Genomic DNA, 271,798 nt, shown 5'->3' with positions numbered 1-271,798 from the left:
GGGACGCTACCACGAGGCGAGGCTCAAGCAGAAGGTGACTCACCTTATGTTCATAAGGGCGGTGGAAAGAGTGCCGGCATAATTCCAGGGGAAGGTTTTTATTCACGCTACTTCCTACCAGGGAAGAAAACAGGACACTGGAGGCCCATCTTAGATCTTCGGGGCCTCGACCGTTACTTGCACAAGCAACGTTTTCGGATGATCACTGTTGCCTTGATACTCACGGCACTGGACGATGGAGACTGGGTTGCAGCACTCGACTTACAAGATGCTTACTTTCATATAACAATCCACCCGGCACACAGACGCTTCTTCCGCTTCACGGTTGGCCAGGAGCGCTTCCAGCACAGGGTTCTTCTGTTTGGCCTCTCCTCGGCCCCCAGAGTCTTTACCAAAACCCTGGCAGTGGTGTCAGCCTACCTGCACAGACAGGGGGTGTTTATTTTTCCCATATCTGGGCGACTGCCTGCTAAAAGGGACCTCGAAGGCAGAGGTCTCACGCATGATACGCGTCACAGCGGACACGTTTCTTTGCTGGGCCTAGTCATCAACCTCGCAAAGTCAAAGTCCAAACCCACACAACATACAGAGTTCATAGGGGCACGCATAAACTCTATCACAGCAAGTGTGTACCTACCCGACGCCCGCTTCCGCGCAATCAGTTCGCTGGTGCAAGTCATTACGTACAGCCCCACGGTGCCGGTCTTCACGTGCCTACGGCTGCTGGGCCACATGACGGCAGCGACGTTTGTGGTACAGAATGCCAGGTTGCACATGTCAAGCCTGTAGCATTGGCTGGCGAGCATTTACAAACCGGCATCCCACACTGTCCACAGGGTGGTGTCGCCCACAACAGAGGTGCACAGATCCCTGGCGTGGTGGGAAAACCCCGAGAATCTGCTAGTGGGGGTGCCTTTTCACCAACCACAAATTTCCATTTTTCTCACTACCAACGCCTCCCGCATGGGATGGGGAGCGCACATCGGCGACAAGGTAACGCAAGGGCTATGGTCCCCTACGGAACAGACACTGCACATATCCATACTGGAGATCAGAGCAGCGTTCAACGCCTGCAAACATTTTCGAGATTACCTACATGGCAAAGTAGTCAGGATTCAATACCGACAATACCTCCACTATGTTTCTACATCAATCGACAAGGAGGAGCACGATCCCGTGCCCTATGTGTGGAAGCACTTCCGATTGTGGAATCGGTGCATCGCCAATAACATAACGTTGAAAGCCTCAGACTTGCCGGGCGCTCACAACGTGAATGCAGATCAGCTGAGCAGGCGCTTCGCAATCATACTCGAATGGCAGAGCCGCTCCGATCTGCTACAGTGCATTTTTCGTACATGGGGTTTTTCCCCAGATCGATCTGTGTGCCACCCAGTACAAAAAAAAAAAGTGTCCCCAGTACTGCTCCAGGGCAGGAGTGGGGGCGGGGGTCCCTGGTCATGTTTTCACGGAAGGGCTCCCTACTTTACGCTTTTCCCCTGCGGCGCTTATCCACAAGGTCTTGCACAAAGCCAGAAGGGAGAGAGCTCGCATGATACTCATAGTCCCGCTTGGGATCGGCAGCAATGGTTTCCCTTGCTTCTGTGCATATCGGACTGCCCACCGCTCCCTCTACCAGTGGCGCCGGGCTTACTCACGCAGGCTCAAGGGTCCATAGTGCACCTGCACCCTCAGGGTCTGCACCTACAAGTATGGCTAGTCCATGGCTCAGCTCCTTAAAGAGCACATGTACGGAGGGAGCACAACAAGTCCTGGAATGTAGCCAAAGGACCTCCACCAGGAGGACTTACAAGCAGAAATGGACTCGATTCACAGCCTGGTGTTCCGCCAAGCAGTTAGCTCCCCGTGACGTTCCTATACCTGTAATACTAGAATACTTATTGGACCTCAAGAGAGGCGGGCTTTCTCTATCCTCGCTAAAGGTCCACCTCGCCACTATATTAGCCTTTCGGCATACAGAGGAAGGGCCCACGGTATTCGCCCATCCTATCGTTACCAGGTTCTTGAAGGGGCTGGTAAACCTGTACCCCCCCTCGGAAACCACTTCCACTATCGTGGAATTTGGACTTGGTGCTCAGCACGCTATCGGGTCCACCTTTTTGACCCATTAGCCACAGTTCCCATACGTCTTCTTACGATAAAAACAACCTTCCTCCTTGCAACTACGTCAGCCCGCAGGGTGAGGTGAGCTTGTGGCAGTGATGGCAACGCTGCGCTGCACAGTATTCTCAAAGGAGGCGGTAACCTTAAGGCTGCGCCCAGCCTTTGTTCCAAAAGTCTCTTCGGAGTCCAATCTTAACAAGCCAATAGTTTTACCCGCGTTTTACCCGAAGCCTCACAGCTCCGGCAAGGCGGCACGCCTGCATCTCCTAGATGTGAGGAGGGCGTTGGCCTTCTACACAGACAGAACTAAGTCCTTCCGGAAAATGGACAGGCTTCTAGTCTCTCTTGCTCCCGGGTCAGAAGGAGAAGGTCTCTCTTCCCGGAGAATCTCAAAGCACATTGTGTCCTGTATAAAAATGTGCTTCGAACTTCGAAAGACTCCTTTGCTGGCCCCGCCCAGGGCTCACTCCACCAGGGCGGTGGTGGCGTCAACAGCCTTCTTCAAGGGCATCACATTAACAGACATCTGTAGAGCGGTGACCTGGTCATCCTATGACACCTTCGCCAAGCATTATGCCCTGCCTCGGGTATTCTAAGAGGATACCTGTCTGTCGACAGCAGTCCTCTCGGGGGCAAGCTGCACATAAACTGATTACCCACCTCATTACTTGGATTACTGCTGGGTAGTCACCTATTGTGGAGCACCCACGGGGACGACTCGAAGAAGAAAGAGAAGTTACTCACCTGTAGTAACGATGGTTCTTCGAGATGTGTCCCCGTGGGTGCTCCACCACCCGCCCATCCTCCCCGCTTCAGATCTCTGTCTAGTGTTTTTCAGGAGCATCTGAGGTGGTTGGTCAAGGAACTGGCAGGGACCGGATCGTGCACGCGGCTGGGGGTGTGCAGGGGGGCGGCGCGCGCCAGCGCATGCGCGATCCAGGAGAAACTGCTGGAAGACTTCCGATCTGCAGCGCCGGGCGAGCCCGACACCTATTGTGGAGCACCCACAGGGACACATCTCGAAGAACCATCGTTACTATAGGTGAGTAACTTCTCTTTTTTGGCCTATTAGAGAGCCATTGTAGTTGGGTCCAGCAAATCCCAAGCCACAGGTGGGGTTAGGGAGAAAACTAAAGGAGTTTGCAAGAAATACTGTGTGTGGCTACTTTGTTTAAAAATAATCTTAAAATAGTCTATTTTTAGTTAAACTACTAGTTGGTGGTTCACGAAAAGCTTTCAGCCTACATCTTACTTGAAAACATATTCTCCTTTTGTTTTGGTGGGTAGGATTTTTCCATTCCAATTTTAAAATACTTATATGAAAATAAAAATTGAGATTAGTAAAATCAGTTACCCTGTGTCTACATGTGCCCCTTCCTTTTAAAAGGGGCATGTTAATGAGCGGGTTCAAAAGATGCTAATGAGGTGCTGCAATGAATATGCAGCACCTCATTAGCATAATGGCTGCAGCGATTCGAAAGTGTGACTTTTGAATCTTGTGCTGCCTGTGGAGATGGGACCTTCCGAAAGGCCCCCCACAGTTTTTGAAAGCCCTTCTTTCTATCTGATGTTGAGAAGAAGGGCTTTTGACAACTGGGGAGGGGGGATCCTTTTGGAAGGTCCCGTCTCCACGGGCAGCGTGCGATTTGAAAAGCCACACTTTTGAATCGCCGCGGCCACTATTATGCTAATGAGGCGCAGCATATTCATTGCAGCGCCTCATTAGCATCTTTCGAACCCACTCATTAACAAGCCGCTTTCAAAAGGAAGGGGCATGTGGAGACCCAGCCTTAATGTTTGGTGTCTGAAATCAGCTTGTAATACGTTACTATTTAATTAAATGTTGTAATCCTGACCCAGTTGCATTTATAGTATGATGTCAAGTGGGAGGCATAAGCAGAATGTTAGCATCGCATTAGATATGCGTAGCACTAGACAGATTACATGTTTATCAGTAAAAGTTAGAAATGTTAATTTCACAAGCAAATCTATTAAAATATATTTCATAAATGATTAACATTGGAATTTACAGATACGTAAGAAAAATGTTCCTTGAGAATTTTATTGGTGTTTGATTTGATTAATTACTTAGGCAGTCTACAGTGGCCCCTTCCTTTCAAAAGGGGCATGCAAATGAGGTGCTAATTTACATAGTCAGCATCTCACTTGCATAATGATAGCCACTTGCTGTTCCAGAAGAGCTGCTTTCAAAATGTAAAATAGCCATATAGACCAAGGCCCCTTCGAAAGGATGTCCCTGCTTCCAAAAGCACCTTTCTTCCTGAAACAAATTAGGAAGAAGGAGCAGCGAGTGGCAGACGATATGCAAGTGGAATGCTGAATATGTAAATTAGTGCCTCATTTACATTTTCAGCCTGCTGTTTGCTGCCCCTTTTGAAAGGGAGGGGCCAGTGTACATGTAGCCTCAGTGTATGTTGACAGTTTGTATTTTAATTTATAGAGCTTTTGGTTTCTGAATTTCAGTGTGTGAGAAATTGACAGCACAATTGTGAAAATGTAAATTGGTTGATTGAAAAATGCTTACAAATACACATCATAATGATCTGTCAGAATTTTTTTTAAAATTGGGTTCTTCTAAGAAGCCTATATATGTTATCTACCAATATTGCAAGAGAAATTAAGTCCCAAACTGACATCTTAGCAGCTAAAAAATGTTCTTCTTGAGAAATAAGTGTTGCCGTCACAGGTTCTTATTTTATTTTCTGGACTGCATTCCCTAATATGTGAGGGTGACAAGGGAAGTGTCTAAAGGAGGCCCTGTGGCCAACTGTGAGAAGGATAATCAAAGTGGAGACCTCATAATGGGTATTAGGGGACTGAACCCCCAAAATAACCAGTTGAAACAGGTGGTTGTACTCAATGTACTATGTATGAAAAATGTTAATGATTCATGAAAGTTTCTAATGTTCTGAGCTGGATGGTTAACATTCCTATATTCGTAACTGTAACCTGCACTTACGTGTGTGTGTGTGTGTGTGTGTGTGTGAGAAAAATTGCTATTGTAAACTGGTACAACTTCAGCACCTTAGAACAGTGAAATAGTGGGGTAGGGAGCAATTAGTGTTCTACAACCTAAGAAAAGACAAATGAGGGGTCTTTAAAGTTAATGGGAAAACAGACATCTCAGCTAGAATTCCCACCCCACCAGCTCACCAAAGTAATCACGAGCGTCCATGCCAGGGAAAAAGGTGTTAAAACTGACATCATCCAGAAATGATGGGGCTGAGGGACTGTTTCTTCCTTCAGAGGCAAAAGAGAATGTCAGATATCTTAGGGGGGTAGCCATGTTAGTTTGTAGCTTCACCAAAAAAAAAAGGCAGTCCTGTAGTGCCTTAACAATTAACATAATGAGCTTAATTGTGAAGACTGAAATAGCATGTTTGTTTTTTTTCTATTACTTGTATGTGTTTGCTTTTTCTTACTTCATCCTTGGATATGATTTTTGTTTGCCCTTCTTGCTTTTTGTTTTGTTTTTTCCCTGACAAACAGGTGTCTCATATGCAAACTGTGGTGAGCACGCACAGAAGGAAATTGATAATGGGTATGTTTTCACATGTTCATGGCTGAGGAACCAGAGGGAAAGGTATGAGAGTCAGCAAGCTAAGAAATCTGGATAGATAGGGTTGGGAAGACCTGTGTTTTGAAAGGGCTGTTGGGATCACCTTGCAAGAAGTAATCAGGCTGATGGTATCCCATATGAAATCTTTGTGAGTTGTATGGTCTCTGGTGTCATGGTTCTGAGCCATAGTTGTGCACTATGAAAGCATCCTGAATTACAGGGTAGTCAGTGTCAGAACCCCTTACAGTCTTGATGATCACCAAAATGTCACTAGGACCTGACTCCTTTGTGAAATATTGTAGCCTCTTCGTTTTTATGATTCACAGTTTGCTAGAGAGGAGGTCAAACATCTGAACAATGAGATGAAAAAACCACCTGTTTCAGGCTCCACATGGAGTTGTTGCCTCTCTGCCTGCTGAGTCAATCTGCCTTTTCATTCAGGTCCGCTTTGATGTGGATTGCTTGAGAGAAAGGAGGAACTGCTCTGCCCAACTCATTTGTTCTTTCTTTTGTGGGTAGTGCTGGACTGTTTGTTCTCCCTTGGTTGTCTAGTCATATTGTCTGATTGAAACAGGGTGCAGTTACTCCTTACAGTGCAGCTTGATAGCTGCCAGTTCTTAAGAAGTCTGTGCTTCCACAGACCCTGAGCTGTTAAGGTCCCCTAGTGAGCTCCCCAGTTTTCCAAGCTGTCAGTGATTGCAGGAACTAAAGGATCTGGAAGGTAGATGGGCATGGCTTTGTGCACATTGTCATGAGATGACCGGTACTGTAAAGAATTGAACACCTGCCTTCAAACCTATACTTACCTTTCAAGTGTTCCGTGTAGTGATCCTATGCCCTTAATATGAACATTTCTGTGTCACTGTATTTCCCGAGTGATGGATGACACTGAGTCCTGGCAGTTGGGCGGGGTCATGTTATGATAGCATGTGGTTCTGGAGCAAGAAGATTAATTTCTATGTTGAACAGGAGAGTTTTTCTTGTCATTGATGAAGCTGTGTACCAGGAGAAGATTCAACATCCAAGACATGGCTCTTTTTGCTGTTCATTGATCTGATTATGACGACATTCCAGGTGAGGTTCATCTCTATTCTCTGCAACTGAGTCAAGCTGTTATCGCCACCTTTAAAATATAGGCCGAGGACAGGCTGAATTGGACTCTTTGGTACTGAATAATGTTTGCTGCAGTAGCAAACCTTAGAAGTCTGAGTTAAGTCTTATGGGATATGGAAATATGCATCCACAAGGTCCACTGAAGTCAAGGAGTCACGCTGGGACAGGAATGACAGTACAGGAGCCAAGGTATCCACCTAAAACTTCATTTTCTTTACTTAACTGAGTCCTTTGATGATCAGAATGGTTGATACCCTCTCATCTGCCTCTGCCCAATGAAGATGGTAGACGAGAACCAGCAGAAGCTTCATTTGGGAACACTGAGTCATAATCCAAAAGATGAGTTACTTTGTTCTGAATCAGATTGTTCGATAGATCTAAGCAGAAAGGGCAAAGGACAGGTGAGGAATAGCCTCCAGCTCAATGGAATATCCCTGTCTTGTTCTCTTGCAGACTGATTGTCTTTGGTCAATGAAAACCATATATATTTAGGAAATGGGAAATCTTGACTCCTAGATTCAATTCTGGAGTGTCTCTCATGAAGTGAATTGGGAAAAGGAGACTGAGGTCCCTCTGGAGATTTTTCCCTCACTTGCAGGCATTGACTATTCTGTTTTCTCTTGGGGAATCAGCAAATATTTCTGTGCTCATGAGGTGTGAATAAAACACACATCTTTGAAGGCTAGTCTGTGTACTCTCTCTCAAGGGCACTTAGTGGGGAAGGGCGTTATCATTTAGATTTTGCTGTATTGTCAGCTACCATCTAATTCTGCTTTTTTCCAAATACAGGGAAACCAACTACAGGACTTGCTGTGGATGTCTGACTTACTGTTGAAGCCATAAATGGTGCTTGGCTAAGACATCATTGCATCCATGCAGGTATCTGCTATAAACTCTGTTACTTAGGAAGACTTTCTTTAAGCTGAAGATACAGTCAGGGTGATCTTTTAAGGGCTTTGAGAACTTCCAGACAGGAAGGCTACACTCCTGCAATGTAGCTAGTTCCAGGGAAGCTGAGAGAGTGGTGGTGAAGGTTTGAAAGCCCGTCTTGCGGGTGGCCTCTTTCTATCTGTAGGTTCCATAAGGCAAGAATTTTTCCTTTGTTATCAGACTCCTTGATTCGTAGATGTTTATACAGCCTGAGATTGCTGCTGTTAATATATTTCCCTTTATCGGTGTTGTTCCATTTATCCCTGATCATTTCCTTGAAGGAGGCAAAAAGGGGTATGGCAGTCTTGGGAGACTGAGAGAAAACAAATTTACTCTGAGGTTTACTCACGGGATCCTCATAGAATCATATAATACTAGAACTGGAAGAAACCTCAAGAGGTCATCCATTCCAGTCCCCTGCACTTCTTGCAGAACCAAGCACCATTTAGACCAGTGGTCAGAAAACTTTTTATAGCAGGCCCCATTTCTCATCCCTGAAATTAGCAGCTTCCCCTCCCCCTACCCCACTCCCAGCCCCCGACCTGTCTAATGTAATCCAAACAGATGGAAATGTCCGTTCTGTTTGTATGGGGGGAAAAAAAAGCCAGCATGTGTAACAAAATACATGGAATGTAAAAACGTTATTAATTAGTATATAAATGTGAATGCATATACATGAAAACAATAATATTTCAACACTTGTAATGAGATGGATGAGCCTGACACATAGCAGTCAGTTGTTTATCACCCTCTCTTATGACATTTCATGCCCCTCCTCCCTCTTTCCCAAAGAAGGCCTGCCCCCGTTTGGTCACCTCCTGATCTAGAGCTTCCTGGACAGATCTTTGTCTAAGCTGCTCTTAAAAATCTCCAGTGATGAAGATTCCACCACCTCCCCTAGGCAATTTATTCCATTGCTTAACTACCCTAACAGGAAGATTTTCCTACTGTCCAGCCTAAACCTCCCTTGCTGTAACTTAAGTTCACTGCTTCTTATCTGATCATCAGAGGTTGAGGAGAATATTTTTTTCCTCCTTATAACAACCTTTTAGGTACTTGGAAGTTTGTATTTATGTCCCCTCGCAGTCTTCTCTTTTCCAGACTCAACAACCCCAGTTCTTCGTGCATGTCAAGTTTGCTGGACTTCTTTATAATTTTGTTGCTCTCCTGTGGATCTTTCTAGATTGTCCACATCTTTCCTGAAATGGGTTGCCCAGAACTGGACACACTACTCCTAGGGAGGTCCAATCAGTACAGAATAGAGTAGAGAATTACTTTTAGCGTCTTGCTTACAACACACCTGTTAATACATCCCAGAATGTTTGCTTTTCTTGTAACAGTGATACACTATTGACTCACATTTAGTTTATCATCCACTATGGCCCCTAGATGTTTCTGCAGTACTCCTTTCTAGACAGTTGTTTCCCATTCTGTATAAGTGAAACTCTTCCTACTTTAGCAGAGTACTTTGCATTTGTCCTTATTGAATTTCATCTTATTTATCTCAGCATGTTTGTCAAGTTTGTCCAAATCACTTTGAATTATAATGCTGTCCTTCATAGCTCTTGCAGCTTTTCCCAGTTTGGTATCATCTGCAGAGTTTATAAGCATACACTCTGTTATTTAAATTGTCTATGAACATATTGAACAGCATGAGTCTCAAAACTAATCCCACTCTTTCTGCACTTCCAGCATGATTGTAGACCATTGCTAACTACTCTGGGAACAGTTATCTGAGCAGTTATGCACCCACTTTTAGTAACCCCTTCTAGGTTGCATGTCCCTAGTTTATAAGATCATGCGAGACGGTATGAAATACTTTATGTATCCCACATCTACCATTTCCCCTTATCCCCAAGATTTCTTGTCCTATCAGATTGGTTTGATATGATTTGTTCTTTACAAATCCATGCTGATTGTGACTTATCATCCTGTTATCTTCCACATTTGCAAACGGATTCCTTAATTATTTGCTCCATTATTTTTCCTGGCCCAGACTAGTCTTGCGTTTCCTGGGTTGTCCTAATTTCCCTTTTCATATTCATAAATGGGCACTATGTATGCCCATTTCAAGTCGAGTAATTTTTAACTTGTTCTTTTCCTAGTTTATCTTCTGAACCTAACTCATTTTCTTCAGCTTCATGCATCCCCAGATTTGAGCGTCCACACAGATCACCTTCATGACAGAAGTTGTCAGAGGACTCAGATCTCCCGTATTTTTGCTCTTTTTCTTTTACTTTTAAGGTCTTTTAAAAAAATAACCTTTTATTACTTTTAAGAATGTAGTCCTGCTGGAGCTTTCATGATCACTTTTGTGTCTTCCTTTTGGCCTGAGGGTAGACTTCAAGAGGTCTGTATTAATCTTCCAACTGGGTCCCATGCCCCCTGGAAGGAAGGAGCTCTTTGTTTAATCCATTCTGGTTGGCTTAGAAGAAAGGGGGCTGACTGCAAGGGCTGCTTCTCCGAGGTGGTCTGGACCAGCGTTCCCCCTAATTTTTCCATCCATAGGCAGAATAAATTTTATGTGTACAAGGCATATGCAAATGTGCACCACCAGTAGAAGTACATGATGCCTACTGTGGTGGCTGTGGATGCTCTCCTAATCATTTGGCACATGACTGTTCTTCATGGCCTCTCAAGAACTTAACTCACTGGGAACACTGTTCTGGACCTATCTTGACTTGGTCTGTGGGGAAGGAGGGTGGGTCATGGAACAGATATGAGTAACACATCTCAAAGAACACCAGCTATGAAACAGGCAACTCTCTTCTTGTTCAGGTGATTACTCATGCCCATTCCACATTAGATGACTAAAGCAGTACCCAAAGAGGCAGATAAGAGTTCATGTTTTCTCAGGCATCATGGCATTGGGTCTGGCCTGCTGACTAATGTTATAGTGAGATGTGCAGTTGTGGACCAGGGGGTCACATTGCAGCTCTGCAAGTGTCATGGATTGGCACGTGTGTCAGAAAGAAGCCTTGAGCCCTGGTTGAGTTGGCTTAGATGATGGGCAGCAGAGGGACATTTGCCAACGCATAGCAGGTCCAAATGCATAACATAATAGATCTTGAAAGCTATGGCACAGACACCAATAGACCTTTTGTATTGGCTGTAGTGACAAAGAGCTGTATTGAGGTATGGAAAGGTTATGTCCATTCAGGCTAAAAAGCCAAGGCTCTCAGGACATCCAGAACATGGAGACATCTTTTCCTGGATCACATGGAAGGTGGAAACTATTTTTGGCAGGAAGGGAAGGTGAGGCCACCGGTGGACCTTTTTCATTGTATAAAAGGTAGTATATGGAAGCTCCAAGATCAGAGTTCTTATATGAGACAAATCTTGCCAATGTGACTGCCACAAGGAACAATACTTTTCAGGGCAGGTGGGAAAGGGAGAGGAGCCAAGTGATTTAGAAGATGGCCCGCTAAGCCAGGAGAGGACCAGGTAGCAGTCCCACTGTGGAACAGGATCTCATTTCTGTGGTTAAGTCACTTGAGGCTCCATTGGAATTGCACCACTGTGTCACAGGAGAAGATTGTCTGCCTGAGATGCACAAGATGCACTCTGACAGGAATGCACCAGACCCTAATTCCCAAGGTGCAGCAAGTAGTCAAGGATGGACTGGAGCGTATCTGGGATAGACATCACACTCCAGCACTCATTGTCTACTTTGCCTGGTATGTCAGTTTCATGGATCACTTTGTTTCCCAGTAAGACCTCTGGACTTCCTCTGAGCAGATACTTTCCTCCATGGTCAACCATGGAGTAGTAATGCTGACAGATGCAGGGATGCAAGCTCAAGATGCAGGAGCTTACCTACAACAACAGAGCCAACAATGGGTCTAGTCAGTTTGGAGGAGGGCTTGGGGGTGTGGAGGTGGATAAATCATAAAGTTCGTGAGCATGCCAAATCAGAGCTGCTGAGCCCAGGCTGGAGTGGTCATGATTATCCAAGCCTTGTCCCAACTGATGAGAGGGATTGGCAGGAACATGTACAGCAGACCTTTGTATCATGGCAAGTGAAAGGTGGCAGTCAGAGGGTCCTTGCCCCACCTCCACTGGGAGTAAAACCAGTGGCACTTTATTTTTCCTGGTGGAGATTAAGTATACAAGGGGAAACCCTCACCTCTGGAAGATCAAACATGCCACTTGTGGTGAGAAGAGAAGCCTCTGGACAATCTGCCAATCATCATCAAATCACCAGAAGGTCACCAACCTTCAGATGGATGCAGGAATCTCAGAAAAGGAGCACTTTCTGGCATACAGCCAATGAGCATGCTCTTCTCTGACTTTTAATGAAGAACATGGAAGCTGTTGTCCATGAAGACTTGCACCACCTTGCCCAATGTATGGTAGGAAGACCGTGCAGGCCAGATGAACTTCTCTGAGATTCTTTGTTGCTGTGGAATCTTGCTTCGTCTGGGGTCCCCGTCTCCTGGATCCAGCTGAAGTTCAAAGCATCCAACACTAGCTCTAGGAAGGGAGCTGATGTGTCAAAAAGAGCTTTCTGCAGAATGTTTTCTGGAGCAGTCCATTACTGTAGCACAGTAAGTACTTGTGGGGGAGGTTCAAGGCAACCTTATCCAAGTGGTAGCAAGACTGTGAGTAACCTGATACCAGCCTTTGCTGGAGCAGCCACATGTGGAACCCAGCGTGATGGGCTATGTGACTATGTCTAGAGTAAAGCTATCTGTTGACAGAGCAGGGTCAGGGTGCAAGGGTTGACAGCATCTTGGGGGGCTCCCTGAGAGCTTGGGGGAAGGGATGAGAGGGAGCCAGGGACTCTCCCACCCTGGAGTTCTGGATTCCCTCCCTCAGTCACTGATGCGTGTTCAGTCCCCTCCCTCTGCAGGTTGTGACAGCCATCAACACCATCCTGTTGTAGAGGGTCGTCTGTCTGGGAGATGTGGATGCAGTCAAGACTAGATTTGCTGCCCTGGGGTTCCTGAAGGCATCGATGGAACCTACATCCCAATCTGTGCTCCAAAGCATAGCATGGCCAAATATATAAACTGAAAGGGATACTTCCTCAGGGTGCTGCAGGCTCTGGTCAACCACCGTAGACGGTCACAGACTGTGAATGGTCGGGCTGGGCGTATGACGCCAATGTGTTCTGAAACTCTAGCCTGTCCCAGAGGTTGGAGGCAGGCATATTTGTCATCCACCATGAGCTGTTGGTCGGGGACATGCAGATGCCTTTACGCATCAGGGATACGGTCTACCTGCTCCTAGCCTGGCTCATGAAGACTTACACTGACCAGCTGGACCCCAGCCAGGAACTCTTCCATGCCTTCCTCAACTGGGCCAGAATGCAGGTAGCGTGTACCTCTGGTCACCTTAAGGCACGCTTCGGGTGGCTGGTCACCAACCTGGATGTGCGGGAGACCAATTTCCCCCAAGTTGTGGCTCCACGTGATGTGCTTTCCTCCTGGGATGGGGAGCAGACACCAGCCATGAGTATGAGCAGTCAGACGCATCTCCGATTCACCAGGCCCATCAGGACAGGGTGCGGATCCAGGAGGCCCTGAGGGAGAGCTTCTCCCGTAGCCCCCAGTGATCCTTCCCAGAAGGGCCTCAGGCCCACAGTCCTACCCCATCCCCACCACGACCCGTCCCTCGCCTCTGTCCAATAAATATGGCTGTGGGTGTGGTGAATAAAGAACTGAACCAAATAAAAACGTGGAAGAGAAATGGTGTAATAATAAACTATTTACAATAAGGTGAAGTGCAAAACCATTGAACTATACACCGTGGGGGCACCAGAACTTTGATGTGGTGGGGAGCCTCCAGTGCAGTTTGAGTTGCAGGTGGTATCTTCCCCACCGCCCCCAGCATGTCATGGAGCTCATAGGGGCAGGTGGCGAGTCCTGCCCTGGAGTGTCAGACAGCATCCCGGGTCTGGATGTATCCCTGCTGGAGCGCTTTTACTTTAGCCTGGACCTGCTCCATGGATCGGTGGGGGTGGGAAGTGGCCCTGTTCTGCCAGCGCAGTGGCCATCCAGGTGTAGGCACAGGGCATAGCAGCACTTTGCTTTGAGGTCCTGCAGTATGTTCTCCTTGCCCCTCAGGTCCAAGTGGGTCTGCACCTCAGCCCTGGAGGGGGCCCCCTCTTTGAGCCCCATGGTGGCTTCTGGGGCCCCTCAGTCTGCTCTCTTGAGGGCCCAGGGAGGTCTAAGGGTGGCTGGCTGTCTTCATCTGAGCCTTCCCAGGTGGCAAAGAGTGTCTGTGAAGCCATGGGGAACAGCAGATGGTACCTCTGCTGGTTCCCCACACTCAGTTTCCTGCCAGTGTTTCGTGTGCTCCCTCTGGCTTTAAGAAGGGCTGGAGGTAGGAACCATAGAGCTGGGATTGGTGTGGACAGTGTCCTCTTGGGGCATCTGCACACACCCTGGAGGCATTGTCAACAGAAGCCCCCCAGATAAACCCACCTTTTATCGACAAGTGTTCTTCCTCTTGAGGAGTGGGCTGTTGACAGAAGTGCTGCTTTCTGTCAACTGTCAACAGAATGTGCTTGATAATCTGGACACTCACTGGGTTTTGACAACAACAATGCCAGTTTTGTTGGCCAAAGCCTCTAGTGTGGACATAGCCTCTGTGTACACACCGCCTTATGTGCCAGTAGTTGCAGGCAGACACACTGGTTGTGATCAAGGCAAATTTGGACACACTTGCTATGAGGCACGTTGGGGCTTGGAATCTGTCTAGGGGGAGGAGCATTCTTGTATGAGTGAAGTCAAACACCTCCCCAATTAATTCTATCCTTTGAACCACTACTAATGTGGATTTTTAAAAAAGTATTTGTGTCACTGTTCAGGAGCCCCAAGAACCTCCAAGTGCCTAGAATGACCATTATATTTCTTTGGACCTGGGATTTGGAGCTGCTCTTGGCCAGCCAATCATCAGGATAAAACTGGACACCCACCCACCCCTGTCCTCGAGTCTGATGTAGGCTGCTACACCTGCCATGTGTTTGATAAACCCTGTGCTATTGTGAGCCAGAGGGGTGGACTGTAAAGTGGCAGTGTGCAGAGGCTATGGTAAACTTAAAAAAAAAATATATGGACAGGAAGAATTCCCACATGGGAAGCATGTGTTCTTCAGTACAAAGCAGCATACTAATCTCAGATCCAGAGAGAGAATGATGGAGACCAAAGAGGCCAGGCTCTTCTTGAGCTACCTTTATATATCTGCTGAGGTCTCTTGGGTACAAGATGGGATACAGACCTCTTGGCTATTGAGATTATGAAATATTTGATATAGAACACTGCTCCGATACTGGAGCAGAACTTCATGGTCCCCAGTGACAACAGCTCCTGAACCTCCTAAGTGAGCAGATGTGTGACGGGGTCCCTGAAGAGAAATTAGGAGGGGGACTTGTGGGGAGTGCAGAGGAATTTGAGAATATGACCCTTGGAAATATATCCAGGGCCTGGTGATCCAGGCTGGAAGGAAGTGCAAAAGGTGGTTGCCAAATGGGTAAAGAAAAGGGGAACTTGGATGAATGGGGAAGTCCAGTATGGCACCCTCAAAACTTAGCCTCTTGCCCGGGGTGTGTCGAGCTCGACTGAGTTGAAGTTGAGAGATCACTCAGCCAATGCTTATAGCCTTTGTTCTTTCTGGTAAAGTGGTTCTGGCATTACTGGCTGCTAGGGCCAGGGCTAGAACCATTTCTGGGCAGGCACTGGAATATACGCCCCAGGGTTTTAAGGGTAGTATGAGATTCCTTAAGCTTGTGCAATTTCATTTCCATCTGTTCTGTGAACACAGCACAACTGTCGAAAGGAAGGTGCTCTGTATACTGCTGAGCCTCTGCCAACAAGTTAGGGAAGAGCAGCCAGGAAGCCCACCATATCAAGATGGCTAACTCTATTAGGTGTGCTGAGTCTGCCACATCAGATGGTGCCTGGAGGGCTCCTCTGGCTGATGCTGTACCCTCTTCCAGAAGTGCTCTGAATTATTTCCTGGAATCCTTGGGGAGTGACTCCTCATGTCATGCCATAGCAAAGTTCATATTAAAATTGTGGCCAGGGCAGACTTGATGGTTGACTACCTGAGACTTCAGGGTGAAGGACGAATACATGTTTTGGCCAAATAAGTCCAGTGTCTTGGAGTATCTGTTCTTAGGCGTTGCCCCTGCTTTGTCTTTTTGTCAACAGCCTCTACCATTGGAGAGTTTGGGGCAGGGTGGGCATGAAGATGCTCATGGCCCTTTATTGAGATAAGTATTTCCCTTTGGCCCTTGTAGAAATGGGTGGCAGAAATGAGGGGAGACTGCCAAAGAGGAGTAGTGATTTTTCAGGACTCCCTCATGCAGGGAAAGGGCCTGTGCTTGGGAGGTGCTGTGGACCTTAGCCAGCAGGTGCCCTGTTTGATGTGCTGCTTGAGCTCCTCCTTATTAAGTGCCAGTTAGAGGTAATTGCCTTCAGGTGCTCCTGCTATGCCTTCACATCCTGTGGTATGGAGGATGAAAAAGATGCTAGTGCCATGAGCTCTGGTCCTTCTGTGGGACAGACTGTTGCCTGGTTGGTGCCTCCTGGGATGCTGGTGGATCCCTCTCAGGGGCTAGCACCAGTTTGGAAGAATGGGCACCAGAAGTTGATAGCCTTTCTGAAGCCCAGCTGGGTGGGTGGGCTGGATGAACCTCCAATGATTCCAGGGAAACCAGGGCATTGGTCATTGCCCTGTGGCCATCCTTGTGGGTGTGGCATCACAGGCAGGCTTAGTAGTGTTGATGTTCAGGTTTGGCCCCAGGGCAGGGATTCCTGCTCAGTGCTGGCCTCAGTCACTGTCCAGTGACCCAGAGCAGAAGGGTCTTTGAGAAATGTGCACCCAGGAGGAGCTGACTGAGTGGGATGAGCCTCCACCCTAGGATCTCAGCGAATTGGCGGTGGCAGTCCAGTGGCCTGTACTTCCCAATGCACACTCGGACCTGGGCCTGGAGCATATTCTATGGCCCAACTACTTTTCTGACCAAGAAGATTAATGGGACAAAGACTAGTGCTGGTGTGATGGAGACAGGTGATGCTGAGCAGTCCTGGGAGCAGTACCAAAATATCAGGGAAGCAGGGGACCAACCATGTTGCACCAGGTAAGATGTGTGAGCTTTAGCCTGTCTCCACTGAGTTTGTGGTGAAAGTGGGCCCAAGTCAGGGGAACTGAAGGGCATGTGCTGGGCATGCTTCTCAGTTCCTAAGGCTGGGGAGCTCCATGGTGGGGAGTGCAGGGTAGGACCCTGTATTAGGAGGGGACCAAGTTCACTGCAATGGAAATGCCCAATATGGGCTTGACCCTGGACCATACTAGCATCTCAGTGGTTGCTGCCAGCACTGGAAAGGCCAAAATACCCTGCACTGCCTGAAAGATCCCTGGAGAATATGGGTTCTCTATGGCTGACTTCACTACTCAGTGTCACTGGAGCAGGATGGGAATGGCTGGGCTGCTCAGCTTGAGAAGGTCCCTGACTCCCTGAGGGTAATGTCAGACAGCCCACCAAGGGTCTTGGCTCTCCTCACAGCTTCTCCTTGCCCTTATGTTGGGGAGTGTCCCTTCACCAGACCCTTCATCTTCTGGAACAGTCATGGCACTTGAAGCCAAGGCCAACCTGGTCTCCAGTGCTGGACATAGTGCCAACTGCATTAAGAGTGCCATGAGGTGAAGGTCCCTTTCCGTCTTTGTTCAAGACTTGAATGATTTGCAAATACACTACATCTCACTAATGCACCCCTTGTCTAAATACCTCAAGTAGCCATTGTGTGGATCACTGAGGCATAGGACGCTTGCACTCTATACCCAATTTAAAGTCTGGGGATTGACACATGACCTGTCCCTAGGCTAAGTCCCATCCAGGATTCAACAAATACAAACTACAGCTAACCACTGCTAACTAAGAACTACCAAGAGAACTAAATACACTTAACAGACTCTGTTTGCAGAACATGGAAACTGGCCAAAGCACAGCAGTTCTGTTGCACCAGCACTAGCAGCAAGAAGGAACTGAAGTTTGGGGAAGCACATCGTCCTCTGTGTGCTGGGTCCATTTCTGGACAATTGGTGAGTGATTGTAGGGTGACCCAAGGGTCTGATCTGGAGGAGGAAGCAATGCTAGAGTAGTAGGATGGGAAGCTTGCCTAGAACCTGCACACACATTATCCCATTTTAGCCAGAACTGTTGTCCTCCAGCCCCCTATAAGGAATAAATTCCAATATATTAGGAAAAATAAAGCATCCTGCTCTGGATACCATTACTTTCACTTTCCAGTACATTCCATCAAAGGGCTTAAGATTTATCATGTTCAAAATGTACTACTATACTGACTTATACTAAAAAAATTAAAGAAATCCATCTTTTCTTTGTGTTTTTCTGTACTGGGATGCAACTGAGAGCTTTCGTTAAGTGTTGACTCTTGGAACTAGGCTGCGCATATTTATACCTTGTAAGGGGTTGCAAAAGCACTGGAGGAAACTCAATGAGGTAGGTCTCTTCCTCCCCAGGCTCTCCTGCAAGTTCACATCTTAGCAGGCCTGATAGACAGGCTAAGTAGGCTAAACAGGGTTCTGTTTATTTGTTGGTTCTCTAGTAGTTTAATCTATCCATCAATAGTACCTCACAATTGATTTTTTTCTGTTTCATTCCATGAACTTAATGCTAAATAAACCTGAAGTTAGCCCTTATTTTTCTGCCCAGAATCAAACTACTTTCCCAAGTGGAAATGTTGGGTAAGAATGGAATGAGTGTGATTGGAGAAGGGAATAAGAATAAAAGACAATTCCTGATGACATCTACACCTTTTTAGCCTTATTTAGGCCAGGGTCCAGGAAAACAGACTTTTGCACAAGAATACATATTGGTCCCCTCTGCTTTTTCACACCTGGGCTAATTCTACACTGGTGCTTTACTGTGCTGCAACTTTTTAGCTCGAGATGTGAAAAAACATACACGAGTGTGCCAGTATGTTCCTGTAAAGCACCAGGTTAGCTGCTCCTCTCATGGAGGTGGTTTACCTAGAGTGCAGGAAGATCTCTCTCCCAGCACTCCTGCCAGGGCCATTCTTTCAAGCATTGCTTCAGCTGTGCTTTAATTTTGGGAGTGTAGACAAAGCCCTGGTTAGGATAATTAGCCTATACAAATACCAGCCACATCTGATGGTTCGTGAGATGCTGATTTTCAGTGAAGTATTTTTGTTTCGGGGGCCAGTGAGCACAAAAAGGAATAACTCTGTTTTGTCCTATTAACTAAAAACTGAAAGGCTTTAGGTTAAATTTGTTTAATGTTTATACACAGATTTTGAAGAGCTAACATAGTGCAAATATGCCGGGCAACCATCTGAAGAGCTGTCACTTCTAGCGGGTTATCTTTTTCTTACAGAAACCTTAAACCAACAGATGCCGGTTTGCTCTATGTAGAACTTGTGCTTAAACCTCATGTTGTGTCAGAGCTACTGATATAGGTAGTTCTTCTGCCATGAATGCATGGGACCTGGCTAGATGACCTTCAGAGGACCGTCTCCACTCCTCTAGTTAGTCTGTGATTATAATTGAGGAAGAACTAATGAATACACAGGAAATGTATTTTTGAGGCTGCTGGTTAACAGACAGGCACATGCACACACATGGTCTTATAGCTCCAAAGTTAACCAAAAGCCCCCTGATGGTAGGCAGAGTCCCCATCAGGACCCAGGGTCTTCTCAAGTGCCTGTGTCAGAAGTACGCAAATGATCCCCCCGTAGATTTCACTCACATTTCTTCAATTTGTTGAATTCAGATTACACTCAGATATAGAGACAAAAGCTTATCTATTTGGATGTACTGAGTTATCACTGAATCCAACGTGACAATGTTTGCTAAATGTTTAAACTCCATTATGGCGGTACTGGTCACTAATCACTAACTTGTAGTGGAGAACATTCCTTCTCTTTTCTAACAAGGATCAAAAATGTCCTCTGGTCCACCAGGACTCAAGAGCATCTCTTTGTCCCTTTTGAGCATTGAGAATGAATTATGACATCATTCATGACTTTGCCACCACTAAAGCTGGGGAAAAAACTGTTTTGAAAAATTGAGTTTAGTCAGAGTAGAATGTGTTACTTTTACATAACTGTATAAACAAACATTTGACTCTTTTTTGTTTTGAATGTTTAATTCATACTTTGATATTTCCCTCCCATTAGCCCTAGGCTCCTCAAAACCTTAATCTGGCCCTGAGGGGAAGAGGACTCTCTCCTTGTCCTTCCCTGTCTCTGCAGGCTGGCTCTGCACTTAAGCTTTTAGATCTCTCCAGGCAGTGTGTAACCAGAACAGAGTTGGGCGAGGACTCCATTCCTCACAGGCTGCACCCTCACTGAGAGGGAGGTGAGTGGAAAAAAACCCTTCTTTCATTAATCCTTTTTTAATGGGTAAAGCCCAGAGAGAGATCTTGGCTGTCTTCTACTGTATTTACAGATGTGCTAGAATTCTGGGGGAGCAGACACACACCCTTGCAGAGTCCTGGGACCATCACACAAACTATTCCTCAGTCAAGGTCTTTGTACCATACTGGTTCTTGGCTGAATGGGCCCTGAGACTGGGATGACCAGTATGCCATCTCCCTCACCAGTGAAAGATCTAAGTGACAACTTCGGCAAGGAACTGCCTTTCAAACGACTCTATAGAAAATAAGATCAATGTAGCCATTCAAACCAAAAATTTGTCCTGTACTTCATCAGGTAGGTGGCCAGCAAGCAGGCTTGTCAACTAAGTCTGTGATCTTTGCTTGGAATGAGAAGTCTCTGGATTCTTCTTGGGTTGGATCCTCGCTCTGACTTGTGATGGTCTATGGCTCCTAACTTTGTTTACTGTAACTTACTGAAATGTAAGTAACCTTTTTGGTTTTTATTTTTTAATTCCCAGAACGTAATGAGTTTTGCACACATAATATGTACATTAGCTGTCCACTAGTTACATTTATGTATTTTTAGGCGGTGTCTACACTGCGGGGATTTGTTGAAACAAGTGTTTGTTGGAAGATTATCTGCCGATAAAACTTCTGCCAACAGATCACATCCATCCACACCCAGAGTTGATGGCTTTTTTGATCTGCTCTGTTGACAGAGTGGCCAGACTGCTCAGCCACTCTGCCAAAATGGTCACCCAGAGCCACGTCAGCCAGGGTTGCGTAGGCAGCAATTCCTTCCTGGAACTGCAGCAAGATGAGTCCTTAAAGCCTCCCCCCCGAGCTCCAGATGCCCATTCCCTGCCCATACTGAGGCATGCCTGCCGCCACGAGAGATGACACAGCTGCTACAGCAGGGCTTCAATGCTTGCTGAGGGACATAGCACTTTCCAGCCAGCCATGGTGCCAGAGCAGCCCCCAGGCTTGCACTGGACCCACACACAGGTGCTTCAGCACTTGCTGCACCTCCTGATGGATGTCCTCTTGCTCTGGGAGGCGAGCCTGACGCCACCTTTCAGGAACTTGCCACTGCTGCTGCATGGTCCCACCTGCCCCCTCCCCTGGGTGCACAGGCAAATCTGGAGGCATCACACCAGTTGTGACTGGTGGAGCTGGCTGGTTACTGGACAGTGGAACAACCAGCAGCGTCTCCAGTGCTTCTGCATGTGGAAGGCCACTTTTCTGGAGCTCTGTGCATGGTTTGCCCCTGCCCTCCAGAGACGGGACACTCAGCTGTGGCCCGTCATCCCTGTGGAAGCTTGTCACACCCAGCAGCTGCTACTCTATAGGGAAATCCACCATCGGGGCCCTCCTCATGGAGGTTAAGGCACTCTCAGGCTGGAATCCCTGCATGGAGGTGGTGGGGTGGGATGGGAAGCAGGGTTGGGGGTAAGATGGATGTGGTTGGTATGCGGGGGAAGTCCCAGGGAACTGTGCCATCCCACCCTTGCAGCCCTTCAGCTTCATGGGGGGTCTCCAAGAGAGCTAGGGGGAGGGACAGGGGATTCTGCCCCCGGGACCCAGGAATTCTCTCCCTCAGTCCCTGATGTGTGTGTTTGGTTTCCTCACTTTGCAGGTCATGTTGGCCATCAACATCATCCTGCTGTGGAGGGTCATCTGTCTGGCAGACATGGATGCAGTTGTGGCTGGATTCACCCCCCCGGTGTTCCCCATCTGTTTGGGGCTATCAATGGGACCCACATCCAAATCTGTGTCCCAGACCACAGCACAGCCAAGTACATCAACCACAACGGATATTTCTCCATTGTGCTGCAGGCCTTGGTTGACAACTGTGGACACTTCATAGATGTTTGTTGGGTAGTCAGGACTGGCATGCGAAGTGCAGGTGCTCTGCAGCTCCAGCCTCTGCTGGAGGATGGAGGTGGGCATCTTTGTCCCCCACCAGGACCCAGCAGTCAGAGATGTGCATATGCCACTGTGCATTGTGGGGGATGCAGCCTACCCCACCTTGCCCTGGCTTATGAAGCCCTGGCATCTGGACCCAAGCCAGGAACTCTTTAATGCATGACTCAGCTGGGCTTAGATGAAGGCTGAGTTTGCTTACTTAGCTGACTGGATGTTGGGGAGAACAGCGTCCCTCAAGTTGTGGCTGCATGTTGTACCCTCCACAACATAGTGGAGGGGTAAGTGGAGACCTTTCTCCTGGGGTGAAGGATAGGCACCAGCCACAGCTACGAGCAACTGGGTGCAGCTCCAGTCCACCAAGCCCATCAGGAGGAGCTGCGAATCTGCAAGGTCCCGAGGGAGAGCTTCTCCCACAGTCCCCAATAACCTGCCCCAGGCACCCCCAGTGGGGGCCTCAGGCCCACAGCCCTACCCCACCCAATAAATAGACACAAATATCTGGTTTGCTGAAAAAGATAAACATGTGAAAAGGAAATCTTGTAATAATCATGTATAAAGTGCATAACCAGTGAACTATACACAGTGAGGGGGAGGGGGGCTTGGGACGGTGATGGGGCTCAGTCCATGAAGGGGGTTGGGGACTGCAAACAAGGGGGGAGTGCTGAGAGGTGTCAGCCTTGGAATCCCGTCCCCCGGCAGATTTGGGGGCCCTGTAGGGGCTGGGTTGGGGGTAGAAGCAGGGGGAGTTAGGGAAGCATTGGGGTTGTGGTGGGTTATGGGTGGGCAGGTGGAGTTGGGGAGCAGAAAGGTGGCCATGGCCCTCAGCCATTGCATGAAGTCTAGTATGCCCTGTTTAATGACTGGCAGTGGCGGCATCAAAGCGGGACATGAGTTGGTCCCAGGCCCGTGACTGCCACTCCCTGTGCTCCTGCACCCACCGCTCCATTAGCCCTGTTGCTCTCCAGAGGCTGGTGTTATGGTCCCTCTAGAGGTCCTTCTGCATCCAGCGACAGCCCCTCTGCCTGCAGGCCCACCATGGTGGTGGTGCAGCGCTGGCTTGCCTGGCAGGAAGGTGGGGTTGGCCCTGCCCTTGGATGGTGCAGGTTCAGCTGTAAGGAAGTCCAGGAGGGGGACAGTGAGTCATGCATGCAACACAGCCCCTAGGGCCCTCCCCACCATGAGCAGCAACCAATACACCCAGAGCCAAGGGACAGGGATGTCCTTGGAGCAGAGCCATGTGTGGCCTGCACAGCAGGCCCCCCCCCACCCCCAGTGGTTGGCAGGCCAGGGGAGTGTTCAGCCACAGAGGGGTCCTTGCATGGATGGTAGATGAGCTGGGAACAACCTGTCCCTCCCTGGGGCCCCCAAACACCCCTGTGGCTTGCAGCACTGTCTGTGGGAGTGGGCGCTGACTCTTGCCTGCAGGCACGCTCGCATACCAGAAGCCGCACTCCTCAGTGTGTTTGGGCTCAGGCTGTTGCCCTTGTGGCTAGCCCGCTTCCAGCTGGGGCAGGTGCTGGCTGGGCCCATCAAGCCTCCCATGAGGTTGGCAGCAGGCTGGTGCCCCTGCCCAGGGGCTGCCTGGTGGAACATGCTACCTTGCACTTGGTTCTACGTGCGAGGACCGCAGCACAACATCCTGCCTGTGCTGACTGGGTGCCTGCACCTGCCTCCCACACCCTGGGGTGTGAGAGATAAGGGGTACGTACCAGAGAGACACTTGCCCAGCACTGGCAAAGCTCGAGAGGTGCCCTGGCTGGGGGGGGGGCTGACTCCAGGAGGATGACCAGGCTGCCACTCTCTTCCAATGCCATGTCCAGCTCTGGCTCCAGCATGGGTTGTGGCTCAGAGGCCTCCTCCTCCTCCCGGTGGTGGTCCAGTTGTGGTGGGGGCCCTCCAGCACCATGCCCACACCATAGCTCGGGAGTGGTGTGTCCCCCACACCCCACCCCCAGGATGTGATGCAGCTTGTTGTAATTGGGGATGAGTGGGTCCTTCCCTGGAGCACTGGGAAGTGTCCTGGGCCCAGGTGTAGCCCTGGCAAAAGCTCTTTTTACCTACACTGGGACCTGCTCCAGGGTGTGAGTGGGGTGGCCCCATTCTGAAAGTGCAGCAGCCATCTAGGTGTATGCCAGGGCATTCCAGTGCTTGTCCTTGGGTTGAGGAGGGTCTCCTCCTTACCTCACAGGTCCAGGAGTACCTGGACCTTCAGGCCTGGTCCATGAGGGGGCCTGCCACTTTGTGCGGTGGGGTGGATCCTGGGACCCTTTCAGCTGGTTCCATGAGGGCCCCGGGGGGTCCTGGGGTGCCTGGCTTGATTATAGAGAGTGACTGTGAGGGTATGGGTGGAGGAGTGCAGATGGTGCCTCTGCTGCCTGCTGGGTGGTTTACATGCTGCCCTGCGTTTTTTTTAAGGATGGCCAGAGGCAGAAACCATAGAGAGCTGCTTGCTGTGAACAGGGCATCTCTCAGGGAACATCCTGGAGGACTTTTCTGCCAACAGAAGGTCCCCACTGGAACATCCAGACTGGCTTTCTGTCAACAGATCTCTGCTGAGAGAGGTGTTCTTCCTTGTGGGGAATGACAGTTCAGGTGGGTATCACTTTTTCTCCTGTGTTGTCTTGTGACTATCAACTTAACCTTCTTTTTCCATTAATACAACATATTTCAGGTGCAGTATGAATGACCTCACTATAATTTCTGATCTTCTTCCAAATAAGGGTTTTTTTCTAGCAGAAATTGTGTGACTGGCAGAGATTTCAGAAGCTCTGAGTGCTTTTTGTGCAGCTGGCAAACATAACTTTCTGACTATAAATTTAGAGTCTGCAGTGAGACTGAAATCTTGGTCCTACAACAACATGTTTACAAGTTTGCTCAATGAGGATCCTGGAACGGGGAAACTGAAGTAGTAGCATCTCTTATTTGTTACTCTGTTTGTCTCCACTACTGTTTCGATTGATGGAGCAAGGCTTGATCCAGAAAGGATCAATTTATCCACTCTAGTATAGACACACCAAATGGACAATGGATTGCTCTCCTGTTGATTCAGCTATTCCACCCCAATGAGAAGCACAAGAGGAGTCAATAGGAAAGTGTCTCCTTTGGATGCACTGCAGCAAAGACACGGCAGTAAGTAAATCTAAGTATGATGACTTTAGCTACTCTATTCATGTAACTGGAGTTGTGCACCTTAGATTGATCTTTCCCCTTTAGTATGGATCTGTTCTTACAGTAATGAGTAATTTAAGGATCTCCAGTGCTCTCAAGCACTTTATTATTGTGTTTACTCCTTGCCAAAAAATTGTTGGATTGGCAGCCAGGTCTCCTGGATTAGTTCCAAATAAAGATCTATCTAACTTCGTGCAGGTTTTTCCCTCTTGATTTATCATAGCTAGGTATGTTTGAACCTTTGTGGTGATGCTTGATTGTAATGGACCCACTGGTCTTGGCAAAGATAGAATAAAACCTTCCTTTAATATTAATTGGAGATGGAAATTTATTTGTACCCTACTCTTCTGTTGGCACAAGATTGTTGCCAGAGTATACTTTTGTGCTTTGCTCAACATACTTTGAAAAGCTACAGGCAATGGCATTTCTACTACTTTTCTTCAATAATTATATTTTGTATTGTACTAGATCTCAGCAAAGTTAGGCCCAATTCTGCAAAATGCTCCTGTAGCTGGACTCTCATTGAGGTAAATGGGGCTCTGAGCTGGTGCAGAAAGAAGGTCTAAGTGCCCAATCCAGAAAGGCATTGAGAACCTGCCACTCACATGGAAGTCACCCTATTTTTTGCCAGAAGCAATGATAGACCATGAACCATGCTGGAGTTCAAATTTTTGCCAGAGTTACATTATCCAAACACAGCACTGACATGGTGTGTCAATTTTATCTGAGAAAGGGAATCTGAAAGCTAAATGATGCTTTTGAATCACTTATTCTTTCTGGAAGCATCAGAATGGCCTGAATGTACTATCCTGTTTCGGGATTGAACACTACCCTTCAAAGTGACTTGAAGAGATATGGATATACGTTATGTTTTGTTTTGTGTTTTTGTTTTTTTTTTTATTTAGGGCTTGTCTACACACAAACTAGAACCAAAATGGCAATTGGTTTTAATTCATGCCATCAGTTGTTTCAGTTCAGTTTGCATATAAAGGAACCTTTTCAATCACAAGTGATGTCAAGTCTTTCCACCTCTGCCTTGCTGGAGCTTTTGTGGGAAGCTAGTGGCAATGATCTAGACTAGCTAAATCAGCAACCCTCGGCACATGTGCCCAGAGGGGCACGCAAGCCAATTTTTCATCAGCATACAAGGTGGGAGCTCAGCCTCACTCCTCTTCCCTCAAGCAGCTGCCTGAGGATGAACAAAAGACCAGCTAATGCTACCAACTACCACCTAAACAGTAAAGCTCTGCATTCTAATTTATTTATGAAGCTGTTAGACTTTAAAAAGTATCATCAGCTCTTGGACTGTACATAGAAGTTGAAAGGTCAAATTTTGGTATTCTGCCTTGGAAAGGTTGCTTGAGCCCTGCTCTAGACTGAAAGCAAGCTCGGCCTTTCGTTGAAGGGGAAGAGGTCTTAGACCACTGACCACATGACTTTCCTGCAACTGTCTGTCTGTTGTTGAAAAGAGTAATATTAGGTATACAGAAGCTGGCCAATGTCATTAGGTGACTGTTCCCTTCATTCCCGTCCCATCCCCAGTCACCCCTTTGCTTGCTGTGTTTAGTAACATATCATTCTTCAGTTTAGGCCCCAGCCCTTCAAAGAGCTCCACAAAAATGGACTCTTGAGTCTATTGGTAGCCCCCACTGCATTCCACAAGGCTCTGATGCATCCAGCTGGAACTCCATCCTACATCAGGGCCCTGCACTGTAAGCTGTTTAGGAAGCTTAGTAGAACAGGAGCCCTATAGTGATATGGAGTATGTGGAGGCTAGTGCAAAATAGTACAAGATATGCGTGAATATATCTGGCGCCTTTCATGACCACTAAGAAAGCACACATAACTTAGACTGCAGCTACCACCAAGTGAAATTTGTTTGTCTGAAAAGGAGTTTTTATTGAGACTGATGAAAAAGTTATTTATTTCTATTAACAGTTTGTCTGCTATAGACAAAGATTCAGTAAGAGTAAAGCTATTAGTCCTGTCATAGAGGTTGATCTGAGTGAACAGTGTTTTGTAATTCAAATAATTTCTTATAAATTATTAGAAAGCAAAATGGTGCTACTGCCATGTAGCTGAATAGGTTTTACGTTCTTGTGGTATGCAAACAACAGTGGAGCAGAGATTCTTATTCAGGGTGATATACTTGGCCTAAAAAGGTTTTAAAACATGCTTGATCAACTGTAAGTCTGTGTTCCCGGAGGTACATTCCCCAGCATCCTTTTCACAAGCAGGACACCACAATAGTAACTCTATTTCCCTGTGTTAGGTTTATTTGCTTTATTATCAACACAAGAAAACGAAGCAGAACATATTTCTTTCCTTTTATTAATGCTTGGTATTATTTCTTACAAGTGCATGTCACAATCTATTATGGTAAAATTTAACTATTACTTAAATGATACCAGAAAGGCTCTCTAAAATGCATTTCACAGCTTGTTAAACTTCTTAAAATATTGCTCTAATTACATCAGAATATATTTAAAAACAAGGAACATACAATGCAGTACGTTTTTAACATGAGAGCAATCAAGTCTCCAATCTAACAATTAAAGAAGGGTAGTTCTACAAGCATGTTGCATAAAAACGTGACACACAGATACTGTCTATGGGGGTAGGCGGGAAGCCAACCCTGAAATTTAATGAATATAAGCTTATTTGTTACCTACTACTACTAATGAAAACAAACCTTGGGGGTGCTCACTTCTGCTTTTGAAAAGCGCAATCAATAATTGGTGTCTTTACACTGTTTTCCTTGGATATTTGATCTGACAGCCATTCAAATACCAAAATAATGGTCTAGAACATGGGTGTCCAACCTTTTGGCTTGCCTGGGCCACACTGAGTGAAGATAGTCTTGGGCTGCGTACAAAATATATAATATAGTTAATGTATATAAATCACATAGTAATGTTAAAAGTTTACGATCTTGTGGGGTCGCATTACTAGCTGTCCAGGGCCGCATGCGGCCCGTGGGCCGCAGGTTGGACACGCCTGGTCTAGAATATTTGGGGGAAAGATGTTGTTGAATAAAAAGAAATCCGTTAACTCTTCATGACACTGGCTCCCAATCATGAAATGACCTCTGCCTGGGTGCGCATCAGCCCACGCAAAGTTCACCTGGGGCTAAAATTGTCCCAGAATTTTTAGGCTTCCAAAGGGATCCTTTCAAACACTTACAATTTGATAGGGAAGGTTATTCAGAAACTAAAGAAACCCTCTCAATCCACAATGAAACATTAAGAAAAATGTTTTTAAAAAAGTAAAAAATAGGTCTTGATCCTGCACGTTACTTAACTTGATATAAATGAGGAGTCCACTAAACCCACAAAGGACTACTTGTGTATAAACAGTGAGTGCAGGAGACTGGACTCAACGACCCCTCAAGGTCCCTCCCAGCTCTATGAGATATGAAAACAAACGAGAATCAGAGGCTAGGAAACGAGAGACATTTCCTTCCTTTGCTGCAGCCAACTAGCCCCAAAAGTGTGGTGACAGTGTTGATGATGGGACATAAACACTATGATATCACAGGTGTCCACAATATAGAGTCAACAGAACCATTGTCAACAGCCATGCTAATTTCAGTTCCATTTCAGGCACAAAAGAAAAAGTCAATGTTTGCCAAATGATAAGAAAAAAAATCAAAGTTCAGAGCAAATTTATTTTTAAACAATGATGCTATCACATAGTCAAATCTGTATGTGTAGGTTTTGTGTGTGCACCTGTGTAATGAAAGATAAATGCCTTTCAATTACTTCTATTACTTACTTCTCTTTATCAGTTAGTAGTCCAGAGATCCTCCTATTTCAAGATTAACTATGAAATCTTTAAAAGTAAATGTTTCTTTGCTATTTGTGATAACAGAGATGATTTAGGCATAAAAAAATAAAATGCTTTGAAAGGAACAGTGCCCTTTTTATAACATTTTTAAAAGGAGAATCAACTGACTCCACAAGTTTTTCTTTTTAAATATAAGGCATTCTATCAATCTAGAAAATATTTTTTTCTCCTCTTACCTTAGTAAAGAAAGATAAAATTCCTGAATCAAAACAAGTTCCATTTAGTCTACAAGAAAGCTATTCCTTCAGATTTATAAAGGAAATAAGCAGGCCAATTTAGGATGTAAATACAATTTTTTTTTTTTGGCCAGCAAATCAAAAAATACTTCTAAAGCTGTATTTTACTAGGCAATATAACAAAAGGGGAAAAAAAGAGCACTGCAAAATAAAATAAATTTTCTTAGGCACTGCGGTCCACATTTTAATTTAGGCTTTTGTAGACCAAATTTTAGATGCTCTAAGTCGGCATAGTTCCACTGAAGTTTTGCTGTATGTACCAAATGACTATCTAAAGTGCGTCTTATCATTTTGTGTCTCCTATGCAAAATGAAGAATAGTTAATCTAAAGAAAATGAGTCCCCTCAAATCAAGTCACAGGATTCTCTAATAGCATATATAAGGCCACACTTTAATGACAGTATTCACTTTTTTCAGAAATATAAAGAAATAATGGCTTAGAGGAATTCCTAGCTGCATCATGACCAATATATGAAAGCTAAGAGTTTATTTTTAACACTGAGGGTTTTATTAATTTTTACTGATATTTCACTACCAAGCATTACAACAGATATTAATCAATCTGAAACATGCTTTGTACATTGATCTAAAAAGTTATCCAGGATAGCCTGGTTTCAGTATCTCTGCTCCCTCATCTACTACTAAAGTAGGAACATGGCTACAGAACAAACAGCACAGGTCATGTAGCTATTGCTAGCTCAGAAGTTCCTGCCATTCACCATTTGTATTCCCAGATGGATAATTCTCATTGCTTTGAGCCTGACCAAGTTTTACTCTCCCTTTTAAAAAGTGCTGGTTGTACTTGTGGTTGTCAGACGTCTTCCAATATAAATCCTTGGGAGAGAAAAATATGAGCATAAGCACTGCATTTCATTTTAAAAAGAACATACAGCATGTAAGGAATGCTTTTCCCCCTCATACAACTTACAGTAGCAGACAAACACCTGCTATAGTTAAGACTGCAAAAGAATTTCTGCTACAACCCTGCCAGCTTTCTGTTGCTCGTGCTTTTGTGTGTACTCATCCCTGAATTCATGTCAAGTTTTAAGAGGCTAAATAACATGCCCAGCACCAGCTAAGCTGTGGTACACCCACTTAGCTATTTGACTTCATGTTTTCATCAGTCACTTTTTATTTGTTTGTTCACTATATTTCAGCTCAATATTATTTCACTATTGGTTCCAGGTTCTTTCCTGCATTTATTTGCTTTCCTCAGATGAAAGAAATGACCACTATGAAAATTATGACCCATTGTGACCATATTTAAACTTAACACATCATTATGGTGTTATACATTGTGATCTTGTGCTACTGTATCCGTATGTGAGCTGGAATGTTCAAGGTCAGAGGAATTCTGGAAAGTCAAGTAATGAAGTATGTCTAAAATTGCAGTATTTTTGTTTGTACTTAAGGGAAAACATCTGTTTCTTGAATAGTTTGAACAGTCAGATGCAATATTTATTGCTATTTATATAAGTAGTTTTGTGTACTAATTTTGCGTTTCAACATATATTCAAAATCTGGAGGAAAGTAACATTGTTTCCTTACAATTTTGATAAGGGTGGTGGCATCTGGGATTTATACATGAAGATAGCTAATCTGCTCCCTGACACACCTTTCAGATACATCCCCCTTTATCTGCAGTCTGATCTTTGCCCATTCGATTGGGTGTGTGAACAAAGAAAGAAGGGAATCTCCATCAAGGAAAAAATGCTGGGAAAAAGCCACTGAGATCATTGTAAACAGCAATTGCAAGTTATTGAGCCTGATTCTTCTCTCATATTCAAGAGTTTTATAACTGCACAACCTCTTGGACTGCAAGAGACCTAGGGATGGTTTAGGCTGATATGAGACCACAAGTCACATTGCCCTGTGGAATGAGCGAGCTTCATCTTGTCTGTTTCTACTACTACAGTAGTTCTGCACCATATGGCATGCTTTCCCCAGTCCCCTGGAATTTCCAGAGGTCTGGGATCCACACGGGTAAGAGAACAGAGATTAGGCAGATTCGAGAAAGGAAAGTGAGTCTGAGGGGGGAAGCAGATTCATCCTCCTTTAACCTGATAGAGGTTCCCTGGACAATACTGGACAGTACAGAGTTGTATCTCCTTTCCACAAAGCTCACCCCTCTGGGAAGTCTCTACTGATCCTCCTGAGGGCCTTGATGTGGATGGGCCAGGCCTCCCACAGATTCCCTCACATCTGTGAGGATACCTGGGGGATCTTCTGGGTTTAGGGATGGACTTGAAGCATCCTTCACAGGTAGGACAACCCTGACCTCTGGATGGACTTGGGAGATTGATCTCCTCTTCTACTCCCTTTCATTCCAGTGTGGTGGTGGGTCAATTATAATTGAACCCAATGCTAATTTGAAGACACTTCCTTTCATTGTTTTTATAAAAGCTCATGTTTCTGAATCATGTAAAATAAAACCCAGTGTTCTTCCCCCTTTAAAATTAAAATACACACATGACAACATAACTGAGTATTATGTACCTAGTAGATCCCTGACTTATGTGGAGGTTGCATTTTTGACAACCCTGCATAAGTTGAATTTTTGAGTAACTAGGGGAGCCAGGAAACTAACTAGTGCAGCAGCACTGGTCAGTTTCCCATCTCCTTTGAGTGGCAGGGAGCTGGGAGCCAGGCTCCAGATCCCCACCACTCTCAGGGGTTTCCCTGTCAGTTTCCTGCCAGTGGAGGGAATCCAGGAGCCAGGCTGCCACCTGGTTCCCGGGAACTGGGAAACCGCTCCCGTTAGGGATGGCAGTCGTGTTAAGCCACAATATGCTCAACTCTAGTGCAAGTATCTTGGGGTTTTACTGTATATAATTCCTAACTTCAGCTTTTGACAGTTCTCGAGGGCAGTCCTCAAGTAATGAGAAACCATTGAGGAAAACAGACCCACACACCACTGCCATAAGCAACAGGTGAGAAACTTCCAAAATATAAGATGACTGCTCTGGCCATGTTTTGCTTTGCTTTTGTGAGATAGTAGCTTCAAAGCAGTGGACAGAGGAGAAAGAAGGGAATGAATGCTGGGAAAAGGCCACTGAGATCATGAGTGAACAACGGGTCACACAGCAAAATAGTTATACCATGTCAATGTGATACATGAAGAATTAGATTATTAAGATAGACCACTACAGTAGAAAGATTAAAAAAAAAAACTTACCCTAGACCTATGGCAAGCAAATGAGAGAGAAGCAGAGAGGGAAGGAAAACCTTTAAAAATTCTGCTGAGAATATACCCCCTTTTTTCATCATGCTTGTGTTTCTGATGCTGAGAGAGGCCGTACGCTGAGGGTGTTTAAAAAGAAATTCCCTAGTTTAGGAGAGGAAAACAAACATGTTAGAAAATATACATTTACCACCAGAAAAATAAAAGTCCCAGCAGAGGAACACTCTGAGTCTAAGGACACTCACTTTGGTGGGATGTTCTCAGGCCTACTAGACCAGTCCCATATCCAGTCTGTATTTTTCTGCAAGAGCCTTTCTACTTCTTTTCTTCTTTCAAGGAAATCTTCTTCAGACTAAAACAAAGAGTCTGCATCAAACAGCGTGCTGGACGGTTATGACTATGCGAACAACCACCGCCATCCTTTTAGAAATCAGCCTGAAGCTTGGAATTTAGATTCTCCCTGGCTTTGCTCAATCTCAGGCCCTTTTGTGTTTTACTGCCATAATGCAGCCCTGAGAATTCTCAGGTTCACTGCCTCTGGGAGGGGACACTGGTGCAGAAGAAGATTCTGACCTGGAGGTGGAGTGTGGGAGGGGGTGCAGTGTCTGAGAGGTTATGACCTGAAGCAGGTGTGCAGGGTTTCGGCTCTGACCTCTGGCAGGGGATTGGAATGCAGGAGGGAATGCAGGGTGTGGGAGGGGGTATGGGTGCAGGAGCAAGTGCGGAGGGTTTTAGGTTGTGACCTGGTGCAAGGGTTTGGTTTGTGACTTGAAGCAGGGGGTCGGGTGCCAGGTGCAGGTGCTGGCTGGGAAGCACTTAGCTTAGGGGGCTCCTGGACAGCATGAAACTCGGGCAGGCTTCCTGCCTACCATATCCACCTTGCATACTGCTCAAAGTGCTGGCTGCAGGGGCCATGTGCATTTGTGTGGCCCCTGGGGAGGAAAGGCACGAGTGTCCATGTGCTGCCTATGCTACAAGCATAGCTCAAGCAGCTCCAACTGGCTGATTTCCAGCCAATTAAATCTCCAGGACTGTTCTGGGGGCAGGTGCAGTGTGTAGAGGGCCCTTCCCCCAAGGGCACACTGAGATGCACATGGCCGCCACAGCTGGCCCCTCTGAGCAGTGTGGGTGACGCAGGCAAGGAGTCTGAGGCTTGCGCTGGGCTGCAGGATGGTGGCAGGCAGCACCCAGCCCACAGGCTGTATTTTGCCTGCTTTGATCTATGAGCAGTGGAGTGCACTCCTCTCCAAAACCTGGAATTAAAGCCAGGATTCTGTTTCACTATTCCATAGCTGTCAGCAAATAATTGACACCTCAGACAAAAGGCTCTCATCTTCTTCTAGTGATGCTCCATATAGAGGATGACAACCTGCTCTTAGTTACTCCCTGAGTACAATTGGCAGAAGTCTGTGTGCTGGATCTAAAAGTTGCCAAGCCTGCTAGTGAGCCACCTGGGTCTAAATATGATGCTACAGAATGGAATGTTTGTGTTAATTCATTTTTAAAACTACACGCACACACCACTACATTAAACAACCCACCACCACATTGTGAAAGTTACAAAGTCAAGCACTCAAAAGTTAGCAAACACCAGAATTAAGGTTGTCTGTCCCCTCGTGCACATGCAGTACGATACAGCTCTTTAATTATATACTCTCATACTATTTTTTCCACAGGATTCCTGCCTCACTCAGGGTACAGAGTGGGCTTGTTTTGGAGATGAATCAGGGTTGACTAGAGAAGGCGGCAGCTGTCTACAGGATCCCTGCCTCATATGTTTGAGAAGTTGGAAGGATTGCAGTGAATGAGGCAGACGACGACAGGAAAAGGAAGGTTAATGTAGCTGCATGGTAACCGGATTCCGTCTACTTTAGAATGCCTGTATGATACTGGGGAAATCACCTTGATCCACACTTTTCACAAATGAAGTTTGAGTCGGATTATAAAAGTGTTGCCTACAATAGCAGGTGACTGGACTTGGTGATGCAGGAGATTCAGGCTGGGCCTGTGTCCCTAGGTTTCTGGCTTTCTGGGTGCTTGGCTTAAGAGTCTTGACTCTGATTTGCAGAAGCAGTGAGCACTTACAGCTCCAATCAGCCAATGAGAGTTGGCTCTGAACGCACACACAGGTCCTAGGTTTCTCAAACAGGGCTCCAAAATTTGTGGATGCTTTGACCTTACTCTTTCTGTGCTTCGATTTCTGACTGATGAAATGGAGATAATGCCACATGCACTTTAAAGGGGTGTTGTGAAAATAAATTCACTAATCTTACAGTTCAGATACTGCAATGGTGAACACTACAGAAAAGCTCACGAGGCAATTAATAATTGCCTTCAGAGCAATACTTGAATAATATACAGTAAATGAAGCCTGTGGCTACATATTGAACAATGAGGAAAAACCCAAATATTGAATAGTTGCACTTTGTGTTCCCTGGCTGAGGCAGTGATTCTGGGGGGACGTAGGATGGAGAGTATAAGACCTCATGATTATTTAAGTGAAGACTATAATAACGCATATGCATAAGGAAGCAGTTACAGTCATCCAGAATTTTAATTCTAGCATTCTGTAACTTCTGGGTGCTTGCTTTTGCAATCTTACCCTTTTAATGAGGTTTTGCTTGCGTGTAATATATATATCAACAATTCACTTATTAGAGGCAAAGTGAGTGGATAATTTAGTCAGCTAGTTTCTTGCAGGAGAAAGTGGGTCTATGGCAATGATTTAAATGAGGAGAGGAAATGTCTTTAGAAACCATTTCAGAAGATAGGGATCAATGCATCTAAAACATGATTTACTGAAATCGAGTAAAAAGACAAATGCACATTCATTCTCTGTTTGTTAAATGGTATGGTAGTGACATTCTTTTTAAGATCTGGAGGAAATACAGCACATGCTGAGAAATTACATTGGCATTCTCATATAATTTAGCATATGCTGTTGTTTATCCTTTGTATTGTGGTAGTTACTGGTGGTCCCACCTGAAACCATAGCCTGACTGTTAGGTATTGTACATACAGCCCTAGCCCTGAAGACACTGGGATCTGACCGTGGAGAGGATAAAAGCAGTTGTAGCTCACTTGACAGCTGGAGAGCTGAGGCACAAGAAGAATGAGCTGCCCAAGGTCACACACGAAATCTGGCAGAAATGGAAAATGACCCCAGATCTCCTGAGTCTCCCACAAGACCAACCTTTTCTCTCTCTCCCCCGCCCCTCCCCCCCCCGGTATGTGTGCGCGCGCAGAAGGGGTTATGTCATGCCAGTTACAAATGATGCAGATATAAATGCTGAGGATGAAGCTCTCACTGCATCCAGACAGGTGGTAATTTCGGTTAAAGTGTGCTCTGGAGAGGCAGCTCATCCATTTCTGAGGTTTTTGTACATTTAACTGAATTACTTACCACACTTGGGCTACGTCTACACGTGCACCCAACTTCGAAATAGCTTATTTCGATGTTGCGACATCGAAATAGGCTATTTCGATGAATAACGTCTACACGTCCTCCAGGGCTGGCAACGTCGATGTTCAACTTCGACGTTGCTCAGCCCAACATCGAAATAGGCACAGCGAGGGAACGTCTACACGCCAAAGTAGCACACATCGAAATAAGGGAGCCAGGCACAGCTGCAGACAGGGTCACGGGGCGGACTCAACAGCAAGTCGCTCCCTTAAAGGGCCCCTCCCAGACACACTTTCATTAAACAGTGCAAGATACACAGAGCCAACAACTAGTTGCAGACCCTGTATATGCAGCACGGACCCCCAGCTGCAGCAGCAGCAGCCAGAAGCCCTGGGCTAAGGGCTGCTGCCCACGGTGACCACAGAGCCCTGCAAGGGCTGGAGAGAGAGTATCTCTCAACCCCCCAGCTGATGGCCGCCATGGAGGACCCCGCTATTTTGATGTTGCGGGACGCGGATCGTCTACACGTCCCTACTTCGATGTTGAACGTCGAAGTAGGGCGCTATTCCCATCCCCTCATGGGGTTAGCGACTTCGACGTCTCGCCGCCTAACGTCGATTTCAACTTCGAAATAGCGCCCGACGCGTGTAGACGTGACGGGCGCTATTTCGAAGTTAGTGCCGCTACTTCGAAGTAGCGTGCACGTGTAGACGCAGCTTTGATTTACAAGAGCTTGTAGATGAAAATGTTAACGATTACTAGCGAGTATTGAAGAACGGGGTTGACTTGAGCCTTGTTTCAGCAGCGTGACAATACGCAGTACACAAAATGTGACTCTGCTTCCCTTTCCCGTCAAAGGTTCCCAGAACCTGGCCTCTAGCCTGAAACCTGACATCTACCTTGCAGTTCTGCAGGGGACACTGGCCAGCCATGGGTGTTGTGCTGCAGGGTAGGTATACCCTGAAATAACTGAGTATCTGCACTTCAGAGAGAAATTGCTTGAACTTTTCAGAGTAAATTTATTCAGTTGATGGATCCTTCAAAAATTAGTCTCCCCTATGCTATGTATATTTTCTTACACTGAGCCTACAACTCAGTCACAGACCCATGTCTCAAAGACAAGGTGGCTTAGTTTTTACCTGAGAGCTGTTCTTTTCTCCACTGCTGTGACTCTCCATTTCAGAAGCTCTGTTAATGTCCTGGGGTGTCTGGGAACGAGGAGGGCTTTGTAAAGAGAAGCAAAGGAAGTAAAATTCTCATTAAATTCTTCATGTTGATACCAATTTAGTATATGGTATAAGACCTTTTGTAGATGTGCACATCCATCCTACAGGGTTACTGGATTTGACCCCACAACATAGTACATAAATATCGCTGAAGGACAGTGGATAGAGGATAATGACTTTTGGCCTGTATTTAAACCAGCTGCCTAGAAATGCCAGGTCCCACATCCCCTTGCCCATTCCACAAGCCTCCCTGTTCCTTCATTCAAATTGAACTTTACAGTGCAGATCCTCCCCTGGCCTGAATTGTCACAGCCTCAATGAAATCAGTCAATTTACAAGAGCTATCCCATATGGAAATTGGTTTAAATGCTGACATTACAAAGCTCTATGATCTGTAAATTAAGACATAAGCTAAATTATCATTTTAGCAATTACTTAAGTAAATATATGGTATCACAGACACATTAGCTGTATCTACACTAGCCCTTTTGAACTGCTGTGGCTGCCATGATGCTAAGGAGGCACGGCATATTCATGGCAGTGCCTCATTAGCATCTTCCAACCTCGCTCATTACCATGCCCTTCCAAAAGGAAGGGGCAAGTGTAGACACAGCTATTGTGTTTTTAGCATCCTTTTTTAACCACTGCTTTTCCATAGGGCTAAGAAAGAAAGGCAATGCCCGTTTCCATACGAACTGATCATAGTAGCTATGTCTACGCTGGGATGCTACATCGAAATAGCTTATTTCGATGTAGCGAAGTCGAAATAAGCTATTTCGACGAATAGCGTCTACACATCCTCCAGGGCTGGTGCTGTCGACGTTCAACGTCGACCTTGGACAGCACTACATCGAAATAGGCGCTGCAGGGGAGTGTTTACACACCAAAGTGGCCCTGCAGACAGGGTCACAGGGCAGACTAGCACTTCTGGGGCAACACCACGCTGCTCCCTTAAAGGGCCCCTCCCAGACCCACACAGCCTGCACAGCACGCGGTCTGCAGAGCCACAAGCACGCACACCCTGTGAAGCACCATGGACCCCCCGCAGCAGCAGCAGCAGCCAGAGGCCCACACACCTGCCCCTGAAGGACCAGTGGCTGCCCTGCTCAGTGCCATGCAGGAGGCAGCTGACCATCTTTTATTTGAGGAAGATGAGCTGCCCCCAGGGGATGAGGAAGCAGCCCCAGACCTTGCTGCCCTCCCAGCTGCCCCCCGCCACACACGCCGCCGGCTGTGGAGCTACCCCATGAGCATGGACTGGTGGGAGTGGCTGGTGCTTGGCGAGTGGGACAATGCCGCTCGCTCCGGAACTTCCGAATGAGCCAGCAGACATTCCTGGAACTCTGCCAGTGGCTCACCCCTGCCTTACAGCACCAGGACACCCCCACGCGACGTGCCATCACTGTAGAGAAACGGGTCGGTATCGCTGCCTGGAAGCTGGCTACTCCAGACAGCTACCGATCCGTAGGGCAGCAGTTCGGTGTGGGCAAGGCCACCGTTGGGGCTGTCCTCGTGGAAGTAAGAGGACCCAGGGGGAGCCCGGAGGGGGGGAGCCCTGGGGGGGAGGGCCAGACACACCCTGCACACCCCTCACTGGTGCTCTCTCATGTCCTTCCCCTGCAGGTCGTCCACGCAATCAATGCCCTGCTCCTCCACAGGCTCGTGCGGCACGGGGACCCGGATGCTGCCGTCGTGGGGTTTGCCAGCCTGGGCTTCCTAAATTGCTTTGGGGCTCTAGATGGGACCCATATCCCCATCCATGCCCCAGAGCACAGCGGAGGATGCTTCCTGAATAGGAAGGGATACCATTCTGTGGTCCTCCAGGCCTTGGTGGACAGCTGGGGCCGCCTCTTGGACATTTATGTTGGCTGGCCTGGCAGCACCCATGACACCCGGGTGTTCAGAAATTCGGGCCTGTGCCGCTGGCTGGAGGCGGGGACCTACATCCCCCAGCAGGAGATCCCTGTGGGGGACACAACCATGCCCCTCTGCCTTGTCACAAACACGACATACCCCCTGGCTCATGCACCCCTACACGGGCCATGTCACAGCCAACCAGGAGCAGTTCAACACGTGCTTGAACCATGTGTGCCAGGTGGTCGAGCGGACTTTCGGCCACCTCAAAGGGCACTGGAGGCGGCTCCTCACCTGCCTGGATGCAGGGCTCACCAACATCCCCCAGGTTGCAGGTGCGTGCAGCGCACTCCACAACCTGGTTGAGAGCAAGGGAGAGGCCTTCCAAGGCTGGGCTGTGGAGGCTGGCAGGGCCGACGTCCAGCCACCCGCTGCCCCCAGTCGCCAGGTCGACCCTGAGGGGATCTGGGTTCAGGAGGCCCTGCGGGCCCATTGTGAGCAGGCTGCAGGGTGAACTCTGGCAGGGCCAGCTGCGGGTGAGCCACCCACTGCACCCCCCCATCCTCCACAACACTCCCTGCCCCCACGCCCACACCACAGAGAACCCAAGAGCGCACACACCCCCACACTTCTGTGCAATAAATGGATTTTTTTTTTAAACAAAACTGTGCAATGTGTATTATTAAAAGAAGGGGGGAAACTATGTACATGGGGCGGGCAGGTACTAAACAGGAGTAGAACAAAAACTATTTACAAGGATGGAGGGGAATATGCCCAAAGGAGGGGGGCCTTGGTGGGCAACGTCCTTGGCCACGCACCCCCTATTGTCCTGCGCCTGGTGTGGGGGGGCGTGACCCACGTCTGGGCCGGAGGCCCTGTCGAGGCTGGGTGGGGGCCGGGAGAACCAGCAGATGGGGCTGGGCGGTGTCCGGAGGCCCATGGTCCCCCTTGGTGGCAGGCCCCGTGACGGCAGGCGGAGCCGCAGGTGGAGCGGCAGACAGAGCGGCGGGGGGGCCAAGTGCTGCGCAATGTCCTGGAAGGTGCGCATGAAGGCCCCCCCCAGGCCTCCTGGTGCCAGGCCAACGCTTGCTCCTGGAGATGGAGCTGCCGCTCCTCCACCTGCAGGCACCGGTCAGACACCTCCAGCTGACGCCGGAGGGTGGCGAGCAGCTGGGGGTCTGTGGACGCCTGTGGATGGCTCCGATGCTGTTGGGCTCGTCCTGGGGCTCGTCCGTGCTTCGCCGAGGGGCTGGCCTGCTGCAATGGCCCTGGTGGGCTGTCCAGGACCACCGACGCCGCGCCGGTGCTCTCCAGGCCCTCCGATGGTGCAACTGCAGAACAGAGGCGGGGAAGAAGAGTGGAGACAGCCGTTAGTCTGGGCCCTGATCCATGGCCCTTGTCCCCCCCACCCCTCTGCTGCTGGTTCACCATCCCTGTCCCCCGGTGGTGATGATGGGTGTCCAACCCCCACCCCCCCACGAGGGACCCTAGGTTCCGCTCCCCCCATCCCCAGGGATGGGGCATGGTGCTGTCCTGCTGGGGGGCAGGGGCTGATGGACTCTTCTGAGGGACATGCCACTGCTGTCCTCGGGGCCATGGTCATCTGGGTGCGTGGAGGGCCCCAGTCATGTCTCTTGTCCCTGCCCCTTAACCCCGGGGGTGTGCACCGGGGGGCGTACATACCTGACGGTCCGCTCCCACGGTCGAGGGACACCCATTAGGCGGACGCCCTGCTGGAGCTGCAGCAGGGGAGGTTGATTTGAAGCCCCCCATCGCTGGAGGACTCCTCTGGTGCCCCAGGGTGGGCTCCCGGGGGGGCCCCTGGGGTGCAGGGCTGGCCTCTGGGGCAGACTCTGTCTCCGGGGCCTGCTGGGGCTCATTGGCCGAGGCGTCAAGGGTGGCCCGGGCGGGAGGAGGTGTACCAGGGGCCCAGGATTTCCCTGAGCTCCCTGTAAAAGGGGCAAGTGGCGGGGGCGGCCCCAGATCGGCTGGCCGTGTCCCAGGCCCGGGCGTAACCCTGCCGCAACTCCTTTACCTTACTCCTGATGTGGTCAGGAGTGCGGGCAGGGTGACCCCGGGCAGCCAGGCCCTCAGCCAGCCGAGCAAATGCATCCGCGTTCCGCTTCTCGCTCCCCATTACCTGGAGCACCTCCTCCTCACCCCAGAGCCCCAGCAGGTCCCAAACCTCGGCCTCTGTCCAGGAGGGGCCCCGCTGCCTCTTCTCCCGCTGGCTGGCGGGCTGGGAGGCCTGGGTCCCTGGGGGGGGGGGAGTGCCCTGTGGGCGCTTGGTGGGCTGGCTGGCTGCCATGGGTGCTGGGTGCTGGGTTGGGGCTGGTGAGGACGTGCAGGCTGGGCATGTGGCTGTGCTGCTGCCTACACGTGCTCTCAGCTTCCTGCACAGGAACTCAGGGGGCAGCGAGCTTTAAGGGGCTGCTGCACGCGGCGACCATAGAGCTGAGGGGCTGGAGAGAGCGTCTCTCAACCTCTCAGCTGATGGCCGCCATGGAGGACCCAGCTATTTCGATATTGCGGGACATGGATCGTCTACACGTGCCCTACTTTGACGTTCAACTTCGAAGTAGGGTGCTACACCCATCTCCTGATGAGGATAGCGACTTCGACGTCTCGCCGCCTTATGTCGATTCAACTTCAAAATAGCGCTCGACACGTGTAGACGCGGTGGGTGCTATTTCGAAGTTGGCACGGCTATTTTGAAATAGCCGGCTAGTGTAGACGCGACTATTGTCTTACAGGGTGACAGCCACCAAGTGCAAGCCCAGGCTGTGGGGGCATCAGAGATTTTTTTCATAACAGCAGGAACAATATCAGTGATTTAATAGTGGTGTATGTGTGTAACACTGACAGACCCAGGTTGCCAGCACCAGGGATAGAAACTGCAAGCATAGGGGCTAAAGGCCAGCTGGGTCTCAGCTGAGGCTGTAGAGCAGAGACTTCACTCACCCCAGATGAGGTCTCAGTGCCTCTGGGTACTCCATATGCAAAGTGCAGTTGATGCTGATACCTTACATAAGAACATAAGAATGGCCATACTGGGTCAGACCAAAGGTCCATCCAGCCCAGCATCCCATCTGCCGACGGTGGCCAATGCCAGGTGCCCCAGAGAAGGAGAACAGAAGACAATGATCAAGTGATTTATCTCCTGCCATCCATCTCCTGCCCTTGTTCTGATGGCTAGGGCACCATACTTTATCCCTGGCTAATAGCCATTTATGGACCTAACCTGCAAAAATTTATCAAGCTCTTTTTTAAACCCTAATAGAGTCCTGGCCTTCACAGCCTCCTCGGGCAAGGAGTTCCACAGGTTGACTGTGCGCTGTGTGAAGAAAAATTTCCTTTTATTAGTTTTGAACCTACTACCCATCAATTTCATTTGGTGTCCCCTAGTTCTTGTATTATGGGAAAAGGTAAATAATTTTTCTATATTCACTTTCTCCACACCATTCATGATTTTATATACCTCTATCATATCGCCCCTCAATCGCCTCTTTTCCAAACTGAAAAGTCCCAGTCTCTCTAGCCTCTCCCCATATGGGACCCGTTCCAAGCCCCTAATCATCTTAGTCACCCTTTTCTGAACCTTTTCTAATGCCAATATATCTTTTTTGAGGTGAGGAGACCACATCTGCACGCAGTACTCAAGATGTGGGCGTACCATAGTTTTATATAGGGGAAGTATGATATCTTTTGTCTTATTATCTATCCCTTTTTTAATAATTCCTAACATCCTATTTGCCTTACTAACTGCCGCTGCACACTGAGTGGATGTCTTCAGAGAACTATCCACTATAACTCCAAGATCCCTTTCCTGATCTGTCGTAGCTAAATTTGACCCCATCATGTAGTACGTGTAATCTGGGTTATTTTTTCCAACATGCATTACCTTACACTTACCCACATTAAATTTCATTTGCCATTTTGCTGCCCAATCACTCAGTTTGCTGAGATCTTTTTGTAGTTCTTCACAATCCCTTTTGCTTTTGACTGTCCTGAACAACTTGGTGTCATCTGCAAACTTTGCCACCTCACTGCTTACCTCATTTTGTAGATCATTGATGAACAAGTTAAACAGGATCGGTCCCAGGACTGACCCCTGGGGAACACCACTAGTTACCCCCCTCCATTGTGAAAATTTACCATTTATTCCAACCCTTTGTTTTCTGTCTTTTAACCAATTCCCGATCCATGAAAGGACCTTTCCTCCTATCCCATGACCACCTAATTTACATAAAAGCCTTTGGTGTGGGACCGTGTCAAAGGCTTTCTGGAAATCTAGGTATATTATGTCCACTGGGTGCCCCTTGTCCGCATGTTTATTAACCCCTTCAAAGAATTCTAATAGATTAGTTAGACACGACTTCCCTCTGCAGAAACCATGCTGACTTTTGCCCAACAATTCGTGCTCTTCTACGTGCCTTGCAATTTTATTCTTTACTAGTGTTTCTACTAATTTGCCTGGTACTGATGTTAAACTTATCGGTCTATAATTGCCAGGGTCTCCTCTAGAGCCTTTTTTAAATATTGGCGTTTATACTGGCCGTCTTCCAGTCATTTGGTACCAAAGTGGATTTAAAGGATAGGTTACAAACCACTGTTAATAACTCCTTCCCTACAAAGTCACAGCATGTCAAAAACTTGAAGACGTTTTTTATAATGCACAGTAAATTTTCCATTGCTTTTTGCTCTACTGTTTCTCTACAGTTTCAGGATAGGCTGCAGCGCAAACGGGTTCCTGTGTTTAAAAGTAACCCATCTTTTTGTTGGAAATTTTTATACAGGTACACATGTATGCATATATAAACACACGCACAAGTAAACACACACACACACCAGGAAAACTGCATTATAGTAAGCGCTTCTGTGTTTGTAATGATGTATTTATAGCTACCTATCACAGCGTGAGCTCTCTCTTGAACTGCTCCTTCCAGATTCATGCTGGGCATCAAGGAGTATTTTCTCCATGTCACCATTGTAAACAGAAATAGAGTCTGGGACTTGGTCTTGGCTTGTTGGCTGGACAGTACTGCCATTGCTGCTGAAGTGCAGTTCCACCCAGGAACCTGCTTGGCATAATTCAAATGGGAAAAACCACAAAGACAAATATTAAAAGTTGAAAAGTAGACGAGAATGCACGTAACATTTTCAAGTTGCATCTGATAACCTTTCTCCTGCTTTCCGCAAAGTGATTACTCAGGAGATTGCTGGTTAACAACGAAACTCTATTCTAACAAGCCTTTCAAAGAGATGAAGTTGTAATCCTGTCAATTACTTTCAAAATAGTTGTCTGAAGACTTTTCCCCATGGTAAATATAAGGATACTCTTCAGTATTCTTTCAATGCCACTTTCTTGATCTGTAGATGATCACTAAAGTCAACAGCCATCCCTGAATTGAGTGTAATGGGCTTTTGATCAGGCTCTTCAAGCACTTGTGAAATACGGTTTGTTTTATAGCAACTGCACCCATGTGGACAAGGGGCTCTGTGTAAAAGGAGTGGCAGAGCTAAAATATCACACTCCCACCATGGGTAACTTTTTAGTGTGATGTGAAACGTACCAGAAAGTCACTTGGCACAATGCCTTTAGGTATTGCATCCAATGAACTAGAGTAGAAAAACAGCTACCAGAATGCTTAGATAGTTTTCTCAGAAAGCTAAGTATGTCATTCAGTTCTGATTCACAGGAAAAAAAAATGGTAGTACAAAGTGTCTGTCTATGTACCCAGTTACAGATTAGTGGGTCTGTCCCACGAAAACTCACCTAATAAACTATTTTGCTAGTCTTTAAAGTGCTACTTGACTGCTTTTTGTTTTGATACTTTTATTATGATTCACTGGGACAGTCCACTGCTTATACTTTCATGGGTCCATGAGGCTGAAAGATATGGATTCTAACCTCAAGGACTGATTTCCTCTGTCACTGTTTTCACTGTTCATGTTGTAGGATTATCCATAAAAACTGCTTGTTGTTTAACTTCATTAAAAACATTTTATAGCATCACTCTTGGGCAACATAGGATGTTTGGCAGTATATGTAAGATCAGCTGACAGTGGCATGTTTATCTTACCAAAATATATTCAGTAACAACTAACCTCCAAGTTAAAAGCACCACTGGTATATAAAAGGACCTGCAATTGGTTCTTCACTTCTAAAAATCATCAAAGTGGATAACACTTAATATATATGCAAACAATACAAGTAACGTTGTTTACATAAAATATGGATCTACATAGATTTACAATAGTAAAAATAGTGTTCCTCCCTGAATAGAATAAACCCTTGAGTTATATGGGGGTTGCATTTCTGCAACCCCCACGTAACTCGAATTTTCATGCAAATCAAGGGGAGACAGGAACCAGGATGCAGCCTGGTTCCTGTCTCCCCATCCCCTGCGGAACTGGGAAACTGACCAGCTGCTCAGTTTCCTGGGTCCCGCAAGAGGTGGGGAGCTGAGAACCAGGCAGCAGCCTGGCTCCCAGCTCCCCTCTGCTTGCAGAGAGGGAAACTGAGCAAGGCAGCAGCCTTATTCAGTTTCCTGGCTCCACCCAGTGGAGGCAAGTCGGGAACCAGGGGCAGCCTAGCCCCCAGCTCCCCTCCACTCCTTGGAGCCATGAAACTAACCAGGGCTGAAGCCCTGCTCAGTTTCCCAGCTCTGCAAGCAGAGCGGAACAAGGAGCCAGGCTGCCACCTGGTTCTCAGCTCCCTGCCACTCTGGAGACTTGGCAACCACACCTATCAGGGGCAGCAGCCATGAGTCAGGCCACTGCCCTTGACAGCAGCAGCTGCTGCCCCTGACAGAAGCAGGAAACCGCTCCTGTCAGGGACAGCAGTCGGGTTAACCTGAGACACATGCGATATGATTAAACGTATCTCAAGGGTTTATTGTGGTTTGTAATCTAAAAGCATTTCAGTCACTACAATTAACACACACACAAAAAAAGAAAGTGGAATTTCATTTGCATTCGATGAAGAAAAGAGAGTGATGAAAGGGGATGGTATTGGCATGTATTAACTAGAAGGACCATTCTTAACAGAGGTTTAAAAGAAGTCAATAATTTGGAGTAGGAATCAGAACCCTTAGGAGAGGGGCTTGAGCAGCATACAGAGAGTACACATACATGAGGAAATGAAATCAAAATAAAGCAGCAGCAACTTTAAGGAATGGACCCAATGCAGAGATGTGTGAAATGTAATCAAGTGACAGGACAGTGAGGATCTTGCTGGTTGTGTTCTGAATGGAATGAATGTTCCAGAGATAAGACCAGGAATCTAATCAAGCCAGTTTGTATCTGTGGATGACTAAATGGACAATGGAGTATCTTTCCTCTAAAATCTGGAAAACCATACCATCCTCTGCACAAAACTAACTTGGAATAACAAAGTTGGGGAAAACACTGTACTTGGCCACAACCTGTTGCCTTTTCATCTTTCTGGCCGTGTCTACACTAGCCCCAAACTTCGAAATGGCCACGCAAATGGCCATTTCAAAGTTTACTAATGAAGCGCTGAAATGCATATTCAGCACTTCATTAGCATGCGGGCGGCCGCAGCGCTTCGAAATTGACGCGGCTCGTCCCGACGGGGCTCCTTTTTGAAAGGACCCCGCCTACTTCGAAGTCCCTTTATTCCTATCTGCTCATGGGACTAAGGGGACTTCGAAGTAGGCGGGGTCCTTTTGAAAAGGAGCCCCGTTGGGACGAGCCGTGCGGCGGCGAGCCACATCAATTTCGAAGCGCCGTGGCCGCCCACATGCTAATGAAGCGCTGAATATGCATTTCAGCACTTCATTAGTAAACTTCGAAATGGCCATCTGCGTGGCCATTTTGAAATTTGGGGCTAGTGTGGACACGGCCTCCGGTTGTTTATAGAAAAATCTTTCTTCAGCCTTCTGTTCTGCTGTGGGGAAATCCTGAACAGGCTCAGAAGAGTCATCAGCATGGATGCTGAACTAATGTGTCCTGCTTGTGGCCCTGGCTTCTGCACCTTCAGCAGTTCTGATCCTATTAACTGGCTCCCATCCTGCCCTGCCTTATTCCAATGCCTCTTTCCAGCTCTCTTGTCTTTTGGTCCTTCATTTACCAGTTGTGGTATATGAAAGTAAGTAAACTGCAACTACCTCTGTTTTGTATTCAACTTTACAAGAAACAGAGCTTGCCACCGAATGGTGATATCAAACAACTCACTCAAACATCAGTCTAGACTATTTGAGTGCTATAATCCTATGGGTCCATAAATCTACTTCTAAATAAGTATAAGACAAATCTTTGACATGTGCTAGCTTGCCAGAAAAATCTGAATCAAGAAACTACATCAGAAACATAGTTTACTTTTGTAAATACAGCACTGTATTGATTGCTACCTTACATTCTGTTAGTTTTGTACTAAAACAATTTAACATGATTTACTATTCTGAATCTGGACACAATCTTTTTATAGAATTATTTAAATAATGTTCGAAGTGCTCTGAACTTGAAAAACGTTAGTTAATAATAGGTTGTCTGAACAGGTAAACTTATTTTCTTAATCACAGTAATTCCTCAGCATTTTATCTCTGTGAATGGCTACTCAGAGGCTGTGGCCACACTAGCCCCTTCTTTTGGAGGGGCTATGGTAATGTGGCACTTCGGAATATGCTACTGAGGCACTGCCATGAATATGCAGTGCCTCATTAGCATAATGGCAGCTGCATGCCCTTCAAAACTGCCAGTTTCGAAACACACGCTGCCTGTGTAGCTGGGGCCTTTCGAAACAGCCCCCAGAATTTGGAAAGTCCCTTCTTCCTGAAACCAAATGGGAAGAAGGGGCTTTCGTAATCAGGGGGCTGTTTTAAAAGGCCCCCTGCTACATGGGGGGTCGTGCGTTTAGAAACCGGCAGCTTTGAAGCATGTGTGGCTGTCATTATGCTAATGAGGCACTGCATATTCCTGGAAGTGCCTTATTAGCATATTCCAAAGTGCCACATTACCATAGGCCCTCCAAAAGGAGGGGTTAGTGCAGACACAGCCTCAGAAAATGAGTTCTAGAAATGTCAGGATACTTATACAAATGAAGTACAAGATAAACAGTGATAATTTAGTGCTTTCATGACCGATTTTGGACCAAGAAATATTTCTGCATTTCTGAAATTATAAAATTGCAAATAATATCTGAGAGAAGATGGCTACATTAGCCACTGGAGCAGATTTATTTCTGCAGCTTTTAAAGGCCAATCTATGCTCCAGATCTAAGTGTAAGGACCCCTCAGTTGCAAATGAGTTAAATCACAGTTATATCTTTTTACTCCTTCAGCAAGATCAACCTATGTTCTAAGTTTGTTCTCACATGACGCAAGAGATCTGTGCCTGATCTGTATGTGCTGTACACGGAGAACCTCTGATAATGGCCATTGCTGGCAATAATGTTAATATTTTCAAAATGCCAGCTCTCAAACCTATTATTAATGACCATTTTCTATTTATACAGTTCCACAACCATTCAAAAACACTTCATGCCACAATAAAGACAGTCCGTGAGTATAACTTTATGTATTGGGTAATCTGGTGATTGGGGTTATACATAAGTGCGCTCCTGCAACAGTGATTAGATGCTGAAGGCTTATCTTTGTATAAAGAACACGAAATAAACAGCAAAGAGGGTGGGAATGGGTGAGCGCTGTAGGGCAACCTGAATGGAATGAGTCATAGAGAGGGATGTGAAAGAAAAAAATAAGGTTAACTGGGGTACTGGACCAGGTACTATCACACAAAAATAAAGACTGGCATGAGAAAAGGCAAGGACAGAATAACTCAGTGGTGGGCAACACGCAAATATGCGGACAGAGCTAGCAATAGGGTTTGTTGCAAGGAAAAATTCCAGGATTAGTATTTCTGTTGTGTGGCATGCAGTTGCTAGTGAGAATGTTCCTGAGGTTAGGTGGCTATCTTGAGCATAGGACAGGTCCGTCACCCAGAGCCTATGCAAGTGTAGTATCATGTTTCAGTATAGGTTGTAGATTGTCGATAATGCGCTGGAGGGGTTTGAGTTGGGTGCCATAGGTGATGATGAGGTGGTGTTCTGTTATTAACCTCCTTCAGCCTCTTCTTCAGACATCTTAATTGGAATCCATTAACAAGTTTGACAGATCACACGTTGGATGCAACAAAGATATCAATCTCCTTACGCATTACAAAGTTTCCCCATTTTTGATATTCATAGTGATCACAGGCAGCCCACTTAACTTAATAGACACTTGCAGTAAGTATTTTTCTTCCTCCTCTCCTTCCTCCTTCTGTCCTAACTAGCTGATTCATCTGTTTTTCATGTTTCCAATCTTTCTGTTAAATTCCATTCGTCACAGTTTTCAATTATGAGAATTTTCCATATCTCACGTGGGTCTGTCCTATGAAAGCTAGTAAATGATTGTTAGTCTTTAACGTGCTATACGCCTGCTTTTATTGTTTTGTGCACATACAAACTCACGTGGTTACCTCTCTGTGACTTAGTACTTTTTGGTTCTTAAATAATCTATTGTTTTCTTTCAAAGTGCTCCTCTCTGGGGAATCTATCCTAAGCTTGCTATCATTGGTGTGAAGCTGTGAGATTGAGATTTCAATGCTTTTTTAATCTGTTTTAGTCTTACACTCAATTCAGAATTTCTTTAATCTTTGTCACCAAGACACTAAGTCAACCTTGGCTCCCTAGTGGAGAAGCAGCTCTCTTTACAAGCCTTCTGGGAATCGCTTGCCAGAACTGCTATAAAATTACAATTCAAAATGCATAAGAGAGAACATTATATCCAAAGAAAACTTAATATTTACACCCCAAGTATAAGCATGGGTTTATCAGGCAAATTTGTCTGTGTCCCATTCCAGATGTGGAACCCACATAAATGTTTCCATATGTTTGCCATCATTACCTTTACAATCACAAGAAGAAAAGACAGAGGTAGGTGAAGTTCCTTTATTTATGCAATGTGTGTGGTATCTGCATGTAGCAGTGACAGAGAAATAAGACCAGCTCAGTCTCTTAAAAAAAAAAAAAAATCTTCCAAGGCCCTGAGTGTTATGAAACACCCTCTTGTGGTTTTGCTACGTGCAGAACTCCTCAACTGGCATTATACATACACTGGGCAATCAAGTAATAACAGCTGTTTTTCACACTGACACAAAGGGAAATCCTAAAGAGTTGGGAATGTAAACTAGATTATTTAACTTTATTTCCGAATCTCCCATGTATGTAGGAAATACCCACACTGCCTAAATTAAGGTGAATAAGGCAGGATTCACTTAATATTTTCTGCAAACTGATTTCAGGATGGTAAATCCCTGCCTTGATTTCACTTCCTCTTTCACCCACAGTAAAACATGCATATCTGTTAAAGTCCTATCTTGCTTTCTTCTATTTCCATCTTGTGGAAGAAAAATATACTGTCGAGATTATCGTTTGTTGTGAGGGGGAGATGTCAAAACTAGATGAGGTAAATTAAACATAAAAAGATGTTTATCTCCATCAGAAAAATCAGTCTTCCGAACAGATGCAAATACACCATCACACCTGCCCCATGCAGTCTCAATCTGAGGAACGTGAATTACACCAAGGAGCTGGCAAGAAAGTGTTTTTCTGTCTTAGACCACAGCTAGCCAGCCCTGCAGCTGTGACTGTACCTGCCATGCTATTCATAACTGGAGTGCTGCTACTGACAAGCTCCCGGCATGGGAATGGGGGGGGGGGCGGCTTGAGGCGTTGTGATTTTTTTTTCCTTAAATTGCTCACCTTAACCCTGGCTCCAGCCAAGGTACAATAATCCCGCACGCAATCCCCCAGGGAGCGGAGCTCACGAGAGCCCTATGTGCTCCCTGCGCATGCACTACTGCCCCCCGCCCGTTTGCAAGGGCTGCTATCTCCGAGCTTGTCAAGGTTCATGTTTACTGCAGCATTATTTTTGAAAGCAGCAGTAGATCTTAATTTGGGAAGGCCTCGCATGTCGCCACCAAAGGAAACCGGAGTCCAAACCAGCCCCCCTCCGGCCAGCAAGGAGTTAGGGCAGAGCAGGGTGGCGGGGGTGGGGCGCTGTCCCTAGCACGGCCTGCACACTGGGGGCCCAGGCATTGCAAGGGAAGGGGGCAGGGGCGACGCTTACCATGCAAATTCTCCTCTTGCAGGCTGAGTCCCTCGCCCTGCGACATCGTCTCCGGCGCTTCTGGGCGGCAGCGCCGCTATTTCCAGCCTACAGCGCGGGGCTCGCCTCACGACGCCGCTTACTGGGCTCACGTACGCAAGGCGGCGGATCGGCGGCCAACAGCTGACACACACTGTTATTGTTATTGCTGCTGCGGCAGGTTCTGGGGCTTGCTTGGCATTGTGACGTCTCTAGGGAACGGGCCAACCTGATTGGCTCTCCTCACATTCCTCCCCTTTTGCTCCCGGAGCGCTTGCTAGGCCACAGGCTGCCCGGCGACCCCGGGAGCTGCTGGGAACAAGCAGAAAGCTGGAAGCCACCAAGCAGCTGCAGCTGCAGGTATTGCTTCAGCGAGCAGTTACTGTGTTCTGGGTCCTAGTGGCGCCCGCGCTTCCGTTGCGATGTGGGGGAAGCTGTTTCTAAGCAGTTACACAGCACCACCGTTACCAACTGTAACCGCGTCCCACCCACTGGCCTTGCCCAGGAGCTCCAAAATCAGAACTCACTCCCTAATGGCTTAAAAAAAAAAGATGTCAAGCAATGACTAGTTTGCATTGGACACTAAAGCTGCCTTATTTCAGAATGGATGGCAAAGTGGGAGTGTCAAAATGCTCGGTTGTCAAATACCCTAAAGTCTGTTGATTTCTACGCATAATCCCACATTAATGTTGGGCTAACTTATTCATTCTTCCCTTGCTATGCAACTTGTTACTGACCTGTGTGCCTAGAAGTGTTACCTTTCCCTACTCCTTACTAATTATAGTGGCCTTTAGCCACTTTAGGCTCTGGTTTACACCCAAAATTAGGGATTGTGAAAAATAAATCAACCTAACCCACACTGTATGCAAAGCTAGGTCAGAAGAAAAATGATGCTGTCAACCTAGCTATTTCTTCTGAAGGAGATTTGTTTGCTATAGCAAGGATGGGGCAGGGTAGAATCTTCCTGTAAAGATTTCTTGCAGCACCACTACAATGATACAGACATTTCTGATCAGAAGGGTCACAGTCACATCTCAGATGGTTGTAAATTGCGTTAGAGCCATCTTTGCTGAATAAACAAAATTTTGCATTACTTTTAAGAATTTTTTCTTTCAACACTTTCTTGCTTTATTGGTGGTAGAAGGGGTTCATAATTATATGCAGTTACAACACCTTGTGAGCACGCATTTAATAAATACAATGTAATAAGAATTAGGCCACTGCATTGCTAGGCAAACACTGTATTTTAAGGTAGATTTTTAACTAAAAAATTGATAGAAGAGGTCAGCCTTCTGCAAATGTTCTAGTGAGTTTAATAGGGATGAAACCAATAGTGTTCTACAGAAATTTCAAAATCCTACAGAGTGTATAAAACAGGTTGGAACTCTATAGTACATATTTCATAGCCTGGCAACATCTGTGGTTTGGGATCCCTGTTGGTGCTGCGAGGCTTGAGCGCTGATGGGGAAAAGCCAGGCCTTGTGCTCAGCGACTACTCCCCCCTGCTCACAGAAGTTCTGGAGAGCTGTAAGTAACTCAGTGTCAGTGCTCAAGCTCAGGAAAGTAAGGGGAATATCAGGGACGAGTGGCCGCTTGGGGTAAGAGTCAGGATAGCCACAGAGCCCCTGTGACCAGGAGCGCAGTTCCATGGATGGCAGGAGCTGGGAGTGCAGCACAGAGGCTGCAGGACTAGATGTGCTTCTGCTGAGCTACACTCCTCGTCCCCAACAGTCCTCTGCAGGCCTTCTGCCTCCTTCCCCCAGTCCTGGCTCTTTAATGCTAACGTCTCTGCTGTCATCAGATCAGGGTCCTGAAGCTAGTGTCAGCAGAGAGGCTGACATTGACCTCTCCTGGCCCAGAAAATTCTCTGATTTGGGATCAGTCCCAAAGGTGCCAGACCAGGGACGTACAAGCTCTAGGTTTTGGGTGGGGGGGGGGTTGTTTTGTTTTTGTTTTTGTTTTGTTTTGTGCGGGGGTTTTTTGCCTTCCTCTCAACTTCTATAGCAAGTATATATTTCATTATTGAAGCACTGGGTGTTCAAAAACCTGTATACAGGTTATCATTGTCTCTTAAATTCTGTAGTCACAGAGAGGTAGCCATGTTAGTCTGTATCTTCACAAGATAAAAAAGCAGTCTTGTAGCACTTAAAAGAATTACAAAATGATTTAAGTGATGAGCTTTCATGGGGCAGACCCACTTCTTCAGATCTAGAAATTCTGTAAAAGTAAATCTGTATGAGCAGAATTTAACAGAAAGATAGAAAAAAATTAAATGAAAACTGATGAATCAGCTATGTAGAACGGGGCGTGCCAAAGGGAGGAAGAAAATTACTTGCTCCAAGTGGCTATATTGATATGCGTAGTGACCTCAGCAACTCACTTAAGTTAACTTATTTCTCCCCTTCCTTCTGTCCTATGTAGCTGATTTATCAGTTTTTATTTAATTTTTTCTATCTTTCTATTAAATTCTCATCCTGACCGTTTGCTTTTAAAGAATTTCCAGTTCTGAAGAAGTGGATTGTCCCACGAAAGCTCATCACCTAATAAATCATTTTGTTAGTCTTGAAAGTGCTACAGGACTGCTTTTTTGTTTTCTTAAATTCCATATAATCTTTCACAGGAAAATAGGGACTGTCTTAACTCATGTTTTGTCACTTGTATATGGGGCCTTTTGAGCTGATGCAATATGAATTTATAGATTACAGTGTATTCCCGAATGACGGAAAGAACAAATCATGATGTTCACTTGGTCATTTTTTAAAGAGAAAACACCCTGTTTTTGCAACATGTTAATTAGTAAATTATGGGATTACAGCGCTTGCTATGCAGTGACTGACATCACCAGTAATGACTTCATATAATTCCCTGAATTGGGTAATTAGACTCCACCTATTTAAATCATCCCTACAGTTTCAATTTAGTTTGAACGTGTCAAACATTGAAGCTCCTCCCGCTTTTCTCTCCTGACTGGAGATTTTTAAGAGCAATTTAGAAAAATATCTGTCAGGAATGGTCTAGATCAGTAGTGGGCAATCTGCAGCCTGAAGGCCACCTGTGGCCCATCAGGGTTCTATGCGTGGCCTGTAAGACATTTTGTTTATTTTTCATGCACACGATTGATTATGCTGGTTTCCATCCATGTAGTATTTTTTTTCTCCTGGTATTAGTAAAGTGACATACACATAAAGCAAGGGCACATCAAATGAGGTGCATGCAGATGGCACACAACTTTGAGTGTGAAAGCCATGTGCTCCCTCTGTATTCAATTAAAGTGCTTCTATGGTTCAGTCAGCACACCCCACAAATTCTAGGTATGCAAGCGTAGTTAGCAAAACTACCCTATTCCAAGTGACAATCTTGATTATGACAAGCTTGCCACCCACTCAGAAGAAAGAGGGACACTCATGAGCCTAGGCTGCACATTGCTGGACTTGATCATATTTACTTGGACCATGAGTGCAAGGAACTGGATTAGGTGATCTCTCAAAGTCCCATCCAATTCTATGATTCTTGGCACACTTTTATGCAGGATAATAAATTTCAGTGTCAGGAAATTTTCCCTTAGCTTTAACTTTACTTCAACCCATTATGTGTCCACCCATTTACTATGCCACGTAAATTCTCTGTCACCTGAAGACCTCTTGATGCCAGCTGGCAAATGGCACAGGATCCTTGTATTCCTGAGTTCACCAACAAAATGTTGTGTAGGGCCTCTAATGAAAGCCAGTGACACAGTAGCCGTGGTAACCATTATAAGATATCTGTACAGAAAATCTGTGTGTGTGTGTGTGTGTGTGTGTGTACGTACGTACGTACGTACGTACGTACACACAGAGGTCTGATCTAACTAGAATGCAAATGAACCCCCAGGCATCCTTCAGTTTGTGATGATGAGCCATCTGCATGCTTTATCTTATGAATGGGGATAAATTTGGCAGAAAACCCTAAGGGAAAGGACACAGGGTAAACTATAGGAGGTACAGGAATTTCTTGTGAGTTAAATTTAAGCCTCTGGAAAGCATGTTGTGATTTTTTAAAAATATTTTCCCAAAATATTCTTTCTTACCATCATGTGACTCTGTGCTTTGTTGATAGACTTGTTCTTGTTTTCACTGTATGTATGCCTTAGTTGTCTGGGCTAAATGAAGTAGTGCACCTGAGATAAAACTAGTTAGCTGATGCATACTATCCCTTCCTTTGGGAATAGCAAATCTGAGAAAACTGAGTTTTCAGTGGAACAGGGGCTAAGCAGGGAAATTTGGAGGACTCTGGTTGGTGTGTGCCTATTGCTTGCCTGTAGAGAGAAGATGAGAGTTGCTGGCACCCAAGTGGAGAGTGCTTGTGTCTGGGGAAATCAGAAAGCTAACATACAGAATGCGCAGACAAGAACTCCTCACATTAATGGCACGTGGTAGAGAAGTGCCTCACAGCACTGCCATGTGGCACACTCTCCTCTTTAGAGTTTTCAAATGTTGTAGGGTATTTTGTTCCCTGTAGCCACCTGTAGACCTATGATTTCCATGAAATTCCAACTCCATTAATGCCAATGATAAAAGACCCATTGATTTCAATAGGGCCAGGATTTAACCCTTATGCCATATATAGAAAGGGTTGAATTTTTTTTTGACAGTTTTAGTTAGAAAATGCCAATTTTTTAAAACCAAAACTTTGTGATAACATAAAACTTCTGGTCAAAGTGTGGCTGTGTGTCCTAGTCTGTCCCTACGGTTAGGACACTCACTTGTGTTCTGGGTGACCCACATTCAAGTCACTTGCCTGGCATGTGAGAGACAGAAACTTGAACCTGAGCTGACCTTGCACATCCCCATGAGTGTGCAAACCACTAGCTTTGTGATCTTTTTGTTTGTTCTGTGTGAGTTTCTTTGTTTTTCTCAAAGCTGTCCACGTCCCTAAAGGGAAGGAGAGTTATTTGAAGCTTTGGAAGATTTTCATGGGACAGGAAAACTGCTTCATTCTCAGTTCCTCTCTTGCATCCATTCCTTATCGATCATAGCCTCCAGCCTTCCAGCCAGTCATCTTTATAATACTTCTTTTCTCCAGTTTGTTGTTAACTTTCTGCTAAAAAGCTACTCAGAACTGTGTGTGATGCCATTCCAGGTTCAAGGGACCCTTAACCTCCTTGTTGTTTGGAATAGCCTTACATCTACACAGTGGTGACTAACCAACCGCTAGCAGTAACAGAGAGATAGCCGTGCTAGTCTATATACTATCAAAACAAAAAAGTAGTCCAGTAGCACTTTAAAGACTAACAAAAAATTTATTAGGTGATGAGCTTTCATGGCACATACCCACTTCTTCAGATCAGAGCCATATCAGAACAGACTCAATATTTAAAGCACAGAGAACCAAAAATAGTAATCAAGATTGACAAATCAGAAAAATATTATCCAGGTGAGAAAATCAGAGAGGAGAGGGGCAGAAGGTGTGTGGGAGCCAAGAATTAGATAAAGCCAAGTATGCATAAGAGCCCCTATAATGACTAGTATTTTCTAGGTCATTATAGGGGCTCTTATGCATACTTGGCTTTATCTAATTCTTGGCTCCCCCCCCCTTCTGCCCCTCTACTCTCTGATTTGCTCACCTGGATAATATTTTTCTGATTTGTCAACCTTGATTACTATTTTTGGTTCTCTGTGCCTTAAATATTGAGTCTGTTCTGATATGGCTCTGATCTGAAGAAGTGGGTCTGTCCCACGAAAGCTCATCACCTACTAAATTATTTTGTTAATCTTTAAAGTGCTGCTGGACTGCTTTGTTGTTTCAACCACTAGCAGGTTAGACAGACACCTGGCAGGGATATTTTAGAGCAGCAGTTCCCAAACTTTTTGAGACGGTGACCCATTTTAGTAATTCACTAAGACTCTGTGACCCAAGGAAACTCAAAACTGGGGTGGGAAGGGGGAAACGAAGGTTCTCCCCGGGAAAAATTTTTTTATGAATCTTGATTTCCCTGCACACACACTGGCCCCAGGCTTAAACCCCTCACAGCCCCAAATTGCTCTCCTGCTCCCAGGCTTAAACCCCTTGCAACCCCAAAATGTCCCCCTGCCTACCTCACACAAGTGCCGCGGTTGCCCCCCACTGCTCCTTTGCCAGACCACTGCTGTCTCCTCCACACGGCCCCCCCAGCCCTCCTACTCCCTTTCCCCACCTGCAGTGTGGGTAGTTCTCTGCCCTGCTGCGCTGAAATGGTACTCAATTTAATCAGTTTAATGGTCAGATCCCTCCTGCTGGCCATTAAACCAATTAAATTAAGTTCCATTTCAGCGTGGCAGGGCAGGGACTGGAAGCTGGAGGAGTGAGCAGTGGTAACTGCAATAGGCTCCCTAAAGAGCTACGTGCAGCTTGGAGCTACCCTGCCAGCAACCCTTAGAAAGTCAAATGGCGACCCATGTTTGGGTACCAACCCTTAGATTGGGAGTCCCTGGTTTAGAGAGTGCTTGGCCTTCCATGAGTGCATGGGACTTGACTTGATGACTTCTTGAGGTGAGGTTCCTTCCAGTTCTATGAGTCTATAGTATACCAGTACTAGAAATATCTATCACTTGCCTCCAGGATTTGTAGTGTGGCTGCCATAGCTAACAAAAGGAACAAATCTCTGTGCATGGCTGCTTACATGGGCTCAAGATCAGACCTATCTTGGACAAAAGAGGGTCAATTACAACATTTTGCTTGGGTCATCTGTAGGACACCAGTACAAAGTACCAATTAGCAGCAGAAACCAAAGATCAGCAATGGTGGCAGAAAAGATTTTCTCATAGTAATGGCATTGTGATTTTAAAATGTTGCAAGATGGTGAAACAATGAAAAAATAAATACACGTACTTTAATTATAACACTAGATTCTGAAATTATGTATTGCTCAGAAAGTCATTTTTATATCTAGGCCACAAAAGTATTATAATGACTGGTTGGTGACTTTAATTTTCTGTCATGATGTTCTCAGGGTGCGTTAGACTAAGAATATGGACTATATCGGTATCTACTCAATCTGAATTAGAGCTAGCAGATGTGCAGAAACCATCACCCCAGTCAAAACAGTGTTTTCTTCATAGTGGAAAAGATCTGCCCCAAATTTAGTTATGCAGATAGCTCAGTGGTTTGAGCATTGGCTTATTAAAGCCAGGGTTGTGAGGTCAACCCCTGATAGGGCCATTTTGGGATTTGGACCAAAAAAAATCTGTCAGCGAGGGTGGTAGGTCCTGCTGTGAGTGCAGTGGTCTGGACTTGATGACCTCTGAAGGTTCCTTCCAGTTCTATGAGAGAGAGAGGTATACCTGACAGGAAACGTCATAAAACAGACTGAAAAATAGCCTTGACTCCTCTTGTCTGATCACTACTTGTTAGTCAGATGACATACAGTCCCAAATTGCATGCTGCTGTCCCCATGGAGATCTGTTTACTGACTCTATCAACACCAGTATGTATGCTTTCATATGGGCCATTTGCACAGGAGACGTGACTCAGGGTGAGTGGAGAGGCCTTGAAGGTTTTCCTAAGAGGCTTTTTAACTGAGTACTCAAACAACTGTAAAAGGGAGGGTGGAAAGAAAAACACTTGTCAAATTTAGGAGGTCTGGATGCTGAACTGTTTCACTGTTATTCCTGGGAAACAGAAGAGGCAGTCTTCATGACAACAAGAGAATTGGAATGACTTTTTTAATGTTAAGAGCTAAATCAGACCTATTCTACCTCACAGGAATAATAGACATGGGGAAAAAGCAAGCTTCCAATTAATATGACTCATAAATAACAAGCTCCCTATTAGCTTGGCTCATGTGAGCAAGCCTCATTATATTGTGAACTCTCTGAGGCAAGGATCAGATTCTTCTGTGTGTGTCCTAGCATAAAGAGACATCGATCTGTTTAGAAACTATGAGCAGTATTGCAATATAAATTATTATTCATAACAATAGACTGTTCCTCAAACAAATTAATAAATCCCAGGCACATGGATTCTTTCCATTGACTTTAGGTTTTGAATCAGGCCCTAATACCTCATTCTGGTGACACACAGGGACAGTGCTTTTGAAAGATTAATAAAGTATTTGTCATTATTATTCAGTTGTATACACTATTGAATTAAACAAAACAGCAGTCATGTCGCACTTCAACAAAATTATTTATTAGGTGATGAGCTTCCGTGGGACAGACCCACTTCTTCAGATCTGAAGAAGTGGGTCTGTCCCACGAAAGCTCATCACCTAATAAATCATTTTGTTAGTTTTTAAAGTGCTACATGACTGCTGTTTTGTTTTATTAGAGTACAGACTAACATGGCTACTTCTGTTACTTTTGAATAAATATAGAATTAGGAAGTCACAATTAAACCTGTTCCCCAGTTGCAGCTACTTTGGTTGGTCAGTAAGCAATTAAAAGAATTCAAAGTGAAACAATCTGTGATTATCTAACAGGTGTGTTTGCTTTGAAAACAAGGCACTGGGCCCTGATACATTTCCCATTGCTCCCCCTTGAATTTAAAAAATTTGCAACCAAGCAATCTCTTTTGCTGTTGGCAACATACGGGGAATGTTCTGATAGGAACAAACCATCAAACTACACAAACAAAGCTCTGTTCTCAGTAATAGTTAAGCCAAATCAAGATCCACAGCTGTTTTCATTTTATTGACCAATATCACTTTGGGGGGAGTAAAGGGGACAACTGATATGGGGTCTGGTGATTCAACAGGACCTGGAGCTCCCAGCTACTGCCACTGCTTCTACCACAGAGTGGGCACCCAGAGCCTTGGGCCCTTTAAATCACCTGTTGAAGAGCCACACGGCACAATCTGGGCAGTGCTGAGGGAAGGGAAGGACACCATGCACCTGGTACAACTGAGGACTGACTATGCTCTGCTCCTTACAGGAGCAGGTTACTCAGGAGTGTGGTGAAGCTATTGGCTCCCTGATCACTCCTAAATGATAACTTTTAAGGTAATTTCTAAGCCATTAGCCAAAAGGACAGAGTATTTCAACTTGGCATAAAATGCAGAAATTAATCAGGCTTAGCTTCAGTGTCTTTGAATTTAAGAAGTTGGTGATCTATGTACAGTGGTGTCATGTTTAGGAAGCTCACAGTCACCAGCATTAATTCATTTTTAGTTTTCTAGTGAGGAAAATGGAATCAAAGATAAGGGCTCTGCAGATACCATGGCAACAAGAGAGGCAAAACTTTTTAGACAGAAGTAAATGGAAGCTTTTATAATTCAAGTTTTTAAGAAACTCTTATCATTACAATATATCCATATGCAAGTCACCATAATGATTCAGCTATGTTCCTCCTAAGAACTGCATTAGCACATAGCCCTGAAGGTGACCATATTCTAAGGGTTAGTGCACTTGGTTATTTACTGTACTCAGCCTCTAGCTCTCCGTTGCCCTCTGCTGTCCATTAAGTCTGATTCGAGTATCTAGCTAGGGGAAAACAGCCTCAGGAAAGCTCAAAGAAGCCCAAAACACTGACATGAAATATAGTTATTAAAACATTCAAAAAAACAGGTTGCACCTCCTTTATCCGGCATGCTTGGGACCTGACTGGTCCTGGGCAAGAGAATTTGCCGGATTGGGGGGGTGGTGTAGAGCTTCTGTGGGCAGAAAGCCCTGCCATCAGGGCTGCTGCAGCTCCAGCCTGCAGCTTCTCTCCCCAGCCCAGGCTGCCGTGGGGGTCCAGCTGGATCCTGACCCCCTGGCTGCCATGGAGAAGAAGAGGGCTCCAGTTCCCAGCTCCACGGCAGCCTCCTGGCCCTTGCAGCTGCGGGCAGGCAGGAGCTCCTGTCCCAGCCCTAAGCTGCTGTGGGAGCAGTGGGAACTCCAGCCCTGGTCCCCGTACTGCTGTGGGACTGGCAGGAGCTCCTGTCCCAATCCCTGTACTCCTCATGACTGGCAGAGGCTCCTGTCCCAACAGGGCTCTGGTCCCTGCAGCACTGCAGACCAGGGTGGGGGCTCTGCCCGACCCCTGTGCGCTGCCATGCCTAATGCTGCAGGGATTCCTGCACTGGCCACTACTCCCTCGTCTGGCAACAGCCGCGAACATACCGGATGAGACAGCACCATATTTCAAAGGTGCATCCTGTAGCAGAATTGTGGTTGTCCTGTCTAGCTGCAGATTATGGATCAACATAACTCCGAATTATTGTGTCAATGTTTCAAGAACCAAAGGCTAAACACCATCACATGGTGGACATGCTCTGACTGGTTCATTTGCAGTGGGAGAAGTGGGGGGAGAACTATTAATGCAATTGTTTCGCCTTTTCAATTCTCGCGTCTGTCTACATCTCTGTGGGGAGAAGACACTGGCTGTCATCTGTTTCTCAATATGCACAGTCAATATCTGCCCTCTGCTCACCCTGCAAGCTTAATTCTGGGAACAAGCAATAATGCACTTCATTCTGTAGATGAATGTGGAAAAGTCAGACATATATGTGTTCTAAGGCTTTTAAAATCTATCTTCTAATAAGAAAATCTGGTAAATAATTTATACTCCAGAGCAAGGGAAATGTCAAGCATACTCTGTACAAAGCACCGTGCAGCCAGAATGTATTTCCTGTCTCACTAGCACATATAGTACAGTGGTTCAGAGCTGACTACTTTCTTATGTCATCCGTGTTTAAGTGCCTGTCAGAGGAGAGCTAGGAGAAGGAAATCTGCTTAAGATTTCCTTGTGTAATTCCTTTTCTAGAGAAGAGGGTATATGGTCAGGGTGTTACCTGGAAGATCAGGACATTTTGCTTGCTTCCTAATTTGGCAGCATGGTGTCATTGGATGCTTCTGTTGCCCTAGGATGCTGTGTGTGGAAAGGTTTCTCCGCACCAAAGATAATACAGACCTGGGTTTAGTTATCTTTTACAGACAGTCCATGCAGAGCTAGTGGGATTATCTGTGTCCGCACCTGCCTAGTGCTTCCTGTAGCTCACTGTCTCCTCTCTTAGCCTAGACCTGTAGATGGCCTCCAAAAGAGACCAGCTGGGGAATGGTGCTATAGAAATATACGAGCATTTGTTTTATTCACCTGTGAGCAAATCTGAGTAGGATGCTCCAGGCCAATACAATTACAAAGAACTGTCCAAAAATGCACAGCTGCTGTCACTCTCACATGCTGCTCTTGTGGCCCCTCCCTCTTTTCTGTGTCGACTCTTCCTTCGGTTTTACTCAACAGCAGAACTTCTTACTATGTCACTTTTATTGTACTTGCCCACATTTTTAGATAAGATCAAGTGCAGTTGTCTGAACAACACGGTTCTGGACTCAGGGTTCTTGACTCATGATCCCCCTTGGGAAGGAGCCAGTATATCAGCACCTGGCAGGCATGACAGGTTTGCAAAAATATTAGTAGTGCCCAGAATGCCCAGAGCCCCAGACCACCCTCTGTTCGAACTCCATCCTCCCAACTTGTTTGAGGCTCTAGGAGAGAGTTTGCTTAGCGGACTCCTTAGTTCTGATTTACTTTAAAATGTTGCTATTACTTTTTGAGGTTTTGGCTAGCTGTTCTTCAAATTGTTTTTTGGCCTTCCTAATTAGATTTTTACATTTCATTTGACACAGATTATGCTCTTTCTCTTTTCCTCACTAGGATTTAACTTCCACTTTTTAAACAATGCATTTTTGCTTCTCTCTGTTTGTTTTACTTGGTTGTTAAGCCCCAGTGGCACTTTTTTTTTTTTTTTTTTTTTTTTTTTAATTTGAGGACTATATAGAAGGTGACCCTCTATTATGGTGTCTTTGAAAAGTTTCCATGCAGCTTGCAGGGATTTCACTTTGACACTGTACCTTTTAATTTCTGTATATCTAATTTTCTCAGTTTGTGTAGTTCACCTTTCTGAAATCAAATACCAAGGTGTAGGGCTGCTATGGTGTTTTACCACAGAGATATTACATTTAATTAATTCAAAGCAGGTATTTAAGGGGTCAAGAAACTATGTCTGCATCCCATCCTGAGGTGACTTGTACTCCTCAATATGGGGATAGTTGAAATTCCCAGTTATTACTGAGGTTATTTTTATAGTCTCTCTCTAATCTCCCATAGCATTTCACAGTCAACACCATCATCCCAGTCAGGTGGCCAGTAATATATCCCTTCTGCTTTATTGCTATTATTAGAGCATGGCATTACTATCCAAAGAGATTCCTTGCTACAGTCAATGGGACACACTAATACAAGGGTACAAAATATATTGGAAGGCCAGAACCCTGGTATTACTGTGTTCCATTGATTATTCTCATTCCACCAAGTTTCAGTGATGCCCCTCAAACTCTGCCTCAGAACTCCTGTTGTTTCTCGTCTTTTGACTCGAGTTCCTCCAATCCTTTGGGATAATCTAATGATCCTTCCTTCACTTTAATGACAAGCCTTTTGTTATGTTAATCTCCCTGCCACAAAGGCTGTGCTGCTTATCAAAGTCAGACTCAGGCTGTGTTACAGTTCACATTGCTGGAGCTGAGTCCCAAGGCTTGAATATTCATGGTGCCCATGGTGAGCTGATCTTCCGCTAAGTATGGACATACCCTAAGATGCACCCTAAGAGTTTTTCCTGTCAACCTCCCACTCCGGGGACAGCCAGAAAAATCTCTCTCCCATACGTCGTTTTCAGCTACACAATTGTCATAGGTGGAGTTATGTACCTTAAGTCAACTTTTCAGCCTAGTGTAGACCTTGCCTAAGTCAGAGTATAGTCTTGCATAGCAGAAGTATTTGAAATGGGTAGAATAAAATTTCTTTTGATGGTAGAATATTAGTTCAGGAAACTGACAGATTAATAAACAGCTTTTCTCGGTTGATCTTGAGACTTATTGAAATAAAAACCGTCAAATGTCATGTGTTGTGCATTAGGAAATATCATAGTGCTGACATATGAAAGGCTGCTTGACTCTGGAGCCTGGTGTTAGCAATTGTAGGTCTGCATTTATTTTCATGTAAATTTTCATGGCTAATGCCCGCGAGATAGTGACCCAGAAGCAGCCTGCTGTTATCGCTCCCAGTTATACTCTATGTCGGACTAAATCATTTATCTATTGATCTGGTAACCTATGATCCTGCCCCATGCTGTAACCCATTATAAAGTCTTTACTCACATGTAAACACAAAAACCATGTGTTGGTTAATTCTGTTTAAATCTAAGACTCTAGCCTACCTCTTCCATTTAGACCAACTAGATAAAAGGTACAAAATATTTTAAAGCCATGATTATTGTTTCAGGTTCACTTTACCTGGTATTTAGTTCAAAGCACATTTTTTATTTTTATCTTATTACAGGAGAGCCTATGGCTGTCTGATCAGAGCTCTATCATGCTATGCCAAAATATACACCCCCTTATATTATAGCTGTGTATTTGATTTTATGCTCTGGTAGCCTAATATGAATAATTAGCATTTAAGATATTTAGAGATTAAAAAAAAACCACTCTCCAGATTGTCACCTTGTCATTGTGAGTGGGTTTGTGTGTTCCAGTGAACCCCGAGAGTGATGCCATAGGGAGTTTCATACTCCTGTCAGGGTCACTCATGGTGGCAGTGTCAAGGGGGAGGGTCCAGATGAAGAATGATCCTAAAAATCCTCAATGGCAGCACACATGGAGGATAGCAAGGGTAACACTGCTATGGCTGTGAAAGCGGATGAAGGCTGCAATGGACAGGAGACTCCCAATCATCATGGATTCCATGCCATTGAACTGGGGTCTTCTATCCATCAAGGATCATGTGGTAGATGCAGTGCAACTGTTCCCCAACATTAAAGGAAGTCACCCACAGATATCTTCCTACCTACCAAGTGTCCACCGAGAGAGAGAGAAGCAAATTGTTTTGTCATTATGTGTGGTTCCTGGTGAACTGCAGAAAGATTTGTGTTGAGCAGGATGGGCCACAGGCCAAAAAAGTTTGAGAAACACTGCACTGAACAAAGACTTCATAATTTAAGCTTTAGATACAATGAATAGGTGAATAAATAAACCAGTGGGGGAGCAAGAAAGGACAAGGTTGTAGAATAAACATGAGCAACTACTCAACAAAGTGGTCTTAGGAATCGCAACATAGGGAGGGCGGGAGGATTCATGGTCATCTCTTCTGGCCTCCACTGGAATTGTGCAGCTCACTTGCTTAAAAAATAATTCCTGAATATTCCTGACATCTGAAATTCTCCATTCAGCCTCTGTTTTTCACACCTCATCAGTTGGCTCCATTGTTAAGTTTTTTTGGTGTTTTCAAACACTTACTGGCTTCTTTAAATCAAAGCAGTATAATCACTTCCATTTCACAGAACAGTATTTACTCACAAAACAAAAAGCAGTCAAGTAGCACTTTAAAGACTAGCAAAATAGTTTAGTAGGTGAGCTTTCATGGGACAGACCCACTTCTGTCCCACGAAAGCTCACCTAATAAACTATTTGCTAGTCTTTAAAGTGCTACTTGACTGCTTTTTGTTTTGATCGTGTATAGACTAGCACGGCTTCCTCTCTGTTAGTATTTACTCATTAACTGTCTAAATGGACGTTGATTGTGGTTCTTTTGAGTTAGTCATTGCTGAAAAGATCATGCATGCCTCTTACACATCTTATCTAGGCTGTTGGGTTGCTCATAAGACATGTAATAGGCATGCACAATCTCCTGTTTGCCTCCTTTACATCTGCAAATTAAAAACCAAAACAGCACTGCCACATTAGGGCTGACTTTATACCTGCTCTGCAGAAATAAGGAAATGAAGATGTCTGGGCTACACCGGGGGGTGAAAAAAAGTAACTGTGAAACTAAATTAGTTTCTAAATTGATTTAATTATATTGGTGCAGCACTATAGGCTCAATTGTGTTTAACATAGATTTAGCTTAATTTGGCTTGCTTCTGTTTTAAGCTGGTATCAGTAATTTACACTCACGTAAAGGCCCTATTATATTGATAGAATAGTTCACAAGAGTCTCAGTGTAAATGATGCTAAGACCCTTAAAATTCAAATCACATTAATTAAAAAAATCTAAAAACACATATTGGCAACATATTGCTGTGTGCCAGACACAAGATAACTGAGCCACACATAGTTATGTTTTGGTAATTTGGTTTTAGTCTCCTGGGCTCCAGGTACACGAGAGGCTTTTCCCAGAAAAACTGGGATTTTGTTGGGATGAACCATGGAGCGTCTACACACAAAATGCACTTTGTCAACCATTTGTTGACAAAGCCCAGCACATCCGCCAGCAGCGTTATATCTCTCCCCGTTAAGGTATAACTCCTCTCTTGACAGTTTCTGTCAACAAAACAGCTGTGTAAATGCTCCGGGGCCCTTTCGTTGACAGACAGGGCTTCTGGTTCACCAGGCAGCCCTGTTTGCAGAGCTTCCCACCAGCTGTTCTTTCGTGAGGGCCGGGCAGTCTGGCTGCTCTCTATCGACACAGCAGATTGCTCTTTCAATCTGCTTTTATGTGTAGACACAATCTGTTGAGAGAAGTTTTGCCAGGAAATCCCTTCCACCAGTCATTCCTGTTGACAGAGGCTTCTCGTGTAAACGTGGCCCTGTGCTTCTGGAAGCCCCATATTGAATTTTGCTCCTATATTGAATGGGGGTTCAGGATGACTTCCATAACTCAGAGTCAGCCCCTCTCCAGATATTAAATCACTCTGATAGAGATGATTTATCTCTGGACCTCAAAATGTACTTTCGGAGAACTTTCCAAAAAAATCGCCTTTGTGATCAACCAAATGCATCATGTTTCATGAATCTACCAGAAATATACCTGGGGAGGATACCGCCGCCATCCAGTTTCACAGTTTTCACAAACATTCAGTTGAGCAATAGAGCATAACCACACATTCCTAGGGAACAGTCCCGAATATGCTTGTTTTTCAAGTATATTGTTGGCTGTGATAATGTTTTTCATTAAATGGGAAAACAAACAAACAGATGGATGGCTCTGGTAGTCTGTGACTCCTCCTTGACTGTGTGTGCTTTGTGTTTAATATAGACAGAAATAGGAGGTCGGGGGTTTTATGGGAGCTCCCCATATAATAAAGTGACGCAACTCTGTTTTGTTACAACCCTCCCCATTCTCTTTTGCCTGTATTGGAGTTGGTCATAAAATGGCCCCCCTTGAAAATATTGACAAAAAGAGGGAAAGTATTTTTGTTGAAAATTTTCCAATGCAATTTTTTTTTTCATGAGCCCAGTGGTGTCAGCTCTTGTGATTTAGTCAGATGTAATTTTGGCCTCTGCTGGAGCCAGTCTTGTGATGAGGCAAGAAACTTCTGCACTCTTGAGAGTTTCAGCCTTGCCTGTAGCAAACCCCCACCCCCAAACCACTCTGTTTGATCGCCTTCCCTACTTCCCCATCTCCTGGGGAACATCAGTCAAATAGATCTGCTGAAAGAGGCAGGTAGAAGCTTTCCTCCTTCCCCTACCTAAAAAGTCCACTGGCACCTGTGGGGAGTGGGAGACAGTGATCAGTAGATACCTGCTGCTAGCTGCAGCTGGGCTGGCATTCAACAGCCTGGCTGAGGCTGACAGCAGGTGGGTCAGCAGTGGGGCTGGGCTGGCGACCCTGCTAGGGCCAGGCGCCCTGCCAGGCTGGTGTCCAGCAGCCTGGCCAGGCTGTCAACAGACAGGCTGGCATCTGAAAGCCTTGCCAGAGCTGGGAGCCCAAGCAGGCTGGTGGCAGGAGAGCTGACAGCAACCTCCCCCTAGGCTAGTTAACTCTCTCATTTGGGACCATTTAGGTCCCAAGGGTGGTGAACTGGGGAGGTACAAACTGTACTTGGTTTTATATCTGGTTGACCTGAAAGGGTCAGTTTGGGCTTGTCAAACCAAACCCCATGGAGCTATTTTGTTTGGGACACTTGACATTAAAATGATGCGTGCATACACTCCAGTGGTGCTTCCCAGGGAGCTGTAGTTTGGATGCCTCATGCACTCTGTTCTTTCTATGGGATGGGCTCCCTGGCAGGACTATATATCATGCATAAAGGTCGTCTCTTTTGCAGACCTGTTGTGGTATAGACGAGGCTCTGGTGTGTCACGGGTGATGTAGTCCAGTTCACCCCAAAAGCTCAGAAATTGGAAGGCTAACAATAAAAATAACTCCAAATAGTCTCATGAATTTTAAGCCAAAGTGGCTATATCTACACTAGCCCCAAACTTGAAAATGGCCATGCAAATGGCCATTTCAAAGTTTACTAATGAAGTGCTGAAATACATATTCAGCACCTCATTAGCATGCGGGCGGCCATGGCACTTCGAAATTGACGCGGCTTGCCGCCGCGCGGCTCATTCAGACGGAGCTCCTTTACGAAAGGACCCCGGCTACTTCCAAGTCCCCTTATTCCTATGAGCAGATGGGAATAAGGGGACTTCGAAGTAGCCGGGGTCCTTTTGGAAAGGAGTCCTGTCTGAATGAGCTGCGCGGTGGTGAGCCACGTCAATTTCGAAGTGCCGCGGCCACCCGCATGCTAATGAGGCGCTGAATATGTATTTCAGCACTTCACTAGTAAACTTCGAAATGGCCATGCAAATGGCCATTTCAAAGTTTGGGGCTAGTTAGACACGACCAGTGATTTTGTCTGCCTGACTTTGACTGTTCGGGGTTGTCAGTGCTGCAGACTGAAAAGTAGGTAACTGTGAGGCAAAAGGAAGGGAAAACATAGGGGAAGTGTAAATTCAGGGGTAGGTTGCAGATGTGACTGAGGCAACTCTCCTGTCTAATTAGGGAGAAGGATAGAGAGGACTAGAATGGCAGCTCCCCACATCCTAGTGATCAGTGAATTGGGAAGTTTGCATTTGCTTGTAATATTTAAGGCTGAATTTTGAGATGATCATACATCAGTTAGAGAGGGCTTCACACTAAAAGTGAAACAAAATCTATAGGCAGATGGAAAAATATAATTTATCACAGTACATTAAATTTGATCATGTGAGATTTTTGGCTTGTCTCATGTTTCTTGAATGTTTGTGGTTATCAGGACTGCAACAGAAACACTGGGTGTAGGTGTTTGCCTTTTGTGTTATTTTTTTATTGCATCAATTTATGGAGTTTTGATGATGATAATCTGGTGACTATCATCATTTATTCCTAAATCACCATAGGTGTGCGTGGCATTTTACAGAAGAGCAAGGCAACATGGCTCATCAACTCTAATTAAAATTAAATTGTTTTAAAGCTAAGATAATCAATTTTAGAGGATACAATACCTTACCAACTCCGTAGCAATAACAGCCAGAAATCTCTGCTGCTTTTCTTTCTGACAAGAAACATATATGTCAAAATGCAGAAAGTGAACTTATCCGAAATACAAATAAAAGGAAAACTCCCTCTGGACTACACGGCCTCCAGGTGGTTGATAGTGTTCCCTGGAAGGATCTGCAAAAAAGTATATTTCTGGCAGAGGACACCTCTAAAAATAATAGCCATTAACTGTTTCCACTTTTCTTTTCTGCCCTTTTCAAGAGAGACTTTTATCCCTGTTCCTACAATATAAGAACGGCCATACTGGGTCAGACCAAAGGTCCATCTAGCCCAATATCCTGTCTGCCAACAATAGCCAATGCCAGGTGCCCCAGAGGAGGTGAACCGAAGACAATGATCAAGCGATTTGTCTCCTGCCATCCATCTCCCACCTTCGACAAAAGGCTAGGCACCATACCTTACCTCTTGCTAATAGCCATCTATGGACCTAACCTCCAAATATTTATCGAGCTCTTTTTCAAACTCTGTTAGAGTCCTGGCCTTCACAGCGTCCTCTAGTAAGGAGTTCCACAGGTTGACTGTGCACTGTGTGAAGAAAAACTTTCTTTTATTAGTTTTGAACATACTACCCATTAATTTCATTTGGTGTCCTCTAGTTCTTATATTATGGGAACAAGTAAATAACTTTTCTGTATTCACTTTCTCCATACCATTCATGATTTTATATACCTCTATCATATCGCCCTCAATCTCCTCTTTTCTAGACTGAAAAGTCCCAGTCTCTCTAGCCTCTCCTCAGATGGGACCCGTTCCAAACCCTTAATCATTTTAGTTGCCCTTTTCTGAACCTTTTCTAACGCCAATATATCTTTTTTGAGGTGAGGAGACCACATCTGCACGCAGTACTCAAGATGTGGGCATACCATAGTTTTATATAGGGGAAGTAAGATATTATTTGTCTTATTTTCTATCCCTTTTTTAATTATTCCTAACATCCTATTTGCTTTACTGACTGCCGCTGCACACTGCGTGGATGTTTTCAGAGAACTATCCACTATAATTCCAAGATCCTTTTCCTGATCTGTTGTAGCGAAATTTACCCCCATCATATTGGATGTATAATTGGGGTTATTTTTCCCAACGTGCATTACCTTACACTTACCCACATTATATTTCATTTGCCATTTTGCTGCCCAATCACTCAGTTTGCTGAGATCTTTTTGAAGTTCTTCACAGTCTGCTTTGGTTTTGACTATCCTGAACAGTTTGGTGTCATCTGCAAACTTTGCCACCTCACTGCTTACCCCTTTCTTTAGATCATTGACGAATAAGTTGAACAAGATTGGTCCCAGGACTGACCCTTGGGGAACGCCACTAGTTACCCCCTTCCATTATGAAAATTTACTGTTTATTCCTACCCTTTGTTTCCTGTCTTTCAACCAGTTCCCAATCCATGAAAGGATCTTTCCTCTTATCCCATGACCACCTAATTTACATAAGAGCCTTTGGTGAGGGACCATGTCAAAAGCTTTCTGGAAATCTAAGTATACTATGTCTACTGGATCCCCCCGTCTGTGTGCTTGTTAACCCCTTCAAAGAACTCTAATAGATTAGAAAGACACGACTTCCCTTTACAGAAACCATGTTGACTTTGCTCAACAAATCATGTTCCTCTATGTGTCTGACAATTTTATTCTTTACTATTGTTTCTACTAATTTGGCCGGTACTGACGTTACACTTACCGGTCTATACTTGCTAGGGTCTCCTTTGGAGCCCTTTTAAAATATTGGTGTTATATTAGCTGTCTTCCAATCATTGGATACCAAAGCTGATTTAAAGGATAGGTTACAACCCACCATTAATAGCTCTGCAATTTAACAGTTGAGTTCTTTCAGAACCCTTGGGTGAATACCATCCGGTCCCGGAGACTTGTGACTGTTTAGCTTATCAATTAGTTCCAAAAACTCCTCTAATGACACTTCAATCTGGGACAGTTCCTTAGATTTGTCACCCATAAAGGACAGCTCAGATCTGGGAATCTCTCTAACATCCTCAGCCATAAAGACTGAAGCAAAGAAATCATTTAGTTTTTCCGCAATGGCATTATCTTCCTTGATTGCTCCTTTTATGTGTCTATCGTCCAGGGGCCCCACTGATTTTTTTGCAGGCTTCCTGCTTCTAATGTACTTAAAAAACATTTTACTATTGTTTTTTGAATTTATGGCTAACTGTTCCTCAAAATCTTTTTCGGCTTTTCTTATTACATTTTTACATTTAATTTGGCAGTGTTTATGTTCCTTTCTATTCTAAGTCAAATTGCTAGGATTTGACTTCCACTTTTTAAAATATGCCTTTTTATCTCTCACTGCCTCTTTTACATGGTTGTTAAGCCATGGTGGCTCTTTTTTAGGTCTCTTACTGTGTGTTTTAATTTGGGGTATACATTTAAGTTGGACCTCTCATATGGTATCTTTGAAAAGTTTCCACACAGCTTGCAGGGATTTTACTCTAGTTACTCTACTTTTTAATTTCTGCTTAACTAACCTCCTCATTTTTGTGTAATTCCCCTTTTTGAAATTAAATGCCAGAGTGTTGGACTGTTGCGGTGTTCTTTCCAACACAGGAATATTGAATGTTATTATGTTATGGTCACTATTTCCAAGTGGTCCTGTAATAGTTACCTCTTAGACCAGATCCTGTGTTCCACTCAGTACTAAATCAAGAATTGCCTCTCCCCTTGTGGGTTCCTGTACCAGCTGCTCCAAGAAGCAGTCATTTAAGGCATCAAGAAATTTTCTCTCTGAATCCCTTCCTGAGGTGACATGTACCCAGTCAATATGGGGCTAATTGAAATCCCCCATTATTAGTGAGTTTTTTATTTTGATAGCCTCTCTAATCTCCCTTAGCATTTCAGCATCACTATCACGGTCCTGGTCAGGTGGTCGATAACATATCCCTAGCACTATATTCCCATCAGAGGAAGGAATTGCTATCCATAGTGATTCTATTGAACATTTTGATTCATTTAGGATTTTTATTTCATTTGATTCTATATTATCTTTAACATACGGTACCACTCCGCCACCCGCTTGACCCATTCTGTCCTTCTGATATATTTTATATCCCAGTATGATAGTGTCCCACTGATTGTCCTTATTCCACCAGGTTTCCGTGATGCCTATTATGTCAATCTCCTCCTTTGATATAAGGTACTCTAATTCACCCATCTTATTAGACAGACTTCTAGCATTTGTGTAAAAGCACTTTAAAAAACTACCACTATTCATATGCCTGCCCTTCCCTCACATATTGGATTCTTTTACATGTGATTTTTTCTCGTCTGATCTGGCCCATACTCGATCATCTCCCTTCTTCTCTTTCTGACTGAATTCTAGAGAATCTCTATCAATGGAGTCTCGCCTAAGAGAAGTCTCTGTCTGAGCCACGTCCTTCTCCGCACCAATCGGCTTTCCCCCATCTCTTAGTTTAAACACTGCTCTACGACCTTTTTAATGTTTAATGCCAGCGGCCTGGATCCACCTTGGTTTAGGTGGAGCCCATACTTCCTGTATATGCTCCCCCTACCGTAAAAGTGTCCCCAGTTCCTAATAAATCTAAACCTTTCTTCCTGACACCATCGTCTCATCCACGCATTGAGACTCTGAAGTTCTGCCTGCCTACCTGGCCCTGCGCGTGGAACTGGAAGCATTTCTGAGAATGCCACCATAGGGGTCCTGGATTTCAGTCTCCTTCCTAGCAACCTAAATTTGGCATTCAGGACATCTCTCCTACCCTTCCCCAACCGCTGCAAAGTCATACATATCACAGCAATAGTCTTTTGGTTAAGGGGTATAGATTTAACACACCCTGAGGAGGGCAAAGCTGCTCCTGGCTTGGTCATGGTAGTTCTAACACGGCAACATATGTTGCTGCTTCTTATGCGCTGGTTGTGCTACTTTTACAAGGATCTAAGCCCTTGACGGACAAGAGACTGGGAGAGAAGTTTATGCCCAGGCACTGCAGAATGCTATTCAGACAGTCACCGGGGTAGCTTTCTGATCTTCATCAAGGCTACATAATGAATTGTGAAATAGTATAGCGAGAAGGGGTTAATGATTGCAACTTAAAAAATATGTATATTTTTATCCAAAATTTGCAAAATTTTGATCAGCCCAGAGTGATGCTTCCTCAGTGATGTAAACTTAGGATGCCCTCTAGCTTTACAGCAATTTACACAATTACCTCTCTGTTACAATTTGCACAAGTTTCTTCATGTACATCTCTGCATTTATCCCACTTTTGCCTCGAGACCAGGGTCAGCAACCTTTCTGAGTGCTGAAACTTCTGAAGCAGAGAGCTGAAATTTGACCTTTTGACCTCTATGTATGGTCCAAGTCCCAGTGATACTTTTTACAGTCACTAATACTCCTACTTACAACAGCTTCATTAATAAATAAAGATGCAGAGCTCTACCATTTAGGTTGTAGCTGGTAGCATTAACTGGTCTTTTGTTAATCCACAGGTGACATGGCTTTCAGCAAGCTCTTGGCTGCATGGGCGAGGTGGGGTGGAGCTGAGCGCCCCCTTGTGTGCTGATGAAAATCAGCTTGCATGTCACTCTTGGCACCTGTGCTGGGGGTTGCAGATCCCTGCTCTAGATTTTCGTGTTGGTCATCAGCTGAGGAGTTTTTCCTCAATATTTTCCTCTTCTGACAGATAAAATGCCAAACTGTTTGGATTACATGTGAAAAGTTGCCAATACACTTTTAATTTTGGAGGGGCTTGTCTCATGTCACCAGATCCTGCAGTCTCTTCTCGGATTTCTGTATCAGCAGTTTCCATTATGTTTTGCTCTATCACTTGTTATATATGGAGATAGTTGAGAGTTTTAGCAAGATGTATGTCAGAGATGGAAAACCACCACCTGCGTTGATGGTGACTGTAATCAAGTCATTAATTTTGTTGGCCAAATACCCTCCAACAATCTACCTCATGTCTCCAGGTGCTGGATTGTGCTGAACATGGTTAACATACTGGAGATTTACCTCAAGCCTCTGGGGAGGCTTATGCATATGTTGTTCCCTCCAAAGTCAATTTTACATATGCTCATTAAAATCACCCCTGATCTTTCAAAGAAATTAGCCCCTCTTTTGGCACCTACAGACTCTGACAATATGTGAAAAGGACGATCTGCCCTTTTTGGAGAATATTAAAATATCCATGTACTGTAAGTTGAACAACAGGTCACTGTAATGCGCACAATATTTAGCTCTTACTAGCTACATAATAGATTATATTGGCACTAATGGATCAGCTATTATAGCCTGATTTTCACAAAGTCCTCAAATATTTATATAAGACACAATCTGTAAAGTGATTTCAGTGCTAGGGAAGTATGCTGGTTTCTACGGGTTTCTAGTGTAGTGGAGGTAGGAGTTCTCAGCGTGGGAGTCTTAACAGGTGTTGGAAGTTACAGCTAACCTATCCCTCAGACACTGACAAATCAGAGGAAGGATTATCTCCACCAAGCTATATTTGCATGATGAGGTATAGGAAAAGCTGGGCAAGGCTTCTATGTTTTTGGTATGTAAAATCTTTTTTGCCAAATCTAAAAATCTGTAGAATTTTCTGAAGGTTGCAACATTCCCCTACACCCACCATTATATTTAGCAACTTTAGTGTGTGAGTTTAAAGCACTGTTTCTACAATATGCTTCTATTGAGCAGATCTTTATATCTCACATGGCACCCCTTAACCTCAGTGGGACTCTGAAGAGGCATGGGTATCCATTTGCACAGTAGTCATTGTTGGATTGGGCCTAATGACAAAACACTGCTTTCTTTATGGTAGACCAGTAAGAGAGAGGTTCTGCAGTTGGATGGTCAGCGGTTAACTACTGGTATACAATGCCCAAAAGAACTGAGGTGGGAGCTGGGAGAATATCTTCCAAAAGATATCATAGCTTCCATCTGGCTTATTTCACTAACAAAAAGTGAAGCCTGACTGCAGGGTAAATTGAACAAGTGGAACTTTATTCAACTATGTGGCATGCTTCAGCTAGGTGTCTGAGTCACTTCCAGCCTCAGTCCATGCATTTCCTGCTCCTCTCGTGTCCCCTCCATAGTAGTCCCTGAAGATGACATAAGACCTCTCACTCCAGTTCCTCTGATTATGGTACAAGGCTCAAGATCTTATCTATCTTCTGTATATTTTCTGGATAGTTTTAATTTGATCTTTCATTTAGTCTTGGCTGCCCTCTTTTTTTCTTTAAAGTTGGCTATAACTTGTTCTGTTTTCATTCTCAGAGCAGCTTACAATCTAAGCAGGCCTCTCAATGTCTCTGCAGAATGTAATATACATCTTTTTTCTGATAGGGAAATACAAATCAAAAAGTTATATGATTTGCCCAAAGTTGCAAAAGGTCTGCTTCAGAGCAGGCATTAAAATTTAGGATCTTCTGGGTTCCAATTCTGTATTTGGACCATTAAGCCCCACTCCTGTGTGATATGGAATCTTTACTTAGTAATGGCTTTTACTTAGAATTGCCTTGTAAACCCAGGGTTGTGAGTTCAGTCCTTGAAGGGGCTTTTCAAGGGTCTGCAGCAGGTTAGGTTTTAAAGAAAGAAAAACCTGTCAGGGTTGATGGGTTCTGCTGCGTGGGCAGGGGACTGGACTCAATGACCTTTTGAGGTCTCTTCCAGTTCTGTGATATGATATGAACATTTGAAGTCCATTTATGAACCAGGACTGAACAGCTGGCAGAAAGAAAAAGTGTCTCTAAGATCTCCCAAAGTTCTGGTGCTGCTACAAATGTCTTCTTCTCACCAAGCCCACCTTTCCTTAAAGAGCTGGAAACCTAAAAGGCACCGAAAGTACAATTTATGCCTTTCATTGGCCCACTTATCTTTTTTTTGCTCAAATAGCAAGAAGCAGTAAATAAAGGGTTAATGACAGTTTTCACTGTCTGCAGCACTTTTATTCTCAAATAATACCTTACAGACGCTTGAGACAGCACCTGCCTTTTAGCCATTAAATTTCCATTTTCACATAATTGCAGACTGAAGAAATACTCAGTAATGACATTCTTATCAAAGATAAGCTGCTAATACCTGACTCTCCATGGGGGTGGGCCAGGATTTCTGTTTAAAATTATGCACTTGAAATGTCTCTGTTGCTATGATTCAGTGCAAAAGCTACCAGTTCTAGTTAAATGTAAATATCTTTTAAATCTTCCATATCCTGTTCAAAAACACCACCCTTACAACAGAGAGAGTTAAATTCAGATTCACAGTGTGCAGAATGCAAACTTCAGGCTTAATAAAAATAACAAAATAGGCAAACCTTTATGATTGCCTCCTATTTTCTAGAGACTTTTGGATGTGCTAGTTGGGAGGTGCTATACATTACATCCCCATTTGGGAGTTTGGCTTAGGCTTCTAAAAGGGAGGGTTTTCAGTTTTGTAAGTGAGCTTCTATGATGACGTTCCTGCACTGAGCTACTAGCTGCAGTGACACTGCAATGGCTGAGGGGCGGCTGTTGGATGTTCGCAATGAGCTCATTTTCCCAGGAGGGAGCGGGGCTTACGGTGCATCACCCGGCAACTGCAGCCTTCCTGTGAAATTCATCTTTAGCTTCTCCTCAGTTAGGCTGGTCTGATTCTTCACTTTGGGGGTGTGAACATGGTGAGCAGATTTTACTGTATGGTTCATTCCTTTCCCCCGCCCTTCTTCTAAAAGCTTCCCTGGACTGATTGATGAATCATTCCTCATCTGGTCTCACTATTCAGAGGACAGAAATGGAAAATGTAGTCTCATGCTGCAGGGATGGATTTTTTTAAAAAAAGTCTTTTGCAATGTGCATCATGAAAAAACCCTTTTAAAATCTGTCTGCTAGGAACAGCCCACAGGTTTTAGAATGAAGTGCACTGCATACAAGGAATGGTACCACCCTCAGGTAAAGCAGACAAGCAGTGTGCATCATGATGGAGCACGCCTGTAAGGTTAGTTTCTATACATGTTTGTGAATATATGATATATGAATATAATAAATATATGGCTTCATATGTACAGTTACATAAGAATGATCTACTTCATATATTTGTCCTGTTTTGCATGCTCTTTTTGGCATAATTTTTCTAAATATCTAGCATCTCTGGTATGATTAATAAATGCAGCTTAGATTCCCAGTAGCTTTCGTTTAGGAAGCATGGAGGCCTTTCTAATGTAATGGCATTATATTTTATTAGATAAATAGCCACTCCTTCTTCTTGTAGCTACTAAGTCATACTCTTCATAGAAGCTGAATCTAATGTGGTTGAACTGAAACACCAGAAACTATGGCAAATAAAGAGCCTATCTACTTCTGTGCATGTAGATGCTGCATTATTTTCAGGGCCTTGAAAGTTATGAATTATCGCTGCAGGATACTTCCTATGTTCATTAAATGATTTTGAAATTTCAGATTTGCTAAACTCTGATAGGTGCACATACTGCATAGAATGGGAACCACTTCCCAGTCTGTGATGTTTAACCTGTTAGATTAAAAGAAAAGCTGCTTTTCCCCAAGTGTCTCCTCCTTTTTGGCTATACGTATTATTTAGTCCCATTAATCTTATATTCGTTGGAATAAATGTGTCTACCTCTCCATAGACACTGCTTGAAATGCAGACAGAATCTATACAGCAAAAACATTAGATTTGAGTCAGAAGGTTTTTTGCCTGTTATTTCTCACATCAGGATGCTTGCAGAAAATCCATGTATGGTATAACAGATTCTGCATTTATAGTATTATTTCTTGCATCCACCATTGACTTGAAAGATATTGCTGCTTATTGCTATCACAGTTTGGCCTCTGCTCTTGGCTTACACACTGTGGGTAGTATGTTGTCATAAATGCTGTGCTTGGTATTTAATGTAGAACAGTGAGTGTATTACAGATGTTTTGAGTACACACAGTACAAGAGAATTTGGGTTGGGAGCTGCCTTAGTACTTTGAGAATGAAGTTTGAGTTCTGCTGATTTCATATGAGCTCTATTGGCCTTCCAAATGGAAAATGATGACTATTTTCTGGAGTAAAATATAAATTTCAAGATAATAAAGGAATTCATTCTGAACAGGTGTCAAATTAAAAAAAAAAAGAACTTGACAATTCTATCAGGATAGGAACAGAAGTCTTGTTGGAACAGGAGAAACGTACATTTCTAACTTAAGCCCTGACTTGGGAAAACATCCCTATTCAGGACAGCCTTTAATCATGACCTTTATTTTGAGCACATGCTTAAGTCCCACCAATTGTCTGTATGAGAAACAGGCTTAAACATGTTTCCTGGATCAAGTTCTATCTCTGTTTCTTATTATATATTTTAAAAGTGATAGTTGCGAAGATCTCCTGTATTATAAAACTCTCTAAAAAGTTTCTACATGTATTATCTGTTTCTGTGAGCAAGAGTACAATTTGGCTTTGCTCTTGTGAAAATACAAATTTTAAACATTGCCTTGTACTGCAGTGAGTTCTGACTTAAAACTAATTGCCAAATTAGTACTTACAGGTCCATGCTTATCTGAGAATGCCATTGAATAATAACAAGAAGTCCTGTGGCAGCTTATCGATTAACAGAAATTTTGGAGTACAAGCTTTCATGATAAAGCGAGTCTTGTCCACAAAAGCTTGTGCTCCAAAATATCTGTTAGTCTACAAGGTGCCACAGGATTTCTTTTTGTTTTTGAAGATACAGACTAACACAGCTGCCCCTGTGATACTGTTGAATAATGATTCCTTCATTTTAACACCTTCCTTCAAAACACCTGTGTTAATCCTTTGGAAGGAAGGTGGAAAACATCTCAAAAGTCTTGCCTTGCACAGTGAATAGTCACAGAAAGGTAGCCATGTTACTCTGTATCTTCACAAAACAAAAAAGCAGTCTTGTAGCACTTTAAAGACTAACAAAATAATTTATTAGATAATGAGCTTTCATGGGACAGACCCACTTCTTCAGATCTGTAACAGAGAGGTGGCTGTGTTAGTCTGTATTCTAACAAAACCAAAATCAAAACAAAAAACCAAGCAGTCAAGTAGCTCTTTAAAGACTAGCAAAATAATTTATTAGGTGATGAGCAGACCCACTTCCCCACGAAAGCTCATCACCTGATAAATTATTTTATTAGTCTTTAAAGGGCTACAAGACTGCTTTTTTGTTTTATCTCAAAAGTTTGTCAGTAGGTATGAATCTTATTTTGCTATATAAGTAATTAAACACCTCATTGAAGATTTACTGTCATGGAAGGTGAAAAGAAGAAATGCTCAGACAATCTTGCATAACCTAATTGACTTGAATCTGGGATTTGAACAGATCTTGATTCAATAAAGTAGCCAGAATCATTCTGTCAAATAGTCACAACGTAGTTGGATTGTAAAAGGACTGGATAACTTTATGACCAATAATAATGTCTGTAGTCATGTGTATGGTGATAAAAGTAAGCCAGACACGAGCTAATCAGGGTCTGGAGTCACTAGGGAATCAGTCTTGCCTTTTACTCCCATCTTTGTCTCTGTAGAACTGGCTAGAAATAGAATAGGTGATAAAGGTTGAAAGGAGAAGGGAGTTCACCTTCTGAAGCATTGGTGGCTATCATTGAAGGTAGGATACTGAACCTGATAAATTACTGGTCTGTTCTGGAATGGCAAATCCTAATTTCCTGTGTTGTCTCTTATGATAAAGTCCTATAGGAGTGGATAGAGACAAACCAAAAGACAAAAGAAATTAATTAATATTCTACAAAACTTGCTCTTTAATAGGGAATGGCAGCCTTTCTTTTGAACTATTCTGTCTTGAAGAGTCATAATTTTCTGTTATGTTCCATAGCTGGTCACAACATTTATGACACATTATCTTGCACTCTTATTTTCTCCAGGACCATTTAATAAGGGGTTCCTTATTAACTAACGACACTGAAGAAAGGCAACAGGTTCAATAGAGTTTGGCAGTTACCCAGCAATTCAATTATTCCAGCACTGCTCTTTCATCTCTAAACACAGCTCACTTTGTACACTATACAAAAATATTAATGATTGAATTTAAAGGGCTAATTAAAACATGAGAATACAATTTTGGACCAAATCATATTTCCTAAAATAAGTGCTTATACGTTGGGGCAGGGGGGAGTATGTTGGCATGCTTGAAAATAACACAAACAGATTTTTTTTATGTTGTAATTGCCACATTGTTCCACCAACCCATGAGTACTTGACCTTGACCAAGGGCACATGCAAAAAAGGGGGATTATTGGGAATCTATCAAATTTACTGCCATGGAAAATGCATCACAAACCATGGAATCTGATCCCACCCTGTGATGTCTGGTCTTTCATCTGCTTTTATGCTATACTATGCACATTTCAGGAGGGAGACCACAAATTGGGGGTCCTGACCCAAGAGAGGGAGTTGCGGGGGAGTCTTGGTATTGTCACCCACACTTTGGTGATTCCTTCAGAGCTGGGCAGCCAGAGGGCAGCAGCTGTTAGCCAGGTATCCCACCATGAAGGCCAGTGCCTCACAAACAGCAATGCAGAAGTACGGGTGCCAGTACCATACTATGGTACCTTACCTCAGCATTGCTGCTTCAGCTGGGCAGCTGGAGAGTGGCTGCTGTTGACTGAGGGCACAGTTCTGCAGGCAGCAGCACAGAAGGGGAGCAGTACCATATCATGCCACCCTCACTTCTGCTGGCAGTAACTTTGTCTTCAGAGCTGGGCTGCTGGTCAGCAGCTGCCACTCTCCAGCTGCCCAGTAGATGCTGTAAATGAAGTCCTCAATTGAAACTATAAAGGGCGCGATCCATAGTCTATGCAGACTGAAGGATGCCTACTGACTGACTGACGACTGACTGATTGTCTCTAGCAGCAATGCAGAAGTAAGGATAGCAGTACCACCCCGCCCCCATTAAAATCTTGCAAACCCGTACCCCACGCAGCTCCTTTTGGGGTAAAGATGAACAAGTCCTCTATTTTTTTATGTTCATGTGTGGAACAAATTTTGTTGTGTGCACCATCAGTAGAAACATTCTGCTGGCTGTGGGTGCTCTGCTAATCTGCTGGGCAGCATTTGAATCTCTCCTGAGTGGCTCCCCAAGTGCTCAGCTTGCACTGAACACTAGTGAAGACCAGAGTTCCCTGTAAGCTGAGTGCTTGGATGACCATCCAGCAGAGATTCAGGTGCCACCCAGGATTAGCAGAGCAGTCACAACTGGCAGTGTATGTTTCTACTAGTAGTTCACTTCCCCATATGCATTTGTGCACATAAAAAATTATTCTGCACATGGGTGGAAAAGATTAGCGGGAACCCTGGTAAGGACCCCTACAGTTACAACACTATGACGTTTCAGATTTAAATAGCTGAAATAATGAAATGTGCAGTTCTTAAAATCCTATGACTGTGAAATTGACCAAAATGGGCCATGAAATTTGTTGGGCCGTAGGTATTATCTTTCATAGCAATTGGTTCAAGATAGTAGATCAGCTCAAATTGGGAAATGTATGGATACAATCACTTAATTTAATTTTTTTTCTCTGAGTTCCTGTTTTTTCCTATTCTAGATCCCACCCCAAATTCCTCGTGTTGTAAAACAAGCAGCTACTAGGCTGAATTGCTGATAAAATTGCTAGTTATTTGACAGTCTGAAAACTTGGGGCTACTTAGAGACACTCCAGACCAGTGCCCTCTGTGATTCTTCTAGGCTTTCTCAAGTGAAGACAGGAGTGTCCTGAGGTTTCATTCAAATATGGATCATCCACCTCAAGCTAGTAACCAAGTTACAGCAGTTGTTTTATGAGGATTATTTTATTGTAAGTCATGGCTACAATGTGTTTCACCTATTCCTGAGGTTGTTATGGAAGTAATCTAATATTAATTGAACAGCAGACTATTAGCTATGCAAACCTGATATGGTATCCAATGATATTTAGACCTGCAATCTGTCCAGGGTAGCCCTGACTTTTATTTCAACCCTTTGTGTAAATCTGTATGAATGTAATTAGCCAGTACTTTGGATGCACAAAGACATGTCTTGTTTTTGCTGCTGCTGCTCTCTTTTGCCTCACCTGCCTCTTCATTTCATAATGGATGTAACTCATAACGGAAGACAGAAAAAAAGAGCAGCACTAATGAACTCAAAATGGCATTAGGGTACATTACTAGTGTAACGCTGTAGACCTGGGGTTGCTGGCCCCAGGGATAGAACCTACAGGCATAGGGTCTAAAGCCTGCCACTCTACCACGTGAGATGAAGGCCAGCTGGTCCTCAGCTGATGCTGTAGAGCAGAGACTTCACTCACACCAGATGAGGTCTCAGTGCCTTTGGGTACTATACTAGGAAGTAAATTGAATGAGATTCCACATTAATGGTGCTTAATTTTCTTTTAATAAATGAGCTCGGCTGGCCTGATCTTACCTACTCCCATGTAAGCCAATGGCAAAACTTCTATTAACTTAAAAGGGAACATGTTTGAACCCTAAAAGTGAGATTTTTTTTTTCCCAAAAAATGCTCAAGGCGTTTGACCACAAGATTCTGGCTTTAAAACAGACAAGTGTTCCCACATTCCTTTAACACTTTCAGAAATCTCTCACTAATTTAATATTAAACATATTTTATCTCTATGGTCTTGTTAGTTCCTGCAGAATAATACTAGTTTGAAAAGTTACTGCTTTTTTTTCTTTCACTTGGTTGGTACCTGTTCCAGTCCCTTGCTCTAGTGGGATGGAGGCCACTCTGCCTCAGTACAGGCAGATTGCAAGTAACAGTCTTATAAAGCAAAATAAAACAGCAGAAATGTAGCACTTTAAAGACTAACAGAATGATTTATTCAGTGATGAGCATTTGTGGGACAGAAATCATCACCGAATAAATCATTTGTTAGTCTTTAAGGTGCTACATTTCTGCTGTTTTGTTTTGTTGGAGTACAGACTAACATGGCTACATCTCTGTCTTATAAGGCAGCGTTTCTCAACCAGGGGTACGTGTACCCTTGGGGGTACACTGAGGTCTTCCAGGGGGTACATCAACTTATCTAGATATTTGCCTAGTTTTACAACAGGCTACGTAGAAACACTAGTAGAGTCAGTACTCATTCAGACAATGACTTGTTTCTGTTGTTTCATATGCCTTATATTGAAATGCAAGTACAATATTTCCGTTCCTCTTCATTTATTTGATAATAAGATGGTAGACATTCAGCAAGTTTTCGGTAGCAGTCTTCTGTGATATTTTTGTTTGTTTTCGTAATTAAGTGGTTTTTAAGTGAGGTGTAACTTGGTGGTATGCGAAACAAATCTGACTCCTGAAAAGGGTCCAGTAATCTGGAAAGGTTGAATAGCACTTGTTTCAAGACCTCAGATTACCTTAGGACCATGTTTCTCAACCAGTGGTACGTGTACCCTTAGGGGCGCATGACAGAAGTCTGGGGGCACTTATAATTTTTTTTCAAAAAGGGGTACCTTATTAAAAAAAAAAGAAGAAATAGGTTGAGAAACACTGTTATTGGGGAGAGCTACAGCCCCCTGGGAGGAGTAAAGCACAACAGTCTTTAGCCCTCAGCCACTGGATGAGGCAGACAAAAATTAACGGCCTATAATTAGCAGCCTGTTATGCTGGAGCTCTGGCTCCTCTGTCCTGGACAGACCTACTTTAGTCCAAATACACTTGGTTGGGGCAGATAGCTACAAACAGTCTGTAGAGGGGCTCTAGCTCACTCTGAGTGGAGTGAAGCCACAAACAAGGCTCTGGCCTGTGTTCAGGGCAAAGCTGCAACTGGCTGAGGGCTTGGGTTGAGGGTCGAGCTTCAAAGCAGGCCACGGCCCAGAGCCACATAGACCTCCTGGCCTGTGGTGGGGAGGCTGCCATCTAGGGATGGGATTTCCAGAGGTAGAGAGACAGTGGCATCTAGTGGGCCTGCGTGTCACAGCTCAGGGCCCTAACAATAGCAGGGCGATCTGCTATTGGGTCAGCAAGGATTTCTGCTGCAACCTGCTGGCTCCAACTCCTGCACGAGGACCTGACGTGAGCCTGGTCCCTATGGGCTGCTCTCTACCACAGGCTGAGTGTAGCGTCCTCTGGTCCAAAGATCCCCAGCACTCTGGGATATGTGGCCACAGGTAGCTCCATGAGCTCTTAGGGGGCCTTGTCTACCTCCCTTGATGGCAAAGCATTGGTGGACTTCAAAGCTGGACTAGGTTCTTGAAGAGTTGTCTGCTCCCTTTTCAGGAGTCAGATCTGTTTTGCATACTGCCAAGTTACACCTCACTTAAAAACTTAGTAACTAAGCTCCAGGACTCTCCTTTTGTACTTCCTGTCCCACCCTGGTACTTCCAGTGATGGAGGCAGGGCAGTTTGGCTCCAGCCATTCAGGGGAGACTAGCTGTCTCGCACTCCATTTGCCAGGAGGCCACTCTGTCACACTACAGTGCCTTAAAAAAACTTATACATTTAGGAAAATAACATTTCATATTTATTATTCTTTCTTATATTAGTGTTTGGAAGCTCAGTGTTTGGATGGTTCATCAAGGTGGTAAAAGATCTACAAATATCCCTTCTCCAAAAAGTGTACAATCCTAGCTCTGATACGACAACACAGAGAGATCTCTTCACCCCTACAGATGCCCATTGATTCCATCCACATATGCGTAGGGTTAGGAAAGTGCTTTTCTCAGGTCCATGGAATTTCCTTTCATTTTTGCTGAGATATTAGACCATTAAAAAGTTCTGTGTGTACATTTTTTCTTTCTCTTGCTTGTGTTCCTCAGGAAAATTTTGTTCAGGCCATTTCCAAACTACCACCATCAGCAGACCTCGTACTGAGAACTCCTGTGAGCTGCCAGACCATTTGTAGTGAAAGAAGGGTTGGGGGGGGACCACTACACTCACACGGTTCCAAGCATAATTGCATAAAAAGGAGACTCAAAGTTGCATGGGAAACTGTAACTCTAGTGTTTCCCAGCTTCCCAGTGTTTGATTTTGCAATTGATATTTTAACATCCATTTTTTTGTATGTGTCACATATGCTGCAGATTTAGTTAGCATTACAACTGTACAAAGGCCCACATCTCGAAGGGAACTCAGGCACCTAAGTCAAACATTTAGGTGCCACTGCGATCTTCAGTGCTACCGCTCAGCTGCTGCCTAACTCTTGAGATGCCTGATGTCCCTTAGGTGCCAAGTTTCTGCCACTGGCCATGTGCACAGCCACGTCAGTCCCAACTCTCACACTGGTCTCATGCAGAAACCCCAGAAGAATGCCCAAACTAGGTGTACTCGCCACATAGCTAGCTCCTCACAAAACGGGAACTGAAGACCACCTCACTTATAATCTTTAGCCAAGTTTATAGTACCCACCAGAGATGTGGAAAACTCAGGTTCAATTCTCCCTCCCCCGGCCATGGAGAAGGGGCTTGACCTCAGGTGTTGCTCCTTCTCTCCACTCTCACCCCTGGGTGAGTACGCTAACCCCTGGGCTCTGGAGAACTTAGTGTGGGTCTTCCTCAGGTTCTGCTCTTGAAGCTGTTCCACTGTGTACAAATAAACTATGTGTTAGACCAGAGAGAGAATGAAAATACTCTGCAGTCTGGTAGTTAGGTTGTGGGATTCTTCCAACTCCCAGCTGTTTTCTGGGGAGTTAGGTGTGTTCTGCTGTCTTTGTTGTAAGAATTGCTTAGGCACCTGACTTCAGGAGAGGGGAGATAGTGCCCTCCCTTCAGCCCACATTAATTAGGGGACACATGATTTGCTCGTGCAATGGGTGTCTTATGCTTTGCATCAGGATGAAAGTCCCTCTTTCATTTTTATGTTCACTGTAGTGTGTAGAGGCCCTAACAATGTTTAGGACCAAATTACGCAAGGCGCTGTACAAACAGTGAGAATCCCAGCCCTGAAGAGTTGTCATCTAAATAGACAACAAATAGAGTGGGAGTGCACTGAGAGAAGACACTTGTCCAGTGGCAGAACTGAGAATAGTTTTTAAACTGTGTAGTTGTATATCTATGCCACATTCAAACATATCTTGAGCCTTTGTTCCCCCATAGCAACTTGGCATATATTTCTTAAAGAACAAAACATCAAATGGATGCAAGATTTAAAAAGGAGAAAAACTATACAGGGATGAATGATATAACCCTATTTAAACATGGGGATTGTGGCTTAAAGGTTGTAATTTGCCACCTTTGACAGATCCCCTTCTAAACCTTGAACTCATAAATTACTGGTCAGCATGGGGTATTATTTTCTATGCAATATTAGCAGGAGTAAAGATATTTTTCGTGACATTTTCCAGTATGTTACAGAAATGATTTAAAGCAATCCTTTTGTGAAACACTGCCATAAAATAAAATATCAATATTAAAAGCTAATTTCAGTTGTAGGATTCATTGTGTAGTGCTGAGTGGTGACGTGATACATAAAAGGTCAGACTAGATGATCAGGTGGTACCTTCTTGCCTTAAATTTTATGATTGAATGAGAAGCCTAAATATTTTTATATAGAAACTAGTGCAATTAAAAATTAATCATGATTAGTTATAAAATTAAAATTGTGATTAATTGCATTGTTAAACAATAATCAAATACTGTTTATTTAAATATTTTGAATGCTTTCTGCATTTTCAAATACACTGATTTCAGTTACAACACAGAAGACAAAGTGTACCGTGCTCACTTTATATTTTTTTATTACAATTGCACTGTAAAAAACAGAAGAAATAGTATTTTTCAATTCACTTAATACAAGTACTGTAATGCGATCCATCATGCAAACTGAATTTACAAATGTAGAATTATGTAAAACACTTGCATTCAAAAATAAAACTATCTAAACATTAGCGTCTACAAGTCCACTCAGTCCTACTTCTCATCCACCCAGACAAAAAAGGTTGTTTGCATTTGCAGGAAGAAAAGTTTCTTGCATCTAGTTTACCATGTCATTGGAAAGCAAAAACAGGTGTTTACAAGGCATTGTTGTGGCCAACATGGCAAAATATTTAAGTGCCAGAAGTGCTAAAGGTTCTTATGTCCCTTTGTACTTCAGTAACTATTTCAGAAGATAGCTGTCCATGTTGCTAATAAGTTCTGCTTGATAACGATCCAAAGCAGTGAGGAATAATGTACGTTCATTTTCATCATCTGAGTCAGCTGCCACCAGCAGAAGTTTGATTTTCGGTGATTCAGATTCTGTAGTTTCTGTATCACAGGGTTTTGTCTTAAGATTTCTGAAAGCACATTCCACACCTTGTTCCTCACAATTTGGAAGGTACTTACGATTCTTGAAGTGCTGTATCTGTCATTAGAAATCTCACCTTGGTACCTTCTTTGCATTTTGTCAAATCTGCAATGAAAGGGTTCTTAAAATACATAACTTGTGTGGTTCTGAGGGTTGTCCTATGAGACTTCTGTAACATGAAATATATAGAAGAACACAGATAAAACACAGAGCAGGAGACATACAATTCTCTTCCTGAGTAGCTGAGTCACACTTTTTTTTTTTTTTAAATGAGCATCATCAGCATGGAAGCTTGTCCTCTGGAATGGTGGTTGAAGTACAATGGGGTTTAAAAATGTTTAGCATATCAGGCATATAAATATTTTGCAAAGCCTGCTACAAAAGTGTCGTGGAATTGCCTGTTCTCATTTTTAGGTTATGTTGTAAATAGGAAGCAGGCAGTTATTATCTCTCGGAAATATAAACAGACTTGTTTTTCTTAGCAATTGGCTGAATAAGACCAAGTAGGCTTTAAAGTTTTACAGTGTTTTAGTTTTGAGTGCAGTTATGTAATAATCTACATTTGTAAATTGCACTTTCATCATAGAGATAACACTACAGTACTTGTATCAGGTAAACTGAAAAAAAACTATCATTTTTACAGTTCAAATATTTGTAACAAAATAATTTAAAGTGAACCCTGTACACTTTGGATTCTGTGTTGCAATTGAAAATTTAGGAAAATATCCAGAATATTTAACAAATTCCAGTTGGTATTTTATTGCTTATCAATGTGATTAAAACTGTGATTAAGTTAGATTTTTTTTAGTTAAATGCATGAGTTAACTGAAATTAATTGACAGCCCGAAAAGAAATCTGTTTGTTCACTTAAAAGATGAGCTTTTTACTAGCCAATCTGTTTATTTTTCATTACTTATAAAATGCTTTCTCTTTCACAGTTAGACAAAACTATGGAAATATAACAACAAGCAAGGGAAACTAGGGAAAATATAAACTAGGGAAATATATCTTAGAGGGAGCTACTATAAAGTGGGCATGTAACTGGTTGGATAAACATTCCCAGAGAGTAGTTCTCAGTTTTTCACAGTCACAGTGGAAGGGCATAACAAGGGGGTTCCACAGGGGCCCAATTCTGCTCAACATCTTCATCAATGATTTAGATAATGACACGGAGACATCACTTAAAAAGTTTGCAGATGATACCAAGCTGGCAAAAGTTGCAAGTGCTTTGAAGGGTAGAATTATAATTCAAGATGATCTGGACAAACTGGAGAACTGGGCTTCAATAAATAGGATGAAATGCTGTATGGACAAATGCAAGGTACTCCGTTTAGGAAGGAACAGTCAGTTGCACACGTACAAAATGGTCAATGGCTGTCTAGGATGGAGTACAGTAAAACCCCTCTTTACATGATTTCCACTCGTGCGTTACTTGGATTAACATGAGTTGAAATCAGTGAGGGAAACCTAGGTGCACATCATTTGTGCATATACATGAACACACTCCTGGGGTCCCAGGGGCTGGTCTTTGGCCAGAGCTCAGCTCCTCTGCTAGCTCCTCACTCCAATCCCTGGCTCTGGGGAAGCTGGAGAGAAGCCCCGCCACCCCAGCAGTCTGTGCCCCTAGCTCACCCAACCGGGGGAGCTGGGGCAGGAAGACAGCTGCAGTGGCATGGCTTTTCCCTGGATTCCCCCAGTTCGGGGAGCTGGGCAGGCAGAGAGTTGTGGCTTCTCCCCAGCTTGCCCCATCTGGGGGAGCTGAGGAACAGACTGGTGGGGCGGGGGCAGGGCTTCTCCCTGGCTTCCCCAGCTCAGCAAGTTGGGGGCTAGAGCTGACAGGTAGAGCACTGCACAGCCTGGCTGGCTCCCAGGATTCTTCCCAGCCAGGTGGCTCCCCAGGGCAGCTGCTGGGGGTTCTAGCCCCCCACCCCCACTACTAGTGCAAAAATGGACTTACGTACAGTTGCCTGGGAATACAACCAGTGTGTACGTTGGGGTTTTACTATACTGCAGAAAGGATCTAGGTGTCAGAATAGGGCATAAGCTAAATATGTCAACAGTCTAACCTGTTGCAAGTAAAGCAAATATCATTCTGGGATGAATTAGTGGGAGTGTTGTAAGCAGGACAAAAAAGCAATTCTTCTGCTACACTCCACACTGTTTAGGCCTCAGTTGGATTATTATGTCCAGTTCTGGGCACTGCATTTCAGGAAAGATGTGGACAAAATTGGAAAAAGTCCAAAGAAGAGCAACAAAGACTATCAAAGCTCTAGAAAACATGATCTATGAAGGAAGAGTGAAAGAACTGTGTTTGTTCAGTCTGGAAAAGAGAAGACTGAGAAGGGGACATGGTAACAGATTTCAAGTACCTAAAGGGTTGCAAAAAAGAAGAGGGAGCAAAATTACTCTCCTTAACCTCCAAAAAGCAATGGGTTTAAATTCCAGTAAGGGAGATTTAGGTTGGATATTAGGAAAAACTTCCCAACACTCACGATTGTTAACTACCAGAACAAATTACCCAGGTAGGCTGTGGAATCTTCATCACTGGAGATTTTTAAGAGCAGCTGATGAATAAAAACATGTCAGGGATGTTCTAGATGGTGTTTGGTCCTGCCTTGAGTTCAGAGGACAGGACTTGATGACTTCTTGAGGTTTCTTCTACTTCTATGTTTCTATGATGCTATGAAAATTGCTCAAATTAAATAGGATATTTGTAGGTTTTCTCACATTTTCTAATATAGCAGTGAATGTCTACAAGAAATTTAAAAGGCTATCTAAGGAGTTCTATCTGTGAAAAAAGGACTGGTCTTTCACTTTAGAGCAGTGCATAATTTGTAGAAAGATGAGCTAAGGCTCGAGCAATTATTCGTTTTTTTACTTACATCACTGATGTGGCAAACCCAGAGGTTCCAGAGCTAGGAACTGCCAAACCTAGAGATGCCAGGACTCAGTGCTGACAAGCCCTGGCACAAGTTAATCACTGCCTTAGGAGCTAGGTTTCAAGTGTCACTTGAATCAGAAATGAGGTTGGTTGGTTGTTCTAATTTTAACAGTTCCTTAAGAACAGTTTATATCAACAAACTGCATGCTTCAACACACAGTCATTTTTTGCAAACTAGTAACCATAGGTAACTGTGTGAAAAATTGGGAGGACTGTGACTGACAATAACTTGGATACACTGACTCCAAAGCTGAATTTGGTCCTAAATTCACTCTTGCCATCAACCAATAAGAAGGTGAGAAAAATTGACAAGTGCATTGATCCACAGCTAAGTTTGCCAACTGTCTAGTCACACAGACCTAAACACCTGTGACCCACCCCTTCCCTAAGGTCCCACCATCACTCACTTCATCCCCCTTCCCTCCCTTGTTTGCTTTCCTCCACCCTCACTCGCTTTCACCCAGTTGGGGCAGAGGGTGAGAGTGCAGGAGGGGGTTCAGGTGTGGGCACTGGAAGGGAGTTTGGGTGCAGGCAGGCCCGCCGACAAAGGGGTGGCAAACAGGCAGTTGCCCTGGGTCCTGGAGCCCTGGCCACTGCTGCTGCTCCGCTGCTCCTCACAGCTGGGCAGGGCCAATGCCATGGTCCCAGCAGTGCTAAGGGCTGACTGCTCTTGGTCCCACCCCTTCTAGGGGCCTAGAGCTGGCTCTCCCCTCCCACTTTGTCCCCAGGCCTGCAGTGGCTGTCATCCCCACTGGGTGCAGGAGGGTGCCCGGGGCTGTGGCAGGGGTTGGAGTGGAGGCTCTGAAAAGGCATTTGGATTTGGGAGCGGGCACAGCATTAGGGCAGGGGGTTGGGGTGAGGCGTATGGGGTCTTGCCAGGCATTACTTACCTTGTATGGCTCCTGTAAGCAACTGACATGTCTGGTTCCTGGGTGCAGCGGTTCCTAGCCAGTGGGAGCTTTGGAGGCAGCATACGGAGACCCACTGGCCCCTGTGCCTAGGAGCTACAGGGACACTCTGGTTGCTGCCAGGAGCAATGTGGAGCCAGGACAGTTTGGGAGCCTGCCTTAGCTCTGCTGTGCCACCAACCAGACTTCTAGCAGCCTAGTAAAATCTACCAGACTGGTTTTAATAGCCACCAGGAGATCCATTCTGATTCCAAGAGATTCCCAGCCAATCAGGAGGGTTGGCGATCCTAAGGGGCCAAGTGTTAATTCATGGAAGGATAAAGAGCATTTTAGTAATATCTTGCTTGTGTTATTAGCAAAGTAAAAATGACAAATATTAGAAATAATGAACATTATTGTTTAATGTCAGAATTGTCTCTTGTGGAGAAAGCAATGGCCAGATTCCTTTAAAACTCTTTTTGATCAGGATTTTCACATGGGAGATTGATGTAGATTGTACAAATAGTTCAATCAAGCACAGTCGCACAAACACTTGACCCTATGTCCCACCATCACTCACTTCATCCCCCTGCCCTCCCTGGCTTGCTTTCCTCCACCCTCAGTCAGAGCATTTACTAAGCAGTAAGCAACTCTGACGCTGAGGGTAGAAAAACATAGGCACGCCAGAGCCCGACAATAGCACTCATTTTCCACATGTCCCATTTGCCCACGAGAAAGAGCAGTATGAAATGTTTGCTGTGAAACAAGAAACCAGGCTTATGTACAGTTTCCATCAAGTTTGCGTAAATTGTGAGTTTTCATGGTTTCAATATGATGCCAAAGGTCTACATTGCCTCATCCGAAAATGGCAATAGCTATTCTGTTCTCCTTTTGTAAAGTACATTGAGAGCTGCTAATGGGGGCAAAAGTGCTGTGAGCTAGGTATGGTGTTTCAGTTTGGTTTTCCAGTTCATTTGAATTAAAGGCCCCCACTGGGGATCAAATATGTTCAGGAACCCCAGTAAAGCAAAAACATAAGCATAGGAAAGAAAATTGGTAGCTTGTAAAAATACTAACTTGTAACTGGAAAATAATATGTTTTCATTAGGTCTAGAGTGAGACTGGTTTGCACTGACAACTGAACAACAAAACTTATGTCATTCACAGGTGTTACGACAGGCTCCGTGGACAGCACTTTACAAAGCTAACACTGCTGATAGGGAGTGGAAGTATTTTATCAGCAAACAAGCTGACAAACAGCAGCTAAACTGCCCAGCTTTAGCAACTCATCTGTAGCAACACAGGGTTGTGGTTGAAAGCTGTGTAGTCGTGGCAAAGCCTGAGTATTAACGCTCGAAATTGCAGAGACTTTACTATCCAGTGCAACCAAACTGGTTTTAGAATGTTGGTGCAGTCAGAAGACTCAGCTAGGATTTTGAAATTATTGCAGGGTCACATTTTGTGCAGGTTTTTCCACATACTCACTTTCCCCCAGTGTTTCTGAGGGAAGAGTCAGCCTCCTTGCTTACTGTTTTTGGTTCTATTGAGTCTGTTCTGGTCTGGCTGTGGTCTGAAGAAGTGGGTCTGTCCCACGAAAGCTCACCTAGTAAACCATTTTGCTAGTCTTTAAAGTGCTACTTGACTGCGTTTTGTTTTGATACTGACTTTATGTGTATAAGTAATCTGTAATATTTCCCTACAGAAGCTGAGCCAAACTGAGAATAAATGATTTAGTGCTAACAGAACAAACAAGCAGTCATGTAGCACCTTAATGACTAACTAAATAATTTATTAGGTGACGAACTTTTGTGGGCAGACCTAATTCTTCAGATCTGGAATGGGACTACCCAACAAAAGCTCATCACCTGATAAATTATTTTGTTAGCCTTTAAGGTGCTATGTGACTGCTTGTTTGTTTTGTTAGAATACAGACTAACACAGCTACTTCTATTACTATTCAGCATGATTTAGTACTAGGATAAGGGAAGCTATTATAAGCCTGTGTATGAACTGTTCTTAGCTCATGGGGTCAAGGCCTTTGCTTTCTGTAGTTGACAGATCAGGCCTCTATCCTGGGCTCCACAGGGGAGTGGGATTTATTATTCATGTAGTTTGCAGACAGATTCATGACTGTAGAATTTCATTATTATTGTCTTTGAAGTCCTCAGCATTTTACATTAAGTCCTGAAAGACAGAAGTATTGTTCCATCCATTCCCCTTTTCTACATTCAAGAAGCATACATTGTGGGTGTTTGATGTGTGGCTAAGTGGGTTAGTCCACCTCTGTCCTTTTTATTTATTTGGTTTTTTTCCTACCATCAAATATACTTTAAGTGCTTTTGTTCCTTGACTGTGGTTGCCAGCTCAAAGAAGTTGAGGACAGAGAAAGTTGAGCTGATTTAATAGCTCCACAAAATTAGTACGGAACTTTCTCATTCTCACTTGTGAGACTGCAGTTAGAGCATTCTGTCTGCAACAGCTCCAATTCTTCAGAAGATTCTGAAATAGAGGACTAGGCTTTCTACTTAGGTGTGTATTTCAGGAGTGAACTAAACATGCATGTGTGGAACCTGGATTTGCACATGTACACGGAGCAGTTACTTACCTGGTTACATGAACTATGCATGCAGATAACCATTTGTGTGTGTAACTGAGTAGAAGCACAGAGTAAATGTGTTCACAATACAGAGGCCTGCTGAAGACGAAGCCCCAAAACTCTGTTTGACAGTGTCTGGCAGCTCATCAGAGTTCAAGGGGAGACCCTATCTGCCTCAAAAGCTTGCCATTGAATGGGAATCTCATTATTCTTAGCTAGTCCTATGATACATTCAAGCTCAGCAGGAGTTAGTTGGGTCTGACACCAGGTGTTACTCATTACTCTGTCAATTAACCCAGCAGGCTGAAACCTGCTGACCTCTTCCTAGGTCAGGGGCTCACATAATCACACTAGAGAGAGAGCCTGTAGAAAGGATTCTTCCCAAAATTGGTTGCTTGGTGTGTTTTGTAGATTTTTAAAAAAACAAACACCACACACACACACGCACACTCCTTAGTATGCTTAAAATCTGGCCAACAGTATTAGGTTCAGGATGTTTACAATCCTGATTTAGAGAAGAAAAAAACCACAACAGATGGGAAAGTAATCCAGAAAATATGGCAAATGAAATCATCACTGGAAGACTTCAAATAAGTAGATTTTAAAGAGAATTAAAAGGAGGAGAGTGCTTGAAGACACAGAAGATTTTTCTCAGCCAAAGAGGGGGTGGGTGTTTGAAACCAAGAGTAAAGGGAAACAACTGGAGCAGGAAGGAGCAAGGGACCAAATGAGAGTGGGGATATAGATGTTGGCAACATTATTATATAGATTCAGGCTTCTTGTCCTCTTTATTAGGCTAAATACCTAGTTATAGCCATAAGTCACAGAGAGGCAGCTGTGTTAGTCTGTGTCTTCACAAAACAAAAAAACCAGTCCTGTAGCACTTTAAAGACTAACAAAATAATTTATTAGGTGATGAGCTTTCGTGGGGCAGACCCACTTCATTTTCTGGTTCTGAAGTGGGTGTGCCCCACAGAAGCTCATCACCTAGTAAATTATTTTGTTATCTTTAATGAGCTACTTGAATGCTTTTTTGTTTTATAGGCATAAGTACCTTAAAGGTTGTGAAAGTCTTTGAGATCTACTGATGACAAGCACTACAGAGGTATTATCATTATCATTATTTTATCATCAATCAGGTAAGGAGTTGGAACACAGATGAATATATATGCTCCTCTCTCTTCCTGTAATTTTCAGACTGTAAAAAGGAGAAAATATGCAAAAGAAAGGAAACTTTGCTGATGTATGTGAAACTACTTTCTTCAGTGTTGTCTTGCAGTCCGTAAAATCATATCAGATGGATGAGATGGAATTTGGGATTGTGCAAAGAACTCATCCAAAGCAACAAAAGAGAGAATATTAAAAACAATAGTATTTCTCAGACTTGAACATTTGCAAAATATATACATAGCCATGTTGATTTGATTTCTCTTGCTATACATTGAAGCGTTTGAATGAAAGATTTATAACACTTTGGGGCAGAATCCTTGTATCAGATGGTTTGTCCCTGCTTTCTATGAAAAATTAAAATATAAAAATAAGATTTAGCAGAAAAATGGGCATATCTGTGTTAATGAATGTTGGTTTAAAACTTGACTTGCACTGTAATATAGGGCACAAGAAAAATATAATAATAATAATAATAATAAATATATGTCTGTTAAAATCTACGTAGAACTGATTCATATCTCCAGAGCTTCAGGCTTTTCAAGATGAGGTTTTAAGACTAATTGTAGCATGATCAGGGAAGCTTCCAGTTCCTATTTCAGGAAACCAGCTGCATCACTAGACATCAATTGGTAACCTGTCATGATAGTCAATAGAAATTGAGAACAAAACTTTTTTTCATGAAGGGGGCACCTGCATCAGTTCACACTGTTAACTCTTTTGTAGATAAGCCATGATGCCAGCTGGACATTTTTCAGATGCACTAAACTCACTTGAATGGAGAGAGAGAAAGAGCACACTTGTATTACATCTCATTTACTAACAGTTCCAACCAGAATTTCTCCCATTTGCCGTTAAATGTGGGGTTTTCAAAAGTGCTTAGCAGCCTACCGAAGACGCAGGGTTAGACCAAAGCTGGGCATTTTTGAAAATCCTCCCGAAAGAGAGAAAAAAGATGTCCAATAAATAGTAATATTGAAAAACATGCAACAAAAGAAAATTCAATATCTCCAGTAAACAATCTAGGCCTACACTGTGGTGTCTTAGAAATAGGCCACTGAAAGCTGCATTTGGTATTTTGGGACAAAAATGTTGGAAATGTTCTTTTTCCTTTCCGAAATCACAAGTGAAAGATGGAAGTGACAAACAAAAGGATTTGCTAAAACAGAGGCATCTTTAAAACAGTATACAGAGGAAAAGCTCTCAACATTAGTGCATTACATGAGCCAGCACTATACAGAAATCCATTCACTCAACTACTAATGAGTTCTGGCTTGGAAATTCAGACAGGTACTATTGTTGCTCCCAGTCAAACACGCTGGCCCAAAGTCTCATCTTTTCATTGCATTTTAGCACCCATTGTTCTTTATTTTTCACTCTCTCTGGGAATGTAATCTACAAGCATAGCCTGTGATTTGTCAGCATGCGAGGGTGTCTTCAGTTATTTCCAATTTGGTTTTAAGTCATTTAAACCCTTCCTTTGAGTGTCATCACCTCAGGTCCATGCCTTGTGGTACTGACAAATTCACTGCAATCAGTTGTGTGGCATTTTTCATCATAATCCAGGGGTCAGCAAACCCCGGTACTTGAGGTGGGTGCTCAGCCCCACCCTTCTTCCCCCATGCAGCCAGCCTCTTGCTCAAAGCCATGCCGTCTGTGGATTAACAGAAGACCAGCTAATGCTACCAACCACCACCTAAATGCTAAAGCTCCGCATCTTTATTTATTTATGAATCTGCTGTAAGTAGGACTATTAGTGACTTTAAAAAGTATCAGCAGCACTCAGACCATGCATAGATGCCAAAAGGTCAAATTTCAGTACTCTGGCTCTGAAAGATTGCTGACTCCTATTATAATCAGTGGTAGTCCTTGGGGCAATATAGCTGTTCTTTAACAGCACTCCTTTTGACAGCTGTCCTAAGCGTATGAGAGATGCAGGTTTGAATCTCTGCCCTGGAGCAGAGATTTGAATTGAGGTCGGCTCTCATCTTAGGGGAGTGTTCTAATCACTCTGCTATGGAGCTTTCTGAAGTGGGACTTTATCTTCCCCCTTCAAGCTGTTCCTCTCTATGTGACTGTTAATCTTTGGGCTAGAGACAGAGTATGAAAATGACCGTATAGTCCGGGGGTTTGAGCGCTCAGCTGAGGTTCTGGTGTCTATTCCAATAACTGTCTAATCAGTTATACAAAGCAGGACATTTTCAATAGAAAAGATGGAGAGAGATGATCCCCCCTCTGCCCCAGAGTAACCTTGGCAGTGAGGTGCTCTCATGGGAAGAAAGGGACACTCTGTTTCCGCATGGGGGATTCAGACATCTCTGGTGAATGCACTAAGCCCCTTGCTCTCTAATGTGTAAAGTCATAGGCTACGTCTACACGTGCACACTACATCGAAATAGCTTATTTCGATGTAGCGACGTCGAAATAGTCTATTTCGATGAATAATGTCTACACGTCCTCCAGGGCTGGCAACGTCGACGTTCAACTTCGACGTTGGGCAGCACCATATCGAAATAGGCGCTGCAAGGGAACGTCTACACGCCAAAGTAGCACACATCGAAATAAGAGTGCCAGGAACAGCTGCAGACAGGGTCACAGGGCGGACTCAACAGCAAGCCGCTCCCTTAAAGGGCCCCTCCCAGACACAGTTGCACTAAACAACACAAGATCCACAGAGCCGACAACTGGTTGCAGACCCTGTGCATGCAGCATGGATCCCCAGCTGCCACAGCAGCAGCCAGAAGCCCTGGGCTAAGGGCTGCTGCACACAGTGACCATAGAGCCCTGCAGGGGCTGGAGAGAGAGCATCTCTCAACCCCTCAGCTGATGGCCGCCATGGCGGACCCCGCTATTTCGATGTTGCGGGACGCGGATCGTCTACACGTGTCCTACTTCGACGTTCAACTTTGAAGTAGGGCACTATTCCCATCCCCTCATGGGGTTAGCGACTTCGACGTCTCGCCGCCTAATGTCGATTTCAACTTCGAAATAGCACCCAACACGTGTAGCCATGACGGGCGCTATTTTGAAGTTGGCGCCACTACTTTGAAGTAGCGTGCATGTGTAGACGCGGCCATAATGTGGCATTTGTAAATGTGGAAGTGGTTTGTATTGCCATTTGGTATTTTGTTTTAACTGAAAAACTTCACCAAAATCAGCACAAATTCAGAAATGTTTCACTCAACTCAAAGCTACATTTCTCAGCAACAGAAAGGTCTTTCAGCCCAGCTGCTTAGTGTTTCAAAGTAGTGTTAAAGTAAAGGGGGTATAGGAAAAGCTCCCACTTCCTCTCCATGAATGAAAGTAAGCAGCTCTCCTCATCTTCCTTAACTGGCACTGTGAGACCTGCCACTCCTGTTCCAATGTACCATATCCACTGAGGCCTGCTCTACACTATGCAGCACCATGGATCTACTTCAGCTATGCAAAAAGCTTAGCGGAAGTTGACATACTCACCATGGTATCTTGAGTGCGGTAAGGTCGGCAGGGGCTGCTCTTCCATTGAGCTTGCTACTCTTCTCTTCTCTTCTTGGTGGAGTACTAGTGTTGATGGGAGTGCACTCAGGCATTGATTTAGTGATAAGTGTAGACGAGGCCAGAGTTAGAACATGTGATTGGTTGTGACTCTTGACCATGCCACTAACTTCCTGTAAGTCTTAGCCAATGACTGCACTCTTGGTGCTCTTTGTGCTTTGAGTTATTGAAATGTATAACAGAAATAATGACTACCGTTGTTACTCTAAGAAGGTATTGTGGGTTCATTAATTGCTTTGAAAGTGATTTGAAATCATCAGATGAAAGTTACTATCCAAATGCAAAGTGAGTCTGTTAATGATTTTTACTTAGCATTCTCTTCTTTTCTCTAATACTCTCGTCTAGGGCATCAGTTCTGGATATTTCTATACTTAAAATGCTAAAGTGGCACAACTGGAGTGCTTCAATATAATGACTCACTAGAGCAGTGAGAGGTGTTTTCCCATCACTGTAGTTAATCCATGGCCCTTAGGGGTGGTAGCTAGGTCAACAGAAGAATTCTTCCATTAGTCTAGTGATGTACAAGGATTCAGGTCAGCACAGCACAGCTGCATCTCTCAAGGGTATGGATTTTTCACATACCTGCAGGATGTAGTTATGCCACTTTGAGTTCCCAATATAAATTCTTCAGATGTGCCTCAATTTCTGTTTCATTTGATGAGAGTTAAGAGCCCTGAGCACCTCATGGAATCATGTGCATAGTTACCTTCAACCCCTTGGGATTACTTTTTTCACATGGGGAAGCCTAGACCATGACACAACTTTTTTTTTTTTTTTTTTAAATCTGCTGTGCCACTGAGGAAGGATATCCCATTCATGCTTAATCAGTAAACTGTTCAGCAATGTTTATGTGCTTTGTATGCCTTCCCTAGCTCTTGCCACAGTATTCTGAGGCTCTAGTATAGGTGGAACGTACTCATCTAACAAAAAAAATACCTCTATTCTTTTTAAAATCTTTTTTTTACAATATAATAGAAAAATAATCAGGCTAATGCAGTCATGGCTTGCTATAAAACATATATGAAGGTTGTCTAAAATAAAGCACAACACATCACAGTAAAGGATACTTCCGTATATGCAGTCCATGTTGCCTAGCAACTGCTGCCATTTAGCTGAAAAAAGCTTTAAATATGCAGCAATTTTATTTTTCAAGCCAGAGCAAGTTCTCTGCAGATTTGTTGAAAAATCATTGGTGGCATTTCCTTTTGAAGGAACTTCTTTTTAAAAAATAAATAGGCTGCAAATACTCTACATACCCTGAAGACTGTGGTGTCATCTTTAAATCCAATCAGCAACAGGTACCAGGTCAGTCCAAACAATCTGAATACAGCTAATTCATTCTTCCAAACAGTATTGTCTGGGTCTTGTCTTTAAATAAACAAATTAGAAAAGAATATAATACTGCTTTGTTTTATTGTCCCCAAGAAAATTGTGAGACTGTTGACATTGTTAGCTCTGGAGTGTGAAGTAGAGAGGGATGGAATCGGCTTTCTAAACCCAGGATGGATGACCCTCTAAGGCTGGTGTTTTCAGAAGCCTCTGATTTAGTTACTGGGACCATCTGAGTTCTTGATTCATATCAATTCAAATAATTGTAAATCCCTCCTCCCCCTCCCAATAAATTTCTGAGACAGAGAACACACAGGAGCAATTGCTGATATGAAGTAAAATGGAAATATCCTGTCATATTTAACTTACATACTCCTTTTATAAATTTAAGGACTTTATTGTTCTGCAGTAGTTGATCAAAGTGTTGCTACTGATAGTAGTAAGATGTGTTTCAGGCTATTGCTGTATTTCTTGATTAAGGCTTTCTAAATGCATTTAATAAGGCATGAAATAGTCTGATAGTCTATTGCAGTGTTTTCTTGTACAGTCATTCATATTCCAAGTGTTCTTAAACCATACTGGCTCTGGTTTTTCTTTCACTAACACCGGTTACTCCATTAATTTTAACAGATTTATCTCTGATTTACACCAGTGTAAAGGAGAATGGAATCAGGCATTTGCATAAAGCCCTCAAACTAGTCACATGTAACTGCAAAATTCTGCACTAGAATTGGTGATTTACGTTTGAAATAGTCAGGTGTTGGAACACTCTCTAGACTCGAGCTGTCAGCAGGTGTTCTCACTTCCAGTCCAAACCTACACATATGTGCGCAGACCACAGTGAGGTATGGTGTTATGTTACCTCTAACAGATATCACATCTGCTAATGTCTGAGGCTGCTATGGGCATTTCTTCTGTTTTTCTTATTGCCAGTTAAGCCCCAGACAAGTGATCCCCAAACTTAATCTCATGCCTTCCTGGGCAGCTGTCCTTCCCTGCCTCTGTGGGGGCTAATCCAGGCCCCAGCTGTGCTCCCCCAAAATTACTCCATGCTGCCCTAGGAGGGCTTCCTGCACATATTGAAGACTGCTGCAACAGACCAACAAACTTGAGCGTGGTGGTATGTAGTGTGTCAGTTAACCTGGAACTGCAATATATCTGCTTCTGGCAGCATGAGACGAGTCCATTTTAAAACTCTGCTGCCACGTTAATCTACTGGCTGACAAGCTCTTCCCATCCAGCAGTGACACTTTAGCAAAAGTTGGAGAGGGAACACATACTGATGTAACCAGCCAGGAGAACAGGCATTTCAAGGTCCTTACAGAAACAGAGAGGTAGCTGTGTTAGTCTGTACTCCAACAAAACAAAACAGCAGAAATGTAGCACTTGAAAGACTAACAAGTCTATATTGGAAATGAGATTGATCTGAAGAAGTGGGTCTGTCCCACAAAAGCTGATCACTGAATAAATCATTCTGTTAGTCTCTAACGTCCTTACAGTATATGATAGGGGCAGTGTTTTTAGATTGATCCTAAAGCTGAGGAGGCAAATTATTTAAAAGGATGTATGATACCCCAACATACCCAGCACGTTTACTATCATGCCGCTGGCCAAGCTCTGGCACATTTTTGGGTCTGGGCTTTTCAGCTACCTTCTCCATAGTCTGAGTTTATGGACAGTAAGGGTGACTTGTTATATTTTGATCAGATTTTATGATGGCATGCTTCCTCATTCACTGGTTCCTATGCGCACTGTAAATCTACCGCTGAACTTACAAGGTGCAGAGCACCTCTTGTGAAGTGCAGATCTCCCTAGGCTCTCATTAACTGCTGCTTGATGCAGGATTTCGGACCTTTGCAATGGGTTACTGTAAAATGAAACAGTGTAAGAGAGTAATCATTTATTTCAGGGTTGTGTTTCGACCACTAAGATTTCTTCATTTCTAATCATTCATCGTGGATGACGTCTGAGTCCTTTACAAACGCTTGATTGATTGATTGATTTTTGAGGCACAGATTTACACTTCTGGCTTGACTTTATGTTGTTTTTAATAAACTCATCAAATACTGGCTTAGGCTTCCTCCTGTCCTGCAGAGCATCTTCACGATGTCAAAGTCCAATAGGGACAAAACGGCTTCATTTCTGAGTCATGTGAGTATGGTATTTAGTCTCATTTTATTTAATAAGCTGAAAAATGACAGCAAGCAAAGGACTACACAGCAGTAAAGAGTTGGGGGGCAGGGAGATGGGGGAGAATGGAATAGTTAGCTTAGAGACTGCCTTTCTGGCATAGGGAAGAGAGGTCTTCTCATAGCTGCTCTTTGTACTTTATGGTACAGTGAATTTCAGCCTAACACTTTTGTCAACTCATGTCCTCGCTTTACTGGGAGAGTAAACAAAGAAACAAAGTTTATATATCTTAGGTCATCAAGCCCACATAGCTCTTGTGCGGTTACAGGAGCTCAGATTTTTCACTTTACTGTTCAGTTGATTGACACAGATAAAAATTTGGGGGAGTAATGGCACTTCAAAGTGCCCACGGGTACATGACATGTCGGCACTTTGAAGTTGCTGCAGGGGAGAATTAGCCTAATGAAGTGAATATGCATTGCAGCACTTCATTAGTAATCTTCCATCACCCTGATTACTACGCCCCCTTCAAAGAATGGGGCAAGTGTAGGCATAGCCTCACTCTTTCTGTAGCCCCCAGCCTCAACCTTTCTGTCTAAGGCCCTGCCCCTTCCAGGGGTCCAGAGCCAGCCCGTAACCAGTATAAAAATGTATAGAGTGGCCCCGCTGAGAAATTATTGCCCACCCTGGCTTTAGACTATGGCTTTCACTTGCAGTTCTAAGACTCTACCTTTCAGTGCAGATACAGTGCAGATACATGTAAAAATGTTGTTTCTTAGACAATGTTCTTTCCACAGTGGCTTACCTTATGTTTTTCTGATAGAAACTCTTCCCAGTTGTCATAGTATCAGAGGGGAAGCCATGTTAGTCTGGATCTGCAAAAGCAACGAGGGGTCCTGTGGCACTTTATAGACTTACAGAAATGTATGAGCATAAGCTTTCGTGGGCAAAGACCCACTTCGTCAGATGCATCTGACGAAGTGGGTCTTTGCCCACGAAAGCTTATGCTCATACATTTCTGTTTGTCTATAAGGTGCCACAGGATCCCTCGTTGCTTTTCCAGTTGTCATAATGTAACTGGATTGGGAGGGTTTAGTGAAGATGTCTCAGAGGACAGCAGAGAAACGGATCGTGGATAGAGATCCTCCCCTTGATGTAGTGACAGTTTGGTAAATTCCATCTGAAAAATAAAGGCTGATACTTTTGCTGAGTCATAGACCATTCACAGCTGAAGTGCAGTAGCTGCAGTTTAGACAAGAAGGGAAATGCTTATGTTCTTAAATTGAAGCAAAGGTGAGCAAGGCTTTATTCTGCAATTTTTGATGGGGGAGTCTACTTTTGTCTTAATATGATTTTGTTTAAAACCTTATGTCAAATTGGTTGTCAAATATTGTGAGGCTAAATCGGTGTGTGTAACTTCACATCAATTTTCTTGGAGTACAGAGCTTTGGAATGCATAGCTTTTCTAGGCAAATATAGGGGGACTATTTGATTATGTCTGTTTGCCCCTAAGGTTTGTCTACAACAGTGTTTCTGAAACTTTTTGAGACCACTGAACACCAAATAATAATATTTTTATGTGGAACATTTATGAAAATTTTCCTCAAAAATTGTTGCCAGACCAAAAGAAAAGAAAAGAAAAGAAAAGAAAACCCAGCAACATATATAGGAAAAATAAAATGAAGTAATTTAATTAGGTATCATAGTAATGAAGAAGTAACATTGTGTCTGGTTTTAATAACAGAAAATATATACATGCGGTGTATGTCGTTGCTAGTTTCCATGCCGCCATGGCACAACTGCAAGTTGTTCATGGAAAACCAGTATTCCATGGACTGTAGTTTAAGAAACACTCGTCTACAAGGCAGTTAAAAACCTGTTGTTGGCTTGTGCTAGCGGACTTGGCCTTGTCAGACTCAGGCTATGGGACTGTTTAATTGGAGTGGAAATGACCAGGGTCAGGTTGGAGCCCAGGCTGTAGATTTTGGAAGGAGGAAGTATCTCAGAGCTTGGACTGCAACTGGAGCCAGCACATCTACACCAGAAGTAAGCAGTCGAGCAGTTTGAGACCCATGATGCCAAGTTAGCTGGCAAGGGACAGGCATGGTGTCTAATTGCAGTGTAAGGATATGTAAGAACTCCATCCCTCTGCTAATGCAGAATATGGTCCTGTAACTGGAAATAGGAAAAATTAAATGTCTACTAAATCTGGTCCTGGTGCATTGACCACTGTGGGACTGACAGCCAATATGGGCCCCAGGGCAAGGTGTGTGAAGGCTGGCTCTGTGCCCTCAGAAGAGGAGGGACCAAAGGTGGAAGGGGCAGGGCCAATGGCAGTCTGTTCAGACCACGGCATGCCCTATCCTTCCAAGCCTTCAGAGCCATGTGAAGCAGTGCTCTGGTAGCAGTACAAGGGGCTACCTTTTCCCCTGCTGTTGGTGGGCCTGTTTATTGTGTGTTCATTTTATACTGTACCTTTCTAGCCTTTGGCTGTTCTACCTGCTAGAGGTTTGGTACAGAATAATACTGTTCTCTAAAGAAGGAAAACGTTCCTGAGGCAGCTGAAGATGGAAAAAGGGTACATTGCCAACTGGGCAGACTGTGTAATTAGAGGAACTGATCAGGAAAATTCCTTCAAAACAAAAAATTTGACAGAAGGCATAGTTATTAGAAAAAATATTTTTCTTTCTAGATCTAATAACCAGACTGAAGGGTCAAGTGGATAGAATTTGCTAGTACCAGAAGATCTGTCTGTTGTATGCCTGCGTTTTCCTCTTGGTTTACAGGCTACTTCCTCAGTGTTCTGTGATCTTGCCATACTTTCCTTAACTCTACAAGTGTCTGTTTCAATCTAGTTGTCCCAGGAGTTTCTTCAGCTTTTGGATTACGTTTTGTTTGCTTTTCAGGATCTGCAGCTGCAGTAGCTGTATTTGGGCTTGCAGTTGCACTGTAGCAGTTCATTTAAGCATTTAACCCTTCTTATCTGATGCTTATCCATCTCCTTAAGTGTACAGAACTGGGTCTGAAATTCAAGTAACAGGTTTGTTAACAATATTTTGGATTAATCTGAGTAACAAATTCAGGTACCAAAAGATTCAACAGCTCCCCTGCGGGATATCAGGATGGAAGGGAGGGAGTTAGAATACTTGGTAGAGGACATGCTTAATATACTATAGGTTGAATTTCTGTAATCTGAAACACTCTCATCTGGCTACATCTGTAATCCAGCATGATTTTAGTTAGCTGGATGACCAGTTATTGTGGGTATGGCCAACTTTCCCATGGTTCCATAAAGTTTGTGTACAGCCACCAGTCCTGTCTCAGTGTTCTGTAATTTACCTCTACGTGTCTTCCAAGAGCCCAATAAGCAGCAGAAGTGTTGGTAATGTTGCTAGACAATGTAGACTTTCTGTGGTATGGCAAATTATCTTGTTTGTTTGGCACAGGTCAGGTCCTGAGGGTGCTGGATGAAAGAGGTTCAACCTCTATAGGGAAATTATACACATTCAGGGTATATCTTCACAGAAATAAAAGCACTGTGGCATAGCTGCAGCTGGCCATGTCAGCTGATTCAGGCTTGTGGAGTGTTTTTTTACTTTGCAGTTATAGCGTTGGGAGCCACAAAGAAGTCATTAAAGAGCCGCAGGTTGCAGACCCTTGTTTTAGGGGGATAAAATGAACTCAGGAAGTCACTAAGGTTGCAATGGCATGTTAATTCAGGGTAGTTAGTTCAATATAGCTTTGTATACACTACATTCCTCTTTTGGAGGAGGAATGCAAATGAGGGAGATTGAAAATGCAAATAAAGTGCTGATTTACAAATCTCACACCTTTGTTTGCATAATCTCACATGATCACATTTCCAGAAGAGACTTTTCTGAAAGCAAGAACAGTTGTGTAGAGAGGGCTTCTTTGGGCAAAAAAATCCCATTTTGGAAAGAACCCTTCTTCCTATTCTGTTTCAGAAAGAAGGTTCTTTTGAAAACATTTATTTTTTCTGAATGAACCACATCTAAGCCGTGTCTACACGTGCACACTACTTCGAAGTAGCGGCACTAACTTCGAAATAGCGCCCGTCACGGCTACACGCGTCGGGCGCTATTTCGAAGTTAACTTCGATGTTAGGCGGCGAGACGTCGAAGCCGCTAACCCCATGAGGGGATAGGAATAGCGCCCTACTTCGACGTTCAGCGTCGAAGTAGGGAGCGTGTAGTCGTTGCGCGTCCTGCAACTTCGAAATAGCGGGGTCCGCCATGGCGGCCATCAGCTGAGGGGTTGAGAGATGCTCTCTCTCAAGCCCCTGCGGGGCTCTATGGTCACCGTGGGCAGCAGCCCTTAGCCCAGGGCTTCTGGCTGCTGCTGCGGCAGCTGGGGATCCATGCTGCAGGCACAGGGTCTGCAACCAGTTGTCGGCTCTGTGGATCTTGTGTTGTTTAGTGCAACTGTGTCTGGGAGGGGCCCTTTAAGGGAGCGGCTTGCTGTTGAGTCTGCCCTGTGACCCTGTCTGCAGCTGTGCCTGGCACCCTTATTTCGATGTGTGCTACTTTGGTGTGTAGACGTTCCCTCGCAGCACCTATTTCGATGTGGTGCTGCGCAACGTCAAAGTTGAACATCGATGTTGCCAGCCCTGGAGGACGTGTAGACGTTATTCATCGAAATAGCTTATTTCGATGTCGCTACATCAAAATAAGCTATTTCAATGTAGGCTTCACGTGTAGACGTAGCCCTACACGGCTGCTTTTGCTTTTGGAAAAAGTGTCTTCCAGAAACACGATTGTGCAAGATTATGCAAATGGTGCATGAGATTTGTAAATCAGTGCTTCATTTGCATTTTCGATATTCCCAAAACAGGAATGTCGTGTAGCTGTAGCCTATGTGTTGCACAGTCTTATGATACACATTTAATCAATGGGAGCTGTGTCATTGACTCAAATGGGGGCAGAATCAAGCTCGTAATGAAACCACACTAATACGTGAAATGACAGTTGCTTAAAAAACAGGCTTAGGAAATACTGTATACACACAAAGTGGCTAAGTTAACATTGCTGTTCAAACCTGTTGCATATTCTGGCTTTTTGTGATTTATTTCACTGTATAACATTAATACTGCATGAATGCAGGCATTTGTACATTTAATTTCCTTGGTATTTAAGGGATTTAAAAAGAGGAGCTAACCAGAACAGGTCAGAGAACTAGCCATTTAAAATTTGAAGGGGTGGGAGGGAGGTGAAGCTTCACTAACTTTGCACTGAGCAAGGTGACTTCATTAACTAATGGTGCTGTGATAAAACATGTCATACTGCCAGGAATGCCAGAGAGAGGAAGGGATCGGACTTAGAACCAAGAGATCTAGTTCAGTTCTTGTCTCTGACACGGAATTTCTCTGTCATTCTGGGCTTCAGTTCCTCATTTTATGAATGGGGATATTTCCGATCTCTCGCCCTTTATTTAGGCTTTGATTCAGGGAACCACTGAAGTATGTGCTTGGGCCACTATTGGAGTTTTACATCAGTCTGTCAGTCTCAGAGGACTTTAAATGTTGGTGTAAATTACATTTGCGTTCATGCTAATGCCACTTTGCACTGCCAAAGTGGTGAACAGCACCTATTGTGTAAATGAGAATCAGGCCCAGTTAGGGGATTATCACTTTCAGTACAACATTTGAGAACTCAATTATTTCAAAAGAACATAAGACCAGATTTACAGTTAAACTCATATCTACATGCTGCCCTAAATAGGGATTCTGTCCTGGATTTGGGCTGTAGGTTGTAGACTCTTCCAGACAGGGCTTGTTCTTACTATCTTTTTGACAAATGCGTAGCACAATGAGGTGTCAGTCTCCGTCGGGGCTTAAAGGGCCACTGTGATGCAAATTAATAATGCCATGTTTGAAGACACCCTAATGAATTTTAACCATATCTGATTTTACTGGTGGATCATCTATAGTGACATGGTTCAGAGAGGTAGCTGTTTTCATCTGTTTCAACCAAAACAACATGGAGTCCAGTGGCACCTTCAAGACTGATAATTTTATTAGGGCATAAGTTTTCATGAGTAGCAAGTCGCTTGGTCAGATGTGTGAAGTGAAAGATCAGATGGTAGGGATGCGGAGATGGGAGTATTGTATCAGTGTTAATTTAAGCAGAATGGATGTGGCCCACTACCAACAATGGTAAGAACATGAGACTAACTAAAATGGAAAATTACTTTTTGTAATGATCTAAGCATTCTCTGTCCCAATTCAGACTCATTCTGATAGTGTCAAATTTGCATACGAATCTAGCTCAGCAGTTTCATGTTACACTCTGTGTTTGGAGATGTTTTTTTTTTCCCCCAGGCATCTTTCAAGTCTGTAACCATATGTCCTGGAGGGCTCAAGTGTTCTCCCATGAATTTTTGTTTATCATCATTCTTGATGATACAGGAAGGATGGGCTCCACCTAAATCAAGGTGGATCCAGACTGCTGGCATTAAACATTAAAAAGGACATAGAGCAGTTTTTAAACTAAGAGGTGGGGGAAAGCCGATTGGTGCGGGGGAGCACCTGGATCGGACGGAGACTTCTCTTACACGAGGCTCCATAGACAGGGATTCCCTAGAAGTTAGTCAGATAGGGAACGTGGGAAATAATATATGGGCAAGATCAGATGTGAAACAATCGTGCATAAAAAAATCCACCACGTCTGTGAAAGGCGGACATATAAATAGTGGTAGTTTTCTAACATGCTTTTACACTAATGCTAGGAGTCTGTCTAATAAGATGGGTGAACTGGAGTACCTCATATCAAAGGAGGAAGTTGACATAATAGGCATCTCAGAAACATGGTGGAATGAGGACAATCAGTGGGACACTATCATACCGGGATATAAATTATATCGGAAAGACAGAACAGGTCGTGCGGGTAGCGGAGTGGTACTATATGTGAAGGATAATATAGAATCAAATGAAGTAAAAATCCTAAAGGAATCAAAATGTTCCATAGAATCGTTATGGATAACAATTCATTCCTCTAATATGAATATGGCATTAGGAATATATTACCGACCACCTAACCAGGACAGTGATAGTGATGCTGAAATGTTAAGGGAGATTAGAGAGGCTATCAAAATAAAAAACACAGTAATAATAGGAGATTTCAATTATCCCCATATTGATTGGGTGCATGTCACCTCAGGACGGGATTCAGAGATTAAATTTCTTGATGCCTTAAATGACTGCTTCTTGGAGCAGCTAGTACAGGAACCCACAAGGGGAGAGTCGATTCTCGATCTAGTCTTGACTGGAACGCAGGATCTGGTCCAAGAGGTAACTGTTACTGGACCGCTTGGAAATAGTGACCACAATATAATAACTTTTAATATTCCTGTGTTGGGAAGAACACCGCAGCGGTCAAACACTCTGGCATTTAATTTCAAAAAGGGGAATTACACTAAAATGAGGAAGCTAGTTAAACAGAAACTAAAAGGTAGAGTAATTAAACTAAAATCCCTGGAAGCTGCATGGAAACTGTTTAAAGACACCATACTAGAGGCCCAACTTAAATGTATACCCCAAATAAAAAAACACAGTAAGAGACCTAACAAAGAACCACCATGGCTAAACAGCCATGTTAAAAAGGCAGTGAGAGAGAAAAGGGCAGCTTTTAAAAAGTGGAAGTCAAATCCTAGTGAGGAAAATAGAAAGGAACATAAACACTCCCAAATTAACTGTCATAATGTAGTAAGAAAAGCCAAAAAAGAGTTTGAGGAACAGCTAGCCAAAAATTCAAAAAACAATAGTAAAATGTTTTTTAAATACATTAGAAGCAGGAAGCCTGCTAAAAAAGCAGTGGGGCCCTTGGATGATAAAGATATAAAAGGAGCGATCAAGGAAGACAGTGCCATTGCGGAGCGATTAAATGATTTCTTTGCTTCAGTCTTCACGGCTGAAGATGTTACAGAGGTTCCTAAATCTGAGCCAGCCTTTTTAGGCGACAAATCTGAGGAACTCACTCAGATTGAAGTGACATTAGAGGAGGTTTTGGAATTAATTGATAAGCTGAATAGTAATAAGTCTCCAGGACCAGATGGCATTCACCCAAGGGTTCTGAAAGAACTCAAATGTGAAATTGCGGAGTTATTAACAGTGGTTTGTAACCTATCCTTTAAATCCACTTTGGTACCAAATGACTGGAAGACGGCCAATATAACACCAATATTTAAAAAAGGCTCTAGAGGAGATCCTGGCAATTATAGACCGATAAGTTTAACATCAGTACCAGGTAAATTAGTAGAAACACTAGTAAAGAGTAAAATTGCAAGGCACATAGAAGAGCACGAATTGTTGGGCAAAAGTCAGCATGGTTTCTGCAGAGGGAAGTCGTGTCTGTCTAATCTATTAGAATTCTTTGAAGGGGTTAATAAACATGCGGACAAGGGGCACCCAGTGGACATAATATACCTAGATTTCCAGAAAGCCTTTGACACGGTCCCACACCAAAGGCTTTTATGTAAATTAGGTGGTCATGGGATAGGAGGAAAGATCCTTTCATGGATCGGGAATTGGTTAAAAGACAGAAAACAAAGGGTTGGAATAAATGGTAAATTTTCACAATGGAGGGGGGTAACTAGTGGTGTTCCCCAGGGCTCAGTCCTGGGACCTATCCTGTTCAACTTGTTCATCAATGATCTAGAAAATGAGGTAAGCAGTGAGGTGGCAAAGTTTGCAGATGACACCAAGTTGTTCAGGACAGTCAAAAGCAAAAGGGATTGTGAAGAACTACAAAAAGATCTCAGCAAACTGAGTGATTGGGCAGCAAAATGGCAAATGAAATTTAATGTGGGTAAGTGTAAGGTAATGCATGTTGGAAAAAATAACCCAAATTACACGTACTACATGATGGGGTCAAATTTAGCTACGACAGATCAGGAAAGGGATCTTGGAGTTATAGTGGATAGTTCTCTGAAGACATCCACGCAGTGTGCAGCGGCAGTTAGTAAGGCAAATAGGATGTTAGGAATTATTAAAAAAGGGATCGATAATAAGACAAAAGATATCATACTTCCCCTATATAAAACTATGGTACGCCCACATCTCGAGTACTGCGTGCAGATGTGGTCTCCTCACCTCAAAAAAGATATATTGGCATTAGAAAAGGTTCAGAAAAGGGCGACTAAGATGATTAGGGGCTTGGAAAGGGTCCCATATGGGGAGAGGCTAGAGAGACTGGGACTTTTCAGTTTGGAAAAGAGGCGATTGAGGGGCGATATGATAGAGGTATATAAAATCATGAATGGTGTGGAGAAAGTGAATATAGAAAAATTATTTACCTTTTCCCATAATACAAGAACTAGGGGACACCAAATGAAATTGATGGGTAGTAGGTTCAAAACTAATAAAAGGAAATTTTTCTTCACACAGCGCACAGTCAACCTGTGGAACTCCTTGCCCGAGGAGGCTGTGGAGGCCAGGACTCTATTAGGGTTTAAAAAAGAGCTTGATAAATTTTTGCAGGTCAGGTCCATAAATGGCTATTAGCCAGGGATAAAGTATGGTGCCCTAGCCTTCATAACAAGGGCAGGAGATGGATGGCAGGAGATAAATCACTTGTCTTCTGTTCTCCTTCTCTGGGGCACCTGGCATTGGCCACCGTCGGCAGATGGGATGCTGGGCTTGATGGACCTTTGGTCTGACCCAGTATGGCCATTCTTATGTTCTTATGTTCTTATGTTCTTATGATATCTGATTTGTGTTCATTTACTGTGCTGTGTAGCGCCAGTCCAGTTTGTCCAATGGGCATGGCAGAAGGGCATTGCTGGTACATGATGGAATATATCACATTAGCTGATGTGTAGGTGAATATCTTTGATGGTATGGCTGATGTGGTTAGGTCCTATGGTGGTGTGACTAGGGTAGATATGTAGACAGAGTTGGCAATGTGGTTTGTTGCAGGGATTGGTTCCTGGATTAGTGTTTCTGTTGTGGCTGAGCGGTAGTCAGAGGGAGGGGCTCTCTCAGGTAGGCCAGAGCTCTAAAGCCCTGCTGGCAAGCGACCAGGGAGCATGCGACCGGGGTGGTTGCTAACAGGAGGGAGTTTTGAGAGGGGCTCTCCTGGGGAAGGAGGGGGCAAACTACAGCACCTTTGGGTAAGTGGCTCTCTGGAGTGTGTGGGTGCCTGGGTTTGGGGGTTCTGGGCCTGGGTTTGTCTGTTTATTTGGTGTTTGTAGTGCTGAGCTCTGTGTGTGTGTGTTTGAAAGGCCATGTGCTCAGGCTGCATGCCGATTGGCTGAGCGGTAGTCAGAGGGAGGGGCTCTCTCAGGTAGGCCAGAGCTCTAAAGCCCTGCTGGCAAGTGACCAGGGAGCATGCGAACAGGGTGGTTGCTAACAGGAGGGAGTTTTGAGAGGGGAGTTTAGAGGGGGAGCTTAGAGGGAGCTAGTTACTTCTTCAGGTGTAAGGGGCAGCATCATCCCCAACTGCTGGCTAGCTGAGGGACCAGCTGCAGCATGAGAAGTGGTGCGGGGGGCGAGATCAAGGGATGTCAGTGGTGGGCAAGTGGTTTGGGGGCATCTGGTACGGCTGTGAGGATGGCAGCACCCACGGAGGCTGCTTGCGGCGTGCTGGCTCAGATTGCATGGTTTCCAGGCCCAGTCCTGCACTCCCTGCATGCACGCGCCACACCAGATCTGTGGGGCTCCAGCGACAGCCATAGCGAGATGAAGAGTTGGCAGCTTTGGCTGGGACCCAGGGTGCGGCTGGGCTGCGAGATCGGTGCCTTCTTGGAGGACGTGGGGCTGCAGCAGCGTGTGGCCAGGTGTGGAGAGGCCAGGGGAAGGGGGACCTGGGGGCAACGAGAACTGATAGGGGGCAGTGTGGCGCAGTCGGGAGACATGGGAGTGGATGGGGGGAAAAGGGGACAAGGAGGGAGGATCTGGGGGCAATGGTAGCCGATGAGAGGCAGAGGTGTGGGGAGGAGGGTCCTGGGGAGGCGAGGAGGTCATCACGGGGAGCTTTGGGGACATGTGGCACCAGGGAGGTGCAAGAGGTAGTGGGACCGTACCCACATTCTCCATGCCCCACTGCCTTGTGGGTTATCCTGAAAAGGAGCGAGGCTAAGGAAGTAAACCCTGACAGAAAATCCGGAGGGGAGTCCTAAGGCGGTTCTGTGCCAACTTCTGGCATTGACTGGGCAACTCCTGCAGCTGAGCTGGTACCAGATGTAGAGGTTATCCTCTCCTTTGGACTATATCAGTAAAGCCAAGAGGGGAACGCTGGCGTCTGGGCAGCCCAGGGTCCCAGTAATCGCCCCAGCTCGCTCCTGGAGAGGTACTCCAGCATCACTAACAGCATTGAACCAACACGGGAGGTAACAGATACCGGTTATAAGCTCTTGCTCGATTGGCATAGAGAACGAGTGCCAGGGGTTGCCTCCGACGGTGGGAGAGATCGTTGCATCTCACTGGACAGTCACTGCCCGCCTCAGGCTGGGCAGCCCCCAGCCAATAGGGTACTGTCCCACCACAGTTCACCTGCCTCACTGAGTGCGTGAGGCTTAAGGTTCCCAAACCTGACAAGTGACGTGAAATCTGAGCACCAGGCAAACCAATAAGAAAATTAACAAGAAAAGGAAACCATCAAAGTTTTAAGCTTGCTTGCTGGAATGTGCGGACCATGCTGACAGGTCTGACTGAAGATCTTCAGGACATCAGCGACACCTGAAAGACCGCTGTCATCGATGAGGAACTGAAGAGGCTCCAAGTTGACGTTGCTGCTCTGCAAGAGACACGTCTCGCAGATTCGGGATCTCTAAAGGAAAAGGACTACACCTTTTTCTGGCAGGGTAAAGCCCGAGAAGAACCCAGGGAGCATGGCGTTGGCTTCACCATCAGAAACACCCTTCTACAAATGGTGGAATTAGTCATAGGTGGATCAGAAAGACTCCTTCAGGTCATACTTCAAACTCGCGCCGGTCCTGTCCACCTGATCAGCGCTTACGCCCCAACCCTGTACGCCTCACCGGAAGTAAAAGACAAGTTTTATGACGTGCTTAGTGCTGCCATAGCACAAAGACCTGCTCGTGAACAACTGTACATTCTGGGTGACTTCAATGCAAGAGTTGGAGCCGATCATGACTCGTGGCCTTCCTGCTCAGGCCTCTTCATTGTGGGACAAATGAATGAAAATGGTCAGCGTCTTCTCGAACTTTGCATGTACCACAATCTGTGCATCACAAACACATTTTTCCAAACCAAGCCACAGCACAGAGTGTCATGGAGACACCCACGCTCAAAACAGTGGCATCTACTAGACGTGGTCATCACTAGACGTGATAACCTCAAAAATGTCCTTCGGACACACAAATATCATAGTGCTGACTGCGATACAGATCACTCGTTAGTTTGCTCCAAACTCAAGGTGATTCCCAAGAAGCTGCACCGCTCTAAACCAACTGGAAGGCCCTGCATCGATGCCAGAAAGAGGGCTAACTCAGAGAGAGCTGAAAAGTTCAGAGCGACCCTAGAGGAGAATCTGCACAGCAACCCTGGGGGTGCCGATGTGACATCCAGATGGCAGCATCTGAGGGATACAATGTACAACACAGCCTTGTCGGTGTTTGGAAGAAGAGCTAGAAACACAAATGACTGGTTCGAAGCTAACTCCGATGAGATAATTCCAGCCATCGAAAAAAAGCGCTCTGCGCTCCTGGAGTACAAATGTTCGCCGAGCTAGAATACCCTGCAAGCGCTCAGAGCAGCCAGAAAAACAGTACAGCAGACGGCCAGGTGCTGTGCCAACAACTACTGGCTCGAGCTATGCAGCAGCATCCAGACCAATGCTGACTTTGGTAACCTCAGGGGAATGTACGAGAGCATCAAGAAGGCATTAGGACCCACCCAGAACAAGATGGCACCTCTGAAATCCAAATCTGGTGAAGTCATCACTGATAAAGCCAAACAGATGGAGCGCTGGGTCGAGCACTACTCCAAGCTGCACTCACGCGAGAACATTGTGGTCGACTCAGCCCTCGATGCAGTCGAACTCCTACCAGTAATGGACAAACTGGACCAGGAACCAACCGTGGATGAACTGAAGAAAGCCATTGACAACATTGCAGTAGGAAAGGCCCCGGGCCAGGATGGTATACCACCAGAGGTAATCAAGTGTGTCACAGACACTCTCCTGGAACCCCTACATGAGCTACTGTGCCTGTGCTGAAGAGAGGGAGAGGTTCCACAGGACATGCGTGACACTAACATCATAACCTTGTATAAGAACAAAGGAGACAGAAGCAACTGCAACAATTACCATGGAATCTCCCTCCTAAGCATCACTGGTAAACTGTTCACTTGCATCATCCTCCGCAGACTCCAGAAGATTGCTGAGAGGCTGTATCCTGAATCACAGTGCGGATTCCATGCAGAGAGATCTACCGTCGACATGGTCTTCTCTCTGAGGCAGCTGCAGGGAGCAGAGGAAGCCACTCTATATTGCCTTCATCGACCTAACCAAGGCCTTCGACTTGGTCAGCAGGGACGGACAGTTCAAACTGCTCCACAAGATAGGTTGTCCACCACGGTTACTCAAGATGATCCAGTCTTTTCATGAAGACATGAGAGGAACCATCCAATCCGATGACACATTATCGGATGCTTTCACCATCAGGAGCGGTGTCAAACAAGGATGCGTCCTTGCTCCGACATTGTTCGGGATCTTCTTCGCACTCCTCCTTAAACACGCCTTTGGATCTTCAACAGAGGGCATCTTTTTGCACACAAGATCTGATGGGAAACTGTTTAATCTTGCAAGGCTGAAAGCTAAATCTAAGGTGCAGGAGGTCCTCATCAGAGATATGCTGTTCGCAGATGACGCTGCTGTCATGTCACACACAGAAGACCAGCTTCAGAAGCTGCTGGATCGGTTTTCCAAAGCATTCAAGGACTTCGGGCTCTCCATCAGCCTAAAGAAGATAAATGTACTTGCTCAGGACATTGCTGATTCTCCATCAATCAGCATTGACAACTAGACGTTAGAGGTTTACCTCGGGTCCACCATCACTGGCACCCTGTCCTTGGAGACTGAGCTAAATAGGAGGATTGGTAAAGCAGCCACAACTCTGTCCAGACTCAGCGAGAGAGTGTGGAATAACAACAAGCTGTATGCTCACACCAAAATGCAAGTCTACAGAGCCTGCACCCTCAGCACCCTCCTTTATGGCAGCGAGACTTGGACCATGTACGCCCGCCAGGAAAAGAGGCTGAATGTCTTCCACTTGCACTGCCTCAGGCGCATCCTTGGAATATCGTGGAAGGACAGAGTGTCCAACACTACTGTCCTTGAGCGAGCTGGAATCCCAATTATGCACACCCTCCTCAGGCAGCGGCGGCTCCGCTGGCTTGGCCACGTCCACAGGATGAATGATGGAAGGATCCCAAAAGACATCCTGTATGGCGAGCTAGCCTTTGGCAAAAGACCTCCCAGATGCCCCCAGCTGCGCTACAAAGATGTTTGCAAGAGAGACCTCAGGGAAGTAGACATCAAGCCAGACAGCTGGGAGGAGCTGGCAGACGATCGCAGCAGATGGAGGCAGGAACTATACAAGGGCCTTCAGAAGGGTGATTTGAGGATCAGACAGCTAGCAAAGGAGAAGCGAGCCCACAGAAAGCACAACAAGGACCTGCCAGACACCCATTACATATGCAACAGATGCAGCAAGGACTGTCACTCTTGTATGGGTCTTCAGTCACAGCCGACGCTGCAAATGAGGATGCCAAAAGGAACTATGAAGGGTGCGTTCCATAGTCTATGTAGACTGAAGGATGCTACTACTACTCTGTGGGGTATGTGGTAGATGGTGAGTATGTGTCTCAGTTTGGGGGGCTGTCTGTAAGTGAAGACTGACTTGCCTCCCAAGGTCTGTGAAAGTGATGTATCATCATCTAGTCTATGTTGTAGATCATTGATGATGTGTTGGCTCGCTGGGGTCTGTGGATAATGGCCAGTGGTGTTATGTTGCTTCCTTTGTTGGGTCTGTCCTGTAGTAGGTGACTTCTGGTTACCTTCCTGGCTCTGTCAGTTTGTTTCTTCACTCCATCAGGTATGTATTGTAGTTTTAAGAATGCATGAGAGAGGGTCTGTAGGTGTTTATATGTGTCCAAGAGATTGGAGCAAATGCAGTTGTATCTTACGGCTTGGCTATAGGCAATGGATTATGTGATGTGTTCTCAATGAAAGCTAGAGGTGTGTAAATAACTATAATGGTCAGTTGGTTTCCAGGATAGGATGGTGGCTATATGACCCACATTTATTTGGATTGAAGTGGCCAGGAAGTGGATCTCTTATGTGGACTAGTCTAGACTGAGATTGATGGGGAAACTCATTGGTGGAAACTGTTGAAATCCTGATGGAATTCAAGAACCTCCTTCCTGGGTACAGATGATGGAGATGTCATCAGTGTAGTGCAAATAGAGGAGGGGATATGAGCTGAGAAAGCATTATTCTAAATCAGCTGATCTGGGCATACTGTGGGACCTTGCGGGTATCCATAGCAGTGTCCCTGAACTGAAGATATAAATCAGCCCCAAATCTGAAATGGTTATCAATAAGAACAAAGTCATGGATACAGTTCCGGATGGTTTGTAGTCCATCTTTGTGTGGAATGTAAGCATAGAAAGTTTTTACATTCATAGTAGCCAAGATGGCACTTTCTGGAAGATCACCAAGGGACTTTAGTTTCCTCAGGATGTTGGTGATGTCTTGAAGATAGCTAGGAGCACTGGGAGCATAGGGCCTGAGAAGAGAGTCTATTGAGCTAGACAGTCCTACTGTAAGAATGCCAATGTCTGAGATGATGGGCTGTCCAGGACTTCCAGGTTTATGGATCTTGGGTAATGGCATGTTAGCTCTAGACCTTGCTGTTTAAATCAGGCAAATCTGGGGATGACGTGAGACATCATTAAGGTAAGGACCATCACAGAAATGGTTTTTTATTTAATATGAATGGACTCCAGAGTTCTATTATAGAACACAATATAGCTGAATATTACCTAGCCGATAGACTAATATTAACGGGGAGATGGAAGTGGTTCATTATACGTAGCCATCCATACAGGGAAGTCTGCAGTGAATGCTCAATGAAGAGTGGAGTTGGAGTGAAAAAAAGTGAACAATGACATTCCTGATAGACAAGGAAAGGGTATACCCAGCTCTGTCTCCTCGGCAAACCTGACATCCTGACTTATTTCCTTAAAGGAGAGTGCTACATTTCTTTAAGAGAACTTCAGAATTAATATCTGTGATCAAGGATAGGGAAGAAATCAGGATTCAATGTGGCACTTGAGCATGGGCCTTAGAAGTTATGCATACAAGAAAATATTCTTGCAAGCTCTGCAGCTATTTTCTTGTTAAACATCACTGAGTTAAAGAGGAACTTATGCCCTGCAAAGACACAGATTCTGCAACAGAAGCCACGAACAACAAAACTTTTTGGACTCTTTGGTCCATAGTCAAAGCACAAGCTAATGCACATGAAAAGGGGAAGGACAACAAAGGTTATTTTACAGTAGGCGCATAAGCTATATTTGAAAATTCAAATATTTGTCTTGCTTTGATACTCTTACTTCAGTTATCAGCTGTAGGCCCTCTTGCCATCTTTAGATTTTGAAACATCATATCTTCAACATGAAATGGCAAAGGCCGAAAAAAAAAGATTGTGAAAGTTCTGTTGCAGACAGCACATTGGTCCCTGGTATGTGGTGTTCTTGATATACAAATGATATATGGGATATATTTTCAAAGCAAAGCTTTCTTCCTGATCACTTACTTATCATAGGTTTGAACTGACAACATGTGGGAGCGGTCTATAGCAACAACTAAAAATAGTGGCTTTTAGCTTTGTTGCTAGTGACATTGGATCCACAGAAACAGTATAATATTATTATAGCATTTACCCATAATGCTGTCTCAGGCTGTGAGATGACTGTTCCCATCAGCAGCGGGAGCCGTGGGCCTTCTTCTCTGATGTCTTTCAGCTTGTAAACTCATCGGCATCAGTGCAAAGTGGCCTTATCAATCAGTGTGGTCACATTTTCCTTCTGTTTTCCGCTCAGTTTGCGCTGCTGTAATGATTGCACAAAGAGCAGGGCAATGGCCAATTAGGCCCAGTATCTTTAAATAAGTGGAACAGAATGTAATATTCCAGTTCCTTTTTATGGATGGAAAGATAGCCTCCTGCTGTTCAGGAGAGCAAGGCCCGGTGGAATGAAGATCAATAGCCAAAGCAATTAAAGTTCATTATCACAGGGGAACTACTTCCCCTTTCAGAGCAGAAATGGCATAGAGGATCTGAGAGTCTGTAAACAGAAGTGGCTACATGCATAGGTGCTGTAACAAAGGCAGTTATTGAAAGGAACAAAGTCAAATGTGAAGACTGTAAAGGCCACTTAAAACTCTGAGTGACGATTGATAGGTTGCAGGAAATATATTTTTAAAAAGTGAATTTAAAAGTTAAAGTCAAAACTTAGGTGATGGCCACAGATTTGCAAAATATTTCCTCACTCTTTGGTATAGCCTGTTGGCTTGTCAATTTCAATGTTTTATTAAAACAAAATTAGCAACATTAAGCAGGTGATTCTGAGTCATGGCATTGTTCTTCAGAGGTTCATACCTGTGATTTCAGTGAACAAAAGAACTGCATATCAGGAAAGGATAATGGAGTTTGAATGGAGTTGTTAGTGTTCTAATCTGTTCTTGGAGTGAATATGTGAGCCAAATTCTCCCCCCATCTTGTGGCAGAAGCAGGAGGATGATACAAAGGACTGTAGAGACTGAAGTTGATAGGTGAAGAGGAAATAAACCTTAGCAAAGGGAAACAGGAGCAACAATTATGTGTATTACAAGAGGAAACAGATCTGGAAATGCAAAATAATGTGACATGATCCTTCTTTCCCTCTTGTCCACTTCCATCTTGGTGGATTGGAAGTGGCATATATTGTATGAGCAAAAAGACCTACTGTGTGAACTGCCATACCAAACCAGACCATCTACAGTGGTCTAAGTAACCTAGCATACTTTCGCAGACAGCAGCAAATGTTTCATGGTATGGGATAAAACATCAGTAATACATCTTCTTGTGAAGTACTGTTCCAGGTTATTTATTTTATGCCACAGAGGGAAAGTTGGAAAGGGTGAAGACAGGCATTTATTCTAGTCCACTGCTGATGATCAGTTTATACCCTAAAACAAGTACTGATATCTCTAGGTCAAGTAAGCATTTTCATTGTAAATTTTCTTTCCTTTTTTTTAAAACGTGTTTCCCTTTAGAACCATTAGGTTTCTTCTTGGTAGTAAATGGGAACATTCTCTTGACCTCCCTGTCTATCACTTATTAATTTATTTATCTCTATCATCTTTCTTTTTCATCTTCTCTGTGACATTGTCTAATTGTTGCTATCCCATTTTTCTGTTTGTACTTAGTTCTTCCAGAAGCATTCCATATTCATAGGGTATATAGTGTTTATTTTTCAGTGATAAATAGTGTTTTTCTTCTCATTCCCTAGCTCCTGATAAAATGCAGTTTAACATCTTATTCACGTATTAGGTTGCATATCCAGCATGTTCACAATGATAACTTGCTTGTTTCTCTATGAGATAACAGTGAGTCCAAAACCTTTGTGTGTAGAGTATGTCAAATTGTGCCTTCTAATGCATATTATTTTGTACAATTGCCTAATTATTTTCTTTTGCTCATGTTTGTTTTACATTCTTCCCAGCTCCTGACTGCCCTACATAATTCTGTGTTCCCAGCAAATTTTGACACCTTACTATTTATTCTGTCTTCCAGGTCACCAATATATAATTCTAACACCCTGGTTTTTAGTGTTGAGCCTTGAAGTTCTTTGTTATTAATCTCTTTCCACACAAATTGGCCATTTATTCCTACTGTGTGTTTTCTAACCCAAGACAATACAAGCGCTTATCTTTCACATCACGTTACTCTTTCCTTAATAATCAGTTAAGTACCCATGCACCCAACCTGAAATTCAGACCTGAATGGGAATTTCTCAGTGCCATATAGTTCAGGATTTTTTGAGTCTGGGGGCTGGTTTAAGATTATCTTTGTTAGTGATGAACTCCACTTACGGGCCAAAATGTGACCTCCTTACTTCCATTAGTGAGCACCTATTTGTATAAGCTAGTCCCAGTAACATCATTGGATTTACTTGTGTCTGTACATACTCGCTACAGGAAGAAGAGATTCACTGTACTTTACCTGTCTTGTAAATGGTTTTCTGAACTGTTACTCATATTAGTGGCTAAAAAAATAAAAGTCAGCTTCAGATTAGGACAAGTATGAGGGGGGTAGCCATGTTAATCTGTATCCACAAAAATAACGAGAAGTCCTGTGGCACCTTCTAGGCTAACTGATTTTTTGGAGCATAGGCGTTCATGGGCAAAGACCCACTTCATCAGATGCCATGCATGCATCTGACAAAGTGGGTCTTTGCTTATGCTCCAAAAAATCTGTTAGCCTAGAAGGTGCCACAGGACTTCTTGTTGGTTCTTCACGTTAGGATCGTTCTTAAACCTATTTAAAAAGTGGACACAGCACTGAGTGCCCTCCAGTACAAATGCTGGTTTTCATTATTAAAAACATTTATTTGGATGCTTAAATATTAACAGGCAAAGTGGCTTTAAAATTGACCTTAACAGATTGGCGCCATTCCAGTACAAAGCAACCAGAAAAATAATATGTAAATTAGGAAAGAGAAATAATTTTTGATGGAGAGCACTCCAAGGTTTTGGTAGGTGGCCAAGGCTGCACTTTACTATGAAGGAAGTGCAGGGTCTGGGATGGAGGCTGGGTGTCCAAAGGAGCTCAGGGTAGGAGATTGGGGTGCAGGAAGGGTGTAGAGTCTGGGATGGAATTTGGGTGAAGGAAGGGTTGTGACCCAGGGCAGGAGATTAGAGGTGGTGGGGGAGTGTCTGAGATTTGGGTGCAGGAGAGGATTCTTCCCTAGAAAGGAGGCATAGGAGGTAGTACAGGGTCTGAGGGGGTGTTGTGACCAGTTCAGGGGTGTAGGATGCGGGTGGAGGAGAGGATTTGGGATGTGCTCTGGGGCAGGAAGTTTCAGTTCAGGAGGGGGTGGGGTGACCTGGGGCAGACTCTGGGCAGGAGGTGCTTTACCCTAGGTGGCTCCTGGCCAGCAGCTCAGTGGGACTGTCAGGCAGGTTCCCTGGTTGGCACACTGCACACTGTTCAAAGTGCCTGGCTGCTGGGACCCAGTGTGTGTCTGTGCATCATTTCATCAGGATGGGAAGGATGGGGGACACAAGCTGCTTGCGCCTACAAGCACAGCTGAGGCAGCTCCCATTGACTGGTTTTCATCCAATAGGCTAATAGGAGCTGTGGAGCCTCTCCCCTCTGTGGGGTGAGCACCATGCAGAGAGGTGCAGGCTGGGCCCAGCAGCAGGCAACGTGGCAAAACCAGAGTGAGTCTGCTTCAGGGTCCTGCTGGGCCGTGGAACATTGGCAGCCCAGAGGATTGTGGCAGGATGGAGCCAAAGTTTGGTGGGATGGATCTGGCCCATGGGCCATATTTTGTCTGCCCCTATGTACATGATATGTCCCGCAAGACATTAATGGGTATTTAAAATTTATGGAGAGAGAAGTCAGTCAAGGAAATAAGATGAGCTGAAGATTTCCTTATGAGACAGATTCCTTCTCCAATTTAGAATGCATGCAACTAATTTGCAATTACACTTCCTGTTGATAAGCTTTTCCATTGTAGAACTCTACAGAAACCTTCAATAAGGCAGCCAAAACTTCTTGGAGTTTTTGGCCAGATATTCTTAATGACACAGTGCTTAAGGTTAATATATTAGTCTTGATCTATACCAGAACCTATTATTGATGTAACTGGAAATTTCAGGCATAATTCTAGGATAGTAGGGGGACCCAACTGTGTTGGTATATGTGCAAGACCAAAATTTAGGTAGGAAAATTTTCAATTAGTTACCTGATTCAGAGGAGACAATAGGTCAAATACAACACATATATGTATGGGTGACATTCTTCTGAAGCCAGTAGAGTTGTAGCTTTTAACATGTGGATAGAGTTTGGATCAACATATTCATCCGAGAATCTCCAGCAACTTCTTCTGGATATGTGCGGCAGTTCTTCTGTGTGCTGAAACCAAGCCAGACTTTGCATTCACAAGCAGAATTTAATGTCCACCCCTTCAAATGAGTCTGTGGCCTGCTGCTGTTTAGAGGAACAAATGAATGGCTGCAGGTGACTAATCTGATATGTGCTCTCACAGGGCACACACAGAGACAAATGAAAGACAGGGCAGTCTAGAGGAATTGGTATCAGACTAGAGACCAGAATACAGAGTTCTTATCCCATTCTTGCCAATTACTTTCTGTACAACATCAGGGGTAAGCAACAGCTCCTCTGTGACTATCTCCTGTCTAAAATTTAGGCAATACTTACTTGGCTCACAGGTGCTTATGAATAGTAATATTACTATTCAACATGTGAAGCACTTCATTTAGCCATTTGGAATGGAGATCCATCAGCTATATGAAAAAACTCACTCAGGTACTTATGAGACTTGGTTAATGTTTCTACAGTGATGTCTGAGGAGCAACAGGCTGCCCAAATTAGAGCTACTGTTACAAGTGTGATTTATAAGTATGTGAAAATAGTTAATAGATGAGATCAAGAATATGTAGCATAGATTGTGGGTTTTATAAGATAAAAAAAACATTCTGTGCACTGCAAATGGCTTCCTCTTTATACAGGGCTCTGGACCTTTACAACCCCAGGCAGTGGAGTAAGTCCCATAAAACCTACATTATACACATTTCCTGGATCATGACTGTGCTTTGAGGAGAGAGCAGGCCATACCAGGCCTTGACTTATTGCAGCACAGGAGAGATAAAGAGTGGCCATTAGTGAGCTGAGATAATGGAAGCAGGGAGGAGGGAGCAGGTTAGGAGTAGAAGAAGCCAGGGCAAGGAAGGAATAACAACATCCAATACATGGCTGTTGCAGATAACTTCCAATTCTGTTGCCACTTCCTTCCCTGGCATGTTCTTGTGACAACATAGCTATGTCCTTTGTAGACTTGCAGGGTCATGCCTAGGAATGGTTTGAAGACTAAGCGGTGTTAGTAATAGTTGAATGGGTTGAGGAGGGCCTTGCAAGTTGTTTGTATCAGGATGCACCAACATTCCCAGAAAAAGAAAAAGGAAAAAGACCAGCATTTGGCATACTTAATGGGCAAGCCTGATTATGAAATGGAAATTGTCAGCAGCCAATGAGTATCTTCATTAAATTAGGCAGAAAGCGGGAAGTCAAGTTTATTGCAGTCACTTAGACCTGACACAGATGAAAGGCACTCTTTAAAACCCACAGCTGTTCATTCAAATACACAGTGAGTGCTGGACGTTAGTGCAGTTTTTTCTTTTACTGCAATTAAACAGAATTCTGAGGCATAGGTGGAATTGGTTTTCTGTAAGACTATGTCTAGACTGAAGAGATCTGTCAGCAAAAGATACACAAATTGTGCAACACATTTGTGTTTCTCCTGCTGACAGTTCTGTCGGGAGAGGCTTTCGAGACATTTGGCCCACCTACACAGGGCCAAATGTCAGGAAAACCCCCACTGCTGACACTTTCTTTCTTCTCCTTGGAGCAAAGGTGACCGAGATGTTGGCAGAGGGCTCCCAGAGTAGCAAACTTCTGTTGGGAGACCTCTGGGCACTGAACAGAAGCCTGCAATCTAGACATAGCATAAGAGGCCAACACACTACACTAATATATTTCTTTATATTTCCTTGATATCTTTATTTAAATAGTACAAACTTTCCGATAATAAAATTAAACTGAAATTTAGAGAGAACACGTAAACGGTCTGCTGACACTTGCTCTCTAAAGACTGTGATGGAGAAAAAAATTGCACTTGATGTCAGGCTTTCCAAAAATACCGTTTGTTTTCCCCCTCCTAGCCCACAAAATACAGGTACAGTAAAACTAAATGCACTGTTGTTTTATCTCCCCTGTACGAATAGCAAAAATTATTTAAATGAATGCTAAGGAATATTTTTAGATTAGTGTGTGGGTGTGGGTGTGTGTGCACACATACCATGAAGATGTGTAGTAAGGCTGATATGTAAATTCTGGAGCCTTCAGATTTGTCTGCTCCCTGACAATATGTTTTTTGGCCTAGGAGTGGTAGTGAGAATGCTCTATTTTGTTAGCTAACAATCTCCTTCTCATGCCAAAAGACCAAGATGTCCAGGAGTATTCTTTGAGAGCTGTCACTTCTGTTTAATTTCATTGGTAATATGATTTTGTTACCTGTTATTGGGATTGATGGAACTTTTAGGAAAACTTGATTGCATCACTTTTGAATAGTTGAAATCATTCCTGTTAGAGAGAGAGTCATAATATTGGTTAATTGCTCATCTATCCAGAAAGCACCTCTTTGAAGAAAACATAAGGTTCTAGTCTGTCACCTCTCCTGCTCAATATGAATGTGAGGCTGCTGAGAAAGATAATGAGATAATTTGGCTTGTGTTGCCGTCAGCATGTTGTTGACATATAGAAATACATCTAGTTTTCATTTGACAGGAGTATGTGTTATCCTTGTTTTTTTGGTGCCTGGAGGAGGTAGGAACTTAGACTATGTCTACACTAGAGCAATCTGTTGACAGAAGTTTCTGTTGGAAGCTATCATCCGACAAAACTTCTTTTGACAGCTCACGGACAGACTGCTGAGGATTAAAAGAGCGAACCGCACTGTCGACAAAGAGTGGCCAGGCTGCCCAGCTGCTCTCTTGACAAAACGGCCAACCGGAATCACAGCAGACAGGGCTACCCAGTGTCCTGGAAGCCTGTCTGTCAAAAGAGGGCCTCCCTGGAATGTCCAGACCAGCCTTCTGTCTATAGAAGTGTTATGCCTCATGGGGGAGCAGCAGAATTCTGTCAGCAGAAGTGCCACGTTCTGTTGATTTGCTGTCAACAGAACACTGTGGGAATGTGGACGCTCCACAGGTTTTGTCAACAAAACTGGCATTTTGTTGTCAAAACTCTCTAGTGTAGACATAGCCTTAGATACAAATGAGCTGAAGACATTTAATATAAACTGGAAGAATACTGGAGACTTCAAGTGTGGTGGTGTCTATCCCCAATGAGGTATTGTCTGTCCTTCAGAAATAAGGCTTCGTGTGTGTGTGTGTGTTGGGGACGGTTCTTTTGGCCCTTTGTTTGATTCCAGTGACCCAGGGAACTTCAAGGATTAAAAATGACTTTTTCCACCATTTACATCCATTTCTCATTGCTACAGATACTTTTATAACAGTCCACACTTTTGTGACATCTAGACTAAAGCACTATACAAGGCAGAATATTATGCTCTGCTTATTTAATGGAACTGAACACAGAGAAAACATTAACCCTCTGCTGTGAAGACCGCTTTGGATTCTGCTTCACTCCTGAGTGTAATTTAGGATGTTGACCTGGATCTTTAAAGTTGTGCATGAGTTGGGTCCTAAGACATGATGTCATGCCATGTGCACCACAGCAGCAATTCACCTCAGCTGACATACTCATTGTCCCCAGGTTCAAATGTTTTTGGGGCCCTGACAGAACATTCTTGGTAGAGCCCTTGTGGATTGAATAAAGAAACTAAAATTTTCAGGGCATAGGCTCATTTGTTCTTAGGTTTTGTTTTGTGTTAGGATGACTCCAGAAGTGGATAGGAGACATAGCCTTTGGGTCAGTTATGGTGGCAGTGTGTAGCTGTAAATTCAAGGAGAAATTTTATTGCAGTTAGTGGCTGGCAGAACAATGCCAAATATTGTTTGTGTTGTATAGTGTACGTGCAGGCAGAGTATAGGCAATGGTTGTATAGGTTTTTAAAAATCAAAGTATAAATAATAAACATAGAACCGTAGGACTCAAAGTAACTAGCGGTCATCTAGTCCAATCACCTCACTCATGGCGGGACCAAGTATTATGTGACAGGTGTTTGTCTGGCCTGTTCTTAAATATCTCTAACCACAGCGATTCCACAAGTTCCCCAGGCAATTATTACAGTGCTCAGTCACTCTAATACCTAGGAAGTTTCTCCTAATGTCTAACCTAAACCACCTTGCTGCAGTTTAAGCCCATTGTTGCTTGCCTATCATCAGAATTAACAGTTTTTCTCCTTCTTCCTTGTAGCAGACATTTAGGTGCTTAAAAACTCTTATGTCCCCTCTCAGCCTTCACTTTCCCAGACTAAGCAAACTCATTTTTTTCAGTCTTCCCTCACAACTCATGTTTTCTAGACATCTAATCATTTTTGTTGCTTTTCTCTGGACTTTCTCCACTTTATCCACATCTTTTTTAACAGATGATGCCTAGTAATGGACATAATATTCCAGGTAAAGCTTCATCAGTGTGGAATATCGTGCAAGAATTACTACTTATGCCTTGCTTGCAACATTCCTGCTAATATGTCCCAGAAAGTTTATTTTTTTTGCAAGTCTCACTTTTGATTCTCATTTAGATTGTGATCCACTGTGACCTGCAGATCTCTTTCTGTAGTACTCCTTCCTAGGCAGTCTTTCCCATTTTGTATGTGTGAAACTGATCGTTCCTTTGTAAGTGAAGTACTTTGCATTCGTCCATTGTGAATTTCATCCCTTTTCTTCAGGTAATTTCTCCAGTTCGTCTAGCTTCTATCGTACAAAGCACTTTTGCCCCCTTCCAGCTTAGTATTCTTCGCAAGTTCTATAAAGGAGCTCCCTGTGCCATTACCTAAATCATTCATGAAGATACTGAACAGAACCTTGCCTATAACTGATCCCTCCTGGATCCCACATGATAGCTGCGTCTACACGTGCACGCTACTTCGAAGTAGCGGCACCAACTTCGACGTTAGGCGGCGAGACGTCGAAGTCGCTAACCTCATGAGGAGATAGGAATAGCGCCCTACTTTGACGTTCAACGTCGAAGTAGGGACCGTGTAGACGATCCCCGTCCCGCAACGTCGAAATTGCTGGGTCCTCCATGGCGGCCATCAGCTGGGGGGTTGAGAGATGCTCTCTCTCCAGCCCCTGCGGGGCTCTATGGTCACCGTGGGCAGCAGCCCTTAGCCCAGGGCTTCTGGCTGCTTCTGCGGCAGCTGGGGATCTATGCTGCAGGCACAGGGTCTGCAACCAGTTGCCAGCTCTGTGTATCTTGTGTTGTTTAGTGCAACTGTGTCTGGGAGGGGCCCTTTAAGGGAGCGGCTTGCTGTTGAGTCCGCCCTGTGACCCTGTCTGCAGCTGTGCCTGGCATCCCTATTTCGATGTGTGCTACTTTGACGTGTAGACGTTCCCTCGCTGCGCCTATTTCGATGTTGGGCTGAGCAACGTCAAAGTTGAACATCGACGTTGCTGGCCCTGGAGGACGTGTAGACGTTATTCATCGAAATAGACTATTTCGATGTTGGCTGCACGTGTAGACGTAGCCGATATGTCCTTCCCACTTGACTGTGAACCACTGATATCTATTGTCTTGGAATGGTTTTCCAACCAGTTATGCACCCACCTTATAGTATTTTCATTTAGGTTGTATTTTTAAAAGTTAATCACTAATGACTCAGATACCTCTTAAGTCAGGTCCTTGACTATTCTATTCTGGTAACTTGAAGATATCTAAGAAATTTTTAATCTGTTCTTTCCCTATTTTAGCTTCTGGTCCTACCTCATTTTCACTGGGATTCACTATGGCTACATCTACACAAGAAGCACCTGTCAACAGAAGTGATTGGTGGCAGGGATGTCCTGGCAAAACTTCTGTTGACACATTGCATCTATGCATAAAAGCAGATCAAAAAAGCGATCTGCTCTGTCAACCAAGAGCAGTCAGACTGCCTGGTCCTCTCTTGACAGAATGGCTGCAAACACGGCTGCCTGGTGAATCGGAAGCCCTGACGGTTGACAAAAAGGCTCTGGAGTGCGTACCTTGCTGTTTTGTTGACAGGAAACTGTTGAGAAAGGCATTATAGCTGAACAGGGAGAGGTATAATGCTGCTGGCAGAAGTGCTGAGTTTTGTCGACAGACTGTCAACCAAGTACGTTTTGAGTGTAGACGCTCTGCAAGTTTTTCTGACAAAAGCCCAGTTTTGCCTGAAAAACCTCTCATATAAACATAACCTATGTTCAACTGCCAATTGCAACTAACTTTTCTGGTGAAAAATGAAACAAAAAAATCATTTAACACTTCTGCCCTTTCCACATTTTTGTTATTGCTCCCCCCATATGGGTTAACAGTTTTACCCTGTCCTTGGTCTTCCTCTTGTTTCTAATATTATTTATCAAATGCTTTCTTGTTACCCTTATGTCTTTAGCTAGTTTAATCTGATTTGGTGCCTTGACCTTCCTAATTTTGTCCCTAAAGACTTGTGCTATTTGTCTATATTAATCCTTTGTAATTTGACCCAACTTCCACTTTTTGCTGGATTCTTTGCGTTTCACATCATTGAAGATCTCCCGATAACGCCAGAATGGTTTCTTGCCATACTTCCTATTTTGCAGAATCATAGAATCCTAGGGCTGGACGGGACCTCAGGAGGTCATCAAGTCCAGCTCCCTGCCTATTTGTCATATGCCATGGAATAGTTTGCCCTTAATGTTTCTTTGAAAAACTGCCAACTCTCCTGAAGTTTTTCCACTCAGATTAGCTTCCCATGGGATCTTTTCTAGCAACTCCTTGAGTTTGCTAAAGTCTGTCTTCTTGAGCCAATTATCTTTATTGTGCTATATTCCTTTCTACCATTCCTTAGAATCATGGACTCTACCATTTCATGATTACTTTCACCTCTGCGGTCTTCCACTTTCTCATTCTCAATCAGTTCCTCCTTGTTTGCTATAATCAGATCTAGAACAGCATCTCCCCTAGTAGATTACTCCAGTTTCTGAACTAAAAAATTGTCTTCGGTACATTCCAAGAACTTGCTGAACAATCTCTGCCCTGTATTATTTTTGCAACGGACGTTTGGGTAGTTGAAATTTGTGCTTTGGGTGACTTTACTAGTTGTTTTATAAAAAAAGCCTCATCTGCTTCTTTTTCCTGGTTAGATAGTCAGCAGTTGACCCCTATTTGAACACCCTACCACATCACTCTTGGGTTTTTTCCCCCTTTTATCCTTACCAGGAATTTTCAATAAGTCTGTTTCCTATTTCAGTCCAAGTATGTACATTTTAATGTATATGCACCTCCTTCTTTCCCTGCCTGTTATTCCTGAGCATGCTGTACCCTTCTGTACCAATATTCCAGTCATGCAAATTATTTCACCAGATCTCTGTGATGGTATGTCATAGTTGTGTTTATTTAGTAGCATTTTGAGTTTTTCCTGCTTATTCCCTATATGTCTCACAAATGTACACAGGTATCTAAAATACTGATCAGTGTTCCCTGCCCAGCGTTCTATCTGTTTCTTTATGTCTCATTTGGGGAATGACTTCTTTATATGCACCAATCTGGGGACCCTTCTCCCAGGTGTCTCTGTTTTTCACTTCACTATGATCTTTTGTCACCTGTCTCCCAACCTATTTTAAAGCCTCCCTCACTAGGTTAACCAGTCTGTGTCCAAAATATGCTCTTCCTCTTCCTTGATAGGTAAATCCCATCTCTGCTTAGTGGTCCTTCTTTCCAAAACAGAATCACATGGTCAAGGAAGCCAAAGCTCTCCTGGTGACACCATCTTCACTACCAGGCATTTGCCTCCAGCATACACCTTGTCTCTGACTAGGCCCTTACCCATGACAGAAGAATCAAAGGACATACCACCTGCCCCCCAACTCATCTCTGTTTGTTTTTTAATGATAAAATAAACGTGATAAGTCTACACTCATTGTTTTTTAATGATAAAATAAACGTGATAAGTCTACACTCAAAGCGAACAAGTAATAGACATGGCCAGGCAGGTGGTGACAAATCCTTGTGACTTGCATTGAAAAATGTAACAATAATCTGTGCCACTTGAGTCTGTATCTTGCCAGTTCTGTGTTCTGTATGTGCATTTGATAAGCAGAGATGGAGCTCATGAGGATCTAGCTTTTGGCCCTGCACCTCTGTGCCCACTGCCAAAACTGTACAGAGAGCAGCCAGCAGATTCATATACTGTTGGTACTGAAATAGCAAGGGTATCTTCTGAGGTCATCAGAGCTCCTGGCCTGCTTTCAAGGTCAGATTCCAGCCGATTGATTTGGCCCTGAGTGGACAGTAGTGTGTACAGTTATCCACCAAACTGAAAATGATCACATAAAAATTTCATAAACTAATATCAGGCTAATATGGCCTTTTTTCACAATGGAGGAGTAAAAGGGAGGTTCCAGGAAGGAAGCTGCACATGTACTCAATGGTAACAGAGAGAAAGCCATGCTAGTCGATATACTCAATGGTTGCTCTTGGTGCTGGGCCACCTGAAGTTCTTCGCAAGGTGACAGCTGCTGACTCAGAGGCCATTGACTGGCTCAGGACCATTTAGCTGGTTTGGTTTTGAACCCTGCCTTGCTTGTCTTGCCCTGTCTGTGTGTTTTCCTATAATAAAAAGATTTTTCAGAATGGACCCCTCTTTGATTCTTTGATAGCCCCTCCTTCTCTGCTCTAGGAATGAAAATGTTCGTCCCCATGACCCAGTGTCCCTGAGCATGCTACTTAGTTGTGTAATTCCAGCTGACACACTTTTCTTGTGTTTGATACAGCACTGCATGGATCTTGTCACCTGGCAGCTGGCTAACAGAGAAGAGATGGTGGATCTTCAGAAATTGCTACTCAATTTCAATTCAGTCCATTGAGACTATGAGCATAACAAGCTATACAAGTGTTGCCAATGTGTAAGAATAAGACAGACCCTTTTGGCATGTGCTGGAGATGGATTCAAGCCACCTTGGTTAGGGTTAGACTCTGGAAGTGGGGTTTGAGTCCATATACCCATTTGTCACCAGTGTCCATTACCAATATAGAATCACGGAATCATAGGGCAGGAAGGGACCTCAGGAGGTCATCTAGTCCAGCCCCCTGCTTCAAGCAGGATCAACCCCCACTAAGTCATCCCAGCCAGGACCTTGTCAAGCTGGGACTTAAAAACCTCTAGGGATGGAGAATCCACCAACTCTCTAGGCAACACATTCCAATGCTTCACCACCCTCCTGATGAAGTAGTTTTTCCTAATATCCATAGTGCCATCTCCACTCTGTCTCATCTGTCTCCCAGGATCAGACACAATTTCTTCCTCATCACTTTTTTATGAAGCATCTCTTGTGGTTCCTGATATCTAGGTGAAATGTCTGTTGGGTCTTAGAGGAAAGAATTTCTGTCTGAATTACTCCTCTCTCATGTTGGCTGCACATGTATTTAGACTGTGCTTTAGGCCTTCCGTTTTCCATTTCTGGTTGTGGTAATCCATTCTGTATTTAGCAAGCCCCTCCCTTAGTTTTTCATATTTCACTGTGATGAGTTTGTCCATTGTGTGTGGGGCTGGTGACAGACTTTGCCAGGCCCTGGGCAATGTGGGAGCCTCAGCTCTGGGTCCCTGGAAGGGGCAGGGCCTCGAGCAGAAAGGTCATGGCTCCAGGCTAACCTTTCCCAGCCAGCTCTCAGTGCTGGACATGTTCCTGGTGCCAGTTTAAAGGTCTCGGCTTTTGCAGCAGTAGCAGCCAAGGTCTCTGAGCCCTGTTAAATCAACAAAAACTAGGGCAACTACCCACTTCCTCCTCACCTCCCTGCTTTTGCCTTCTCCCCCGGCCCCCTCCCACTTGGCAGCCTGGCTGCTTGATAGTTCCGAGCAGGAATCTATAGTGGGTCAAGCTTGTTGTTTTCTATTTATTCTTCCCCTTCATTCATATGTTGTAGCTTCAGGTGGTAATCTAGCAACTTTTGATTTGATTTATGTGCTCTGCTTGCCAGGGAGTTAGAGCTATTGGGCCTGGGGAGCGGTGACTGTGTTTTGATTTGGAAATGTGTCCTTCAATTCTTTCCATCTCTTGCTAGTCTTAATGAACACATTAACCAGAGCTTGCTCCTCAAAAAAGAGATCATCACTGCATTTGGAAATTTGTGAGACTGCAATGTTAACATTGAGTTAAAATTGCCTGGAGATACAGTCTTTCTTTTCCTTGGAAAACCTAGAATGTGTTAGTCAGGGTTTTTAGGCTGGTTTCTTGTTATGGAGGGGAAGCGTTAAATCTGCTTCTTGCTCTGCTGCCTGAAATTGCACAGAATTGGTATCTAAATATCAGCAAATTGACTAAAAAGGATGAAGCAGCCTCCAGAATCAGATCAGCCTTTTAAAAATCAGATTATAGCTTTAAAACGTTCAGCTTGCTAGGTCTGGATATTGCACAGCCACCTACACGGAATGAAAATTACCCTGGCAAGGTCAGCAGTGACAAGACAATGCATCTGCATCTCCCCAGCCTCACAATAACCTCAGTGATGTGCTCTAGATGTAGGAAGGCTCCGTTTCATACCTCACTGAGCACTGCTGCTTCTTTTGTACTCAACTTGAGCATTTTTATTCCCCATTTTGGTTGAGGTTTTCCACTCCTGGCAATAGCAACTCCCTCATTACAAAAGACATCAGTCTCTGCTTTGTCTCCGGGGGGAGGGGGGGGCAGTTTTCACCTATTTTTTCTTTTTTTAAAAAAAAATCCTTTCTTTGTGGATAAAACCACACATTAAGATACCCAATCAATGTAAAGGGAAGGGCATTCATATTTTATGCAAATACTCAATATTTTTGTGTGAAATGAGGAAGCTCTACATGTGGGATGTTACTTATTTTATATAATAGTGGATTATGGGGAGGATGGGGAGTCAGTGAGAGATTGTCTGTTGTCTACATTGGACGTTGGATCCATCCCTTGGTTTACGCAGAACCAGGCTTTCCTTTTCCTTTAAACAATTCCTCAGTTATGCTCTGTGATCAAATAACATTCATTCAAATGAATATTTTAAATGCACAGCTACTTATTGGCATGTGGCTGGATGCTGGCCAAACACAGTGTGTATATTTAAAAGAATGTCACAATACACGAGCTACAATCCTGTGAGAATAGCTTCTTCAGATATTCTGGAAGTAGTACATCTTATATATTCTTTAGTGCGGTGTTTCTCAACCAGTGGTATGAGTACCCTTACGGTATACAGAGATCTTCTAGGAGGTACATGAAGTCATCTAGATATTTGCCTAGTTTTACAACAGGCTACATAAAACATTAGTTAAGTCAGTACTATTTAAAAGTTCATTCAGACAGTGACTTATTTCTCCCTAACACATATGAAGCAGTAGAAACGTAAGTCTCAGAGGGGTAGCCATGTTAGTCTGTATCTGCAAAAACAATAAGAAGTACTGTGGAACCTTATAGACTAGCAGATTTTTTCTGGAGCATAAGCTTGTGTGTGTCTAATTTACACACTAATGCAAAGACCTAGGTCAGGCATCTGACGAAGCGGGTCTTTGCCCACGAAAGCTTATGCTCCAGAAAATCTGTTAGTCTATAAGATGCCACAGGACTTCTTGTTGTTTTTACTGAAATATAAGTACAATGTTTCTATTCCAGTTCATTTATTTGATAATAAGATGGTAGAAGTTCAGCAAGTTTTCAGTAGTAGTCTTCTGTGATATTTTTTCATGGTTTTTGTAGGTAATTACCTTTTTAAGCAAGGTGTAATTTGGTAGTATGCAAAACAAATCTGACTCCTGAAAATGGTCCAGTAATCTGGAAAGGCTGAATAGCACTTGTTTCAAAGACCTCTAATTACCTTAGGAGCAGGCTTCTTAATGAGTGGTACACGTATCCTTAAGGGTATGTGAGAGAAGTCTGAGGGTACTTTTGATTTTTTTAAAAAAGGGGTACATTATAAAAAAGAAAAGGTTGAGAAACATTGCTTTAGTATAATAAAGACTTAGCCCTTTCTTAGCACTTTACATTTTTCAAAGCATAGTAACCATTTTATATACACTGTCCATTTCTAAAGTACAGATCAATTTTAGCCTTCGCGGCCCATGTGCAGAGGGCTAATGCATGTCTTGTGATACAGGCAGTGTTTTTTGTGTGTTCTGGAAATCCTTAGGAAAATATTTACCCTTGAAATGCACTCAAAGTTAGTAAAAGCATAACTGATTTGCCACGTAAGTGCTCTGTGTGCAAACTGTTGTAGACCGTGGATTAGCTCAGTTTGATCCGACTTTATTTTGGAACATGTTCCTACTTTAAAAAATCACATCCATGCTATCAAACACTATCCAAACATCCTCTTTTTTGTTTTGTTCATTTAAGCTCCAGGATTTACAAATAAGTTTTACATATGAAAGACATAATGGAGAATGGAGGGGGTGAGGTAATATATTTTATTGCCCCTCTTCTGGTTGTGAGAGAGACAAACTTTTGAGCTTACACCCAGCTTTTCTTCAGGTCTGGGAAATTTGTGTGTCCCTGCTAAATACAAGGCTGAACACAGGGTTTAGAATAAGTTGTTAACACATTTGAAGGGACCAATCAAAGCCAAGTGGCTCATTAACACACCTCCAGGCAGAGGGAGGAGTGGAAGTGAGGGGAGAAAAAGCAGCTGTTGAGGGTGGAGGCATTATTAGTGGGTTACAGCCATAGATCTCTGAGAACAAAGTGGGTATTACTAGTACTACTGGCAGCACCAACCCACAGTTCTACACATTTGGGAGGTCTGTGGTCACAGTTCTGTTCTTACCTCTAGTCCTGCACATTAGCATCATCTTTGAGAGCAATTCTTCTGTTCTATATAGGCCCAATGCTTCCAGCCACTGGCACGTAGGGCTTTTCTTCACTATGTTGTGTATCAACACTGCAGTCATCGATCCACTAGCGTTCAATTTAGTGCATCTGTTTAGATGCACTAACTTGACCTCTGAGCACTCTCCTGTGGACTCCAGTACTCCAGCAGGACGAGAAGAGGAGCCTCCACTGACCTCAATGCATGGAAGACAACACAGTAAGTATGTCAGCTTCAGCTACACTATTCATGTAGCTGAATTTGCGAATCTTAAATTGGGGGAGGGAGGGTCGTAGTGAAGAACAGGCCTCAGGCAATGCACCTCCTTTCCTATCCGCCAGTCTTACTGAAGCCCAATATTGTCCATTCCACAAAAGCTCGGTGTTAGAAAGACTTTACAGCTGTGAAAAGTGTAAGCGATATTTGAAGAAGCAAAAATTTTGCTATTCAGGTTGGGCTCCTGAGGAATTTTCCCTTTGGCTTACTAATAGATATATTAATGGCCTGATCCAGGTCCTATGACACTCAAAGGTCTCCTGTTGATTTTTGTGGGACTTGGCTCAGGGCTTTAGGCCTAAGGAGCTAATTCAAAACCCCTGAAATCAGTGGAAAGTTGCTGATCTCAGTGAGCTTTGAATCAGGTTTCAAAGGAACATGGCTGTTTGAAGTCACATCGCTGCCTCCATCTATGTCACCCTCCAATTTTTGAATGAATAGATCATTCTCTGAACATATGCATTAGAGGTGGTTGAGATGTGTTGGGAATAAGTCATCCAACCTAACAGTCTATTTTAGCCTGGTTGTGTGCTGTTTGGTGTGATTGTGTCTACTTCAATTCAATATATATTATTCATGTTGTGTGATTGGTCACCTAAACTAGGTGTTGTTTCAAACCTCTGATTGTATGGCTGAAGCATTCAGCATTGGAGAATAATGAATTGTTTATAACATACTTCCAGTATGGAGTATTGGGTAAACCATCAGCTGCTAAAATTCGTAAAAAAAGTCAACATTTACAAATAAACTGGTGGCCATCTGAGTAGTGTTAAATAATCATAGAATCATAGAACACTAGGACCTGAAGGGGCCTCGAGAGGCCATCGAGTCCAGTCCCCTGCCCTGACGGCAGGACTGCCCGCTATCTACACCATCCCTGACAGACATCTATCTAATCTGTTCTTAAATATCTCCAGCGAGGGAGATTCCACAACCTCCCTTGGCAACTTATTCCAGTACTTGACCACCCTGACAGTTAGGAACTTTTTCCTAATGTCCAACCTAAACTTCCCTTGCTGCAGTTTTAAGTCCATTGCCTCTTGTTCTCTCCTCAGAGGCCAAGAAGAACAAGTTTTCTCCCTCCTCCTTATGACACCCTTTAAGATATCTGAAAACCGCTATCATGTCCCCCCTCAATCTTCTTTTTTCCAAGCTAAACAAGCCCAATTCTTTCAGCCTTTCTTCATAAGTCATGTTCTCCAGACCTTTTATCATTCTAGTTGCTCTTCTCTGGACCTTCTCTAATTTCTCCACATCTTTCTTGAATTGGGGTGCCCAGAACTGGACACAATATTCCAGCTGAGGTCTAACCAGCGCAGAGTAGAGCGGTAGAATGATTTCTCGTGTCTTGTTCACAACACACCTGCTAATGCATCCCAGAATCATGTTTGCTTTTTTTGCAACAGCATCACACTGTTGACTCATATTTAACTTGTGATCTACTAGAACCCCTAGGTCCCTTTCTGCTGTACTCCTTCCTAGACAGTCTTTTCCCATTCTGTATGTGTGAAACAGATTATTCCTTCCTAAGTGCAGCACCTTACATTTATCTTTATTAAACTTCATCCTGTTTACTTCAGACCATTTCTCTAATTTATCTAGATCATTCTGAATTATGACCCTATCCTCCAAGGTAGTTGCAACCCCTCCCAGCTTGGTATCATCTGCAAACTTAATAAGCGTACTTTCTATGCCAATATCCAAACCATTAATGAAGATATTGAACAGAACTGGTCCCAAAACAGACCCCTGCGGAACCCCACTTGTTATGCTTTTCCAGCTGGATTGAGCACCATTAACAACTACTCTCTGGGTGCGATTAACCAGCCAGTTACGCACCCACCTTATTGCAGTGCGATTTAAGTTGGACTTGTCTAGTTTGTCGATAAGAATATTATGCGAGACCGTATCAAATGCTTTACTAAAGTCTAGGTATACCACATCCACTGCTTCTCCCTTATCTACGAGTCTCGTTATCGTGTCAAAAAAAGCTATCAGGTTGGTTTGACATGATTTGTTTTTTACAAAACCATGCTGGCTGTTCCCTATCACTTTACTACCTTCCAAGTGCTTGCAGATGACTTTCTTAACTACCTGCTCCATTATCTTTCCTGGCACAGACGTTAAGCTTACTGGCCTGTAATTTCCTGGGTTGTTCTTATTCCCCTTTTTGTAGATGGGCACTATATTTGCCCTCTTCCAGTCTTCTGGAATCTCTCCTGTCTCCCATGAGTTTCCAAAAATGAGAGCTAACGGCTCAGCTACCTCTTCTATCAGCTCCTTGAGGATTCTAGGATGCATTTCATCAGGCCCTGGTGACTTGCAGACATCTAATTTTTCCAAATGGTTTTTAACTTGTTCTTTTCTTATTTCAAAAACTAACTCTACCCCTTTTCCACCAGCATTCACTATGTCAGGCATTCCTTCAGATTTCTCTGTGAAGACCGAAACAAAGAAGTCATTAAGCATCTCTGCCATTTCCAAGTTCCCCATTACTGTTTCTCCCTCCTCACTGAGCAATGGCCCTACCCTGTCCTTGGTCTTCCTCTTGTTTCGAATATATTTGTAAAAGGCCTTCTTGTTACCCTTTATGCCTGTAGCTAGTTGGAGCTCATTTTGTGCCTTAGCCCTTCTAATTTTACTCCTGTATTCCTGTGTTATTTGCCTGTGTTCATTCTTTGTAATTTGTCCCAGTTTCCATTTTTTATAGGATTCCTTTTTTAGTTTGAGATCATGCAGGATCTCCTTGTTAAGCCAAGGCGGTCTTTGCCCATATTTACTATCTTTCCTACATAGGGGAATAGCTTGTTTTTGGGCCCTTAATAATGTCTCTTTGAAAAACTGCCAATTCTCCTCAGTTGTTTTTCCCCTCAGTTTTTCCTCCCATGGGATCTTACCTACCAGCTCTCTGAGTTTACCAAAATCTGCCTTCCTGAAATCCATCATCTCTATTTTGCTATTTTCCCTCCTACCAGTCCTTAGAATTGTGAGTTCTATGATTTCATGATCACTTTCACCCAAGCAGCCTCCCACCTTCAAATTCTCGACCAAGTCCTCCTTATTTGTCAAAATCAAATCCAGAACAGTTTCTCCCCTGGTGGCTTTTTCAACTTTTTGGAATAAAAAATTGTCTCCAATGCAGTCTAAGAACTTATTGGATAGTCTGTGCCCCGCTGTGTTAGTGTCCCAGCATATATCTGGATAGTTAAAGTCCCCCTTCACCACCAAATCCTGGGCTCTGGATGATTTTGTTAGTTGCTTAAAAAAAGCATAATCCACCTCTTCCACCTGGTTAGGTGGCCTGTAGTAGACTCCTAACAGGACATCACCCTTGTTTTTTACCCCTCTTAAACTAACCCACAGACTCTCAACATGTCCATCTCCTATGTCCATCTCCACCTCAGTCCAAGTGTGTACATTTTTTATATATAAGGCAACACCTCCCCGCTTTTTTCCCTGTTTATCTTTCCTAACCAGGCTGTAGCCTTCAATACCAACATTCCAATCATGTGTATTATCCCACCAAGTTTCTGTGATGCCAATGATATCATAGTTGTATTTATTTATTAGCACTTCCAGTTCTTCCTGCTTATTACCCATACTTCTTGCATTGGTATATAGGCATCTCAGATATTGATTTGAACTTGCCCCCCAGATTTTTCCTGGCCCTCTTTTTACTCTGACATTGTTGCCCATGCTCCCTCCTACTTCCGACCCATCTCCCAGGTTTCCATGTTCTCCACTTACCTGCGGGCTTTGCATAATGAAGATTATGGTCCCATGAATAAGCGTGAAGCAAATTCAACAGTTTTGCCTACACACACACACACACACACAGACACACACACACACACGGACAAAATTAGAACAACTCTAATATTTACATATGCATTCAATGTTTCACAGTTGTAATGTATAATGTTGGATTTGATTCCTATGTTAGCCATCCTGAATGGAGTCCAGGAAGTGGTAAAAACTATTTTCTGTTGTATGATTGTTAGCCGATGGCCAGGGGTGATATACCACGTGTGCCCTCACTTCATCTGAGTCTTTAACTGCTAGGACAGACAGTCCCTTCAGAGCGGGGAGCCAAGGGTGGCTGATGGGTGCCCCAAGGATTATCACCTGAGTCTTTAACTGCTAGGGTGGAAAGTCCCTTCACAGTGGGCAGCCAAGGAGGCTGACGGGTGCCCCAAAGGTTGTACTGAGAGCCTCTTTCACCCGAGTCTTTAACTGCTAGGACAGACAGTCCCTTCGCAGTGGGCAGCCAGGGAGGCTGACGGGTGCCCCAAGAGTCTGCCCCGTGTAGGCGGCACAACTCAGCGTTCAGCTCTCAGTATGCCTCACCAGTGACCATGCTAATACAGCTGAAGACCGGCTGGGGTTCTTTATTTGTGTTCGGTTTAGCACAGTAACAGGAGGAGTCAGGATAAAACTTAATAGTTGCTATTTATTTGATCAGGAAAAGCTTAACTCTTATGGTTACAAGGTTTATAGTTCACTTCTTTAGTTACAAGCAGCTAACATATAACAAAGTACTTTAATTCATAGATCTATTATTAAATGCACGCAAAAGCAAAACACATAGCGGGTCTTATTCTCACCACTGCGTTACCCGACTTTGGCGTGGCCAGCATCTGTCACTCAATCCCTTGGGAAGAAGAGTATGAGGAGGGCATCCCCTGGGACCTCGGGAGGCAAAGACCTTCCTGACTGGCAGGTAGAGGTAATTGGAGCTCAATTAGAGGGGGCTGCTGGACTCTTCTTTATACCCCTTGGGTCACGTACACTCTTCCTTATCTTAAAGATGCCAATTGTGTTGGATCATCTCGTGACACTAATTCTCACAGGGGAGTTTTAGAAACTTAATTCACACCTGCGAGGTGGAGATAATTTGGGCATTCTTTTCTTATGGGCATGAGATTCCTCTCCTGGGATGATGTGTAGGTGTATCAATCACCGGTACTAGCCAAGGGCAGCCTGAGGCCCTGGTCATCTGCTAGTCTGTTTGTCTTTTGTTGTCTGGTTTAGGTCCAGTCAGGGTCATGATGAGGCAGTCCATCTGTGCTCTGAGGCATCAAAGACTGTGCTTGAGATTAGTGCATCTGTGCTCTTAGGCATTCCAAGACTGGGCTGTTTCCTTTGTGCTCTGAAGCACCTAAGAGGGGCAAGATGTAGTAGAGCAGGGGGAATTCTGTCTGGCTACAGTGATGTTCAACTGATTGACTACAGGTTTCTATTGAATCTTTGCCACAGTGTGAAATATATTAGAAGGGTAGCAGTGTTAGTCTGTACCTGCAAAAACAACAAGAAGTCCTGTGGCACCTGCTAGACTAACAGATATTTTGGAGCATAAGCTTTCATGGGCAAAGACCTACTTCATCAGATGCAAGCATTGGCCTATAGCATCTGACAAAGTGGATCTTTGCCCATGAAAGCTTATGCTCCAAAAAATCTGTTAGTCTAGAAAGTGCCACAGGACTTCTTGTTTTTTTTTTTAGTGTGAAAGATATACATCCAGGTTGAGGTATTCTGCACATTTGTAACCTTTTGAGTGACCATGTGGTAGCAAATTGTAATAAATTAACTATTGGTGAAGTTTTCTCTATCCTTTGCCTGGTTTATAAGTATTCAAAAATAATGGTTTGCCTGGGGTATCTTTGTTTATAATATGCGTGCAGTTTCACCTGTAAATATTAACATCAATCCTTTGTTCTGTGACTGCTCTTTTCTGTTATTGAAGAGCATATATACTACTCTGATTCTCCCCTTTTTGTAACTCATTGGCCATGTCTACACTAGCCAAAAACTTTGAAATGGCCATGCAAATGGCCATTTTGAAGTTTACTAATGAAGTGCTGAAATACATATTCAGCGCCTCATTAGCATGCAGGCTGCCGCGGCACTTCAAAGTAGACGGGGTCCTTTCAAAAAGGAGTCCTGTCTGGACGAGCTGCATCAATTTCAAAGTCCCCTTATTCCTATGAGCAGATGGGAATAAAGGGACTTGGAAGTAGGCGGGGTCCTTTTGAAAAGGAGCCCCATCTGGGCGAGCCGTGTGGCGGCGAGCCGCGTGGTGGCGAGCCGCATCAATTTCGAAGTGCTGCGGCTGCCCACATGCTAATGAGGCTCTGAATATGTATTTCAGCGCTTCATTAGTAAACTTTTAAATGGCCATTTGCGTGGCCATTTCGAAGTTTGGGGCTAGTGTAGACATAGCCATGGTCTTGTGATTAATGTACAGAACTGGGAGCCAGACAATCTGAGTTGTATCTGTATCTCCCACAGATTATCTCTGAGACCCTGGGTGAGGTACTTAGCCTTAGTACATTGTCAATGAGACTTGGGCTCCCAAGTCACTTAGGTGCTATTGAAAATGTTATCCAGTGTGTTTAGTCATGCAGAGCCAAAGGTTTTCCTGGTCAGACCCTTATATGCTATCACAAAAACATGTAAGTAAGTGTTCAGGACATCAGTTTCATTGTTTAATTGTTAGCCCTGCTATAGAATAGAAGAGAGTCATAAATGAAATACATGGACCTTCTTGATGGAAAGTTAGTCAATTAATGTAGTGAGCTAGTCATGTGCTTTGAGACACCAAGACAGAGGTCAAGCTCAGCTATTTATGTGCCAATGACATGAAAGCTACAGTTCATTTCCTCAGCATTATTCTCATTTTTGTTTGCTAATCCCTTGGGCAGGAACTGATCTGATATCAGTAGCTTACTCACCTAACTTAGCAATTAGACATATGGTGATTCTGATATGTCACTATATCTGACCCTATCATTTAAAGCTCTTTCAGCACCTCTGCAGGAACAAAGGGATTTGTATTTATAGTTGCTCCTCAAGTGGCTTCCTTCTGAGCTGTCTATACAGTTGAAAAGTCTCTTAATTCTGTGTCTTTATTTCCTAGGATGATAATAGCTTCACTTTTTGCCCCCATGTAATTTCTACAATAGTGCCTTACGATAAGTGACATTTTATATGAAATATAATAAATATAAGTGTTCTGATTAATTTCTGCCAGTACCATTGAGCATATTGGTAAACTCTTAGGTACATGATACCCAGGTAAAGTTGTTCTGCCAGGTAGACCCAGTAGCAGCCAGGGCCAAGTTCAATTTCTAGGAGTTCCTCTCCATCCATGCCATACAGAATCAGTTCAAGCCCCAGCTCAGCAACCTGAGAAATTCACACACTACTCCTGGGTGCCTCTGAGAGGCAATGCTTCATCATTTGCAAGCATAGAATCTGAATGTAGAAAAGAAAGTTAATAAAAAGGGAGGGAAGTAAGTTGGTATTAATTTGGGAAAATGCCACAAACAGAATTCAAAAACAAAACCATGAGTAAAAGTCCAACCCCCAGTAGATTGGACAACGTCATTTTCCTCTCAATCCATCAACCCAGAGTTCCCTTAGCATGCCCAACCTTTCTCCCCACTCCTGTCACAGTTGCTGGCCTTGGTCAGGGCAGACACAGCGTTCAGGGTTGCATCCTGAGTAGGGGAGGTAAAGCAGCCTCTTAGTCCACTGATCACTGACCATCCACCTGCTTACTGCTCTGTCACTCCCTTGCTGACTACTCACTGCGCTGGCGGATGCTCTGCTGATCCCAACAGCCACTCTCCTGGCCACCCACTGCTTCTGCAACCACTGGCCAATTGCACACTACGTCCACCAGCTTGTGGTAGATTTAGCACTGGTCAAAACTCTTGTTTGATTTTAGCTCTTGGCCCAAAGTACAGTCCTGCCACAAGAAATTTCAACATACACTGGAGTAAATTTAAAATAACAAGAGACTCCTCATGAAGCCTGTATTAGCTCTATCATTGATACAAACAGTCCTGTCGCACCTTACAAAGACTATTTATTCGCTAATGAGCTTTTGAGAGAAAGACCCACTTCTTCAGATTGGAGTAGATAATACGAATCCAGGGTTTCTACAGTGGGGGTGGTGGGGCAGGAAGGAGGAAGAGGGAAAAAAAAGGGGAGGGGGAAAGTGGGACTAGTGGGAGAAGTAAATTAAGTGGGATGGGTGCCATTCCTGTGAATATCAAAGGTGGGGGAATTGCCTTGTAAAGTGTAAGATAATTGAGATCGCTGTTAAGTCCCAGGTTAAATGTGTCAAACTTGCAAATGAATTCCAATTCAGATGTCTCCCTCTGTAATCTTGTGATAAAATCCTTTTGTTGAAGAATGGCTACTTTCAAATCCTTTACTGAATGTCCAGAGGGGTTACTGTGTTCCCCTATAGGTATTGTGTGTATTCGAATTCCCCATGTTGGATTTATGCCCATTCATCCTTTGGCACAGAGATTGGCCAGTTTGCCCAGTGTACATGGCAGAGGGGCATTGATGGCACATGATGGCATATATCACTTCAGTGGATATACAGGTGTAAGAGCCCCAGATGATATGGCTGACTTGGTTAGGTCCCAGTGATGGTGTCTCCAGTACAGATATGTGAACAGAGCTGGAAACTGTGGAGAAAAACAGGCTGAACCAGTTTTACAGCTGTATACCTGGAGAGAATGTAGCCTGCTGAATCAGAGCCCTGCCTTCCTCATTCATTTTCTGAGATCTCACAGACTGCCTCTGCACATGCTACCTCCCATGAGAGGTGGCATAGTAATGAGGCAATTCAAAGCAGGCTAATGAGATGGTAACTTGCATATTCAGTGCCTCATTAGCATAATGGCGGCTGCACAAATGTGCAGACTTAGAATTTCATATTGACAGTGTAGATGGGGGCAGCTTCGAAATAAGTGTCCCACTGCAACATTCCCTTACACCCACAACACTAGGTTGGAGTAAGGGAATGTCGAAATGTCCCTTTTGCATCCAAGGTTCCTTACACTGCCAATATCTCTCTTTTTAGAAATGGGTTAAACACTGTCTGACTTTTCTGTGTTCCCACAATGATAGAAACATTACACTTAGTATTAAAGCAATTTGTGCCCTAACACTAGCCAACTTGGTTACAGCTTGATTACCATGAGCAAAGTACCGCTCCATCATCTGAATATCTAACACATTTAGCAAGGCAGGAGCAAACTGTATTTATATAGACACACCCAGAGTTTCTCTCCCATTCCAGCTCACTGTAATGGCAGCATTCCTTCTGTTCCAGCCTACATCAATGTAACTTCCAATTGGTTGTGATTTCTTTCCTTAATTGTAGTGCACATACACCTGAAATGGCCATCATAGCTGATACATGGCTTCTGAAACTGTTGACAGTAATAACATGTTTCTTTTTTGTCTATTGTGGTGAATTGAGGAACTACCATTAATTGCTGTCATGCATCCTTCCTTGCTCAGGTACTTCCTTTCTAGGCTTTGTTTTCTTTGAAATGACAGAACCTTTTAACTTTCTTATTGTGCTCCTGTCATTACCTTCCTAATTTGTCCTGGAAGACGAATATGAGTACTTCCTGGAACAGAACAAGTGATGAAAAGAATTGGTGTTACTGAACTGTCTCTTATTCCTTTTGACATTTCATCCCCACCTTCCTGGTAAGGTTTTATGGACACCTTATTAATCCCACAAACATAGGTATGAAAACTACTGCTGGCTGTTTGTGTCTGTCTGTCTGTTAAGCTTCTGAATATAGTACTTTCAGTTAACTCTGTAACAGCATGTGTAAATGATCTGTGGGATGCAGTCTGTTGTGTCTGCTACCTAACATCTAGTTTTCTGTCAAGCGTTCCAGATGCTGTTGGCTTACAACCCATTTTGTTGGTTTTTAAAAAGTATTTTACTGCCTGAGATCTTTGAATGACAGATGAAAGATTCATAGATTTTTAAGGCCAGATGGGATCATTATGATCATCTAGACTGACCTCCTGCATAGCACAGGCCACAGAAGTTCTCTTAGGCTATAGTTAGGTGGCAGGCCCTACTTCGGGATACAGTGGTATCCTGAAATAGCTGCCTGCGTCTATGAAATGCGCCCATTGTCTACAAACAGATTTTGAGATCATGGGCATGCTATTCTGGCATCCTTGTATACCTTCTCGCGTGGGGAGTACAGGAGTGCCTCAAAATAATGCTTTATTTCAGCATGGGATGTTTAGACAGCACCATGTGCCAGTTTCAAAATCTCCTCAAAATAAGCTGCTCAATTTGCATAGCACAAATTGCATATCTCATTTTGAACTTAAAGCGCCATGTAGACATAGCTCTAGTGCTTCCTGATTCACTTTCACTGTTTATTAACCTCACTGATAATGTGCCAGGTTTATTATTCACTTCCTATACCAAAATCAGTTTATTTTTTAACAGTATGTTACCTATAGATATACTGTCTCTAAGCACATATTATTAATGATATTGTGTTGATTAAAGGACATATTAAATAATCTGAAATGAGATTGGCTCTTGATATGTCCATCTGCCTAACCATCTTTTTCTTGTCCCCTCCATTTGATATCTGTTCCAACTCCCTCGATTTTGTCGCATTATAAAGTGGAATTACATACACAGTGGATATGCATCAGCAAAACATTTTGCTCGTGGATAGTTAAATGCAGATATTTAACTGTGATTTATGAGCACCCAGTTGCTGTTTTGAGTGAACTGACACTGTCACCTGATCACGGAACTTTTTCTGATTGTTATGGATGAGGCTCCAGATAAAATTGGAAGTGCTCATAAAGTGTGCTTGATTGGAAGGGTGATGTCAAGCACAAGTGTGCTGCAGCAAATGCAGCCCATGAAATTATTTCTTACATAATATTTCTACTGATTGTTTTGTTTCTGCCTCTCACGTTAAAATAGAAAACAAAGTAATTGCAAACTCTTAACAAGGCACTAATATATTTCATATCATGTTGTTTAGATGTTCATGAGAAACTGTAGACAGCTGAATGTTCTAACTGGCCATTGACAGAAACCATGGAAAATGGAAAATGATAGTAGAGTTTTGACTCAGACCTGGGCACTCAGGATAAAAAGGAAACTGGTGCTGATATGGTAGAGGGATGTAAAGTTAATTTGTACGTTATGCAACAACCCAAACCTTGAAATAGTTTTAAACATATTCTTTCACATAAACTTTACATGTTCACTCAAAGTGCCATGTTAATAGTGCTGGAATTTGTAATCCTTCAAACCCAAATGAGGCGTGTTTTGTGGCACAGGTAGGAGCAATATGGGCTTCCTCTTATTGTCCCATCGATGTACTTCATTCTGGAATTGGTAGGGTCACTGGAACAGAGGAGCTAAGTCCTCTCGTTTCCCTACTCTTTTAGCAGCTGCTGGAACCCTGGTAGAAGCAGCAGGAAGATTACTGCAGCTCAACTGAGACAGATGTGATTCATGAAATTTCACATTGGTATATAACGCCTCCTTTGGGTTTGAAGGATTACAAATGCCAGAGCTATTAACATGGCACTTTGAATGAACATGTAAAGTTTATGTGAAATAATATGTTTAAAACGATTTCAAGGTTTGGATTGTTGCATAATATACAAATTAACTTTACATCACTCCACCATATCAGCACCAGTTTCCTTTTTATCCTGAGTGCTCAGATCTGAATCAAAACCCACGTGGAGAAACGAGCTGGGGTTTTGGATAGTTAGAGCTAGAAAGAATAAGGCCTTAGAAAAACATACAGAGATGATTTAGGTAGGGGACTTCAGAATAAGATTTTCATTAATAAACCAAGCCCCAAAGGAAAGAGTTTTTGCCTAAGTGTGTGGCTTGTCATTCACAGGTAGGTGAAGAACTTAGCAGTTTATGTCCATTTTTGGGACATTCTCTGCATTCATTCAATTTCTTTGGCCTTTCTTCTGAGACTTTCAAATGTGAAGACTGATGGGGGTTTATAAATGTGGGTACTTATCTACTAAGAAGTGGACTGGGCATCCCCAAAACAAGGTCAAAGAGCACTGGCTTTTATTCACTCCCAACTTGAACAAAACTTTTATTGACAGTAAGACTCCCCTGAACTGTCCAGTTCACTCATGTCCAGTTTCCAGGGTGAGTCATGCAGGAAAGTTTTATTATTAATATATCTAAAAGCAAATGTTTTTAGCTACACTAAGGAGATCATTATTTATAAGCTCCTTCATAAATCCAAAGTATTGAAATTCTATAGACAATGTTTAGCTAAATCATGCCTTCAGTGCTCTGAAATCCAGCTGTGTTGTGGTGTTCATGATGAAAGGGTTTGGGGAAGTAAAATTAAATAGTTAGTTAGGACTGTTAATAACATGCTTAAGAACAATTTCATAACGAGCTTCTGGATCATGTAATGCCATCTGTGTTAAAGTTGATTATAGTTAATTATACAGGCATGAATTCCACAGTAAAATAGATGTCATTGCTAGAACAGTTTGTTTGCGTTCAAGACAACATGCTGACGTAAAGTTAAACAAATGGAATTAGAGTGGGAGACACAGTCTGCTCTGAATTAATCTAGTGTAAATGCAAGAATCAGGTGCATTTCCTGCCTTTTTACTGTTCCAATAGAGAGGTATTTTGAAACTGATGACAAGTTGTTATATTTTCAGCCTCGGAACTATATTTACATATTGTATATGCAAAATTTCCATTAATGTTTTACATTTCTGTGATTCTGCATTAATTAGAAGACATAACTATGTAGGCTGCACATCCATCTGAGTTACATAAAAAAGCCAACATTTATTCTATGTTGGAAACTCATTCTCTTGTATAAAATGCAGAATAAATCTATAAAGAATTTATTAGAATTAAAATTATGCTCATGATTTCATATACAGTCTGACCAGGAAAGGGTTAATCTGAACTACATCTGGGGGATTAATTTTTTGAGTAAAATCCAGGTCAGCCAGGATTGAGCATGTGTCCATTCAAGCTGTTGATGAAATTGTACTAATCCTATGCAAAAACTTTGGCTAGACTTTCATCAGAGAAAAATGAATATCATGTATCACAATGTTCGTCATGTCAGGTATTGGAGGGGTAGCCATGTTAGTATGGATCTGTAACAGCAACGACGAGGAAGGGTCCTGTGGCACCTTACAGACTAACAGAAAAGTTTTGAGGATGAGCTTTCGTGAGCACAGACTCACTTCATCAGATGCTGGTCTTGGAAATCTGCCGGGCCAGGTATAAATAAGCCAGAGCAAGGGTGGGGATAACAAGGTTAGCTCAGCCAGATCAACTGCTAGTAGTAAGCTTCACCCTTGCTGACTGAGCTAACCTTGTTATCCCCACCCTTGCTCTGGCTTATTTATACCTGGCCCGGCAGATTTCCAAGACCAGCATCTGATGAAGTGAGTCTGTGCTCACAAAAGCGCATGCTCAAAACTTTTCTGTTAGTCTATAAGGTGCCACAGGACCCTTCATCTTCATTAATGTTCATCATATATCACTTACGCCAATCTACCCAGGCCATGGGCATGATGTATTTATTTTTTTCCCCTTCTGTTCCCAATCAGAACTTTCAGGTGGGAGAGGTGTTATAGACTTAAGCTTGGCCTGACTAGGCCATTTCATCTGCTTTTCATGTAAAATATATATTTTAGGTATTTCCAAGGCATCGATCACTGAAAAAACCTAGAGCTAATATGATTTCCCTAATAGAACTCCACTTTGCCCATTTCTCTATGGTCCGTATATTTTTTCAAGGCACAGAGGTTGTTGTGATATCTGAAATCATATTTCCTCAAGAACAGAAGGTACTTATTAAAGAAAACAACTATAAACTACAAATATGGAAACAGACTTCCATACATCTTGCCTTCCTGAAGGGATATTGATGTGACAAGTGGTGGTGAAGACTTTTGTTCAGCAAAGTTTCAATGATTGATGATGGGAGAAGAAGTCAGACATCATCTGAGCTATGAAATAAAGCCTTTTTTTGTTTGTACTGTTCCATAACTCAGAGAAGATCGAGCGGTTTTCCTCTAATATGCAAATCGCCAACCTAAAGGGAGAATTTTTGAGGCTTTTGCTAATTCATGGATTTATTTGATCCTGACATAGCTCATCAAAATAGTCAAACATCAAGAAAAAGGTTCATGAATCTTTTTCTCACACTCTCTCTCTCTCCTTCCTGATTTTTTTTTCTTCTTCCACCCATACTAGACTTGGAGCCGTCTCCCTGTGCACCCCACTAGATTTCATTGAGGCACTATTTTCAACAGACCATCTCTGTGACAGCACTAGTGATGTCTGCTAAGAAGGTAATCATATGGCCCCAGAGTTTTACACAAGTGAGAAAGAATTTATTCTTACCCTCAATGTTACCTTCTATGACTTAGCTGCTTCTGGTACTTTAAATGGTTTAATTTAATATCAAGTGTAAAATGGTTTGAACACTTTTATTTGCCAGAGGTCAGGTCCCAAGTGAACAGTTCACTCAGCTACTGTCATGCCAACTTACTCTTGTCAGAGGCTTAACCAAATTTCTATTGATTTTAATACAGTGGGAGCCAGATAAACTAATTTACAATTCAGATTCTAAGATTTGCATGATAATGTATCTTTTTTGAGAAATATATGCACAAATATAAGCCTATCGAGGTTGTGGAATCTCCGTCTCTGGAGATATTTAAGAACAGGTTAGATAAATGTCTATCGAGGATGGTCTAGACAGTACTTTTGTCCTACCATGAGGGCAGGGGGCTGGACTTGATGACCTCTCAAGGTCCCTTCCAGTTCCAGCATTCTATGATTCTATGAAAAATAGCACATACGATTGAATTAGCAGAATCTTTGGTCTAACATAAAATACCTCCCCCCATTAGAAACGTAATTTTCTTGTGTTGGGATTTGCAAACTCTACAGCAGTCTTAAATGAAGAATTCAGATTACTCAAGAAGACATCGTACATGTGTAGCATCCAGAAAGTGAGGACTCAGGCATCAGCAATGCTACCAATTGGCTTTTAGGATAAATTTTTCATGCGAAAGACAAAAATTGAGGAGTAAATCAAACATTATACACGAATTCTTTGGTAGAAAGGATGAAGTTAAAAAATCTCGTAATCCTTTGTCATGCTGTTTGGAACTGGTAAACATTAAAGCCGTGTCTACACATGCACACTACTTCGAAGTAGCGGCACTAACTTCGAAATAGTGCCTGTCACGGCTACACGTGGCGAGCGCTATTTCGAAGTTGAAATCGACGTTAGGCGGCGAGACGTTGAAGCCGCTAACCTCATGAGGGGATGGGAATAGCGCCCTACTTCGATGTTCAACGTTGAAGTAGGGACCGTGTAGACGATCCGCATCCCGCAACATCGAAATAGTGGGGTTTGCCATGGCGGCCATCAGCTGAGGGGTTGAGAGACACTCTCTCTCCAGCCCCTGCGGGGCTCTATGGTCACCGTGGGCAGCAGCCCTTAGCCCAGGGCTTCTGGCTGCTGCTGCTGCAGCTGGGGAGCCATGCTGCATGCACAGGGTCTGCAACCAGTTGTCGGCTCTGTGTATCTTGTGTTGTTTAGTGCAACTGTGTCTGGGAGGGGCCCTTTAAGGGAGCGGCTTGCTGTTGAGTCCGCCCTGTGACCCTGTCTGCAGCTGTGCCTGGCACCCTTATTTCGATGTGTGCTACTTTGGCGTGTGGACGTTCCCTCGCAGCGCCTATTTCGATGTGGTGCTGCGCAACGTCGAAGTTGAACGTTGACGTTGCCAGCCCTGGAGGATGTGTAGACGTTATTCATCGAAATAGACTATTTCGATGTCGCTACATCAAAATAAGCTATTTCAATGTAGCGTGCACGTGTAGACGTAGCCTAAGAGTGTGGGATTTCTTTCAAAGTGTGTGAGGTATGCTTGTACTGTACACATTGTTTTTCTGTTTTTTAAAACTCATGCTGGAGTATTGATTTCAGACCCTCTGATCTCAAAAACACATTTTCCAAGCTTGATCTTGAATAACAAGTTGAGAGGCAAAAAAGAATAACTCTGACTAAAGATGGCTTCTGGTTCATTAGTGATGCCATTTTTAGTGTAAAACATGCCAGGCATAGTATGCATAATATATTCTCCCAGGATCAGAAATATGAAGCATATACTATTGTGTTTGGATGAAGTAAGCTGCCTTATGTCCACTGGCCTTGCATAATTCATTCTTATTGCGATAAAATAGGAATTATAATAGCAGAAAAAAGCCATTTAAAATAAAGGTTATTACTGGATTGCCTCAGATAATTTTCTCCATACTGCCCATGGGTTTTGTGCTGTTCTGCCATGTTTTAATATCATTCCTCAGAGCATTTGTTCGGAAAGTCTTAAGAGTGGTTACTGAGCATCAGCTACTGTAATCAGAATATTGGGGCAAATTATGAACTACTTTATCTCTTATTGCATGTGAGTACGTCTTGTGCCTGAGTTCTGAACAGCCCAGAGTTCTGCCTGCTAGGGACTTTTCAGAAATGGATACAGATTCAGCCATTGCACTCTAACCAGAGTGTCCTTAAACAGACATCCAGAAAGACTGCGTGTCTTTGAATGCTTGCTCATGTCACTTCCGTTTTGGGCAAGTGCACACCCACTTGTGCAGTTGCCAAAGACTTGTGCCTTAATGTTATCCATAGAGTCAGCTGCTGTGCCTCCTTGAGTGCTGTGCTTATGCATTGATATATCAACTGCCATCCAGAGCTGTCCTGCTCAGAGGATGAACTGGAGTGGCCACCCCAGGCCTCACACTTTTTGGGGGTCCCCAGTGGCTGTCCCACGTGTACTATGGATGGGAAGGGGGAGGATTACCTGGGGCAGGGCGTGGCTGTTGGTGGCCGGTGGCAGCAGTAGCAGGGGGCCGCCTCCCCTTAACCCCTCTCCCTGCACTCACCACATGGGTAACACAAGAGGCAGCCTGCTCCACCACACCGCACTGAGCTCTCCTGGCATGCTGAGCCCTGCTTCTCCATGGCAGCAGGGTTCAGTGGGCCATGAAGGCATGGTAGAGCGGAGCACAGCGGGCTGCTGCTTGTGCCACCTGTGTGTGACTGCATGGGGAGGTGACCTCTTGGTGCTGCTGCTGCTGCCACCTGCCGCTGCCACTGTGCCTGCCCAGGTAATCCCAGGCCTAGTTGGTCAGAGCGGCATGAGAGGGCAGGTGGGGTAGAATTGGGGAGGAGAGGGACCTATGATGTCGTGGGGTTGCCTCAGACCCTGTTTCTGGGGCACTGAGGAGGGTTACTCCCCCCCACACACACCCTGGGATGGCACTGTCACCTACACCCTCTCAGTTTCTCCTTACTGCCCACGAAGGTTGATTGGAGCACCTTGTCTTGCATTAAAAAAGCATTAACAGTTCTTTCAGACCATTGGTCTGTCTTATTTGTAGTTAATATTTAGCAACTTGGTTTGAGCATTAAGTTGTTAGATAGTTTTAGTCCCAGAGGGGTCGCTGAGTTAGTCTGTAGCTTCACAAAACAGCAACAATAAAAAGCAGTCCTGTCGTGCCTTAAAGACTAACAAATTTGTTTGTATAAAATAATAAACAAAACAGAAATAAACAAAAATAATGAATAAAATTGTTAGTCTTTAAGGCGCTACAGAACTTCTTGTTTTCTGGAGATAAAAAGCAGTCAAGTAGCACTTTAAAGACTAGCAAAATAGTTTATTAGGTGAGCTTTCGTGGGACAGACCCACTGGTCTGGCTATGGTCTGAAGAAGTGGGTCTGTCCCACGAAAGCTCACCTAATAAATTATTTTGCTAGTCTTTAAAGTGCTACTTGACTGCTTTTTGTTTTGATAGTGTATAGACTAGCACGGCTTCCTCTCTGTTACTTTTCTGGAGATAGTTTGGGACTTAGCTGTGGAGCTGAACATGCCTCGCCCCCTAGGTTTCATCTTGTGTACATGATTGATGCCCATTAGTGACCCCAGGATAGCTGTTTGAAGTGACTGGGAGAATCACAAAAAAGAAAAGTACAAAATCTGCAAGACCTTTTGCCCTGGAACTCAAAAGGAGAGGAAATCTGCTTCAGGAGGCTGGGCTTCCACCACCCATGGAGCCCTCCTGGTTAGACTCCATGCTTAATACTTTAGCATCGACGTGCAGTGCGTCTCTGGCAACAGAACCAACCAGCTGCTGTTTTCCTTCACGGGTGCCCAAGAAGTGACTGAAGCCCACAGAACAAGGGAGTGCCAGGCAGATGACCTGTACTAGGCCACGTGCCTGCCCTGGAGCTACATGGGGTACCACTGTTGTTGGACTCCCTAGCTGTATCAGGGATCTGCCTCTGAATCCCAGGCGTGGCAGGGGATCCCAGCACCTTGCAGAGCTACCTGTGTTCATGGTGGTCCCAGTGGGCAAGGACCAAATAGGCCAGCTGGCACCACAGATGCCAAGCCAGGTGATAGACCTGGTTATGACTCAGACCTCTGAGGGAAAGCTGGTTATACAACCACCCTCCAAAGCAATAGAATGTCCTTGGACCACAGGCTTTGATCACCATCACTGCAACCCAGGACTCCAGTGTTACATCCTCACTCTGCAGGCAGAAGATACAGGTCTTTAATACCAAGGTCACCACCTACAAGACATGTCTATTTGCAATGCCTATCCTCTTACCAGTGGTACTACTAGGCCTCCCACCCATGATTGCTGCAGCACGTAACCCCATCACCAAGGTAGTCCCCCTGGTATCGACCCCCATCCCAGTGCAGGATCATTCCTAGTTATGGCACCAGCTTTCAACACCTTAGTACCCCTCTTTGGACAGGCATCATTCCTCACCCATTCCTTACCATTTGCTGGCAAGGATCAGCCAACAGACTCAAGCATCTGCAGCTCCATCCTAGTCACTGGAAGAGCAGTGGTCCAAGCCACAGGGACAGTTCAGCCCCTCACTTAGGAGAGCCGAATCACTGATGGCCTGTGAGACGGGCATGGCCTTAGTGGCAACAGTGTGTCAGCAAAGGCAGCTGTGGTTCCTGAGCCCATGGCAAGTACTCATCATGCTGGTCCCATACTCACACTGTTCCTCTCAGGCTGCTTTGGACAACCTATATCCAGCCAAGCTGTCACCAGCATTGAAGCACAGTGCAAAGTCTGACCTGGGAGTGGTGCAGCAGGCCTCAGTGCCCAAGGAGCCATCCCCAAGTAAGAAAGGGAAACCCACACCACTCCTTGTTGTGCAGTTATCTTCATTGTCTCCAGACAATGTGGTGGTGGGTCTCTTGCAAGTGAGCAGACTGGGATGCTGCAGACTCAGAAGCCAGGATGGTTGCCTCTTCAATGGTCATGAAGTGCAGCTCCTGACTGTAGTTCTCTGGGCTGTCCCAGGAGATGCAAACTACCCTGCAGAATCTCCTGCTTGAGGGAGCCGGGCTCTTCTGGGAGCTGCCAGATGCATAGCTACACAACTTTAAAGGTTCCCATGGCACCCTCTGTTCCTTATGCCTGCATGCTCCTCAGTAGGCTACAAAGCTCTTCGGACTCCATCAAGGTTCTGTGGCTTCCAGGTCCTATAAAGAAAAGAGAAAGACAAGGGGGTTAAAGCACCCTGCTCTTCCTGCTCCTCTGCCCAGACTGGCCCCTCTTGAAACCAGGGCAGGCAGAAAAGGCAATTTGAGGATGTGCCTGAAGATGGCACCTGGGGCACTGCTCAATATCCACTCCCCTGCTTTTTTGTCAACCATCTATGTCCCTTTCAATCAGTTTGTTATGGCTGACCTCATTGTGTTGGGTGTTGGACTCAGTTTGGGCTACACCCTGCAATTTGTGACTGACCCTCCCTCCAAGCACCCTGCATGTTCATTGCACTTCCAGTCTCTGTGTTATCACAAGAGCTGTCACACACTAAGGTTCCAGAGTGCTGGAAGCAGCCATTCTGGTTCCTTGTTGGCTTCCCAGTGCCACGTCCTGAAATGTATCCATCTGAAGTGGAAAGAATGCACTGGCTATGCCATTTTCACCCTCAGATATATGCTTGGCAGAAAAATACCTATGTTAATGTTTAAACACTGTACTATAAATGCCCTCTCCAAATTCATAGTGCTGGTTGTTCTGGAGAACTTGCAACTTATAATATTTACTACTGCCTTGTTGTTGCTCCAAAGAGGCATGAATTTTGTTTATAAATTCTGTGCCTTAAATAGCTTCTGCTGTCCAAATGGAAAAAATTCCAGGAATTCCAGTTGGAAGGTCATTTCTGGGCACTCAAGATAACTTGGTAAAATACTTGAAAAACATATTTCTACTGATGAATCTGAGTGAAACTGTCCTCCCTCTGAAACCACTGTCTTTAATTGATTCAGACATTGTCCATAAGTCCTCCTCTGGCTCTTTATTATCCTTTACAAAATGGCTGAACTATCCTATTCCTGTGGTGGCAGCTGACAGTCTGGTGCAAAATGCCAGCCAATGACCACCACTCAGCATGCAAAATTAAGATGCTCTATATAGTAATTATAATTACCATGAGGTAATCTTCGAAGGAGGTTGTCTCTGGAACTGCTTGGGGTATAAAGACCCCCTTACTCTCCACTTCAATGTGAACTGGCAGTACACTCACCTTCTCCTGACCTTACTTGACTGTTTCCTCTCCTTCCTTTTCATCTGTATAAACTTTTTTTCTCCTCCACATCTTATAGGAGACCTTCTGGAGCACCCCTGCAAATTTTGCAAATTTGACTGCATTAACCATGGATTAAGCAGAGACTGGGAGTGGCTCACATCTTACAAAGGCAGTTTCTCTGCTCTGGGTGCTAATATCTCCCCACTAGACTCTGACAAAGGCTCACATCCCCCTGTCTGATCTGACTTGCTTTTTTCCTCTTTTGACAAGTGCTGTTGATGCTGGGCCATTTCCCCCTTGCTGAATAGACCTAGTCAACTCTGGCCTTCCCTCTTACTGGGATCCCACTCTTTAAATACCCCTCTGAAACCACCACCACCCCACTCATGCATCTGATGAAGTGGGTCTTTGCCCATGAAGGCTTATGCTCCAAAATGTCTGTTAGTCTACAAGGTGCCGCAAGACTTCGTGTTGCTTTGTTAAGAAAGGCATTCTGCCTCATGCAGGAGAGGCAGAAGACTGTTGACAAAAGTGCTGAGTTCTGTCAACAGTATGCCAACAAAAACGCATTTGTACTATGGATGCTCCCCAGATTGTGTTGGCAAAATTCCAGTTTTGTCAACAAAACCCTCTAGTGTAGACATAGCCAAACTGAATAGTAACCTATGCTAGGGGAAGCATGAGTCTTTGGCCCCCTCTAGTGTCTGGTTTGCATAAAATGGATTTTGTCCTTTTACTCAAGTAGATATCCCAGAACTTTCAGTGCAGAAGATCCTGGTTTTGAGCCCCACTTACAGCAAAAGATGAAGAGATAAACAGACAGGTTTGAATATGGCCACCTCCATATGAAGTGGTAGTCTGAAAATGTAAGCCCAGATCCCAGCTGCACAGAACTGACTTTGCCTCTCACCTCGGTATAAACACTCACATAGCTGGACCTGGAAGTGTCTTCCTCAGATAAGGGGCTCAGCTGGTGATGTAGAGAGCTCTTCCACCATCATCATGTGGAGGGTGTAGCAGGAAAAAGGGGGGCATCACTATAGCCTGCTGATTCCCAGCTGTTTGGGGTCATTGGAAACTGACACATTATAGAGCAGGGTTTCCCAAACTGGGGCGCGTCCCCCTGGGGAGGGCGTGAAGAAATTCCAGGGGGGGCACGAGGTGACCCAGCCCCTCCTCCCATCATTCCTCCACCCCAAGAAAGAGTCAGCCTTTGCTTCCAGCTCTCAGCCCCTGCCATTTTATGTGGGCAACCCAGCGTAGCTGCTATAAAAAGTAGACAGCTGGTGAAGAGCCACATGGAGCTAGCTACCTCCTGCAAAGGTGAGTGAGTGTGGGTTGGTGGGGAAGCAGGAGGAGGAGTAGGATGGGGTTAGATGGGGGGCTGGGGGTGCCTGGCTTGGGAGAAGGGGAGGGGGTAAGAGCAGGGGGCTAGTGATGCCTGGCTTTGGGGGAGGGGAGGAGCTCAGGCAGGCAGCTCGCAGGGCTCGGGCGGGCCACTGGTCCCGGCAGTGCGGGGCTTGGGTGGCTGGCCCTTGACAGCACGAGGCTCAGGAGGCTGGCGAGTGGCTGGCCCCAGCAGTGCAGGGCTCAGTCAGCTTGGGCAGGTGGCTCTGGCAGCACAGGGCTCAGGCAGGTGGGCAGCTCTGACAGCTGGTACAGGGCTCAGGCAGCTGGCCAGCTGGGGTTGCACCAGGCACCCACAAGGGGCCAAGGAAAAGTATTTGTGCTTATTTTTAATTTAAAATAACTTTTATCTTCTTTTGTTGTGTTTATTTTAAATTACTAATTGAATTTTTTGTTAAAAGGAGGGTTGGATGATGGTAAAGAAGGGGTGGGGGGTTTGAGGATTTCTCAGAAATCAAAAGGGGGGTGTGATGCCGAAAAGTTTGGGAACCCCTGGTCTAGAGCATTAAAACAGAAGATGTCAGGTCCACAATCAGTTCAGAACTGAGAGAATATAAAGATGGTTTAAACCTGAGTTACACTGTGCACTCCTAAGTTACAATTGAGCAGCAGAATCTGAATCCCTGTATCAATATGTTGCATTGAAAAACCTTACTCAGCACTGAGTAATAGTCTGACTTCTAGTGACCTTTGAAGACCATAAAGAGAACAGATATATTTGTTTAGTGAATGTTGTGAGCAGGGATAGAAAGGGCCTGGAGAGGCCAAGACTGGCATGGCAAGAATAAAAAAGAGTGAAATGACAGGAGAGTAGGAGAGGGGCTGGGAAGGAATAGAGTGCAAGAGGGCAAAGGAAAAGAGAGCAAGAAAGAGCTCCCCAAGACCCTGTATCAAAAGTGAATTTTAATGGATTTTTTTCCCCAGAAGATAATTCAATAAAGACCCATCTACAGAGTCCTCCATGCTTTACAGAAAATGGGTTAAGAATATAAATATGCATAACTCAAAGATGCTTTAGACAAAATGTCCCTTGTAATTTATCATTTTTAATGTAATCTGCTGAACTGGTATGTCCTACTTTTGGACATGCATTTTTGTGTTGGAAATTATGAGTATTGTCTACATATTTTTATTCCAAACGCTTGCTTCTCTGGAGACCTCAGAAGGAGGTGTGGTAACCCTATTCTGAGATGGTTGTTGTCAAGTGGATACCTTGATGGGTGTCAATATACATCTAAGGAACTTTGTTGTAAAGGCTCAAGCCAGCATACGGGCAGTGTCTGCAACCTGAGAGAGGGCTGAGTCGTTCATGGGCAGGTGATTCACTCATGAAACAATCTCCATCTTGGAGTATTAATTTTGCACAGAGAGAACAATGAAATTCCCTTCACAGGTGAAAGGTATAAATAGGGCCATGAGGGCATCTTTATTTTCAGCCTGCCTTGGAAATTGTCTGACATATCCTGAGAGAGAGAAAGAACTTTATAGTGAACTGGAGACCCAGGTCAGGATAAGATCATTTCTGGCTTTCATTTGATATAAGAACAGCTCTTTAGGGTAAGAGCTCATATATAAATAGATTCTTAGTGGAATAGAACTAGCTATGCATTTTCTTTTATTTTAATATGTAACTAATTTTGATCTGCCTGTTTTTAATTATAAGCACTTAAATCCTGCTGTTTTGCTGAATAAAACTCTTTTGTTTATAACCAAGCCCAGTGTAAGGAAGGGAACACTTCCATTTTGCATATCTCCCTTTCATTGATAAAGGGAGCTTACCTAATGAAACCTCCCTGTGCAAATCTTTAATACAGAGAGAGAAAATTTGAGGTGGGGGGGGGGTTGATTTCCCACATGCTGTACCCTAGAACTGCATCCTCCCAGAGCTGTGGTTAATCAGTGTCTTCATTGCTCCTTAGGGGTCAGTAACCCCAACTATGTGCCTTGGCTGGGGAGACCATAGGATCTGACCCAGCAGAATAGGGGAGTGAGGAGCCCCAGACAGCAAGAAAGCGGGAGTCAGTGGCCTGATCAGCACACCCAGAACATCCCAAGGGGTCGTCTGTGACCACTCCCATTATACTAACAATTCTTTAATGACCTCCTATAACAATGCTTATCCTAGTATATACAAAGAAAGTCATGGACATCAATAGAATCTGGTCTGAATCTAGGCAATAGAACTTGCTGTTGTTATCCCTATGAATAACTTCTCAAAATTTAACAACCCAAGGACTCCCATTTAGATTTAAATTTTTGTGGACCCCTAAATCCCCACTAAGCCCCAGGCCCCACCCTCAACACATCTGTTCTGCCTAGGCCCCACCCCAACATACCTGCTTCACACCTGTTTTCCACCCTTCCTCCTCTTCCCTGTATTTGGTGTCCCATAGAGCCCCCTACTGAGTCTCCTATGCCCCCAGCATGCCCTGCTGAGTCACACCCTCTGCCCTGTACCTCCTGCCCAGCCTCTCAACCCATAGAAACTCACTGGTTTAAGAAGGAAAAGAGATATTGCAGGACAACCACCACAGGTACTGGGAGCCATGTTATTAAAGTTTAGAGGTGAGAGTCACACTCAGATGGGGGCTCCAGCTCTGGAGGGGGGGTAGGGCCGTCGCCCATTGGTGGGAGGAGGCAGAGAGCAGGGAGAAGTCCCTCCAATGGCAATAAGACGTGGGATGGGGAAAAGAGGATCCAAGGAAGGGGAGACATGGGGATTTACAGCCTTTGACAGGAACTCCAGGGAGGCGTTCAGCAGGATTAGTGGTTTCTCTAACCTCTGGAAAAACAATTTCAGGACCCTGGTGACCAAATCCAGGTTGTGATGGGAAGGAGCTGTCTGCCCAGGAGGTCGTCACCTGGAGGGGATGAGAGGTAGTAGTGTGATGGAGTGGCCCCAGCCAGTACCATTCCACTCCGCCCCCCTCCCCCTCCCGCTCTCAAAGGGCCTACTGGATTTTGGTCATAAGCATCTGCGACCGTGGCACCCAGAACTGAGGAGAAGTGTGGGAGGAGCTGATCAGCAGGGTCAGCAGACCACCAGGCGTACCCTCATGGAGCTCCAGGCGTCCGCAGATCCCAGTTTGAGAAATGCGGGTCTGGTGCTTGCCAGGTGTCTGACAACGTTAAACCCTTTTATTTTTGGTGTCAAACCCAGGTACCCCACTGCGAGGGGTGCGAGAGGCTAACCTGTCACAGCCTTCACTTGGTTACACAAAGGTAGACAGGGAACTGAGGCTGCATTTGTTCTCCTACTTGGCCCTGCTCAGGTTGCGAGGAGGCGAATTGGAGGAGGAGAACTGGTTCAGTCCCTCCTGCTTTGTTGAGCCAAGAAGCACAGTGGTGCACAATGGAAGGTGTCGGCTGCTCCATGAGAAGAGGTAAAATGATTTACTCCCCTAGCTTGAGCAAGGTAGGGACTTTAGAATCTGAATTACGAATCATTGTCTCACCTACTCCTGAGACAGAGGACCAAGGCATTGCCCCTTACTCTAGGTAAATTGTAAAGTTAAAATCTAGATCTAATTAAATAAGTAATTGTATTATGTAAAGCTGTTTTCTTTCATGTCTTATTATTTTTGTAGTTTTTAATTCTGTAAGATGCTATATAAAATGCTTTTTGCTGCTTCTTTATTGTTTCCGCTACCTCACTGATGGTTTTCAGCTGAAACTGGTTGGAGTCATTTGAAACAATGCCTTCTGCTGCTTCTGCTCAACTCCGAAAGTATAGATGAACATCAACCGTGATATTTCTTGAATTATCAGGATAAGAGAAACCTGTTTTAGGTTGTAGGTAACAAAACCTTCTATAGAAAACATTTTACAAAAGCCTCTCAAGTTTTTCAGCTTTCAGAATTCTCGGATAGATACCTCCTTAGTGTAAATTGGCAGAGCATCATTGAAGGCAACGAAGCTATGTCAGTTTATATCAGCTAAGGCTCTGGCCCTTTCTTACATGAACCAGTCAATTTACAAAGCATAAGATAACCTCAAACAGGTGCAGCCAGGATTTGGTAATTTTGAAGCTTTGAATCCTCTATCCCAGGTGCTTTTTTCCATGACAGTGCATAACTAACTGCTTTCAAAGAAGGTGAATATTGCAAGGAAATTGATATAAGTAAGCTTCATTAATGCTCTTTGAAAATCTCAGCTCCCACAGTTTCCATATATATGGTAGAATTACAAAATCACTGCAACATGTTGTTCAACCTGTGATTGCACTATAGCATATTGACTCACTGATTGTCCCTACTCTTTTCCAGAGGGATTTCAATATGGTAAACATCTGGTTTTTACAGGTTTATGAATCAGCTGTAAAAACACACTCATCTTATTATATAAGACAGGAAGAAAATGTGGAGATTAAAATAGTCCTATATGGTTAAAGGCTGATTGACCCATATGGGTTATATTTTTGCTGTGTAGGTGTTCACCATTTCACTGATTTCAGACAATGTTCATCAGTGCTATCTGGATGTCGTAAAAATAAACAAATTACTGTGCAATGTTCTTACTGCATGCAGAAAGGAAAAATCAAATGAACAAATACAAAATGGGGGATAACTAGCTATGTGGTGAGTATCAGAAGGGCAGCTGTGTTAGTCTGTATGTCCAAAAAATAATGAACAGTCTTGTGGCACCTTGTAGACTAACATTTATTGGAGCATAAGCTTTTGTGGGAAAAGACCCGCTTCGTCAGATGCATCTGTGTTATGTGGTAGTACTGCAGAAAAGGATCTGGGAGTTTCAGTGGCTCTCTAACTGAATGAAAGCCGTGATGTGATGCCTGGGGTGTACTTCTGTGGTGTATTAACAGAAACATCCTATGTAAGACACAGAAAGTAACTGGTCTGTTTTCATTGGTATTGGCGTGGCCTGAGCTGGAGTAGTCTGTTCAGATTTGCGTGTGACACTTCAAGAAAGATGCAGACAAATGGGCAAGAGCCCACAGGGAAGTAACAAAAGTGATAAAAGTTTTAGAAGGCATAACCTATGAGAAAAGGTGAAAAAAAAAGACCGTGTTAACTCTTGACACAAGAAGACAGGGAGGTGATACTGTCTGTTTATGGAGTGTACTGTGATTAATCGTTCTTCGTGTCCACTGGAAGTACGACAAGATGTCACCAGCTTTATATGCAACAAGGGAGATTTAGGCTAGATACTTGGAGGAAAACAGTATTATAAGGAGACTTGGGCCTAGGAATAGGTCATCAGGGGAAGTTGTGGAGTTTCCATCCCTGGAGGTTTTTAAGAATGAATTAGAAACATAGGGATGATGTCGGTATTCTTAGTCCTTCCTTGCAGGATAGGGAATGGCCTGTGGCTGGGGGAAGACAGGGAGAAGAAGCTCTTAGCCTGCCTAAGCTGCCCGTAGCGGTGGGAAGCTAGGCAGGCTGACAGCTGCAGAGCACCTTCAAGTTGTGTTTAACTTGCGTTAAAGTGAGTTAGGCGCAACTTGAAGCCACATATGTCAGGGGTTTACTGTATTGATATTTCTACTATAAAGAAGAAGAAAAACAATTATCTTTATATATATGTAGTACCCAGATGCACTGAGATCTCATACTAGAGTGAGAGAAGTCTCTGTTCTACAGCTTGAGTTGAGAGCCAAGTAGCTTTCAGCTCATGTGGTAGCACATCAGGCCTTAGCCCCTATGTTTGCAGGTTCAGTCCGTGGTGCCCACAAGCTGGGTCTGTCCCTATTTTATTTATATATCTATATATACACACAGTAAAAGTCGATAATTGTTGTTGCTTTTTGTGTTTGGTGTGGTTCATCATTAAAGAAAGGAGGAAATGAGCTTTTTCACCTGTACATCAAGAAGTGTAAGAAAGAATATCCCTTTCTTCTCTTTAACACACGCTTCATCTCTCTGTTATTAACATTTCCCCATGGAGATCAAGTTGAAAAACACTCAAACTGTAACAGAGAGATAGCCATGCTAGTCTATATACTATCAAAAACAAAAAAGCAGTCCAATATCACTTTAAAGATTAACAAAATAACTTATTAGGTGATGAGCTTTCATGGGACAGACCCACTTCTTCAGATCATAGCCATACCAGAACAGACTTAATATTTAAGGTACAGAGAACCAAAAATAGTAATCAAAGTTGACAAATCAGAAAAAATATTACCAAGCAGAGCAAATCAGAGAGCCGGGGGGGCAGAAGGCGGTGGGGGGAGTCAATAAGTAGATAAAGCCAAGTATGCATACAAGCCCCTATAGTGACCTAGAAAATTCCCATCCCGGTTCAAACCACATGTTAATGTGTCGAATTTGAATATACAAGAGAGTTCAGCAGCCTCTCCTTCCAAACTGTTTGTGAAAGTTCCTCTTCAGTAAGACACAAACTTTCAGGTAATTAACAGAATGGTCCACTCAGTTAAAGGCCCGTTGCCAACTTTGTCCACATATCTATTCTGGAGATACCATCGCTGGACCTAACCAGGTTATTCACAGAATCACGGGCACATTCTCATGCTCCTCAACTAACATCATATATGCCATCATGTACCAACAATGCCCAGATGCTTTGTATGTTGGACAGACTTCAAACTCTTTCAGACGAGGAATTAATGGACATAAAACAGACATAAAAACACTCCTGATTCACAAACCTGTCAGTCAGCACTTTAATGGAGTGGGCCATTCTGTTAATGACCTGAAAGTTTGCATCTTACTGAAGAGGAATTTTCACAACAGTTTGGAAAGAGAGGCTGCTGAACTCTCTTTTATATTCAAATTCGACACATTACTGTGGTTTGAACCGGGATGGGAATTTTCTAGGTCATTATAGGGGCTCATCTGCATATTTGGCTTTATCTAATTCTTGACTCTCCCCACCTTCTGCCCCTCTGCTGTCTGATTTGCTCACCTTGATAATATTTTTCTGATTTGTCAACCTTGATTACTATTTTTGGTTCTCCGTGTCTTAAATATTGAGTCTGTTTTGGTATGGCTATGATCTGAAGAAGTGGGTCTGTCTCTCGAAAGCTCATCACCTAATAAATTATTTTGTTAGTCTTCAAAGTGCAACTGGACTGCTTTTTTGTTTTAACACTGAAATAGATTATTTGCAATTAGGTTGCCTGGATTCTGCTGCAAACCTATTACATTAGGCATCAAATTCTTCAAAGAAAGGACTTTCTATCCCAGTCCTTCCTGTTCCTGGGTTTAGGGTCTTCTGATTTGAGCTAATGAAACTGAAGTTACAGCTATATTATTTCTGCTTTTCATTGTGAAATGTTAATTAATTTATACTAAATATAGTTACATTTTAAAGGTCAAAATCCAAGTAACATATTTTGAAACTGTCAAAATGTTTTGCTTGACCTGTTCCAAAATGTTTGTTCTCTTTTGATTTTCGTTTGTGGAAATATTTGAGATTTTTTAATTTTTTTGTTTCATTTCAAGACAGGAAAAAAAAAACACTTTTGTAAATCTCAAAAACTACAGTGATGGAAAGCCTTCCTGCCCGTCTCTGTTACAGTAGCCAGAGACAAGAGCTACATTTGGGATTTTGTAATATTTAAACATGCTTCCCACATCTAAGCAGCAAGTGAAAGGAAAAGGAAAATTTAGAAACAGGATAATTAGGAAACTTTAAATGGGAACCCTCAGCAGTGTTTGAACAAGACACTTTTGTTATAAAACAGCATCTTCAGAAAATTTTGCCTTGAATGAAAAAATTGTAATATTAAGGGAACATAGACAGGAGCATTGATTTTATAAAATCACAGCGTGTGTCCTGGTAGTAAAAGACCATGTGTGGCTTGAGTTTAGAATTCTGAATAGTCTTTTCTGGCAACATTTTGTTGTTCTGAAATGACACGCGCTCAATCTACTGAAAAGCTTAACTGTACTTATAAATCATGGTGAAGAAATTAGGTACTTTGGGTGTCTTGTTGAGAATGTGTGCAGCACAGAGTTTGCTCCCATGGCTAAACAAATAGAAGTTTTCACAACTGTCTGTAAAGGGTTGTTGAAATTGGATCAAAGAGAGTCAGATCCTTAGAACAGCTCTCCTTGGGTGAAATTTGCCTCTGAACAGACAGCGCAAGGCTTAGACATCATGTAAGCTTAGCATCAGCCTCCAAAATAGGGTGTTGTATGTAGGTTTTGTGTGGAACCTTTCATCACACGGAAGAATTTCACCCATTTTGACAAAAATATTTACTTTAGCTTTATTTATTTTGCCAGGAAGAGAGAAAATAAATAATTTTTCTAAACCTCTGATGTGCAGAATGAGTTCAGCATTAAAAAAAATAAAAGTGGTTTGTAACTGTTATTCTGAGTAACTGTAGTGAACTTATCTCAAAACTGTTGACTTATTTTCACTGATAAGTTGGCATCCTGATTTCTATACATCCAGTATTTTAAGTTCAGTGTATGTTTGTTTGTTTACCGCAATTCAGTTTTGTTAGAAAACAATGTTGTGTTACACTATCGCCGGTGAGTGACATTCAAGTAGCGGAGAGTCAAGGTGGGTGAGGTAATATCTTTTACTGGACCAACTTCTGTTGGTGAGAGAGACAAGCTTCTGAGTTTACACAAAGCTCATCCTCGGGTCTCCTCTATAGCCATATTACCTTTAAGAGGACTCGCCATGATACTGCCTCTCTTTATAAGCATCATTGTTGTATCAGTTATTTGATACATTAATTCATCCTTGGAAATACATGAAAATTAAAAGAAATCTGTTGGCAGTTGTTTACTATAATCTCGCTCAGTCATGCAAGTTGATGCACTGGGGGAAAACTGGGCTATTAGTCACTGTTACAAATTTTATTCTGAAGTAACTTGTTCAGAACTGCTTTGAAATCTTACCTCACTACAATGGGTCTTGCTACACTCTTATTTGCTAATTGTGGAGCATTCTAAACTCTGGTACCTTCATAGCAGTTGTGATTTCTCTCTTTCTAGGCGAGTAAGAAAATGTAGTGGGCAGAAGCAAGGAGAAGAGAAGCCTCAAGTGGTGGAACGGAGGGTTCTCTCTGCTTGGGATTTCACCCTCCCTGTCACGCTGCCTCACAATGTCAAAGAAGACTGCCAGCAGCCGAGCTAAGGGAGAAAAGCCTGATGCCTTAGCTGCCTTACAAGCTGCCAATGAAGAGCTCAGGGCAAAACTCACAGACATTCAAATAGAGCTCCAACAAGAAAAGAGTAAGGTGTGCATCTTTTTTTTTTTCCATTTTTGACAAAAAGAATCTCTATTGTTATTTCCTAATTACTTCTCCTTCCCAGCCTTACAAAACTTCAGGTGAGGTACTATGCTATTTGATAGCCAATGTATGACATTTTTTTCATGTGCAGTTTCAGACATGGCCTGGTATTGCTGCATTTTGTTGGTGTGCATTCAGTGTGGTCTTTGGGGGAAGGTTCATACTCTGAGTCAATATGTATGATAAGTCTCAATGAAATAATGCTGAGCATTTCTGAGGGAAGCTTGCTCCTGGAATAGGGCAGTACATTTTATGTGGGGTTCCTTTAATTTTTACTTTTGGTATGAAACCTGCAAGCCTTTGGTGAATTATAGTTTTGCACAAGTCCATGTCTTGATTAATTATTTAGTAGCCTCTCTAATTGGCCCCTCTAGTGGCAGAAGAAGCTGTGTTATCAGGAGGTAGTATCCATCAGAAAAAGAAGGGATGATACTATAATTAATTTGTTTAATAGTAACAAAGAGGAAGCCGTGCTAGTCTATACACTATCAAAACAAAAACCAGTCAAGTAGCACTTTAAAGACTAGCATTTTTATAAAATAAAATAAACTTTATAAAATAAACCATTTTGCTAGTTTTTAAACTGCTACTTGACTGCTTTTTGTCTTAATTTGTTTAAGGTACGCATCAAACAAGCAAGCACGGTAATTTGTAATTTCTTTAATTTTGAACTATGGCAGCAAATTAGATTAAATGGCTGTGTATTCAGAAGCAGAATAAAGCTTGGACTTACTTTTCAAAAAGTTTGCTGAAAACTATTAATGACCATTTTAGGAGTAATATATGTATTGTGTGTCTTATATGGCAAAATTCCAAATGAGTTTCTGCATGTTGTTGAAGTATATGTAATTTAGCAACTTTATAACATTCTGTGTAAGGCAGACAGAAGAGATCATGATTTCAAAAACTGCATCAGTTGTATTTCAAGATACTAGCTAAAAGACTTGTTTCTCTGCACATGTCAGAATGCATCAGTTCATCTTTGTCACCTAGTACTTTCAGCAGGCCTGCCAACGCAAAACAGGTAGTTGCCTTGGGTCCAGCCTTTCAAGAGGGCTTGGAGCTACAGCCACCACTGCTACTACTTTGGTAGCCAAGGCAGCTGGAGCTGTGGGTCCCTTTGAATTGCAATGGTAACACAACTCCAGTTGTCAGTGGCTGGGAGGAAGTTGGGGGGGGGGCTCTGAGGGCCAAATGTCTTAGGCCCTGTCCCCTCTGCCATTGGCTCTGCCTCTTCTGGGGGTGCAGAGCCAGGCCTCCCTTCCACCTTGCTCTAGAGCCCATGGCAGCTCTCGGCAGTGCTGACTTTGAGTTACAGCCTGTTGGTCAGAAATCAAAGGAGAATAAATATCCAATTCCTTGGCTGCCTGTGACTCAGCTGCATACTGAATGCTTGATACAGAAGGAAATGAAGTTGAAAAACAGTATAGCTAAGTGCCAGCAAAATCTATAGGAAAATAAATCTCTATCCCAGACCAGACAGATGGCATGTTTCTAGCAGTAGGCTCAATGCTATTCAAATCTTTTGTCTCTCTCCTGAATACTTTTCCACTAACAGTTTACATTTTTATCTTCCTCTCAGACACTTTGTATGGCATAGGGATCATTCTCACCCTTTCCTCCTTTGCACTTATGCCAATTGTGTCTCGGGTTTCTGCTAACAAACCCTCAAGCTGCATGCATGTGACTCTTCTAGCTGAAGCTCCAAAGTTGAGACCTCAATTTCCAACCCCAGTCCCAAATCATACCACAAGTTTGAGTTGTGCCTTCATAGACCAAGAAGCAGTGAGGTTAGGATCGGACTTCAAGGTGTTAACAGTGGTTTGGACCCAACTGCTGACTATGGCCTGATGAAGTTGCTACAATTAAATTCCCCCATTTCAGTTAGCTGTCTGTTAGAATTTGCAAATAATTTAATTTTTGGAAGAGCTAAAATATAATGTAGAGTGAACCTACTTCAGCAGACTCTGCGATCTTTGCTTTCATCTGGACATCCACAAAAGATGGGCAGAAAAGGCTTTTGTTTAAACACCAGTAAACTATCTAATTCCTAAATGTTTAATGCCTTGGACACTAGCTAAATTCTAAGGATTAAAAGGGGGTGTCTGAGAGCTCTGAGGAGAGGAGGAATGTTTCTTGCATTGAGGTATGTTTTGGAATCTTATCATCATTAAGTCCTGATTAGTCCTGACCCATCTGCTAGAAACATCGTATTCCAGTCCCGGCTTACTGTCTGGTGTGCCTCACTTCTCTTCTCCTTCAGCCAATTTGTATCCTTTCAAGTCAAGAATAAGCAGGGAGAATTGGATACATTTCAGAGTCAACTCAGGAATCTGGAGAGCACAGGCTCTTTTGATTTTCTGGAGTCTTGCCTTATTTTCATCTGCTGCACTAGTTCTGTGTGTATCATTTGTTCTATTGCTATTGCCCTCTGCTCTGTTTAAGACTAACAGTCTCGTCAAGTGTATTTCATTTCTTTCTTTTTAGCATTCATTTCTAAATGGCTGGGACAACTTAGGTCAAAGTTTGTTTAACTTCAGAAATTATGTTATCACTGATAAACAAATTTGAGACAACAGAATAGTTAGTTTGAAGGTTGGGCTGGGAACAGGGAGTGGAAAATGGTCTGAAAAAAACAGAGAATGACAGGAAACATGGCAAGGAAGAGAGATGTAGAGAGAGAGAATACGAGAGAGTGTTTACAGGGCCAGACCACTGAACCCAACAGCTTTCTTCCTGCAAAACCATCATGGAATGGAGTCAGAGTTTCCTGATTTTCAGGCACGGTGCAAAATTCTGTTTGTTCAAGAATTTTTCAGAGGGAAAGTGTTGATTAGGGGATTTTCAGGTTGGGGAAGATCTTACTCTTTGGAATAAGAAAAATATAGTTGTTGGCAGTGGTTAAACTATCTAGTGTCTTGGAGGGGTAGCGCTGTTAGTCTGCATCTTGACAAAACAAAGCAAGCAGTCCTGTAGCATCAAAATCGTTAGTCTGTAAGGTGCCACAGGACTGCTTGCTTTGTTTAGCTGGAGTGTGTGAGTATAATACAAATAACAAACACTCAGGGCATTGTATATTTTTATTAAATAATCTGATGGAAGTGTGTCCTTGTGCAAGTAACTTACCCTCTCTATTCTTCAGTGTACCTGTCTATTCAAAATGGATGATATTTACAATATGCTTCCATTGTATTAGTTAATGTTTATAAGGCATTTTGAGATCAAAAGATTCCTAGAATTTTAAATGATTATTATTTGTTTGATTAATTATGATACAGTCAAGATGAAATCAGGATGTTGTCTCTAGCTTTTGTCTTCATTACTGATCTTTTACAACAGGCTGGTAATTTTTGCTTCTGTTTTTCCAAGCATAATTACATTTCATGTTCTGGTGACCTTTACAGATGTTTGGCTTATTGGAGTCCTGCCTCTTTTTTCATAAATTACATTTTCCATTGAGGAATTATCCTATCTGTAATACGACATGACCATTTTTCAAGTTTGATTTATAGATGTCTTATGCAAATCACTTATTTTCAGAGTTTCCCCCTTTGTGAGCTAGATTTAGCATCAACACAGCTACAGCAACACTGTGAAGTACAGCAAAGTTTCCGCTACTGCTTCTGCGAAAATCTAGGTCTCTCTGAGTGGTTTACTTTGGGGAAGGGTTGATAGAGGGAATAGGGGAAATAGAGACAAGGCTATTATATATGCTCTGGGTAATTTGGGATTCAGCAAATATGTCACAAGTGCAGTTGTATGGTTTTGTCTCATAGCCTTTGGGCTATTGGTGGCAACTTTGTAATAGAATTAGCATACTTTTGGAGTATGACTTTAAACAATCAGAACATATATATTATGGGCACTACTGAAGGGAATTTGTTTGCAAAAATGAAAGGTACGAGTGTCCCTGACTCCAAAAGGTTTCTGGAGTCTGAGCCAATTTGCAAATTTGCATCCATGCCTCATTAGCATATGTTGGGCCCTTTATGTGTAGATACAGCCATTGAGATGTTCTGAATGGTTCAGTGAATTGTCAGTATCACAGGAATGCTTGCACAAGTCTGGGTTCTGATACCTGAAAGTTCTTAGATATGTGCTTATGTCCATCCTAAGTCAGGATCTCTCTTAAAGACATCGTTATTAACTTCAGTCAGATTTAAACACAAATGTTATCCTAGGTAGGAATGCTTTTTTAAATCAGAGCTCTGGAGAGGTGGCTGGGGTAATTGAATTCCCCTAATTTCTTGTATATTTTAGTCTCAATTTTCTTCATTCTGGCTATTTGTTAAAAAAAAAATGAAGAGTTCTTCTCTCATGTTGCTGACACCTCTGGCATTCTACAGTTATAGTGGATGTGTGTGCCTCAGTTATCACAGAGCCCTGGGAGGTACTGCAGTTATCACAAATCACTGTATCTGTATAACTGTGCAAAATTAGTACCAAAATCAATGTCAAAACCAATTTAAATCAAATGTGGCTTTTTTAGAAGTGTGCACAGGTTTACTGTGTGTGGGAAGCTGCAGCCCTGGGTAATTTTTCATGCTATGTTATAATACTGAAAATTGTGATTAATAGCAGAGGTTCTCAGTCTTTTTGGGTACAGGACCCCATTTGTAAATGTTTGGGGTGTGTCATGATCCAGTAAAAGGAGGTGTGCATCTGATGACGAAGTGGGTCTTTGCCCATGAAAGCTTATGCTCTAAAAAATCTGTTAGTCTATAAGGTGCCACAGGACTTCTCATTGCCCTAGGGTGAGTTCAGTTAGATTTTGTCCTCTCCAGAGAGAATAGCTCTTGCCTACCACTTACCTCACAGTGGCAGCTCCTGCAGCTTATGTGCTGTGGGACTGGTAGAGTTGGTTCTGTGCCCTGGGCTTTGCAACCTCTGGCTCTGCAGTGTCTCTTAAGTTGGCCTCAGCCTTTCTCCCTGGACCAAATTTGTGTGAGTGAAGTCATGACCTAGAATTGCAGTGCCACTCACTCTGATTTGGCCAACCTGGACTCCCATCGTCATGACAGATGGGCCAAACCTAAGTGGTGTTGGGACTCAGGGACTTCAATGTCTGCAACAGGGAGGTGAGCCCTGCCACCCCAGTGACACCAAAGTGTACACCACCACTAGCATATCCTCTCACAGTTGGGCCTGGTGTTGCAGGTTTTTTTCCCATCTGGCATCCTGTGGCAGTCTCTTGTCCTCTTAAGAGAGACAAGGTGGGTGAGGTTATATCCTTTATTGGAGCAACTTCTATCACTGTGAGAGAGAAGCTTTTGAGCCACACTCAGCTCTTCTAAAGGTCTAGAAAAGGTACCTCAACCTGACAAAGAGTTCTGGGTGGCTTGAAAACTTGTTTCTATTGGCCCAATAAAAAATATCCCTTCACCCACCTTGTCTCTCTAATAGCATGTGAACTGAGCCTTCTGGCTCGGTCATATTTAAATGCATTCCATTGTTTTTCGAAAAGTGTCTTTGGTCCTACCTCAGGGTCTTATGATGTTCTTGGTTATCCATGTTCTCTTATCTTTCCTTATGTCGCTTTACCAGACACTGATAGAAGAATCCTTGTCCTCCCACGATACCGAGTTCAAGCCCATAACCAGCAGTCAGTGACTGGTCTGCATAACTCCTTGCTGCTATCTCTCTGGACTGCTTTCAGCCCAGTCTTTTTCAGGCCTACTTCCCCACAGTTTTTCTAGATTCATTCATCTTTTAGGAGTGGAACTCAAAGGACCCTGTCATGGAATCCCCCAGCAAACATAAACATAAACTCCCTTCTACCCTCCTGGGGCTTGTCTTTACACCCATCTTTTCTTTTCCCTGCTCTCTTCCCCAGCTGAATCCATCCTGGTTATGATGTGACCTGACAGTAATGTAGTCTGTACAGGGTTATTAGAAATTAATTATGGTTTCTCATTGAATCGCGGGAAGATTTCTTGTCAGTGTTTAGTAAGCCATTACAGAACAATGAATTAGGATTTCTCAGTTACTGCTCATGCTAATAAGTAGCATAGAAGTCATTGCACAGGACCTGCATGCAAGTAATTTATTCCCCTATGTAGGGAATATTACAAATGTAGTAAGACTGGAGCTTTAACACATCCTTTGCCTAGATCAACAAAGAAAATGCTTGGTTCCAGAACTCCTTATTAGCAGTGGTCAAACTTGATAGCCACCTAGAGGAAATTTGCTTGTTCTCCTTAAATATGGCTACTGTAATTCATTTTGTTTGAGTGACCTTGTAGTTACTGAAATAGACTTCTTCTGAAATCTGTATTTGTGGAATAAGCTTCAGAAATAATAAATAATTTTTATCTGAAGGAGAATTTTCAAGTACTTTATTTTTGCTGCGTAAACATTTCTCATCTTGATGCGTTTCTTAGTGCTACTTATGTTTGCTGTAGTGATAGTCTGTTGACATTTAAAAATCTCTTGCTATCTCAAAATCTAAAACACAGTGCACCATTTTTCTTTAAATAGACTAGAGACCTACTTTAGACGTGAGATGTTAAACCTGAGCTGCTTTAAAAGGCTAGGACCAGTTTTGTAGTTGACATAAATCAGCGTAGCACATTTTGAGTCAATGCAGTTATTCTCATTTACACCTGCTCAGGATGTACCCTAACAAGATGATGCTTCATTCTTGAAGGAAGCATGTGATCATATCTCTGAAACAATGAACTCACAGAGCTCTTTAAATGGTTAAGAATTTGACAACTGAGAGCTAAATTGTTCTACTAGACTATATCCTCCCTGTGGTTCTAAAGTTTATTTTCTAAATCATAACTGATCTGACAACTGAACATTGCAAAGCATATTTGTATTTATCCTCTCCCTCTTTGCAGATTTTACAAGCCCTCACAGCATTGTGTTTCCAGTCCCTCCTAATGAATATCCATAATCTTGTTAAAGGTAGTATTTATTGGTCACTTCTTCCTTCCATGGCAACACCAGCCTGACATAAGCAATGTATCGCTTCTTGAAATAAACATGTACGCAAGGCAACAAAAGTAGTAATCTCTAATTTAAAAATAAGAGTTTTGACAGATGTAAGAGTATAAGTAAAAGATGTCTGCCTTGGATGAGCAATTATATCCCAGTGTATTGAATAGAAGCATATTTCTAATTCATTTCCTTGTAAATTACATGTAGACTATATTTAATGCGTACTCTGATGTACTCTTGCAAATTAGGCGTTCAGCTGATTCAACATTATTGCAGCACTGAATCATTTAAGTAACACAACAGTATTCCTGTGCACTGTTAGGAAGTGTTTAAGTGCAAGGTACTATCAAATACTGCTTCTACCTTCAAGATTTTCAGACCTGATGAACCCCCAAAACAGACATTGCTATTGTTAATTGTTATTTTGAACAAAATATTAAAATTATGATAGCCTTGTGAATCTTTATTTTCTTACAGATAGTTTGTTAGTGAGTGTGAGTTGATATTCAGTGACCTGGTTCTTTGTTAGGAGATTGGTGGCATGTTTAAAAGTATGTTAAAATTGTAGGCCGTCATTTTAAATTTCAGCATGATTTTTTTTTCTAATCCTATCTCCAGGCAAAAAGGCTCTGTAGGGGAGTATGTGATCTGGACCTAGCAACTGTCTACTGAGTTTGCCAGCTAGGCAGTCTGCCAAGAGTAAGGTGGAATAAGTTGTTCCTCAGTTTTAAGGAGCAGCCTATTTTGTCTCTTTCTATCTTGGGGCTCCTGTGTATTATCACTGTTAATTCCAAAACATAAAGTAACATTATACTTTCTTCAAGCAACAGTGTGTTATGTTTCAATTTACTTTCTCTGTATGCTGTGCTATGAAATTTAACAAGGGTGTGGCTGGAAGAAGGTGCAGTAAATAGCCAATACAGATACAATATGATTATTATTTGTATTATGGTAGTGATTGATACTCCCAGTCTTATATCGGGGCTCACTTGTGGTAGGCAGTTTACTAATAAATTACAAAGAAGTCCCTGCCCCACAATCTGCAGAGCAGAGTAGACTCAGCAACAGGTGGAGGATGCAGGCAACGGAGTCAGAGTGGCTTAGAACAGGGGAGGATGACCACTTAGCTAACTAATGTCGGACAAGTTGGATTGATAGGTATTGCAGCAGACATAAGGCCTTGTCTACATTTACCTTAACTGTTGGTCTATTCAAATGGCCTAGCTGAAGTCAACATTGCTTTTGCTTCTGGTAAGGTTGACAGGGCTGTTCTCCCATTGATGCTGACTGTTCTTCTCATTTTGGTGGAGTACCAGTGTTCATGGGCATGAGCTCGGATATTGATTTATCGCTTCTATGGTAGACATGCTAAAAATCGATTTGATTGATTGCTCCTGCATTGATCCACTGTGTAGTGAAGACAAGACCTAAGTTTTGAGGAGGGACATGGGTCTTGTCCACACTGGCAAGTTACCATGCTGCAACTTTCTTACTTGAGGGGGTGAAAAAAATTCCCCCTCAGTGCAGCAAGTTACAGTGCTCATGGAGGTCGTTTACGTAGAGCACTGGGAGAGCTCTTTTTTTGCTGTGACCACTCTGCCACGGTAAAGCACAGTTGCAGCAGCGTTTTAAATTGCAATGTGTAGACAATGCCTTAAAGAGGCTAAGATGGCAGCTTGATACAGGTTGTTTTTGCATTATAAGTACTGTTTTCTGCACAGGCGTTTGGCAAAATGAGGCTGACATTGAACTCCCTGAAAGTACCGATTAAAAAGAAGATAACTCTACACATGAAGCACATGCACCATATGAACTCCTCTAGATGAGACCTTTTGCTCATGTTATAACACATAGGCTACATCTACACCAGGGGAAAGCTTCGATATGGCCATGCTAGTAGCCAAATTGGAGAACAATAGTGGTGCCGGCTGCGGCACTTTCAAACTGCTGCGTTTTGCTCACACGTGGCTCATCGACACAGGGGTCCTTTTTTGAAAGGACCCTGCAAACATCGAAATCCCCTATTGCTATCAGCTGAACAAACATTTCTAAGAACAAACGTCAGCTGACAGGAATAAGGGGATTTCAGGTCCTCAGGGTGCCAGCCAAGAGAGGTTCAACCTGAAATTCTGGTGGATCAAATATGATGATGCCGTAGTTAACACATATGCCAAACTAAGATTAAAAGGTTGATGCAAAATGAAAATTGCATATGGTAGGAAATTGAGGCATATAACTTGTCCTCTGAGAAGGTCCCTTTGGGCTGTTGGAATGAAGTTAGGATAGTCCGATTTGACTGTTGAGGTTTCCCTTTACATAGTTGGCTTAACACTGTATTTGCTCAGTAGTTAAGTATTGAACTGTTTTGTATCCAAATGTTTTAATCCAACAAGCCATATGGCTTGCTAACTCTGACAGTACTTCTTAATGCTGTAGAATAATAGCAGTTTTCCTTTCTAGGTCCAAATATGGGTTTTAAGTGCTTTGTTGAATGGTGTCCCAAGAGTGCAAATGTAGTGCCTCATTAGTGATCCAGCCTCAATAAGCTTGACTTGGTCAGTTCTGGGGAAAGTATGTATGTATGTATGTGTAGGACAAATTAAATAAAGTCTGTGTACATGGAGGCTGAATCAAAGCCCACTGAAGTCAGCAAGAGTCTTCCCATTAGCCTTAATGGGTTTTGGATCTAGCTAATTCTAAGCAGCAGTGGAAAATGCTTTTGCAGCCAAATCCTGGTTGCTTTTAGTGGAAATACTTGTGTGAGAGAGGCCAATGGTATTTGGTCTTTGATCTGAGCTATAGCAAAGGGTTTGCCTAAACACTGGTAATTGTCAACATGGAAGCATTTATCTATAGAAGAAACATAGCTATTTGACCCAGATGACTTTTTAATACTTTCTTCAGAGAATCAAAAATACTTTTCGGGTGTGTTTTTTATTTGATAACATATAATGATGTTTAATTAGCTGCCATGGTGAATCTACGCCTTTTAATTGCCCTACTTTGCACGTTAGTGTTTCTTTGACAAATATTATCATCTATTTTTAACAACCAACCACTTTCTAAAGTGTCACAAAGCTAGTTTCCAATGCAGTTCCTCCAAGGAGAATGGTCACCATTACATGTCAGTTCCAGTTTTGTTAATGCTGAATCCAACTCTTTTCATGTGCCTAAGGGCTTGTCCTTACACAGACGCATTGTTTTAACTAAAACAATAAGAAGTCCTATGGCACCTAATAGACTAACAGATATTTTGGAGCATCAGCTTTTGTGGGCAAAGACCCACTTCATCAGATGCTAAGCAGGTCTTTGACCACAAAAGCTTATGCTCCAAAATACCTGCTAGTCTGTAAGGTGCCACAGGACTTCTTGTTGTTCTTGAACATACAGACTAACACAGCTACCTCTCTGATACTTGTTTTAACTAAAGGTGTGATATTAAACCAGTTTAGTTAAATCCAAGCAATTTCTTTATGTAGGTCAGGCCTAAATTGAGAATAGTCTCCACTTCTCTAGAGCTCCCTCTAAACCTCTCCATTCCCCTCCTGCACCCCAAACCTTCTCTTGTCAGGTTATATTTAGGTAGCTTGCTCTGTTTGTGTTTGAAATAAGCTAACTGAACATGCTTGTGAGATAATTTGATCAAAGTAAGATGATAAGGTTAGGTACACAAATGTTGAATCCATTTGTTTGCAGGCATGTACCAAGGCAGTATTTAAAAGCAGCAATTTCAGAGTGTAGTTTATGGGGATCTGTTAAGAGTAGCCTGCTGTCAATTCAAATAACTACAAACTGATTTCACAAGCTTTTTATTGCAGCCTTAACTGTGCCTAACAATGGAGCACTGCAGAAAAAAACACAAGCTATACAGAGTTTTATTTTTACTGGGTTTTTTTTAATGGATTGCTAACATTTTAAAAATCCCAGCTTTTAGGTTATTAATATTTTATTTACAATGTGCTGATTGGTCAGCAGCCTTGTTCTTTACTCTGTCAGAGTAAATTGTGCCTTTTTGGAAAACATTTATAACATGTGCCCATGTAATAATAATTTATTAATAAAGTAATTGATAAAATTCATTTTAATGCCTTGTCATTAGAGTTTTGCATTCAGTAGAATGTGAATCATGTAACAGTTTAGTGGATCATAAGAAATTTGTGGCATTTATGTATACGTATCTAAAATTGTATTGTAATCTAATATGGCTAAGGAGTGAAAACACTGTTAATGTATGGAAATCAAGGGCAACAGTTTACGATTAATGGATAATTATTACCTGCGCAATTCTGTTGGCACTTCCTTGTACTAACTTAAGAATTAATAGTAATCATTAAATTACCCTCAAAAGCAGATTAATAGAATAGCCTTTTATTTTTATTATTGTAATTTGTTTTAGTCACTCTCTACTGAGGTTCTTTCCTTTATTTCTACCTACGAGGCAAAAAACTGAGAGACCTGAGTTAATAACTGCTGTAAAATAGTCTGATCCGGTTCCTCAGCACTGCTATGCTATTACTGTCACTACTACTGTTACTAAATTTCTTTGTTAACACATGGAGACCTGATACTTTGCTCATGTGTTGTCTGTGTATCACTGTGTGTCTTGCCCCTTTAGAGCCTGATTCAAACCTCATGTAAGGTAATGGAAATCTTTCAATATTTTTGGGTATTGAGAATTTAAGGATTTCAATGCAGAGACTATCTCATTTTTTGTGTTTTCGCAGTGGTCTGCAATCCATTGAGCTCTTTTAAACTAAGCGTAATTACCACTGGGGCAGGATTCCTTTTAGAAACCTACTTTCTTTTCTTGAAACTCTTTGCTAGGAGAAGATTCTCATTGGGTTGCTGGGGGACTGCTAGCATTAAAGATTGTGGCTTCTGTGGAGAATCCAGAATCACTAGCTTGAAAACAGCAGGGACAAAAGATAACTAAACCTTTTATCCTCCCCCTCCCCTTTTTTTTTATTAACCTCACAATTGGTTGCGTCATATTCTGGGTGGGAAGGCTATGCTTGAAAATGGAGACGTGGGATTGCAGAAGTTTATGCCATGTCTGCATTTATCACTGATAACAGTTTTGAAAGTTACTGTTTCAGATCACCATGCTTGCAGGTATATGAAGGTAATGTCATAACTCTTTATTCAATTTGATCAGAGCTCCTGGGAATCGAGCAGAGGGTTGTTATTTCATGTAATGCAATTTGTTCATTTCTACTCATACCAAAATTTAAGACTGTGTTTCTGCAGACTTTTTACGAACAGGGTATTACCATTATAACAATAGGTGGGAAAAACAGCACTCCGTAGCTAGGTCTACACTAGAGAGTTTTGTCGACAAAATGTGCAGAGCATTTGCACTAAAACTGTTCTCTCAACAGAACTCAGCATTTTGTCAACAGCCTTGTGCCTCTCCCCATGAGGCCAAATATCTTTCTTGACAGAATCTGTTGACAAAAAGGCTGTGTGGATGCTCCAGGGGGCCCTCTGTTGACAGACAGGGCTTTTGGGAACCTGGGCAGCCCTGTCCGCTGTGCTTCTGGTTGGCCATTCTGTCAAGAGAGCAGCCAGGCAGTCCGGCCACACTCTTTTGACAGAGCGGCTCAACCGTGGTCCACTTTTGTGTGTGGGCACTATCTGTTGACAGAAGTTTTGTCAAAAGATATCTTCCAGTAGTGACTTCTGTTGAAAGAGCACTGTAGTGTAGAGTAAATACCTTAAAGCCTACAAGTAAGTACAGTTTTCCCTTTTATCAGCAGTTTATCACTTAGTGGCTACGTCTACACATGAAGCCAACATCGAAATAGCTTATTTCGATGTAGCAACATCGAAATAGGCTATTTCGATGAATAACGTCTACACGTCCTCCAGGGCTGGCAACGTCGATGTTCAACTTCGACATTGCGCGGCACCACATCGAAATAGGCGCTGCGAGGGAACGTCTACACGCCACAGTAGCACACATCGAAATAAGGGTGCCAGGCACAGCTGCAGACAGGGTCACAGGGCGGACTCAACAGCAAGCCACTCCCTTAAAGGGCCCCTCCCAGACACAGTTGCACTAAACAACACAAGATCCACAGAGCCGACAACTGGCTGCAGACCCTGTGCATGCAGCATGGATCCCCAGCTGCCGCAGCAGCAGCCAGAAGCCCTGGGCTAAGGGCTGCTGCCCACGGTGACCATAGAGCCCCGCAGGGGCTGGAGAGAGAGCGTCTCTCAACCCCTCAGCTGATGGCCGCCCTGGCGGACCCCGCTATTTCGAAGTTGCGGGACGCGCAACGACTACACGGTCCCTACTTCGACGTTGAACGTTGAAGTAGGGCGCTATTCCCATCCCCTCATGGGGTTAGCGGCTTCGACGTCTCGCCGCCTAACATCGATGTTAACATCAAAATAGCACTCAACATGTGTAACCGTGACGGGCACTATTTCGAAGTTAGTGCCGCTACTTCGAAGTAGTGTGCATGTGTAGACACAGCTATAGTCCATTACAAGACTATACAACATGTAGGACATGAGGTGAAAAATATTGTATCCAAGCTATAAAGGGAATATAGATAAACAGTATTCTAATTATATTAAGTTTGAATTTCATTGTGCCACCCAATTTAGCCTTCCCCTCCACTCATGAGCAATATTTGAAAAGTATTTTGACAGAACATTGGATTTGTGAGAAAATGCATTTTTTACTAAAACTGTGTGCTTTCTTAGAAAAAAATTAGACTTTTTTTGATGGAAAACAAAACGCTGCAACCCACAAAAGTTTTCAGGTTTTGGCCTCAAATTTTTGGCCAAGCCCACAAACTTTCAGTTCAAGAATGTTTTGATATTTTAATTAATGTTTTTACTTCAGGTCTGTTCAGAATTAAACCTCCTAAGCTTTTGGAGAGCATCAAGGGATCTGTAGTCCAGATGTCCATGTCCCTGTTCTCTGTAGGACTGGTTCCCCAGTCATACTACATCTCACATGATGCACCACCTCCATGTGACTCCCATGATGCACTGTAGGAGGTCAGCAAGAGAGAGGCTGTGATGTACAATGCAGGATGTTGACTAGCCTAGAAGCATAGCCCACTGGGAGAATAGGCAGCCACAGCACCCCCTCCTGGTCACCACCTAGGACTTCTGTGAGGAGAATCCAAGACTGGGGGCTAAGGACACCCTGAGGTGTGTTAAGCTTCTAGAGCCTCCACTGGCTTCAGCCCTGCTTCCTGCCCTTGGCATGTCTGGTACATTTCCTGGACACTGATTATCAGTTTGCTATTCCTTCCATAATGGGGCTCCTCAACTCCAGGACCAGTGGTGCAAGCAGAAACCATTTGTTGCTGGTACTGCACTCATGGAAGGGACACAAAGGTAGGCCTGTCACTTCCTCATAATATCCCCCCCCATACACACACACCTGCCCCCCCATTCTCCCCATCCCCTGTGACACTCCTTTTCACTTGTCTAGAGACTGACAACTAGATTTGTTAAATCATGTTTTGGGCCCTTGGTGTCACCTGTACTTCCAGGTATCACTGAGGTTCCTGCAGCACCCCAAACTGAAAACTTCTTAAATGAAAGAAGGTGAGGAAGGGCAATCACTCCAGTTTCCCTCAACACAATCTCAGTGTTTCCCTTATGCCCAAACTAATCTTCTTCCAGCTTGTCTTTAAGTCTTGCTCTCTGCCAGGCACTAGGAAAGCAAAGATGCTGCACCATCTGGGTTGGGTGGAAAAGAAGAATAAAACTGAGAGTTTGATGTGCATCTTGTTAGAATTACAATCCAGATTGTTTTGTTATTTTCCTCAGTATAACGTACCACAGGGGCAACTGAAATCAGCCTGGTACAGCAAATCAAAATCTCATTCTCTGACCTCTTGGGACTAAATCCCGTTCCCTTTGAAATCAAACGGAGTTTTGCTATTGCGTTCAAAAGCAACATACATTGACATTAGGAGGGGAAAAAATAAAAACACTCAAGCCAGGGTTTATACCAAGAAAGTCAGCAGACATCTGATCTTTTTTCATTGCAAGGGAGAAATTAATGATGCTAGTACATATCTGTATTATTTCTGTACCATATACAACTCATAAATCCATCTTTAAAGGATCATGGAAACATGAAAGCTCCAGATTACTGTAATAACCTCAGTTCATTAGTTAGAATACTCCCATTAGTATATCAAAAATTAAGCAATCTTGTAGCACCTTAAAGACCATTAATATATGTTCATAATATGTTGAAGTAGGAAAGAGGCAAAATAGAGCTGTTTCCAGGCCAGGTCCTTTTAGCTTGTGCCAAGTGCCAAGTAAAGGGAAATCTGTTCTCAGTATAAGTATGACTGTTATTAAAAGGCAAATTTTAAATAGAACTGTATCCTAAACTGCATTATGGTATTGTGCTGAAACATTGAATTTCAATGGGAAATTACCACAAAAGTGGTGCATAGTAATGCAATAGTCCCATTGTCTTCAAAGGGATTGATCCAATGATTAGGGGATTACAGGATTAGAGTCCATGGTTGTAAATGACGAAAGTGACAATGCCTGAGCTGTCAGATCAGAAGGTGTTTCATTGGATTAAAGGTGGCCAGCTATGAGAGCTATTCTCTACATAAAAGAATAAATGGACATAAATCAGACATCAGGAACAGTAATGTACAGAAACCTGTAGGAGAGCACTTCAATCTCCCTAGGCACTCAGTAACAAATTTAAAAACAGCAGTCCTAAAACAAAGAAATTTCAAAAATCAGATGGAGAGAGAAATCTCGGAGCAGCAATTTATTTGCAAATTTGACTCCATCAACCAAGGATTAAACAGACTGGGAGTGGCTGGCCCTTACAAAAGCAGCTTCTCTGCCTGGGTGTTAATATCTCCACATTGGACTCTGACAATGGGCCACATCCTCCTGTCTGATCTGACTTGTTTTTTCCTCTTTTGATACATACTACTGATAATGGGCCGTTTCCACCTTGACTGAAAAGACCTTGTCAGCTCTGGCCCTCCCTTTTACTGGGACCCCACTCTTTAAATACCTCTCTGAAACCCCGCCCCCACTCATGCATCTGATGAAGTAGGTCTTTGCCCATGAATGCTTATGCTCCAAAATATCTGTTAGTCTATAAGGTGCCACAGGACTTCTTATTGTTCAGCTATGGGAGAAGTCTTAGCTCCTGGTGCTGAGATGAGGAGTATATTTTCAGCAAAGATATGTACAGATTCCAGAGGCAGCTGGTTTGAGGTCATCAGTGTCCAGAATTATAATCTTCCCTTGTAGTACTCTGGCTCACAAAGCTACAAAACAAGGCTTTTGTTTTGCTGCTCTAGTCCAGTTAACAAAATGCAAGTTAGGCTGGTTTGGCTGCACGGACAAATTCTTTGTACACTGGGGACAACACCTGATTCCTATCAGACTGCAGAACTGAGCTGACATCAGCGTCTGACCATCCTGTGGTCAGTGCAAGCAGAGGCAGGCATTCCTCTGTAGGTTTGGACATGATGTGATGCAGTGTGAATGTGGATAATTAAGGCCAATGGGGAAAAACCGAATCAAAAACACTGTTTAGATACCTTCCATCTTCTGCACCCTTCTGTCTTGAGGACTCCCAGTCCTTCCTGACCAACATACCAGCGCAATATATGTGCCAATAAATGTAAACACAGCCTTTGTTTGAATTTGTTAGCACATACATTGTACCATTAAACCCATATAAAGAAAGAATGCCCTCCCCAACCCCATTCTGCTCCTTTGAGTGCAGCTCCACTCATATCCCCGCCCCCTTCTGGAAAATCTCTCTGGTACTCTGTACCTCTTAAAGTCTTTGCTGGCACTGTGTACTGGCATGTACACCCTAGTCACACGCTCCTGCCGAAGAGCAGTACTGTTACTCAGTTACCAAAACACCTCTGTTTCCCAGGAATTTACCACAAGGGTGTGAAGCTACTTGTTTAGTTTTAGCTCTGTCAAAGGCAAGCAGCAGTTCTGAAGCAGCTGATACAGAGAGAGAAACATTTTGCTCAGAGTCTAACACCTTTATGCTCTTTGTTGCTTTGTCACATAAAGGACAGCAGAGGACAGAGCCTATAAACCAGGCTGTATAAAACAAGAAACATCTGAAATCCCAGTGTCTTTCACTTTCTATCCCCCCGCCCACCCTTTTTGTAAGGGAGAGCCCTTGGGGAACTATCTAAGTGTGGGAAGGCAGGAAGACTAGGTGTTTCCTCGTCACACTGGCTGTTGCTTGTTTGCTGGCTTTTCTCCCTCTTGGTGCCCCTTCCCAGCTTCTGCAAATTTGCTTTCTCCTGACCCAGACTTCCTCTCTCCGTTTGTCCTCCATCCCCATGTGTTTCTTTATTTTAAACACACATCCTGGTTACCTCACCTCTTTTGTTTTCCTCTCTCTAACTTTCCACAGCGTTTACCTTCCCCTTCCCTTCAGCTAAATTATTTTCTTCTCAGGATGCAAGTCATTCATTGCCCCAAATGTTTGAACCAAAGTACGTTCTGTAAGTCCCAGGCACTTTCTGTTGAATCTCTCTGCTGCCTACACACTACAGAACTTCTCTGCAGATGAGTAGGCACTTGTACAGGGTATAGGCAGTTGTGACACAGCCGATTTTTCATAATACAACTTCATAATATCAGTCAGAATGCATAAATAGTACGTAGTCCCAGTTTCATCACAAGGGACACAAACTAAAACTAACATGAAGCATCATGGCAGTGTACATGAACACAGTTTAATGTCAAACTGGCCCAAATTAAAATGTTTTGATACAGTTTGACATACTGAAAATATTTTAGCTTGGGTCAGCTTGACCTGAAATAATATGTTTTAGTTAGATTTTCCTGATGGAAACTTTCACTTTTCATACAAACACTTCAATTTTCAGGTTGTTGACAAAAAAAAGTAAAAAATTTCCACTGGAGAAAATAAAGAAGTGTTTTCCAACCAGTTTAACTCACAATTGTCAAAAATTTTAAATAAGCAAAAGTAACAGTCTGGAGATTTCATGTGGTTGAAAATTAGTGGATGCCCTTTCAAAGATTTGTCGTTCATTTTAACTGTGCATCTTCCATTGACTTTCACCAGAGGTAAGGTTGTGGCTGGTTGAGTTTATGAATCAGAACCTTCCAAATAGTCAACCAAAAACTTGAATATAAACTACATATAGCTTTTTTTAAATTTAAGAAATTGGTTGTGCTTAAATATTTATTTGTGTTTTTCTGGTCTTGGTTCCAGCTGGGACCAGTAGTGAAAATGTCAAGATCATATAAAAAAGGCTATTTGTATGTTTCCAGCTCAGTTTTGGAGACTAAATGTGTATGCAAAATTTAGATAGAATGAGGTATTAAAGTAAGGCAGTGCACACCACTATGTTCAAAACTCAGGGGAAGATCAGCTGTTGGCAACCAATCAGCTACTCAATGGGCAGCCTCATCAGCTCTTTCCAGGTGCCACAGCCAACCAGCAATCCACATCTGGCCAATCAGCTCTTTGGCCCAAGTCCCTAATTGTCTGTTTGGTTGGAATTCAGCTGTTTTCCCAGTGTGGGGTGGTGGTAGTTCCCTGCCTGGCTGTGACTATCAGCAGGTGTAAGCCCTTTTTCTAGGGAGAGGGAGTCAGGCTGGGGAACACAGGCAGTTTCTCATCTGGCTCCAGGGCCTGGGGGAGACAACTTGGACATATCAGCAACTTCAAGGATTGCTACAGAGTGCAGGGGGGAGCCAGGTTGGTAACTAAACAGATTCAGTGTCTGCAGCCCATCTCTGGCATGAAGACTACAAAATCCTGACTTCCCTCTACCCTGAAACCCATTCTGAAACTATGTCAAGCTATGTCAATAGCCTATGCACTTTCCCACAGTCTATCCCCACAGCCACGTTGGGTTATAGTTAAACTCTTTGGGGACCACATGATATTAAAGTAAACAACACAAGTTAGTTTCCAAATTGCATGACACACACACACTTTACCCAGACAGCATAAGAAGTAGAGCTAGGCAAAAAAAAGCTTCTGAACAGAATCCCCCTTGTACACTCCAAGTTCTTTCCTCAAGACTTCCCTGCACCCATAACTCCTGCACTGTGCTCCCATTCCCTCTCACCCCCACTCCTTTCATTGGGTTCCCTGCACTCCATCCCACACATAATATTTTTTACAGGTACTGTTATATTGCAGCCTCCCGAGCTCCCGGTCCTGAGTGAACCACAGCCCACTTTTAGATCTCTTATCTACATTGAACCTATAAAACACATGGTTCACCGACCAGCTGTGTGTGAACATACAGGCATGCAGAACACAAAAACAAGTCAATAGCACATTTGCATAAACTTAAGAGAAGTGGGGAATGAAAGGCAAAGGAGTTTTTTGGCAGTATGTACTTTCAATGTAATGACCAATCTCATTATAAAGGACTGGTCATGCTTTCAGGGGGTCATGTTTCATATCATAACTGATTCTGAGGGTGATGGTAGCTGAATATATAGGAATTACAAAGCACACATTATCTGGGCTTCTGTATCAGCTGTATGAGACAATAGGTTTACTTGGTACTAAGACTAGAAGTGTTCACAAAGAAGTGTTTATATGGCAAATAGAATTGACCATTATCAACTGAGAGTTCCCCCCTCACTCCCAGATTAAGTCATCATCTAGTGGAATTTCAAGACTAGGATTGGTTGCAATAAACTCCTTTAAAAGATCATTTATATTTGTAACCAAAGATTACGACATGGAAATAAAATATTTTCCTAAAATTTTAAAAACGCCTTTTCCTCCCCAGGAAAATATTGTGTGTAGATTTAGTTTAGCTCTATGAACATTCAGCTTGTGTCTTAATGATTCTAACTATACTGTACTCCTTGATTTTAATGCAATTCTAGCATAAAGGTGTTTGGTGCAGTGAAGTCTATATTAAATCAGTGAATATTTCTTATGAACATGAAAGGAGTTAAGCTCATGAGTCCACTGATCTGGTTTTCATTTGGAACTCTTGGAAGAAGAAACATTCACGTTATAAAATATGGACCAAATACACAATGAAGTCGAATGCTATAGCACGCTGCAGTAGGTTTGAGTTTTGAGCCAATAAACAATTTTATAACTCTTGAGTTATGAAATGACTGCTCTCATGATATGATGCCTCACATTAGCCTACAGAGAATTATTTTGTTTGCAAAAACCTGTTTTTTTTTAACTCTCTTTTTAGATCAGCAAGTTGGAACGAGAGAAAAATCAGGAAGTTAAACAAATCAAAGAGCACGAGCAGCATAAAAGCATAGTGTTGGTCACAGAACTGAAGGCCAAGCTTCATGAAGAGAAAATGAAGGAGCTCCAGGCTGTTCGAGAAGCACTTTTGAGACAGCACGAAGCTGAGCTTCTTAGAGTCATAAAGATTAAAGATAATGAAAACCAGAGATTACAAGGCCTTCTTAATGCTGTGCGAGATGGGGCTCCTGATAAGGTTAAAACAGTGCTTTTCACAGAAGCAAAAGAAGAGGCAAGAAAAGGGTTTGAAACAGAGAAAATAAAAATGCAGCAAGAAATTTCTGAACTTAAGGGAGCTAAGAGACAAGTGGAGGAAGCCTTAACTATGGTCATTCAAGCTGACAAAATGAAAGCAGCAGAGATAAGGAGTGTGTATCACTTACACCAAGAGGAAATCAGCAGGATCAAGAGGGAGTGTGAAAGGGAAATTCGCAGACTGGTATGTGTTGATGTAAATGTAGCTGGGTTTTGTTTTGTTTACTCCAGCCCAGAGCTCTTTTTTCATGATTCACATATACATGCCTGGGCAATCAAACTTTCAGATGCTTATTCAAACAGGATCTCTGACTTCTCTGAGGTTCACTTATCACAAAGATAATGTCTAAAATGAGGTTTTCTAAATAAATATGCTGAATTCTATCATGTTTTACAGTATTCTTTCTACCACTAAGGTGAGTACTACGCAAATTTGTCAACTGCTTGAAAACACATTCTTTTAATAAGAAAGGTAGAGTAAATCCTGTAAGATGTTTTTCATCTCCCAGAAATTTAGTTCAAAACTTTTCCTTGTTTTGCTGCAGCGTCATGTGTTGAAATTATAATTTCTGTTTCAGAAGAAAAGCAGCTCCATCTCACTGGTGAGCAGTATGTGGTGGCTTTGAAAACAGTAAGCTTCACAAAGCTGTGAACAGAAATGGGCTGAAATCCTAATACCATCTGTCTAAATTCCGCCCCTGTTATCTTTCAGTTTGGTGTAGATTTAACTACTCTGTAACTTCAGAATGGATAATGGGTGCAGACAAGACAAGGGAAAAGTGTTACGGAAATTTCCCTGCACCAGTCCATATTGCAAATCTTCTCCACAATGTAGTTCTCTTATCTGCTAAGTAAGTTTCTGTTCTATTGAATGTTCTGCTTGTCTTCCCCACACAAAACTCCCACTTAAACAAATGGGATTTCTGTCCATGGAGCAGAGGCTATTATTATAATTTACGTAGCCTCTAGAGCCCATATACAGCTGGAGGTCCCATTTTGCTGGATATGGTGCACACATGTGCAATATCCACAGTGCAGGTTGTTTTCAGAAGCAAACAATTTGCTTTAATTATTATGTACTCTGTTTCTTTTAACTGCTGTTCCTCAGAAAAACTTTTTTGAATCCCTTTATTATGTCATTAATGTTGGGTGGAACATAATTATTGCAGTTGATTAACTCAGAGAAAGGTATAGAGGCCTAGAATATTTTAGTGGGAAAATGTTAATCCCAAGTAGGAAAGTATATATCTTTCTCCTCAAACTTTGGAAGTATGTTTCTAAAATACCGTTTTTAATACTGCTGCAGCATGTTACTTTCCATGAAAGAAAATATGAGTTGAGGCCAAACTGATCTCCAAAGCAGTTTGTGGAAACAGAATGCTAACTACTGAGGAAAAGTACAGGTCCATGGGAATTATAGACAGTACCTTTCAATTTATAAATTGCTAATAGCTCATTGGTGATTTGGTAAAAAAAAAAATAAGGATTTTTGTACTCCTTTTGAAGGACTAACAGTTATCCCATTAAACTTCAGATTTGGTTGAAAAATAAAAAAACAGTCAGAGTAGTTTCCATATAAGGATAAGGTTAGGTCGGTATCAATCCTTCTGAGGATCTCTTTGTGTTGGTAGATATAACCTGTTGAAGTCCGCCTGTGGGTGGTTACATAGACACAAGGGCTGTGTCTATATTACCACCTTCCTTCAAAGGAAGGACGGTAATTAGGGTGTTGGGAGTTTATTAATGAAGTGCTGCGGTGCATATGCAGCACTTCATTAAGCAAATTCCTCCCCCGTCCCCGTCCTCTGCGGCAACTCCAAAGTTTTAAACTTCAAATTACTGGCATGCGTCTAGCTGCGGCTCACCCACCGGTACTTCGAAGTGCCGGGGCAACTTCAAAGTCCCCTTGCTCCTCAAAATATTAAAATGTTTAAAACTTTGGAGTTGTCATGGGGAGGAATTTGCTTAATGAAGTGCTGCCTATGCATGGCAGCACTTCATTAGTAAACTCCCAACACCCTGATTACCATCTTTCCTTCGAAGGAAGGTGGTAGTGTAGACAAGCCCAACATGGAACATTGTAACAGCAGATAATTTTTCCATCTTGTACAACATGGAGTTTAAGTAGCTTGTTATCAGTGGGGCTGACTGCCATTGTAGGCCCTAGGGAAAGGTGTGTATGTGTTGTGGTGGGGCAGCTCCACACCCCAGAAGGGGTGGAGCAGAAGGGGCAGGGCGGAGGTTAGTCAGTCCTTAGCATCAGCCAGAGTGTGGCATGCTTCCTCCTCCCAGCCCTTAGAACTGCGTGGAGCAACACTCTCGCTACGTCTACACTAGCCAAAAACTTCGAAATGGCCACGCAAATGGCCATTTCAAAGTTCACTAATGAAGCTCTGAAATACATATTCAGTGCCTTGTTAGCATGTGGGCGGCCGTGGCACTTCGAAATTGACGCAGCTCGCTGCCACTTGGCTCGTCCAGACAGGGCTCCTTTTCGAAAGGACCCCAACTACTTCCAAGTCCCCTTATTCCTGTGAGCAGATGGGCTGATCATTGGATTTGTTCAGTCATTTAAAAATATAAATTTTGAAATGAAAGTCAAATATTTTTATGTAATTAATGCATTTCGCCCAACCTGGTGAGTTTAGTGTGTCCTCAATCAGTCTTGTGTGTTTATTTATTTGCTATATGTTGATAATGACCCCGTTTCAGCAAAGCAATTAAGCATACAGTTAGATCTGGACATTTGTCTAAGCCCCATTGAAATCAATTCTTAAAATTAAGCATAAAACTAAGATTTTGCTGCATTGTGACCAATATGCTTGGCTGTATATAAAGCATAAAAAGGGCATATTCCTTGCCATGACAAGCTTGTAGGAAGACGTTAGTGGGACTTTGAATGGACTTGTCATTCCTTCTGTAACACTGACAGACGCAGGTTGCTGGCACCAGGGAATGAACTGCAGTCTTACAAGCTAAAGCCTTGTGCTCTACCACATGAGCTAAAGGCCAGTTGGCTCTCAGCCAAGGCTGTAGAGCAGAGACTTCACTCACCCTAGTATCAAGTCTCAGTGCCTCTGGGTACTACGTACTTCCCTGGGCTCAGGACACACATCCCAAGCTTCCAGGACCTTCCAGCAGTTCATCCTGGACAAGCCCCCAGTTGTCACACCAACAGACCCAGGTTGGCAGCACCAGAGACTGAACCTGTGATTATAGGGGCTGAAGCCCTGTGCTCTACCACATGAACTAAAAGCCACCTGCCTCTCAGCCAAGGCTGTAGAGCAGAGACATCACTCACCCTAGTATGAGGTCTCAGTGCCTCTGGGTACTAAGCTTAAATACCTGCTCAGCTCTGGAATTAACATTTTTCTATGAAGTCTACACTCTGCTGTTCTTTGTGTCATGTTTAGGGCATCCATATCTCCCTGTTCCAAATATGGGACAGGGAGATATAAGAGGGGAGGGGCAACTCTGCCCCCCTCCACCAAGCCCTGGGGAGCTGGCGCTCCCTCTTCCCCCATCACCGGGGAAGCAGCAGCCACAGGCGCTTCCCTCTCCTGCAGCCCAGGGGAAGCAGCAGCTGCTGGCGCTCCCCACTCAGAACCTTGAGGAAGTGGCAGCCCTGGGGACTCCTGCCCCTACACCCAGCCCTCAAAAGCCTAAATACGGGACAATTTGTTCCTTTTGAAAAATAAGTGGGGATGTCTTTTTGGCATCCCAGGTATGGGACTGTCCCACCCAGTACGGGACAGATGGTCACGCAACTCATGTTTAGATTTCTCCCTTGTTAGTTGGGACCTGTCATGTGTATCAAAAGATGGATGTCACCCAAATCCTCAAAACTCTTCAAAGAAAATTAAAACCCAGTTCCTGTTGTGCACTTCATCTCTATGTGTCATTGTATACTTATACTATTGTTGATCTCCTCAGCAGTGTATGTCACATACCAGATTCCCCATTTTTGTCATCTGGAAAGCTGTTTTTGTTTGTTTGTTTTGTTTTTTGAGGGAAAATAACAAATTTAGAAAAATTCCATAAGACAATTTAGAAAATACTGACAGTAAAATAATGGAGAGGTAAATAATGGGGTCCCCCCCAGGGTCTGTACCAGGACTTGTGTTGTTCAACATATTCATAAATAATCCACAAAAGGAAGTGAACAAGGTGGCAAAATTTGCAGACAATACAAAATTACCCACAGTCATTAAGTCCAAAGCTGACTGTGAAGCATTAAAAAGGGATTGCACTAAACTGGGTGAGAAGCCAACAAAATGGCAGGTTTATAATTCAGTATTTATAAATGCAAAGTAATGAACTTTGCAAACCATAACCCCAGTTATACTTACAAAATCATGGCATCTACCTTAGATGTAACCTCTCGAGGAAAAGAACTTGGAGTTGTCATGTGTGTCTCTGAAAGCATTTTCTCAGTGTGCTGTGGCAGTTAAATAAGATACCAGAATGTTAGGAGCCATTCGGAAAAGGATAGCTAATGAGAAAAAAAAATACCATAATGCCAAATATAAATCCATAGTGTGCACATACTTTGAATACTGGATGCAGTTCTGATGGTCCCATCTCAAACAAGATATATTATAATAGGAAAAAATACAGAGAAGGGCAAACAAAAATGATCAGGATATGAAACCTCTTTCTTATGAGGAGAGATTAAAAAATTGGAACTGTTCATCTTAAAAAAAGAGATGACTAAGGGGGGATATGATAGAGCGGGGTGGCCAACCCATGGCTCTCAAGCCATATGTAGCTCTTTAAGCAATTAAATGTGGCTCCTGTGACTGCAGTGTGCTACTCTGGCCATGTGCCCCAGAGATTGGGGGTAGAAGCATGTGGCAGCAGCAAGTGCGGTGGCAGAAGCTCCGGTGATTCACTGGCATTGAGTTTGAGCAGGGGAATGGGAGTGCCTCCCTCTGGGGGAGGACACTAAGTTAGAAGCAGGGGGCTGGGGTGCCTGGCTCTGCGGGTGGAGTGAGGGATTGGGAAGAAGGGGCTTTCAGAAGAAGGGTTTCCTTCTGGAAGATCCCCACAGGCCAGGCATCTGCACGTGTATTTTGGAGTCCGGAAGAGCTTCTTCCGGACGCCGAATCACATGCCCATATGCTAATGAGGCATGGAAAATTTACATGCATGCCTCATTAGCATCTTCCAGACGGCTCATTACCTTGCTGCTTCTGGAAGAAGTGGCACATGTAGACACAGCCATAGATAGATAAAATAAATATATAACTTGTGGCTCTTTGCAGTCTATCCACATGGTTCTTTTTACTCTATCAATAGGTCTTAGTCCCTAACTGGTTGGCCACCGCTGTGATGGAGGTCTCGGAAATCAAGAATGGTGTGTAGAAAGTCAGTGGAAAAATGTTTTTCACCTTTTCATATAGCACAAAAACCAGGAGTCACCCAGTAAAATTAATAAATACAAGGCATAAAATTAACATAAGGAAGCACTTCATATAATTTTTAGTCAACCATGGGAACTGGTTGTCAAGGTATGTTGTGAAGACCAAAATTATAACTGGATTCAAATTAAATTAGTTCTTGGAGCACATGTCTATTGATGGGTCTTAGCTGAGATGGTCAGGGAGGCAACCTCATGTTTGGGTGTTCCTAAATCTCTGACTGGGAGAAGGTGGGACTGAACAATGGGCGATGGATCACACAATATTCTCCATGTTCTGTTCATTCCCTCTGAAGTACCTTATGCTTTCTGCTATCAGAAGACAGGATACTGGACTGGATGGACCATTGGTCTAATGCAAGATGGATGCTCTTAAGTAAACATAGTACATGGACAACAAGTGGTCTCTCTTGGTGGTCTGAATAAGGCATAAATTAATTACAATATTACTTCCATTATTATTCCCAATATTAGCAAGGAGTACTGTAGAAAGGGATCTGGGGTCAGAGTGGACCACAAGCTAAATGTGAGTAAACAAAAGTGTGACGGTATTGCAAAAACATCAAACATGACTCTGGGATGCATTAAGAGGAATGTTGTGAGCAAGACAAGAGAAGTCATTCTTCTGCTCCACTCTGTGCTGATTAGGCCTCAATTGGAGTATTGTGTCCAGTTTTGGGCACCACATTTCAAGGGGGATGTGGAGAAACTGGAGACAGTCCAGAGAAGAGCAACAAGAATGATTAAAGGTCTAGAGAACATGAGCTATGAGAGAAGACTAAAAGAATTGGGTGTCTTTAGTTTAGGGAAAAAAAAGACTGAGAGGGGACATGATAGCTGTTGTGACAGGGGCCCCTCTTACCCAGACCATGGTTCAGGTTAGTCTCTCTGGTCTTTCCAGTCTCTCAGTCCTTTTCCCCCAGGGGTGGGGGCTTGCAATAGGTCTCCAGGGCAGGGAGACCATCCACTACAAGGATTCCCTCCTCTGTTGTCCTGGCCCCAAAACTGGTCTGCCTTGTTCTGTTTAGGCTCTAACTCTGTCTTTCCTGTGCCTCTCCTCCAGTCCTCTCTCTCTCTTCCTCTCATGCAACTGTGGAGGGTTTATAGGCCTCTTATCAAGCCACTAGTGGAGTCAGCTTCCCCCAGTGTGGCTAAGCCAGCTCCCACCCAGCTGCTAGTAATTGCCTTGCTTGTATTTAGCAGGTCTTCTGCCTGTTTGGGCTGCCTTTCTCCCGTTCTGAAGGAGCCCTCTGACCTGGCCCTGCCACATGGTTTACAAGTACCTTAAAGAGTGTTGCAAGGAAGTGGGAGAAAAATTGTTCTCCTTGGCCTCTGAGGACAGCAAAAGAAGCAATGGACTTAAACTGTAACAAGGGAGGTTTAGGTTGGACATTAGGAAAAAAACTTCCTAACAGTCATGAGCTGCGTCTACACGTGCACGCTACTTCGAAGTAGCGGCACCAACTTCGACGTTAGGCGGCGAGACGTCGAAGTCGCTAACCTCATGAGGAGATAGGAATAGCGCCCTACTTCGACGTTCAACTTCGAAGTAGGGACCGTGTAGACGATCCGCGTCCCGCAACGTCGAAATTGCTGGGTCCTCCATGGCGGCCATCAGCTGGGGGGTTGAGAGATGCTCTCTCTCCAGCCCCTGCAGGGCTCTATGGTCACCGTGGGCAGCAGCCCTTAGCCCAGGGCTTCTGGCTGCTTCTGCGGCAGCTGGGGATCTATGCTGCAGGCACAGGGTCTGCAACCAGTTGTCAGCTCTGTGTATCTTGTGTTGTTTAGTGCAACTGTGTCTGGGAGGGGCCCTTTAAGGGAGCGGCTTGCTGTTGAGTCCGCCCTGTGACCCTGTCTGCAGCTGTGCCTGGCATCCCTATTTCGATGTGTGCTACTTTGACGTGTAGACGTTCCCTCGCTGCGCCTATTTCGATGTTGGGCTGAGCAACGTCGAAGTTGAACATCGACGTTGCCGGCCCTGGAGGACGTGTAGACGTTATTCATCGAAATAGACTATTTCGATGTCGCAACATCGAAATAAGCTATTTCGATGTTGGCTGCACGTGTAGACGTAGCCATGGTGATTAAACACATGAATAAATTACCTGGGGAGGTTTGAGCATGAGCTTTTGTGAGCACAGACTCACTTCTTCAGATGCTGGTCTTGGAAATCTGCAGGGCCAGGTATAAATAAGCCAGAGCAAGGGTGAGGCTTACTACCAGCAGTTGATCTGGAGGTGTGAACACCAAGGGAGGGGAAGCTGCTTTTGTATTTAGCCAGCCATTCACAGTCTTTGTTTAAGCCAGAGCTGAGGGCGTCGAATTTGCAGATGAATTGTAGCTCAGAAATTTCTCTTTGGAGTCTGGTCCTGAAATTTCTTTGCTGTAGGATAGCTACTTTTCAGTCTGCTACTGTGTGGCCTGGGAGAAACCAGCAGAACACCACTAACCATCACATACAGTCCTCAGCTAAAACCTCTACAGCGCATCATCAGGGATTTACAACCCATCTTGGACAATGATCCCCCACTTTCACAGGCCTTGGGAGGCAGACCAGTCCTTGCCCACAGACAACCTGCCAACCTGAAGCAAATCCTAACCAGCAACTATACACCGCACCACAGTAACTCAGGGACCCATCCATGCAACAAACCTCGTTGCCAGCTCTGCACACATATCTACACCAGCAACACCATTACAGGACCTAACCAGATCAGCCACACCATTGTGGGTTCATTCGGCTGCACATCTACCAATATAATTTATGCCATCATGTGCCAGCAATGCCCCTCTGCTATATACATCGGACAAACTGGACAGTCTCTACGTAAAAGAATAAATGCACACAAATCAGATATCAGAAATGGCAATATACAAAAACCCATAGGAGAGCACTTCAGTCTCCCAGGCCACATGGTTGGAGAGATTAAAGGAGAATTAGTTAAAAAGGGAACATGTTGTTTACACAGCACATTGGTTCTCCTTTCAGATAAGCTGCAAACCCAAATAGCCCTAAGTCAGAAGCAGTTGTGGCACCATTAATGTAGCTATTGCTGGTTTTGCTTTTCTTTTTTTCATAAATGTTGTGAAGGATTCTGGTACTGCTCTTTCTTCAAAGTAAATATACAATTACATGGTGAAATCACTCTATCTATCCCTGAAATACAGCCATTTCTACTATAAAATGCAGCAGTGAGTATTTTAAGTGGCCAAGAACAGCTTAAAATCCCTAAATGAAGAATATTATATTCAGTTGAAATTGTGACAATGGGTGTGCCTACACTTAGAGCACTGCTTCGAAGTAGCAGGCACAATTTTGAAATAGCACGCATTATATCTACACGCGCCGTGTGCTACTGCAAAGTTGAAATCGACCTTAGGCTTGGAGGCATCGAAACCACTGTTTCAATGGGAAGATGGGAATAGTGCAATTCGGGAAGCCTGTTAAGGCAAAGCCCACGATGGCTGCGTCCGGGTCCCCGACTTGGATGACCCTGTGGAGCAGCAAGACATTGAGCACATGCACCACCTGCGGGGAGGGGAGATAGGCACCCGTGAGGGTTTGCAGGGTGCACTCAGCCTCCTCCCTGCCCCCCTGGCCTCCCTCCCTTGCCCCCTCTGCCCCAGGCCCCCACCCTGGGTCCCCCCACCTCAGACTCCCTCCCCAGCTCCCCCCACTCCAGCCTCCCTCCCTGGTCCCTTCCACCCCCCAGGGGGTATGTGCCTGGGTCTCCCTACCTCCATGACGATGGCCCCAATTGTGGCCTTGCCCACACCAAATTGGTGACCGAAGGAGCAGTAGCTGTCTGGAGTGGCTGGCTTCCAGACAGCTATCATGACCCTCTTCTCCACAGAGAGGGCGCGCCACATCTGAGGGTCCTGGTGTCTCGGCCACTGGCAGAGCTCCAAGGAGGTCTGCTGCCTCATCCGGAAGTTCCAGGGCCACATGTCATTGTCCTACTCCACCATGACGAGGTGCTCCCACCGCTCTGAGCTGGTGGGGTAGCTCCAGAGCTGGCGGAGCACCTGGCGAGGGGGAGAGAGCAGGAGGGCCCAATGGTCTGGGTCATCCCCTTCTGCCCCGGGAGAGGGCTCCCCTTCCAGGAGCTGCTGGGCAGCCACCCATGCAGCACTTAGCAGGGTGCCTGCTCCATGGGTGGCAGCCTGCAGGACATCGAGCTTCTGCTGCTGCTGCTGCTCTGGGTCCATGGATGTGGGCACTCTGTCTGCAGGGCTTGTGGCAGCTCCACAGGCCTTGTGCAGTGCAGGCTGAGCGTGTTTGGGAGGAGCAGCTTTCTGTGGCTGTTGCCCCGGATGTACTTCTCCACCTTGTGACCCCATCCACAGGCTTTCCTGGCCCATTATTTTAAGAGGAGCCACTTGTGTGTGCGGACACTCCCATTTGCCGTCCTTTTGATGTGCTGTGTCACTATTTCGACATTGCACATCGACGGCACCAGCCCCAGCGGGGGTGTAGACGCTACACATCGAAGTAGCACTCTAATGTAGATGTAGCCAATTTGTTTATTCCTAATATATTCAACAACTCTTTTGCATTGTTCTTAATTCTGTTGGCCATAGATACTGCCCTTTTTCTTCCCTCATTGGTTTTCACAATTTCTAACTTCTGGTTAATATTCATTACCATCAGCTTCTCCTGTCTTGAGAGAGTTGTTTTCATCACTGCCTTCACTTTCCCTCTATCAGAAGTTGTTTTTGTTTTTGTTTTTTTCTCCATTCAGCATTCTTCCTCAATTGTGGCCTTTGGGGCATCTAGTAAAATATTACAAAACAATTTCCAATTGTCATTCACATGTTTCTGATTAAATTGTCCCTCCAGCTCATATGGCTCACAATTGTTTTCAGCTTTGTAAAACGGTGTACTGCTACTCTGGACTTTATACTGTTGGTACATTATAAATATGGTCCTGTCTTGATCACTTGTACCAAAGTTACTGTTTATTTTTATGTCTCTGATGAGTTTCTCTTTATCTAGCCAAACAAGATCAATATAGATTTCCTCCACGTTGGATGTTACACTTTTTGAGTTAGGAAATTTTCATCTGTAATACTTAGAAATTCCACAATGGGAATATCTGCTTTTTCAGTAACTGTACGTAAATGCTTTCCTATATTCAACCAATGACGCAATATGATTTTTCACTTCATAAATTAAATATTGTTAATAGTAACATATATGTGGTATGCTGTATCTTTCATGGATGTAAACCAATGCAAATCGGAAGATTTCAGTGGAGATATGCCAGTTTATCCCTGCAGAGGACCTGGGTCTATAATTTTAAATATTTTATAACTAGTGTATAGTTGTTCTAAAAGGTGACCTACAGTGCAGGAAATTATTGGTAGTTTGCTGTGGTGGCATATATTGCTTTTCTGAAACAAACTATGTGTCCTAAATGTGCATGATTTAAATCAGCCAGTGAATAAGTACACATTCATTTTCTAATGTAATTCTTAGGTGATTTTTTTCAATTTTTTTTTTAGGACATGGTCATGTTTAGTACTGACTGACCACAATATGGACTGAAATCAGTGTGCCACATTGTTATCAGCATTTAAATTGTGATTTTAAATAAATCAGTGTGTCACAGCAAGACACCAGGGGAAGTATAACTTGAGGGGCACTTGTAAGTGAAAACCTCTCATAAGTCATGAAGGGTGATGCTATGTATGTATGCCATGTTCCCTCAGCATTTCTTCCTCCAGGGGTTATATCCCAGTTTGAAGAGGTACCACATGCTGATCATTCCAGTGAAGTCAATGTGAGATGAAGGCAACCGATGGTCAAAAAATTAGGTAATTAGTGTATTTACAATATAAGTGGCTAAGAAATGAGAATATGAAGGCAGAATACAGGCAGTTGTGGGAGTTAAAGATGCCAGGCAAATATTTATTTGATCTTCCATAACTAATTAGTTATGCAGCTAAATACTTTTTCTGTCTGTTAAGTTTTCTCACTCTGATTTGGGTAAATAGGTGGTGCAGTGTGGTTGTCACAAGAAAGTTCTTCACTAATTTTATTCTGAAATGCTATCTATGTCATCAGGGGCATCTCTCTCTCCCATGGAGGGGGAATTATTCTTTACATCACACGTTGGATTAGCCAGTAACACTTGCTCTGTGTCTGTTTGGTTTAGCATGGAGTTTATTCAGAACATTTAAAACTAGCAGATACCAGGCCCACAGCCTGGAGAAGACCCCTGCTATTGGAAGAAGGCAAGACCCTAGGAAGCTCCACTGACACATATTTAATGTGTGTGTTGTGTATGGGTTTGTCTACACGGCAGTTCAATGGCTTCATAACCTGAAATCAGAAGAGAGTATGACTAAGTGACAGACACATTTTGCCCTGGAAATAGGACAAACGCCAGAGGAGGAGCCTGGCTGTGGGGGCTGTGAGTGGGCTGCTGGGAGAGGGGCAGTCTGGGCTGGCTTGGGGTGCAGGACGAGAACAGACCCTAGCTCTGGGCTCCCCTCTCACAGAGACGGATTGTACTGGCTGCTTCTGGTTACTGTGCTGACCAGGCTTGCTGATAGGGTGGGCAAGAGGAGCAGTTGCATGGGGGCCCAACATTTCCAAGGAGCCTGGAGCTCTGGCCATCACCACTGTTACTTCATCCTGGAACCTGGAGTTCCAGGTCCCTTTGCACTACCATGGTAGAGATGTTCCACCTGACCGGTGGGAGTGTGGGAGGGAGCACTGCAGTCTGGGCAACACTAAGAGCTGAGTGCCCTTGGTCTCACCTCTTCTGCCCTTATCGCCATCCCTTCGAGGGGCACAGAGCTGGGCCTCCTCCAGCCTTGCCCAGAGCGCACAGTGGCTGTCAATCCCTCTGTGCTGTTCTATGCAGTATCTCTGTTGAGTAATAAACTCTTCAGTTTTACCTGCTGTCTGAGAGACGCTCCTGACTGTGGGTGCGGGGTGCAGGGCCCTCTGACGACCCAGCACTGTGGTGACATCTCTGGTGCCTTTGTTGGACCATCAAGGGGAAATACAGGTGCAGTGCTCTGAACTGTGACAACTGCATAAATGTGCATACAGCAAAAGGCATGACCCCAGTCCCTGTTTAAAGGGAGAAGTACTCATACGGACAGAGAAGAGACTGACCAGCACCTCTGGGCCTGTTCAATAACAACGAGAGGCTCTGCAAGGTTTTTCTGACTGGAGGGGTTGTAGAGGAGCTTAAAAGAGAGAACCTACTGCAGCAATTAGTGGTAAACAGGAAGAAGTAGCCCCGTATCTGACACCAAAGACAGACCTGCTGAGAGGGAGACAACGGCACGTCTCACCACTCCCAGAGCTACATACTCAAACAATAATTCTCCAGGAGGATGAGCTGGAGGTAGACCCCCTGTTAAACTAAGCCCAAAGAGCTAACCCAGGAAGACAGACAGATATCCAGGTCACCATCCCCTTCCTTAAAAGAGAAGGAAGAGGAAGGAAAACTTTAACATAAAAGTGACTTCTCTGACCTCCATTGATACCAGCTGGGGATCTGGCCCGTAAGTCGTAAATATTGCCTTGCTCTTCGCTCTAGTGCAAATGCCCTGTTGCACAGTTAGGGACTACTTGTTTATGGCAGATATCCACTTCTTACTTATTAGTGGAATCATGACAAGGATATTAAAAGCTCCTTGGTTTATGTGCAGTTCATTATTTAGTAATTTTAACAAAGATGACGTGATAAGCCATGCAAGCCAAACAACTGTCTCACCCTTTGAAAAAATACTGTTTTTGTAAGAGTGGGCAAGAGTAGATTCTACCCAAAGATGAGTCAATAATTTTGTAACAAGATTAAACCTTTCTAAATAAATCTCTTTGAAACTATTTATTGCTGAGATGTACAACTTTTTAATTAGATAATTTCTCAGTCTAATTATTCATATTTATAATTACTCTCAGAAGACAGCTTACTGTACCATGGCAGTCTTAGCTGCAGAATGGAAAATAGAGCCATATATAATCAGTAAACACGCTTAAAAAGGTAATTTTGTATTGTTCCCATCGTCTCTTTTCAAATTAAAATTGAACATAGATACAAGATAGAAGATGATCACATCTCACTTTAGACCCATAGAAAAATATAAAATATCCTTTTCAGTCATAAATATTATATGGCAACTTCAAACTGAATGAATAATGTATGACTAATTCAATAGTCTTAAACTGTGAGCTGCAGGGTAGGCACTAGATAATCAACCAAGGAGCAGCATTATGTGAAAGAGAAATCTCCAGAGATTCAGTTTTACCCTGAGAGGATGAGAATTAATTCTGGTCATGATTCAGTAAACCATTTCACTGTGTGCTTAAGTTTAAGCACTATGAATACCCCTTTGTCCCTCATCTTGCAATTTCATACCATAGGTACTCAGATATTACAGAACCCTGCAAATGATAAAAGCTAATAGAACAAAGAGTGCCACGGATGATAAATTTCACAGTTAATATTTACCGAAGGGGAATTCCAATCAGTTACATGGTACAGCAGATTACTTGCCTAGTGATGGGATGGGTGGCGGGCATTTATACGTAATAGCAGTGATCCATGAAATTGTAAACTTTGGACTGATTTGGACATTATCTGCCTGTATCTATGAACATTTCAGGAAAGAAAATTTTGGATTGAAATTGGATATGTTAATTTGTCTTCTAACATTTCACTCAGTAGATTTCTTGGGCATTTTATATGAAAGAGTCATGAAGTTATGATTTTTATCTCTTGTCTTTGAGTACTTCTAATTAGTTCAGATATTACAATAACCCAAAGCTGATTACCAGAAGGCAAATTATGCCCATCAAAATATTTGTTGAGTATAATTTGTTATTTTGCAAACACAGGGTCATAATGATTCGTGAACATTTTATTTCAGATTTTTAAACAAGTAACATGTAAAGTCATGTGTTTATTTTTCAGAACCCAGTAGCAGTTAGAGGTGGATCAGACCTAGCAGCTGTAGAAACTATCCCAATGTGGTGGATTTTCAAATGGGCTTTTTCTGATTTATTATTAAAGGGCCCAAGTGAGCAGTTTTTTGTTGCCTCTTCTGGGAGATTAATTCAATTTCCATGATATAAGAATCACACTGTTAAAAGTGTTTCCTTTGCTCACAGTTTCCTATTACCAGACTTATTCTTTCTTGGACCATGCTAAAAATAAGCTCCTTTTTTGTTCACCTCTTTGATATGTGCCCATCCTCTGTATATGCCCATGATTATCACATCACCATCATTGCTTTGCCAAATTACATCTGATTCATTGATTAATGTCCTTTGTAGACAGAAAGGACCAGCATAATTATTCAGTCTAACCTTTTGCCTAGCAAAACATCACTTTTTAATCCAGTGTCAAGCTGTCCTTTCTATGCAGCCTAACCCTGATTCTCTCAGATGATGTGCTACATTCTACTCATACAAAGAGTACAATCGGTCCCATATGGTCAGAAAAAATTAAATGTATCTAACACAGGGGTAAGCAAACTTTTTATGTCGGGCCCCACTTTTCATCCCTGCAATTAACAGGGCCCCCAGCCTGTCTATTGTAATCCAAACCGATGGAAATTTCAGTTATGTTCATATGAAAAAAAAATCCCTTTTGGTATGTGTAAGAAAATAAATCTGTAGAGTGTAAAAATGTTATTAATTGTTATGTAGGTGTGAATACACATGCAGAAAGCAATAACATATTTAACATTTTTAATTAGATGAATGAGCCTGAGACCGAGCAGTCAATCATGCTGTGCCCCCCTTATTAAGTTTCACCCTTCCCTGAGGGGGCCTGTCCCCAATTTGCACATCCCTGGTCCAGTGTACAGTCTAAAATTTCACTGGCTATTTTCTCCTATCTTATTATATATAAGTAATGGATTTTTTTAAAGAAGACCGAAACGGAGGATTTACCAGCATTGTTTAGCTTGTGAGACTAAATGAAATCACAGCCTTGATCATATGGCTACAGACATACACAAATCCAGTACAAATTCCATTGTCACATTAAAAAGATTCTTATCTCTGAGGTAATATTGAGTTCACAAGTGCATTTCAAGATCAAAGGAAACATGCTTACTGGAAAATAAAAAAATTCTATGTAAGTATTAAATTTAAATTAAATATTTTGTAAGAAATGCGTTTGCTGGAAGCAGAAGTCTTCAGAGAGCAGATGATGACATTGACTCAATTTTTGTATCCAGGAAATTTTAATGCACAGGCTTGTTGTTGTTAAAAGGTGACATCTGTTGCGAAAATAATACAGAATGTGATTTTGTAAAACTGGGATTTTGCATATGGTTTTATAAATCTTCACTGAGTAACATCTCTTACCTGCTGAATACGACAGAATTTAAAATAGCTTTTATCACCCCAACTTAACATCTGGTATGTGATCTCTGATCACACTTCTAGTTTCTGTGATTTTTCATGTCTGCAATGATGCATTTAATCAAAGTCCTCTTCCACTGTCATTGTCTATCCTTATGAAAAATATTGCAAGAACTTGCTCCATATTTTTTAAGAAATGGGAAGAGTTTTTGGTAGCATGGAACATTATTTTCTCTATTTAATCAAAAGTAAAAATTATAGCTCCTAAATCCAAGACTTTTTTTTCCTTTTTGCACATATGGCATGAGCTATTTGTGTATAAGTTTTGTATGCAATCTCCGGAGCAGCACAACTTTAGCACAGTCAAGCTGTCCCTGATTTACTAGCTTAAATGCAGTTATAAAAGATGAAAAATCACATCATATTGCACCAAACAGACATATGAAAAATGTCCTCTTAAAAACTTGTTTAATAAACTTGATTTTTAGTTTTAAGTTTGAGGATCTATACTACCAAGTTTTATTCCAAATATACCTGTTCTTTATAAAGATGTTCCAACAACATAGGGAAAAAAGGACAAATACCTTGTTTATTACCAAGCACTAGATGTTTACAAACACATGAGTCTGACAAGTCTCACTTTCCCAAGGAAGTGATAACATATTGAAGAAATGTGGGCGTTAAAGCAAAGTGTCAGGTGAGTAGAGTAGGAAGCAAAAATCCTTAAATTGTCCATTTCACAGCTGATTGACTCAGTCCTTTATTAGGAAGTCAGAAGAAAACAGAAGGCATGCTGGTGAAAAATTTCCATGTGCAGAAGTAAAGGTTTGGTAATGGGATCAGATCTCCATCAGGCTTCCTGTATTTGGATCTTGTCAAATTGTTAATTGTGGATAGTTGAAAATATAGTTCGTTTTTCCTTTTGGCTATTTCAGCTGTATTTCTACTAATGTATTTGTAAATCATATCTTTCTACTGGGTAATTCAGGTGAACTATTATCAACTTTATCAAAATTTGTTCTCAATCTGAGTATCGGCCATTTAGTATTTCTGTGTGATGGTCATTTCAATCACATGGTAAACAATAATAGGATGACTTAAACACTGTAAAATTCAAATGATGAATAGTGAATAACAATAGTAATATTTTTTCACTAAGGGATCTACAGATCCAGCTGCCGCTGCTGCCACAGTTGCAGCGGTAGTTTCTGGAGCTCTGGTCCCTTTTGAATCGTTGCAGCAATGCAGCTCTGGCTGCACCCAGCTGGGAGGGGGCAGGGCCAGTGCCATGATCCTGGTGGCACTGAAGGCCAAATCCTCTAGGCCCTGCCCCTTACACCATTAGGTCCACACCTTCTGGGGTGCAGAGCCAAGTCCCTGTCCCCACTTGCCGGAGGGCCCACAGCAGCTCTTGGAAGCACTGCATATACATATTCTTGTGCAAATGTGAATATTGCTGTTTTCATGAATATTTTCTCCCATTGTTCAAACAAATATACCCCTTCCAGGCGGGTGTTCCCAAATAGCAAGTAACAAAGGTTCAAAATAGGATCCAATTGAATAGGAGGCTCAGCAAGCATCTGCAAACACTCTTTTACAGTATTCACTTAGCTGTGATAGTTAGGAATCTATTAGAATTAGTACTGAGCCAGATCCTGGCCCCTGTGACATTCCCTTTCCATCATTTTGACAGCTCAAAGGGAATGGAAAGCTGCTCTTTCATAAGTCTGCACAGGGGAATCCCTGGATGGCATGGAAAACTACCTGCTTCTGCTCACATGTTTGGTAGTGATTGCTAAAAGAAAGGTGTATGAAAGATGTATGTAAATAATTGATACATAAGGTGACAGTATATAGCACTCAAAAATCCACTAACATGGTTCTGAGGTTTTATAGACTAATAAAGCCTCTGCTTTTTGTGCAAGGTAAATGGTTTCTTGTGGTGCAGCTCTTTACCTAACGCTCTTAAAAGTGGTGCTTCCGGAGGTATAGGAAGACGCAGAAATGGCAACTTCTGGCGTACACTCAGCCAAGCTGACAATTCCCTGCAATATCACAAATGAACTTCATTGAATTAAGTTACATTTTACTGGATTAGGTTAAGTGTTTGGAGAGGGGTCAGTTGTTAGATAGGTATTATGGCAAATGTCAGACCAGGGAGGTGTATAAAATGATTAGGAATATTAACATAAAGTGTCAGCTGAAGCAGATGATGATCAAAGATGAGAATGAAGAGGTGCTCATGAATAAGGAGAAGGTTATGCAGCTATGGATGAGATATTACACCTATCTGTACAAAGAAGAGTTGGACCCAAGTGTCTCAGAGAGACTGATTGAAGAACTGAGATATCTCCACTGAGCATCAAGATCAAGAGCGATACTTCAAAGGAGAAAGTAGAAAGAGCGGTGAAATGACTAAAGAACAACAAGAGCCCTGGAAATAAGAAGATCATGGGAGAGATGATTAAATACGGTAGAGAAAGTATGATTCAGGAAATACACCAACTACGTAACATAGCATGAAAAGAAGGGCAGGCACCTAAGGAATGAACAAGATCCATGCTAGTGACAATACACAAGAAAGGAAGCACATTGAAGTGCAAGAACTACAGAATGATTGCTCTAACAAGTCATCTAGGCAAGGTGCTGATGATGATACTGAAGGAGAGACTAAGATCTCAGATAGAACATCTAGCAGATGAGCAAGCAGGGTTCAGGAAAGATAGAAGTACCATACAGCAGATATTGACACTAACATTGATAGTGGAGAAATCTCGACAAAAGCACAATAACATCTATGCTTGCTTCGTCGATTTTCAGAAGGCATTTGACAGTATAGATCAGGAAATGACTTGGGCAGTATTGGAGTCATATGGGATGAATAACAGACTGATACAGTTGTTGAAGGATATAAATGACAATGCAGAGGCAGTGGTGAGAATATGTGGGAAGTTAGATATTGACACTAACATTGATAGTGGAGAAATCTCAACAAAAGCACAATAACATCTATGCTTGCTTCGTCGATTTTCAGAAGGCATTTGACAGTATAGATCAGGAAATGACTTGGGCAGTATTGGAGTCATATGGGATGAATAACAGACTGATACAGTTGTTGAAGGATATAAATGACAATGCAGAGGCAGTGGTGAGAATATGTGGGAAGTTGGTTTAGAATGAGTAAAGGTAGGAGACCGAAATCGCCGAGTATTTTCATCACTCATTTAGAGAGAGCAATGGACGAGATCAAGGAACAGCTAGAAGGGATATCTGTACACTGGATAAGAATTAGCAGCTTGAGGTTCGTGGATGATATAATTATCATTGAAGAAGATGAGGAGAAGCCAATGAAAGCAGTGCAGGTGCCAAATGAGAAAGAGAAGTGGTACAGACTGATTATGAACATTGATAAAACAAAAACAATGGTATTTGGAAATAAGGAAGTAGGAAGGAAGATCAGTGTCAATGGGATGGAACTACAGAACATAGAGAAGTTCATGTGTCTGGGGAGCAATATAATGTATGATCTAGAATGTAAGAAGGAAATAGCGATTAGAAGAGCGAAAGCAAGAACAAGTTTGAAGGAGATGGATAAGATCTGGAAAAGCAAAGCAATTAGCTTAGGAGCAAAGCTGAGCATCTTGAAAACGTGTGTGTTCAGCAGCATGTTGTACAGATGTGAGACATGGGTGATGAAAGATTCAAAGAGAAGAATATTGGCATTCAAGAGGAGTTGTTAGAGAAAGATCCTGAGAATAGGATGGATGCAAAAGGTCACCAACGAGGAATTATATAGGAGGATACAGCCGAAAGAAAACCTACTGCAGAAAGTTGTACAACGCAAGTTACAGCTATTAGGGCATATTTGCAGAATGAACAAAAAATCAAGACTCTGGTATTCAGCATAATGGAGAGTTCAAAGACGAGAGGCAGACCCCATAGAGAATGTGTAGATGATATAGTAGATTGGTGTGGAGGTAATCTACAGAAACTAAGCCACTCCTCAATGGACAAGGAAAAATAGAAGGAAATAGTGAGTAAAACTCAGACACCAACGGGCACTGAGCCCACGGTTATTGATGATGATGACGACGTTGGTGATGAGGGTCAGTTGTGTTATAAATGCAGTAGTGTATGTGGTATTGTGGAATTCTACAGGCTGCACCTGTCTGATCCAGCATGGTTAGTTACTGACTGGTCCCAAACAAGAGAATTTGTGAGATCAGGAGAGATCCTTTGCATGGGCCCACAGCAGGCATCCTGCCTCAAGCCCCCCACCACAGGTTCATCCATCCAGCTCATCCAGCAGCTGCTCATCCAGCTGCTGCGCCCCATAGAGCTTCCATGGGACAATGGCCCCAGTCCTCCTGGGCCGCTGCAGGACACTAGCCGGCTCCTCTGGCTACATGCAGCCACCAGACAGTTTTTCAGGGTCTTCCAGCCCAGCCCAGCTGGTGGGGAATGCTGGCTCCTCTGGCCACTCTGGCCAAAGCCCCACACAGCTGCCAGAGTCTGCTGGCTACTTCCTCCAGCCCCATGTGGCTGCCAGCTTGATTTCATGCCCGGGCTTTCTAACCCAGGAGCATCCCTGGTCCTGCCTGAGAAGGGATGTTGCTGGACCAGGGAATGCTGGTTTTAGGAGGTGCAACCTGTATGTATTTCTATGGGAACAGTAAATAGGAGAACATCGGGCAGGTAGGGTTTGGGCGGTGGTGTTATTAGCAGATCATTCCGGTGATAGCATCTCTAAAGAAGCTACACCCCTGGAAAGATACACATATACTAGTTCAAACTGGTTTCCCCAGACACTAACAAAGAAAAAAATGTTAGATAAAAAACATGAGTTTAGACAGACTCCAGGGCTCTTTCCTGATCCAGGGTAGGACCGGAAGAATTGGGCCTGCCAGAATCCATGTTTGGTAAGCTTTTTAATATTAATATGTACTTGCTTGCCTGTAGACCATCTCAGATTGATTGATTAGGGCAGTCCAGGAAAAGGAGCTGTTCATCTAGAACCAGTGAGATTTAATTCATTTAACATATGGATTGTGAGAAGACATGAGACCAAGGGTCTCAAACTCTTGGCCTGTGGGCCACCCCCAGTCAGAGCAGTTGCACAATCTGAAATGGGAGTATTGGTGAACTGGAAGGGAGGTCTGTCTGTATCTGTCAACCAAACCCTGCCACTCTCTTCCACAGTCCCACCCTCCCCCATCATTGCACCTTGTCTCCTGAGGGATTCAACTTTGGGAGCTACCAGGGGGACTTGGTGTGGGGCAGCAGCAGCAGTTGGTGCCCCTGCACTCCCCATGGCAGTGGGAGCCACAGGGAAGCAGAGCAAAGTGGAACGAGTTTGCCTGCTCGCCCTCTGAGACTGGATTGCACAACTGCTGTAGCTGGGGATGGCCCACCACAGGCTCTGAGTTTGAGTTTGAAACCCCTGCATTACATGAATGGCTGAGAGGCAAAATAGATACAGAAGACAAATTAAATCAATACACAGTGGCTACATTTGTTTTTGGGTTGAAGCTAGCCAGTGATTTTTTTTAACATTGTTTAGGAAAATGAAGAATATTTCATCATCAGCAACAACAGCAGAATCGCCCTTTCACTGCTTATCCTCCACTGCATCTGCTGTGCTGCAATCATCTATTAATGACTGAATGCCTGAAATCCATGTTGTGTCAATACAGTGCATATGCATGGCTTCGATGGGCTTGGAATATTTAGCAGTTGTTAAATCACATTTGACTTTTTGACATTTGCCTTTGACTAGCTGACAGTGTCCCTTCACAGGGATACGGTCATGTCCAATCAATTTATAAAATATAAAACGGTGATCTATACAACTGTGTAACACTGGTACAGTGTTCTGAGTTATTCCTACTGGTGCAATTGTTTGATAAGGACACAAAATAGTTAGCACCTCTGTAATGACACAAATTAGAAAAGAGTCAGAGCGATAGTATGTTGTTGTCTTTGAAAACACTGAGAAAAACCTTCATGTTGTGTAGTCTGTAGGGCTAATCTGCTTGATTGCCTATAGATTTGTTGTCTTATTATTTTGATTACATATTTATTGTAATAGGTTATAGTAGGTTTATATTGGCAGGTTGGTTGTAACACAAGGGACTTACAGGCCATATCCTGTATGTGGAGCTAAGGCAAAGCTAACTTGGGCCGGAGAGCCCTGGGCCTTTCACCCAGATAGCAAAGTCGATGTGCATATGTTCAGGCCCCGCACATGAAGTAACCTCTTCCAGAAATACCCTCAAATTTAGCAGGTACATCCCTACTTAGAAAACCTGAAATAAACAGTTTAAGAGCAAACTAAATAGCTAGTTAGACCAGAAATAACTGAAGTGATAGACAACCACAAAAGGCCTATGGTAACAAATGGATGTACAGGTTGTACCTCCCTGGTCCAGCACACGTGGGACCTGAGTAGTCCTGAACAAGGGCATTTGTTGAACCAGCAGGTGTCATGTCTCTGGTGGGGGCCGCCCCTCCTGACTGTTGCTCACTGCCTGCCCCCAGGCTGCCTCTACTCCTGGCAGGGCACTCTGCCCCACCCAGGTCTCTGCTGCAGGGGTGCCAGCAGCGATTCCTGTCCTGGCGGGGATGCCCCAGAAGGGGTCCCCATGGTGCTCCTCGGTCTGGCTCCCCATTGCCCTGCAGGGCTTCCGGGTGGGTCTGCTGCTAGTGGGTCTGCCCAGCCCCAGCCAGGCTCTCCACAGGGCTCACCAACCCTGGCCCAGCTCCCCACCACAGGGCTGCCAGTGGGGTTCCCTGGCCCAGGCCACTCCCTGCTGCTGCAGTGCTGCTGGCAGGGTTCCTTGCTCTGGCCAGGCTCCCTGCAGGGTGCCCTGGCCCTGGCCTGGCTCTCTGCAGTGGGGCTGCTGGTGGGGCTCTCCAGCCCAGGCTGCTCTCCCCATGGGGTTTCCTGGCCCCAGCCAGGCTCCTCACAGGGGGGCTCACTGGTTCTGGCCAGGTCCCCACTAGGCTCCTCACCCCTGGCCTGGCTCCCTGTCATGGGGCTGCCAGCATGGCTCCCAGAGGGGTTCCCTGTCACCAGCAGAAGCAGCCCACCAGCTGGACTGGCTCCAGGCAGCTAGGGTTCTCTGGTCCAGCAACATACGTGGTCCTGTCAGAGCACACGTTGCTGGGTGAGAGAGTGCAAACAAGAGAGTTCCAACCTGTATATAATAAGTTGAGATCAATGATATACTGACTTATAGGGAAAGAAATGCTTCACCATTAATAAGGTAAGGAAATAAAAATAAGGAGAAAAGGAAACATTCCCTTCTGAATATGTATCAGAGATAATTGTGTCAGCCCAACGTACTATAAAAGTGAAATCCCAGCCTAGGGGTGGTAGGAAAAGACGTAGTCCTTGAGGTGTGCCAGAATGGTAGCCACTGGTAATGAGGGAGAAGGTGAATGTGATGAAGATGATGGCTAGCACCTCAGATAGTTCTAGAAAGAAAATGTGAGTAAATGGTATGAAAGTATGTCTATACATTCCCTATCTAGCTTATGAAATTGGGGTCTTTGTGACTGTGCTAAATATATTAATATACTATTCTGGTAAATGTACAAACGTGTCTGTACTGTGAGTGTTGCAGTTGTGCACCGCAGGGTGCACAACCATAGAATAATTAAATACTGGGCCGAATCCTGGGACAAAGGACCTATCAACCCTAAAAAAGATAACTGCAAACTGTAAAGAAAGCATATGAAGGAAAATTGAAAGAGGGTAAATGCTGATACACAGAAGTTCCCTGGGCCTCTCCTTCTGTCAGAGTGCAAATGCATATCCCCCTAAGGGCAGGGAGACTGACTTGAAAAGAGATCACCTTTCTTTTAATCTAGCCCTTTTAGTTACCATTCCACTAAGCAATGATTGACAGTTCATGCACCTACAATTCTGACACTGAAATGGAGCACTAATGCTGATTTTCTTACACATTCTGATTCCTTGCTCTGACATGCTGCCTATGGGGAAATGTTTGTCATGTAACAGCCTCTGCCTTGGCAAGGATTTTCTCATTTGCAATTAAAACCTTTTTCTGGGAATAGCTTTGACTTTTTTTTAGCAGAGACACAGGAAGCTTCAAAAACAGACTTCTGCTGTTTACAGTCATGTTAATGATGCTTATGGAGACTGTAAAACTATAAATGCTCCATGAACATTACAAGAGGAAATTTCTAGACCAGTGAAGGTTACATATTGATTTTAATATTGCCTTAGAAATCATACCATAGGGTTTGAAATCAGCTTGATGAAAAATATTAGAAATTTCATTTACTAGCACAAGGGATATGGGAGACTCAACTTTTCATGCCTTTTCATTTGCATAATTGGCAGTAGCTATGCTCATAGTCTGTTTATTAATTAACACTTCGGCATAAAAATTCATTTTAGGTGGAGACAGCCTGCTAAAAATAAAGTGGGAATTTCCACACTGACAAGCAAGACATTCTCCTTTAAACGATTGGATACTGTGCTCATATATATTCATTGACACTGTTTCACAAGTAGTCCTGTTATCTTAAGCAACCAGATACAAATATAAGGAAGGTAGTAGCCACATTAATCAAAGGTACTTCAGTGTTTCTGGGCAGAGTAATGAAATACGTGTGTGTGGTAGCTATTTATTGGACACGCACCTGGAAATTGACACTGCTCTTTCAGTGAGTTGCAAATAATTTTCTTTATTTTAACAATACCTTAATATTATTAATGCTGCAAAGAAAAAAACTGTAAACTTATCTTTAAAAATCTTTCTTCATGTATTGAATACATCTTGTTGCTATAATATTATGACTATATTAATGTTTAACAATGAACTGTAAATATAAGAATACTATATTTAATCCATAACTATAAGCTTAAACGGATAGGGAGATGTAAATATTAATGTTTTCTTATTTCCTCACAAAGCTAAGATTTAGTCTTTTTTTTTTCCCAAAATCAAAACCTTACCAGAATGTAATTATTATATTGGATTTTTTTCAATTGCACTAATTTCATGTTTTTCTTAGTTGAAAATATTGTCTATGATACAGAATTTCTTTGTGTTCTTATAAGTGGAACTTTGGCAATACAGATTTTTAAATTTAGAATCTCTTTGTTTACTGTTTGATCATGCATGGGAAGAGTTCACCAGACGTAGCTCTGTTATAAGGCAAACTTCAGTAGAATTTGGTTTTACTAGGAATTCAATATTTTAAAGCATCTAAAACAGTAGTACTCAAAATGTATTTTATTGCCTCAGTTTTCCAAGGAGACTAATGTTTGCATATTTATGCATAGAAGAAAATCGTACTTGCATGTATTTAATTTTTTACATGTTCTTTTAACAGAGGTAGTTGACAAGCCATGCTTCTTTTTCTGAAACAATTAGACTCTTGGGCCACTTCCTATAATATTATATATACTATTTATGGGTTTACTGTTTTTTATTTTAGGATGTATAAAGCTTTGTGAATACTTTAGATAAGGAAATATCTCTCCATTGTTACTGAAGGTGCTGCTTGGTATTTTCAGATAAAGAAAATTAAGTGTTGTGTGCTCAGTCACTCTTATTCCAGAGTCTGCACGATAGCAGAACTCTTCATCTTCAAAATAAATCAGTGGTGAAGCTGATTACAGTTGCAAGACTAAGAGATATGTATTCCCATTCCTTCTCATAATAGATGCCTATCCTGAGGCTTTTGAGGAAGGAAAGCAACTCAGGAAGGGGTTGTGCTCAGCTTCCCAGATGAATTTTGGCCTGAAGTTCTCAAAGACACAGGCTACGTTTACACTACAGTGATCTTTTGAAATAAGTCCTTCTGCAAAATCTCTTCCAAAAGAACTTTTTTCAAAAGACTGTGTCCACACACAAAAAAGCAGATCAAAAGCATGATCTGCGCTTTTCAAAGAGAGCATTCATCCACACTCCTTCGAAAGAACAGGCCAGAGATTGAAAAATCAGGTGCCATGAGGACCACTCCTTCAAAAAAAAGGGCCCATGGAGCATCTATACGCATTTTATTTTGAAAGCAGCTTTCAAAAGAAGGTGCTCTTCCTGAAACAGGAGTGGAGGAGCACTTTGGAAAGGAGCGCTGCGATCTTTCGATTTAGTTTCAAAATACCATTGTTTGTGTATAGACACGCCCTTCTTTCGAAAAATATTTTGAAAGAACTTACTAGCATAGCCGCGGCCACAATGTGAAAGCCTGACTCTACTGATGTCTTTGAAAACTTTCCTAGACTTCAGTGGAACCACAATTTCATCTGTAGTATCTCTAGCCCAAGGCCCAGTGCAGGTGGATTTGCAGTTTAGAGTACTTATTATTCACAGTTTTACTGCACAACAGCCAGACAGTGGATGTGCCCTACATAATATAAAAAATCTGAAAGTAGGAGTTAGGTGCCTAAATATCTTTAAAAGTCTAGCCCTTAAGTACAGTGATCATAGAGACGACAGTGGGTCATAGGCAGTGTTATATGTTGCATTAGTTACAATATTTAGGCACAACAAAATTGCTGTGGAGGGAATGTCAGCCTTGACTCTGAATTTCCTTGTTTGCATCAATTTGTGTCACAATTTTAAAAACTTAAATACTGTATTTATGTGGATACTGGTGCAAAGGATTCTAAAACTAAATCTGGTACTAATCATTCTTGTGAACAAGAATCACTTCAACACAGATATGACAAGAAAAGCTTTTTATTTTTTAGCCTTCTAATTCTGTATTTGACTAAGATATTAATACTATTAAAGGAAAGTAATTCAATGTAATATGGGCTAATTCAATCCTGCGTTTTTATCTGGGTTTGCAAACAAGCCTGTAAAAAAATATAGCAGAAGACAGACCAGTTCTTATTGTCTCTCTCATTAAGGGGAAAGTATTCTATGAATAGCTCTGTGTTTAAAAAGCTGATAATTTCATTTAATTTTGTAGTGTTTTGGGAATATTTAGAACAGTGGTCCAATCTTTTTATGCCCAAGATCACTTTTTGAATTTAAGGGCAACCCAGCAACTACCCTGTACCTTCCCTAACCCTTCCCCAAAGCCCGACCCACTCCCCTCCCCTCCCTTGCTTGGTCTCCTCCAACCTCACTTGCTTTCATCTGCCTTGGACAGAGTGTTGAGGTGAATGAGGGGTGTGGGCTCTGGGAGGGAGTTTGGGTACAGGAGAGGGCTCCAGAGTGGAGCAAAATGTTGGGGTGAATGAAAGGATGAGGGATGCAGGCTCCAGGAATAAGTTTGAATGAGAGGTACAGGCTCTGGGGGAGTTTGAATGCAGGAGGGGGCTCCAGGCGAGGGCAGAGTGTTGGGGTGCAAGAAGGGGGAGGAATGTGGGCTCTGGGAGGCTGTTTGGGTGCAGGAGGGGGGCTCCAGGCTGCAGCAGGGTGTTGGAGTGCAGGACCAAGGAATACAAACTCTGGGAGGGAGTTTGCCCCAGACTGGAGCCCCTTCTTGCACCCAAACTTTCTCCTCAAGCAGTGGTTCCCAAACTTATAGCATCATGCCCCATTTTTAATGTTTGAGAAACCCTCACACACCCCCACCTCTTCTTTACTATCATCCAACCCCACTTTCAACAAAGAATTCAATTTGTACCCCTCCATGTCGAAAGAATATATTTCTATTCTGAGTGTATGTGTGTGTGTGTGTATGTGTGTGTGTGTGTGTGTATTCACATTTTGTGGTATGAAATTTGAAATTTATTTTTTTATGGTAGGGTCTCCAATCTTTTTACACCCAAGATTACTTTTTAAATGTCGGGGCAAACCTTAAAACTCCACCTCTTTCTTGATGCTCAGCCCTTTTTGTTCCCCTCCTCTCCACCATTTGCTGTCCCCAGCCCTTACTCATGCTCACTGGGTTGAGACAGGAGGTACAGGCTCTGGGGTGGGAGTAAGGGATTTTGTGGTGGGAGGGGGTGAAAGGTGGAAGCTCTGGGAGGGAATTTGGGTGTAGGAAGAGGTGGAGAAGGGGCTGCTGGCTCAGGAAGGGAGCTCCAGGCTGGAGAGTTTTGGGGTCAGGTGACATGTTGGGGTGCTGAGCAAACTACAGGCTTGTGGATGTGAGGGTAAAGGAGTTCAGGCTGGGGTGTCTGCAGGGCTCAGGGCAGGGGAGGGTTGAGAGTGTGATGGGCTCAGGACACAGATTTGCAGTGAGTGGATTGTGCAGTCGTGTTGCAGCAGAAGCCTGGGGATGTGAGAGGCTCAGGACATGGGGTTCTGGTGTATGATAGGCTCAGTATTGAGGTGAGGGGATGCAGGGGTGTTAAGATACTGTGGCCAGATGGGGGCTTGGCCCCGAATGGGGGCTTGCTGGCTAGTCTCCATTTTTAAACAAAATATGTCCCACACAAATGTTTCAGCACTGTCTTTATTTATGGGAGGGGCAGGGAACATGTTTTGGGTCAGGGTTCACTGACCCACAGAAAAATAAGTCAGGGGCCACACAAGTGAGATGCAAAAAACCCCAAAAACCTTCCAAGCCCCCACACAAGCCCCACTGATGTGGCCACAACTGAGATATCTCCCTCCCTCCCTGGCATCCCAGACCTATGGTGGGAGGGTAGATAGGGCTGAGGTTCAAGGCCTCAGGCCACATTAATTCTTCTGGGGTTCCAGGGGTAGCGGAATTTGTGGGCCCCTCTACACTGTGAGGGAGGGCCAAAATGAGGGATCCAGTGTGTGGGACAGGGCTGCCAGTGAGTGGGCGCCAGCTCCAACTGCTTAGGTGGTGCATGGCTGCTGTGGGGAGTGAGGAGTGGTTGGCACTGACCCAGTTGACACAGAAAGGCAGCAGGCGGAAGGAAGTCGCCGGCAGGCAACAGACCCAGTTTTTCAGGAAACAGGCCAGCTGTTTGGGGAGGGGAAGCATTGCATACACTTACTGAGACACTGGCTCTGGCATGCAGCTGCAGGATTCCCCTCTCCCCCATGTCACAGGAATCCCGCACTACCTCCATTTTTGCAGGAGGTAATGCCAGCATGGGCTCTTTCTCAAGGTGGGAAGGATTGATGCAGGAGGTGGCTGGATCACCACACACCCCCAGGGGGACACCCCCCCCCCAGTTTGGGAACCTGTGTCCTAAAGGTTGCACTCCTCTCTCCTGCATCCCAAAGCTCGGGGCGCCAGAGGGAATTTCAGGCTGGGGCAGCATGTTGGGTGCAGGGTGGGGTCTGGGAGTTTACAGTTTGGGTTCCAACACAAAACTAGCACTGTGGAGGTAAGGGTGCAGACCGTGGCCAGGAGGCACCTACCACAGGTGGTTCCCAGTTAGCAACACAACAGGGTCAGGCAGGCTGCCTCTGCTTGGCCCCACACTGCTCCTGGAAAAGCTAGCTGGCTGAGTGCAGGCACCTTCTGTGTGCCAACCCTGGAGACAGGTGGAGAGGGAAGGGGGTCTCCATGTGCTGCACTACTGCCCACGCCCGCAAGTGCTGCCACCATTGGCCTGTTCCCAGCCAATGGGAGCTGATTTGATAGTGCTAGGGGTGTGGGCAGCATAGAGCTATCTCCCTACCCTTCCCAAGGGCTTCAGATAATACCAACACTTAGGCAACCCGCTCCTTCCAGGAGCAGTGCAGGGTCAGGCAGAAGTAGCCTATCTGAAGATTGTGATTGACTAGCGAAGGCTCCAGGATCTAACAATTGGTCACAATCGACAGGACACTAACCATTGATTTAGACTGAGTATAGCAGGTGTGCGGGTGTTTGTGTATAAAAATCTTTGTAATACTTTAAATACTGCTGAAACAGTGCACGCGCACACGCACACACACACACACACAGATGCATATGATAGGTGTCTGACTTAGGAACCTGTGATTCTGAATTTAGCATTGGTTTAGGAAGCTGACGTGTTTAATTTTTTTCCACCCTGCTGCATTATCTACAAGCATATTTGGCAACTGTGTAACTTGTGAGTGCAGTATTTTGTCTTGCCATGTAATTTAGCTGTTTAAGATATAGCAGTTCTATTAGAGTATTAGTGTACACTTATCACAATCAGAAAAAGATGATTTAGGCTGCTCTTGAAAAATTGTTAATCATGAAGCAGTACATGATTAGTCCTCTGCACAAGAGTAAAATTCAGATCTTTAAAGGAGATAAGATTGTAACACTCCAAATTCTAAATTTGGGGGTTTTAATCTTTTGACTTCTCTCCAATCCCAAAGTCTGATTGTTTCATATTGAGGGTCAGCCCAGCATACGGGTAGGGTACAACTATGAAATTAGTGCCCAGATACAAATGCCAAACTATCTCTTCTGCACAGTTAGTGGGGGGAGGAAGGGCGTTTCTTGAGCATGCATTTGGATCCATGTCTAATTCAAAGGCATCTGGGACCTGATACAAAGAATTCAATAACAATAGTAGAGTAGCTGAGAACATTTTGATGTAAAATGATCATTTCTACAGGCTGGCTCCCAAAAGTGATTAAAAGCTGAGAAATAAAAAGTGCAATTACTACTGAAACACTTAAGCAATTCCATGCATATGGCCACTGTCAAACACTCATTGCTATTTTATTTTCCAGAAGGGTGTTGTTTTTTGTATTAAGGAATGTCAAATCTGTGAAACTGACTGTGATATGGTTGCCTTTGGGTACAGTTCAAGATGCTGTGTTAGTGTGATGCTGCCAGTTTCCATGGTAACCAGAGACCTGTAACATGCATGCGTGTGTGATTGTGTTTTGTTCTCCTTGTAGATGGAGGAGATAAAATTTAAAGACAGAGCAGTCTACGTGCTGGAAAGAGAGTTAGGGGTTCAAGTCGGGCAGGCTCAGAGACTTCAGCTCCAAAAGGAGGCTTTAGATGAACAACTTTCCCAGATCAAAGAGTCTGACCGGCATCTGAGCAGCCCCAAACGGGAACTTCCTTATGCAAGTGGTGCAGGAGACGCTTCAGATCATTCAGGAAGCCCTGTAAGCACTTTCGCCTGGTTTCACCTAAACAAGCAAACAAAAAATGACAAAATCTTGATGAGTGCACATTTAAGCAACAGCTTTCCCTTAGAGTAAAGGAAAAGCCAAAGAGATTTGCTTTAATACTGTCATTCAGTAACAGAATCTTTTCAACTGAAACCAAATCTGATCATGGGAGAGCTTTTGCTTTTTTGATTTAGTTTGTTTTTTGTTATCAAGGTGAAATATTCATTTTTTAAAAATGTATCATTCTTCAAACACCTGCTTTAATTTGACAGTTTGACATAGTATCTGCTGACAAATTATACAAATGCTTTTCTAGTAATGTATGTGTGCTGGTTTTCCAGGCTACTAACAGTATGTGTTGTAAGCAAATGTACAAGAACAATTTACAAAGGGAAATCAGTAAACGCAGTGTAACGAATAGCATGCAAGCTTACCGGGTTCTGCAGTCCTACTAGAACATCTCTATTATTAATAATTACATGATGTACATACTGCTAAGTGCTTTTGCTTTCAACTAGTAATCTAGGAAGTGAACTAAACACTTACTAACCTATTCTCTACTGTTTCTTTCATACTATGCAATATCCTATAGCATCAAATTTTAGTCACCTTTTTATCTTGACTTTCTATGTAACTATTGCCACTTTCCTGCTTCTACATTAATTTGCTAATTAGTAAAATTTTTCAGTTAACTGACTTCATATGTCCATGACATATGTTAACCTTTTTCATTGTTGATTCTCATCAAGATTTATTTTGTAGTGATTCTTAATTTTCTCAGTAAAAGTATAGATAATAGAAAACATAACCAAAGCAAATATTTCATTCCTTATTCAGAGCCTCTCCTGCACCTGTTGAATGAGGAATCCTGGAACTTATTAAAGTTCCATTAGGATTATGGACATGAATCTGCTTGTTCTGATTAAAGTTCTGTACTTAAGTTCTATCAAACATTAGAATAATGCTAATGAAAGAAAAAAGTCCTATAACTTCTGTAAATATAATGTAACTGCTCTCTGATTTAGAAAAATGAAACCATGTTTTCTTATTTGCATTCATTTAGAATTTGATTTGAACATTTTCACTTTTTGGTCAATTAAAGCATAAACCTTTATGACTGACCCATTAGAAACTAAAGTAGGGCCACAGCTTCATAGAAAAGAAACATATGCAATGGTCTAATTGCATGGATTTCCTTCATTTATTTTTCAGTATTTCTAAATATCATTTCCCTATAAAACAGAATAATTAGTGAATCACATGTCTGAAAGACACCTTTCAACAGTGGCACATATTTGGAACATTGCCTTAGTTTTCATTTTTGTTTTTCATGTTTCCAAGTTTAACATGTGTGACTATATTTGCATATACATACTTTTACATTTTCACACTTTCTTACATTTTCCTGCTCTTTCAATTTTCTGTTGGTCTCACCTGGCAGTTTGCAATTCTATAAGGCAGCCATTTTCAGTCAGGGATCTGGGGCCAGGCTGAAAGCTGAAGCCCACCATGTGGGGCTGAAGTGTGGGGCTCTTGGTCCTGCCATCGAGGGCTGAAGCAGAAGGTTGAACAACTTAGCTTTGTGGGGAACCCCATGGCATGCAGCCCTGGCCAACCACCCAGATTACTACCCCCTAATGTTGGCAGAAAAACAATTGTTGTGGCACTGGTGGGCCATAGCGTATTTATAGCATGTTGGCATGGGGGGCTCAGAGAAAAAAAATTGAGAACCCCTCTTTTAAGGGCACAGGTTACATTCTCCTATGTAATAGGCTAGAAATGGTTGGATTCAGACAAATACAAAGTTGGTTTCTTTGGAAGTTTGATCTTATGAACAGTTATTTGCAGTTGATCTTTGTTTTAGGAACAGCAGCTGGATGAAAAGGATGCACGGCGTTTCCAACTTAAAATTGCTGAACTAAGTGCGATCATCCGGAAGCTGGAAGACCGGAATGCGTTGCTGTCAGAAGAAAGAAATGAGCTTGTAAGTAGGAACTGCCATTACATTTCTAGGAAATGAATGCATATCCGAATTTGCATTGACAGGTGGACACTCACCAGCGACAACAATAAACTCCATCATGAGTCTGTGGCAAAACAGATTCACAGCATAAGAGAAGGACTTCTTTGGAAGTTTGAAGCACTAGGTAATTTGAACTCTCAGGTGATCCCCAGAATGTGAAAGGAGACATTATCCAGTTAGTATGGAACACCTGAAGGGCAGAATGGAGGCTCTTGAATTTTGTGGAAGTGGGCACAAAAGGCACAGCTTCTTGGAGGTGCTTCCCAGTTGGCAGAAAACACCATGAGAAACAGTTATCACCCTAAATTTCATGACTGCAAGAGGTCACAGCATCTAGTACAGTAAACCCTCAAGAAGTGTTATTTTGATTAGTGATTAACTTTCGTTAACATGAATTAAATGCAAATTGTGGCAGGCACGCAGCTGCTTGCAGCGCTGTTTCTCCAAACTGGGAGAAACCACGCCGCAAGCAGCTGCGTGCTCCCCATCTGGGAGAAGCCAGGAGCTGTGTGGCTGTCACCCTGCCCCCCTGACCCACTTTCCCCAGCTGGGGGAAGCCAGCAGCTGGAGCCAGCAGCTGTGCTGCTTGTCCCAGCCAAAGGAAGCGGGAAGCTGGAACAGCAGCAGAGCACTGCTGCTCCCTGGCTTCCCTCAGCCGGGGGGATTCCAGGGATCTCCCCAACGCTGCCGCTCCAATTTACACAGAATTTGATTTACACGGAGGCTTCCCAGGATGCAACCTCCACGTAAGTCGAGAGATTACTGTACTCAAGCCGTATACTAAGTGATAATTTTAAGCCCAGTAATTCAGATGTAGCCACACCTATCTGTTGTAAAGGGCTAACCAAAGTTAGTAGTTCGGTCACTAGAGAAAGGGTCAGCCAGCCCCATCCACACTGTCTGATCCCTTTGTATGACATGGCAACGTTAGTTAGGTTCAGTACCGATTCTTTTGCCTTCCTTCTGCAGCATCAGGTATTTGCCACTGTCATAGGCTGGATTTCGGAAATGTTAAGCCAATGAGTAGGTGTCATGTTTCTGTTCTGGTGGTTCCATTGATGTTTCCAGGCAGTTAAGGGGACCAACAAAATTGATGGAAGAAGGCCAGATAGGTAAACCTAAAAACAACAGCTTTGGACTTGGATCTGTGTTTGGTTCAGGGTTTGGGAGAAGATTAATGTCAGCCCTTATTATCCAAACTATTTGATCTTTCTTGTTGCCCATATTTGTAGAATCTAGTCTCTTCTGAGTTAAAAATACACAATGCACAACACATAACATATTATGTTTACTGGAAATGCAAACACCACATGTAGGTGTAATCTCTGGTGCAACATCGCAGGCTTCAATGGAGCTACACCAGGACTGGATATGATCCACTGTGTGTTCAAAATGCAAACTACTGTGGCATCCATATAGAAGGCAGTTTATGGGTTTGGTAGTTAATGGTAGGTATGCTGCCAAACACAAAAATGTATGTTACAGAACTGGTGCTATGAAGGACAATTCCTTGTAGACTCAGTTATGGAGAATATTAACCAGTAGTTTTACAGTATAATCTGGAATTACATTTGCTAACACTATAAATCTGGACATTTGGCTTCTCTCTCCTTTATGTCTGGCAGTGTTCCACACAATAACGTAACATTGTGCAATGCTATATAGCGTGAGGGTGTGGCACAGTTTGAGAGGTCCTGCCAAAATGCAGATGAGAAGTGGCGGAGAAAAAGAAAAAAGTAGCAAAAACTGCCCCATGCCATTCCAACAGCTACCAACCCCTGCCCCTTCTGTGATAAGATATGCAGCTCCAAAATCAGTCTGATCAGACATTGACAGACTCACAGATAGAAGGGTGATATGAAGACGTCCTACTTGTGATTGAGTGACCATCAAGAACATAACACTGTCCACAGTATGCTTAGTTCACAAAGCAATAAAGCCTTTTTTGTTTTTAAGTAGATATTGGTTGGTATTTTTTTCCAGTGGAAGTTTTCATTAAGTACCTCAGGTAGGGGTATATTTTTTTCCTGTAGTGTGCTCATGCTATGCACTTTTAAGGGACTCAGCCTTACAGTGTGCTTTTACTCATGAAAGACTGACAGTTTTAGACTTAGAAAAAGTCTCAGTTTGCTATGGGATTTGTTGTTGCTTTTTTAAAACTTCTAATGAACTTTGAAACCTCTCAAAAAAGCGTTTTTCAAAGAGTCACCTTGTCATAACTTAGCATTTGCTTGGTAAACCCAGTACCCTTAAATTGAACTGATAAGTGCTCAGCGTGTTCTGTAGGCTTCATTATTAGAAGGGGCACAACAAGCCCCTACCTCCTGTTCATTCTACCAAGCATCCAGTGCCCAGAGTTGCCAGGCTGAGCCACTCCCTATCTACTGAGAGGAGGGAGTGCAACCCTGTGATGATATCCCCCTTAATGACCTCTGATGCAAGTGAGAGTGGGGAAAGAATTTATGAACCCTCCCTGCCTTTCCCACCCTCTGGTAGTAAGAGATGGCATCTCTAACCTAGTTTTCTACCCTCTAGCCTGTTGGGGGCAGCACAGAGAGAGCTCTTCCACAGTAACAACACAAAGGAACAAACAAAACAAACCCAAACTCCAGAAGAAAATGAGGGAAATGAAAATGTCTTGTGCCTGTATTCATAATGTTGAGTGACAAATGCCATGTAAGAACCTAGAAGACTAAATTGAATTGACAGATATAGTTGAAGCCCTGGCACCTTCATGAGGTCCTCAGAAGAAAGTTTAATGGAGCACTTAGAGGACATGGTCTAAAGTTCACTGATACCTCTGGGAGTTTTTCCATTGATTTCAGCTGGTTTTGAAACAGGACCAGCAGAAGTTAGAGGGCATCTGAATTAAAAAAAAAAACACCTGCTATTGTTATATCATCCTTGGCCCTGTTGCATTTTTTCCTGTGCCCCCATTACTTGATTGCATATGTGCATGAAGGGTTTATGTGTGTAGGCAAGAGTGTGGGTTGGGTATATGGTAAGTGAGGGTCCAATAGGTCAAGAATCTTGTCCAAGATCACAGAGTGAGTCAATGCCAGAGACAGGAATGGATGTTAGGACTCTAAAGTGACACTGCTTTGCATTTTTCAAAACCAAAAGTGAATTCTATTATTGTGGTAGTAAAATGATTTTACTTGTAATAAATTTTATCAGTGTGTTTTAAAATGATAAATAAAAATAGATATACTGTGTGAATACATATTTAAATATTTCAGTTAAAACGCCTAAGAGAAGCAGAAAGTCAATATAAACCTCTCCTGGACAAAAATAAGCGTCTCAGTAGGAAGAATGAAGATTTATCCCATGCCTTACGTCGAATGGAAAATAAATTAAAATTTGTAACACAAGAGAATATAGAAATGGTAGGTTACCCTCCTGACACTTTTACCTATAAGAAGAACAAATAGTATGTACTGTTTTGTGGAAATCAGGTATTTAACAAAAATATAATCACAAGCTTGCAGGATAGTACTCAAGTATTTTCATTTTTCTGGTAAGCTGTACAATACATAATAAGTGACTTGTAGTTTTTGCTTATTAACAAGTAACACTCCAATTATACAGTGGAAAAGTGGTCAAGAAACAGTTTGCTTTTCAGGCATTGATAGCCTAGTTAAGCAGATGTTTTACTTTAGCTGCTTTTTTAAAATTTTGAGCTAAAAAATTACATTTGAATTGTGAGTTTTATATCACAATTGCTTTGCAATGATTTGGAAATTTGCACCAGAGATTTGATATTTTTATTTAATCTTTAAAGTTGAGCATTAATGGTAATTGAGTAAATGAGAGATTGCAGACATGCTGCAGGACTAAAACCACTTTTTCTTCTCAAAATTCAGTTGCTCCCACATTCTCTGGATCCAGTTTTGCTGAACAATGGGAACAATGCAGAAAGAATTAATCTCTTTTTAGGACTCCTTTGGCCACATATTTAAATTCCTCTTTCTGCAATATAAAACTGAACAGACTATGTTTTCCAAGACTTAGGCTAGCCTAAGTCCTCAATAGGCTAACAGATGGCACGGGAGAATTATGTAAATTGCCTGTCCTCTCTGGTGACTGTGAGCCTGATGTCTTCTTGATGCCATATTGTGTAGCTTTTTCTGGCCTAATGAACTAGAATCCTTACCTAGATTTTTGGTATGGAGGGTGAGGAGGGAAAGAGTGCATGGGTGGAAAGAAAGAGAATCACCACCAGTTTAGCAAATAGCTTAGATGAATTACTTGCTGTAAAAGAATAGGACTGTGTGCTGTGCTTTGGCAAGACTTTTAATCATTTGTGATTTTGTTCTGCGGGGATTTTTTTTCCAGAGACAAAAAGCTGGGACAATAAGGAGACCAAGCTCTTTAAATGATCTAGACCAGAGTCAAGAAGAAAGAGAAGCTGAATTTCTCAGGCTACAAATTATTGAACAGCAAAACATCATAGACGAACTCTCTAAGGTAATCACCTTCTGGTGCTCTAGGTCACAGCAAAAGAAAAGATAGCACTAAGCACATAAGAACAGCTTGTTTTGTCAGCAAACACATGGTGATTATTTCCATGGGCTTCCCTTTGAAGCAGAACCAAACCTATAGAAATGTGTGACACGTTATTTGAGAGGTTGCCTTCATGCAACTGAGCATTTGTATGAAGGAGTGTCTTTCAGATAAAGTCAATGGGAAAATTCTGTTTGACTTCAATGGCAACAAGATCAAGCCTAAAAACAGAAGACTTATTGTAGGGGATATTTTCCACAGTTTGGGGTTTATTTTAAGATCCTTAAAGCTTTTTAAAATTTGGTTTCCTTTTAATATATTCTTCTTGTGATCAGCAACAATGTAGTTCCAGGCCACAAGTGTGTGGGGGAGAAAATGAAATCATGAACAATTTCTTAAGCAGGCTTCATAGCAGCTTTTTTTAAATACCACACAGATTTTTTTAAACACCCTAAAACAGTTCTATAACAACTGTGGACCAGAGATCATCTGCATGAGTTAATGCTGCTTAATGGATTGGAAGTTCACTGAGTTTTTACTCTGAGTTTTTCATTGTGGGCAGTGGTGGTAAGGAATTTATAGTCAGCATAAATTTCTGGTGAGGAATCCCACTGGGGTGAGGAGTGTTTATTCCATAGACAGCAACCTGGCTCACCCCACCTCCCAGGGATCCCAGCCCCCATGAAGTATCCCTTGTTGGGAAAAGAGAAGTATGATGTTCTCAGGACAGCACTCCACCACACTTCCACATCCCTTCTCCTAGACCCAGAAGGTTTAATTCCCTCTGTTGGAGAGGATGATTTGGCTTTGAAAGGAGCCAGTTGTTAGTACTTAGGTAGAATTCCAGTTATAGTCAATCAAAGTTAAATCTAGGTATGGACTACAGAATCAGGTTTGAATGAGTTAAATAATGTTATAGTGCCAGGTTTGCAGACAGGGGTAGAAATAGGGAGGCAGGGAGCAGCTGTCCCAGGACCCAGTGGTTTAAAACGGCCCAGGTCTGCAGGGATGCCAGCCCCCTTAAATTGCAGCCAGAGCCCCAGGAAATGCTGAGAGCTGTCTGGGGAAGCTACAGTACAGTCTGAGTGCCGCTGAGGGCTGGATGCCCCAATCCCACCCTTCCAGGGCGCCTGGAGCCAAGTCCCTGCCACTTTTCCCAGGGCCTGACGAAGTCCGTCACCAGCCCTATCAATTTCAGTACTGATTACAGCTTGAAAGTGGCATCTCCACAGGGTGTTAGTCATGCAGAATGGAATGTTCTGACTTACTAGTGTTGTCACATCCATTGCAGGTTTTTCCTGAATAAATGACAGATGTCTTGTGTCTTGTATTAAAATACAAAACCAAAAAAAAATTCATACCATTGTTTTGAAAAAAAAAGTATGAACAGGTTATGCAGTTAAACAGAAAGCACATAAAATGTGTATATCCTTGCACATACTGACATTCTCTTATTATTTTTATTAGACCCTTGAAACCGCTGGCTATGTGAAGAGTGTACTAGTAAGTAAGGCATCTATTTAATTTCAGTATGTTCATTTCTATACATTTTAGACAGTGGTTCTTTGAAATCTAACAGGACAGCTGCAACATCTCGTGTTCTCCTGTATTAATGAAGTGTTTCAAAATAATGTTTGTCATGACTTTCCTTCATATTCAGAGGCTAGATTTAATCCTTGGATTCCATCAATGAAGACCCTAGCAGCATAAATTCGTGAGATGTGAGCATGATTGTGATACTGGAAAACAGTTTCAGCTTCCCTTTTACCAGTGGGGTATGTGGAAAAACAGCACAGCCTAAAAAGTAGGCATGGACAGTTGCTCAGCCATTGTACCAATTAGTTCATCTACTTGTCAGCCTCAATAGTGGGGTTTTGTAGCTCCCTAAAATTATGGAGCTGCTTTCTGATCTGATCTGGAAACCCACATGCACATTTTCCACGAAGTGTCCAGTCCTAGTTTCTACTATGGGCCTGAAAATAGTCTCGTCCTATCTACAATGGCTACTAGGAACCTGTGCGCTGGGGTCCATTGCTATCATCTAAGGATCAACTTTACTGTTATATATAGACATTTATTGAGGGCAAGTCACATCTGCTAACGTTTACTGTCAAATATTTCTTTTCACTGTTGTCAGCACAGGAAAGCCAGTGAAGCTAAGGAAAATTATTTGCATTCCATTTTGCCATTCAGAAAACTATTAGCATTAGTTTTCCATTTGGATGATCTCCATTACTGGTGATGATGTTAGTGACAGTCAGAATACATTTTCAATCAGTCTCATAATATCTTTTGAGAAAAAGAATGAGCTGGAGGACAATAATGATTGGTCTTTTCTTTTAACCTGCATTAGTTTATCAATAATGGGGCTTAACCACCTAGAACAAAATGTTTTTCATGCTGTGTTAAAACTCAGGCTTGATCTGCACAAGGACAGAAAGTCGATTCCAGATACAAAATTCTAGCTATGCCACGAGTGTATCTAGAATCGACGTATCAGGATCAACATCCTGCCCCTGTATAGATCAAGGCTCTTCAAGCTCACGCCACCATCCATGCTATGCATGGAATACCGGGGTCGATGGCCAAGCCTAGAGAGGTGGATCGCAGCGCATCGAACTCCAGGTAAGCATAGATTCGGCCTCAATACCACTCTCATTGGAACTTTGACAACAGGCACTGAATACAAATACTTTCAGATAACAGCGCAAGCTGAAGCTTGATATTCAGAGGTGCTGAACACTCATAGTTCCTGTTAAGGACAACTGACGCTATGTGAGCTTAATGCTTTTGAAAATCAGGTCCTGAGTTTTCCACAATTGGGGCAGATGATAAGTGCCCATGGTTTCATTCAAAAATAACAGAAGCTGTGCACATATCCACAGACAGCATTTGCCCTGCCTCCCAATACTGGCAGGATATTCCATCTATCAGAAGAGGACTATAATTCAGTGTTTCAATGAGAGTTCTGCTCACGGAGCTTCTGTAAGTTCAGGCCCAGTATGTCAATGTGCTACATGGAACATTCAGCTCTCATCAATTGTCAGGAGTTTCCTCTATATACTTAAGCAACTGATATGTTCACATTGCAAACTTGGAAGATTATGGAGTGCACTTACCATTTGATGAAAAATGGCTCTTTCTTGTTGCAGTTATAATACAATGGCTTATATTGAGGTTACGTTTGCTATTTTTTGCCAGTTTGAAGAGCAGTGCAAACAGAGTAAATGATGAATCTCTGATACCAGTTAACAAGTGTATCTAATTAATTCTTCCAGGAACGTGACAAGCTTTTAAGGTACAGAAAGCAAAGGAAGAAAATGACAAAACTCCCTAAGGTAAAAAAAAAAGTTTAAAATTTGTATTAGTGTCTTGCTTAGGGACATCAGTGGTCAATACAAGTGATCAGCAGCTCTCAACAAAGGTGGCATCCTGACTTTAATGAGGCCAATGGGAAAACTCCCATGTCCTTTCACAGGGGCAGCATTTCTCTCTGAAGATCTAGGGTTGAGAAGCAAAACTTGACTCTCAAAATTAGAATTGGTGCTTGAAATTTTGGATTGTATTTCACAAGTTATGTCAAACAGTTTAGGAACAATCCTGATTTATGGTCATTTAACGCAAGAATGTGTGGATCAATTTTGTGGGAGGAACAAGGAAAAACAGTCATTTTTTCCCACCCCCAATTTCACCCTTAATGTTGGTAATATTCATTAAGGATATGTAATTCACGTGCTTCAGGAAGTCACCTGTGTAAATGGCACATTGCTTTTGTATTATAATGTGTACACTGTAGTATGCAAACTCATATGTAGTTTGGGGATCCATCAGGAACTAAGGAACAGGTGTCAAATTATGTAAAGAGTAGACAGCTTCTGTGAATTAGAAAATCATGCAGCTAACTCATTTTTTACAATAGCACCTCAAATATATGTAATATGCAAATAATGTATTATGAAATTTAGCAACCTGTATGGAAAGCATTGGATATAAGCAGCAGGAGCATTACAATTAGTGTTCAGTGAGATGGAAGAAGGAAATGTTAAAGTCAGCATCTATCTCATGGATAATGAATGTACTTGTGTGGTAATGGGAGGGTGAAATGTCAAGGAATTGAATTAATAGTAAACTATACTCTTCATGAAGGGTCAAAGTCTCAGAGAGATTAGAGAAGGTGTACATCAGAGCAGTGTTCCTAGTGTTGTATGTGAAATTCAATCCCTAACTACTGTGAGCCAAGCAAATTCCAGACTAACTTTATGAAGCTAGGTGTGTGCTGGGATGTGTGTAGAGGCACGCAAACACAGATGGATAGGGGAATGGGTGATGTGACCAAAGAGCTGCCTACTGCCTAAAATTTGAAGCAAACTAAATAAAATAAATGTAACAAAGGGTTTGTAAGAAAGAACACTGTGCATCCAAATACCAAAAAAATTATCTACTTAGAGCAACGTACAGTTTTACTTAGAACATTATGAATGGGCTGAAAAAATTACCACAAATTTATAAAGAAGCAACTTCTGTATTTTGAAAGAGGTAACATAGTGGAAGTCCTGCTGATATTTTTGTGTGAGAACAATTCATTTTCACCTAAGAGGTTTCAGTAAAACCAATAGAGGGAAACCACACTATGAAAAGCATCTCACTGTGTGCTGATGCAGAAAGCAAATTCTAGAACATGAGTTTTCTGTTTAAGCCAAACTCTGCTTCACTGACACTGGAGATACCCATGAGAGAGTTTTTTAGACATTTCAGGAGGCTTATCTGGCACTGCCATATTGTAAGGTATATTTTCATTGTTTAGCTGCACTTACACATTGTCATTTGGTCAGAAGCCAGTTGTGGAGACGTTTTTTGGCTACGATGAAGAAGCTTCTCTGGAGTCTGATGGTTCTTCTATCTCGTATCAAACTGACAGAACGGATCAAACGCCTTGCACTCCTGATGATGACTTAGAAGAGGTATTTTTCCATTAATCTAGACTATACGATGATGCTTACATTTTTACTGTGCATTCTTATATCTAACTAAGAATGGTTGATCATAGTATAAAACCAATTATTCTGTCCTTGTTTATGGAGAATTCCACACTGTTAGTTCCTTTGACCAAATAATTAAAATCTGGTGTAGTCAAATGATCATGTGCTTAATCCTGTGTATGGAGGCTAATATTTTTGACGCAAGTCCTTAGTCACTGCACCACAGCTGGCAAACTCTGAAACTTATGTAATTCCCAACGCTTGGGGCTTGTCTACACTAGCTGCCTACTTTGAAGGGAGCATGGTAAGTAGGGTGTTGGGAGATTATTAATGAAGTGCTGCACTGCATATGTAGCACTTCATTAAGCTAATTCTCCCCTGCGGCAACTTTGAAGTGTTAAACATCGAAGTGTCAGCTCACGTGTAGCTGCGACTAATCCGCCGATACTTCAAAGTGCCTGGGCATCTTTGAAGTCCCTTTACTCCTCACAAGTAGCAGCAACTTCGAAGTTTAACACTTCAGAGTTGCTGCGGGGGAGAATTAGCTTAAAGAAGTGATGCATATGCACCGCAGAATTTCATTAATAATCTCCCAACACCCTACTTACCATGCTCCCTTCAAAGTAGGAAGGTAGCATAGACACAGCCCAGGAGTGTTGCTGATTTTTAGGAATGGGAATGCTGAAAAGGCTGTGAGGACCTTACTGAAGTTTTTTGGCTAAAAAAGGAGTCCTGTAGCAGCTTAGAGACTAACAAACGTATTAGGTCATGGGCTTTCATGGGTAAGATCTACTTGCTCAGATGATTGGAGTCGATGATCTGAGGAAGTGGGCCTTACCCACAAAAGCTCATGGCCTAATAAATGTGTTAGTCTTTAAGGTGCTACAGAACTGCTTGTTATTTGTGAAGCTACAGAGTAATAGAGCTACCCTTCTGAGACTATTGGCTGGAAAGATTCATATTGAGATTGGACGCATATTTAGCTTCACATATAAACATTCCTCTTTTCCCAAAGACTTCACATTTTGACCTAAAAGTATGTCTACACTAAAAGCACAAGAGGGCACAGCTGCAGCTTTGCAGCTGCAATGCTATAGCACGATAACGTGCACATGACAATGGCAAAAGGGGGTTTCCTGCCATTGTAGTAAAATTCAAACCTCAAGAGGTAGTAACTAGGCTAACTAAAGAATTTTTCCATCCACTTAGCTGTGACTACAATGCAGGTTAGGTCAACCTAATTGTGTTGCATAGGGTGTGAATTTTTTCACAGCCTTGAGCAATATAACTAGGTCAGCCTAAGTTTTAGGCGCATTCCAGGCCTAAGCGCAGAGCACAGCCCCAATTCATATTGACTTGAATTCTCCAAGTCCGTGGTGTGAGCCAAGGCAGCAAAAAGACTCCTCACGCACTTCTAGCTTTTCAGCAGCCCTGCAAGAGAGATTGCCCATCTGCAGCTTCGAGGTCAGATAAGACAGTGTATCTGTTAAGAAATACTGCAGGCAGGCAGTGGTGGCCAAATGCTACCTGTACTCTGAAGATTATTCCCAAAAGTACATTCGAGATAGTCAGTGCATGTTTTCAGAAACTCATGTTAGCTCTATGAACCACTACCTCTCGCTATGATAACGAGCTGTTTTTACAGCATCTTAGGCTTTAATGGCTGCATTATTTAAACCAGCCCTTCACCATCTGTTTCACAGTTCAGTTGGAGGTTTCTAAAGAAAGGAATGTAATAATTCATGCCTGTATCATAGCAGGCTACACAGTTTAAGGGTGTGTGTGGATGTGAGGGAGAAAGGCTGGGGCCATGCTAGTGAATTTTGTCGACAGAAGGGGCCTCTGTCAACATAACTCAGGGAGCAGCCACACACTTAAAGTGCTCTGTCGACAGAGTCTTGACAGAACTCTGCATTTGCCGCGACAGTATTATCCCTCAAAAATTTGAGGCATGACAGTCTCTGGACATGTTACTGTCAACAGACGTGCAGTTAGCCACTTTCGTCAACAGAGAGGGCTGCCATTTGCCAGGCAGCCCTCTTTGCAGAGCTGACATTCTCCTTTCCGGCGCCAGAGGGCGGTGCAGTCAGGCAGTTCTGTGTTGACAGAGCAAGTTGTATGTAGATTCAAGTTGTTGACAGAGGTTCTGTTGAGATGTACATGTCAACAATAACTTCTGTCAACAGAGGCTTCTAGTGTAGACATAGCAGCTGGGTCTAGAGTGTTTTGTCGACAGAAGGGGACTTCTGTCGACATAACTCAGGGAAGGTCTACACACTTAAAGCATTCTTCCCTCTGGTGCCAGAAAGCAGAATGGCAGCTCTGCAAAGAGGGCTGTCTGGCAGTGGGTAGTCCTCTCTGTCAACAGAAGTGTCTATGACTACACTGCACTTGTGTCGACAGTACTATGTCCAGAGAAGGCTCACCCATCAGTACTTCGAACTGCCCGGGGTACTCTGAAGTCCCTTTACTCCTCAAAACTTCAAAGTTGCTGTGGGGGAGGGAGGAGGGGCAGGAATTTGCTTAAAGAAGTACTGCATATGCAGCTCAGAACTTCATTAATAAACTCCCAACACCCTATTTACTACCCTCCCTTTGAAGTAGGGAGGTAGTATAGACAAGCCCAAATTGAGCAGATTCTTCTCCCTGTTTCTATAGCATGAAATTCACTCAAGTGCAAAGAGTTGGCTCGAGTTCTGTGCAATGCCCGAAGAGCATTCAAATACCCTGGCTGTTGCACAGAGTGAATGTCACATTTATGATATTAATGGTAGCATTAAAGCAGAATATGTGAAGAAGATCATCAAGAGGTGCTGAAGATCCACATCTCTCATTTGGTACTTCTACGCTGAAATAAAAAGACCAGCAGCAGAGCCAAGGTTGCCCCAGATCAAGTATTTATTGCAATGTAGATGTATCCACTGATTTCAGAGGAGCTTTAGACACTGTCTCTCTGAAAATAGGGTTATCCATTCACTATCCACTCCTAGGTCTTTGTCTTATTTTTAAGAACATAGCCCTCCAATGCAAATGTCAGAGGTTCATTGAGAAATGCCATTTATGCAGCACCGGTGGTAAAGTGATTGCGGGTTGGTTCAACAGTCATGGTGTATCATGAATAACATGCTCTGCATCTTTCTGCAAAAGGAGGCACTTTTCTTCTTAATAGTTTTGATCAGCAGTGCTGGCAAGAGTAGCGCCGACTCTGAATGAAAGACGTATCTTGCATTTCAGTGAAGTAGTATTTTACAGGGAAGACTGAAATAACTGGAGAGCACATAAACAAGACCTTATGAATAGCGCTTGCTAACTTGTCTTTAAAAGTGCTAACAATTATTGGCTGTAATATCACCAACTTCCTTCTTCTAAGAAAATGTAGCTTGTTGTTAGGCTTTCTTTTCTTTCAGTTTTGGAAGAATAAGATTACTTTCTTTTTTTTTCCATTTCAGGGCTTGGCCAAAGAAGAAACGGAATTACGATTTCGGCAGTTGACAATGGAATATCAGGCTTTGCAACGGGCATACGCTCTGTTGCAGGAACAGGTCGGAGGAACATTGGATGCAGAACGAGAAGTTAAGGTCTAAATGGCTTATATTACATGAAAATAAAGGATTGCAATTATATATAGTTTTCTAATTTTGCTGTTCAGGTTGCTGTTCTAACTAATAGGCCAAATGTTTAGCTGGTGTAAATTGGAGTAGCTCCATTAAAGTTTAAGAAGCTCTGTCAGTTATACCAGCTAAGGATCTGTTCTGTAGTGTTTATATACATGTATATCGGATGTAGTCATGGGTTTATAAAGCAAATCTCATGGTAATAGCTCCAAAAGTTGTACACAGAGTAAGATCAGAGATTATGCCACTAACCATTTAAATGCAAACATTTCTGGGCCAAACACCAGCAACCATATGCAGAAATTTCAGACAGGAAGTAAAGATTATTTTCCAAATAAAATTGCAGATAGACTGTCGATTGAGTGAAAGTAATTACTTGGACTGGAATTTGACCAGGATATCAGGGAGTACAGATGCATATTAGCAGTAGCTGGGAAAGAGTGAAGCTTGGTTTCAACATTTTTCAGGATGCTTCTTTTTTTTCCTTTCCTTTTTCCCCCTCCTTATTTTCCTTTAATCCTCCATGGTACTTGCTGATGTGGTCAGAAAGATCTGTTTGATATTTCTCATGGTAGCATCTCTCCATAATATTGTCTGCTGTGAATACCTAATGTGTCTACACTGCTGTCTCAAATGCAGTGTTGTAATTTATGCTCTCTAAAAGCAGTCAGATTTCCACTCTCATACCCTGAAGTGCTTATTGCTGAAGATACCATAGCTAATGCATTTATATTTTTATACCTCTAATCAGCTTAACAGAATGTCAAGCAGAATATTTTATGGAAAGTTAAGCTCCCCGTCAGCAAAAATCTATTATCAATATTCTTAAATAGTTAATGCCCAAAATTCAAACCTGGATTTACTGAGATTACATGATTCTGCATAATATTTTAAAAAGGCTTATAGTTCAAAATGAGATTCATTTTCTTAATTGACTTGCAAAGTGTATTGTTCCATTGTGCCTTCCTATCTTCTTCAGATGTCCTCTTAGACAAGCAATTATAGCTATGTAATTATCTTGCTTTAATTTACATTTTAAATACATATATATATTGCAATATGAATAAATCAGACATTATAAAATACTGGAAGGACAATTAATAGAGCCAAATTTACTTTTAGTATTTGAAAATGAATTGAAAAGATTAGAATAAATCTACTTTGGACAAAGAACTAAATATGTACATATTAATTCTTCCCTGGCCTTCACTCTGTGCAATTGAATTGGCAAGCTCTTCTGTTGACCCTAAATCTTTTTATGTAAGTGATGGATCGGTCACTTTCACTTTTCATAAGCACATTGAACCAGGAGAAATCAACACAGACTAGGGTTAAAATGGTCACATTAGCAACAATGTTATTAAAATTAAAAAGTTTAAAATACTGCTACAACCAGGAGTATTTCCTACAACAACAGGGTATTGTGATTGCTTTTCCAGCCCACAGGCCAAATTAAACATGAAACAGATAACCCCAGATTGCCCTGCTTGAGTTCTAAGACAGAATCATTATTTTAGCTTTCCTGACCTGGCCATTTAGATACTTCTTTTCCACTAAGTTAAAGTAATGAGTAGGTAACTGTGGTTTCAGCATTGGCATGCTAAACCCAGGGTTGTGAGTTCAGTCCCTTGAGTGGGGGGGGGGCATTTAGGGATCTGGGGCAAATAGATTTTAAAAAAAAAAGCAAACAAACAAAAAAGGGGTGGTGCTTGGTCCTACCAAGAGGACGGGGGACTGGACTCAACCTCCAGAGGTCCCTTCCAGCTCTATGAGATGTGTGTGTAACTCCACAGCTGCCTACACTGCTGGGGTTCTCTCATGTATTTGGACTACATTAACCTCTGGCCTCTCAGAACAGATGGAGAGATAGGTATTGTTTCACTTCACTGGATCATTAAACAGCAATTTATAAATTAATCTTATTTAAGGTCTGACTGCTATCTGCTCTGACATGGTAGAAGTTGCAAACATTAAGAAAGTGATGGAGAAACATAATTCAGCATCTCCCAATACAAAACTAACAAACCAACAAACCTGCACACCAGAAGGAAAATTCACCCAGATTGTGCAATCAGTTTAATAAGATAATTTATGTAGAAACCAAGGTGTTATTAGAAACTCTTCGTTGCTAACATACTACCTGCCTCAGTGTGTGTGGGGTGGGAAGCTTCCTGGGGTTGAGGTTGTCAGGCTCAGGAGGAACAAAACTAGTTCTTGCCTCATGTTGCTACTAGCGTCTGCAATCTGACCAGCCATGCTTATAGGCCACCAAGCTATTCTGGTTCTCCTCAGAGGAAGCACATCATCCAAAAAGTACCCTGCCTGAGGAAGAGGATAAGGGTACAGTGAGACTTTTCAGTGGTTTACCAACTGAGTTCCTCTTCACAGTAAACGTGTTCATCACAGAATGTGTTATCTGCACTGTTAAACAATAAATTCTCAGGATATGCTTGGGGCATTTTGGTGCTGCCTTGGGAAGACACAGGACAGTATCCATGGAGACTAGTGCTTTCCAGAGTTCTGTTCCAAGTTAAAGTGGGGAGCTTTTCTTCAAACTAAAAAAATTGTGTCTGCTCGTACTTCTGTTCAGGCCACTCTTTTTTGCCTGCAAGACTTGATAACACTGCTAACTTTTAGCATAAGAAGTAGTAGTGCTTGCTTTAGTTTTTAACTGTTACTGGGGACATCAGATGAGTAGGAAGAAATGAACCTAGAACTCAAGTCATGGTACAAAAGCAGAAGAGTTGAATTTGGATTATTTTGTTTGTAGATGAATTTCTTTATAGTTTTTAAATCTGCATATGCTCTAAAATTCACTTACTCTGAATATACGTATTTTCAACCAAACTGAGTGCAGGACTAAAAAAAGAGTAGTCTTTATGTACATCGTGAAGGAAGCAAAAATCCGACTTCAAACTCATCTAACTGAAACTAACGTTCTAGACTTGACACAATGTGGGTTCACATCAGGACACAGAAATGAAAGTAGTTAGTGGCACTGATAGATGTTATCCTCTTGTCAACAGTTAGAGGACAGACATGCATTGTCATCCTTCTCAACTTCTCTGCAGCATTCAGTACTGTTGACCAAAAGAATCTGTTGTCTCACCCAAAAGAAGTAAAAGAGACCCAGGGCTATGTACTAAAATGCATTGTGTCCTTCCTGGAAGGATGGTGTTAATGAATGGTGATGCTTGAGTCCACTGCTAGATTCCATGCTTGTTGAGTTCCACAAGGATCAATTCCTTATCCAGTCTCTTTCCACAGCTGCGTGCAACCATTAGGTGAATTGGTCAGAGCACAAAAAGACTCAGGCATTAGCAACATGCAGCTGATACACAATTCTGTCTGTTCTTCACTACATGTGACTGTACCACCAAGATGGCCTTGTGCTTGAATGAGATTAGCACTTGCATGAAGAACAGCTGTCTGAACCTGAATCGAAGCAAGACAAAGTGATGCTGATGGGCAAAGTGATGTATTTAGCAGAGTTTGCAACCACAAAGCAGTCGCCTTTGATTGAAGATACATACCCACAACTGGCCAATTTATAGTCTAGGAATGTTCTTGGGTTCCTTACTGGCACCCAGCTATCACATATCAGCATCTGTGATTAATGCTTTCCACCATCACTGTTTGATTGGGTAACTCTATTCCTTAATTGCAGACCAAGCTCTAGCCTCAGTTACACATGTCTTTGTCACCTCTTAGCTGGATGACAGTAACACAGTATAAATTGAATAAGAAGCCTCCAATATTTAGAAAACTTGAATTAGTTCAAAATATTACAGTGCATCTCCTGAGCAACATAGGCTACCAGGTACGTATCAAACCTGTGCTCTGCTCCGTACCCTGGCTTACCATAAAGTACCCTATAGTCTGACCCCAAACTATCTAGAAGATCATCAAAAGCTCCAGGATAAAGAATGTGGTTAACAACTTCATTCCTTGGACACAGTGGAACTTCCAACATAAGAGTAAACTTCACCTCTGCTGTACATGATTTTTTCCTGGGGACAGTCCAAGGTTATGTAATGAAATCCCCTCAGATCTAATGACTGTCAGAAATGCAAATAGCATTTATTTGGTTTTGTCTTCTCTAATATAAATGCTGCAATGGATATATTAAAAAGACACACCAACCAAAGAAGATACTCAGCTGTGTATGTTTTTTCCCTGAGAAGAAGATAAAAGAATAAATAACATGACATGTGTAGTCATGTTGCTTAAGGCACTACTGGAAGTGCTTGGGTACAACGGTGATGAGGACAGTCTAAAAGCTATATAGAATAGGAAGTTGCGGTCGTAGAATATACACCTGTATTTATACCCTATGGACTATTGTAATCTTTGTACAAACTATGCTTTGTAATGGATCATTTGAAAGCTCATAATCTACTGTTCAGTATTGTTCTGGTAAAACAAGTCTTGCAACACTGTTTGCGAAGTTATGACTCCTCTGCATGACATTAAAATTAATAATTGTTCCAAACACCTTAGGCCTGGAAAGGCAGAAGTCAGGTCTGTCCTAAACAAAAGAAGGAATGTGTGCTTGGCTTAATTGCATTGCAGCAATAAACAGAGTCTTCAAGCAAAATAAAAAAGGAAGCTCTAACAGGCAAAAAAGCCATCAGGGAAAATTCTTCCACAGAGATTCTTTATCTCCCAGATCTCAGTTGGAAATGTTATTCAAGAAAGAGAATGAAACAAAAAAGAGTAACAAACACCAAAGATATCCTTGTCTTTTTCCCTGCCGATCACATTCACTGCACTTGAAGAGATGGAGGAAGCAGTTGTTGGACTCTGGGGCAGGAGAGCTGACCTAAAGAGTTTGGCCCAGCATGTGGGGAGAAAAGTTTTGTTTTGAATCTAATGCAGTTTGTTGAGTTAGGCTTCAGTAAGTGTTTTTTATTTTTCTTATAATCATTTCCGCTTTTATGCTTCTTTTATTACTCAATGTAGTTAATAAACTTTTTTTTATCTCACCAGAATGTGCAAGTTGATGTCTGTGTAACTCCAGTTGCAGTAACAAGTTGTGTGTGTTCCCGTTCAGAGAATAATGGACTAAGTATATTTTTACTGTCCAGGAGAGGTCTAGGCAGTATAGGAAATATGTTTCTGGAGAAAAATCCAGGACTGGGGTGTGTGTTGAGGACATGCTGTGACATAAACAAGGGAGGCAAGAGACAAGGTGCAGCTGACTATATGCAGCACACACAGAGACATAGCTGGGAGTGATTTACATTTTGAAATCTGTTTGTGAACAGCCTAGGCTGGAGGCGATAGCAGCAAGACATTGAAAAGGGCACCCCTGGTTACAATACAGGGGTGACACAGCTACTCATTACTGTGGATTGTGCCCAGTTATGTCACACCCAGGCATCCATATTTTATGTATAAAAACAGACACTTAATAATTTGCTTTATTGTTCTTAAAATATGTACATTACATTTATAGAAAGGTGTTAGACTATAAATTAGCTTTCCATTAGCTTTTCTGCTTGAAATCTATAGTACGGGTAAACATTTGTGTACTCAAAATTATATTCATGACATGCTTTTGACAATTTGTGCTGTCATATTTGTTGGTCTCATTTAAATCAGTTTGAAACAATAATAAATGTGGAAATCAATGATGGCCCTCAGTCTGTGAGAAGACTCATCTCTCCATTTTTCTATTTGATTTCTTAAACCTCCTATTTTGATAGAAGTGGTAAGGGCAAAAACTCTTCTGATCTATGAACAAAGAGTATTACAAATGCTTTAATTAAAAAGCAATTGATCTTCTGCTGTCAAAGTGGATATTTAACTAGATGATATTCATTGTAGTCTTCAAATTAAATATTAAGATTTTTATCCCATTATACAAGTTTTCCTTTTAAAATGTCTCATGACTGATTACTATCATAAGTACGTCACCGCAAATTAGTTCCCACAAAGTCTTAAATGAGTAACTGATATATTTTAAGTGTTTGATACACCTACATTAGTGTTTTGGCTTTTAGAGAAAGTTTGATGTATCTTTTTCACATCCTACAGACGCGTGAGCAGCTCCAAGCAGAAATATACAGATCACAAGCTCAAATAGAGGACCTAGAAAAGGCACTTGCTGAGCAGGGACAGGTAATGTACTCTAAAAAAATATTCCTAACTGTAATCTCTAAGAATAAACTTTGTAAAGTTTGTCAGATGATAGGAGAAGTGTGTGTGTGTGTGTGTGTGTGTGTGTGTGTGTGAGAGAAAGAGAGAGAGAGAGAGAGACATGTGGCCAGCCCTGGCCTTTCCAGAGGGTTGGAGAGCCACATGGCCAGCCCCAGCCTTCCCAGGGCCTTCTCCCCACACCTGACCACTCTCTCCACCTTCCTCTGCCCCTCCAGCCCTGATCTGTCTGCCTCCTGGGATGGCTTGGGGAAAGGTGCTGTGAGCGCCTCTTGCAGAGTAGCATGGGAGCTAGGGCAGAGCTGGGCCATCTTTGGCCATGGGCAAAAAGAGGATCTGGGAGCAGCCACTGCTACCAGGCCATGTGGGGCGTGGCTAGAGCAGCCTGGGACTTGCCTGGAGAGGAAAGGTGCCACTCAGGACAGGCTCCGGCTGCCACTACTTACTCTCCCCACCCCAAGTCAGGCAGCAGGAAGCGGCTCCCTGTCTCAGGGCTGGTGGTGGAGGGGTGGGAAGAGGGACACCAAGGGAGGGGCTAGAGGTGGGGAGAGGGGCTCAGGGCTAGTGGAGGAGGTGGGGAGGGGGAGGTGAGGTGAGGAGAGGGGCCCAGGGCCATGCAGGGAGGTGGGGAGAGGGCCAAGTGCCGGGGCTGGGGGTGGGGAGAAGTGGTCTAAGGTGGACTCAGGGGCCAAGGTTGGGGGCTGTGGGAGTGAAGGTTGAGGAGAGGGGTCCAGGGCGCTGGACGTGGAGGCATGGAGAGGGGCCAGAGCCAAGAGAGGAGATGGGGAGAGAGGTGAGCAGGGGTGGAAGCAGAAAGCGGGGTTGGGGTGGGGAAAGGGGCCAGGGTGGGAGCTCTGACCTTCTAGGGTGGTCAGGGAGCCACATGGCTAGTCCGGGACTTCCCAGAGGGTCAGGGACCCATGTGGCCAGCCCTGGCTTTCCCAGGGCCTCCCCCAATGTGGTCTCTCTCCCCACCTCCACTCCCGGAGCAGCAGACAAAAGTAATGATGTAATTCACTCTCCCAGAAGTATTTACACACCCACACACAGATTTATGATCTTCGATAATACTTCCTAAAATATTTGTCTCTATGAATTACAAAACACATTTATCGAGCAGCAGTTATGTGTCATTATTGACAGCCTTAAATGCATTTAACTGTCTTTGTATAAGTATGGGAATCCCCTTCAAATGGTGTGCCACTTGATTAGGAGAGGTTAATATCACATTATTCAACAAATGAGTTGAATAATTCATTAAAACCAAAGACTAAATGCATGCTTTCTAGGGCTGAGTGAATACTGAAAGAAAAATATTTGTGAATATTCATTCATTTGCACAAAGAGAAATTTAAATTTGTGAATGTAAATATTATAAACTGAAAGCCTCAATCAGAGTTGTGCTCATCCCGTTCGTTGAAATCTGCGTAGCTCTACGAAAGTCAATGGAACTATGTAGATTTAATTACTTAAATGAGTATCTGGTCCATAAGTACCTAATCAAACCTACAGAGCTTTCATTTTGATACTAAGGCTGTGTCTACACTGCAAGATAAAATCGATTTTATTAAAATCAATTTAATGCTGTGTATTGTCCATTCGATTTTTGAGCAGCTTCACCTGACCACATGCTCCCCACAAAATCGATTTACTGCTGCTGCACAGAAGTAGCTTAAATTGAGCTGAAATCAAGTGCTGCTGCAGTGTATTGTGGGAACCTATCCCACAGTTCCCTAAGCCTTGTTGCATTCTGGGCCCACAAATAAATGTGGGTATATGATGCCATTTTCTCACATTTCATTCCCCTCTTTCCCCTGCCATGTTAAGTGTGTTTAAGCAGATATGGGTGCTACCCTGAAACGGTGTGCGTGGGCTTTATTTTGGACATGGATATTGTTTTAAGCCTCCTGGGAAAGAGGACCCTAAGCAGACATGGGTGCTACAATGAAACTTGAATGAATCATCAGTAATGGCCCAGAGCGGCTAAAAGACAGTACACTTTTGCCAGCCAAAAAAATCGTGACTGCCCATGGAGGCCCTTTTTGGAACTTGTATCTGGATTTAGGCCTCCTACCAAAGAAGACCCTTATGTCTAAGTAGACATGGTCACTACACTGAAATTCAAATGATTGATCAGGTGAAAAGACCCCCAGACTACAGCCAGGTTTGAACCTGTAAAAGAAGATCCTAAGGACAAGAATATTCCCCACTGCAAGCCTTACTTCAACAACTATGGTAATTGTGTAGCTAATACATTTTTTTCATTGAAACATGTATGGCTCAGGGTGGCTAAAAGACACCCAGCTACTGCCAGCCCCTGAAAATCATGACTGCTGAGGGAGAAGTCCTCTGGGTAGCTAAAGGACCCCTGGCTACAGCCAGCCCCCCAAAATTGTGACCCTCACCATGTGCAAGCTGCCTGGCACCTTGCGCAGAATGTCCTTTGTTTGGTTTGGGGTCAAGCCATGTGATGCGGCTGAGTGTGGGAATGTTCCAAACTGTATGGTACCTCCTGGGAAAGGGAAGGGAGGAGCTGTGGGGGTGAAGACAACATGTAAACAGCTGAAAAGAAGTTTCTCATACTACCAGACAAGCACAACCCCTACCCACAGCCTAGCTGGCACATAGTACGGGTGGGGGAGGGGGCAGTGGCTGGAGCCAGGCAGTGCAGAAGAAAAGGCAGCTAGCAGGGCTATACACAGAACCACAGACTCCACAGCAGCACTACTAGCAAAGGCAAAGAAAGAAGGTTTTTCAGCCTCTCATGATCCTTCAGCTACGGGCTTGCAGGTGCCAAATTAACAGCCTTCCTCTTGCCCAATTCCTGCACACTTGAGAGCAGTGGAGATGTAAGAGGCCGGAGCAGAGAACTGTGGTGCATTGTGGGGCACATACGGGACATCTGTGGAGGCTAATGAATGCAATTTAAAGACATGGTGCATCCTCACTACCCTTCATTCAGAATTTTAAATTCAAACTCAGCGCTACACTCATCAGGTTACTACGCTTTTACGATTTCAAGATCATGTCAATTTAGTGGTCCATAAAGCAAGCTAATGGCATTTACACTGAGGACAGGCACTTCAAAAAATTGGGCTAACTGATTTAAAATCAACTTTACCTCATAGTGTAGACACAGCCTAAATGTTCACAATCAATCAGCAATAAGGCATGCAGGAAAATTATCCACGATTTAAAGTCATCATTTCAAAAACTAAGACTGTTAAAGATTTTACATCTACCAGACAACCAGTATACACAATGTCTGTGAAAAGAAATTCAAAGGCAATTTGAAGGGAAAATAGTCACTTTATTGCGAAGCATAACTTTAACTTTAGTAAAAATATGCTTTTGCCTCTAATGGTTTTCCCTATAGAGATTTTCGCTTTGTTAAATGAAGGAGAAAGGGGAATATTTCAGTAGAAAAGCAATTTATAGAATTTTTAACAGAGGAATGAGCACACGTGTTTGTGCAGAATGTGACAGATTTCCCCAAGGATGTCTCCTGGAACTGGTAGCACCTCTAGACCACCAGCCTGAGTTCCCTGTAACATTGTACTGCAGTAACAAGTTGCAAGGGTCTTTCTAGCTGCCCGTTCACTGGCATACATACAGGTAGGGACACCCTCTTGCTGCAGTTACATGAAGACACTATGATTAGCCTTGCATGAGAAGGCTCCAGCTAGGCAACTCAGGCATGTACTCCCTCTGGAGTGTAAACCCAAAATTATACTGTCTTGCACTGGAACTATACAATGTAAGCTCATGAATTTTGCCCCTTCCCTAAATGTGGAGAGGAATGCACAACGGCATTCAGCCCTGAGTTATGACTTCCACATATTGTTTTTGCTTTGTCTAAAATCAAGCTTATTAACTACAAAATATAGATTTTAAGTGATCCTGAGGGACAGCAAAGAGATCAAAGAACATTAGCTATCAAATAAACAAAAATACAAACTGAGCTTAATATACTAAAGAGATTGGCTATGAATAGCAAAGTCTCACCTCAAAAGATAATGCAAACAGGCTGCAGATTTTTAGGCGACGAACTGCACTTGCTTACAGCTTGGAATTCCCAGGTGTTTCATTCACAGGCTAAAAATCTCTTTTGCTTGGATCAGCACTTCCCCAGTTCTGTAATTGTAAATGGGGAATCATTGATTGTGTGCGTCTCCAGGGAATCCTTCAGGGATAGATTCTTGGTCTTATTCTATTTAACATTTTTATCAAGGCCTAGGAAGAAAATATAAAATAATCATTCATAGAGTTTGCAGATGACAAAAATAAAGGTGCAGTAAATAATAACAGGACACGGGAATGGACTGCTTGCATTTGTATATAGCTAAACGTAAAACATCTAGAAAAAAGACCTGTAGGCCACCCCTAGCCTAAGAAGGGTGTGACTCTGAAAAAAAAAAAACCTGGGGGTTATGGTGGATAATCAGCTGAACATGAGCTCCCAGTGTGACTCTGGCCAAAAGAGCTGATGTGATCCTGGGAAGCATGACACACTCCATTGACTAGAAGCTGAAGCTAGATAAATTCAGACAGGAAATAAGGCATACATTCTTAATAGTGAGGGTAATTGACATTGAAACAGTTTGCCAAGGGTCGTGGTTAGGGCTCCATGTTTGCCACAGAGATTGTGGAAATCACGGATTCTGTGACTTTCTGCAACCTCCATGACTTCTGTTGTAGCCAGTGTGGCTGGCCCCAGCAGATGGTTCAGGGGCCAGCTGCTCAGGCATCTCCAGGGACAGCCACATTTGCTGCTGCTGGAGCAGCTCTGTAGCCAATTGCTGGGGCAGCCCTTCAGCCAGCCACACTGGATGCTGATGGACAGCCCTAGGGCCAACCTGAGCAGCTGCTGGTGAAGCTGGCCCCAGGGACCACCTGAGCAACAGTCACTGGGGCAGGCAAGACAGCTGCTGTCAGCAGCCCCTGGCAGCAGTGCTCAAGGGCACCTCCACGACAGCAGCAGCTCCCCCAGGGAACCCCTCCCCCAAAAGCAGCCCCACTGGGATGTCTTCCCTGGCAGATGCCCCATGACTCCCTAAGATTTAGTCAGGGGTATTTAAAATAAGTCATGGACATGTCATGAGTCTTGAATTGTTGTTTGTTGCCCATAACCAGACCTGTCCATGACTTTATTGAAAAATACCTGTAACTAAATCATGGCCGTAATCATGGTGGATGCTCCATCACTGACTATTTTTTAAAGCAGCATTGGATGTTTCTCTAAAAGCTCTGCTCTAGGGATTGTTCTGAGAAATTCCTATGGCCTGTGCTGTTCAGAGGTCAGATTAGATGATCATGATCATAATTCTCTCTTTTGGCCTTGAAATCTATTAACTGTGTCCTGAACTCTGCATGCCATTCCAATCCCTTCTGACTGGAGACTGGGCAGCCACATAAATGGTTATATAGAATAATCCATAGAATAATTCACAGAGTTTTTGGCAAATAACTAAATAATGAATATATTTTGAGAAAATTGCCACCTGTAACTGGACAGTTCATGAACAGTAAAAGAAGCAAAACAGGCTGGCACACCAGCTGTATACTACTTATGTCCCACAAAGCACTATTAAAGAGAGTTTCTTTTAAAACACTCTCTGTACCTTACACTCCATTTTCCAAAAAGCAAACTACTGAGGAATATATTTGGTTCTTATATTTATTTGAAATGTGTTTGTCAGCTGTACTGAAAAAGTATTCTAGCAAAGAGAAAAGAGGATTATAGCTTGGCAAGAACTAATATTTAAAAAAATACTCTATAAAGTAACATATCCACAATAGATATGATCAATACTACCATCACCTTTCTATTTCATTTCTTAGGGTGTGTGAGTGGCATTGTATTTTTGCAGTTAGCCTTGCTATCTGTTGGATGCCTAATTACATGAATAGTTTACTATGACCCCATCCCTGAACTAAAGAAGTCATAGCCATTTTAACAATGGATTCTGTGTGAACATTGTGTTCTGAGCAATATAACAATAACTTCCTTTTGAAGGTCTTTTTGGGCTAGCTTGACTCCCAAGGCTGGTACAGAACCTGCAGGCATGCTTAATATTGTCATTGCCTGTTGAGCTGTAAAAAAGAGAACTCAAAGGCAGCCAAAATTGGAGGTATGCTGCATCCAAAATACATTCCGTCCTCCTGTATCCATAGCTAGTGAAAAAATCACCATCATCAATAACCGTGGGCTCAGCACCCATCGATATCTGATGCCTCTCTCACTATTTTCTTCCATCTTTCCCTATCCAGTGCAGAGTGGCTTAGTGTCTGTAGACTAGCTCCACACCAATCTACTACATCATCTATCCATTCTCTGTGGGGTCTGCTTCTCCTATTCAAACCATTCGTTATGCCGAATACTAGGGTCTTGATTTTTCATTCGTCATTCATTCTGCAAATATGTCCAAATAGTTGTAGCTTCCATTTTATAACCCTCTGCAGCAGGTTCTCTTTTGGCTGTATCTTCCTATATAATTCTTCATTGGTGACTTTCTGCATCCATCCTATTCTCAGAATCTTTCTACAACTCCTTTCGAATGCCAATATTCTTCTTTTCGAATCTTTCGTTATCACCCATGTCTCACATCCGTACAACATGCTGCTGAATACACATGTTTTCAAGATGCCCAGCTTCATTCTTAAGCTAATTGCTTTGCTTTTCCAGATCTTATCCATTGCCTTCAAACTCGCTCTTCCTTTCATTATTCTAGTCACTATTTCCTTCTTACAGTCTAGATCATATGTTATGTTGCTCCCCAGATATGTGAACTTCTCTACATTTTCTAGTTCAATACCACCCACACTGATCTTCCTTCCTATTTCCTTATCTCCAGATACCATTGTTTTTGTTTATCGATGTTCATAATCAGTCCGTACCGCTTCCCTTCTTCGTTTAACACCCACACCGTTTTCTCTAGCTTCTCCTCATCTTCCTCAATGATAACTATATCATCCACGAACCTCAAGTTGTTAATTCTTTTCCCATGCACAGATATCCGTTCTACCTTTTCCTTGATCTTGTCCATCTCTCTCTCTAGATGTGTGATGAAGATAATTGGAGATATTGGATCTCCTTGTCTCGTATCTCTACTTGTTTTAAACCATCTTCCCAACTCCCTGCATGTTCTCACTGCTGCCTCCGCATTATCATTGATATCTTTCAACAACCGTATCAGTCTGCTATCTACTCCGTATGACTCCAACACCGCCCACTTTCTAATCTATTCTGTCAAATGCCTTTTGAAAATCGATGAAGCAAGTGTATACATTTTTGTTCTTTCGTTGAGCTTCCTCTGCTATCAGTCTTAGTTATAATATCTGAAAAAATGCCTGCATTTATAGAACACACATTTATTCATACTTCCTTAGAATGGATGGCTATCTCTATCATCCAAAGAACCAAAAATACTGCCAGCCTCTTTTCCAGCATGTTATTTATGCTTCCAACCAGAAGATGATAGAAAATTATTTTTACAACTTTCTTTTTAAAGCCTCCAAAAGTGGGGACAAAATGTGGTGAGTCTGGTAAGGGAAGTGGAAGCCAGGAGTGTCTGAGTCAGTATATGGCAAATCATTTGATTTCAATGTGAGCTGAAGCTGTTCTACATGTGCTTAAAGCTTCTCAGCAATTTTTAGGGTCAAGCCCAGCCCCATTGCTAAAATGAGGCTGATAATATTTAATACATCACAGGCATTGCAAGGGCCATTAGCGAATGGGCTAGATTACTCTAGTGTTACAGTGGCATGGGAAAAGCATCCACAAGCTGAATTCTACCTGGGTGCCCACATGTCAGTGAGGTCTGTAGAGGAGTCAGGATAAGGCAGATGGATAATGTCTTTTCTTAAATTTCCACTGGGGCCTTGACACAGTCATCTGTCTCCCCTGGTGGAGAGCAAAAGGGGTAGTGTGAGCCAGCACATAAGGCAAAAGATTAGGAAAGTTGAGTTCTAATTCTCTTTCTGAGGGTCCAGCAGAGGGTAACCAAAATGATTAAGGGGCTGGAGCACATGACCTATGAGGAGAGGCTGAGGAATTTGGTCTTATTTAGTTTGCAGAAGAATAAGATGTGATTTGATAGCAACCTTCAACTTTCTGAAAGGGGGTTCTAAAGAGGATGCGAGAGGTTTTTCTCAGTAGTAACAAATGGCAGAACAAGGATCAATGGTTTCAAGTTAGAGCGGGGGAGGTCTAGGTTGTATATTAGGAAAAACTATTTCATGAGGAGAGTAGTGAAGCACTAGAATGTGTTACCTAGAGTGATGGTGGAATCTCTATCCCTAGAGGTTTTTAACTCCTGGTTTGACAAAGTCCTGTCTGGGATGAATTAGTTAGGGTTGATCCTGCTTTGGGCAGGGGCTGGACTCAATGACTTCCTGAGGTCTCTTCCAGCCCTAGGATGCTATGATTCTATGAAATCCTAAAGGAGTTTAGGTGGGGATGTACTGTCTGCCTTCCTTTCTGCATCAGCTGTGACATGGTCTGGTTTTTGTCCTACAAGTCACATTAAAATCAATTTAAAATTATTCATAAGTTTTATCATCAGATCAGGTTTGGCTTTTACAGCCTTTGTTCCTTTTGTAAATCCTTGGCGCTTTCACAGGTTTTAAAACCTCTCCCCATATGAAATAACCTGGCAAAGCCATTAACAAACTGAAAGTTCCACCCCCTAAAGCTCCCTCACCAATATCTTGGCACACCTTTAGTGTGTATGATTATCCTCCACATAGACTATCCAATGAAAATAGGCTCTCCATCTTCTGGCCCTTTAAAAGGTTCCTTTAAGAGGAGAGAGAGAAACTACCTGTTCCTCAATTTCTTCCCTTGCTGTTCAGCATTTGTAATCCTGTCTGCCTGCATTTCTCCCTGTAAATGTTTCTGTTTGGACCTTCCAAACTTGGAAGACACAGCAAACCACTGCCATGCCTTCCAACTGGGAGGGAGAAGGGGGCCGGCTACACCAGCCTAGTAATAGACTTTACATAGTGGGTCTCTATTTAATAATTCCCCAACCCTTTCAACTAAGCTGGACATGGATTCCCTAGGTCTTGTGTAAGTGATGGACTGCCGTGGGTCTTCCATCATTATAATTCAGTTACAAATTTCTTCAAATGATGGAATGGAACTTTACAAAGTATTACATTTTGTAGAAAAAGAGGCATTTTTATGCATATTTTCAGCAGACTGAAAAATTAATTTTACCAACCATACTCTCGTTATGATACTTTGAGATAATAACAGTGAAGATTGTAATGATGATTGTTAATCTTGCTCACACAGGCTATGTCTACACAGCACTGTAAACTTGAAATAAGCTTTGTAATTTGCAAATTGCATAGTTTAGGGTATATCTATAATTATCATGCATGTGATGCGCTGCGATCGATCCTCCAGTGTTCAATTTTGCTGCGTCTGTGAAGACACAGCAAAATCCATTTCTCTGGGCTTGGCCATCAGCCCTGGTACTCCACAATATTACATGGAGTAAGGGACATCAGTGGGAGCCTAAAGAGCCCCACTCTACACTAGGGAACAAATTCAATCCTAATACATCCCTGATTGTATATCTGGGATTGACTTTGTTCCCTAGTGTAGACCAGGCCTATTTTGAGTAGATTTCAAAATATAGGCTATTTTGGCATATGGTGCTGTCTAAATGGCTCCACATGCTGAAATAAAGCCCTAAATCTGAGGTATTCCAGTACTCCTCATACAATGAGGTGTACAGGGATGCCGGAATAGTGCACCTGTTATCTTGAAAACTGTTTCAAGACAACAGGCTCACTGCTTAGACACAGGCAGCTATTTCAGGATATCTCAATATCCTGGAATAGCGCTCACCATGTAGACATAGCCACAGAGAGCACTTTTCAAAGGGAGTTACAAACATTAAATGATCGTTTGTTTGCCAGCTCAACCCAAAGCATCAGTGATCTCAGTGAACAACTGTTTCAATTGTTTTTCCCCATTTCAATCTAATAAAATAATTCCTCCATATAAAAATAAGATGTATCTTGCTGAATCTTGGGAAGTATGGAAGTCAAAATAGTATAACTGCTATTTTCTGTTTATTAAATTATTATAATAGAGTTGCTAAAGTCTTATTTTTATTGCCATCATCATTCATTTGATTGCTTGCCATGATTTTTCGTGCTTTTTGTAGCATTGGAGTATTTATATTCCAATTAAATTTAAGAATGCCATAGAAAAAGAACTTTAAGATGCAAAGTCAAACGCTCAAAAAACTAAGGAAATGTCAAATTAAGGTTTCCCGTTAAATTTTCATTCAGCCCCTTCTGTGCCTGCATTTTGTTACAGTCTTTAATTACATGTTCATATACTATCGCAGCACTGTCAGTTTTTCCTATAATTAATTATTTCTCTTTTAAGGACATGAAGTGGATTGAGGAGAAGCAAGCATTATATAGAAGAAATCAAGAACTTGTGGAAAAGGTATTTATTCTCTACATTTCTGTTCCTCCATTTAATGTATTTTTAGTAATATAAATACAAAGAGACTAAGGAAGAATGAGATTGGGTTGCTATGTATTATGACTGGGAAGGAGATTAAAGATGATCTAGATGTGGCCCAAAATTTAAATGAATGTTTTGCCTCAGTTTTCCTTAAAAATGGTAAAATGGAAAAAAATAAACTTTTTAGAGTTTAATGTGCTCAAATCAAAGGGAACAGATAATTTCCATGCGAGAATAAGAATAAATCAGCTCAAGAGATTGCTAGTCTGGTAGTAACAATCTTTAGTAAACCTATTTATTAAGTAATGAGATTTCTTAAGTAAGCTCCTCTTCTTCAGATTTTAAGTGGGTCTTACCCACAAAAGCTCATTACTTAATAAATAATCTGTTCATCTTTGAGGTGTTGCAGGGCTGCTTATTTTTTGTGAAGCTACAGATGAACACAGCTAACTGTCTGAGACTGTTTAATAAATCTGTCTACTGTATGATTGAAATATAGATAACTTAATGCCTTTATTTCAGAAAGGGGAAAAGCATAATTTGGGCAATTACAGACATGTCGGTGGTGTGCAACTTTTAGAACAAATTGTGAATGAAAAAATATTTAATTTCATAAGGGTAAAGCAATGCAATATGGTTTACCAAATATTTTAGTTTATATGGAGATACACTTATCTCATAGAACTGGAAAGGGCCTTGAGAAGTCATTGAGTCCAATTGCCTGCACTCACAGCAGGACCTATCACCACCCCAATAGATTATTTTTTTAATCTATTTGTCGTATATCCCAAAATGGCCCCCTCAAGGACTGAGCTCACAACCCAGGGTTTAGCAAGCCAATGCTCAAATCACTGAGCTATCCCTCCCCTGGTTATGGATAATGCCAGGCTAACATCATTTTCCTCTTTGAGAAAATAGCTAATTATGTTAACTAAGGAAAGTGCAATAGATAAATATATTTTAATTTCATTAAAACATTTGCATGGTACTGTATGGCAAATTACTAGTTCCATTGGAGAAGATGGGAGTCAAAACATGAACGGTGAGGTGGATAAGGAACTGGCGAAATGGAAGAAAGTTGTGGGTTGTGCTGAAAGGTGAGTTATCAGGCTGGAAGGATATTACTAGTGGTGTGCCATGAAGACTGGCCTTTCTCAGCTATCCTTATTTAATATTTCTTTTAATGATCTCTGAAAAAAGGTACAATGAGCTAATAAAATCTAGTTGTGGTAAAGTGCTGGGAGACATTGTCAATACAAAAGAGGATGATAAAATTCTACTGAAATACCTGAATGATTAAATTCATTAGTACAAAGCATAGGTGATGTGTGGGTGTATACAAGGGGCAGGGTGGGGCAGGGGCAGGAGGTTGAGGGGCAGAGGTGGGACAGGGTTGAGGTGTGGATGGAGCAGGACAGGAGGAGGCAAGGGAAGGGCAAATGGCCAGTGCACCCTCTGCAACCGCCACATTGGCCGCTTTTGTTTCATTCCATATATCAGGCTCTGCACAGTATATTTCTACTGAGGACTTGTAATACACATATAGGCCTTAAGTTTGCATCTTTACCCATTCTGAGTAGTATTTTACTCAGCCAGTCTTCTAATTAAATGCAGTGTGAGAGTTGGAGAATTAAGCCCTAACTGATCAATCCTGTTCAACTGTGTCTAGGACCTAAGTAGAACACTACTAGAGCTGTGGTATACAAAGTCATTCTTTAGGCCCGGAAGATTTATAGAGTGACCGTGAAATGTCACTGAATCCAAAATGTTTACTTTCAAGCCTTGAGCATTGCTCAGAGAAACTGAATGCTTAGCAGATTCAGGATTTATACAAAAACTAAATGAGCCATCTAATTTAAAAATGTTTAATTTTTCAGATAAAACAAATGGAAACAGAAGAAGCTCGGTTAAAACATGATGTCCAGGATGCTAAAGATCAAAATGAACTCCTGGAGTTCAGAATATTAGAGCTTGAAGTAAGCAACAGTTATCTAATATTAAACTATTGTCACTCTTTCTGCATTATATTTTCTAAGGCTAGAAGGCAGCCAAACTTGAGGAACCCCTTTCCTTTAAACTGAAGATGGGCTCATCATTAAAAGTGACTGATACACACTGGTACTAAAGTGAATTTAAAAGAAAAACAGTACATTATCTCAAAATTGATTAATATTGATTTCTACCTGCCTTACTGCATGCGCTTTTAAAGGCCTTGCCCCTTACCTATAATTAGAGCCAAATTTATGTCACAGATGACCTTGTAATCTCCTGTTTTGAAATTTAGCAAGTGAAGCAAAATCAAAATGTAAGACAGAACAATATATATTAAACGAGGTTGAACTGTGATTGCTAAAAATCATTCGGCAATGTATTGTTGTTGTTCCACATGCAGGTCTAGGACATTATGGCTACGTCTACACGTGCAGCCAACATCGAAATAGGCTATTTCGATGAATAACGTCTACACGTCCTCCAGGGCCGGCAACGTCGATGTTCAACTTCGACGTTGCGCAGCACCACATCGAAATAGGCGCTGCGAGGGAACGTCTACACGCCAAAGTAGCACACATCGAATAAGGGTGCCAGGCACAGCTGCAGACAGGGTCACAGGGCGGACTCAACAGCAAGCCACTCCCTTAAAGGGCCCCTCCCAGACACACTTGCACTAAACAACACAAGATACACAGAGCCGACAACTGGTTGCAGACCCTGTGCCTGCAGCATAGATCCCCAGCTGCCGCAGCAGCAGCCAGAAGCCCTGGGCTAAGGGCTTCTGCCCACGGTGACCATAGAGCCCCGCAGGGGCTGGAGAGAGAGCGTCTCTCAACCCCTCAGCTGATGGCCGCCATGGAGGACCCGGCAATTTCGACGTTGCGGGACGCGGATCGTCTACACGGTCCCTACTTCGACGTTGAACGTCGAAGTAGGGCGCTATTCCGATCCCCTCATGAGGTTAGCGACTTCGACGTCTCGCCGCCTAACGTCGAAGTTAACTTCGAAATAGCGCCCAACACGTGTAGCCGCGACGGGCGCTATTTCGAAGTTAGTGCCGCTACTTTGAAGTAGCGTGCACGTGTAGACACAGCTTATATGAGCCGTCATGCTCATTTTGGTGAGCTTTTAGAGAGTTCCACATTCCAAAATAGCCTGTTTTGAAATCAACCTGAAATAAGCTATGCAATTTGCTCTACGCAATTTGTGTAGCTTATTTTGAGGTTAGGCTGTTGTGTAGACGCAGTCTTACGTTCCTTTGGATTTAAACACATCCAGACTACCCCAGTATATCCCACTTACATAGCCAAAATAATGACCAGACAGTTAAGGTTGGTGACAATTGATGAAGCAGTGTGAAGAAAGTTCTATTGCTACTATGATATCTTGCTGTATCCACTCTGTGTATAAACAGAGATCTTCAGTGCCTGCCAGTCTAGTGCAATCTTTCACAGGCACTTTTCAGGTAAACAGCACATTTTGCTTTGCACTTTAAAATAAATTACCATAAAAGAAAGAAAGAAAGATTTCTCACTTTTTTGTACAGTAAATAATGATTATTATGGATAGTGGTACTCTGTAATTAACATATTTATAAGGAATTAATTTTTCAAAATATGTTTTCTGGAATGCCCATATTTATAACATATTCTTAATGAAGTTGAAATGTACAGTGGAATATGATGATTAATTTAAAAATTAAATTTCCTTAATCATAATTATTTTTATTTTAGGAGAGAGAAAGACGATCGCCTGCAATCAACTTTCATCACATTCCTTTTACTGAGGGAAAAAGTCCTCTCCAAGTGTACTGTGAAGCAGAAGGTGTGACGGTAAGCAATTCCCATTTCTTAGGATTGCTTCATCTAAATATCAGGTGATGCTGCATTCTGACTCCTTGTTTTCTGTACGCTTTTCTCTTGTTGCTAGGATATACTAGTAGCGGAGCTAATGAAAAAGTTGGACATTTTAGGGGATAACGCCGTAAGTGTATGTTCCTTTAATAAATTGTGCATGTTTCTGTTTATTATTTGTGCCTTTAACTAATGTAGCATTATGACAATCTAGAGCATGGGCTTTTTTTTTTGGTTTGTAATTGTGCCGCTCTTTCACGTTACAACTGTGGCACTGGGCTGCAGGCGGAATGCTCTCTGCAACTTAACATAATGTGTTAATGGGCCTTTCAGATATGGCCCAAAGCATCTCAGTGTTTTAACATGGCTCTTTGATTTCCAGTGGGAAAGGTTGGTAACATTGTTTTTAAAACATGGTGGGGGTTTTTTCAGGAAATGTGCTATATCTTTCCATTGTTCATGTGTTCTTTGCTTATTAGCTCACTTATATTTATTTGGATTTACGTTTTAATAATGGCATTTTAACTTTGTGAGGCACCTTGGGTTTTAGATATAGTTACTTTTAAACTGAAATAAATAAAACATACTTACATTAAATAGTTGGGGTTACAGAAAGACAAGAGGAGTTGGCACTTAATAGCTGGGAGGGAAAAACCTTTTCCCACTATTTTAGAATACTTTAAATTTATTTTTTAGAATATTGTTGCCAGACTCCTTTTTTGATAGGTTTCTGAATTTTTACATAAAGCCTATTTGGACTGAGAATAAGACTAACGAGGATGTGAAATCCACTACCTTAAACTCAGTGGTGAGCTGCAGGGCTGTTACACATTCTCCCTGCCCCATTTCTCCACCTGATATTCTACCTGGACTGAAGAGGCAGTCACACCCTCTCTGTCTGGTTGTTCTGGAAACTGGAGTTACTAGATCTATATAAACATGGATGCAGAGTTCCACACCTGACCAGTCCCCAGTTGTCTTCTGTACTAACACACCAGCCCTGCAGAGTACAGATCCATGGTGCAAGTCAGGTCAACTGATCAACTTCTAGTAATGTGTGAATTTTAAATGATGTGTGTGTGTTCTTGTGCTGGTCCTTTGCACCAGGATTGAATTTCACACATACTATGCTGCTTGCAAAAGGTGTGATTACAGCATGATAGACATATCAGTGCTAGCTTTTATCTAGCTAGCACAGGTAACGATAGTAATGTTGACATGGTGGCACAGGTTTCAGCACAGGGTAGCAACCAGAATACATATTGTGTGTCCTGGGAGAGCTTGCTTTTTGAGTTGCCCTTGTGAATGGAATGCCAATCCTCTACATCTACGCTGTGGGAAAAAAATCCCCAACATGGTTCTTGTCAATACACTGTAAAAATTAGTTATTTTATTTAAACAATGTTATTTATTTTCAAACACCATTCAGTAAACATTCAAAATAATTGTATTCAGATAGGAGATCATTATTTATGTTTGCTTTAGGATGCCAAATCAGTTCTGGACTCAAATAACTTCCTGACCTCAGCTTTCATTATCTTGTCAGTCTTGTGCCTTGTGCAGGAATCATCCTGGTTAACTCATAGGCTATGTCTATACGTGCCACTTCTTTTGGAAGAAGCGGCATGTGTATACACAGCCATAGAGTATGAGGTCAGAAGGGACCACTAGATTGTCTCATCTGACCTCCAGTATAGTACAGGCCTCCAATACCACCCACTTGCTGGTGTCAATTCCTAAAGCACTGTTGCTTTTCTAGTATAACAATATGTGGGCAAAGGATGACAGAGGGAGATGGACCTGACCTGGACCATCCTCCCCAGTCACCAAGCAGGCAGAGCAGCTCAGATTCAAATGCATGAATCGGAAATCACATCCATCCCAGTCTGGAAGGGGTTTGTTCTCATGACTGAGTTCAGAGGCACACAAGATGGTGAAAGTCTTGTGAAAAAAATATGATCACATGAGACTTCAGCCAATCAAGATGGCAGAAAAGTTGTGAGATAACCAATAGAAGTACTGAAACATTCCTACTCCATGAAAGTGAAATGTCATGACATTTCAGCATCTCTCAGCCCTTGCATAAATGCAGCCTCAAACCTTCATTCCGTGGCCTATCTTAATTGATCTTGAACTGACACAACCTCCCTAGCCCATCTCAGATTATTGCCTTTGGCCAGGATATGGCAAACACTTATGCATGTGTGTAATTTTGCATGTGTGTACAGTACCGTTTAACTTCTTGTGGGCATTGGGGTTTGCAGGACTTGAGCCTTTTCTATTTTTTCTTTCCTCCAGAAGTTTCATTTATATTATGAACATGTACAAATGTACATGTTGAACGTGCAAATGAGTCCAGGTCCAAGGATATTTTGATGACTTTATTCTTGTGCAGTATGTGGCCTAATACATCTATGTGAACCATCAGACTGCTTAACAAAGTACTGAGATGAGCTTTCAGCAGTGGGTGCCCCATAATATTTCTATAATGCTAACTCCATAAAGCCACCTTACTAACATGGCAAAAAATGAGGTCTGTTAAAGCTTTTGCAACAGAGGCAGAGATGCAAAAATAACATGCAAACTGGATAATATGCAAATCAAACCATGAATATTTTAGCCTTCATTGCAATTTATAATTTAGTTTTAATAATTTAAAGATTCCCAGCAATAAACATATGCATCTCTGTTGATGATGTGTTCACTTTTAATCAAAATGTGAAATAAAAAGTTTTTAAGGAGACATTTTCAGAAAAAAATCCACTTTCGGGACTTTCACATCTGCTTCTTTTCTTTTCTTTACAATGTGTTGTCATGTGTAATTGTACGGTTATCTCCAGTTGGGAAAAGAAAGGAAATATCGCCATTAATAAAAATCAGCTGTTTTTGATTTGCCAACAGTTTGTTGGTAAGTGTCATGCTTTTAAGGAGAGTTAGGTGTACGTATAGTTACATTATTGTGTATGAGGTCTTCTACAAAATACAATTTTTACTGTAATAATCCAGCATTAACTTTAAAAATTGCAATCATATTCTACAGTAAAATTTGAATTTTTATTTTATGGAATATTCCAGGAGAGTCACCAACTTTGTATATATTTAATACAACTACTGCTCCCAATCTAATACCAAGGCAATGAGGTTTATTGGAATTATATTCTTCTTTTGGTGCAGAATCTGACTAATGAAGAGCAAGTAGTTGTCATACAAGCAAGGACAGTTCTGACACTGGCTGAAAAGGTAAAAAAATATACATCCCTTGCAAGTGAAATATTACACAAAGGTTTTGTCATCTCTAAATGAGTTGACATGAGCAAATTGATAATGTAAATCATCGGTTTTTTTCTCAAAATATGGAATTTTAAAGCATAGTTATGCTTTTGTAAAACAATAATTTAAGAGAGAAAAATATATAATATTTAGACTGTGTCATAGTTTATATTAATGCCATTTAACTTATAAAAGATAAATGTCAAGGCTTTGGAAAAGTATCCATCTCCTAGTCAACAATTTATGTTTAATATGCTTGATCCTCCCTTCTTCATAGTGGCTTTAAATTAAATGTATCTCATCTGAGATGCTAGAGTTGTAATGAAAGTTGAGTGGCAGAACATGTTCTTTGGCAGAAGCTGTACGTTGCCATTTTGACTCTGGAAACTGATCTATCAAGATTTTTGACTTAACTTCTCATTATCTTTTATATACAGTGGCTACAGCAGATAGAAGTGACAGAATCTGCATTGCAGCAAAAGATGCTAGATCTTGAGAATGAAAAGGTACTATAGGGAGTGTTCTGACAATCAAAGAATGGTAATTCAAGTTGTTGCTAGAGAAAATAAGATGACCTAGTTTTCTTTATATCTTTAGGAGCTATTTAGTAAGCAAAAGGGCTACTTGGATGATGAACTTGACTACAGGAAACAGTCTTTGGATCAAGCGCACAAGGTAAGAAAAGTCAGGCTCCGCAGACTTACGCTATCTTTCGTAAAGTTCCTTGTATAATCCTAAAGTCCTTTGGCACACGGAACTCCCACTGAGTTCCAGTGGCTGAAAGACTAGGTAAATTGAATTGTAAACAACTCGTTGATCCATCAGTGAACATATGGGCAAACCGTGTGCTTGTGCACTGCTTTAGTATTCATGTACTCAGTCAGCTCGCTGCCCCCAGCCAACAGTCATTCCCATGGCTGAGGCTGCCAAGATGTCAGTACTCACTACCAGCAAGTACCAGCACAAAAAAAGCACTGTGTGCTATTTATTAATTGACATCGTACAAGCAATTTAACATAGCTGAGACTCTAGTCTGCAACTGATGGAATAAAATTTTGTGAGCATTCACTTTTCCTTGCAAAAATAAACCTATCTCACAGTTTGTCCCAGGAACCTAGACTACAAATCAACTAGCTAAAATCAAGTTAAAGGTGTACCCTGAACCTACATCGGGACATATGCAGAGTTTACCTCAGGTTTACCTGGCACATGTTAGCCAGTCCTGACCTAAATATTACCTCTTTACTTACCCAGTAAGCAGCTTCCTACAATTGTGGTTCTATTTGAAGCTGTACCAGCAGATTCATGCCACCAGAAAAACTAACTAAACAAACTTATGAATATTTATACCAGTATTTTGCATAGTTGCAGCTTTTTCCTGCACTTTCGGAATTATTTGTATCTTGGACAAGGTCATGTCTTTTAATGGCTGAGAAGAGTATTTTAGTCCTCCTTTTGAATGTCTAATACGTGCTTTGATGTGCGAACATTTGGAGGATCTTGTATTCGATATACTTTTTAGGCTTCCCGTGGGTTGTTTTTTTTTTTCAGAGCTTGATCTTGCCAAGTGCTCAGCTTTTCCTGAGACTAAATTCCATGCACTGCATGGAGATGATCCCTGGTCTAGAACTGATCTAATACGCAGTTCCAAAACAGCTTGCTATTTCTGAAGTACTCTGAAAGTGGGCAGAGTAATGAAGAGGAAAGATTGATCGGCTTCGTCCATAGCTTCTTATTTTGTAATGGAATCTATAGAATAGTCCAATCAGTAGCAATTAGTGGATATTGATTTGCTATAGATGTAATTCTGTGACTCATTATGGCTTAATGCCACTCACTCTATCACTTTGTGTTTCAGGTACTATCAGTTCTGGGATGTTATGTTCACCAAGGAAACACAAGTGAACCCAAATCTTTCATTATAGCTGTCCATAGAAAACGAATTAATGAAAGATTGTTAGCACACTGGGGCTACGTCTACACGTGCACCCAACTTCGAAATAGCTTATTTCGATGTTGCGACATCGAAATAGGCTATTTCGATGAATAACGTCTACACGTCCTCCAGGGCTGGCAACGTCGATGTTCAACTTCGACGTTGCTCAGCCCAACATCGAAATAGGCACAGCGAGGGAACGTCTACACGTCAAAGTAGCACACATCGAAATAAGGGAGCCAGGCACAGCTGCAGACAGGGTCACGGGGCGGACTCAACAGCAAGTCGCTCCCTTAAAGGGCCCCTCCCAGACACACTTTCATTAAACAGTGCAAGATACACAGAGCCAACAACTAGTTGCAGACCCTGTATATGCAGCACGGACCCCCAGCTGCAGCAGCAGCAGCCAGAAGCCCTGGGCTAAGGGCTGCTGCCCACGGTGACCACAGAGCCCCGCAAGGGCTGGAGAGAGAGTATCTCTCAACCCCCCAGCTGATGGCCGCCATGGAGGACCCCGCTATTTCGATGTTGCGGGACGCGGATCGTCTACACGTCCCTACTTCGATGTTGAACGTCGAAGTAGGGCGCTATTCCCATCCGCTCATGGGGTTAGCGACTTCGACGTCTCGCCGCCTAACGTCGATTTCAACTTCGAAATAGCGCCCAACACGTGTAGACGTGACGGGCGCTATTTCGAAGTTACTGCCGCTACTTCGAAGTAGCGTGCACGTGTAGACGCAGCCTGGATCCTCCATACTCTGGGTGTCCCTAATCTGGGAACAAATGTAGTATGGACCCTGGCAGGCAGAGGAGGAAATAGCTCTGTGTGCTACCTGCTCCCTGCTCCCCCTGAGCTAGGGGAATGGCAGTGTGCAGTGATGTGCTTCCTCTGAGGCTTTTTCCTGCTACTCCCAGAGTGGCAGGGGCTGATACCTGGGAGTGGCAGGGAGCACAGAACCACCTGTGTCCCTGGGAGCATGGCACCAGCTCCATCCCTGGAGGTGTTTAAATCTCGCCTCGACAAAGCCCTGGCTGGGCAGATCTGTTCGGTTTGGTCCTGCCTCGGGAAGGGGGCTGGACTTGATGGCTTTTTTAGGTCTCTTTCAGCTCTGTTGTTCTATGATTCTATGAATTTCAGTACAGTAGAACCTCAGAGTTCAGAACACCTTAGACATGAAGGTCGTTCATGACGCTTAAATGTTCATAACTGTGAACAAAACATTATAGTTGTTCTTTCAAAAGGTTGCAACTGGACATTGACTTTGCTTTACACTTTACTTGGCAGAAGAAAAATGCTGCTTTTAACCATCTTAATTTAAATGACACAAGCACAGAAATAGTTTCCTTACTTTGTCAGTTTTTAAACTTTTCCTTCATTTTTTTAGTAGCCTCTGTTTAACACTGTACCATACTGTATGGTGTGGCAAAGGCCCCTCTTCCCCAGACCACCATTCAATCAGTCTCTCACCCTTTACCCCCAGGGACTGTGGTTTTGCAAGGTGTCCCTGTGGTAGGGAGCCCAGCTGCTCCTCCTGGGACTCCCTCCCCTGCTGTCTCTGAGCTGGAGTTGGTCTGACTCCCTCAGGCTTCTGCTCTTTGCTGTATTTGCTCTCTGTCTCTCCTACCATCCTCCCCCTGTCCACCCACTCTCTCCTCCCACCTTCCAACTGTGGAGGATTTTTAAAACCCTTCATTGAACTAGCACTGGAGTCAGCTGGCCCCAATGCCTGAGCCAGCTCCTTCCCAGCTGCTTGTAATTGCCCTGCTGCCCTCTGCTTGTATTTATCAGATCTTTTTCCCTTGTGGGCTTCCTTCTTCCTACTGTGCTAGGGCCCTCTGGCCTATCCTGCCACAATGGCTATGGTTACACTAGCCAGTTTTACCTATAAAACCCCTGTTTTATCAACAAAACTGGTAGAATGTCCACACACAAAATGCATTTTGTCGACAAAACTTGGGACTTTCACTAGCAGCATGCTGTCTCTCAGCCGTGAGGCATAAGCTGCTGTTGACAGAAAAAAGCTGTGTGAGCGCTCCGGGGGGCCTTTCCTCGACAGACCGGGTGTTCTGAACAATGACCGGCCCTCTCTGTCATGCTTGCTGGTGCCTGCTTTGTCAAGAGAGCAGCCAGGCTGCCTGTCTGGTTCTGTCAGCAGAGCGGAGTGCTCTTCAAATTGGCTTTTGTGTGTGGCCACACTCTGTCAGCTGAAGTTTTGTTGGGAAATCTCTTCAGACAGTGACCTCTATCTACAGATCGCTATAGTATAACCATAGTCTGTGTGGGATTTTTTCCCCATTTTGTCTCTTCTGCCATCTGACTGTATACTTCCGGTTCCAGATGAAGTACATAGTTGACTGGAGAGTTCATAACTCTGATGTTCATAACACTGAGCTTCTTCTGTATTCTGTTCACTTTGGGATATTCCCCCATTCTTTTGAAGGCATTTATTGTAGCATAGTAACATGTTGGGGCCCCAAATTAGGGCTCGAGACACTGCAAGCCTATATTTCTGTATCAGTATGTAGCAGCTTGTAATGCTTGTTTCCAGTATACTTGTTAAGTATAAACATTGAACATTTTAACTGAAAGTTTTAATTGAAAAGGAAGAGTATAATTTGCTTCCGTATACCAGCCTTCATACTTGCATGAATTTTAAATTCACCAGTGTTTTAGATAAAATAGTGTAGTGATTGTGTCAGCAAGTATGTAAGTATATATACATACTTCAAATACAACTAAAACTCTTTTGATTAAAGAATTAATGTTGGCACAGTATTAGGATTATTTTTAAAAGTTAACAAGAAAACTTCTTTTACTGTTGCATCTGAAAGGGCAAAAAGAAAGTGGCATGGTAATACATGGCCCGAAATATGCTAATGAGGCATGGATGTAAATTCCCCATGCCTCATTAGCATACGGTCACATGATTTGGAGTCCAGAAGACCCATCTTCTGGACTCCAAAACGCCGTGTAGAAGCACGGCCCCGGGGGAGCTTCTGGAAGGAAGTCCTTCTTCCGGAGGCCCCTTCTTCCCAGATTGAGTGAATAATCACATTATACGAAGTTAATGCAAAATTAAGATATTTTGCTTTTGCCTCAGATTTTTTAAGACAGATTTAAAAGGTTAAAACTATTCTCAGTGAGAAAAAATATATCTTTGTAAGTGCTAGATTTCTGCTAGCATCAATTTTTTCAGAGTGGGTGATTTTGCCATATCAGCAGACCTTCAGCATAATAGCTATTAAGAAAACTGTGCTTTCTGGTGGAATTAGCAATATTTTACGCCAGACAGATGTGTGAATAGTGACAGATAGCATTATTCAGAAAGATCTCTCTGCTGTGGCTTCTGCTTCCATATTCCATGATATATAAACATAATTATACTAAGCATGTTAGAAATGCATAAATAAAGAAGATGGACTGGAGGGCAAGCAGATATTGTCTTATAGTGTCACAGATGGGAAGCAGCAATTCTTCCTAGAAAAGTTAAAGAAATACCAGAAGTAGACTGCAAGGGGAAGAAAATGAGCATGTTGGCGCTATTTCCGAGCACAGTTGAGCATATTGTGAATCAGCTATTGCATTCTCCCACTGCAATCTGTCTTAATATTAGGGAAGAAATATTTCAGTGTCTCCGGAGGTTATGGAAGGCACTATAACATTGCAAGCCTGAGAAGTCACTAGTCATCTCCAGAGAAAATAGATGTACGTCAGTTACTAATTTATCTGGTATCTGCTATTCAGTTGGTCAGAGCTCATCTTTGCTCACTCTTGTGGCATATGCAGACCATTATGTGTCTGCAGTTATGTGATGATGCATGAAATGAAAAAAAAATCCCTTCAGAGTGAGCCTAAGGTACAGAGAATGCAGAGCAGAATTATCATTGGCAGAACATTGTTTCTTCTCTTGTTTTATTTTCAGAGACTGATTTAAATATGGAAATCTTCCCAGATCAAACATTTACCAATTTAACATAACAGAGATTGAAGCTTTACCAGGGAGTCATAGAATGATTTTATTCCTTGTGAGGGCACCATTTCCTCTCCATTACCTCTGTATAATTCCACCAAAAGTCAAGCAGTTGGTGATCAGACAATTGCAAGTTATTGTGTAGCCATTCAGCTCTTCCAGCTTTCTGTCTGTTCAGTAGTTTATGGACTGCAAAATATTGACAAATTAGTGGAAGTTTAGAGAAGAGCAATAAAGATAATTGGTGGGATGGAGAGACTGGTTTACACTGAGAACTCTCATGTTTATAGATAAAATTTGTCTATCAATATTTATTTATCTAGGATAAGCAATAACCAAGGGAGAACATAGGTCTATAGGAATTTGGAAGAATATATATATTGAGAGAGAAGCACAATTTAGAACAGTAAAATGGAGTAAAATGTGGAGCAATGCGATGAAACTGAGAAGAGGGACAATATAGCCAGAGCATCAGAAAAAAATTCCCAGCAGTGAGATCTATTGGACTCTGTATGTTCCCAAACAAGTGGTGGAACACCCCCCAGCCCCACTGCATATGGGAGATTTAACAGTAGTTTGGACTAAGCACGAGTAAATGTATAATAGGGAATAATTTTGCAGTGGCAGATAAATGAATTAGATAACCTAATAGATTTTTCCCATAGCCAGAGGTGCTGTAGCAATTTATATTATGGGGGTGCTGAGAGGCATTGAACCAAACTGTAAGACCTGTATATAATGGAAGTCACTTCAAGCCAGGGCATGTAGTAGCACTCCCATTTCAGCGCTTATGCCCAGAGCTAAATTGGTCAATTCTATCTCCACAATATATTCCAGGCCAGTTACTTGGGAAAAGGATGAGCTAGAAAATGAACCATTGGGGAGAGAGAGTCTATAATACAATTCAGAGACAAGATACTTTTCTCATGTTTTTGCTCACTTCTCTGGTCTTTTCTGTGGCAGTAGTTTTACGGTGAGAGTTACAAAGGCACAAATTGGAGTGTGGTGGCTGTGTTGGGTTGGATCACAGAAATCTCCATGGGTTTGTCATTTGGTGTGCTGATCAAGCCACTGAGCCCACCTTCCTGCCCTCTGAGACTCCCCACCACTCTGTCCTGCTGACCTAGACTCTCTGGTCCCCTCCAGCCAAGGCACAGAGCTGGGGTTACCATACAGCAGTACAGACACTGAACCAGCTCAGCTCTGGAAGGATTCGGCCATAAGGTTAGGGTACCGCCCAGGATACCAGCCACCAAAAGGGATCAAACTCCCATATGAATCTGTTTTACCCTATCTAAAATTGTTACACAGAGAAATTTCAAAAGGTGTGTGCCCCCTTTGACAAGGAAAGAGAGAGATGCATAGTGGTTGCTCCCCACAAGGTAACCATTATTTACACTGGGCTTGATAGTAAACAGAAGTGTTTTTATTATATATAAAAAGTAGGATTTAAGTGATTGCAGGTAAAAACAGATAAAATTAAGTTACTAAGTTAAAATAAACCAAAGATGCCAACTAATTCTAATTCCAAAAGATTTGTTAATAAGAACATAAGAATGGTTATAGTGGGTCAGACCAAGGATCCCTCTAGCCCATATCCTATCTGCCAACAGTGGTCAATGCCAGATGTCCCAGAGGGAGTGAACAAAACAGGTGTTCGTTAAGTGTTTCTTCTCCAGTTCTCATTTCCAGCCTCTAACCATGGACATCATTTTTATCCATCCTGGCTAATAGGCATTGGTGGATCTAACCTCCATGAATGTATCTAGTTCTTTTTTGAACCTTGTTGAGGTCCTGCTCTTCACAACTTCCTCTGGCAAGTAGTTGTCAATGGCCCGCCTGTAAGAGAAAAACATAAATAACATTCTTCTTTTATGTTTTTTCCTAGCAAATTCTGGAATTAGAAGCCATGCTCTATGATGCTCTGCAGCAGGAAGCTGGAGCAAAAATGTCAGAAATTCTTTCAGAGGAGGAGAAAAGCAAGTTGAAGACTGCTGTGGAGCAATGGAAACGACAAGTTATGAGTGAGCTCCGAGAACGAGATGCCCAGATTCTGCGTGAAAGAATGGAACTCATTCAGCATGCACAGCAGGTACACTGTGATACAAAGATGTTTGTTACCTTCATTTTTAAGCATAATGAACACATGAACTCTGTCCCTTGCTCCTTGGCTATGCTGCTTCTTTTGCATCTATATCAGAGGTAAGTAGTGTTCTTATTTTATTATACTGAATGAGACTCAGTACATATTTCAGCTTTATGAATTGAATGTTTCTTTTAGTTCTTGTCCAGTTCCTTTGCCAGCAAGTCATTGTGTCTGGGTGAAGTTAAAAGTAAGGGATGAGATTTTCAGCATCAGCTGGGGGATTTAGACACAAAATTTCCCGTTAGTTTTAATTTTCTTAGGGCATCCAAATGACTTAGGAATTTTTGAAAACCTCATTCCAAACCTTCAGCTGTTTGGGCCAGAATCTTTCAGCTTTATTCAGTTGGATTATATCCCTGATATGAGCACTGTGTTTGTTTTTTCAATATCTTTTTCATGCAATGTATCAACTCAGGACACATCTCCAAATGAAAACACAAATCGGTTTGCAGCCACAATCTATCTCTCTTTGAAGTTCAGAAAACTTTGTTACTAACATGTTATTTTATATTTTACATCTTATAGAGAATTAAGGAGCTAGAAGAAAGAATTGAAGGTCAAAAAAGACAGATTAAAGAATTAGAAGAAAAGGTATAGTAAAGGAAATATCAGTATTTATATTTATAGCTATATATACATGCATCTTAAGAAAATAACCTTATCAAGGAAGTAAAGTTGCAAATAAATGTTCTTTAATGTTCATTCACTCTTGCCTTTTTGGTGTAGATGGTATCATTGCAAAATCTCACGTAAGAAATGGACAGACCTCAAAGACTAAGGGCAGATCTACACTGCCCCAGAAGATCAACCCACTCAGGGTCAATCTTCCAGGGTTCAGTTTTTCACATCTAGTCTGGATGCATCAAATTGACCTCTCAGGGGTCGCAGTCGACCTCTGTACTCCTCATGAGATGTGAGGAGTAAGGGAGGTTGACAGGAGAAACTCTCCCATTGACCTTCCCCAGTATAGACAGACAAGTAAGTTGAGTGCAGATACGTTGATTTTAGCTATGCAATTGCTGTAGCTAGACTTGGATATCTGCAGTAAGGTTCAGCTCAGATAAGCATCTGAAATGGTGATGCATTTCTACAGTTTATCCAAGCAGCCATGACTGGAAAACCTATTCTCCGCAGTTCTCTACATTCTGTTTGGATGGGAAACACAATGATGGAGGCCTTTCCCCAGTTTTTTCAATACTTGGGCTTCCAGTCTTGGCTGAAAACAGGAAATGCAGAGACATTTGAGCATAGAAACAAACAAGTTTCCTAGATCTTTTCAGATATTGGGATGGTTTGTGACTGGGGCAAAGTTTTAACCCATTGTCATTTTATTGGAACTTGTACCCACACAGAAAAGGTTTTAGACCATAAATTCTTTGAGGAAGACACTGTCTTTTTCTGAGTTTGGGAAGCACCTATCACATACACATCTTGACCATTTCTACACAGGCCACTTTCTTTGAAAGTGGCATGGTAATACATGGCCCAAAATATGCTAATGAGGCGTGGATGTAAATTCCCCATGCCTCGTTAGCATACGGTCACATGATTTGGAGTCCAGAAGACCCTTCTTCTGGACTCCAAAACGCCGTGTAGAAGCACGGCCCCGGGGGAGCTTCTGGAAGGAAGTCCTTCTTCCAGAGGCCCCCCGAGGGCCGCGCTTCTAAATGGTGTTTTGGAGTGCAGAAGAACGGTCTTCCGGACTCCAAATCACATGACTGTATGCTAATGAGGCGCAGGGAATTTGCATCCATGCCTCATTAGCATATTTTGGGCCATGTATTACCATGCCACTTTCAAAGAAAGTGGCCTGTGTAGAAATAGCCCTTGAGTGGTACTATATTGCAAGCAAATAATAATTAATAATCATTTCAGATAGACCCATGAGCTTAAAAAGTGGGAAGCTATCTGAGGAGATTAATCAGCACAGTGTCTGGCGTGTGTCACTTCCATCTTCTATTTATCGTAGAATAAGCCAATACTGGAGCATGGAAGGGAACATCATGCATTTAAAATAAATCCTTCTTGGAAAGAACACTCCAAAGTTGCAGTGTGAGTTTTCCTCTCCTCACCCAAACAGTTAATATATGGATTTGGTGCAGAGAACTACGCAGATTTTTAAAGTGCGGGGAGAGGGGGGGTGAAACCTATCTAACTTGGAAGCAGATCATAGGACTGCAGAGCATCACCTTTACAGCTACTTCGTAAGCCTTAGGGTAGAACAGTGGTTTTGCTATTCATATTTCCTATGTGCAGGTTCCATCTTCCTGCCATCAGCATGTTCTCCTTCAAACACATTTAAAGTTAGCATGAGGCTCATTTCCCAGCATAAAAGAATATACAGAGCCCCACCCCACCCCCAGTAACTTCACCTGTCACACTTTCACTCCACTCAACATAAGCCTGTATCAAAGATTTTCACAATAAGGGGGAGGGATCCTTGCTCAAGTCCTAGACATACTGGTGAATTTTACCCTCAAAATATAATAAAACACAGTAAAAGCATTTTTCTAACACTGGTTGAACCAGTTTATATACAAGAGCAATTTGTCTGAACTTCCATCCAAAATTAAAAGCTAACCTAAAGAAAACCTTTTTTGAGGTTCAAAAGAGTTAACCAAATCCACCACCACCCCATTTATTCCTGTCCTTGCTTCCAGCCTGGTCAGGATGCACAAGTACAGGAAATCTCAGGGAATTCTGCCTAGATTTGCAGGCCCAAGAGGTTCAGGGGAGCAGCAGAGAGACGCTGAGCCTCTGGAAGTTCACCCATCACTATTTATTTCTCTTTCTTTCAAATGACAGTTTTGCCTTCCTCTTGTCTGTAACCATGGCTTATTTCTCACTAGACACACTGTAAACTCTGTTCTTTTTCTCTTCTTCCTTCTTTTTCTCCTTCCTCCCCTATTTCTTTTTAGTTTTTATTTTTGTTTTTATTTTTCTCTTTAGCTTTCATTCTTTGGTCATAGTTCATCAGCCCACGTACAAACGGTAAGTAGTTCATGTAATGATTGTCTCCCATTTCTGGTGCAATTCTTGTCAAACTTTTATGCTGTGCTGTCACTATGCACACTGCATTTGTTGTGTCTTCAGATCAGCAGGGAGTGACTTAACAATGGAAATATCTAAAGTCTATGAAACATATGGAAAGGGGTAAGGCACCCTTAACTGGCCTCTGTATTTCAGCTGAACAAATGCTAATTTAAGAATTTTCCATCAAAAGGAAGGACAAGGAAGGCACTAACAACTAAAGATGTAAAACCAACATCACCAAGCTGCTAGGAAATTGAAAAATGATGTCAGTTTGTCAGTATTCCCTGGATGACATTTGTGCTGGAATGAAGAAGTTGCTGTAGCCAGACATTATCTGATAATCTTATGGAATACAAATCCATTATGTACTTTCAGTATCCAGCTAAGCTTGTGTGATGCAGAGTTTAGTTTAGACTGTGCCACTTCTGTTATCTTGTTATACCTACAGATCTAACTGCCAGAAATTGTTTCCTTTAAAAGAGTTATGTCACAGGGACCTTACATTTTTTGAATGTAAATTTTCCATTCTTTTGAGTGTGGCCATATCTTTAAGGAAATAATGAGACATATATGTTGGATGTGGTCATCTAGTTGATGGCATTGTAGGCGGACAATTCTCACTGTACAGAATATGTCAATAGAGCATAATGCAAATCCTCAATGGTACGAATAGTCCAATTTAAAATGAATTCCCATAGATTGTGAATGTGAACCTTATAGCTATGTTAGGTATGTTTTTTCTGGATATACTTTTCTTTGAGCCTATGTCTTTACCCATTTTCTTGTTTCAGACTATTGAGGAAGCTAGAAATGCTTATACTCTTACTGAGCAAGACAACATGGGTTACCAAGATGAAATAAAAAAGAAGACATTACAGTTTCCAGAAACCCAAATATATATTATATTTTGTCACTGAAGATTGAAGATATAATCTTTTTTGATCATTTTAGACAATGAATTAGGATTTATGGGAATTTCTTAAAGTGGAGTCTGCTCTTCTGAGGTCTATGACTGCACATTTTTACAATCTAGAATTAGAACTATCTGAGAAGAAAGCCAAAAAGAAAATAGAAAAATTAACAATTACAGGCTTCCCTACAGGAAGCCCCATCTCTGCTGCTTGAAACAATTTTCAGCTTTACATAAAAAGCAGTATACTCATTCAGATAAAATGAATATATTTTGGTTCCCTGCTAAGCAGGTAGTAAACTGCTTCTGTAGAGAAGTGATCATGTCCTGTTTTATATGTCACTTGTGTGTATGCATTACTCTTAATTATTTAATTAAATACATGTCTTGAAGGAGGATTTTAAAAAGAATTCCAGAGTAGTCTATGATGAAGCATAAATGTGAATGAAATGAAGCGTTGTATTCCAAGATGTTTTTCCTTCACCGGACATGGGAAATAGAACTAATTCATCTGATAGTTTCAGAAGAATGTCTGTCATTTCCATAGCACAGGGTTTATGGGTAATGGTTTGATGAATATCCCAAGCAGTGATGGTGGTGGGGAGTGGTGCCTACAGAGTTCTGAAGCTTCAGAATGTGAAGGGTTTCATTTTGTTCTGAAGCTTCAGTAAACTATGCTCTGCAACACTATGAGAAAATGGCACAATAATGTGTAATGCACTTAAATTCCTCAGTGAAGATGAAGGATCGAGCAGTGTCCTGTGGAAAATTTCAACCTGTCCAGGGAATAGAAGTGAAAATGTGTAATCATTGATGTGAAGGGTCCAGAACTATGGCAGGTGGGAATGGGTGTTAAAGGAAGATGTGTTTAATTTGAGAAAAGAAAGCACAAGCAAGCAAGTGGGGGATCCCTGATTGTATCTCTTGGATTTGAATGTCAGAAAAATGAAAAAAAAATGTCTTCTGTAGAAAAATACACAAACGAATGACTCTGAGAGACAGCACACAAATGTTCATCACCAAAAAGTAACAAGAGAAACTGAAACGAAGTGCCAAAATCTGGATTTACCAATGAATATGTTAGGAAAAAAAATCATTGTATCTGGCCTTTTCCACAACTCCTGTGTATCTAAAGTAGAAAGCAGAGAGATGATGAAGAAACTGTACCTATTCATTTGGAAGTTTAACCGAGAAAGCATAACTAAAGGAATTACTGAAAGGTAAGAAGAAATGTCTTGCAGATCATTGATTTGCTTACTTTTGTAAGTACAAGAATAGGGGTTTAGTCCCATAGTCCTCAATCAGGCCAACATTGTTTTAAGTACAATGTAGAGGAAATTCTGACCTGATCAGTATTTGTTGTAAATGTTATGTACCCATATTTCACTTTAGACAGTGGCTCATGTATTATATTTCAGTATAATAAACACCAAATGATCATTTTATTCTCTAGATCAATGTTTCTTCTTAATCAAAAATACTTGTAAAATTGTCAGACTGTCAAATTTGTACATACCGTAGATGATCATATACATGTAACAGAAGAGAAGATCTGTTTGCTCTTGGGACATAAAATATTGAAATATTGAAAACTTTGCTAGATAACGCATATCTAATACTTTCAGACATCTTTTCTGTAGCAAAGTAGTTGATGCTGGTGCTTAGTTACTTGTATGCCTATCAAGAGAACTGTGCCTGTTGTTTAAATTCAGTCATAGTAAGCAGAGTGATCACAGTACTTGTCTTAAAGTGGGAGCTGAGACGTTATTATTTTATATCCAACTTGCATCTGTGTTCCAGTTCTACAATGTAAACTTTGTTTTTGTGAGTTGAATCAGGCATGAAAGCTAATGCTCAGATTTGGGTTCTGGCAAGTCATTTAGAATGCATCAGAGTGAGCATGAGCCACTCAAAACCACACCTAGCTTTCATTTCATAAGGGGGACAGTGGTGTTGCTTTATACACCATGGCTGCATCTGCACTAGCAAGTTCTTTTGGAAAATTAGACCCTTTTTTTGAAGGAACACATGGTGCATTCACACACAAAATGCACTCTTTAGATCCAAAATTCAGTGAATTTACACTGAAAAGGGGGTTGTTTTATAAATATTTCAGTTATCAAACAGAATATTTTGTTTAATCCAACCGAGAAGTGTTTTCAAAAGTATCAGTTTGCAAAAATTTTTGAAACTTTTTATTTTTTGTTTTTTTGTCCAGTTTTCGGGCAGGTAAATATTTTGACATCTCAAAAAGTCAAAAGTCTTACAATATGGGGAAAATATTTGCTGTTCAGTTCCATACATAAACATTTGAAAAAATTACTGTCTAGTTATCATTGTTTTCAATGAAATTACCATGATAGATTATAACTCAGTGGCTGTGCAACTTATTATATCATCATTAACAGAAGAGGACTAAAAATATAAGCATTGTGTCTCTCCTTTTCACCCACAAATCCTTCTTCTAACTTTTTCCAGTTACTTTTAGTTTTT

At 42.9% G+C, this 271,798-nt stretch overlaps 2 protein-coding genes and 1 long non-coding RNA gene across 3 annotated transcripts; 2 read left to right on the top strand and 1 right to left on the bottom strand.

The window, feature by feature from the left end:
- The first annotated feature begins 19,919 nt into the window (after nucleotides 1-19,919).
- LOC142015629 (uncharacterized) lies at nucleotides 19,920-21,936 on the top strand. The gene is made up of 3 exons (XR_012646207.1): nucleotides 19,920-20,092; nucleotides 20,183-20,445; nucleotides 21,748-21,936. It is a non-coding gene; the product is annotated as an uncharacterized LOC142015629 (long non-coding RNA).
- A 5,582-nt stretch (nucleotides 21,937-27,518) lies between these two features.
- BNIP3 (BCL2 interacting protein 3) lies at nucleotides 27,519-51,427 on the bottom strand. Its single transcript, XM_075000441.1, has 6 exons — nucleotides 51,086-51,427; nucleotides 43,858-44,029; nucleotides 37,011-37,095; nucleotides 32,714-32,820; nucleotides 32,463-32,612; nucleotides 27,519-30,121 (listed from the first exon to the last, which is right to left on the bottom strand). Exons 1-6 carry the CDS (start codon nucleotides 51,129-51,131, stop codon nucleotides 30,070-30,072), a joined length of 612 nt encoding a protein of 203 aa, XP_074856542.1. The 5' UTR covers nucleotides 51,132-51,427; the 3' UTR covers nucleotides 27,519-30,069.
- A 115,653-nt stretch (nucleotides 51,428-167,080) lies between these two features.
- Nucleotides 167,081-270,717, top strand: JAKMIP3 (Janus kinase and microtubule interacting protein 3). The gene is made up of 22 exons (XM_074999585.1): nucleotides 167,081-167,215; nucleotides 187,411-187,908; nucleotides 218,203-218,418; nucleotides 220,289-220,408; nucleotides 223,687-223,833; nucleotides 224,783-224,914; nucleotides 226,418-226,453; nucleotides 228,229-228,288; nucleotides 229,783-229,911; nucleotides 233,379-233,507; nucleotides 239,583-239,666; nucleotides 250,111-250,173; nucleotides 252,072-252,170; nucleotides 253,920-254,018; nucleotides 254,116-254,175; nucleotides 257,214-257,279; nucleotides 257,747-257,815; nucleotides 257,907-257,984; nucleotides 265,105-265,308; nucleotides 265,888-265,953; nucleotides 268,312-268,353; nucleotides 269,187-270,717. The coding sequence occupies exons 1-22, from the start codon at nucleotides 167,081-167,083 to the stop codon at nucleotides 269,310-269,312; spliced, it is 2,658 nt and encodes an 885-aa protein (XP_074855686.1). The 3' UTR covers nucleotides 269,313-270,717.
- The last annotated feature ends 1,081 nt before the right edge of the window (nucleotides 270,718-271,798 follow it).

The sequence above is a fragment of the Carettochelys insculpta genome, chromosome 7 (genome assembly GCF_033958435.1).
Source record: "Carettochelys insculpta isolate YL-2023 chromosome 7, ASM3395843v1, whole genome shotgun sequence".
NCBI classification, from domain to species: Eukaryota; Metazoa; Chordata; order Testudines; family Carettochelyidae; genus Carettochelys; species Carettochelys insculpta.
Note: the sequence above shows the minus strand (reverse complement) of the source record. Positions and strands in the feature narration are given on the sequence as shown.

Coding starts and splice junctions, on each gene's coding strand:
- JAKMIP3 (XM_074999585.1), top strand. CDS start 167,081: ATGTCAAAGAAGACTGCCAGCAGCCGAGCTAAGGGAGAAAAGCCTGAT. Junction 226,454..228,228: donor GCTATGTGAAGAGTGTACTA/GTAAGTAAGGCA, acceptor TAATTCTTCCAG/GAACGTGACAAGCTTTTAAG. Junction 228,289..229,782: donor AAATGACAAAACTCCCTAAG/GTAAAAAAAAAA, acceptor TCATTTGGTCAG/AAGCCAGTTGTGGAGACGTT.
- BNIP3 (XM_075000441.1), bottom strand. CDS start 51,131: ATGTCGCAGGGCGAGGGACTCAGCCTGCAAGAGGAGAATTTGCATG. Junction 44,030..51,085: donor GCAAGAGGAGAATTTGCATG/GTAAGCGTCGCC, acceptor TATGCCAAGCAG/GTTCCTGGGTGGAACTGCAC. Junction 37,096..43,857: donor GAGAGCTCACGCTGTGATAG/GTAGCTATAAAT, acceptor CTCTTTACAAAG/CCCTCCTCGTTCCCAGACAC.